The sequence below is a fragment of the Linepithema humile genome, chromosome 8 (genome assembly GCF_040581485.1).
Source record: "Linepithema humile isolate Giens D197 chromosome 8, Lhum_UNIL_v1.0, whole genome shotgun sequence".
Taxonomy (NCBI): domain Eukaryota; kingdom Metazoa; phylum Arthropoda; class Insecta; order Hymenoptera; family Formicidae; genus Linepithema; species Linepithema humile.
In genome coordinates, this window is record NC_090135.1 from 6538633 (window position 1) to 6814198 (window position 275566).

Here is a 275566-nt window from a genome sequence, read left to right on the forward strand (position 1 = left end):
TATACTCTTAGGATAACATGTCTTTTAGAGCTATCAATTTTAGCTTTTTATAAAAGTTTAACGATTTTAATACACCGAATAAGAGCAGCGCGAATTGCGCACTGCATAATAAAATGTTATGGAACCATTAAAATTGGGCTGAAAAGTCTAATGTAAAAAATATTCTTGTCCGACTATTTTTACATACGTGTGCGTCCAATATCGGTATAACAGATGAAAAAATAACAGAAGATTAGTTCCAGGATAATATCAGAGAGGCGCTATACAATAATATGCGAATATATACACGCACCACACATACGCATACATAATACATTCATACTTAGATTATGACTTATGCCGATAATATCACTCTCATTTTTAGTTCCATCGAAATGATGGCGCTTTCGCGTCGGAGTTCGTCAGGCACTCCAGCATCCTCTTAATAGAATAAATAATAACGAATAACGAAATAATAATTAATGGAATGAATAATAATGAATCATTTATATACAAATTTATAACTATAAAAATTAATTTTTTGTAATTTTTATCCTTTATTATCTTAATTCAATTTTAATGAAATATAAATCAACATTCACAAATAAATAAACATTCAAGCATCGAGTATCTATCTATCATAAAAGAAGAAATTTTGCGCAATTGAGTTACTTAAAATTGGTAATAGAAAATGGAAAATACAAATTATATCTCAATAAATAAGAATTGTGTAACATAAATTTCGCCTTGTACATCGATTAAATCGCGCATTTCGAAAGATTTATTTCATCGAAATTTATTGCACGGGCAGCCGTGTTCACGCAAAGCGACGTGTTTCGTGACATTTTCATTGCGTGGGCATTTATTAATTTAATTTTTATTCTTATATTTATTTATTTGTGTTATAATACGAAATAGAAAAACGCTCAAAAAGCTTTAAAGCGCGGAATTTTAATCAAGTAAAATTAATTTTTATATTGGATCACGCTGACAAATCTACAGATAAAAATTTTAAAAATACGATACGATACAAAATACGATAATAGGCGAAAAATAAAATAGTAAATTATTTATCAAAATTAAAATTCTGAACGCCAAAGAATATCTTATAATGTGGAAAATATGGTATATCACATTAGGAATTTCGACACTGATTCACGGCATGGAGGGGGGGTTGTTTACGTTCGCTCTGTGACCAACGTATTTTATATCCTTTCTTCCTCACTCTCACACTTTCTCTCTTGCACACACTGATCGGCATGTATACATTCCTTTCCCTACTTTTTCCAAATAGTACTTTTCCCAATTTGACCTTATCTTTGAGCTTGAGCTGGATTTTACTATTCGCACGGCGGCACTTGAACGAGACAGACCATTTCGCGTATCGGCGCGTTAACCCCCCTACTTCAATTCTTATTACTCCTTACAATTTTCCACCTTCCCCTCCCTCCCAATCGTTACCTGTTGCGTACGCTTTATCTTTTACACACACACACACATTAAAATATATTTTTTTTTTAATACATAAAAAATATTTTGTATTGTGTTAATTGCAGAGAAAACCAGACTTACACATAGCATTTGGGGATTGTTTTGGTCGCGGCGTACGCGCTGTTTACGCATTCCATACTTCCGCTATCTCTTTCTTTTCTATCATACATTATCCTGCTTCGAATTCCCTACGTATTACTTCTGCGCGTGTTATCTTCTAGGCCTGTGCAAAGTCCTTGAGGTATCCTGTGGTATTTTGCCCCTTACCAGTCGCACGGCGGCACTCGTACGGGTTGGTTGGTCCACATCATCCCTCCCTCTACCACTCTTACTACTTTCCACAATTTTCCACCCTCTTCCCTCTTTTCCATCATTACCTGTTGCGTACATATTGTTCGGCACGGAGTGTCGAACGCGTATTCCGTGCGACAAGCGATATCCGAGTTATACCTTTGTCATTATACGACAAAATCGCGTCGGGAGTGTGTAAAATACCGTGTGATCGTCGTAATAAATGCACGTCGGGAGTGTCGTTAATGCCGAAAGTTATAGCGAATCTATAGATGAACGCATTTTTGCTGTATGACAAATATTGGGACACGATTTTTTTTGACTTTAGGCTTGGCTCGGGGGAGGGAAAGGTCGGTTTCAATCATAAAATCTCGACTACGGCAGGGCAATCTTCGGTTCTACGTGCAGCGCGCTAGCTGTACAGATAGCCGGACTGTCGAAGGTAGTCGAGGACGGCTACCGGAGTTAGTCAAACGCTACCGATTGCTTTTCAGATGCCTTGTATCTAGTCGGTTGATTGGATGACTAATCACCTCATCTTCTTCGAGCTTACCTTTGCCCTCTGTTTTGAGAGAATCGTGCCCCAATTGATAAATGTGGTCGTCTGAAACGCGGACAGAATTCGCGCGTAACGTCACAGCTTGGACAATTCGATTCGATTCGCCTGTGATGTCGGGAGTGCCGTTTTAAGTATCGCGCGATTTTCGTATTCAGGTACGCATGCGAGCAATGCATGCGCCGCGAATGCGTGAGATTCAATGTGAGTGCTTCGAAGGACCACTGAGAGGAGGAGGAGGCTCAGGAGAAGCATCGGGCGCCGGCGGAGCAACTTTACGGTAAGCAATAATTCATTTATTTGTTGAAAATATTGTACATTAAAATATTTGAAAGACAAAATATTTACATTAGTTAATATTTATCATTATTAGAATTTAATCGCATATTTTTTTACTTTTTATTTAAATAATTAAATTTTTTTAATAATTCTTTTATTACATATTTGCTTAGAAAACGAATTAAAAGTTCAATGTACTCAATATTTTTTATGATTTCACAAATATTTCATATTGTGAACGCTGCTATAATTTTGATTTATTTCGTGTTTTACAGATCAACTATACAGATCAACAGAACGACAACTCCGCTGCTGCGCATCAATCGGTGAGTTAATTTCATTTGTCTTTTATTATTAAGATAATGGATCAAATAATGGTGTAAAAATATATAAACGCGAGACACTTTGCAGGTCGTATAATTTTTATTGCCTTATAGTAGTTATATCAAAATTTTATTCTCTCGTATTTTTTAAAAGTATTTTGAGTTGTACGTGCATTTGTTTTTAAAAAAACGAAGTACTTATTTTTTTAGTTAATTTATATTAAATTTAATTATGTGTTACCAATATTATTATATATATCTAGAAAAGATACATATTATATATATACTAGATTATAATTATAAAAATTATTAAAAAATATGTAACCTGCAAAATGCGTTGTACATTAAAAAAAAGCAAAGTGTTTCTAATTTTGATTTTGATTGAGCCCAAAGTTGAAACAACTTTCATCAGCCTAATAGCCCTTTGAATCCATATATATTAAATATTAATCATATAATATTAAAAATATAATCAAACACCAGAATACTTTGAATAAAATTATAAAAGGTACACTATTTCTTCGATTCATTATCTTAAAATGGATAGGCTAGGACTTAGATGCGTTGATGAATATTTAATCCTGGAATATTTCCTAAATGTATTTCATGATTGACAGATCAGAAAATATATTGAATAATTAACAGAGTTTGTAGAATTTTTTTATGACAGAATTAAAAACAATTTTTATATGTTTATATATCTTTATTTAATAATGTATGCACAAGTTGTTAAAGATGGCTAAAAGTTGTCGAAAACGACGGTGCATATATAATATTACTGAACAAAGATGACTCTAAACATATAAAAATTGTTTTCAATTTTATTATAAAAATTATTACAAATTTTCTAAATAACCCAATATATTTTTATTCTGAATAATGTACTTATGTTTGTTTATATATTTATTTATATTTTTTTTATATGAGAAAAAATAGAAGAAAAAAAATACTTAAAAAAAAGATTATACATAAAATTAAAAAAAAAACTTGGTAATACATGGAAAAAAAGTATTTGCTGACGCAGTAAATTTTATATAAGCTATCGTAGCAAAATTTCTTACAGTTAATTATTATTTGAACAGCAAAGAGATTTGTTATAGATAATAATTTTATTAACGAAATTAGTTTTGTTAAATCTGCACAAATTATATTGCTAATATATAATAAGAAATTTATTTTTATCTTATTATAAAAATTTGTATTAATGGCGACAATTTCATTGCAATAGTAAAATAAATTTATTAAAAATAAATTATTTTGTTGTAACAGCGAATTTTAACTTGTTTTCTAATCACAAAATTTGTCGATTTTTTGAACAGAACAGATTTGTTGCATATCGAATAATCTGTAAAAGTAGTTACAGTAGCAAAATTTTATCGCTAACATATTTAACATGCAATAGCAACGATTATTTTATTGCGATAGCAAAATTCCTTTTCTGTGTGTAAATGTGTACTTTTATTTCTACCTTCTCTACGGTAAGTGGTTTATCTTTTTATATCTTTCCAGGATTAAATATTATAAATTGGCGTTGAAAAGCAAAAGTAAGAAAATTTTTAAATACATATGTACCACAAATGTATCACAAATTTAAATTAAAAATGAAAAAAAAAATTCTTTTACACAAACGTAAATATATTAATGAGCCATATTAAATATATTAATATGGTATATTTGAAATAATTGATCTAATAAAGAAAGAGTGCATTTTTTATTTACAATTTATTTACAATTTTAAAATATATATTTATTCTTGCTATACGTCAATTTCTTCGCAATCTTTCCTAGCTTACCCATGCATCCGTGGTCCTATGGCTTAACACTAGAACACTAGAACTATCAAAGTGGTCAAAATGACCGGTTTATTTATTTTAGAATAATTATTTAAATTTATAATATATTTTTTGAGATTTTTTTCTGTGACTTGTGTTGCATTGTGTTAAATAATTAAATTGATTAATGTACTTTTTCTCTTTATCACCTTTTAAAAAGAAAGAAAAAAGAAATAAAAATTGGTATATGTTAATCGTCGGTAGTTCTAGTGTTGATCCCATTGAGCGCGGAAATTCGAAATTCGTGGTCCCGTCGATGATGGTCGAGCACAGATCTCGAAACAACGTTGATACGATTGATCATTGAATAATGATCGACTATCAATAAAAATTTCGGACGCAACTAGCGGAAACTGAGCTGAGCTCTGCGCTAGCGTCCTGTGAGAAACACCAAGGTAGTAGCTCTCAGATTTTGGATGCAAATAGCGGTAACTGAGCCGAGCTCTGCGCAAAAGCATCCTGTGGAAAACTCCCTCCCGAAATTCAGATGCAAATGGCGGTAACTGAGCCGAGCTCTGTGCTAAAGCATCCTGCGGAAAACTCTCTCCCGAAATTCAGATGCAAATGGCGGTAACTGAGCCGAGCTCTGCGCTAAAGCATCCTGCGAAAAACTCCCTTCCGAAATTCAGATGCAAATGGCAGTAACTGAGCCGAGCTGTGCGCTAAAGCATCCTGCGAAAAACTCCCTCCCGAAATTCAGATGCAAATGGCGGTAACTGAGCCAAGCTCTGCGCTAAAGCATTCTGCGAAAAACTCCCTCCCGAATTTCAGATGCAAATGGCAGTAACTGAGCTGAGCTCTGCGCTAAGCATCTCGCGAAAAAAAATTCCCAAACAACTCCGCAAAAAACTTCCAAACGGTTCCGCAATTCAATTTCATTAAATCTTATTTATTTAAGATTTTTTGTATGAACTCTTAGGTATAGAATTTCTAATTAAGTAGGATTTTCTACTAGATAAAGTTTTTGGGTAGGTAGGTATGATTTTAAAACTTTTTATCACTTCTATATTGTATTTTTTTTTAATTCTTTGCTGTCGATATACTTTGGAACTTCTGCTTTGGCAGTTAGTTTGTAGTTTATTGATGACAAAAATAATGATAAAACTTCGGGTGGGCAAATAGCAAGATTCTCTTTCAAAAAACGGAGAAACCTGAGAGGGGCCACGCTGCCGTTTTTTGTAAGATGCTTTTTCTAGATCGTACACTAGCGGCGCGTACATCCATTTTACAGTCTGCCTGGAACTATATGGCCACATTTATTTTCCGGGATGGTAAAAGAGTCATGGTTGGTTCATATCCGTGTTACATCCACAATTTATTGAACAGAAATACGTCTCGCATATAGATATAATTTATATAGATACAATTTATAACATATAGATATAATTTATATCTATATGCGAGACATATTTCTGTTCAATAAATTGTAGATGTAACATGGACATGAACCAACCAGAGCTCTCTTACCATCCCAAAAAATGAATGTGGCCATGTAGTTCCAGGCAGACTGTAAAATAGATGTACGCGCCGCTAGTGTACAGCCTAGAAAAAGCGTCTTACGAAAAACGGCAGCGTAGTCCCTCTCAGGTTTCTCTCTGGTAATATAATGTAAATACACTGAATTATATGTATATGTATATATGCTGGAAATTCCAATATATAGAGCTGCCAGACAACCGTTTTCTAGAAAAATAAACAAACCGTTCGTCGCACAAGCTAAGTTTTTTTAAATTCTGACTTGTATGACACACCAGTTACGGCCCAGCCACTTCTCTTCAGGTAAGGACGTAACAGTAATGTTCACAACATTTAATACATGTATGACAGCTCTGTTCTAAGATTATCCATATAAACAAATAAAGGCAAATATTAATATTACTTTTCGTCCTACAATTTCTGATATTTCAAATTTGTTCTTGCATAAGCATCGAAATATTCAAAATATTTTACTTTATATTATTTTATTCTTGACAAAAATTATTTTCTTGCAAGTTATATTACACATTAACAGACATATTTTGTACTTTGGAGCCAATTCTTTTTTTACTATAAAGCATTTATAGTTGTCAAATAATTTTCTATAATTTATTGTAAATCAAAGAAAGCAAATATCTGCTGTAACAATTTGCAATATTAGCAGGAATAATTAATTTTTATAAATATTATGTAAGCCGAAATCGAAGACCGATGACCCCATAATTTCTAACTTGTTTTCCATATTCGTCTATTCGTTTTTTTACTTTTTCTTTAACAGCATCAAGTAGTCGCTCTTCTCTCAAAAGAACTTTCGCGAATTGACGCACCTAAGACAAATTATTTCGACAATAAGTATCAATAAATCTAAAATTTTTTTTGCACTACAGTTTATGACAGCATAAATTGCTGTGAGGAGTGGAAAAAATTTGAAATTTTGAAAAATTTTATTTTTGGTTTTTTACACATTCCAATAGTGTGATTCTTTAAGAATATTTCCCTGTTTGTTTTTTTAGAAATTCGCAAAATTGAGTTCAAAAAAGCCAAAAATGTGAGACCACGTATATCCGCAAAGTATCCGCGCACAGGTAGTGGCTCGTTTTTGTGTCGCAATCACTTTTCCCTCGTGTTTCTATTGTTCAAATTTGTGGGGACACGCAGCTGTTTAAAATTTGGACTCCACCCTAAAGAGGGGTAAAGCTAACGGAATTTAGTGCATAATATTTCTGCCGCTAGTTTAAACGACATTTAAAACACGCTAAAAAAAAATTTACGTATGTTTATTCACTCGTCCACAAACAACATTTAAATTTTACTCAATTTTCGGCCGTTTAAATCTTTCCACTCCCCTTAAAGGTAATCATCGGATCAAATATGTCATATTTCACGAGGGTAAGTCAGAAATTATCCGCAATTTTTTCAAGTAATTCTCATTCTCTTTCACATAATTCTCATATTGCAGGTAATTTCTGACTTATCCTAATACATGAGAAATCAAATAAAAATAAGTTTAATAATAAAAAGTCAGACAATGAGTGTTATTTAAGTTAAAAAAAATGTACCCTTTTAAATTGATTTACATCATGTTGGTGCGTAATAATAATAATAAATATTGCAATTTGATAAGATTGCCTGCAAAAACAAAGTAATAAATATTATTATTTAAAAAGACAACAAGAACCAAAGAAACGTATGGATAAATATTATTACTGTAACAAATATTTATATATGTATATAGAAATATCTTTATAAAAAAATTATCATTACGTGTTGGAAGTTGAATACATATATATATGAGTATTAAGACGTTGCAATACAAAATTGAACGCTATATCGTTTTCTGCATGCTTCGCAATAATAAGAAGATATATTTGAACATGCTTATTGCGATCTATTCTTTTGAAAAACTCGTTTTCGGTCAATACACTTAAATAACCTCGTATAAGTGTAGGATTTGTACAGCAAGTTAAGTATTCTAAAATTGTATGTTTATATGTTTCTATCCATTTCTTAAATACATCGTACCAAATGGTATTGTTCGCTGATGCAAAACCATTGCAATACATCCATTCTGTCCGTGATACTGATTGCGTTATAAAACTGCGTTATTAAAAAAATTATTTCTTAAAAAGTTTAGCTTATTTTATGATAAAATAATTTATCCAGTACAGTATTTGATGTATGTAATGTAAGCATATGTAATGCAACAAAAATTGCTTATATAAATATTTGTTTGTGTTTGTAAAACATCTTACGTATCACTTTCAGAATGCAGATCTGTCATCATTTGCTTATTGGCTACTTCTCTACATTTTTTGTCACCAACAATACATGCCCATTTTACAACTTCCTCTCTTAAACATTCAGTAAGAGCATTTTCGTTCAGTTTTGCGTTGTATCCTATTTTTTGCAGAACGTTCTTTAATATTTCTTGCATTTCTTTCTAGAAATTATTAAATAATTTGAATTTTATATTTATTGTTATTTGTTAGATTTAAAAAATATAATGTATAATTACACACACATATACATATAAATTTATTTGAACTTTCTTTATATATACCTAATGTTTTATTGCAATCTTTCTTATAGAAATTTGCTATTACCTACCTTTAGGTTTTTAGCATCTTTAATTGGAGTTATAAGAGTCATATGTTCAAAAGCTTTGAACATAGGATACCATGCTACATAATTCGTATCTCGTGATAGAAATGCAGAGATTTTCCAAAACATAACATAATCAAGTTGTTTATGTAAGAGGAAGTGAAATGCATCATCTATGATTTGGGCCCGATTAAGAACATGTATGTTGATATATTTCGTAGAATTCATGTATTTCGCAAGTTCAAGCCAATTTTCAGTATTATAATTAACACGATAATATCCTATTGTGAAAAGGAAAATTTCCATCATTAAAGTCTCTTGATAGAATTTATTAAGAAATTATTTATATATATATTAAAAGGCTTCTCGAGCCATCGCTGGTTGTTGATGCGAAAGTTTTATGTTTCATATAGAAACTTGATTCGTCTACATTGAGACATATTAAAGTATACACTGGTCTCAGATTCGAGATACTAAAGTATACGTAAATTACATACATTGATCTCATTTTCGAGAATGTACGAATTAAAATAAGGAAATTATTGAAAAGAGAGCAAGAAGAACGAGAGAAAAAATATCAGGGCGCGAATGGCTAAGCCGGAAAATAATTTCTAATATCGTTTTTTGTGAAACATATCTTCTCAATGAGAAATGACATCAAATCGACACCTAATTGACGTCAAATCATCAATATTACTTCGTATTGATGTCGACTTGACATCAACTCGATAAGTCATTTTTCGCTGAGCTTAAATTATTTATTTTATAATAGAATATTTTAAACAATTTATTTGAAAAAATTGTAAGAGCGAATAGCATGTGAAAATGTATGTTTGTGAGCATGACACTTGCGAGTGTGCGAGCATTAGGGTGCATAAGATTAAAAGATAGCAAGATAAAACAAGATATCAAGATAAAAAATTTAATATTTCATATTTACCTGTTTGTTGTAAATTGACTATAATCCAATCATTTTCTTTAAAATTTTCCGATAACGTTACCGATTTTTGCGGTGATAGCCAAAAGGATTTATTGACAAAAATCTCGTGAAAGTTCATAATTGATTTTGTCGTATATGTCACGAATGTTGGAAGATGTACTTTGTCAATAAAAGTAGTGTCCTCGTCAATAAAAGTAGTGAGATATTGGAATCTTGTGTTGTTAGTGAACTGATTTCGTGTCACGTACAGTACAGGGTAATATTTTTTGTTTATCCAAACAGATATAAGTTCTTTTATAATAAATGTGTCTGAGTTATCTGAATACGTATGTAAAACAGTTTGCATAATGTTCCATAAATTATTTGTTTGATTATATCTGTAATATGGAAAATTTTTGTAAGAGTGTACACCATATGAATTTTTTAGCAAAAATTTTGTGTTTAGCAAACACATAATTTTGTGTTTGCTAAACACAAAATTATTATTAAGTATACGAAAACGTTAATTTATTGCATATTTATATAATTAGTAATTAGTAATATTTGTACATGAAAGGGACCCAAAATCTAATAAGATCATCGATTGGCCCCCTTTGAACCTTCCAATTTTTATATGAAATATTTTTCTTTAAAATGCATTATTCAAGAGATATTTGAAGTCATTATTTAAAAAGGGACACCCTATATATATTTGGATGATAGAATTTTAAATCAAATAATTCTTCTTCGTCATTCTTCTTCAATATTCCATTTATGTAATTATTATCTAGCGAAAGATTTCAAAAGATATTACTTACTGTTTGTTATTAACATATGTGCGGATACCAGTCCAAAACATATCAGGAGTTATCAAATGGTATAACATGCGCCATATATTGGATGCTGAAACAATTAAATCTATAATGTGCTTAAGTACTTTGAAATATATATATTTTTTAAATAAAGATATATTTCTTTTATAATAAAATGTATACATCAATATTGTATTTTAAATTTTGTGTAGTTCAGTTTTTATATTCTTTTCCCAGACAGCACACATGTCCAAAATACATCCAAAGGATATCCGAAGGATATCCAGAGGACGTTTTGTAGTCCCAAAAACATCCTCTGGGCGTCTTTTGGATATGTTGTGCTGTCTGGGTTATAAAATTTAGAAATTTACGTATTATTCATCACTATTATTTTATTATATATTTACTTTGTGGTATAATTGTAATAGTTGTAATGATATTTACAACCATTAATTATAAGCTTTTAGTTATATTTCCTTAACTTACATTTTATATGATCTGTAGAATAACTAAGTGAATTCATTTCATTAGAAACATTTAATGCATTAGAAGGAGTATCGAAGAGAAAGGATTGTCGTTGTGTTTTGGCGATAAATAAGTTCATTATGTCACTACTCTTGTCACTATTCCTAAAAAGCTGAAAAGTTTAAAATAATGAAACAAATATTTTATTTAAAAAATATATTTAAAGCAATACAGCACTATACTGATTGCTGCAAATAAATTTTTAGATTGTTTTTTATTATAAAATAAATTATTTATTAAATAGTTATTAACAAAAGAAGCTTAATGAATACAACGTAATTTTCTGATACACGTATATTAAATAGAATAAATTCTTAGCAGATTTATTTATTTATACGTGGTAAATTGAATATATGCGTTTTAATCGTCATTCCACGTTTAAAAGTTTTAAATTAAAAAAAAAATATTTTATAAAGTATTTAAAAAAATTTTAAATACTTTTTTCGTCAAAGTAACCACCCTTAGTTTAAATTACTTTTTTCACTAATCTTGATAACCTGAGTGCAAGTTTATTAATTTTTTCTGATGAGATTTTTCCATCCGTCATCTAAAATAGCTGAAAGATTTTTCAATATTGGACATGTTTCTCGGACCATTCAATGACTCTCTTGAAATGAAAACATAATATTTCTAACGTTAAGTTACGATATTGAAATGAAGAATTTTATGAACGTACTCTTTTTTTCTGTTATTTCCTCAAAATTAAACAATACTAAATTAACTACAGCTGTCTTAAATAATGGTAGGTTACTTTCAACTAAAAAAAAATGTTGAACGTACAACGAGTCAAACTTTTAAATAACTACACTGATATATTCTAAAATTTTGTATATGATCTCAAACTTTTGGCCTGCAGTGTACATACACATATTATAGATAGTCATCACTTGCTTTACAATGCACAGATAATTATTACAAACAAGTTTGAAAATATAAGACGGGAAGGGGTTCCGCACCCAACTCTTCTCCAAAAAATATAGGTGTTGGATAGAGGATAAGGTTTTCTCGGGATGAGAATGCAGAAAGAGAGAGAGAGAGAGAGGTAGATTCCTCTTCCGTTCAATTTATCATGTTTAAGTAAATAAATCTGTTAACAATAACATTTTTTTCTATTAAATATAGATGGTATTATAAAATTACGCTCTATTTCTGTAAACTTCTTTTGTTAATAACTTTTTAATAAATATGAACGACGACTAAACTTTTTTCTTGTTACTTAGAACAACTGGTTTTGGTAACATATCTCAAGGTCAAAACGATTAGATTTGATTGTGTAAATCTAAATATTTACCAAATGTAGTATATCAATAGTAAAAATTTAAACAACCTGATGCAAGATATGCGTTGCAAACAATGTAACAAAACCTGTTTTTGACCACAGAAACACATCACTATAGCAAAGAGATATTATTTCATATGTTATTAAGTATGCCACTTTTATTTCATGCTGAATGGGATCTGAGTCTTTATCATCAATAATATCAGCTTCTCTGAAAAATGTTTTCAAACATGAAAAGTTTGTCGACAATGTTTGCGGTAATTAAACAATTTAATAGGTTCCCTATTTTGTAGATATAACAAATAATTACAAAGCCACGAATAAACTTTTTTATAACTGTTTCTTGCAAAAAATACAAGATTTTTTGTACTTAATCTAATAACAAGAAGTAAAATGATTTTTGACAATTTTGGTTTGTTATCTATTTTTATTTAACAATGTAATTTATTGTTACGTCCCGAGCAGACTCCACGATTCTTTTCTTTTTGAATAAGATATAACATTAAATACCAGACCTAATAAACGTGGAACCAACAAAATTTTTAAAGAATATTATAACGCTAGAGCTGCTTTTCTCACGAGACACCACGAGCTCGAGCCTTCTCACAGAGAAAAATAGCAGGTGGCATCAATATTTCAAACAAACTTGGCCGTTCAATGTGCCTATCGGCGCCAGAAAAATCGTAAAACTTTGCTATAGTTGGAGTCTTCAGCCGACTCCAGACGTTTAGAGTAAGAGATAAAAACTGGCACAAAAACAAGCTAGCCCATATTCGTTGATTCCACCTATGAAAATCCTAGCTAATAGATAGGGTTGTATTGGGTAATGATCGAGCAATGACCGCAGTCGCATACTGAGAAGGCGTGACACTTGACACGGCGCACGTGTTCGATAGGTCTGGGAAACCGAGATGCATTAGTCATACTCTCCACGCGACTCATCACGCGACAGTCATAAACTGTCAAATTTATTGCACCAATGACTTAAGGCCCTGTGAACTTATACACCGATTCTCAAACCTCCAATCCGAAAGCCTGGAATCGGGGCAAGCACTTCTATAGACCACCCATCATGCTATCGTATGGTCTAAAGACTACGCCCATCCAGATCTTAAGGCACCGAGATGTATGCCACCTATGTTAATTAACACCAACCGGATTACGCCACATCAAAAATCCACCCCCATCGTATATGGACCCGAAACGACGCTACTCCTTATTCGTTAGGGCCCCTTTCTTCCTACCCCCATTACAAGTAATCTAATTATCTAAACTTAAGCCTATTAGTTAAAAGTGACGCCATCTTTCCCCGCATTAAAAATCTTCTTGTAAGATTAAATCCTATTCGATCCCCACCTCAAAAACCTAGGATTTTCCAAATGGATCCATTCCAAGAAAAGAGTATAAAAACCCGTGTTCTGATGGTCCTCCAAAAAAAACAGACTCGCAGTTATTTCTCACAGATATCCAGTCGTCTCTCTAAGTTCGACATACAGCATTTCTCTAAGTTCTCGATACAGTCAATTTTCTGATTTTCTCGACACGGTTACAGTCACTTTCCTAACAGTTTTCGGCTTCTTCGGAAAATCTTCTCAAATAGTTCGGGCTACGAATTAGAGGATAATCTCCTCTCACAGAAAAACTCGTCGCGAGTAGTATTGTTAAGTGATATTTAACCGCGACCGAGTGGTGCCTCATCTTCAAAAAGAGGGTCCGTCTGTTACACAACACCATCTCTCAGCAGGGCGCCCACTTCGAGCGATCCGAAACTACTCTGCACTTAAATCGGAACGAATATCTTTCTCTCATCGTAACGAGTAAGTCGGTTCCTTCTTTATTTTATTATTTCTCTGTCCTCTCTCCTGAGGAATGACACACATTCATTATTGTAAAAATACACAAAAATAACTACACATATGTATATATTACATTACCTACGATTAAGAGTTAAATTTTTTTGTATCAAAACCAAACATTCTGATTAAATGTTAAGGCATTATTAAATTAAAATTTGCTTTTATCCATTTAATTAAACCTTCCTCGTTCTTTCAAAACCACCTTCCCTCTCAAATGGTGCACGAAGGTTCTGTCCCGGATAAAAGGGATTTAATTCCTTGACCCAGAAAGGAACCAGCGAGCGGTTGACTTTTTTGAGCGGTTGATTTTTTTGAGCGGTTGATTTTTCATAAATAACTTCACGGATAAAAAAGAAAATTGGAATTTGGAAGACAAGAACTCTGATAAATTTGGACAAAATAACTGATATAATAAAAGCTTTTATAACAGTCACTTTATATGTACAATTTATAGCACACAGTCATTTTTCACGTTTCTAAAACTGAAGCTAAAATAAAATCTGAATTGACGAAAAAGATGATTATTTCAAATTTTAATCTAAACTAAAGGTAATGATATTTTTTTAATGTGACGCAACTGAAATTGTATAGATTTGAACTATTTTTCAATTTATACATTGTGACATAAAAATATGTTTATCTTTCAGTTTTGAAATTATATTATTTGATAGTTTTACATTTCTTATTTAATAATCATTTTTGATCAATTTATTTCAGTTTTAAATATTACCTGTGTAAAATTAGTCCCCATGTCTCAGTGGTATTATGTTGATCATCCCAAAATGCAACATAGTCTATTTTTGGTAATTTGTCTATAGCATTTTGACGTTTTAAAAAGTATAGTACTTGTTGGGCAATACATTCCGCTAAATGTAAATAGCCTGTCATGTTTTTTCTACTCCAAAATGTGACGTTTCCAACCGAAGTATGAGTGTTAGTGAATGAAGTTATTACCACCTTTATATGTTCGATAAATATTGAAGTTGATTTTTCAAAATGTGTCCACATCATGTCAGATTCAAGTTTGTCATTTTCTGTTGCTTGTATAGGCATATTTGATAAAGCTGCGTAATTTTTATGATGCTTGATTGAAATTTTATAGGTGGCATTAAATACTATCTTGTCCCAGCATGGGAATAGTTGTTGAGCAGTTATTACATCAACACCTGTCGCATTTAACCTATCATATTTTAACAATATGGTAAATATAAAATTTTCAATATAATTATACTCAAGGATCGACTAAGGATAAACTATAAAGGATAGACTAAAAATGTTGGATTTCATAAAAATTGAATCATAGTTTATAACGCTGTACAGAATGTTGCAAATGCACCAATTTGACATATATTTCTACATCTTAAGATCAACAAATTTAAAATGCAGTGTTGAATTCATTTGAGTACTATTATGTCTATTTTATGTAACACGCAATTTTCAAGATGTCATCTAATTCATAAATATGCTTAATAAATACACTTTGGAAAGGATATTAGCGAAAATAGTCTTTATAATATAAATTTGTTTCAAATATATTTTTACTTACATATTGTTCGGATTTTTATTAAAGTCTGAAGATGCAGAGAAATGCCTCTTGTCATTATTTATGTGACGTATACTATATATGCCATTTGTAGAGTGTATTTTCCAGGTGATAGAAATTTTGAAAGTTTTGGCGTGTTGGAAAAATCAATCGTAAGCTTGTTTAGTTTATTATTAAATGAATATCTTGGAATATTAATTTGTTCTTTAAAAAGGTTGTCATACAAAACAATTTGAAATATAACGAAAATCACTGGATGCATGGATATCCTTTTTGTTCGACGATTAATAAGTATAGTTATATTACATTCACCAATAATGTCATTTGTTTCGTAACTATATCTTATTTTGGCATCATAATGCAATGGTGTTATAACCGGTGTTAAATCTGATAAATGAAATGTAGTCTCAAACTCGGGATCAACAGCAGTGCAAAGTGCTATTGTAACGATTAACATTATTTCGCCATTTGTTAAAAGCTTTTGGAATATCATATTTAGTTTGCTTTATATATAAAGTTTCTGAAAAAATGTTAGTTAGCAATAAAACATATACATTTGCAACACATATTCTTAATTTTTATATAACAAAAAAAAGTATATAATAACGATTAAAGTAACTTACAATGAAAAAATACAATGAGAAAAAACCATGATATACTGAGAGCAAAGTGTCATATTTTGAACAATAATTGTATGATATTATAATTATAGTTACGGCACTTAATTTTATAGGAATCGTTAGTATAATGTTAGGAATATAATTTTATACGTATAGTATATTGCCAAAGATATAAGCAATCATATAGTTAGAACATTTAGAAAAACATGGTAGACACCAAATAACGCTATTGATTATGGTTATTGCTATTATTCTTTTCTTTCAGTGTAAGATATAATAAAAGAAACGTGAAAAAGTAAAATTAATAAAATATTTTTGACAGTGTTTGGAAAGATAGTAATATTGTTTGTATATATATGAGTAATTTCATAGAGTATCATCAAAACATGTTAAATACTTAAACATATTAAAACATATTAAACATTTAAAAATACTTTTTGCAATACAAAACTATAAAAATACACGAAATTATAACTTAAAGTACTAGTAATCCGAGAAACATTAAAATGTTAAAATATTATATTTATTATCAGTTATGATATACATTTTCAAATACATGTAAGCAAGCTGTGCGCGCACACATACACAGTTAATTATTTGCACTTTGCAGTAATGATAATTAATTATTACACACGAAAGACTTATGCTGTACAAAATAAAAAATAAAAGAGTGAAAAAAAGTTAGTGATACAGTTACTTATGCAGAAAAAAATTTGAGAAAATAAAGTTGTATTTATCATGCTTTATAAATTTTTCTATGTTCTGAATTAGAAATATTTGGTCTCTGGTTACTTACCTACATATGTATATTAAAATTGTCAATTAAAATGCAATGCTACGTAAAAACCTTGTAATAATAATACAGTTAATACTCGCAAATCGTAAATGCCAAAAGTATATAAATCAAACTGCGATTCTATTTGCACCGAGAAGTCTCCAAATACTAAGAAGGATATTTGTAATTGATATTATGTATGTCTCACAAACAGTTGCTAAAAGGTCATTCAATAGGCAAACACTTTACTAGTCGATAGAAAATAATATTCAATTTGGAGGCAGATATAACTTCGATAGCTCGATAGCTCGATATAAATACGATCATGTGTCACAATAACGAAGGTTGAGTAATTGTTAACGGTTTAGTGATTGTCCAAATGTGTGGCAAGGTCTGTCATTGCTCATTTGTCTTGCGTGCTTAAAGGGAAAACAAGAGACCAGCAAATTAAAAACATGAATTGACCAAATCATGTTTATTGTAAGAGATATCGTCAGAGATGTGCCCCATAATTCGTTTTCTATCGCTCGATCTACCTAGTCCGTCGGATTTCTCTTTCTTTTAGATAATCTCGAATTTGTTGATTTCTTGAATTTCTTTAGATGTCGCAGGACTGCTACGGATTGTTTAAGACTGTCTGGATCTACTTAAAACAGTGTAATGCCCCGTCTACACGTTGTCTTTAACTGATAGTTTGAATCAGCTACACGGGCAATTTAACATCAGATCTTTTCAACACACTATCTTAAAGACAGCGTGCAGATTGGGGCATAAGATTGCCCCCCGTTCATGAAATGTGTTCTTACAACTTTAAATAAGCAATATTTTTGATCTGAAAATAGAGCCCATTAAACGATGATAACTTCAAGAATGTTTTTTATCATCGAATCGGTAGAAGAAATAATATTTGGCTACTCGTTATAAATTAAACATTTCGGAAAAACAGATTTTTTCTAGGTGAAACCTAAATGTACTTTCATTACCAAGATATACATATTAACTAAAGAAATTGTGAGTTCGATATATCAGCGATCGCCAATAGTGAAGAATCGCGCACCATATAATATGATAGAAACAACTTTTAATTCATATATGTCAGCTCTGTTCTTAGATTGTCCATATAAACAAATAAAGGCAAATATTAATATTACTTTTTGTCTTACAACTTCTGATATTTCAAATTTGTTCTAGTATAAGCATAGAAATATTCAAAACATTTTATTTTATATTATTTTATTCTTGATAAAAATTATTTTGTTGCAAATTACATTACATTCCTAGACATATTTTGTAGGTAATTCGGAGCCAATTCTTTTTTCACTATCCCAGCGAGAAATGACCTATCAATCGACGTCAAATTGATGTCTGACGTTGAAATCATCGATATTGCATCGTATTGATGTCGACTCGACATCAATTCGAAGAGTCATTTCTTGCTGGGTATAAAGCATTTATAGTTATCAAATAATTTTTTATAATTTATTGTGAATCAAAAATGGCAAATATCTGCTGTAACAAAAATTTGCAGTATTAGAAGGAATAATTAATTTTTTTTTAATAGACCGATGAGCCCATATGTTCTAACTTGTCTTCTATGTTCGTCTATTCGTTTTTTTATTTTTTCTTTAACAGCATTAAGTAGTCGTTTTTTTCTTAAAAGAACTTTCGCGAATTGACGCACCTAAGACAAATTATTTCGACAATAAGTATCAATAAATCTAAATTTTTTTTTACATTACAGTTTATGACAGCATAAATTGCTGTGAGGAGTGGAAAAGATTTGAAATTTTAAAAAATTTCATTTTTGGTTTTTTACACATTCCAATAGTATGATTCTTTAAGAATATTTCCCTGTTTGTTTTTTTAGAAATTCGCAAAATTGAGCTCAAAAGAGCCAAAAATGTGAGACCGCGTATATCCGCAGTGTCCGCGCACAGGTAGCGGCTCGTTTTTGTGTCGCAATTACTTTTCCCTCGTGTTTCTATTGTTCAAATTTGTGGAGACACGCAGCTGTTTAAAATTTGGATTCCACCTTAAAGAGAGGAAAAGCTAACGGAATTTAGTGCATAATATTTCTGCCGCTAGTTTGAACGACATTTAAAACATGCTAAAAAAAATTTACGTATGTTTATTCATTTGTCCACAAACGACATTTGAATTTTACTCAATTTTCGGCCGTTCAAATCTTTCCACTCCCCTTAAAGATAATCATCGGATCAAATATGTCATATTTCACAAGGGTAAGTCAGAAATTATCCGCAATTTTTTTAAGTAAAACATAATTCTCATATAGCAGGTAATTTCTGACTTATCCTAATACATGAGAAATCAAATAAAAAGTTTAATAATAAGTTAAATAATAAGTTAAATAATAAGTTTAATAATAAAAAGTCAGACAATGAGTGTTATTTAAGATAAAAAAAATGTACCCTTTTAAATTGTTTTACATTATCTTGGTGCGTAATAATAATAATAAATATTGCAATTTGATAAGATTGCCTGCAAAAACAAAATAATAAATATTATTATTTAAAAAGATAACAAGAACCAAAAAGACATATGGATAAATATTATAACTGTAACAAATATTTATATATGTATACAGAAATATCTTTATAAAAAAATTATCATTACGTGTTGGAAGTTGAATACATATATATATGAGTATTGAGATGTTGCAATACAAAATTGAACGCTATATCGTTTTCTGCATGCTTCGCAATAATAAGAAGATATATTTGAACATGCTTATTGCGATCTATTTTTTTGAAAAACTCGTTTTTCAATGCGCTCAAATAAACTTGTATAAGTGTAGGATCTGTACAGCAAGTTAAGTATTCTAAAATTGTATGTTTATATGTCTCCGTCCATTTCTTAAATACATTGTACCAAATGGTATTGTTCGCTGATGCTAAACCATTGCAATACATCCATGCTTCCCATGATGGCGTTATAAAACTGCGTTATTTAAAAAAGTATTGTTTAAAAAATTCAGCTGGTTGAAGTTTGGAACGTTCCTGGAACGATTTTTTAAAAATAATTTGTCGCTCTTGTACTTTTGCAGGGAGGAAGTTTTGAGACCCACAAACAAAGTACAAAAGAGAACGATCCAAAACATGAGTCGGAAGACATCCTTTTATCCGAAAAACCACCCTCAAAATTACTTAAACAATTCTAGCCAAGCTAAAAATGATTTGTCGCTTTTTTCCTTCTGCACGGAGAAAGTTCCGAGGCCCTCACACGACATGCAAAAGAGACCGATTTGATACACGCGTCAGAAGACACCCTCATACTCGAAAAACCACCCCCAAAATCAATTTAACGATTCTCCTCAAGCTAAAAATAATTTGTCGCTTTTTTACTTTTGCATACAAGAAGTGCTGAAGCTCTCACACGACATGCAAAAGAGATCGAACTGATACATGCGTCGGAAGACACCCTTTTACCCGAAAAACCACCCCCAAAATTACTTAAACAATTCTAGCCAAGCTAAAAATGATTTGTCGCTTTTTTCCTTCTGCACGGAGAAAGTTCCGAGGCCCTCACACAACATGCAAAAAAGACCGATTCGATACATGCGTCGGAAGACATCCTTTTACCCGAAAAACCACCCCCAAAATCACTTAAACAATTCTAGCCAAGCTAAAAATGATTTGTTGCTTTTTTCCTTCTGCACGGAGAAAGTTCCGAAGCCCTCACACAACATGCAAAAGAAATCGAACCGATACATGCGTCGGAAGACACCCTTTTGGGGGTGATTTTTCGGGTAAAAGGATGTCTTCCGACGCATGTATCGGTTAAGTCTCTTTTGCATGTCGTGTGAGGGCCTTAGAACTTCCTCTATGCAAAAGGAGAAGTGCGACAAATTATTTTTAGCTTGAGGAGAATCGTTTAATTGATTTTAGGGGTGGTTTTTCGAGTAAAAGAGTGTCTTCCGATGCATGTATCGGTTTGATCTCTTTTGCATGTCGTGTGAGGGCCTCAGAACTTCCTCTATGCAAAGTAGAAGAGCGACAAATCATTTTTAGCTTGAGAAGAATCGTTTAATTAATTTTGGGGGTGGTTTTTTGCGTAAAAGAGTGTCTTCCGACGCATGTATCGGATCGGTCTGTTATGTATGTTATGTGAGGGCCTCAGAACTTTCTCTATGCTAAAGGAGAAGAGCGACAAGTTATTTTTTGTTAGGCGAGAGTTTTTTAGACGCTCTGGAGTGGTTTTTCGAGTGTAAAGGTATCTTCCAACGCATGTATCGAATCGGTTTCTTTTGTATGTCGTGTGAGGGCCTCGAATCTTTTTCCCTGCAAAAGGAAAAGAGCGACAAATCATTTTTAGTTTCAGGAGAATCGTTTAAGTAATTTTGGGGGTGGTTTTTCGGGTAAAAGGGTGTCTTCCGACGCATGTATCAAATCGGTCTCTTTTGTACTTTGTTTGTGGGTCTCAAAACTTCCTCCCTGCAAAAGGACAAGAGCGACAAAGTATTTTTAAAAATTCGTTCCAGGAACGTTCCAAACTTCAACCAGCTAAAAATTCAGCGTATTTTATGAAAAAATAGTTTATCTAGTATTCAATGTATATAATGTAAGTATACGTAATGCAACAAAAATTGTTCATATAAATATTGTGGTTGTAAAACATACGTGGCACTTTCAGAATATAGATCTCTTGTCATTTGCATATTGGCTACTTGTCTGCATTCTTTGTTACCAATAATACATGCCCATTTTACGGCTTCCTCTCTTAAACATTTGATGAGAACGTTTTCATGTGGTTGTGGTTCGTATTTTATTCGATACAGAACTCCACTCAATAATTTTTCCATCTTTTCCTAAAAATTGGTAAATAATATAAATTTCAATCGATTGTTCTCTGTAAAAGATATGTATGTATATTTATACATATCTAAATTTATTTAAATTTCTTTATATGCAAAGTGATTCAAAACAACCTGATGTTCTTGAAATATCATATCCTTGAGGAATTTCTAAAACAATTTTTCCTTTTGCAAAATTTTGTCTGCAACTTTTTGTTTGAATGCTTTTAAATTATAATTGAAAATAATTTGCTACTCACACTCACACACTCTATGACTGCGTTACGTTACTCTTATGATGCGTTGCACCGTTCCAGCATTCTTGTTTTACCGGACTCACGTGTATACGAGTAGCGAACCATTTTCAATTATATCTCAAAAACTAACCTTGGGTAGACTTCCGAAAAGTTATCACCTCTAATTTGGCTGATATTCAGCCTAAATACTTATTTTATCTAGTAAATAATATTCCTAAATAGATTTTTGGCGCAAATGCCTTCTCCGCCCCCCAGACACCCTCAAAGGTAAAACTGTTTTTGTTAATAATTTCAGAAAGTATTTATTGTACGGAAAAAGTTGTCAAACAAAAAATGAAACTCATAAAAAGCTCTACAAATAAGATTGATATATATTTTACCTAACGCCAATATTTTAGTCGTTATAATCAAAAAACTTGTAAAGGCCTCCCTAGGAGGGGCGGCACCCACTGCATCCACTGCATACGCTTTACAACGCGAAGCGAGTTTCCACATGGGTTTATGAATTTATACGCAAAGCGAGATTCAATCCAAATCCTATGTGTATAGTTTCCTGATGATGGAATCCCCCGTAGGGGGGCAAAACACACTGCCTCCAGATTTCTAATAATAACGACTAAGATATTGAAATTAGGTAAAATATATATAGGATCTTATTTGTAGAGCTTTTTATAAGCTTCATTTTTCGTTTGACAACTTTCTCCGCACAATAAATACTTTCTAAAAAAATTAACAAAAACAGTTTTACCTTTGAGAGAAGCTAGGGAACAGAGGGGGCACTTGCGCCAAAAATTCATTTGGGAATAATATTTGCTAGATAAGATAAGTATTTAGGCTGAAAATCAGAGGTGATAGCTTTTCGGAAGTTTATCCCTAACCTTCCAACAAAATTTTGCTAAATAAAAAATTATATTAGAAATCACTCAAGAATATGACATTTCAAAGACATCAGATTGTATTGAATTATCCTGTACAAATAATATTTTGATGCAATCTTTATAGAAATTTGCTATTACGTACCATTACGTTGTCAGCATTTTTAATTGAAATCATAACAGTCATTTGTTCAAAAGCTTTAAACATAGGATACCATACCACATAATTCGTTTCTCGTGACAAAAATTCAGAAATGTTCCAGAACGTAACATAATCAAGTTGTTTATGTATGAGGAAGTAAAATGCATCATCTATGATTTGGGCCCGATTAAGAACATGTATGTTGATATATTTCGTAGAATTCATGTATTGCGCAAGTATACGCCAATTTTCAGTATCATAATTAACACGATAATATCCTATAATTAAAAGGAAAATTTTTATTATTAAAGCCTCTTGAAAAAGTTTATTAAATAATAATTTCTAATATTCCTTTTTGTGAAACAGTTCCTTATATTATTAATTTTTATATAAAATACTTTGAACAATTTGTTATAAAAAACATTAAGAACGAATAACGTGTGAGTGTACGAATAGTCTGAGAATTTGTGCTTGCGAGTGACACGTACGATTGTGCGAGTGCATATATCACAAGCATTAGGTGCATAAGATTAAAAAAAAAGATATCAAGATAAAACATAATAAGTGTAATGTTTTACATTTACCTGTTTTTCGTAAATTGACTATAATCCAATCATCTATATTCAACTCTTTCCATATTGATTTGATTTCTGGTGCTATTATCCATAAGGAATTATTGGGATAAATGTCTTGAAAGTTCATGATTGATTTTGTCGTATATGTCACGAATGCTGAAAGATGTTTTGTATCCTCGTAAATAACATCGAAATTGAATGTGGGTAATATTGTCGTGTTATTAAAATTATATCGTGTCACGTGTAGTACAGGATAATATTTTCCCGCTACCCAGACAGATATAAGATCATTTATAAAATGTTTGTGTGAACTATCTAGATACGTATGTAAAACAATTTGTACAATGTGCCATATATCATTTGTTTGATTATATCTGTAAAATGAAAATTTTCTATAAGAATATACACTATGCAAATTTTAAGCAAAAATTTTTTGTTTGCTGAACACAAAATTATTATTTAGTACATTAAAATATTAATTTATATATTTATATAATTATATTATTATATATTTGTATAATTAGTAATTAGTAATATTAATATAATTATACATAATTATAAAAGATATGTAGGATATATGTTTTTGGATTTGGAAAATGTTAATTTATCTAATCTTATATTTGGATAAATTAAACTTATTTTTTAAAATAAATTTGGATCAATTTTAATGCTTTCTTCACGGTACGATTTGGTGAATTTTATTAAAGGGTACAGAAAACCGCCTTATTCAACTGTGGTAATTTATTAATATGTAAATTAACGTAAATTGACATACATAAATTGCACTTTAAAAACAAGGAATTGAATTATATCTATCTAATTTTTTATAACTATTTTTTATCATGCTACACCAAAAAAATATCGCATTATTATATTATGAGCAATATTAATTATAAACGATTTTTTATATTATTTAACAATGTATTGCGGTACATTTGTATATTTCTAACATGCTGTATAACTTTTAATAGATACATTGGTCTCGGGACCTATTTTTTTGAGCTCAATATTTGTGTGTTTTAGAAAAACGTTAATATCTTAAGAGTTAGAAATAATAATAAAAAATACAATATTATTTAATAAAGGACAGTGTCTAGTACATAACCTTTTATTTTAAGTTTTTAACTAATTGTAAGAGATCATTTCTAAAAATATAACGGTATGTTGGTTTTGGTGATTTTTCTTGAAAAATCAAACGTTATGTTTACAATTGTTTACAGTTATGTAGCTTTAAGATTACTCGATAGGTTTGAAGCAGTATATATTTATTCTTTTAAATTGTAAAATTTTAAATACATCATTTTTCTTCAATATTCTGTTTATGTAATTATTATCTAGCAGAATATATAAAATGATATTACTTACTGTTTGCTATTAACATATGTGCGGATACCAGTCCAAAACACATAAGCATTAAACTGGTATAATATGTGCCATATATTGGATGCTGAAACAATTAAAATTATAAAGTGCTTGTCAAGTACTTTGAAACTTATATTTTTAAAAGTTAAAATATATTTCTTTTATAATAAAATTTATGTATGTCAGTACATTGTAATTTAAGTTGTTTGTAGATCAGTTTTTGATTTTTTTTTATAAAATTTAAAAATTTGCATATTATTTAACAGTATTATTTAACTATACTTGTTTTAACCATTTGTAGGATTTTACTTATATTTTGCCAACTCACATTTTAGATGATCTACATGATAACTAAGTGAATTCGTTTTGTTTGCATTAGAAGGAGTATCAAAGAGAAAAGATTCCCATTGTGTTTCAATGATAAATAAATTCATTATTTCATAATCCGGAAAAATCTAAAAAATATAAAATAATAAAATAAATATTTAGTTAACAAATTGCAATTTAAAGCAATACAGCACGACTGATCGTTGCAAATAAACTTTTTTATTATTATAACATTTTTTATTAAATAGTTGTTAACGACAGAAATTTAAGGGGGAGCCTCGTATGAATCGCTAAAACAAAGATGATTTTTAGGAATTTTTTTTTAAGAAACAATGCAACGAATCTTTTTAAAACTTTTTGGTGTTTTATAACATATATTAAAAAATAAAAAAAAATTTTTTTTTGTTTAAAAATAATTGATTATAGAGCCACTATAAACAAATGTTGACGCAGCCTCGTCACTGGAGTTGTGAATTAGCGGGAGTTGTAGCGTCTTTTGCACTCGTTTAAAACAAAAAAAAAAAAAAAGTTTTTTTTTTCTATGAAATTATCTAGTCGATGAACTTAAAAAATAAGTAAAAAGTTGAAAATTGAAAAAATGGCAGCACTTTAAAAAAAAATTGCGATTTTGACCTACAAAATGTCACCTTATTTATGCAATAAAAATTGTTTAAATTAATTATTTTACTAATTTTATAGATTCATCGACAATTTATATTATTAAACTACATGTATACACAGAGACAACTCGATTGATCGAATAGTTTTTGAGTAATCTTTCCCGCCAATTGCCAAAAACTGGTTTCGAGAAAAACGCGTTTAAGGTTTTCGGTATTGAAAAGTAAAAAAGAAAAGTGTAACAACAAGTTTAAAACTGAGGCTCCGATTTCTTGCTTCTTCGAATTTCACACTTTGCTTGCACTCTCCAAATTGCACTCTCAAATAAGTACTTCCGAAAACGCGCCAAAAACAGTTACAAATTTTATAATCTTATATCTTATGTTACCGTTGACCAAGCGCTTCGCCGCGCGCTTGTACATATATCTGCGCGCAAGAAATGGGCTGTGGACTCCTTAAAACTTCAAATTTTGTTCTGTAACTTTGGGAATATATTTTCTACATGGATTACTATTGATTAAAGCAAAAAAAATTTTTTCAATTTTTTTAACCGGTTACACGAGGCTCCCCCTTAATGAATAGGTACAACGTAATTTTTTAACATTCACGTATATAAAACAGAACAAACTCTTAACAGATTTATTTATTGAAACGCGGTAAAATCATGTATGGATTTAGTCGTCACTCTATGTTTAAAAACTTTAAACAATATGAAAAGTTATTAACAATTAAAATTAGAGCTTGAAATAATTATTCTTCTAATTTTTCCAGCCCAGCAGTTTTGAAGAAAGATCATTATACTGACGTCATGTAGCAAATGTCTTTCTTTTACTTTCATTGAAAAATATAACATAAAGTTAATACGTTAATGTAAAACACGCAATATTTGTTACAAATTCATAGTGTCATATGTTTGCCACATGAATTGCTTCATTTGACATACAATGATGAACATCTAATCATATATTTGAATCAAATGCAAGACGAGATATTATTAGCCCTCGGTGTCAAAAAGTAACATATATGCACTCATACACACATTATAGATCATTATCACTTGTTTTACAATGTAGGAATAATTCTTATAAACTAATTCGTGGATATAAGAGGGGAAGGGGCTCAGCACAACACTCTTCTCCGAAAGATATTGGAATTGGGTAGGAGATAAGATTTTCTTAAGATGAGAATGCAGAAAGAGAGAGGCAGAGCTTCTTTTCTGCCACGCGTTCTATTTACCATGTTTAAATAAATAAATTTGCTAAGAATAAGAGTTTATTTTATTAAATATAGATGGTGTCATAAAATTACGATTTATTCAGTAAACTTCTTTTCTTAACAACTTTTTAATAAATAATGAGTGCCGAGAACTTTTTTCTTGTTACTCAAAACAATTGGCTTTGGTAACGTATGTCAAAGTCAAGACGATTGGATCTGATTGTGCAAATCTAAATGTTTACCAAATGTAGAATATCAATAATAAAAATGAAAATTACCTGAGATAAAATATACGTTGCAAGCCATCTAATAAAACCTGTTTTCGACCACAGCAACACATCACTATACCAAAGAGATACTATTTGATATGTTATTAAGTATGACACTTTCAATTTATACTTAATGGGATCTAAGTTTTCGTCATGAATAATATCAGCTTCTCTGAAAAATGGTTTTAAATATAAAAAGTTCGTCGACAATGTTTCCGGTAAATAAACAGTTTAATAAGTTCTCTATTTTGTGGATATAACAAATTATTGCAAAACCACGAATAAACTTTTTTATAATTAAAAACTTGAAGTTTAGGCTCGCAAAATTTAAATCAATGGAGTAGCAGGAGGATCCGAAACCAAAGAAGATTGTAGTTCTTAATATCTTTTATTATAACCAATGTTTTTTATAAGCAGCAAACGTTTTGGATAATCATTCAGCCATCTTCAGTACTACTGTTGCAACTCTGTTTAGTAGAAGATTGTAGATTCAATTCGTCATTATTAAAACTTTTTTGGAAATTAAGTCACGTATGTGATTGCGAGAAAATCTTATTTATGTAGGTGTTAATCGAATGTTACCATGTTCTCGACTCTGACAGTCGACTGTCTAAGACTCAAAAGAGTTTTAATAATGACGAATTGAATCTACTATCTTCTACTATACAGAATTGCAACGGTAGCACTGAAGATGGCTGAATGATTAGTCGAAACGTTTGCTGCTTACGAAAAACATTTTCTATAAATGTTTTTGCAAAAAATGTATTTAAGATCTTTTGAGCTCAATCTTATAACAAGTAGAAATAAAGTGACTTTTGAAAATTTTGTGCTGTTATGCAACTTTTTTTAACAATGTAATTTATTTTACTTTTGAAACGACGTAATTTTATCTGTTTATTTATACAGTCAGAGTTTATTTATACATACAGACTTTATTTCAAAAAGCTAGAAAAAAGACATTTTGTACATTTTTTATAAATAACTTCACGGATAAAAAAGAACATTGGAATTTAGAAAACAAGAACTGTGATAAATTTGGACAAAATAACTGATATAATAAAAACTTTTATAGCAGTCGCTTTATATGTACAACTTATAGCACACAGTCATTTTTCATGTTTCTAAAACTGAAACTAAAGAAAAATCTGAATTGACGAAAAGAATGATTATTTCAAATTTTAATCTAAACTAAGGGTAATGATATTTTCTTAATGTGGCGCTAGTAAAATTGTATAGATTTCAACTATTTCCTAATTTATACATTGTGACATAAAAATATGTTTATCTTTCAGTTTTTAAATTATATTATTCGATAATTTTACATTTGTTATTTATTTTTGATCAACTCATTTTGGTTTCGAATATTACCTGTGTAAAATTAGTCCCCATGTCTCAGTGGTATTATGTTGATCATCCCAAAATGCAACATAGTCTATTTTTGGTAATTTGTCTATAATTTTTTCACGTTTCAAAAAGTATAGAACTTGTTGAGCAATTCTTTTCGCTAAATGTAAATAGCCTATAATGGTTTTTCTACCCCAAAATGTGACAAACGTTTCGCTTACAACCAAAGTATGAATTCTAGTGAATGAAGTTATTACAACCTTTACATGTTCGATAAATATTGAAGATGAATTCTCAAAATGTGTCCATATCATGTCATATTCAAGTTTGTCATTTTCTGTTGTTCGTATAGGCATATTTGATAAAGCTGTGTAATTTTTATGATGCTTGATGGAAATTTTATAGGTGGCATTAAATGCTATCTTGTCCCAGCATGGGAATAGTTGTTGAGCAGTCATTACATCAATACCTGTCGCATTTAACCTATCATATTTTAACAATATGATAAGTATAAAATTTTAAATATAATTATACTCAATAATCGACTAAGGATAAACTATGGAGAATAGACTAAAAGTGTTGAATTTCATAAAAATTGAATCATAGTTTATAACGCTGTACAGAATGTTGCAAATGTACCAATTTGACATATATTTCTACATCTTGAAATCAACAAATTTGAAATGCAGTGTTGAATTCATTTGAGTACTATTATGTCTATTTTATGTAATGCGCAATTCTCAGAATGTCATCTGGTTTATAAATGTTTATAATAAATATATTTTGAGAAGAATATTATCGAAAATAATCTGCATAGTATAATTTTGTTTCAAATATTTTTTTACTCACATATTATTCGAAGTTTCATTAAAAAATGATAATGCAGAGATGTATTTCTTGTCATTATTTATGTGACGCATATATGCTATTATTAGAGTGTATCTTCCAGGTGTTAAAAATTTTGGTAATTCTGGCATATTGGTAAAATCAATCGTAAGCATGCTCTGATTATGAATAAATGAATAATTTGGAATATAAATTGTTTCACTATCAAGATCTTTATACAAATTAATTTTAAATATAGCAAAGATCACTGGATGCATAGATATGTTTTCCGTTTGACGATTAATATATATAGTTATATTACATTCACCAAAAATGTCATTTGTTTCGTAATTAAATCTTATATTGGCATCATAATGCAATGGTATTAGTGGTATAGAATCCGGGAAATAAACTCCAGTGTCATTTCCGGTATTGATAGTAGTATAATTTTTGATACTGATAACATCGTCATTTTCAGTATTAATAGTTACAATAGTACAAAGTACTATTGTAGCGATTATCATTATTTTGCCATTTGTTAAAAGCTTTTGGAATATCATATTTATTTTTTTTTTATATTAAAAAAATGTCTGCAAAAAATGTTTGTTGCCAATAAAACATATTCATTTACAACATCTAGTTTTTAATTTTCATGTAGCAGAAAGAGCATATTTCAACTATTTACATAAAAATAATACAGAAAGAAATCATGATACACTGAATGTGTAATATTTTGGACTATAATTGAATGGTGCTATAATTGTAGTCACGATACTCAATTTTATAGGAATCGTTAATATGATGTTAGCAATGATACTTTTACACGTCTTGCCAAACATATAGCCAATTATATAGTTATTATAGAACATTTAGAAAAATATTTGACGCCAAGAAACAACATCGATTATGGCTACTGCTATTGTTTTTTTTTTTTTTCGTTTGAAAAAAAACATGAAAAAATTGAAATTGATAAAATAAGTCGATAGTGTTTAGAAGGATAGTAATATTGTATATGAGTAACTTCATAGCTTTCAACTTCATAGTTATCAAAAACATATTAAATATTTAAAATTGCCTGTTAGAATACAAAAATAAAACAAAGACGAAATTGTTACTTAAAGTACCAGTAATTCTATAAATATTAAAATGTTAAAATATTATATTTATAATCGGTTATGATATACATTCTCTAATACATGTAAGCAAGCTGTGCGCGCACACACACACACAGTTAATTATTTTCACTTTGCAGCAATGATAATTAATTATTACACACGAAAAGACTTATACCGTACAAAATAAAAAATAAATGAGTAAAAAGAAAGTTAGTGATACAGTTACTTATGCAGAAAGAGATTTGAGGAAATAAAGTTGTATTTATCATGCTTTATAAAATTTTCTAATAATAATAATGTTAAGGATTCACTAAATTTAACAAATAATCTTGTGAGAAAAAGGCCAAAAGCCAAAAGTTGCTAGTTTTTCATGCAAAAATTATATTATATTATAAATTTACAATGACAAACGTTTCAGTTTATGTTAGGCCTTCCTCGGTGTCGTTACAAAAATAAAAAAACACAATAAACGGTATCTCAAGTGTCGAAGCGTTTGACAAACAAATAAGACGATTTACGCAAGATATTTTTCATGTCAGTAAATTTCAAAAAAAGATTATTTCCATATGAAAAGATTGAAAATTAGCATTGTAAATATAAGTCGAAAAAATATGTCCAATGAAAAACCATGGAAGAGTTGGAGACCAAAATTTTGCAAACAAAATGTCTTCGAAATTCATGGAGAATTTCATGAGAGTCAAAGAGTCCATGATTAGAACTGAATAAATAGTTAAACTAATTCGGACAGTCAAAAAGACAGCGATCAGAAAGATTATCTAATATGATAGGGAAATAATTATAATAAATAAGGAAATAATCTTTCTTTGAAATTAACTGAAATGAAGAATATCTTGCGTATATCGTCTTATTTGTTTGTCAGACGTTTCGACACTTGGGATACCGTTTATTGTGTCTTTTTATTTTTGTAACGACGTTGAAAAAGGCCTAACATAGGCAGAAACGTTTGTCATTGTAATTTATAATATAATATAAATTTTGCACGAAGCACCAGCAACGGCCCTTTTTGTCTTTTTCTCACAAGATTATTTGTTAATTTTTTTATGTTTTGAAATAGAAATATTTAGTGTCTGGTTACTTACCTACATATGTATATTAAGATGCAATCAATTAAAATGCAATGCTACGTAAAAATTTACTATCTTGTAAGAATAATACAGTTAATACACACCAATCGTGAATGCCAAGAGTATATAAATCAAACTGAGATTCCATTTGCACCGAGAAGTCGCCGGATACTAAGGATATTTGTAATTGATATTATATATATGTCTCACAGACCGTTGCTATGAGGTCATTCAACAGGCAAACACTTTACTAGTCCAGTGCTCGGAATTAGTCTGAACATTTCAGCCGATTTCCGTGGTATACGCCTCCTTTCCTCTCCTTACCGCGCGCGCCGCAGCCGCTAGGGTCAGCGCCGCCGAGCGTTAGGAGCGGCACTATCTGATTAGGTTCTATGAGTAGGTTCTTCTCCCTATTTATTAAAATTTTAAAAAATTTATTAAAATTTATTAAAAATAAATTTTTTATTTTTAAATTTATTAAGTGGAAATATTTCAATAGATTTCTACGTCACCCATAAGGTACTAATACTGACACGTTTTTCAAAAAGTGGTTTCTATCTACATTATTGCATCAATTGTTCATTCTTATAAAAGGCCAAGAAAATCTAATTAAGAAAATCTCTTTTATATATATTTTTTTTTAAATTAAGAATTTATTTTTATCTTTAATGGAATAGGTCTACGGGGGAAACCACTTAAAAAAAAACGCGTCAGCATTAGTATCTCATGGGTGACGTGGAAATCTATTGAAATATTTTCACTTAATAAATTTAAAAATAAAAAATTTATTTTTAATAAATTTTAATACATTTTTTTAAATTTTAATAAATAGGGAGAAGAACCCACTCATAATCAGATAGTGTCGCTCTTAACGCTCGGCGGCGCTGGCCCTAGCGGCTGCGGCGCGCGCGGTAAGGAGAGGAAAGGTGGCGTATACCACGGAAATCGGCTAAAATGTTCAGACTAATTCCGAGCACTGCACTAGTCGATAGAAGATGATATTTAATTTGATGGCAGCAGATATAAATAACTTCGATAGCTCGATAGCTCGATATACATATGATCGTGTGTCACAATAACGAATGTCGAGTAATTGCTGGCGGTTTAGTAATTGTCCAAATGTGTGGCAAAATCTGTTATTGCTCATTTGTCTTGCGTGATTAGAGAAAAATTAAAGACCAGCAAATTAAAAATACGAATTGACCAAATTATGTTTATTACAAGAGATATCGTCAGAGATGTGCCCCATAATTTGTTTTCCACCGCTCGATCTGCCTAGTTTGTCGGATTTCTCTTTCTTTTAGATGATCTCGAATTTGTCGATTTCTTGAATTGCTTTAAATGTCGCAAGACTGCTACGGATTGTTTAAAACTGCTGCGATCTAACAGTGTAAGTTAAAACAGTGTAAGATTGTGCCCCGTTCATGAAATGTGTTTTTACAACTTTAAATAAGCAATATTCTTTATCCAAAAATAGAACCAATTAAACGACGATAATTTCAAGAATGTTTTTTATCATCGAATCGGTAGAAGAAATCATATTTTGCTACTTGTTATAAATTAAGTGTTTCGGAAAAACAGCGACTTTTTCTTAGTGAAATTTAGATGTACTTTTATTACCGATAAATAAATATTAACTAATAAAATTGTGAGTTCGATACATTGACAATTGCCAATAGTAAAGAATTGCTTACAATATAATATGATAGATACAACTTTTGATTCATGTATGACGGCTTTCTCAGATAAACCTATATAAACAATTAAATGCAAATATTAATATTATGTTTTTTACTACTTCAAATATTTAAAAATTTTTGGCATAAGCATACAAACGTTCAAAATATTTTGTTTTACATTATTTAATTCTAGACAAAAATTATTTTCTCGCAAGTTACATTACACTTTCCCAAACACATTCTTTACTTCAGGGCCGATTCTTTTTTCAATATAGACAATAAAGCTTATAAAGTTGTCAAATAATCTTCAAACATTCTTTGTTTTTTTTATTGCAAATTAAAGAAAACAAATATTTGCTCCAACAAAAATTTGCTTGTAAGAAGGAATAATAAAATAAAACAATTATTATCTAAGCCGAAATAGACCGAGGACCCCATAATTACTGCTTTTTCTTGCGTACTCTGATTTTCGTCTTTTAATTTTTGCGTCAACAGCATCAACTAGTCGCTTTTCTTTCAAATTAACTTTTGTAAATTCAAGTACCTAAAACAAATTGTTTCGATAATTTTAGTAAACCTAAAAGGAGGATGTTTAATATAGGTTGATTTTGGCCCATGGTGTAGAACCAAAACTACAAATGGTTTCTTATAGATTTCATACCGTAGAATTACGTGGTAAAGTTTGTTTTTCTCTAAACAGCGGGGAAAGTACGGAAAAATTGAAAAAAGACCATGAAAAATGCAATTTTCCGAACTGGTTGAAGTTTGGAACATTCCTGAAGCAATTTTTAAAAAATAATTTGTCGCTCTTGTTCTTTTGCAGGGAGGAAGTTTCGAGACTAACAAACAAAGTACAAAAAAGACCGATCCGATACATGCGTCGGGAGACACCCTTATACCCAAAAAATTACCCCCAAAATCACTTAAACGATTCTCGCCAAGCTAAGGGTGTCTTTCGACGCATGTATCGGATCGTACTTTTTTGCATGACATATGACGGCCTCAGAACTTTCTGTATGCCAAAGGAGAAGAGCGACAAGTTATTTTTTGCTAGGCGAGAATTTTTTAGGCACTCTGGGGTGGTTTTTTGAGTATAAGGGTATCTCCCGACGCATGTATCGGATCGGTCTCTTTTGTACTTTGTTTGTTAGTCTCGAAACTTCCTCCCTGCAAAAGGACAAGAGCGACAAATCATATTTTAAAAATCGTTCCAGGAATGTTTTAAACTTCAACCAGCTCGGAAAATTGCATTTTTCATGGTCTTTTTTTAATTTTTCCGTACTTTCCCCGCTGTTTAGAGAAAAACAAACTTTACCACGTGATTCTACGGTATGAAATCTATAAGAAACCATTTGTAGTTTTGGTTCCACACCATGGGCCAAAGTCGACCTACATTTAACATACTCCTTTTTCGCTACAGTTTATGAGAGTATTAATTGCTGTGTTAAAGGTAATGTTATGTACATGAGAAATCTAGTAAAAATAAGCTTAATATTAAAGTAGTTAAAAAATAAAAGTGTCATTTAAGTTAAAAAAATATACCTTATTCAATTGCTTTACATGTTGATGCGTAATAATGACAATTAATGTTGCAATTTGGTCGGCTTGCCTGCAAAAGAATAAAGTGATAAATATTGTTATTTAAAAAAAACAATAAGAAAAAATTGCCGCTGGAGTATAAAATTTATGAATATAACAAAAATTTATATAAATATAAAGATTTATTTGCAAAGAAATTATTATTACGTGTTGGAAGTAAACATAAATGTATTATTTTTGAGATTTTGCAATATAAAATCGCAAACTGTATCGTTGCTTGCATGCCGCGCAACGATAAAAAGAATTATGTGAGCACGTGTATTGTTGTGTTGTAATAAAAAACTATCGATCAAATTCAGCTGCAAATAATCAGAAATGACTACAGGATCTTCACTGCAACTTAAATATTCTAAAAAATTTATATTATTAGGTGTTGTTGCCCATTTGTCCCATACGTCATACCAAATGGTGCTGTTCGCTGACACCAAACCATTACAATACATCCATGCTTTCCATTCTGATTGCGTTACAAAACTGCGTTACCAGAAAAAAAAATTTTTTACAAATATTTAGCTTATTTTATGATAAAATAATTTATCTAGTACGGTATTTGACGTATAGAATATAAGTATATGTAATGCAACAAAAATTGTTTATATAAGTATTGTGGGTGTAAAACATACATGCCACTTTCAGAATATAGATCTTTTGTCATTTGCATATTGGCTACTTCTCTGCATTCTTTGTTAGCAATAATACATGCCCATTTTATGGCTTCCGCTCTTAAACGTTCAGAAAAATCCTTTTTGTTTCGTTTTGCATTGTATCCTATCTTATACAGAACTCCACTCAATAATTTTTCCATCTTTTCCTAAAAATTGGTAAATAACATAAATTTCAATCTATTATTCTCTATAAAGGATATGTATGTATATTTATACATATATAACTTTATTTAACTTCCTTTATATGCAAAGTGATTCAAAACAATCTAATGTTCTTGAAATATCATATCCTTGGGCGATTTCTAAAACAATTTTTTCTCTTGCAAAATTTTGTTTGCAACTTCTTTTTGCAAGCTTTTGAATTATAATTGTAAATAATTCGCTACTCACACTCACTCGCACTGTGACTGCATTATGTTACTCTTATGATGCGTTGCACCGTCTTTGCATGCTTGCTTTACTGGATTCACGTGTGTACGAGTGGCAAACTATTTTCAATTTGTTATATATTATTTTTTGTACTATAGCCAGAGGCTCTTGAAACACAATATCAATTCTCTGTAGTTAATATAAAGTTTATTGTGAAAAGACAATACAGAAGGATTCTTGTCGATTACAGTCTTAACTGAACAGAAGAAGCGCATTTTCATTAGTCACGCAACAGTAACGCACGCACTCTACAGACACTGGCGCCAAACATAAATTACTAAATGAAACAATTATTCTCTACACCTTCCCTTAATTGTTAAATTATTGTATATGAATCTTACAACTAATTTGAAACATATATAAATCTTACATCTAAATCTAACTTAGTTTACTAATTTACTTTTGTGAGTCTCAAACTTAATTTGTCCTAGCGCTTTAGTAAATATATCTGCAAGCTGCGTATTAGTGGAACAATATTTTATCTGTATTAATCCATCAGCGACTTTTTCGTTTATAAATCTATATCTGACATCAATATGTTTACTTCTTTTGTTTCCTATACTATTTTTAATTAAACAAATGGTACTTTGATTGTCAATATTCAAAGTTGCTTTAATTGGTTTACCTGTCAATTCCTCAATTAGAAATTTAAGATACAAAATTTCCTTGCAACATTCTGTCGCCGCAATGTACTCCGCTTCGGTACTTGATAACGCTATTATAGACTGCTTCTTAGAGCACCAACTTATAGGACCGCCTGAGTACATAATTACAAAACCGGTCGTACTTTTCCGAGTCTCTATGTCTCCTGCATAATCAGTGTCTGAATAATCTATTAATTCTTCCTCATCTTTATTGTTATTCACATTGTATCTAATACCTAAATTCTTAGTTGCATTTATATATCTGAATATTCTCTTTACATTTGCTACATCTTGTGTGGATGGTTTTTCTAAGTGTCTGCTCGCATATCCTACAGCGTAAGCTAAGTCGGGTCTTGTTTTACTGGCTAAATATAAGATGCTTCCAACGCTTTCTCGATATGGAAAAACCTTGTTCATTTCCTTTTCTCCGTCATCATTGGTTAATATAGGAGTATTTACGGGTTTTGAATTTTCCATATTAAACGTCTTTATCATGTGTTTTGCATAACTTGATTGTTCTAATTTGAAATATCTTTTACCTTGTTGTATTTCTATACCTAAAAAAGATTTTATATTTTTAAATATAGTTATTTGAAATTCCTTACCTAAATTACTTAGAAGTCTGTTAATGACTAATTTGTTTTGTCTTATGATAAGTCCGTCATCCACATAGATAGCCAATATTAAGGAGTTATCATCAGTCTTGTATATACATGGTTCTGTTCTTGTTGGTTTTAGTCCTTTAGTTTTAAGAAAAGTAGTAAAACGCTGGTTCCACTTTAAAGGAGCTTGTTTGAGCCCGTATAAAGCCTTGTCGAGTTTACATATCTTATTATCACTTTTATATCCGTTCGGAAGTTCCATGAAGATTTCCTCATCTAGATTTCCATATAAGAATGCGGTTTTTATATCAAATTTTATAATATAGTCTTCTCTTTTTGTAGCAATTGCAAGTAGTGTTCTCATAGAGTTACTATTTACTACCAGACTAAAAGTTTCTTCAAAATCTATACCGTAGCGTTGTTCGCATCCCCGCACCACCAACCACGCCTTATATCTTCCGTCGTCCTTTATCTTAAAAACCCATTTATTACTTAAGATCTTTTTGTTCTTTGCTTCAGTTCTGTCTACAGTCTTCCATGTGTTGTTTTCTTCCAATGACTTTCTCTCTTCTTCTATAGCCTTTTTCCATTTTTCCTTGTCTGATCCTGTTATTGCTTCTTCATATGTTAAAAATACATAATCTTTAAATTTGCTTGCAGTTTTCTTTATCCGTTTTCCACGACCAAATTCTTCTTCAATTTCGTGTTCTTGTTTTTCTTCTTCTTCATTTTGTGATTCTTCATTTGCATCCTGATACTGACCAGAAAAATCTTCTTTACTTTCAGATGTGTTTTCTAGATCATCTCTAATTTCTTCTTGTTCTTCATTCCGATCTTCTTCTATATTTGTATTTATTCTTACTGATTTGTTTTGTGTTTTATTTTCTAATTTATTTTCTTCAGCAAATGTTACATCTCTTGAAATTATTATTTTTCTTTGTTCTTGATCATACAGTCGATACCCGTTTGGAGCATAACCAACAAAGATATATTTTCTGCATCTATCATCCAGTTTCTTCAGTGGTGTTAATATTCTTGTGTAAACGTTACAACCAAAAATATGCAATTTTGATAAATCTGGTTTTTGCGACATCCAGTTTTCAAACGGTGTTCCTTGAACTGCGTCAGTGGAACTTCTATTTGTTAAATATGCAGCTGTGCGAATTGCTTTTCCCCAGAAACTATTATCTATTCCTACATCCTTATCTATTCTATGAGTAAGGCTCTAGTTTTTTCAATTAATGTTCTGTTCATACGTTCCGCCTTTCCGTTAAGCTGTGGTGTATAGGGTGTTGTGACGTCCAAGATTGTTCCTCTTTGTTTACACCAGGTTTTAAGGTCTTTGTTGACATACTCGCGTCTATTGTCACATCTTAATTTTGAAATTTTCAGGTTCCATTTTGTTTCTACTTGATTTGCGTATTCCTTTACTATGTCACATACTTCAAATTTTCCTTCAATAAGATAGACCATAACAAAGTTTGTAAAATCGTCTATAAAAGTTAACATATATTTCTTTTTATCCCAAGTGGAAGGGTCTATTGGTCCACATACATCTGTATGAATAATTTCTAGAGGTCTCTTTGCTCTTGTTCTTTTCTCACCGAAAGGTATTCCAGTCTGTTTAGCTTTAACGCAAGTTTCACATACGTTATTTAAAATATCTAAGCTTTTATTTGTTATTTCCATACCTTTTGATATAGTTACTAATTTTTTTGTATTTTCTTTTCCAAGATGTCCTAGTTTTTGATGCCATTCAAAAGCCTTTTTATTTTCTTGTGTTAGAAGAGCGCTGCCCTCAGGATCTTGACTTAAGTTTATAGTCCACAAACCATTTTTACTTCGATAGCCAACTAGTTTTACGTTATCTTTCCATATTTCGGCTTTTTCTTTAGTGAAAGTTACCTTTCCTCCATTTTCCGTAATTGCATTGACTGATAATAAGTTTTTGCTTAGATCTGTGACATAGAGAACCTTGTTAAGTACGCATTTGTCTGTTTCAACAATGCCGATTCCTTCAGCTTTCAAAACTTGTAACTTTTTTGCTGTTTTAATTTCTGACTTTACTTTTTGTATATTTTTAACCCTTTGCGGCATAGTGACACTCCTGAGTGTCACCTTTTTCTGTACACTTTTTTACATTTTTGAAACACTATTTAATTAGTTTTAATGACAAAAAGCATATAAAATGTATTAGAGAACATCCCTTTATAGAAATAAAAAAGAAAACAAATGTTATTGTTAATTAATTGAACGTTATAAATAAATTAATTTAAAAAAAAACGATTTTTTTTAAATAAATGTAATTCTGAGTAATTAACAGTATAAAATAATCTGAAGATGATATCTAGAGAGTTTTTGGGGTCGCTGATTACGAATCTGATCTCAGACTTATAAATTCAAAATTCAGAATACATAAAGTACCCAGTTTTATCTCGATCAAGTAAATTTTCACATTTCCGTCGGCCATCTTGGATCTGCCATTTTGAATTTTTAAAATCTGATTCGTAATCAGCGACCCCGAAAACCCCCGAGTAACAATTTTCAGCTGTTTTCCGTGTAAAGAAAAATGTATGCCGCAAAGGGTTAAACAAGTTCTTGTCATTTGTCATATGTGATGATGAGCCTAAGTCCAAAATCCATTCATCTGTTTTACAACCAGTGGCTAGAAATGATACTTTATCCTTTGTAGACACTTAATCATCTGTTTTATTTTTACGAAAATAGCAATTTTTTTCAGAGTGATTATTTTTCTTGCATATATTGCACCTAATTGTACTTCTTGAACTATTTTCCTTTTTACAGAATTTTGCTATATGTCCTCGACCATTGCACTTGAAACAGCGTGTTTCTTGATTATTTTCTTTATTTGCCTTGCATGCTTTTGCTAGGTGTCCTGAGTTATTGCACTTATAACATTTTTTTTCAGTCGATTTAAACGCTACTCCATCCTGTTTTTCATCAGTTACAGACAGCCTATTTTCTTCAGAAAGTAGTCTTGATGTGAGGTTTGTAAGTGTTTTCTGATCTTGAGCGAGTCCCAAGCACATGCAAAATATTTATAATTATCTGGCAGAGTTGCAAGTATTTTTGACATCAACATAAAATCGTCAATGTCTGCGTTTAGAATTTTTAACCTATATGCTAAATTTTCAAGTTTACTCACATGTGTAGCGATATCAGTTTCTTTCTGATATGTAAAATTGAAAAATTCCTGAAGTAGAATACATTTTTGCTGTTGTGTATCCCTTTCGTACATGGCACAGATTCTTTGAAACATTTCGTGAGACGTTTTGCATACGAGTATGTGAGTCAATGGTTGTCTTTCTATCGTTGTGATTATTATTTTCTGGGCACGTGCATCTTTCCGGATCCATTCTATTTTTGCTTGTTCTGTAATATCTTCCGTTAGTACCGATATTCCTGTTACGATCTCATATAATCCGAGAGACTTGAACAAAATTATAACTTGAAATTTCCAAATCATGTAATTTTCACTGTCCTTCAACTTCTCTATATGTGTTACTTCGTCTTGACTATTCGACGTCATTTTTTTTACTTTTTACCTTTTTCACTGATTTTACACCTCTGACATTCTTGGGCACATAACCTGTTATATACTACTTTTTGTACTATAGCCAGAGGCTCTTGAAACACAATAACAATTCTCTGTAGTTAATATAAAGTTTATTGTGAAAAGACAATACGGAAGGATTCTTGTCGATTACAGTCTTAACTGAACAGAAGAAACGCATTTTCAATAGTCACGCAACAGTAACGCACGCACTCTACAGACACTGGCGCCAAACATAAATTACTAAATGAAACAATTATTCTCTACACAATTATATCTCAAAAACTAACCTTTCAACAAAATTTTGCTAAACAAAAAATTTTATTAGAAATCACTCAAGAATATGACATTTCAAGGACATCAGATTGTATTGAATTACCCTGTACAAATAATATTTTGATGCAATCTTTATAGAAATTTGCTATTACCTACCATTACGTTGTCAGCATCTTTAATTGAAATCATAACAGTCATTTGTTCAAAAGCTTTAAACATAGGATACCATACCACATAATTCGTTTCTCGTGACAAAAATGCAGAAATGTCCCAAAACGTAACATAATCAAGTTGTTTATGTATGAGGAAGTGAAACGCATCATCTATGATTTGGGCTCGATTGAGAACATGTATGTCGATATATTTCGTAGAATTCATGTATTGCGCAAGTTTAACCCAATTTTTATGATTATAGTTAACACGATAATATCCTATTATAAAAAGAACAATTTTCATTATTAAAAACTCTTGAAAGAGTTTATTAAATAATAATTTCTAATATCGCTTTTTGTGAAACAGTTTCTCCAACTATTAATTTTTTTATAAAATACTTTGAACAATTTGTTATAAAAAACAGTAAGAGCGAATAGCGTGAGAGTGTGCGAATAGTCTGAGAATTTGTGCTTGCAAGTGACACGTACGATTGTGCGAGTGCATGTGTCACGAGCATTAGGGTGCGTAAGATTAAAAAAGCAAAAAGATATCAAGATAAAACATAATAAGTGTAATGTTTTACATTTACCTATTTTTTGTAAATTGACTATAATCCAATCATCTTTATCAAACTGTTTCCATAATGGTTTGATGTCTTGTGGTGCTATCGATAAGGAATTATTTTCATTAATGTCTTCAAAGTTCATGATTGATTTTGTCGTATATGTCACAAATGCTGAGAGATGTTCTGTATCCTCGTCAATAAAATCGTTACTACGATATTCAAATATTATCTCGTTATCGACATATCTTCGGGTCACGTACAGTACAGGATAATAATATTTTCTAGTTGTCCAATTAGAAATAAGTTTTTTTATAAATAATTTGCTTGAGTTATCTGGATACGTACGTAAAACAATTTGTATAATGTTCCATAAGTTATTTGTTTGATTATATCTGTAAAAGAAAGAATTTTTTTAAGAAAGTACACTATGCAAATTTTTAGCAAAAATTTTTGCTGAACACAAAATTATTATTTAGTACATTAAAATATTAATTTATATATTTGTATAATTATATTATTATATATTTGTATAATTAGTAATTAGAAATATTAATATAATTGTACATAAAAGATATGTAGGATGTGTGTTTTTGGATTTGGAAAATCTTTCTTTATCTAATTTTATATTTGAGTAAATTAAACTTATTTTTGAAATAAATCATCAATTTCAATCAATTTTATTGTTTTCTTCATGGTACGATTTGGAGGATTTTATTAAGGTGTATAGAAAACCGACTTATTCGATTGTAGCAATTTATTAATATGTAAATTAATGTAAATTGACGTATATAAATTACACTTTAGAAACAAGGAATTAAATTACATCTATTTAGTTTTTTATAAATGCTTGTTATACTGCTACACCAAAAGAAAATGGCATTACTATAATATTAGCAATATCAAACAATTTTTTATATTATTTAAAAATGTATTGCGATACATTTTTATATTTTTAACATGCTGTATAATTTTTAATAAATACATCGGTCTCAGGATCCATTTTTTTTAGCTTAATTTTTGTGTGATTTAAAAAAACGTTAACTTTTTAAGAGTTAGTAATAATAATATAAAAAATATAATACCATTTAATAATGGACAGTGTCTAGTACATAAATTCTTATTTTGAAGTTTTAACTAATTATAAGAGATTATTTCTAAAAATAAAATGGTATGTTGGTTTTGGTGATTTTTTTTTTAAATCAAACGTTATGTTCACAATTGTTTACAGTTATGTAGTTTTAAAATTACTCGATAAGTTTGAAGCAGTATATATTTATATTTTTAAATTGTAGAATTTTAAATACGTTATTTTTCTTCAATATTTAGTTTATGTAAGTATTATTCAACGAAATATATAAAATAATATTACTTACTGTGTGCTATTAACATATGTGCAGATAGCAGTCCAAAACACATCAGCAGTCAACTGATGTAATATGTGCCATATATTGGATGCTGAAACAATTAAAATTATAAAGTGCTTGTCAAGTACTTTCACATATACATATTTTTAAAAGTTAAGATATATTTCTTTTATAATACAATCTATGTATGTCAGTACATTGTATTTTAAGTTGTTCGTAGATCAGTTTTTTGTTTTTTTTTTATAAAATTTAAAAATTTGCATATTATTCAACAGTATTATTTAACTTTACTAGTTTTAACCATTTGTAGGATTTTACTTATATTTTGCCAACTCACATTTTAGATGATCTACAAGATAACTAAATGAATTCTTTTTATTTGTATTAGAAGGAGTATCAAAGAGAAAAGATTCCCGTTGTGTTTCAACGATAAATAAATTCATTATGTTATATTCCGAAGTAATCTGAAAAATATAATAATAATGAAATTAATATTTAGTCAACAAATTACAATTTTAAAAAATACAGCACGACTGATCGTTGGAAATAAACTTTTTTTTATCATAACATTAATTATTAAATAGTTGGTAACAACAGAAATTTAATGAATACAACGTAATTTTTTAACATTCACGTATATGAAACAGAACAAACTCTTAACAGATTTATTTATTGAAACGCGGTAAAATCATGTATGGGTTTAGTCGTCACTCTATGTTTAAAAACTTTGGACAATATAAAAAGTAATTAACAATTAAAATCAGCACTTTAAATAAATATCCCTCTAATTTTTCCTGCTTAGCAGTTTTGAGGAAAGATCATTATACTGTCTTTATGTAGCAAATGTCTTCCTTTCACTTTCATTGAAAAATATAACATAAAGTAAGTAAGTCAAAGTAAAGCACGCAATTTCTGTTACAAATTCATAATGTCATATGTTTGCTACATGAATTGCTTTATTTGACATACAATGATGAACATCTAATCATGAATTTGAATCAAATGCAACACGAGATATTATTAGCCCTTGGTGTTAAAAACAAACATATATGCACACATACACACACATTATAGATCATTATCACTTGTTTTACTTGTTACTGTTTTAATGTAGGAATAATTATTATAAACTAATTCGTGGATATAAGAGGGGAAGGGGCTCAGCACAACACTCTTCTCCGAAAGATATTGGAGTTGGCTATGAGATAAGGTTTTCTCGGGATAAGGATGTAGAGAAAGAGAAAGGCAGAGCTCTCTTTCTGTCACGCGTTCTATTTACCATGTTTAAATAAATAAATCTGCTAAGAATAAGAGTTCATTTTACTAAATATAGAAATTGTCATAAAATTACGATCTATTCAGTAAACTTCTTTTCTTAACAACTTTTTAATAAATAATGAGTGCCGAGAACTTTTTTCTTGTTACTCAAAACAATTGGCTTTGGTAACGTATGTCAAAGCTAAGACGATTGGATCTGATTGTGCAAATCTATATGTTTACCAAATGTAGAATATCAATAATAAGAATGAAAATTACCTGATATAAAATATACGTAGCAAGCCATCTAATAAAACCTGTTTTCGACCACAGCAACACATCACTATACCAAAGAGATACTATTTGATATGTTATTAAGTATGACACTTTCAATTTATACCCAATGGGATCTGAGTTTTCGTCATGAATAATATCAGCTTCTCTGAAAAATGGTTTCAAATGTAAAAAGTTTGTCGACAATGTTTGCGGTAAATAAACAGTTCAATAGGTTCTTCATTTTGTGGATATAACAATATATTACAAAGCCACGAATAAACTTTTTTATAACTGCTTTTGGCAAAAAATGTATTTAAGATTTTTTGAGCTGAATATTATAACGTAAAAATAAAGTGACTTTTGAAAATTTTGTGCAGTTATGTAACTTTTTTTAACAATGTAATTTATCTTACTTATAAAACGACGTAATATTATTTGTTAATTTATACAGTCACATACAGATTTTATTTCAAAAAGCTAGAAAAAAGAAATTTTGTACATTTTTCATAAATAACTTCACGGATAAAAAAGAACGTTGGATTTTAAAAGACAAGAACTTTGATAAATTCGGACAAAATAACTGATATAATAAAAGCTCTTATTGCAGTCGCTTTATGTGTACAACTTATAGCACACAGTCATTTTTCATGCTTTTAAAGCTAAAATAAAATCTGAATTGACGAAAAAAATGATTATTTCTAATTTTAATCTAAACTAAAAGTAATGATATTTTCTTAATGTGACGCAAGTGAAATTGTATAGATTTCAACTATTTCCTAATTTATACATTGTGACATAAAAATATGTTTATTTTTCAGTTTTGAAATTATATTATTCGATAGTTTTACATTTCTCATTTAATAATCATTTTTGATCAATTTATTTTAGTTCTGAATATTACCTTTGTAAAATTAGTCCCCATGTCTCAGTGGTATTGTGTTGACCATCCCAGAATGCAACATAGTCTATTTTTGGTGATTTGTCTATACTACTTTTACATTTCAAAAAGTATAGTACTTGTTGGGCAATACATTCCGCTAAATGTAAATAGCCTCTAATGTTTTTTCTAGCCCAAAATGTGACGTTTGCAACCGAAGTATGAATTCTAGTGAATGAAGTTATTACAACCTTTACATGTTCGATAAATATTGAAGATGATTTTTCAAAATGTGTCCACATCATGTCATATTCAAATTTGTCATTTTCTGTTGCTTGTATAGGCATATTTGACAAAGCTGTGTAATTTTTATGATGCTTAATGGAAATTTTATAGGTGGCATTAAATGCTATCTTGTCCCAGCATGGGAATAGTTGTTGAGCAGTCATTACATCAACACCTGTCGCATTTAATCTATCATATTTTAACAATATGATAAATATAAAATTTTAAATATAATTATACTCAATAATCGATTACGGATAAACTATGGAGGACAGACTAAAAGTGTTGGATTTCATAAAAATTGAATCATAGTTTATAACGCTGTACAGAATGTTGCAAATGTACCAATTTGACATATATTTCTACATCTAGTAATCAACAAATTTGAAATGCAGTGTTGAATTCATTTGAGTACTATTATGTCTATTTTATGTAATACGCAATTCTCAGAATGTCATCTGGTTTATAAATGTTTTTAATAAATATATTTTGAAAAGGATATTATCGAAAATAATCTGTATAGTATAATTTTGTTTCAAATATTTTTTTACTCACATATTATCCGGAATTTCCTTAGAGTATGAAAATGCAGAGATGTATATCTTGTCATTATTTATGTGACGCATATACGCCATTATTAGAGTATACCTTCCAGGTGTTAAAAATTTTGGTAATTCTGGCATATTGGTAAAATCAATCGTAAGCATGTTCCGTTTATGAATAAATGAATAATTTGGAATATAAATTTTTTCACTATCAAAGTCTTTATACAAATAAATTTTAAATATAGCGAAGGTCACTGGATGCATAGATATATTTTCCGTTTGACGATTAATATATATAGTTATATTACATTCACCAATAATGTCATTTGTTTCGTAACTAAATTTTATTTTGGCATTATAATGCAATGGTATTAATGGTATAGAATGCGGTAAATGAATTACAGTCTCAAGCTCGGGATCGACAGCAGTGCAAAGTGCTATTGTAATGATTAACATTATTTCGCCATTTGTTAAAGGTTTTTGAAATATCATATTTAGTTTTTTTTATATAAAAAGTTTCTGAAAAAATATTTGTTAGCAATAAAATATATACAAAATAAATCGTTACAAACAAACTGCAGAGCAAGAGCTAGTTAGGCATGCTCAGTTTATTACTTTATATCACATTAACAATAAATTAGACGGTTCGACTTCCTTGAGATTAATGCTCAATGACCTGGAGGTTTGCTGTGTTGGTATTAATAATGACTTTGAAAATATGGTTTCAACTACCCTTTAAATGTTTTCAAAATAAACATTTTATAGGAGTAATTAATTGTAATATGATCTAGAAGATAGTTTTTTTTTAATTTTTTTAATAATTGTACTGAAGATGACCACACCCAAATGGTCAAAACGTCTATTTTATTGTTAATGTGATATAAAGTAATAAACTGAGCATGCCTAATTAGCTCTGGCTCTGCAGCTTGTTTATAACGATTTATTTTGAGTAATTCGAGCCGAAAAATTGTAATATCTTAATTAAAATATATACATTTGCAATACATAATTCTTAATTTTTATATAACAGAAAAAAGTATATAATAACGATTAAAGTAACTTACACTGAAAAAATACAAAAAAGACCATGATATACTGAGAGCAAAATGTGATATTTTAAACAATAATTGTATGATATTATAATTATAGTTACGGCACTTAATTTTATAGGAATCGTTAATATAATGTTAGCAATATATTTTTATATGTATAGTATATTGCCAAAGATGTAAGCAATCATACAGTTAGAACATTTAGAAAAACATGGTAGACACCAAATAACGCTATTGATTATGGTTACTGCTATTATTCTTTTCTTTCAGTGTAAGATATAATATAATAAAAGAAACATGAAAAAATAAAATTAAAAAAATATTACTGACAGTTTTTGGAAAGATAGTAATATTGTTTGCATATATATGAATAATTTCATAGAATATTATCAAAACATGTTAAATACTTAAACACATTAAAATATATTGAATATTTAAAAATGCTTTTTGCAATACAAGAATATAAAAAAAGATGAAATTATAACTTAAAGTAATTCGATAACTTAAAGTAATTCGCTAGTAATCCGAGAAACATTAAAATGTTAAAATATTATATTTATTATCAGTTATGATATACATTCTCAAATACATGTAAGCAAGCTGTGCGCGCACACATACACAGTTAATTATTTGCACTTTGCAGTAATGATAATTAATTATTACACATGAAAAAATTTATGCTGTACAAAATAAAAAATAAAAAAGTAAAAAGAAAGTTAGTGATACAGTTACTTATGCAGAAAGAGATTTGAGAAAATAAAGTTGTATTTATCATGCTTTATAAATTTTTCTATGTTCTGAATTAGAAATATTTTGTTTCTGGTCACTTACTTACATGTGTATATTAAATAAGTCAATTAAAATGCAATGCTACGTAAAAACTTACAATCTTGTAAGAATAATACAGTTAATACACACAAATCGTGAATGCCAGGAGTATATAAATCAAACTGCTATTCCATTTGCACCGAGAAGTCGCCGAATACTAAGAAAGATACTTGTAATTGATATTATATATATGTCTCACAAACAGGCTAAGAGGTCATTCAACAGGCAAACACTTTACTAGTCGATAGAAGGATGATATTCAATTTGGTGGCAGCAGATATAACTTCGATAGTTCGATAGTTCGATATACATACGATCGTGTGTCACAATAACGAATGTCGAGTAATTGCTGGCGGTTTAGTGATTGTCCAAATGTGTGGCAAAGTCTGTTATTGCACATTTGTTTTGCATGATTAAAGGAAGAACTAAAGACCAGCAAATTAAAAACATGAATCTACCAAATTATGTTTATTGCAAGAGATATCGTCAGAGATGTGTCCCATAATTTGTTTTTCACCGCTCGATCTGTTTAGTCCGTCGGATTTCTCTTTCTTTTAGATGATTTCGAATTTGTCGATTTCTTGAATTGCTTTAGATGTCGCAGGACTGCTACGGATTGTTTAAGACTGCTGCGATCTACTTAAAACAGTGTAAGATTGTGCCCCGTTCATGAAATGCGTTTTTACAACTTTAAATAAGCAATATTCTTTATCCGAAAATAAAACCAATTAAACGACGATAATTTCAAGAATGTTTTTTATCATCGAATCGGTAGAAGAAATCATATTTTGCTACTCGTTATAAATTAAGTGTTTCGGAAAAACAATGACTTTTTCTAGGTGAAATTTAGTACTTTTATTACCGATAAATAAATATTAACAAATAAAATTGTGAGTTCGATACATTGACAATTGCCAATAGTAAAGAATTGCTTACAATATAATATGATAGATACAACTTTTGATTCATGTATGACGGCTTTCTCAGATAATTTCATATAAACAATTAAATGCAAATATTAATATTATCTTCTCTACTACTTCAGATATTAAAAAAGTTTTGGCGTAGGAATACAAACGTTTAAAATATTTTATTTTATATCATTTTATTCTTGACAAAAATTATTTTTTTGCAAGTTACATTACACTTTCCCAAACACATTCTTTACTTCAGAATCGATTCTTTTTTCAATATAGACTATAAGGCTTATAAAGCTGTCAAATAATCTTTGATAATTCTTTGTTTTTTTTATTGCAAATCGAAAAAAACAAATATTTGCTCCAACAAAAATTTGCTTTTAAGAAGGAATAATAAAATAAAACAAATATTATCTAGGCCGTAGTAGACCGATGATCCCATAATTTCTGCTTTTTTTTCCGTACTCCGATCTTCGTTTTTTAATTTTTGCGTTAACAGCATCAACTAGTTGCTTTTCTCTCAAAATAACTTTCGTAAATTCAAGTACCTAAAACAAATTATTTCGATAATTTCAGTAAACCTAAAACTTTTTTGCACTACAGTTTATGAGAGCATTAATTACTGTGTTAAAGATAATGTCATGTACATAAGAAGTCTAATAAAAGTAAGTTTAATATTAAAGTAGTTAAGACGAGAAAGTGTCATTTAAGTTAAAAAAATATACCTTATTCAATTGCTCTACAACATATTGATGCGTAATAATGACAATTAATGTTGCAATTTTGTCGGTTTGCCTGCGAAAAAGTAAAGTGATAAATATTGTTATTTAAAAAGGCAATAAGAATAAAAAACACACTGGTGGATAAAAATTATAAATATAAAGATATAATTATAAAAAAATTATTATTACTTGTTGGAGATAAACATAAGTGTATTATTATTGAGATTTTGCAAAATAAAATCGCAAACTATATCGTTTCTTGCATGCTTTGCAACGGTAAGAAGAAATATGTGAACACGTGTATTGTTGTGTTGTAATAAAATACTATCAATCGAATTTAGAAACAAGTAATTAGAAATGATTTCAGGATTTTCACTGCAAGTTAAATATTCCAAAAATTTTATATTATCAGGTGTTGCTGTCCATTTGTCATATACGTCATACCAAATAGTGCTGTTGGCTGACACCAAACCATTACAATACATCCATGCTTTCCATTCTGATTGCGTTACAAAACTGCGTTACCAGAAAAATGAATTTTTTACAAAAATTTAGCTTATTTTGTGATAAAATAATTTATCTAGTACAGTATTTGACGTATAGAATATAAGTATACGTAATGCAACAGAAATTGTTTATATAAGTATTGTGGTTGTAAAACATACGTGCCACTTTCAGAATATAGATCTCTTGTCATTTGCATATTGGCTACTTCTCTGCATTCTTTGTTAGCAATAATACATGCCCATTTTATGGCTTCCGCTCTTAAACATTTGATGAGAACGCTTTCGTATGGTAGTGGTTCGTATTTTATTCGATACAGAACTCCACTCAATAATTTTTCCATCTTTTCCTAAAAATTGATAAATAATATAAATTTCAATCTATTGTTTTCTATAAAAGATATGTATATTTTTTGTATATTTATACATATATAAATTTACAAAATAATTTAAAACAACCTGATGTTCTTGAAATATCATATTCTTGAACGATTTCTAAAACAATTTTTGCAAAATTTTGCCCGAAATTTAGCTTTTTCAATTATATCACAAAATAAACCTTCGAACAAAATTTTGTTAAAAAAAAATTATTTTAAAAATCGCTCAAGAATACGACATTTCAGGACATCAGTTTGTATTGAATTATCCTGCATTCATAATAATATTATGATGCAATTTTTCTTATGGGAATTTGCTACTACCTACCTTCAAGTCATTAGCATCTTTCATTGAAACTATAAAAGTCATATATTCAAAAGCTTTAAACATCGGATACCATACTACATAATTCGTTTCTAGCGCTAAAAATGCGGTAATTTCCCAAAACGTAGCATAATTAAGTTGATAACGTATGAACAAGTGAAACGCATCATCTATGATTTGCGCTCGATTGAGAACATGTATGTCGATATATTTCGTAGAATTCATGTACTGCGCAAGTTTAAGCCAATTATCAGTATCATAATTAACACGATAATATCCTATAATAAAAAAGAAAGCTTTCATGATTAAAATCTCTTCAAAAAATTTATCAAAAAATAATTATTAAATAATTTTTATTGTTTTTTGTAAAACAATTCCTCAGATTATTTATTATTTAATAAAATATTTTAAATAACTTGGTTGAAAAAAGTGTAGGAGCGATTAATGTGTGAGAATGTTTGCTTGCAAGCATGAGTAACACGCGCACTTGCGAGTATGCGAGTGCATGTGTGACGAACATTAAGGGGTGCGTAACATTAAAAAGCAAAAAAAATACCGAAATAAAACATAACAACATTAATGTTTTATATATACCTATTTGTTGTAAATTGACTATAATCCAATCATTTTCATCAAATTTTTCCGTTATTACTATCGATCTTTGCGGTAATATCCAAAAGGATTTATTGACAAAAATCTTTTCAAAGTTCAGCATTGATTTTGACGTATATGTCACAAATGTTCGAAGATGTTTTGTGTCCTTGTCAGTAAAATTGCGATATTCGAATACTGTCTTGTGAGTCGAATAGTTTCGTGTCACGTACAACATAGGATAATAATAGTTTTCCACCATCCAAAGAGATATAAATTTTTTTATAATAAGTACATTTGTATTATCTGGATATGCATGTAAAATAATTTGCGTCATATTCCTTAAATCGTTTGTTTGATTATATCTGTAAAATGGAAAATTTTTATAAAATTATATATTATGTGAATTTTTAGCAAAAATTTTTTGTCTGCTAAACACAAAATTATTAATTAGTATAATAAAATATTAATTTATATATTTGAATATTACTTTTTATTTACATATTAGTAATTAGCAATATTTAAATTCTTTAAGTTTAAAATCTCTGTTTCTATAACTTTTTTGAAAAATTAGGAAATCTAAATAACAATAATTATTTTTTTTGGAATTATTATGTTATTTTACATGCTAGTAGCTTTTCAAAAATATTTTACTTTAATTTTCGTCTTTATTGCTTATTATATGCACGGTACGAATTGGAGGACGTGATTAAAATGTACTGAAAACCAACATACTCTACAGTGGATGATTTATTGCTATGTACTTAAATTAATATAAATTGACCTACATAAATTCCACTTTAAAAACAAAAACTTGAATTATATTTATCTGCAGGGCCGAAGTTTGGCATAAGCAATATAAGCAATTGCTTCAAAGGCCAGCAAAGGCCTCAAAGGTTCCATACAACTAATTTCATACGAGTATTAAATTGACGGAAAAAATTAAGAAAGCCCTCTTTAAAGCCAGTGCTTACGGGCCCCCTACGATCTAAATCCGGTCTTGTTTATCTGGTTTGTATAGATACATCACACGCAAAAAGGAAATGCCATTAACATATAATTAATGTATCAACAACATTATTTGATTTTTATGTATTGCAATTAAAAACAATGTAGAATAGATTTGTATTGAATATTAAACAACTTAATACATTACTTAACAACTTTATAGCAATACAATTTTATATTCCTAATATACTCTATAATTTTCAGTAGACTTGTCGGTTTTGGAACTCCACCTTTTCAAGTGCAATTTTTATGTGGTTTCGAAAAACGTTAATATAAGCTCTTAAAGATTACAGACAATAAAAATTATAATACCATTTAATAGGGGGCGGTATCTAGTATATAAATTTTTATTTTGTATTTTTTGCTAAGAGATAACTTACAAAAACAAGATATATCAGTTTTGTTGTCTTTTTTTGAAAATCAACGTTATGTTGTTGCTGTTAAATCAACAGTATTCTAGATTTGAAATAACTTTTTAAGATAGGTTTGAAGAAATTTAAATTTATACTTTTGGATAGTAAAATTTTTAATACGTTATTCTTCTTCAATATTTAATTTATGTTATTATTATCAAGCAAAAGAAATAAATAGATATTACTTACTGTTTGCTATTAACATATGTGCGGATACAAGTCCAAAACATATTAGGAGTTATCAAATGGTACAACATGCGCCATATATTGGATGCTGAAAGAATTAAAATTATAATGTGCTTGTTAAGTACTTTGAAATACATATTTTTGTAAGGTTAAGATATATTTCTTTTATAATGAAATTTATGTATGTCAGTACATTGTATTTTAAATCGTGTGTAGATCAATTTTTTATTTATTTTTATAAAATTTAAAAAGTTGAATATTATTTAACAGTATTATTTAATTATATTTATTTTAACCATTTGTAGGATTTTACTTATATTTTGCAAACTTACGTTTTATATAATCTACAATATAATTAAGTGAATTCTTTTCATATTCATTAGAAGAAGTAGCAAAGAGAAGGGATTCCCGTTGTGTTTCGACAATTAATAAATTTATTATGTCATAATCTTGAGAAATCTGAAAAATTTTAAATAATGAGATAAATATTTAGTCAACAAATTACAATTTTAAGCAATACAACACGACTGATCGTTGCAAATAAACTCTTTTTTATCATAAATTATATTGTTTACTAAATAGTTATTAACGAAAAAAGTTTAATGAATACAACGTAACTTTTTAACATTTACGTATATCATACATAATAAACTCTTAACAAATTTATTTATTTAAACGTGGTAAATTGATGTATGTATTTAGTCGTCACTCTATGTTTAAAAGCTTTGAACAATATAAAGTTATTAACAATTAGTACTTTAAATAAATATTCTTCTAATTTTTCCTGCGCAAGAGTTTTGACGAAAGGTCATACGCTGTCATAAAGTAGCAAATCTTTTCCTTTTACTTGTGTTATAAGAGTAATATAAGGTACGCAATTTTTGTTATAATTTATAGCGTCATATGTTGCTACATGCATTTCTTTATTTGGCATACAATAATGAAAATCTAATCATATATTTGTATTAAATGCAAAACGAGGTATTATGTGCCCTCGGTGTCAAAAACAAACATATATGCACACATATACACATACACATTAAAGATCATTATCACTTGTTTTACAATGCAGGAATAATTATTACAAACAAATTCGAGAATAAGAGAGGAAAAGTCTCTACACTAAACTATTCTCCAAAAGATATTGGAGAGTTGGGAAAGGGGATAAGATTTTCATCAGAATGCAGAAAGAGGGAAGCAAAGCTTTTTTCCTGCCACGCGTTTTGTTTACCATGTTTAAATAAATAAATCTGCTAAGAATAAGAGTTCATTTTACTAAATATAGATGGTGTCATAAAATTACGATCTATTCAGTAAACTTCTTTTCTTAACAACTTTTTAATAAATAATGAGTGACGAAAACGTTTTTCTTGTTACTTAGAACAATTGGCTTTGGTAACGTATGTCAAAGTCAAGACAATTGGCTCTGATTGTGCAAATGTTTACCAAATGTAGTATATCAATAATAAGAATAAAATAAACCTGATATAAAATATACGTTGCAAGCAATCTGATAAAACCTGTTTTCGACCACAGCAACACATCACTATACCAAAGAGATACTATTTGATATGTTATTAAGTATGACACTTTCAATTTACGCCCAATGGGATCTGAGTCTTTGTCGCGAATAATATCAGCTTCTCTAAAAAATGTTTTCAAATATGAAAAGTCCGTCGACAATGTTTGCGGTAAATAAATTGTGTAATAGATTCTTTATTTTGTGGATATAACAAATTATTACAAAGTTACGAATAAACCTTTGTGTTTTTTATAACTATTTTTGGCAAAAAATGTATTGAAGATTTTTTTAGCTTAATCTCATAACAAGTAGAAATAAAGTAACTTTTAAAAATTTTGTGCTATTATGTCACTTTTTTAACAATGTAATTTATTTTACTTATGAAACGACGTAATATTATCTGTTTATTTATACAGTCACATACAGATTTTATTTCAAAAAGCTAGAAAAAAGAAATTTTGTACATTTTTCATAAATAACTTCACGGATAAAAAAGAACGTTGGATTTTAAAAGACAAGAACTTTGATAAATTTGGACAAAATAACTGTTATAATAAAAGCTCTTATTGCAGTCGCTTTATATGTACAACTTATAGCACACAGTCATTTTTCATGCTTCTAAAGCTAAAATAAAATCTGAATTGACGAAAAAAATGATTATTTCTAATTTTAATCTAAACTAAGAGTAATGATATTTTCTTAATGTGACGCAAGTGAAATTGTATAGATTTCAACTATTTTCTAATTTATACATTGTGACATAAAAATATGTTTATTTTTCAGTTTTGAAATTATATTATTCGATAGTTTTACATTTCTTATTTAATAATTATTTTTGATCAATTTATTTTAGTTTTGAATATTACCTGTGTAAAATTAGTCCCCATGTCTCAGTGGTATTGTGTTGATTATCCCATAATGCAACATAGTCTATTTTTGGTAATTTGTCTATAGTATTTTCACGTTTTAAAAAGTATAGAACTTGTTGGGCAATACATTCCGCTAAATGTAAATAGCCTGTAATGTTTTTTCTACCCCAAAATGTGACGTTTGCAACCGAAGTATGAATTCTAGTGAATGAAGTTATTACAACCTTTATATGTTCGATAAATATTGAAGATGATTTTTCAAAATGTGTCCACATCATGTCATATTCAAGTTTGTCATTTTCTGTTGCTTGTATAGGCATATTTGACAAAGCTGTGTAATTTTTATGATGCTTGATGGAAATTTTATAGGTGGCATTAAATGCTATCTTGTCCCAGCATGGGAATAGTTGTTGAGCAGTCATTACATCAACACCTGTCGCATTTAATCTATCATATTTTAACAATATGATAAATTTTAAATATAATTATATTCAATAATCGATTACGGATAAACTATGGAGGACAGACTAAAAGTGTTGGATTTCATAAAAATTGAATCATAGTTTATAACGCTGTACAGAATGTTGCAAATGTCAAAATTTGACATATATTTCTACATCTAGAAATCAACAAATTTGAAATGCAGTGTTGAATTCATTTGAGTACTATTATGTCTATTTTATGTAATACGCAATTCTCAGAATGTCATCCGGTTTATAAATGTTTTTAATAAATATATTTTGAAAAGGATATTATCGAAAATAATCTGTATAGTATAATTTTGTTTCAAATATTTTTTTACTCACATATTATCCGGAATTTCCTTAGAGTATGAAAATGCAGAGATGTATTTCTTGTCATTATTTATGTGACGCATATACGCCATTATTAGAGTATACCTTCCAGGTGTTAAAAATTCTGGTAATTCTGGCATATTGGTAAAATCAATCGTAAGCATGTTCCGCTTATGAATAAATGAATAATTTGGAATATAAGTTTTTTCACTATCAAAGTCTTTATACAAATAAATTTTAAATATAGCGAAGGTCACTGGATGCATAGATACATTTTCCGTTTGACGATTAATATATATAGTTATATTACATTCACCAATAATGTCATTTGTTTCGTAACTAAATTTTATTTTGGCATTATAATGCAATGGTATTAATGGTATAGAATGCGGTAAATGAATTGCAGTCTCAAGCTCGGGATCGACAGCAGTGCAAAGTGCTATTGTAGCGATTAACATTATTTCGCCATTTATTAAAGGCTTTCGGAATATCATATTTAGTTTTCTTTATATAAAAAGTTTCTGAAAAAATATTTGTTAGCAATAAAATATATACAAAATAAATCGTTACAAACAAGCTGCAGAGCCAGAGCTAGTTAGGTATGCTCAGTTTATTACTTTATATCACATTAACAATAAAATAGACGTTTCGACTTTGTTGAGATTAATGCTCAATGACCTGGAGGTTTACTGTATTGGTATTAAGTATGACTTTGAAGATATGATTTCAACTACCCTTTAAATGTTTTCGAAAGAAACGTTTTATAGGACTAATTTATTGTAATATAATCTAGAAAATAGTTTTTTTTTAATTTTTTTAATAATTGTACTGAAGATGACCACACCCAAATGGTCGAAACGTCTATTTTATTGTTAATGTGATATAAAGTAATAAACTGAGCATGCCTAATTAGCTCTGGTTCTGCAGCTTGTTTGTAACGATTTATTTTGAATAATTCAAGCCGAAAAATTGTAATATCTTAATTAAAATATATACATTTGCAATACATAATTCTTAATTTTTATATAACAGAAAAAAGTATATAATAACGATTAAAGTAACTTACACTGAAAAAATACAAAAAAAACCATGATATACTGAGAGCAAAATGTGATATTTTAAACAATAATTGTATGATATTATAATTATAGTTACGGCACTTAATTTTATAGGAATCGTTAATATAATGTTAGCAATATATTTTTAAATGTATAGTATATTGCCAAAGATGTAAGCAATCATACAGTTAGAACATTTAGAAAAACATGGTAGACACCAAATAACGCTATTGATTATGGTTACTGCTATTATTCTTTTCTTTCAGTGTAAGATATAATAAAAGAAACATGAAAAATTAAAATTAATAAAATATTACTGACAGTTTTTGGAAAAATAGTAATATTGTTTGCATATATATGAATAATTTCATAGAATATTATCAAAACATGTTAAATACTTAAACACATTAAAACATATTGAATATTTAAAAATGCTTTTTGCAATACAAGAATACAAAAAAAGATGAAATTATAACTTAAAGTAATTCGATAACTTAAAGTAATTCGCTAGTAATCCGAGAAACATTAAAATGTTAAAATATTATATTTATTATCAGTTATGATATACATTCTCAAATACATGTAAGCAAGCTGTGCGCACACACATACACAGTTAATTAGTTGCACTTTGCAGTAATGATAATTAATTATTACACATGAAAAGACTTATGCTGTACAAAATAAAAAATAAAAAAGTAAAAAGAAAATTAGTGATACAGTTACTTATGCAGAAAGAGATTTGAAAAAATAAAGTTGTATTCATCATGCTTTATAAATTTTTTTATGTTCTGAATTAGAAATATCTTGTTTCTGGTCACTTACCTACATATATATATTAAATAAGTCAATTAAAATGCAATGCTACGTAAAAACTTACAATCTTGTAAGAATAATACAGTTAATACACACAAATCGTGAATGCCAGGAGTATATAAATCAAACTGCTATTCCATTTGCACCGAGAAGTCGCCGAATACTAAGAAAGATACTTGTAATTGATATTATATATGTCTCACAAACAGGCTAAGAGGTCATTCAACAGGCAAACACTTTACTAGTCGATAGAAGATGATATTTAATTTGGTGGCAGCAGATATAACTTCGATAGCTCTATAGTTCCATATACATACGATTGTGTGTCACAATAACGAATGTCGAGTAATTGCTGGCGGTTTAGTGATTGTCCAAATGTGTGGCAAGGTCTGTTATTGCACATTTGTCTTGCATGATTAAAGGAAGAACTAAAGACCAGCAAATTAAAAACATGAATCTACCAAATTATGTTTATTGCAAGAGATATCGTCAGAAATGTGCCCCATAATTTGTTTTTCACCACTCGATCTGTTTAGTCCGTCGGATTTCTCTTTTTTTTAGATGATTTTGAATTTGTCGATTTCTTGAATTGCTTTAGATGTCGCAGGACTGCTACGGATTGTTTAAGACTGTTGCGATCTACTTAAAACAGTGTAAGATTGTGCCCCGTTCATGAAATGCGTTTTTACAACTTTAAATAAGCAATATTCTTTATCCGAAAATAAAACCAATTAAACGACGATAATTTCAAAAATGTTTTTTATCATCGAATCGGTAGAAGAAATCATATTTTGCTACTCGTTATAAATTAAGTGTTTCAGAAAAACAGCGACTTTTTCTAGGTGAAATTTAGATGTACTTTTATTACCGATAAATAAATATTAACAAATAAAATTGTGAGTTCGATACATTGACAATTGCCAATAGTAAAGAATCGTTTACAATATAATATGATAGATACAACTTTTGATTCACACTCAAAAAAATATTTCGCTGATGTAGTCAGATTTCTAGATATCGCAACAAGAATGTATCGCTATTTTTCGTATCTATGAAAACATTGTTTGTCACATATAGAATTTATAGCAGTAATGTTCTAGCAATAGCTTCTGAAAAATTTAGGTACCATTGCTAAATGTTATTCATTGCATGATTTAACACGTGATTGATCTTATATAAATAGGCGCTTTAGAGAAACTTTCTTTTTAAAGTTGACAAACAATACAGATATATATTCTGTTTCTGTCATCTAAACTGATTAAGTAATTACATATGCAATATCACAACAGTTGCTAATCATTTATCTGTTTTAGTTAATTTTTTACACCTAGAAAATTTTAGCTATTATTGCAAGATCATTTTTTTGAGTGTCAGATAAATTTATATAAACAATTAAATGCAAATATTAATATTATTTTTTCTACTACTTCAGATATTTAAAAAGTTTTGGCGTAGGAATACAAACGTTTAAAATATTTTATTTTATATCATTTTATTCTTGACAAAAATTATTTTTTTGCAAGTACATTTACATTACACTTTCCCAAACACTTTCTTTACTTCAGAATCGATTCTTTTTTCAATATAGACTATAAAGCTTATAAAGTTGTCAAATAATTTTTGATAATTTTTTGTTTTTTTTATTGCAAATCTAAAAAAACAAATATCTGCTCCAACAAAAATTTGCTTTTAAAAAGAAATAATAAAATAAAACAAATATTATCTAGGCCGTAATAGACCGATGATCCCATAATTTCTGTTTTTTTTTCCGTACTCCGATCTTCGTTTTTTAATTTTTGCGTCAACAGCATCAACTAGTTGCTTTTCTCCCAAATTAACTTTCGTAAATTCAAGTACCTAAAACAAATTATTTCGATAATTTCAGTAAACCTAAAACTTTTTTGCACTACAGTTTATGAGAGTATTAATTGCTGTGTTAAACATAATGTCATGTACATGAAAAGTCTAGTAAAAATAAGCTTAATATTAAAGTAGTTAAAAAATAAAAGTGTTATTTAAGTTAAAAAAATATACCTTATTTAATTGCTTTACAACATGTTGATGCGTAATAATGACAATTAATGTTGCAATTTGGTCGGCTTGCCTGCAAAAAAATAAAGTGATAAATATTGTCATTTAAAAAAACAATAAGAATAAAAATGCCGCTGGAGTGTAAAATTTATAAATATAACAAAAATTTATATAAATACTAAGATTTATTTGCAAAGAAATTATTATTACGTGTTGGAAGTAAACATAAATGTATTATTTTTGAGATTTTGCAATATAAAATCGCAAACTGTATCGTTGCTTGCATGCCGCGCAACGATAAAAAGAAATATGTGAGCACGTGTATTGTTGTGTTGTAATAAAAAACTATCAATCAAATTCAGCTGCAAATAATCAGAAATGACTATAGGATCTTCACTGCAACTTAAATATTCTAAAAAATTTATATCATTAGGTGTTGCTGTCCATTTCTTCCATACAGCGTGCCAAATGGTGCTGTTCGCTGACACTAAACCATTACAATACATCCATGCTTTCCATTCTGATTGCGTTACAAAACTGCGTTAACAGAAAAAAAAAATTTTTTACAAAAATTCAGTGTATTTTATGAAAAAATAGTTTATCTAGTACAGTATTTGATGTATATAATGTAAGTATACGTATTGCAACAGAAATTGTTCATATAAATATTGTGGATGTAAAACATACGTGGCACTTTCAGAATATAGATCTCTTGTCATTTGCATATTGGCTACTTTTCTACAATTTTTGTTACGAATAATACATGCCCATTTTACGGCTTCCTCTCTTAAACGTTGGATTAGAACGCTTTCGTGTGGTTGTGGTTCGTATTTTATTCGATACAGAATTCCACTCAATAATTTTTCCATCTTTTCCTAAAAATTGATAAATAATATAAATTTCAATCTATTGTTCTCTATAAAAGATATGTATATTTTTTGTATATTTATACATATATAAATTTACAAAATAATTTAAAACAACCTGATGTTCTTGAAATATCATATTCTTGAACGATTTCTAAAACAATTTTTGCAAAATTTTGCCCGAAATTTAGCTTTTTCAATTATATCACAAAATAAACCTTCGAACAAAATTTTGTTAAAAAAAAATTATTTTAAAAATCGCTCAAGAATACGACATTTCAAGGACATCAGATTGTATTGAATTATCCTGCATTTATAATAATATTATGATGCAATTTTTCTTATGGGAATTTGCTACTACCTACCTTCAAGTCATTAGCATCTTTCATTGAAACTATAAAAGTCATATATTCAAAAGCTTTAAACATCGGATACCATACTACATAATTCGTTTCTAGCGCTAAAAATGCGGTAATTTTCCAAAACGTAGCATAATTAAGTTGATAACGTATGAACAAGTGAAACGCATCATCTATGATTTGCGCTCGATTGAGAACATGTATGTCGATATATTTCGTAGAATTCATGTACTGCGCAAGTTTAAGCCAATTATCAGTATCATAATTAACACGATAATATCCTATAATAAAAAAGAAAGCTTTTATGATTAAAATCTCTTGAAAAAATTTATCAAAAAATAATTATTAAATAATTTTTATTGTTTTTTGTGAAACAATTCCTCAGATTATTTATTATTTAATAAAATATTTTAAACAACTTGTTTGAAAAAAGTGTAGGAGCGATTAATGTGTGAGAATGTTTGCTTGCAAGCATGAGTAACACGCGCACTTGCGAGTATGCGAGTGCATGTGTGACGAACATTAAGGTGCGTAACATTAAAAAGCAAAAAAGATACCGAAATAAAACACACATAATAACATTAATGTTTTATACATACCTATTTGTTGTAAATTGACTATAATCCAATCATTTTCATCAAATTTTTCCGTTATTACTATCGATCTTTGCGGTAATATCCAAAAGGATTTATTGACAAAAATCTCTTCAAAGTTCAGCATTGATTTTGACGTATATGTCACAAATGTTCGAAGATGTTTTGTGTCCTTGTCAGTAAAATCGCGATATTCGAATACTGTCTTGTCAGTCGAATAGTTTCGTGTCACGTACAACATAGGATAATAATAGTTTTCCACCATCCAAAGAGATATAAATTCTTTTATAATAAATACATTTGTATTATCTGGATATGCATGTAAAATAATTTGCGTCATATTCCTTAAATCATCTGTTTGATTATATCTGTAAAATGGAAAATTTGTATAAAATTATATATTATGTGAATTTTTAGCAAAAATTTTTTGTCTGCTAAACACAAAATTATTAATTAGTATATTAAAATATTAATTTATATATTTGAATATTACTTTTTATTTACATATTAGTAATTAGCAATATTCAAATTCTTTAAGTTTAAAATCTCTGTTTCTATAACTTTTTTGGAAAATTATGAAATCTAAATAACAATAATTATTTTTTTTGAAATTATTATGTTATTTTACATGCTAGTAGCTTTTCAAAAATATTTTACTTTAATTTTCGTCTTTATTGCTTATTATATGCACGGTACGAATTGGAGGACGTGATTAAAATGTACTGAAAACCGACATACTCTACAGTGGATGATTTATTGCTATGTACTTAAATTAATATAAATTGATCTACATATAAATTCCACTTTAAAAACAAAAACTTGAATTATATTTATCTGCAGGGCCGAAGTTTGGCATAAGCAATATAAGCAGTTGCTTCAAAAGCCAGCAAAGGCCTCAAAGGTTCCATACAACTAATTTCATACAAGTATTAAATTGACGGAAAAAATTAAAAAGGCCCTCTTTAAAGCCAGTGCTTAGGGGCCCCCTACAATCTAAATCCGGTCTTGTTTATCTGGTTTGTATAGATACATCACACGCAAAAAGGAAATGCCATTAACATATAATTAATGTATCAACAACATTATTTGGTTTTTATGTATTGCAATTAAAAACAATGTAGAATAGATTTGTATTGAATATTAAACAACTTAATACATTACTTAACAACTTAAAACAATACAATTTTATATTCCTAATATGCTCTATAATTTTCAGTAGATTTATCGGTTTTGGAACTCCACCTTTTCAAGTGCAATTTTTATGTGGTTTCGAAAAACGTTAATATAAGCTCTTAAAGGTTACAGACAATAAAAATTATAATACCATTTAATAGGGGGCGGTATCTAGTATATAAATTTTTATTTTGTATTTTTTGCTAAGAGTTAACTTACAAAAACAAGATATATCAGTTTTGTTGTCTTTCTTTGAAAATCAACGTTATGTTGTTGCTGTTAAATCAACAGTATTCTAGATTTGAAATAACTTCTTAAGATAGGTTTAAAGAAATTTAAATTTATATTTTTGGATAGTAAAATTTTTAATACGTTATTCTTCTTCAATATTTAATTTATGTTATTATTTTCAAGCAAAAGAAATAAAGAGATATTACTTACTGTTTGCTATTAACATATGTGCGAATACCAGTCCAAAACATATCAGGAGTTATCAAATGGTACAACATGCGCCATATATTGGATGCTGAAAGAATTAAAATTATAATGTGCTTGTTAAGTACTTTGAAATACATATTTTTGTAAAGTTAAGATATATTTCTTTTATAATGAAATTTATGTATGTCAGTACATTGTATTTTAAATCGTGTGTAGATCAATTTTTTATTTATTTTTATAAAATTTGAAAAGTTGAATGTTATTCAACAGTATTATTTAATTATATTTATCTTAATCTTTTGTAGGATTTTACTTATATTTTGCAAACTTACGTTTTATATAATCTACAATATAATTAAGTGAATTCTTTTCATATTCATTAGAAGAAGTAGCAAAGAGAAAGGATTCCCGTTGTGTTTCGACAATAAATAAATTCATTATGTCATAATCTTGAGAAATCTGAAAAATTTTAAATAATGAGATAAATATTTAGTCAACAAATTACAATTTTAAGCAATACAGCACGACTGATCGTTGCAAATAAACTCTTTTTTATCATAAATTATATTGTTTACTAAATAGTTATTAACGAAAAAAGTTTAATGAATACAACGTAACTTTTTAACATTTACGTATATCATACATAACAAACTCTTAACAAATTTATTTATTTAAACGTGGTAAATTGATGTATGTATTTAGTCGTCACTCTATGTTTAAAAGCTTTGAACAATATAAAGTTATTAACAATTAGTACTTCAAATAAATATTCCTCTAATTTTTCTTGCGCAGAAGTTTTGACGAAAGGTCATATGCTGTCATAAAGTAGCAAATCTTTTCCTTTTACTTGTGTTATAAGAGTAATATAAAGTACGCAATTTCTGTTATAATTCATAGCGTCATATGTTGCTACATGCATTTCTTTATTTGGCATACAATAATGAAAATCTTATCATATATTTGTATTAAATGCAAAACGAGGTATTATGTGCTTTCGGTGTCAAAAAATAACGTATATGCACACATATACACATACACATTAAAGATCATTATCACTTGTTTTACAATGCAGGAATAATTATTACAAACAAACTCAAGAATAAGAGGGGAAAAGTCTCTACACTAAACTATTCTCCAAAAGATATTGGAGAGAGAGAGAGTTGAGTAGGGGATAAGATTTTCATCAGAATACAGAAAGAGGGAGGCAAAGCTTTTTTCCTGCCATGCGTTCTGTTTACCATGTTTAAATAAATAAATCTGCTAAGAATAAAAGTTCATTTTACTAAATATAGATGGTGTCATAAAATTACGATCTATTCAGTAAACTTCTTTTCTTAACAACTTTTTAATAAATAATGAGTGACGAAAACGTTTTTCTTGTTACTTAGAACAATTGGCTTTGGTAACGTATGTCAAAGTCAAGACAATTGGCTCTGATTGTGCAAATGTTTATCAAATGTAGTATATCAATAATAAGAATAAAATAAACCTGATATAAAATATACGTTGCAAGCAATCTGATAAAACCTGTTTTCGACCACAGCAACACATCACTATACCAAAGAGATACTATTTGATATGTTATTAAGTATGACACTTTCAATTTACGCCCAATGGGATCTGAGTCTTCGTCGCGAATAATATCAGCTTCTCTAAAAAATGTTTTCAAATATGAAAAGTCCGTCGACAATGTTTGCGGTAAATAAACTGTTTAATAGGTTTCTTTCTCTATTTTGTGGATATAACAAATTATTACAAAGTTACGAATAAACCTTTTTGTTTTTTATAACTGTTTTTGGCAAAAAATGTATTGAAGATTTTTTTAGCTTAATCTCATAACAAGTAGAAATAAAGTGACTTTTGAAAATTTTGTGCTATTGTGTCACTTTTTTAACAATGTAATTTATTTTACTTATGAAACAACGTAATATTATCTATACGTTTATTTATACAGTCACATACAGATTTTATTTCAAAAGCTAGAAAAAAGAAATTTTGTACATTTTTCATAAATAACTTCACGGATAAAAAAGAACGTTGGATTTTAAAAGACAAGAACTTTGATAAATTTCGACAAAATAACTGATATAATAAAAGCTCTTATTGCAGTCGCTTTATATGTACAACTTATAGCACACAGTCATTTTTCATGCTTCTAAAGCTAAAATAAAATCTGAATTGACGAAAAAAATGATTATTTTTAATTTTAATCTAAACTAAAAGTAATGATATTTTCTTACTGTGACGCAAGTGAAATTGTATAGATTTCAACTATTTTTTAATTTATACATTATGACATAAAAATATGTTTATCTTTCAGTTTTGAAATTATATTATTAGATAGTTTTACATTTATTATTTAATAATCATTTTTGATCAATTTATTTTAATTTTGAATATTACCTGTGTAAAATTAGTCCCCATGTCTCAGTGGTATTGTGTTGATTATCCCATAATGCAACATAGTCTATTTTTGGTAATTTGTCTATAGTATTTTCACGTTTTAAAAAGTATAGAACTTGTTGGGCAATACATTCCGCTAAATGTAAATAGCCTGTAATGTTTTTTCTACCCCAAAATGTGACGTTTGCAACCAAAGTATGAATTTTAGTGAATGAAGTTATTACAACCTTTACATGTTCGATAAATATTGAAGATGAATTCTCAAAATGTGTCCACATCATGTCATATTCAAGTTTGTCATTTTCTGTTGCTTGTATAGGCATATTTGACAAAGCTGTGTAATTTTTATGATGCTTGATGGAAATTTTATAGGTGGCATTAAATGCTATCTTATCCCAGCATGGGAATAGTTGTTGAGCAGTCATTACATCAACACCTGTCGCATTTAACCTATCATATTTTAACAATATGGTAAATATAAAATTTTTAATATAATTATACTCAATAATCGACTAAGGATAAACTATGAAGGATAGACTAGAAGTGTTGGATTTCATAAAAGTTGAATCATAATTTATAACGCTGTACGGAATGTTGCAAATATACCATTTTGACAAATATTTCTACATCTTAAAATCAACAAATTTGAAATGCAGTGTTGAATTCATTTGAGTACTATTATGTCTATTTTATGTAATATGCAATTTTTGGAATGTTCTCTTTATAAATGTTTTTATAAATGTTTTTAATAAATATATTTTGAAAAGGATATTAGCGAAAACAATCTGTATAGTATAATTTTGTTTCAAATATTTTTTTACTTACATATTATCCGGAGTTTCATTAGAGTATGAAAATGCAGTGATGTATTTCTTGTCATTATTTATGTGACGCATATATGCCATTATTAGAGTGTATCTTCCAGGTGATAAAAATTTTGGTAAGTTTGGCATATTGGTAAAATCAATCGTAAGCATGTTTTGTTCATGAATAAATGAATAATTTGGAAGATAAATTTTCTCATTAAGAAGATCTTTATACAGAGCAATTTTAAATATAGCGAAGGTCACTGGATGCATAGATATGTTTTTCGTTTGACGATTAATATATATAGTTATATTACATTCACCAATAATGTCATTTGTGTCGTAACTAAATCTTATATTGGCACCATAATGCAATGGTATTAGTGGTATAGAGTCCGGGAAATAAACTCCAGTGTCATTTCCGGTATTGATAGTAGTATTATTTTCGGTATTGATAACAGTGTCATTTTCGGTATTAATAGTTACAATAGTACAAAGTACTATTGTAGCGATTATTATTTGGCCATTTGTTAAAGGCTTTCGGAATATCATATTTAGTTTTCTTTATATGAAAAGTTTCTGAAAAAATATTTGTTAGAAATAAAATATATACAAAATAAATCATTACAAACAAGCTGCAGAGCCAGAGCTAGTTAGGCATGCTCAGTTTATTACTTTATATCACATTAACAATAAAATAGACGTTTCGACTTTGTTGAGATTAATGCTCAATGACCTGGAGGTTTACTGTATTGGTATTAAGTATGACTTCGAAGATATGATTTCAACTACCCTTTAAATGTTTTCGAAAGAAACGTTTTATAGGACTAATTTATTGTAATATAATCTAGAAAATAGTTTTTTTTTTATTTTTTTAATAATTGTACTGAAGATGACCACACCCGAATGATCGAAACGTCTATTTTATTGTTAATGTGATATAAAGTAATAAACTGAGCATGCCTAACTAGCTCTGGCTCTGCAGCTTGTTTGTAACGATTTATTTTGAATAATTCAAGCCAAAAAATTGTAATATCTTAATTATAATATATATATTTGCAATACATAGTTCTTAATTTTTATATAACAGAAAAAAGTATATAATAACGATTAAAGTAACTTACACTGAAAAAATACAATGAGAAAAAACCATGATATACTGACAATGAGAGCAAAGTGTGATATTTTGAACAATAATTGTGCGATATTATAATTATAGTTACGGCACTTAATTTTATAGGAATCGTTAATATAATGTTAGCAATATATTTTTATATGTATAGTATATTGCCAAAGATATAAGCAATCATGCAGTTAGAACATTTAGAAAAACATGGTAGACACCAAATAACGCTATTGATTATGGTTACTGCTATTATTCTTTTCTTTCAGTGTAAGGTATAATAAAAGAAACGTGAAAAAATAAAATTAATAAAATATTTCTGACAGTTTTTGGAAAGATAGTAATATTGTTTGCATATATATAAATAATTTCATAGAATATTATCAAAACATGTGTTAAATACTTAAACATATTAAAACATATTAAATATTTAAAAATGCTTTTTGCAATACAAAATTATAAAAAAAGACGAAATTATAACTTAAAGTAATTCGCTAGTAATCCGAGAAACATTAAAATGTTAAAATATTATATTTATTATCAGTTATGATATACATTCTCAAATACATGTAAGCAAGCTGTGCGCGCACACATACACAGTTAATTATTTGCACTTTGCAGTAATGATAATTAATTATTACACATGAAAAGACTTATGTTGTACAGAATAAAAAATGACAGAGTAAAAAAAGTTAGTGATACAGTTACTTATGCAGAAAGAGATTTGAGAAAATAAAGTTGTATTTATCATGCTTTATAAATTTTTCTATGTTCTGAATTAGAAATATTTTGTTTCTGGTCACTTACCTACATGTGTATATTAAATAAGTCAATTAAAATGCAATGCTACGTAAAAACTTACAATCTTGTAAGAATAATACAGTTAATACACACAAATTGTGAATGCCAAAAGTATATAAATCAAATGCGATTCCGTTTGCACCGAGAAGTCTCCGAATACTAAGAAGGATATTTGTAATTGATATAATATATATGTCTCACAAATAGGCTAAGAGGTCATTCAACAGGAAAACACTTTACTAGTCGATAGATGATATTCAATTTGGATGCAGCAGATATAACTTCGATAGCTCGTTTTTCCTCGATATACATACGATTGTGTGTCACAATAACGAAGATCGAGTAATTTGTCAAATTTATTTAACTTTTTTAGTGCATTTCTTCAGGATACATCATATAATAATACTTTTATGTATATATCGTTATTGTGACATGATCGCCTCTACAAATTTAAATGCACAAATAATTTCTATATAAATTTTATCAGTATGTATATCGAAGAAAACGAGCTATCGAAGTTATATCTGCAGCCTCCAAATTGAATATCATTTATCACACACACATACTGTCAAACATTAATTTCAATGAAGAGATAAAGTAAAGCGAAAAAAAGCAACATACATTACGAATATGAAGAGTATCTGAAAATTTATCATTCGTAATAATTAATACATAATATTTATTTTTCTTAACTGTTAAATTTTGAATGGGTCCAAGTGCTTTGATGAGAAAAATAGATCTGTAATGGATAAAACAAATTTGTCTCTTCCGTCAATCGGTGCAATCAGCATGGAAAAATTTTCAAGTACATTAATTAACACTCAAAAGAATTCAAGTGTCGAAAGGTATGATTCATCACTAACACAGATTGAAGCAGTTCGACAATTCGGACATGCCTCATGGAGAGAGAGAGAGAAATATAGAAATCCTTATAGTGTTTCTATTAATCACACGCATTATGAAAAATCCATTAACGTATCAGGTAAAAGCACATCCACAATTGTAATAACAATAACAGATAGTAATAATTTTTTAAATTATTTTTTAAAACTTTATTACTCGATATTAAGATTTTAATAATAAATAAGATGTATTACTTAAATAATTATAACCGATTTTTTTAAGTTCATTATTCAACTTAATCAATAAATTACACTTCATTAATTATTATGTAAAGTATACTTAACAATTCGAAGACAACATTGTTACGCAACAAACATATAATTAAAATATGCAGACAGTGCAGATTAGAACAAATCGCATATAGTTGACATAATGCATTTAAAACGATATTTATAAAAAAACCGAAAGCACAATTGAATCATGTTGTAACATTGTAGAGAATGACGTTCTTAGAGAGGATGAACCTCAGGAGGGAAGAACGGAGCAAAGCATTTTTACCGATTGTCGAGAATATTTAGCTAATTATCAGGAATCATACGATACGCCACGTACTGAATATTCATTTGCTGCCTTAATTATAGTAATGGTTCAGGCTACCGCACGATCTCTGTGGGCTTTGATACACGTAATCATTAATGTCGTCCCCATTATCCAAGTAATTGCACAGATGTTTCTAAACTCTTCTCCGGAAAAACAAAAATAAAGAACAAACGTATCTTAAAATCTGAATTCCAGATGTTTCCCTTCATCTTAAGATTTGTGTTAGACAAAGTGATGAGCATACGCAGAACCAAGGATCTTCAACAGAAAATGGTGAAATTCGCGATACTGGCTGTGCAATTGCTCAGCGTATACATTTGCCTTATATCTATATTCGATTTCATCGTTTTTCCAATTGTACAAATGGCAGTAGGTATCGCGGTTAAATTTGTAACACGCGATTAAATTGCAATATTATAAAACATATCCTTGTCGTCCTTTAATTTTGAATTGATCCTCTTTTATACAAATATATGAGTATGTATGATATATAATCATGTTTTCTTATAAAACTATCAATATATTTTCGATATTTTTAAGAGAATTCACGAATTTGTTACGAGGATGTTTAAAAGGCAATGAAATAACGTGGTGCTCAATAAACGAAAGCTAGCATGATCGAGAACAATAAGAGAGCGAGAGTGCTTGGTGCAACAGTCTGACTCGCCACGCCCCATCCACATTCCAGTTCCGTTTTCAATGTGTTCGACAATGATGCGTTGTTCTTGTTCAAGCAGAACGTCTCGCGGATGTCATCATCCCAGCCGTTGTCCCAGCAATTAAATTCGTCGCCTTCTTCGCGTTCAAAGTTTTTGAATTCGCTGTAAGAGGTACACCGGTCCTCCTGATACTGTCTATGCTTTCTTTGCCATACTTCGATCCATCTGTGTAAAAAAAAAAAAAAAGACGTTTAGCTTTCGTTAGTTTGGATTAATGAATATATCGTAAAGAAAGAATTGCATGTATTAAAAAGTTACAAAAGTGAATTTTAAAATAAAATAAGGAATTTGAATAATTTTAAAATCAATGCTAATAATAATTGTATTATATTAAAATTCACTTTGACATTCATTCTGCAAATCTGTATTGTCGTCAGCGTTTAAGTTCTTCCACTAAATTAATCGTACCCGATATCGCAATCGCAGTTGAGGTAATTGCCCGCTAATCGGAGCTTCATCAAAAACCGTTTTCCCGGCACTCCGGGTTTAAAGCCAGACGACGGATTATGCAGTGTTCGAGTGCCGCTGTTGCGAATTTCCACGGTCACATTTCGCACTCGCTGCGCATTGCTAAATATCTCCCGCGGAATGGTCGCCACACTGGTGTTATATAATCCAAAATGAAGATGAGGATTTCGCACGCCCTAAAAAATTGCTTTCTTAATCTTTCTACTCTCAATTATATCAAACAATACTTTTATTGCAAAATTTGCAATGCATAGAGCAAGATTTTACAGTCATTCCGATTTGGAAAATTAATTTTTTCCAACTTTTGTTCGATTAACATTCATTGAGACACCTCTGGAAAACTTGATGGGAACGTGCTGATTAGAAACAAGCTGAAGATTGAGATAACTTACGCGCAGTATCTCCGGATGTATGCTCTTCAAAATTTTACCGGTCAACGTGATGTTGTACAGCTTGTAGGGCAGCTTCCCCCTCATTTCCTTCTCTAAATCAGTGTCGTTCTGAACCTGTCGCGATATTTGAATTCACTCTAAGTACAAGTCCAACTCTTATCTTATGATATTGATTCACATACACAGCGCTTACATCAATAAGCAAATGCTTCAGGCCGTGATTGTACTCCAGAATGTTAGGGAAATTGAAGTTCTTGATACCATTGTACGTGGTGATGCGCAACTTGCGGAGTTTTGTGGCCTTGCATAGCGCACCCGCCTGTAAGAACCGATCCGTGCTTCACGCTTCCGACAAAATACATCGCGAAAATGTAGCTGGAGACTCACCTCAAAGATTGACAGAGTGAGTCTTCGTATGTCCAGCTCCTCAAGACTGTCGGCCACGCCAAGGAAACTCGTGTTCGTGATGGCGGTGATGGGATTATCCGCCAGATTGAAGATCTTTAATTCCGGTAGTGTGTGAGTGATCAATGGCACCACTGTCAAATCGTTGTAACTTAAATCTAGATAGTGAAGAGACGTCAGATTCGACGACATTTCCGCAGGTATCGACGCCAACTCGTTATGCGCCAAGTACAAAGTTTGCAGTCGTCTCAGAGGCAGCTCTGGAACCTGAATCACATCGATTACTCGCTGCTCCGCGTGTCTCTCGCGTCGCTGATGAAATGCTTACACTCAAGAGAGAAATATTGCTCAGACTGAGATAGAGAAGCGTGTCCTCTAAACCGTAGAATGTTCTTCCGCGAGTTTCCAAGATGAGTTGCTTGTTGTGGCTCAGATCGAGATGAGTTAAGTGCGGTAGATCGGAAAATACACCGTCGTCCAGTCTAACAAGTCGGTTGTACGACAGATCTAGCCATACGAGACCCTGTAAAAATATATAAATACGTTGTGCAATTATTTTGCGATACTAGCTAAGTAACTTTGTACAAAACTCCAGTGAACGAAGTAGTTAATTATTGAAGATAACTGAGCGTGAAGATTTGGACTGAATCAAACTTACTCTGAGCCTGAAAATCGTGTCGGTACTATGGATTCCTGATAGGATATTCCAAGACATGTCCAAGTTCGCCAAGCTTGCGAGCGAGGTTAGCGACATACTTTTAATGGGGAGTCTTGTAAACTGATTATGCGAGAGATCAAGGCTTTCTATGTTGCAATCAATAAACATATTATCCGGCAGTGTTCTCAATTGATTATGCGACAAGTCTACGATGCGCAGCTTCTTCAAGGGCCTCAGAGCCTCTGCCGGGATGTCTGTAAGGTCGTTCCAGGAAAGAAGCAACACCTGCAGGTTCTTCGTATTTTTGAAGCAGTCAAAGTCCACCTCTGTCAAATCATTGTGTCTCAGGTCGAGCCACTGCAAGTGCGGCATGTTGCCGAAGACACCCTGGGTGACGTTCCTCAGTTGATTGTTCGACAAGTATAGATGAGTGAGCGAATACTCGACCGGTTTGAAGTAATACTTTATGATGTCGGAGATATTGTTATAGCTCAAATCTAGGACTTTGATGTTCGATTGCACGTTGCCGCCGACTAGAAATAGAGATTAAGAGAATTTGATTGATAATTTAAAAACAAAGATGAAATAATTAAATATAATATAATACTGGAGCACATCAAGCCGTCGCGGAAGTTGGTGCGAAAATTTTATTATTTTTCGTAAAAACTTATTCGTCTACATTGAGATGTGCTCCAGTATTGTATTACATTTGATAGTTATCATACGCTTTTCCCTTGTACGTATTGAGATAATTAAGTATTAAATTTGATCCATTTATTATTATTTTAGATCAAAGTTAAAGTTTCTTCTGAAAATTATAATATTGGAAACTCACTGACAGACGGGGAAGCAAAAATAGTGCTATTTATCCACAATCTCGAAATTTCATTGTGGCTAACGTTGACTTTGAATGATGACAGTGTGCCCACTTGATCGAAGGAAGCGAAATCGAATTCATTGAGCTTGTTGTATGCGAGATCGAGAAACTCAAGGTCTGGCAGATTCTGAAATATCACATACATTAATTCCAAATTAAATTCAATTAACTATCAATATTCATAGAATAATTTAACACTAAAAATAATATTAAATTTTGGTTATATAATTGAGTTTAATTAAGCCTAAAAAAATCTAATTAAATGTGGCAAATTTTATTCTAAACTTAAATCGTCTTCAATAAAGATTTACCTTCTGATTAATTTTCAAAATTTTAAACATGCAGTGCTGTCGCTATAAATTTCTTTGCTGAAGAATAATTATCTTTAAATTTCACGTTAATTGTACGGCTAAAAGAACATCCAAACGTCTTAGCGTACCATGTATAACGTCTGCCGTGAATCATATATTCGTATATGTATTAAATTACTTGAAAGGCTTCATCAGTGATGTCTCTAATCTTGTTGCCGCGTAAGTTGATATACTTAAGTCGGTTCATATTCATGAAGGTCCGCCTTTCAATTTTCTCGACGGCGTTGTCCTCCAGATTGATCGTCATCAGAGCTAACAGATCGACAAACGTGTGGGTTTGCAGGCCCCTCACTTGATTGAATGCAAAATTGATCTCTTCTAGCGTGGAATGGATGTCGCCCTGCGAATCGTACGATTCCCTTATCATATAAGACAAGCGATGTCGCAAAAATGGACGACTTACCTGAAAGGTCCCTTTTGGTATATTGTCGATTTCGTTATCTTGGAGCTCGATGCGCTTGATCCTCTTCAGGAAGTGGAACGACGTGGCGGGCAAGGAACGAATTTTGTTGTTACTGAAGTCGAGATATTGTAGATTCGTCAGCGATTTAAGCGGCCGGCTTGGTATTTCGGAAATCGAAGAGGATAAGCCATGAGACATCCTCAACGTCAATAAAGAATGACCCACCTGTACGCAAGGAAAAACATGTTTATTGCAAATTTTATTTTCTGTTATTTTAAGTTAGATTTTAGAAAACAACCTTTGGATAAAATGGAATAGAGAAATAAGAATCTACCTCTGAGAAAGCATCGTCGTCTATCGTCGATATCGAATTTTCGGAGAAATCAAGATACTTGATTCCGCGAACGTGCGTGAAAGCGTGATTCTTGATGGCGTTCAAATTACTATGAATTATCCGCAGCTCCTTGATGTCCATGCCGAATTCATGAAAGTCATTCGGCGACAAAGTCGGCTGCGGCATTCTAGAGATTGAAAGGAAGCGCAGGTTTCTCATTTGTCGTAGATCTTGAAGGGATATCAGGCTGTTCTGCTTGCCGCTGAGATCCAAGTTGTATAAGGAATACTGGAAGCCGTTGAAGACCTCGGCTGAAAGCACGCATTACAAGAATAATACCCTGCTTCAGGCAGTCGATCGTGAAACGCGAGATTGTAAGTTATCATTTACTTGGCGGAAACGTGTCGATGCGATTCTCGCGGAAGACGAGCGTACGCAGGAAGTCGAACTCCTGGAACAGCCGGTTGGGCAGGGCGGTTATGTTGTTACCCGAGACGTCCAACAACTCGAGCGACGACTCCAAGCCGGCGAAGTTCACCGAGTTGACCTCCAGCAGATCGCAGTCGCTCAAGTACAGCTCGCGAATGCGCGAGTCTCTGAACGCGCCCTCCTTTAATCGCGCACATACATTCGATTATCAATCGCTATCGTCTAAATAGTTTACGTGTCTTCTACAAGCTTACGCTGTTTAGCATCGATTTGGAGCTTTGCTTCGATATCGTACCTCGATCACCGTCAGAGGATTGCCGCTGAGATACGTGCGATTGACTTTGAAAAAGTGTCGAAAATCACCGGGCGCCAGAGTCTCGATCTGATTGTAGTCCAGCTGCAGCACATCCAAGGACATCTGCACGCCCATGATCTCGGGCTCTTGTTGAGCCTGCAGCATCTTCGAGATCCTGTTGTAGCTGAGATTGAGGATCTTCATGCGCTTCAACTGGGACAGCTGGGCGTACGGCACGTGCGTCAGCTGGTTGTCATTTAGGTAAAGGTGTGTCAAGTGGGCCATCCCGTCTCTGAACACCGACGGATCGATCTCCTTCAGGTTGTTCTCCCGCAGATCGAGGACCTCTAGATACGCGAGACCAGCGAAGGCGTCGGCCGGCAGCTTTTCGATCGCGTTGCGACCGAGACGTAGAGTCTGCAGTGAGTTTTCCAAGCCGCGCCAATTCTCCGGAGCGACGCGGGAGATCTTGTTGCCTGTGCAAAATGGCGTGAACATCGAAAAAGTTTTAGAAAAGTTTTAGAAAGTTTTACTGTTTGATATAATATTAAAACTATAACAAATAGTAAAATTCTTTGGTACTTTGTATTAAATTATCACAAATCTTGGCAAATATTTTGACTGCTAAGAAATTTAAAAAATTTTAAAATTATTAGAAATGTTAGTAAAGATCTCTGTGACATGCCTTTAAGTTAATGCAGCTGCATAGTTAATTTGATCCGATTGTTGAGAGTGAATTACCTGTGAGTTCGAGAAGCCGCAACTTTTGCAGATGTCTGAAGGATTTGCTCGGTACATTCGCGAGTTGATTATAGGACAAATCGAGCTCCCATAATGATCTCTCGAGACCTACAAAGGCTTCGTCTGGAATGTCCGCCAGAGGATTATGCTTGATCTGCAGCTTGTAGAGACCTAAAAATGCATAACAATTATGTACGTCAGCGTCCTGGATTCATTATAATTTATTTGTAGTTCAAAATTGGTATTTGTAACTAAAAACATGTATCAAAAAATTGACGTTTTAATGATTAAAGAATCTGCTTAAACCCATACAGCACACAAAGATTGCATACACATTGCATCAATCTTTCATCGCAATGTTGCAATATTGCAAATTCACTGCAAAATGTTGTTGCATCATTGCTGTGGGATTGCAGCAACGTTAAAATGTCCGCTTTTAGGAAGATTGTAACGAAATATTACAGTAATATTGCAATGTAATGAATTTGCAATAATGCATTGTTATTGCAATCTTAGAATAATGTTGCATATATTTTTATTTATTCGGACATTTATCTGTCCGATTTTTGAACAATCAGTTCAATATCTGAATTCCCTGTGTTGAGGTCGTATCAGAAAAATTAAACTGATAAAAATAATTACTATGTCTTTAATCTTACTAGCCACTCTTTGCAAATTTCATATAATCATCATGACTAAAACTTAAATACGAAATAGATTTTGCAACGCGCGTTGCATAGCGGTAAACGAACGAACTAGCGATTACCGAATATTGCTATTGCAATGTTATTGGAATGTTGCTGTCACATTCTCATGAAATATTACAATTACAGGTTGCAATAATGTCTCAACAATATTACATTGCAACTTGCAAGATTGTAACATTGCTGCAATGTAATTGCAATGTTCTGTGCTGTATGGGAATAGAAAAATATCAAAAAATAAAAATAAAAAATCTTTCTCTTTTTCTTTATCACTTAAAATTAGTTCTTAGCGATAAAAGATCAGGTATATACAAGTTTTTCACAATTCTCCACTTTATCATTGCTTTAATTCAGCCACACACCTGTGTTCATGAAGTACTGCGGCTGCAGAAATCTGAGTCCATTGTTCTCCAGCTGCAGCATGAACACTTTGGACGAGTTAATCGGTTGTGGTATTCGCGGCATCGGCACATTGTAGCATGCCACGATGCCCAGATCCGGTATAGCCTTCGAGCAAGTGCAGAGCGGATTGAAGAAGCACGGCGGATATTGGACCGGCAGCTCGTGCATCCGCACCACGGACGCCCACATCATCAGCAGCAGAGTGATTATCAGCATGGCGTAGGCGACCTTCACCAAAGTAAAGAGCTTCTGCAAATCGTCGATGTTGCATCAAAGGTGCATCGGATTCGCTTCAAAGCGCGACACGCGACGAAGAAAAATAAATGTCTTGAGTGTAGTTATGATTTCCATCAAATGTAAAAGTGATGTGAGCGTAAATATGTAGAATGTATTGACGTACCGCTTTTAGTGTGCCAAATCAATTACTTTACCCTTCCTATTTTCCTCGTAAATCATTGATTAAGCGAATAATTATCACCACTTTGGACATTTGCGTTCTTATCGATATTTCGTAATTTTGCCATCGTTTTTATTTTGAACAAATCTTCTCCAAAATGGGAAGAGAAAAAGCAAATTCTAGAATTTATCGATTTTCGACAGAAAAACGCCATGTTTTTCAGCTTATCATTCATAAAATAGGCTATGATACTTTGCGTCTTAATAATCATTATTTCTCGTGAAATAGTAAAGTAAATAAATAGAAGTTCTCGATAGTTGCGGTAGGAAGATCGTATTTGAAACAATAATCGACAGATTTTACCATACTCTTTTGGCTCCGTGAGATTTCTGCGCACTGCGTTCTGCAAGGGTGATCCTGAACAACAAAACAGCGACTGTTCGCGGGAGTTGAACGTTGCTCGTGCAATAAGGCTTCGCGTGTGCGCTGACAGTCTCGGTGCTTCTCTTTACTCAATTAGAAACAGGATATTCCATTAGGCGGCGATCGAATAAAGCTATTCGCACAAAGCCATTTAACTCGTCGCGGTCAGTAATTATATTTGAACAGTGCGGAATAACATCTTTGCGTCCGCTACGATTACGCATCCGATGATGTATCACTGAAATCTCCCTTCAGACCAATAATTTTGGTATTGCGATATTATCTTGACCTAGTTTCGTCCGTAAATATTCGTTTTATCTTTTTTGTTCGAATGGTGATGAATGGGAAAGGTAAATAGAAGACGGAATCATAGATAAAACGGCCATGTATTTAGGCGAAATACAAAATTTCTCCATCAAATTTATCCATCATATATAAAAACGATACGTTGATTTCGGTAATGTTTGACATAAAACATGTGCGCGCGAAACATTATCGATAGACTTTCACATCTGTAATGCGCTGTAACAAGAAATATTGTATATAGATGTACATATACATATATTTATATATAATATATATATTAAAAACATTCATAAAAAATATCATCTTTCGTAACGTCGCGATCAGAAGACTACATTGTTTTGTGCGCGTTTCCGTTGCTGACCGCATCGGAAAGATCAGTCTCGGTCTTCGCAGCCGACCGCTTGTGCGTCTTTCGCGACAGTCCCAAGCGGGGCGGAAGTAATATTGCGACCAAACCCAATAAATGCGGGAGCAGGTACAAGTACCTAACAACAAACACAAATGCGTTAATAAAAGGCTGGAATTAGGAAATCTTTACAAGTTTTAGATTTTTTTCCATATCAAAGATTACATGCACAATCATTGACTTTAATAATGACTTACAGGTACACTTTGACGCTTGGCACGAACTCCAACAGTACGAAGCTGAACGTCATATAGGCCATTACAATCCTCGTCGTTATGATTGTTAATATATCATAAAGGAACTTCTTTCGTTGAGAATCAAGAAACAATGGCCGGATATGACGACGGATCTGTCAAGAGCGTAAATAAAAATTAGCGATCTGACTTATTCATAATTTGTAGACCGAAGCGTATGGTTATACTAACAGAGCGCGCCGCAACAGTGAAGAATGCTCCGCTCGCAAACGTGAGGTAATAGCCGGGATAGAAACCATGCCAGACAGCGGAAAGAGTGTATGTGTAGAGAATTTTGTTGCGGCCACTTCGTTCGTACATGATCGATCGAAGCCACAAATTTGTGCCCTTGTTCCAGCTGTCGATGCTATCTCTAAGATTAACCGACGTCTGAAAATCGAAGCGTGATTTCAGATAAGTCCCGCTACGTTGACAGCCAATAGTGCTTTGAAATTTTTTTCTCTACTATTTTTGTTCACTTGTAAACGGCAAATATATTGTACCTCAAATTTCCAAACGTCGACATTAGATATTAAATCCCAATTCGCGTTGCCACGCTCGTCGTAACCGTTGAATCCGAGACCGGAACTGTTGCATATGGCATCGGCGAACAACCACGCGTAATAGTACTTAAAGCGTACGAGCATGGTTGCCACTATTAAGTACCATATTTTGTAAAGCATACTTGTGTTTTTCAGGAAACCGTCCTCTGAAAGAAATATGTATTCTTTTAATCAAAAAGAGAGAGAGAGAGAGAAAGAGAGAGAGAGAGAGAGAATTATACAAATAGTAAGAGACTGAGAATGGAAAATTCGAACGTACCTTTTACCCGCTGTATTGGATAAGTTGGAATAAATGTGATGAATATAATAGCGCATGCTAAACTCATTGTGACTTTCTTCACGACAATCAAAGTAGGCGATGGCTCTAAAATAATCTCCTTTTCTTTGGTATTTTTGTCGTAGAAACCCTAAAATCAAAAATCATTATTTCTACTTATTTCAGTTTTAATAAAACTTGAATATTTATTCAGTGGAATAATCAATGTATTGAAGGTAGTTGTCTCGCAGTCTTTTTTTTAGTCTAAAAGTTAAGTCTTTCAAAAAAAAGTTTAAAAAAAAAACTCAAATAATGAAGTTTAGATATCGTGACACATTATTTAATTTATTATACGAACAATTTATTACTAAAAAGGATCAATCGAAAGTTTAATAATAATTTCAAAGTAATTAATAAATTAATTTCTCAGATATTACAATTCAATAAAGATATAGCGAAAATTTTGATCAATTTGTAAGAAGTTTATTTTGCGAGGCAACTACCTTAACGTAAGTGATAAAAGGATTTTGATTTATTGAGAAATTCTTGATATCATGTGCTTTCGACTTATATTACTTATATATTACCAAACATTACGCTGCATTATATATTATATAAATAACAAAATTTCTGGCAAGTTCTGCGAAGCTGGCAAGTGTGCAATTTACGACATTAAGCTACGTCACCACTGCTTTTTATTTTAAGAGAAAGAACGCATTCTAAAAGAATCAGCATAGTACATCAACACCAATGTTCTTACCGCTAAAGATTTCGCGCCAGGCAAATGATGTCCGTGTATAAAATCGATGTAATCGCGATAAACTATCACTGGGCCAGCCATCAGTGCTTGAAAGTGAAAGACGTAGCTAAAATATTCCAACGTGGTTGGCATTTTCCTGCAAAATTAAACATTGAATATAATACTTTTCTGTGATGTCGTATTGTTATAAATAATAAAATTCGAGAATATTCACGTGTTCCGTTTGCGCCGTTTCATTAACGTTTCATTTCTGTCAAGAAATTTCGAGAAATCTGTGTCAAAATCGAAAGTCAATTTTCCTTCAGATATATGCTTGTATTTCCTACGCTTTACGCATGATTGAATTTTAATGTCGAAAAACAGTTGCCTTTGCAGTCGCCTATCAGTCTCGCAGTGCTTTACGTTCTTGATGTTTTTTTATGCTCGATATAAATAACGCCGCGCGCGGGGCCCGTTTAAAGAGTACGTGCACTCACTGTACAGCCTGATAACGCTGCATCGGTGTCAACTCCTCTTCGCGTCGCGTTAGCCCATCGTGAATGTTGTACGCTAGACTAGTTACTTTCTGCGTTATAACCATGAGAGGACCTGAAAAGGACATACATGTTACAAAAGCGACGAGAATAATAACCACGACTTATCGCGGTAACGCCGAAACATTGCAAACGAAGCGCATTGGTGTGCGCACAATAGCAGAATATAATAGACGCTCAATAGTCAATATCGCATGCATATGCATTCGGAATATCACGCTGAATGCGGCTCAATTTATAAAACGCCGTTTGTAACGAGATAACGGAAGTGGATTTATAAGCGGAATAATCGGTAGGAAGAATTCAAGTGCGCAAAATTGATATTGAAAAATCGTTGCATCCGGTCGTAAGATTTGTGTTATCGGATGCTTTGAAAGAATATAAAAATGTCTTATCACTTCCGTATTATTAGTTGACTTAAGATGTCGTAAAATGTTTATGCAGCAACGCTTGCAAAAACATTGATCAGTAGCGTGTATATTTATGTATTGTAATTTATAAAAATTGATACATTCATAACAAATATTTTTCTATATTTAGAAGAATTTTAATTAAACTTTCTTCCATTTAAATTCTTCGTCGATTATTGCGCGGCGTAAATCGAAAGTTATAGAGAATAAGCTAACATTTTTTTTTTCAAATGCAAAAAATCAAATTGGTGAATTAAGCTGAGCGAGATTATGAGTTGAACGCACCGGTGATGTCGAGCGTGTACGAGCCGTAATCATAGATCTGTCGATGAAAGTGAATGCACGATAAGTAGATCAACGCTACTGCGAGGACGACCCTGAAACACATTCAAACGGACGGGAGTCAAGTTCGTGCAGCCATCATCGTTGGTCATCGCGCGATTTGCGCTGGGTCAAACGTGGTTAATTCGACAATAAGCGCGTGATTCGTCACGCGATGAATGCAAACGATCGTGCAAAGTGTGTTTTTTTCCTTGCACTTTATCTGGCCTTGTTAATACTGTAACAAGCGTGCGATATCACAGTGATACTTTGCTTCTTTTTTAAATTAATTAAGCGTGAGATGTTGTTGTCGATTCCAATAAAGCGTGAGATTGATTTTTGTCCATTAAAAATAATTTTTAAAAACAAACGGATTATCATCGCGTTATGTTAAATATTATAATTAACGATTAATACCACGCTTGAATATTCAAGGCATGTATTTATATTTAAATTACCTCTGCATGTTATGTGGATTTTGTGTGCGTATCGCTATGTAACACAGCGCGGGAAGACCAGCGAGATGAATTGCTTGCCTGGAAAAATATTGATAATTCAACGTTGAACCTTCTTGTTAAAATAGTCGCATACTCGATAGCGCAATGCAAAACAATTGCGATTGCAAAAATTAAAAAGAATTGTATGACTCGGAACGGAATCGCGTATCGAATGCTCGCTTGCTTGTTTGCCTGCAATTTCATAAAACTAGATGGACGTTAAATCTTGGAATATAATTAATTCAGATAATGTATTGTTGCAGAAAAACTTGTAGAGCACAAGTGAAAATCTCTTCAAATCGTACAGTTATTTTGGATTACAATATCATTTCGTACAAGATAAAAAAATTTCCATACTTTTATGTACAATAAGTGGGAATGTGGACCTACCTGCCGAAACAAAAATATCCAAGAGCAAGGCCAATAGTGAGGCCGTAGACATGTCTGGCAGCTGGACTGGCGGCGATGGGACTCAAAGATGATCTTAATAATCCGGCTAGTATAAGCGCTGTGAATTGCGTCAAGACGAAATTTACCTGCATAACAGAAGAAACGGATTCGATCAGCGCTGCACTTTCTTCAATCCTTCATATATTTTAACAATAATTTATATAAAATACTTAATTTTTATGATTATATAATTTGTAAAATTTGTACAGAGTGTAATCTCTCTTTCTTTCTTCCTCCCCTATTTTAAATTTAACAAAAATTAGAAGTACATCGAAACAGGTGTACACGAGTGCGAGAATGTTTCTTTTTTTAGTATCATTCAAGCCCAAGTAGAAACCTGTTGTAGAAGAAAGCCTGGCCCTGAATATTTTTCCCCGAATATAGCTTGGATCTGTCCGGAAAATTTAGCTTGGATCCATGTGAAATGGAGAACGGCATGGACGAATCCTTTATCTAAAATGTACCCAAATCCAGGCTTGTTTCCAGTTCTTCTTAGAAATTATCCTGGAATCCCCGGGAGCCCTAGGGATCCCTAGGGCCCCCGTTAGAATAACCTGAAGGTTCAGAATAAAAATACTGGTTTTTCCCTGATCGGACCAGGCTAGATCCAGGAAAAAGACAGATAGATATTTTTTAACCAAAACCTGGGAAAAATCGTGGAAAATTTACAGCGAGAAGCCAGAACCCGTTTGGATTTTCCAAGCTAATATTTCCCATACGGGGCCCGTATATATTCAGGGAAGATCGAGGGAAATTTCTACCTCGGAGTAATAGAAGTTTTCAATCCTTATTCAAATTCTCTTAATCGAAATGTAAGTAGAAATTACCAATAAATACGCCGAGGCAATTCCAACACAGCTAACAATGTTCATAACATATGTTCGATGCGTCTCAAGCTAAATCAGAAGTTGTTTAATCAGAATAAAATTACAAATATCAAAGTTTAAAAAAAGACACAGAGAGGGGCAGTGGAGAGAGAGAGGAGAGAGGGAGGAGGGGGGAGAGAGAGAGAGAGAGAGAGAGAGAGAGAGAGAGAGAGAGAGAGAGAGAGAGAGAGAGAGAGAGAGAGAGAGAGAGAGAGAGAGAGAGAGAGAGAGAGAGAGAGAGAGAGAGAGAGAGAGAGAGAGAGAGAGAGAGAGAGAGAGAGAGAGAGAGAGAGAGATGTACGCAATTCCTACAAAGTAGATGTGCGAGTTTAATATTATTTCAATAAAACCAATAAAGATAGATAAGAAAATTATCACATATGTATTTAGTATCTAAGAGACAGAGATAAGATATATCATTTTGCTTAAACGTAATAATTAATTACTGTAATTAAATAAAATAATAAATTATGGCAGAAAAAGTTTCACTGATTTCCATAATCAGAACGAATCAAAAGTCAAATAAATTGAAGAATTTTCGCTGATTTGAAAAATTCTTATTTTTTCAAACATTATTCTAATTAATATTTATGTGATCGATAGTTCAAAGTTATTATTTATAAATAACAATATTATTACTTACAACATTAACAATTACAGTGAGTTATTAGCAGATCATAAGCTGTTATCTTTTATAATTGGAATTTATTAGGAGCTGAAATAAACAAATCTCATCCATCATTAGTGACATCCGTGACATTAAATTAAACGTTTCAGATGTGAAGATCCCGTGATCGGACAAACAATGTTTACATTTTTTCGCGTTAGAAAGTAATTGAAATTACAGCAAGATTGATAATTTCGAAGTGAAAGTCAAGCCTTTTTCATGCGCATCTTAACGGGACTTGCACTTCGCAGGTTCGTTCTACTGCTAAACATCGCTAAGATCTGCGAGACGAGGTCATTGATCCTTCCACCGGCTCTTATAATGCGTACTGCGCTAGATTAAACAACATTCCCTTTGTTCCTTGCTACTGACAGTGAGTCCTTATTTACAAAACTGGGTATGTAGCACATTTAGATCGGGTTATCACCAACTTCGCGTCTACAAACAGAGATATCTAAAATACTCGGCTGTTATTCAGCTAGCGAAAACTATTGAGATTTATGCGAATATTTTAGCAGAGTTATAAAGGAAAAAAAATATTATAATGAATAATGCAGAGATGCGTAAGTTCTTTCAACGTGAAACCTTTCAAAATTTTTATGTTTTTTATCTATATAATTTTTCTCCTAAGACACTATTCGAACAACGAAGAATGTAAATGTAATAACAAATTAAAAAAGTTCACTACTCCGGTAGAATTTAATTAAGCCTTAAGAATTCAGAAATATATTCCAAAGAATTCTAAAAATAAATTGCAAACGTACAGCCAATATGTCCCCTCTGGAATACATCACAATTAAATGCGCCAATGAATACATGCCATTGTTAAATATACAATTGTTAACGAAGTCATTTAGCATGCGCAAAAAAAAAAATGTTAAATTCTTCGGCGTTTATGCTTGAGGCTTTCTCCTAATAATTTTATTTTACGGCTAATGAGATAAAAATCAATTTTTTACTTTTATTGAACATTTTTATTTTAACAGCTGATCACGTTTCGAGGCGCATAACTGCCTAGATTAAGAAGAGGCGATAAAGGTTGTCGCTAAAAATAGAGAACGAAACGTATTTCCGCACACATGTCGATTATTCTCGAAGGAGTGGTCACCACATAAAAAAATCCTACCGCTCATTACGAGCCGTGTTACGATCGTACAATTACTTTCGTTCTCGTCGGGAAACGGACGTAACTCTATCGTTCTGATTTTTCTCACAAACTCGCCGTTACATGTGACTGCTCGTAAAAACCATATAGCGGCGTAATAAATCTTTTTATTACCTGTTGCGTTTGTTTGTTCGAACGCTGTTGTCGCTATTCTACTGTATTGTACGCTCAAATTATTCAGTCGCTTCTTGTAACAAAAGGTGCGAAAAAATACTTCTTTAGGATGATCTAAGCCATTGTTTGCTAATTTTTATGAACTTTTACTGAGCATTAAAAGTAAAGACCGTTATAAAACGCTATAACAATATATTAATGAAGATCATACATCAATAGTATTCACTCTATCAAAATGACTAATTTTAGTACGCGGTCAATGTCGAGTCTAATCTGGCAATCCAAGGCAAAATTCATTTGTGAATTGATCTAAATCAAATGAGAATATCGGCGTAGTAGTTTTATCATCGCGTAAATTGACCTTTTCTTATCGCCTATACGCGGATTTCTTATCATCTACATTGTTGCGCGCCACTTTTAAATGAGATAAAATGTTGTAATTTTATTAAAAAAATTAACATATCGGTCTTTATACGATAATTCCACTTAACTGTTTGCTGAGATAAACAGAAATAGACAAATGTGATGATTCGCAATAAAATCTAGAGTGCTGAGTAAAGTATACAATTGCATTGTTTCTTTTGGCAATTAATTATATCAAAGTAATAATATATTAATAATAAAATCAACAAAATTGTCGTATATATTAACTTTTCAAAAAAACCTGTCGTATATATATTAACTTTTAAAAAAGTTGTCGTATATATTAAAACCTTTCAAAAAATGCTGTGTATATTAAAATTATAAAAAAGTATGATATCAGGAAATGTGCGCCAAAAATTTAATCAAATTAAAAAAATTTTTATTTAAAAATGCAAAAAAAACTTGGCGCTGCTACATTGAACTACATGTTAATTTACATGATGTCAATTAATCATGCCAATTATTATATTATTATTCATTTTCATTGCTTTATAATATCTGAAGGTGTAGCAGCGCCAAGTTTTTTTTGCATTTTTAAATAAATATTTTTTTTATTTTGATTAAACTTTTCAATATTTCTTCATTTTCTGATTAAATATTTTTTTTTTTTTTAAATGTATTTATCTTTTAATTATATATAGTATATAGTATATAGTATATATAATATATAGTATATAGTATATATAGTATAGTATATATAATATAATATAGTATACGTAAAATATAGTAAATATAACTTATCGCTTTTAAATTTTTCACGACACGAATTGGAGTTTTTAAAATTACAATATTATATATATTTCTGCATTTTTTAAATTTTAATTTTTAATTATTTTTATTTTCTTTAAATAAAAATTGAATAATTAAAAGTTCAATGGAAAATCACCTTCTTCCTATCGAAAGTTTTCTATGAGAAAGTTTCTCTCCATTAATTATTTTTGTAGCATTGAATAATGCAAGTGGAAGAATTCAACGGGAAATACATGTAGGATGATTCAATAAAATTAGAGATTAACTTGACACTTGTTCTGTTTTTAATAACGAGCAGAGTTTTTTCCTAAGATAAAAATGTGCATTTGTCATTGTCATACCACTTATTACGTCGTAACACATTCTCAACACTTCGATCTCTAAGTTTACGTCATCGGCTACTTTATAATTCGCAGTGCATTTTATTACAGTTATACGAGCGATGGAATATTTCGTATACAAACGACACAAATTTTCATTTTTCTTCACCATTCCTGTCTCCGTATTACGTATGAACGTGAGACTTGAATTTATGTAAAATACGAAATTCGATGTAAATAAGTATGTTTTCTCGTCAAATCTAACAAGTACAATCGATTATTCAAATCAAACCAGCCGAGAAACATTGACATAAGTTCAATTGGTAAGACTATTCACGTCGATGACTAAAACTATTATTTGATTATCAAAAACATTAAAATTATGTTAAATATATGTAAAATAGATGTAAAAATATATAATTCTACATAAATGCGTAGTTTTCCATAAAACCTTGTCTTTTTATAACTGCATGAAAAAACCTTATATTTATACAGAAAGAAATATAAACTTTGTTGCTCGACATTAATTGGTTATTCAAATGAATGCAACTGACTACAAAAACGTAGCATTATAATGATGCATCAAGGGTATCTAGCATCATATACATACAAACGTAATTGCATCATCTAATGCGTTACAATTACTAATGTTGCGCGATTCTTTTCAAATACAGTCTCTTGTATATAGTTACTAAAACAACTCGTGCTCCTTCATCGCCTCGTGACATTTTCGTTATTTATATAATCCAAATAAAATATGATGACAGAAAAGGTCTTTTTAAAAATATAATGAAATAAATTATGCATAAATGAACTTAATTACGAGGAGCATAATGACACGGAAAAGCGTGAGACAGAGATCCTCCGGCGATCGATAACTCCCTGTTGCTGCCCGGGAATCTCGCCCGGAGGATAGCGGCATGCGAAAATGACGCTGAATCGCGTGTTGTGATGGTGTTTCACGGCGTCCGGTGTCTTACCTGGTCGATTGGCAAGCCGACGTAATCCGACAGCCAGGAGAAGGTGCGAAAGCCGTCGTAATGCTCCATGGTCGCGGCCATTATCAAGGACCCGCCGAAACAGTCGAAATGTTATGGGGAGCGCGATCGCGGAATACGCGAGGCGGGCCACGAGGCAGCACGAGAGCGATACGCGGGCGATTAGCGATGATTCAGTCTCTACGTCAAGCAATCAAATGCGTGATCACCAGCTATATATACGAACTTGTAACGTGCACGTACGGACGGGCGATTACAAACTGAATCGCAGCGCACGCCGGCTGCGTTGCGTTGCCGGCATCGGCGAAGATGCCTGCTTGCGTCGCGCCGTGCGATTGTTGCGAACCAATCGCTCGCGAGCGTGGACCGAAATAGTGGTGGACGTGTGAAATTGCTATCGTAATTTCGAATTATGAAAATCACTATTCGTACGGTTGAATTCGAGAGATTTTCGCGATAAATTGCGAAATAGGAAGAAGGAAATGAAAAATTATAATAAAAAAAAATTAATATCGCTTGTGTTATCAATTTTTGGGGATTTTTCAATGTCGTTCTGTTGCGAGGAACCAGGAAGAGGTGTGGTAAAAATATTTTTGAAATAATTAAACTTTTCTTCTAATTAATTATATTTTTTTATCATGTTATTGACACAACACAGAAACAAACCACGAACATTTAAAATTACCGGCTAATTTGAATAAAATAAGTATATATCTTTTAGAACACTTTGACTGCTGAAAAACTATTTCACACAACAATTTTTTTAGATGCTTTTATTTTATATGTCGCATTATATTTTGATATATTTGAAAAATAATTTACATTTAACTTTATTATTGCACAGGTACTATTTTTTTCATATACTCTTTTATATAGTACATACAGTATTTACATATCTTCAAATAAATCTTTGAATTATGTAATTATACGTGCATTTTGTTCTATACGTCTATACCGTCTACAGAAAAATGCCATAGCTTGTTAAATTGCATGTCGTTTTAAACGAAGTCAAAATATTTGAAATAATTGCACTCATTATTAATAATTGCTCGACGAAGTTATTCGTCTGAATAGATATTATCACTTAATAAATGAGACAATATATAGACAAAATAAAATATTCTTATTTAATTACACTCTAACAATGATAAAAACATATAATAAAAACTGCAACATTCATAGAGCAGTAAAATTGCAAAATTATTTTAAAAAACTAAAAAAAAAGTTTTTTTAAGTCCTTTTGTTGCGCAATATATTCGAGCCCTCATCGTTAGCTACAAATTTCCAATATTTACACTGTACACGATTTCAAAGATCTCAGAAACTCTATACATTTTGTTAGGAATTATTTTTCTACCATTTTCATGTTAAATATTATAAAAGGCTACTTATTATGGTGTTAAAGTGATAGTATGTGTGCGATAATTGGAAAAGAAAATTGAGCTAATCGATGCATTAAGAGAGGCATACAATAAATGTATTGTCTTGCTCCTCATTCGTGATTCAATCTATTATAATTTTTCTACTGCTAGATTAGTCAGCCATGAAATCAATACAGTAACGAAATATATTCGTTATTTCATTAATACGTAATTTCAACAATCTTCCAACACAAACGAGGTAGTTGTGTAATGAAGAACCAAAGTCGCGCGCGCTTTTCTTTCTCAGATTATTCACTAAACTTGAAATGAATTCTTTCTTCGGTGAAAATTTCGCTAAAATTTCGCTAATACTACTTTAATACTATTTTTATATTTTATTAAATAGTCATAAATTTAATTAGCTGAGAAAAAGTTGTTATTTATATACAATTTCTCGAAATTTAATAAGCTACAGCATCTTAAGTGACAACATTAATTAATTAAGCCAAGCAGTTTTTACCGAGGAAAAATCAAGCTCAAGTGCGAATAATCTGACATTGACGGACAATGTGCGACTCCCGATACGCGATGCTTTATTTGATTTTTATTTTATGCAGTTTCAGCTTGAAACCGAGCAGCTCTGAAAGCACACCTGAAAGTGCTGACAGCAATACTACCTTAGTAATAGTGTACAGATACGGATTAGCCGATAGTCCAGAGATTTTGAACGGGCTTTCTAATTCCTGCAAAATACCTCTTTGGATTAATTGTTTTCGACTAGCTATTTATCAAACTTGCAATAGAAACGCATACCTTTATTAAGTCAGCCGCTAACTTCAATACACTATTCGCGACCATAAGCTCTTCCTTTTTATGCGGTTTTTGTTCGATTTGCAGATATAGATTGATCTAAAAGTCATATCGCGTCGTATCATAATAAATCAGTTTTAAACAATCCAAAATGGAAGCGTGCAAGCGTGCGTATTTATGGTAAAATCTACCTGTTCAGTTATCAAAACTGAGAGATTCCTGTACTTCTTGTTGATCTTTGTCCCTAATGTCATAAATCGTAATATAAATATTCCAAGCGAGAAGCTCCAGAATAGTGCTTCGACGTTGTATCGAGAATGCAAACTTTCCAGATCCTGAAATACGATTTGCATTGTTGACGGAAAAATTTAAAAGCAGACTTATATATTTGCGAAAAATAAAATTGTACTTACTTTAATTAATTCCAAACTTACGAATGATAGCAATAGTATCGTAACGATAAATACCGCTGATACAATTACGTCGACGGATCGTTGCGGGCCTCTTCTCTGCAATATGAAATTATAATATAATATAAAGTATGCATATATCTAATTCCTGTGGAAATCAGTGTGCAGTGTTCTTACTTTCAAATAAGATCTGACGCTCAGCCAAGTTTTTATATTGCGGACTTTGTTCAGACGGAAGTGCGGCAAATCGGACTTACGCGCACGTCTGGACGATGTTAAATGAGAGAATAATTTAGCATACAAGAGCCTCTGCTTGTACGTGCGCTCTGCGACCGCCAGTAAGAAAAATAAAAAGCACGACAGCATTAAGCGTTCAAATGTCGAGATGAGCACCACTGTTCGTTCCCTGAGAATAAAGCAGCTATTTTAGAAAACTATAAACGTGCCATTTTAATGTATAAACTTGATTCTCTTACCAAAGAGTGCTTCCAAACGCTATACCAATTATTCTACACAAAATATCGGTGTATGTTTCCAAGTTCACTTGGATCATATCGCTTGGTAATAAACTAACGGATACATTGCCAACATTATCCAACCCCATATGATCGTTCAGTCGCCTCATCGATGGTATAAGACACAGTGTAATGCTAAGTATCAGACCGCCGTAAAAGTAATTCATGCTTTCTTGCATAGATTCAACTCTGGCAATGATAGCCGAACTAATGTCCAGTACCGACAATTCAGCCTTCTTAATATCACGCCGCGTCCAAATTGTACATGAAACTATGGATAAAGTGATGTGAATTAGTGTCGTGAGGAATTCGTTCGCGGAAAATTCTGACGATGTACGATATATGTCACACTAACCGCGATCAGACGATGTGCAAGTGGAATTAAGCAATATCGAAGGTGGTAATTCGAATTCCCAGGAGAAAGGGTGCTCCACGAATTCTCCATAATTGGTCTCACTAGGCAAGTCGGATTCTCCGAGTTCTGAGCTGCACAAATATCATTTTACGATAAACTGTAATTATGTATCTTCAACTTCAAAAAGTGGGAAAACGTCACAGATATTTTATCGTAGCTAAAAAATATTATGTGTTCGAGTCCCACCTGTAACTACATTCATCGCTGTTGGTCGTTACTCCCATCCACTCTGTAGCAGAAGTTGTTGCCTCTGTGAGATGGTGCGTCGTGGCTTCCTCGCACTCCCCTTCCTCTTCGCTCTCGCATTGCTGCCGTGCTTCTCTCGATCCCAATAGTTTTGACGGCGCGTTTTTATCCTTGGAGCAAGACCGAGAAATTATTATAAGATGTAAAATGTGTTAAACAAATATTCTAAATATCTTTTATTTCCGATAACATAAAACATATCTAAAATTGCAAAAGGTAAGGTGCAATTGTAGAAAAAAACATAATAAAAAAATCTCTTACACTATAAATCTAAACAAGTGTAAAAGATAATACCTTAATACTGTTGTGAGTGCTTTTACTATCCGTAAAACTGTCATCACTTTTTAATAGGTCGGGTGCTGCGTGGAAAGTGGAAAACGATGATTTAGCTATTACTCCATTTTACCTTTCCAACAAAGATTAAAGCGTGTTAGCGGTTCGGAATACAACAAACAACTAAAAACAAATTAAAAGACTTCTCAATACTTTGATACAGTTACACATATAAATCGTAAAATCGGAAGAACCACTAAATATACTTTGAAACTTGTGGAAAATTATACATTTGTAATCGTGTATATAGCATATTCGATAACAAATAAAAGCTCATAAATAATTATAAACTGCCTATTTTACAAGCGTGTACTTGTAAATCAAACCTGAGCGTTTTGATGGGAGTGAAATTTGTTGACTAGTGCTATCTTCCGACCACGAGGTGCGGTCTTTAGTTTGTCGTGTCACTCCCTCTTGTGATCTATTTCTTTGCACTAGTGCACGACCTATTACTTTGTCATTATCACTAGAAACATTACCATTTAAACTCTCAAAGCCATCATCATCCTGATGTATATTTGCTACATGTTCTTCTGGCATATCACCTGTATTGTAAGTAGAGAAAGAAATAGATATCAAAATGTTGAAGTATATAAATTTACAAACAATTAATAGTTTCTTTTTATCTTACCCGGCTGTTCACGATTAGTTGCGCTTGCGTTTGTGGGATTAGAACTTTCTCCAGTTGTACTTAATGACTCTTTATCATACACTATTTGAGCACTTGCAGATTCCTGTTGAAAATATTAAAGCATATACGTTACGTATTAAACATATATATATTAATTTTCTATTATAACTTTGAGATATTCACCTGAGACTGACTAACAGTCAAAGAATTCTCAATCACCACTTTTTTGGCAAATCTCACTGCAGTCAGCACTTCTTCACTTCCTGTACTTGCTTTCTCGGAAGCCATGTCTTGAGAAGACTTTGTATCCTTATGTATACCTTCAGAAATTTGATCCATATTACAGAAATGAAGAATTTTTCTGTTTTCCTAAATACTTACGTAAATTTTGCCTAGATCTTGACTTTCCATTTCTGCATCTAACATGTCGAGAGCGTCTTGTTATTCGTTGCTTAGATTGATTACACGTCATAGTAGGACCTGAATGCGTCGACACAATATGGGAATGAACAATGCACAAAATAAACATCATAACAAGAGGTACTAATACTTCTGACATTGATACAATCTGTAAACAGAACGTAACAATCAAGACAAGTAGCGATGTAACATATTCCAGGAAGAACAAGAAATTTCTTTACATACTTCTGTTTCATTTTCCCTGTTTGTGTAAACGTAATACAGAAAGACGTTGACTGCTTGTAAGCTGTACAATAACAAGAAAAGCACAAAAATGCGATAACTCGTTTGCTGTATCCACCACTTTTTGTACAATGGAAGGAACAAGAGTCGCTGAAACGCTAGGCAAGCTACCGTTGACAAACCATGCTTCGGTTTGGCTTTCGGAAATGAAGATCCTATATGCATTGATATATTGAAGATGAATACATATGCTTGACAGGAACACTAAAATAATATGCATATATATTGTGTAGCGTACCACGTACGAGATCGACATCGATCAGTTCTGTTTTAAGTTTTGCAGTTCTCATTGGAATATGTGTGAGTCCATCGAGAATATGTTGCTCTATAGTTCTCTCCCATTGTTGCTTATCATATGTGCCAATTTTTTTTTGATACCTGAAAGAATTTCTTATTTATTATATCAATATTATCTTCTCTAAATTTTATTCCAGTTTTAGTCACTTTTTGTTTAATATTAGCTCAATATCTAAGTTGAATCTAATTTGGAGCATTACAAAATATCAAATTTCTAATTATGTTAAATAAATTCAATACGATCTCCAAAGATTTCTCACCAATACACCAGTTCGTTGAGACCCATGTCCAATCAACGCATCGCAGTCGCAACTTGTGATAATTATATTTAACCGAAACAAAACTACAGACTAGAAACGGAGTGCAAATTATTCGCAAATTTGTAGAAAAGCCCCGAAGTATTTGGAGTAATATTATATCATCGTTCTTCTAGTGTTGAGATAAATATTCGTTTTTCTCTCGTTTGAATAAAATTTCTTACTAAGTTCAAACGTGGAAAGAGTTATTTTAATAATTTTGCTTTATTAGAAATGTATTAGTCTGACTGGAGTTGGTTGCAAAATGGAACGGACGCACAACAAAGCACAATCCGTAGATATAAGCGGATGAAACCGGAATGTATCGGAGCATTAATATCATCTAGTTGCCACCCGCAGGAGAAGAGCAAGATGGCATTCTTCTGCCACGACTTTCCACGAATCTGATGATTGATAAACAGCGCGATAGATTTTAGATGGCGGGACCCAAGATCTATAGAGAGAAGGTTACCTCAGTAAAACCGGTTGAAAGCGAGGGACGATGAAGTAAGGGGGAAGCTAGAAACAGCTTGATGGCGAGGAGCGATGAAGGAAGGGGGGAGCTAGAAACAGCTTGATGGCGAGGGGCGATGAAGGAAGGGGAGAGCATGATGATCTCATCGACAAACAGTAGCTGTCTGAGATAGCTTCTGTTTGCCGATGAGATCATCATTGCCCCTCTTGCCGCTCGCCCCTCTCAGCATTTGCCCCTCTTGCCGCTCGTCCCTCTCTGCATTTGACCCTCTTGCCGCTTGTCCCTCTTTGCGCATGAGGTAACCTTCTCTCTATAGATCTTGGGCGGGACCAACGTCCGTAACGTCCGTAACGTCTGTAATGAAAATATTTCGCGATGGGGTTAAATTAGGTTAGGTTGTGTTAGGTTAGGTTTTACATGACGTAAGAAATGTAAAGACCATCAGGGTCAAGATCTATAGAGAGAACGTTACCTCAGGCAAACCGGTTGTGGGCGAGGGACGATGAAGTAAGGGGGGAGCTAGAAACAGCTTGATGGCGAGGGGCGATAAAGGAAGGGGAGAGCATGATGATCTCATCGACAAACAGTAGCTGTCTCTCTCTTTCAAAGTTCTTCCTTTTCTAACTGTGTCTAACTCCGTCACTCGCTCTCATTTGGTTTGTTCTTTATAGCTGAACTGGCTGCACTAGTTCAGAGTTTATCTTTTTCCCTCCACATTGGAGAAGAAAGATAAACTCTGAACTAGTGCAGCCAGTTCAGCTATAAAGAACAGACCTATTATTGACTTTTATGTATCAGTTTAAGAGGTTATATAATAAAAATCGAAGGTACGTATATTAAATATTTTGTCTGTTATTTCCCCTAACATATTCAAATGAACAAAACCGAAGAAATAATTTAACTTACATTTATGAATTTCAGTTACAATTTCTTGACAATTTTTGAGATTTTCACAATTAAATATAAAAAATAAATTTCTTTATAGTATTTCTTTTGTAAATAATGCATATAAACAGTAAATATTATTTTAAAAATAATTTTTAAATATGTACTATTTTTTCTTTTATCTTACTACTTTACAAATGATGTTTTTTGTGTATATCCCCAAATTATATTTTATTTTCATTGATATTACAGTCTAAATACGAGTACAAAGCAATTTGTATCACAAATGCATCTGTTGCAGCGATATTTAACATTATAAACGTTAAATATCTAGCGCTATAATTTGCAATATATGTAATTTATAGCGCCTTTCTAATTTACTTTTCAATTTTTATTACGCAATTTCCAGTGCTATCAATATTTTACAAAATAAAAATATTTTTTCGATAAAAACTCAAAGCATTTCTATATTAAAGGAACGAGAGAGAAAACACTAAAGCGTGCGAGAGAGACAGCTACTGTTTGACGATGAGATCATCATTGCCCCCCTCTTGCCGCTCGCCCCGCTCAGCATGTGCCCCTCTTGCCGCTCGTCCCTCTTTGCGCGTGAGGTAACCTTCTCTCTATAGATCTTGCATCAAGGTGCCGTCACATACAGCCATATATGTAATACTTCTATATTGCTAACAGAGCGAGAACAGTGGTTCCATAACCACGGCGCAGACATATGTTTTACCTCTTTTTCTAATGGGTACTTACCTCTATAAGCGCATGTGTGTAATTTTTATCTCAGCCAATAGGAAAACATATCTTCAGTTATCTCCGTATGTTGAAAACGTTGTCATCACGGACTAAGGAATAGAGGGACTGAGTCTAAAGTCCTAGTTTAGGCGAGAGGGGATGGTAATTCAAGCGTGCGGGGGGGACTGCTTTCCGCCATATTGATGTAGCGATTCTCACACAGAGATTTTGTGTCTGTGACATGGTTACACTCGTGTAGTGGTGCCACTAGACATAACGAGTGACAAGCGTAAAGAGATTAGGCGGTTTTATTATTGTTGTACTATAAATTTTATAAAATACTTTAACTTTTATTACTCTGAGGCTCTGCATACAGTAGACAAAATATTAGAATTAAATTATTAAATAGCAATAATCATTTAATATTAAAAAGAGAAATTATTTTATACATCTAACAAGAAAATGAAATATATTAATTAGTTTCAATTCTTATTTCTTAATTCATGCATTAATTTTTTCTATTCTTTTTATTTTTAAAATAAATAATTCTAATTTCTTATTTCTAATATTTAATAATTATTCCTATTTCTATTTCCTATTTTGTTTTTTGTGCGCAGGATCTGACTTTCATTTCTCACACATACGCAAATAGTGAGTTCTATGTGTGGTGATTACTAAATGAATATGGCGCCCCCCCCCCCCCCCCCGCCGCAAACGTGCTCCCCCGGTACAGCTTGTGCTTCGTCCCTCTATTCCTTAGTCCGTGGTTGTCATGTACATAGCTGGGTATGTTACCAATAAAGTACACGGTGTAATAGATTGTACAATATGTAAATCCCAATTATTAGGTTCGAAAATGCCATTGCTGTCGGCATTGAAAAATAAGGGTCCATACGTTATGCCATCGGATGATGTATGTGCCATATGTCGAACATCTGAGCGAATTATTAGACACTTTTCAAATTCTTTGATGCAAAAAAATATTAAACATATTTTAATTGCCAAAAGTTTTAATCATATTGGGATACCATTCGACAATGATATTATGAATAATCATGTCATGACACAAGACATATTTGATAATCACAGAGTGCAATTATGCAAATATGTAATTGATTTATACATTAACGTTAGATTATTTCATGAATCAAAACAAATGTCAGAAAAAGATCAATATTTACGAAGTTTAATAAATTAATATTGTTTAAAAACTTGTAATAAAAAAAATATGATTATTATTATCATTCTTATTATTTCATAACCTATAAAGAATTTTTAAAAATATTATTTTAATAGTATTTTAATATTGTTTTAAATTTTTTTAAATATTATTATTACTTTATATTTGTCTAATAAATTAAAATAAATTGAATTATTTTAATTTTGTAATAATATATATATATATGTATACACAATAACACATTAGATGTACCTATATATATATAAATAAATATTTTACACATGATTGTAAATATTTTTACAGATTTTTCTCAGAATAAATATGAAGTGTTATTTTTAACGTATGAAAGGTATTTGAAAAACCCGCCACCTACCATGCATGCGCACAATGATCAAAGTACCAATTTTCATGTTCTTCTGTCTCTCTTTTTTGGAATACGTTCCACTTACGGAAAAGATGCTATGTTAGCAATATAGGAGTATTATATACAGGGTGTCAATTAAGTCCCGGGACGGCTGAATATTTTCTCATGTAAGGTATTTTTGAAAAAGGTCAAGGTCATTTCTGAAGTAATTTTCAACGAGGAATTCAACGGTGACCTTCAATTTGACCTTGAGCTTGACCTTCAAGGTCATTTCAAGGTTAGGTTAGGTTTTTTAAATAGAAACCCCTATTTTTGATTTCAAAATTTAATAGCTGGTGTCAAGAGCTTTTCAAAACACTATAATGAAGTTATTTTTCATTAAGTACTTTTCGAGTTATGAGGCTTGTAAATTACAGTATTTTGACATAAAATACAAAATATCTTGTAAAACATTCAATTTTTGGGAATCTTACCTTAATACTTTTATGCATAAAATAATGAGACGAATCAATTGGTATAAAGAAAACACATAGTTGCTTTCAAGAAAAAATATGTAGTTTGCAACATGCAACCAAAAGCATGAGGCTTGTAATTTACAAGCCTCATAACTCGAAAAGTACTTAATGAAAAATAACTTCATTATAGTGTTTTGTAAAGCTCTTGACACCAGCTATTAGATTTTGAAATAAAAAATAGGGGTTTCTATTTAAAAAACCTAACCTAACCTTGAAATGACCTTGAAGGTCAAGCTCAAGGTCAAATTGAAGATCACCGTTGAATTCCTCGTTAAAAATTACTTCAGAAATGACCTTAACCTTTTTCAAAAATACCTTACATGAAAAAATATTCAGCTGTCCCGGGACTTAATTGACACCCTGTATATGCATACAGCCCGTAATCCGTAATCCGCACCGGAAGTCCGCAAAAGTTACTAGGTATTTCGTCCGTAACGTTACGTGTGTTTTTATCTCCTTGTGTCCATGGCACGGACTAAGGAATAGAGGGACGGAGCACAAGCTGTACCGGGGGAGCACGTTTGTGGCGGGGGGGGGCCGCCATATTCGTTTAGTAATTACTACACATAGAACTCACTATTTGCGTATGTGTGAGAAATGAAAGTCAGATCCTGCGCACAATAAACAAAATAGAAAATAGAAATAGGAATAATTATTAAATATTAGAAATAAGAAATTGGAATTATTTATTTTAAAAATAAAAAAAATAGAAAAAATTAATGCATGAATTAAGAAATAAGAATTGGAACTAATTAATATATTTTATTTTCTTGTTAGATGTAAAATAATTTCTCTTTTTAATATTAAATGTTTATTGCTATTTCTAATATTTTGTCTACTGTATGCAGAGCCTCAGAGTAATAAAAGTTAAAGTATTTATTTTATAAAAAAATGTCAAAAACAGAAAAATAAAATGTCTACTAAAATGTAAAAATTAAACACATTATAATAAAGTTTCAAAATAAATAAAACAAAATTTAAAAAAAAATATTTTTTTTACATTTACTAGTTACATAAACTAGTTCATAGTATTAATTAAACTAGTAATACTAAGCATTTATTGATGCTTATGTTGAACTAATTTAGTAAACTTCTGCCTATCACTAATACTTTTATCTATAGTCTTAGAGCAAATGTAGTGTAGTCTAATTTTAATAAATTTTTTAATTATTACTTCAATAAGATATATAGAATGAGACTCTAAAATATTTTGATTATTGTGATCTTTTAAATTTGAAAATAATAAATCGCAATTTATTAACAACCGTTTTATAGAATTTATTAAAAATTGATCTAAAAATTTTTTTAATAAAAATTTTCCACTACTTTCATAAAGACATATTTTTATTATTTTTTCAGTCTTTGTGCAAATATATATTACATCATAAGAAGGATAAATTAAAAATCCTCTACTTTTTATGGTAATCAAAGAATTTGATGATGATGGTGTACCTTCTAAAGCTTTTAAGCAATCTTCACATTTTATTTCTGCCTGTAAAGATTTTACAATAGAACCTGCTATATAAGAAATAATTGTTTCTGCAATCTCTGATACATTACATGGATTTTTAACATAAGAATGTGTATCAAAATTCTGAATTAAAGTTAATAATCTGTCTGTATTTATATCAATATTTGTATTAATTGATTTTTTATTTTTTTCATTGTCTATTTCAGCTGTAACATGTTTGATTGATGGCGTGGTCATATTAATTACATCAACCGGTTTTAATTTAGATGTTATATGTAATATAGAAATGTTTTCCTGAGGTATACAGTTGCCTGTATTATTTGCACGAAGTTCATGATGTAAGAGTTTTTTGTATATACCAACGAACTGCCGAGCCGTTGGATTATTGTTATAGCCATTATGTGCTCTTATGCAACCAAAAAGCAATTCAATATGATCTTGGCTTATTTTATAGCAGTGCTCGGAATTAGTCTGAACATTTCAGCCGATTTCCGTGGTATACGCCTCCTTTCCTCTCCTTACCGCGCGCGCCGCAGCCGCTAGGGCCAGCGCCGCCGAGCGTTAGGAGCGGCACTATCTGATTAGGTTCTGTGAGTAGGTTCTTCTCCCTATTTATTAAAATTTAAAAAAATTTATTAAAATTTATTAAAAATAAATTTTTATTTTTAAATTTATTAAGTGGAAATATTTCAATAGATTTCTACGTCACCCATGAGATACTAATACTGACACGTTTTTCAAAAAGTGGTTTCTATCTACATTATTGCATCAATTGTTCATTCTCATAAAAGGCCAAGAAAATCTAATTAAAAGAAAATCTCTTTTATATATTTTTTTTTTAAATTAAGAATTTATTTTTATCTTTAGTGGAATAGGTCTACGGGGGAAACCACTTTTAAAAAAACGCTTCAGCATTAGTATCTCATGGGTGACGTGGAAATCTATTGAAATATTTCTACTTAATAAATTTAAAAATAAAAAATTTATTTTTAATAAATTTTAATACATTTTTTTAAATTTTAATAAATAGGGAAAAGAACCCACTCATAATCAGATAGTGTCGCTCCTAACGCTCGGCGGCGCTGGCCCAAGCGGCTGCGGCGCGCGCGGTAAGGAGAGGAAAGGAGGCGTATACCACGGAAATCGGCTGAAATGTTCAGACTAATTCCGAGCACTGTTTTATAGGATGGTATGTATTTTAATACTTTTTTATTTTCACATAATTTGTGGTATAATTGTTGAAGACTGTGAATGCAAATTAAGAAACCAATAAATCCAGTTTTCCTTTTAGTAAAAATAAGTTTAATTGAATCTTTGTTTAATTGAATCTTTGTTTTTAAATTAAAAATGTATTTTTCGCATTCGAGTAATTTGTTAATAATAATCTCATTATTATGACTATGTTGATGTAATGGTTGACAATCACTTTGATCAAAATATTGTAATGGCTTCTTAAAATATAAAATCTTCAAACTTTTAGAATTCATTATGTCAAAAAGATCATTAAATAAATTTATGAAACGAATAGTAGCATCGCGTTATCTTTAAATAAATAGATATTCATATTTTTTAAATCTGTCAAGGAATCAGCAACGCTTTTACTAAATAATTGAGATGCAAGACGAACTTTCATTTTCTGTTTTTGATAATTTAAATGTTTCATACTTAATTTATTAGCTAAATGAAGTCCCTCTTCCTCTTGAACAGAGTGAAGTTGTTCAAAGTATTTCCAAGATACTTCCCCATCTTCAGAAATTATAGTGCAAATATCTCCTAAGCAATTTCGCACTAATTTTAGCATATACGCTAGATCCAAAAATATAAAAACTTTTTCTTTAGTGACAGGATGTAAGAAGTAAGTCTGCAATTTGTTATTTTGGAGATCTTTATCTATATTAAAACCAGTTAATTCTTTCATAATGCTCATATTTATAGGTGCACCATCAAACGTCAAAGAAACAACATTAAGCTTAAATGTATGCAACAATTCTAAACTTTTCAAAATAAGCAATTTTTTTGTATCAGTTTTTAGTAAATCTATAAAAAAATAAGCAAAAGGAATTTTCCATGTTGCATTCACACATACAACAGTAAAAATCAGAACTTGTTTGGCTACTTTATTTGAATCAACATTAATATATTTTTCCATTTCACCAACCATGCCTTACACTTTTGAATGCACCCGTTCAATTTCACTTTTTATATCCATTTCATCGAATATAACAGCCCCGAACAAAGGATAATCAACAGCTTTACAACGTTCTTTAATTGATTTTAAAGCTTCTGTATTAAAAAGCCTGGATTTCCTTCTACAGAAGTGTACCATTTATATAAGGTTTTTGGATGAGGTAAAGCACATTCGAATTTTTCTCTTACATAATTATAAGCTTTGGGACTGTAGTAATGCAATGTTAGTGCAAAAGACCTTAGTTCAGGACTGTATTGCTTACTAATAGTTTTAGCCTCACATTTTAAAATCATTCTTTTCAATAAATCTTTATTAGACTTACCCATTTGCTCTAAGATGTCTAGATAATTTTTATTTAATTTTGATTTTAAAAAAGATATAACTATATCAAAATCTGGCTCAGACTTTTTTTGTTTCAATTTGCGTTTCAGATTTCTTATTGTTTGTTGACTTTTCCGTTTGTGCTCCTCAAGAGATGCTTTTAAATATTTTATCGTGTCATCTCTGTCATCCTGAAGATGTTGAGGACTGACAGATGTTGAACGACTAATATTTGAATATCCAGGCAAATTTTTTGGAGAAGTAGTACAGTTGTCGAAAAGTTTTTCATCCAGCACTGTATAATGTTCTTGAAGTTTACCTTAAAATAGTATATTGTTCACAAATTTTTCAAATTTACAATAAAAATTTACAATAAAAATAATTAGATAATAATGTAAAAATTCTAACTAACCAGCTGATAAATGTTCTTTTCTCCTAACAAATTCTCCAGTGAATTCATCGAGAAGCATTTGTTCATCAGCTTGCATGGACATATTTTTATCTTCATTGTATTCCTGATTTTCAGTATTTAGTTTCTTGGTACAATGAGTATTATTTGATGAAAATGATGCTTCTAAATATAAAGGTTGGTTATCAAAAGAAAATGATGAATTTAAATAATTCTCTTCATTTTCAATGTTTTTGTATTGAAGAGTACTATCGACAAAAGCATCACTCTAAAAAAGTAAAAAACTTTCAATAAGAAAATACTGATGTTTGTATACCAAGCAAAGTTAAATATTATAAAATTTTATACATAAGGTACTGCGTTTTCACGTAAAAATATTTTATCCAAAGTTCTATTTATATCTTCTGCTTTGAAATGTAATGAACAAACTGATGCAGATTTTTTTAGATTTATATTTTCATCCAATCCAATATTTTTTAGCCACAAATTTCTTTTTTTTATATCTTTTGGTAATCTGTAATAAAAACAGCATTTTTTAATATAGTAAGAATAAAATTATATAGTAAGATAATGTTTCAAAATGTCTTCTCCAAGAAAAATTTTACTCGATATAATATAGTATACATTACGTGTAGTATATATTTCTAAAATTTTCCTTCAAAAGAACGTTTTGGAACCTAATCTAAATAATAAGATAAACTTCTTACCTATGTAAACTAATTTTTAAATTTTGCTCTAATGTTTTTTGAAGTTCGCTTTTCCTTTCATTTTTTTCATTTGTCATGGAGCAGCCTGGTACTATACATCTAACCATTTTTTATAAAATTTATAGTACAACAATAATAAAACCTCCTAACCTCTTTACGCTTGTCACTCGTTATGTCTAGTGGCACCACTACACGAGTGTAACCATGTCACAGACACAGAATCTCTGTGTGAGAATCGCTACATCAATATGGCGGAAAGCAGTCCCCCCCGCACGCTTGAATTACCATCCCCTCTCGCCTAAACTAGGACTTTAGATCATTGAGTAAAAAGAAACAGGAGGGAGCATATACTAGCCAGAACCTCAAAGTAAAAAGAAACAGGAGGGAGCGTTTGGTCTTAAAAGTGCGGACGGAAGTGACTATATAAAGTGGTCGCTCAAGATGGCCGCTCAAAGGCGCCAATATTGAATGACTTGTTATGTTTAATTAGGAAATAATGTACAATTAAAAGAAAATAACTATAATATGCAACAATAATACCAAATTTTAATGGCGTTTTTTATTGGGATTGCACTCGTGCAGTATTTTTATAAGAGTAATGTTAAAATCTAAAATCTAAATTTATATTGAATCCTTCGTCCTTACAAAAATTTATCCATGCATTTCTTTGATCCGGATTTTTCGGAAACCTGTTTGTGAGTGAAAATTATTTAGTAATTATTGTGAATCTACAATTTTACAATACTATACATATGATTATAATCTCCAAAATAAAAATCTAATTATTGTTGATAATACTAACCGATAAAACGTTATTCCATGATTTCGAGCTGCTGCTGTTATGCCACAAGCTCTACAGTATACCATTTTGATCGTTTATTTCCATACACTGTTGCATAAAAGACTATACACTGCATATTAATGCGTACGGCGTACGGTATGCCGCTTGCCGCTATGCTCGAGCATTCCCTCTCACTTTCAAAAAGTGGTCGCTCAAGATGGCTGCCATGACGTACATCCGTCCGCGGATTTGCCTAGTCCTGCTAGTATATGCTCTCTCCTGTATCTTTTCACTCAATGGCCAGGACTAGGTAAATCCGCAGACGGATGTACGTCATGGCAGCCATCTTGAGCGACCACTTTTTGAAAGTGAGAAGAAATGCTCGAGCATAGCGGCAAGCGGCATACCGTACGCCGTACGCATTAATATGCAGTGTATAGTCTTTTATGCAACAGTGTATGGAAATAAACGATCAAAATGGTATACTGTAGAGCTTGTGGCATAACAGCAGCAGCTCGAAATCATGGAATAACGTTTCATCGGTTAGTATTATCAACAATAATGAGATTTTTATTTTGGAGATTATAATCATATGTATAGTATTGTGAAATTGTAGATTCACAATAATTACTAAATAATTTTCACTCACAAACAGGTTTCCGAAAAATCCGGATCAAAGAAATGCATGGATAAATTTTTGTAAGGACGAAGGATTCAATATAAATTTAGATTTTAGATTTTAACATTGCTCTTATGGAAATACTGCACGAGTGCAATCCCAATAAAAAACGCCATTAAAATTTGGTATTATTGTTGCATATTATAGTTATTTTCTTTTAATTGTACATTATTTCCTAATTAAACATAACAAGTCATTCAATATTGGCGCCCTTGAGCGGCCATCTTGAGCGACCACTTTATATAGTCACTTCCGTCCGCACTTTTACGACCAAACGCTCCCTCCTGTTTCTTTTTACTCAATGCTTTAGACTCGGTTTCCTCTATTCCTTAGGCCGGCGTCACATAGAACCCGTAATCCGTAATCCGCACCGGAAGTCCGCAAAAGTTACTAAGGATTGCGTCCGTAACGTTACGTGTGTTTTTTCTCCTTGTGTCCCATGGAGCCGTAAATACACACGTAACGGTATTACTATTTTTTATTTAACAGATTATAATTATTTATTTGTATTTTATTCATAAGAAAACTACAGAATATATTATAATTTTAACAAAAATTTTAATTAAATCGTCAAATTTAGTTAAATAAATAAAATTAAAAAAAGCATTACTAGTAATAACTAGTAACTTTTAGTAACTTTTACGGAAATTTCATGGAATTACGGCTCCATGGGACACAAGGAGATAAAACACACGTAACGTTACGGACGCAATCCCTAGTAACTTTTGCGGACTTTCGGTGCGGATTACGGATTACGGGTTCTATGTGACGCCGGCCTTAGTCCGTGATCCATGGAGCCGTAATTCCATGAAATTTCCGTAAAAGTTACTACAAGTTACTAGTTATTACTAGTAATGCTTTTTCTAATTTTATTTATTTAACTAAATTTGACGATTTAATTAAAACTTTTGTTAAAATCATAATATATTCTGTAGTTTTTTTATGAATAAAATACAAATAAACAATTATAATCTGTTAAATAAAAAATAGTACTACCGTTACGTCTGTATTTACGGTTCCATGGGACACAAGGAGATAAAAACACACGTAACGTTACGGACGAAATACTTAGTAACTTTTGCGGGCTTCCGGTGCGGATTACGGATTACGGGCTGTATGTGACGGCACCCTTATGCTATGCATATGCAGTTATGTCATTTTGTGTGTGATGGCCTTTAACCTAAAATTGAGCTGCCATCTAGGCTCAACTTAACCTAAATAAGCGCGTTATCTCTTAGACGCTTACAGAAATAAGTTATTTTTTTAACAAAAATTTTTGCAAGAAAATTTGCCAAAGTGAGACATAAATACCGACTCATGATCCTATATTATATATACAATATCTTAAAAAGAAAATGGAAGATATTATTTTTTGTCATCTACTTATTGATAATAGTTTATCAAATGAATATAAAAAGTTTTTTATATCCTTCTATAACACAATATACAGAGATAAATAAGTGTCCAGTGTGTTATGGAGTTTCTGCATGCTTTAATATTTATGAAGCAGAATTATGGCGTGAATTCACTGTAGTACTTATTCACTTATTTGATGTCAAAAATGCGTTCTTTGGAACGTATAATCAAACCCAAGTAGTGTTAAAGAAATTGGCATACTCTACAGAATTAAAAGCATTTGATATTGCATGGTGTAATAAGTTCCATCGACAATATCCTTGCTCAAATATTTTACTGGACAATTATACAACAGATTTTTATGATTCTATTGAACAAACTATTACTTTGAATTTCTCGAAGGACGATGCTAGTCGTTTAAGACTTTGTCCAACGGTACAACATTTGGATGATTTCCTTCGTAATGTTCACCTTAACAACAAACATTTTATTAATAACACACAATATTTAATTAATCTGTGGACATTGGTTTCTATAAATCCGGAACCACTGATTCTTCAGGTAAATTGTAAAAACATAGAAAGTATATATAGTTTATAGAAAGAAATTAATTATTATATGATATTAAAATGAATAAATAAAGTTAAATGAGTAAAGTTAGATATATAATGATACACATTTGAATTAGATCTTATTTATCTCAGATATTATCTGCTGAAGATGGATGGCCTGTACCAAAATATTTTGGAGCATGTGGTCGGATTGTTATGGAAGAATATGTTGGACTCCCACTTTCTAGTTATTATGACAAGCCCTGGATTCAAAGAGCAAAAATCGTTTCAAGTCTTTTAAACGCCGCTTATATGTTTACATTTAAAGATGAAAAATTTGGTTTTTATTTAACAGATATTTCAGTTGATAATATTGCTATTGATCACATGAAAAGTGAAGCAAAATTTATTGATTTAGAAAATATCATTGTTGTCGACAAGAATATTTCTCATGAAGGTAATACATTTTTGTTATAAAAATCTTTATAATTTGAGATATAGTAGAATAAATATACATTTACATGATAAATCATTGGTAGACAAACCAAAAGAATGGGAAGAATTACAAGAGAACACGATGCATATTCACTGTCCCAATTGTTTTGCTTTTTCCGCTGAGGATATTTGCAATCATCATCTGAGTGATCATAACTATTACGCCATTTGTCAAGTAATTGATTTATACATATGTCATAAAATATATATAAGCATGCATCAATTGTATATTTGTTCACATCATGTTAAATATATATTTGTCATACATTTTAAATAGAAATTTTTCTAATTGCAGCTTTTGTCAAATTCAGAAAGTGAATTTTCATTTCCTGGTGGCTTTCTTCATGACATACCTATCAGTATTCAACAGCAATATCCAAATATTGAGAATCTATTGCAACAATGTGCCATTCCTAATTCTACTAATTCTACCAGGATCACTTCCGGCCAACAACTCAAAACCCTATTAGATACAATTATAGAGAGACATTATCTCAATATGAATGCAACGAAACAAATAGTTTAAGTTATAATAAGTTTAAGTTATGGTAACTTGAGAAAAATATTTTTATATTAAATTATTATGTTGTATAGCTCAGCATTATGTTTATGCTTTATTCCTTTTTTTCCTTCCTATATCTTTTCAAAAAATATTTTATTCATGTTTTATATCATCTATTTTTATAAAAAAAACTTAATATTATATTGCAAAATAATTCAATTAATATAATTATAAAAAAACAATCTTAATCAAGTTTAAAATAATTGAGGAAAAAAACACTTGTAGTATCGTTTGTTTCATTCCTTTAATATTTAACTATAATTTGCAATATTTTGCAAATTTTTGCAACAAAGAATCTATACTTATTCACAGCATACATAAAATAATGCTATTTGGTCAAACAAATTTACATACATTTTAATAAATATAATGATATATGTACATGTCTAATATTTATATCGTAAATTTATGCATATTAACAATAAAAAATATTTGTAATAATAAATATTGCATGATAGTTCTGCATACTTCAATCTTAAAATTATTACTAATTGTGAATTGTTGTTTTATCATATATCAAATAGTTCAAATTATATACAATATGTATAATTGATGTGTAAACTTATTGTGTAAAAAAGTTATCAATATAAATTATGACTGTACAAAGCAAAGAACTGGCGATATAAGAATTATTTGTATCAATACATTCCATATATATATATATATATGTAATGTAACGTATGCATGTATGTATATATGTAATGTATGTGTATGCTTGCTATACCTTTCTAAAAAATTAGTTTAAAATTTAAATTTTTAGACTTTCTTAGTTGCTTTATCTTATTTTATCATGCAATAATACTTTATCATAAAAGCACTATATTGTTAAAAAAAGATCGTATTCGGCAGTCTTATTAACGTCATGTCAAGTCTTACGAGTTTATCTCCTTTTAACATAACAATCTATTTTATAGTATTTTCTAACGGCATTTGGCGATGCTTTTTAACTTCTTCCTTCAATAACGCAATTGTTTCTTCTAATTCTTGAATCGTATTATTTTTATCGTGAAGATCTTTTTCTAAACCTACAACCGTATTTTTCAATTCAGTTATTAACATATCTTTATCATCCTTTAAATCCTGCAGAAGTTGATTTGTCGATGGCCGTTCAGCGGGATCTTCTTGTATCATTTGCGTGATTATTTGTGCCTAAACGACCAAAGTTTATTAAAATGTACCTAAATATAACATAAAATGTTTTAAAACTTACCCATTTACGTCGCTCTTTGGTAAGAGTTTCTATGTTACCACATTTTAAGCAGCTAATTATAGAACTCAATTCCATCAGAGTTTGTGTTGGAATTGAAAGCTCCGTGAGGACAATTCCTACACTGTAGACATCACTCTGCAAGTAAAAAAATTTTTAATTAAAATGTAAATATATTGAAATATATTTTTATACTTATCAAAAAATTTTTTTCTTTTTTCTCTTCTAATTACCTTTGGATCACACATTCCCTGCAGTTGTTCTGGTGCTGCATACATATGAGTACCAATTATAGAGTGATGGTTTTTTCGTTGTGGACAAGCTAAACCGAAATCGCCTAGTTGAATTTGAAGTTGACCAGATGTCGAAATAAATATATTACTCGGCTGTAACATAAAATGTATGTCATATTTCAGAAAAGTGCATTATTCTACAAACATTAATATGTAAATATTTACTTTTATATCATGATGTACGATTTTTTGAGAGTGAATATAATCAATTCCAAGAAGAATTTGTTGCAACACCGCTCTAATTATTGCATGGGGTGTTGTATTTATTCTACAGCGCATCCACTCTTCAAGTGTTTGTTCGCACAGGGCCATTTGGATGTACAAAGTTATGTACTGTCCATTCTATATACAATACAAAACCAATATGAAGATGTGTGTATGTGTGCGTGTGTGTAAATACATTGTAGGACATATAATTTTTATTTAAACGTCTTACATGATTTGTATTGGCTTAATAATGTATAAGCAATTGATTTCATATTTGTTAATCAACAAATCATCCTACTCACCCCATTGGAGGTGCCTCCATTATATGCGCATAGTTCTTGATGACCGTTGGACTCTTCATAGGAACTACTACGATCCTCTTCAGGAGAATCAGTATTATCTTCAATTGTTATATCTAAATTTTCATTATTTTCACTATTTCTAAAAGATACTACGTCTGAATCAGTTTCTTCGCTATCTTTTTGTGTACTTTCCTTATTTATTCGTTTTCCTATAATATTAGTTGATGAATTGAGCTCGTCAAATCTTTCATTAACATCAAAACTAGTGGCTATAAGGTCACGAACACTGCTATCCACCTCACTTTGCTGTTCGATTTCCGCGTTGATATACATACCGATTGTGTGATTTTCTTTATCAAATAATATATCTTGCCTGTCACTGTATCTGTTACTATGTGAATCTTTAATAGATTGTGAATTGCACGATTTGGACTCTTGCGTGCAATTTGACGCACGTGATTTATATGAGCTGCGATTTGTGGACGGTACATTCGAAACAAATAATGGCAGGAATGTCGTTTCAATCCAAGCTGCTTTGTAAGGTACAATATTGGGATGATTTAATTTAGCCAATGTTTTCACTTCATTTAAATACTGCTCTATGGTCTCCATACACTTAGAGGATACCATTATTTTTTTTATTGCATATTCAGTACCATCGAGACGATGCAACGCTCTAAAAACTTTACCGAAACCTCCGCCAGCAATAAAATTCAATTCGCGAAATTCCCGATGATAACGGGATAATTCCGACACTAGGGCTCTGCGAATAAAAATAATATTTTAATGTTGTTACAATGTTATATGTACAAAAATTTGTAACAAACACGCTACAATACCTGGGTATTTGCAATGTACTTTCACTTCCAGTTACATTGCGTGCGATTGTGACAAGACGGTAAAGGGCACGTTGATAATGTCCCCTTACTACATCCAATTCCATCATATTATAGGAATCATCAATTAATTGTGATTCGTGCAGTTTATCACAGATAGCTGTTGGTATAAATATATTAAATATATTCAATATATTATTAATTATAATTATATTATTAATATATAAATATATTTTTGATATTTTAATATATTCTTAAGAGATATTTCAATAAATATATCACAATAAATATATCAATTTATATAAATATTTCTATAAAATATAGTTCTACAATAATAAGTAATGAAACAAACTCTCATAGATTACCATAGTATAATTTATTTCTGCGTATTTTATCAGACTCAAATATGGTACACAATTGTTGTATGAGTGATCCTATTAAAACACTAGAAGGAGCACATCGTTGTGCAATTTGTCCACTGGTCTCAGTTTTACTAATATTATTTAGACAAAGCGTTGATATAGTGTTATTACCGAATCCTATATAAGATCAAGAGTAATTTTCAAATTGTAGCTTCTTTCTTTATATTCTATTCTATTCTATTTTTACAAAATTATAAAGATTTTTCTATATGTAACATTTGACCGATTAATATCTTTTCAACATGGAGAAAGAATCTAAAACTTTACAAGATATTGTGGAGATAATCTCAGTTTTTAAATTTTATTTCATTGTTATTTATCAAATCTATAGACAACTCTCCTTCTTTGCTTTGCAATCGATCAAATGTACTGAAAACAATCTAATCTAGGGACCCAAACGTTTGCTACTTTAATATAATTCACTGAAATATTCTAAGCACAATTTTAAGCACAAACAACATGCATAGTTCTTTATCCCATTCTTATAATATCATTTGTTTTAAAGCTTTTTGGTCCATACTAATCTTTAATATATGAGACATTGATTTTGAAAGTGGTGTAAGTCCAATTAAAAAAAAATCGATATATTTTTGAATAAACTAAAAAATATATTTAATATTTTGTGGACATAAAAAAGTGGACTTACATTTTAAAAGTAAATGGCTCATATATGATGCAACAATGCAAAATAAAAAATATAATAGAAAAATTTAATACAGTGTATTAATATACAATGTAATATAATGTATAAATTTAATACAATGTATTATAAACGCATGTTTATAATACATAGACGTGTTTAAAAGATCTTTTTGTTTTTAATGTTCAAACGAATTATTCGCTTTAGAAAAGGTTTTGTTTCAAAAACATCGAACATTATTAATATATTGTGCAATCCTTTCTTCTCTAAAAATGTGTTTTTTGTATTTTCGCAGAAAAATAAACATTTTAAAATACTTTCTAAAGAGAATAATTTAAATATAAGCATGTGTATTAAAGAATGTTATTCACAGATGGTTCAAAAAAGGCGCGAGACATGATATTGATGTGAGGTTACCTTCGTCAAATGTTGTTACAGTTGATAGAGAGTTCCAAGGATGATTCTCCTCCTCCATATTTTCTGTTTTTTCGCAATCGATAGATTCCAAATTTTCTTTTCTGTGTACTTGTTCCATGTCGGTCCATGCGAGACCAGACTACTTGACAGCTCGATGACTTTTCTCAAACTGTAAGATTGGTTGCTATTACCTTCATACATATTCTACCGACCTCTTCCGAAATTTTCTCTCGGCCACCCCACCTGTATAATACAGTTTTAGGCACAAGAGCAGTCATTAAAAGTCGCGAACACCGATTCAAAGCAACCCGCGACTCCTCGAATCTTAGCATTATATGAAATACAAAGCAGGTTCGAACACCCGAGAACATTCTGGAAGTTTCTTTCATCAGATACTAATCTAGTATAATGTGGTGTAAAATTTGTTGAATAAAGATGCGTTCATCAACTTTAGTCTAATTGTTGATCTCGGTAAATTCTATTCTCGAATTCTAAAGATCTATTTCAACAAATTTGCGCAAAACAAAATAATATTTTATTTCGTACTTTTCAAATCAAAACTTATCCATGATTGATATTAGCTTCTTGACAATATTGACGATGATAACTCGTAAGCATATATGAATTCGAAATGGTTTGAAAAGAGAAAATATGTATAGATGGCAACTTTAAGGTGCCTTTTCACGCTGAGTTATTCTGTTTGAATGTTTTGTCAATTTCATCTAAGGTCTGTTCTTTTTAGATGAACTAGCTGCACTAGTTCAGAGTTTATCTTTTTTCCTCCACATTGGAGGGATTCAAGAAAAAATATGTAATTTGCAACATGCAACTGCATACTTTTTTTTAAAACCAATGTGTTTTTTTTATATACCAATTCATTTGTCTCATTATTTTGTGCATAAAAGTATTAAGCATTGAGTAAAAAGAAACAGGAGGGAGCGTTTGGTCTTAAAAGTGCGGACGGAAGTGACTATATAAAGTGGTCGCTCAAGATGGCCGCTCAAGAGCGCCAATATTGAATGACTTGTTATGTTTAATTAGGAAATAATGTACAATTAAAAGAAAATAACTATAATATGCAACAATAATACCAAATTTTAATGGCGTTTTTCATTGGGATTGCACTCGTGCAGTATTTCCATAAGAGCAATGTTAAAATCTAAAATCTAAATTTATATTAAATCCTTCGTCTTTACAAAAATTTATCCATGCATTTCTTTGATCCGGATTTTTCGGAAACCTGTTTGTGAGTGAAAATTATTTAGTAATTATTGTGAATCTACAATTTCACAATACTATACATATAATTATAATCTCCAAAATAAAAATCTCATTATTGTTGATAATACTAACCGATGAAACGTTATTCCATGATTTCGAGCTGCTGCTGTTATGCCACAAGCTCTACAGTATACCATTTTGATCGTTTATTTCCATACACTGTTGCATAAAAGACTTATACACTGCATATTAATGCGTACAGCGTACGGTATGCCGCTTGCCGCTATGCTCAAGCATTCCCTCTCACTTTCAAAAAGTGGTCGCTCAAGATGGCTGCCATGACGTACATCCGTCCGCGGATTTACCTAGTCCTGGCTAGTATATGCTCCCTCCTGTTTCTTTTTACTCAATGGCTCCGCTTAGACGTTGAAATAGGGAACGAGTAGTCTATACTTACTATGTCTATGCTCAATATTTAAAATTCAACCAATTCAACGCAAAGAACAATTCTGATATCACGTGACCAAAAACTACCACAGCAGTTGGTTATTTTTGATTGAGTGCAACGTGAAAAAGCACCTTTATAGCACAGAAAACGATATACAGAACAGCATCTGATGTTTCATTTCGTTCATGGATGTCAGTGCGTGTGAAAAAAGTCTCGATACGATTGCATGCGATGCATGAGCGATTGTATTTCAATATGGCGAACCGCGACAAAGGACGCAGAAAGTGGGGAGGATTTTCACAAGGTACTTTAACAAAAATGTTATTTTTTCACGATTGCGACGAAACGATGTCGTGCTGCCGTTGATTATATTTGCACACCTAACTCCGGACCGAATTTGTGAGCTTCCTCGCGGCTCGGATTGATGTGCAAAGTTAACCTCACTAAACAAGCTAACCTATAACACAGCACTGTGATGTCGCGTTATTTTATGGCGTTTAACGACGCGATGATTGAATTCGGCGATCACGATGGATCTTAGCTAATAAAGTAAATTTGATATCATTGATCTCTAATGGTCTTCAATTGGATAGTATTTTTTTTCGAAGATGCACTGTGCATAGTAAATTTCAGTACTGTCAAGAATGTCAACACAAATGATTTCTTGTGCTTCCGCAAAAGTTGATATCTTGCCGTCCCGATTTTCTAACTTTGCTATACCCATTAAGTGATAAACGACTTTTGTTATATGATCCCCAAGATGCATCAAATGTGTATGTTTATTGAATTTTTCTTTATCTTCTCTTGTGTCACATTCTCATCTGTGTGTGTTTGTGTGTGTATAATATTGCATTCAACTAAAGAATCTTTCAAAGATGTTTTATGGGGAACATTATTATGGTATTGCAGTACTGTTTTATCCATAATTATCTGTCTACGCAAAAATTAGATACATGTAAAATATTTGTTTTAATATCATTTTTATCAGAACAGATCTATCTTTGTTGCTGTATTTTTGTCATTGTACTATAGAAATAATGAAAAAAATCGATTTAAAATATATTATAACATATATACTATATATACTATATGTACAGTGTACATAATATATCGTTATTTATTTAAAAAAACATTGTTATTATATTATATGCAACATTTACTGAAATTTCTACTGAAATGTTTTCAACAATTATTTATATGTATAATCAATAAAATAACTGTGAGATATATGTAAGATATTTGAATAAAATAATCATGATTGTATAGAAAAAAAATTGATTACAATTTTTTTTCTATGAACTGTATTCCAAAATTAATTTTCAGAACTGATGAGTTCTAAGGTAGAGAAAGATAGAATGGCGGGGATGCGTGGCGGAGGGAATAGAGCATCCCAGGCCTTATACAGACCAGGAAGTGGCCCTTTACGTAAGTCAGGCAGATCCAGTAGCGTCACTGATGAATACGACAACGAAAACGGCGCGCAAGAAAAATCCAGATCAACCTCCATCCAAAATCGTTTGAGACAGCCACAATCCAATCGGTCCAATCAAGCACAGGATAGTCCACCTTTATCACAAATTGATAATGTAACAGAAAAACTGGACAATACCCATATTGACTATAGAAGTAGCAGCAACAATGAATCCGTACAGAGCATTGGTCAGAATAGTAGCGGAGGAGGAAATGATCCGAAAAGGAAAAATAGAAAACCTGAGCAATTGTTGTATGTACCGAAAAAAGTAAAGGAAGCAATGGAGATGGATGGATCGAATAGGTAATTAATCAATTCTGCTTCCATTCATGTGAGATGTGAAAAATAATTATGAAATACAAATAATCTCTGTCGTAAGAGGACAATGTAACAGTACTTATTTATTACATTATTTTATAATAGCAGTTATTAATTTTTTTTTTCAGATCTCCCAGTCGCAATGTTTTGGAACGAGAGAGAGAAGACAGTGATGATCGTGACTCCCACTCCAATCGTAGTCATAAAAGCGATCGTAACCGCCCGAGCTTTCACAGTGCGCGAGACAATAACAATGAAGGCAGAGGTAGAGAGGACAACAGTAAACGATACTCGGGTAATCGCCGACATCGTCACGCCAACGAGAACGAGGAGCGTTGGCGATTCGATTCGCCAGTGTCGGCTAAAAACTGTGCGAATCGAAAGGACAATCTGCGCGAAGTTAGACAAGTACGTGCGAATCAAAACAATCTAATTGAATTAGAAATAATTGCGGAATTTAGAAAATATTTTTTTTTTTGCGCCTTACCAGGGCTCGGAACCTTTATCTGTGACCAACCAGAATGATTTTAATCGTACGAGAGACACGCGCAGTGTGGAACCTGCTGGACATCCGGATAAGTTTCAAGGGAAGCCACCCTCGGGCAGGCGTAACAATGGGAAAGAAAGTTTGGTGAAAAATACCAAGTTAGAATCTCTGCCACCACGATTGCAAAAGAAATATCTCATTGACAATGGATATGCGTTGCCCAGTAATAATCCGGGAACGTCCGCAGAGGAGTGTTGGAATGGTACCAGTGTTGTATTTCAGGTAGAGATCTGTCGATCAATTTTTGTCGAATATGGCGATTTGCGACTAAAGCAACACGAATTTCTCGCAGGGATCATCCAGTTACAATTATCCACCAGCGATTCAACATTCGCAAACGATGCAAAGCTTGCCGCCATCCGGGCCTTTACCGCCACAATCTCATTGGGCGAACACCGTACCGGTGAGAGGCAGGGGAAGAGGTAGACTCAGACCCGAGGACATGGATGGTACAGCCAGTGGCGTTTTTAGACCTGTAACTCCTGAACAGTACTCCGCGCCGAGCTCAAGATCCCATACACCCAGCCAGGAGTATATGAATCGGTACGAGCAATATTTATTCGTATTTACATTTGATCTTTCGACGCAACGCGAAGTACGTAACATGTGCAAGATTGAAACGTAACAAGATTCATGGCTAACAGGTCTTACGATCGTCGCGGTAGTAACAGCACTATGTACACCAGCATGGAAAGCTTGAGCCGCGCCGATAGCGTAATGATGCCGCCGCCATCGTCCGCATCGCCCGCAACGTCGCAATCGAATTCAAATAAAGGCCACAGGTCACCCGAAAGTCATCGTAAAGGCACACTATCACCGACCAACAATCGCAACACGTAATGAAATATTCGAGTAGTCGTTTATTTTTGTCTCTTGTATTTGTTGCACATGTTTGATAACTTAATTATTATTGATCAAGGCAAAGAACTATAATCAGCAATACTCATGACCATAATTCTGGCCTGGATAAGCAGGGCAATCAATCAGCCATGAGACATAGCTTCACAAAAAGCGATTCATTTCATCCATCATCTAATACCGCATCTGAAAACTTTGTAAGTACAAATAAATAACATATCAATATACGAATAAGTTAATAAATCAATATTTGAAGTATTCTCTCTCAATGACAAATGTGTAGAATTGTATTTTTTTTTAAATTAGGACTGGAGTGAAGAGGTTGAGTTGAACGAAAAATTAGAACAGGAGCATCTAAGCCGTAGCTCGTCTGTATTGAGTATTCGCGAGGGCGCAAATATGCCGCGAAGTCAGGCCGTAGGCGAGAGTCACAAGCGACGTAAAAAGAAAAAGCGCGATAAGCAGCGTGATACCGATCGGTAAAGATGACTGTTGTATTACTATCTTTTTGTCATCTATATTGCTAATCTTTTTTATCGATTAAAAGACGGTATGACACGGTACGCCAAAGAATTCTTTGTTTAATGTAATTACTTTTGAAATTGTTCAAGTGCCAGTAGCAGAGACAAAGGACGAGGCAACAGTCGCGAGCGTCAAAAGAACCAGCAGAATCGAGAGAACAACAACTACAACAATCAAAAGAATAGTAATAATAACAATAACAGCAATAGGCGGTACGATCACAGGAGGCGTAGTATTATTCAACGTAGCCGGGAATCGAGTAAAGAAAGAAGTTACGGTAGCAGTTACAGAAATTTCGACGATCTCCATAGACGAAGGTATTGACTGCTTCAAAGATTGTACACAAGCGCAATTTTCAAGTGCGAATAATCTTTTATTACGAATGTTTCTTTTTCAGAACCGATAGGTACTTAGATGAAGATTGGAGAACGGGCAGAAAGATATCGATTTGCGATTCGGACGACGGAAGACAAACCCCTAAAGTTTCCTCTCACACGGCACCACTTTCCAGCGCAAATTCGAACTCAACCGCGCATCGATCATCTCCAACGGGATACAGCAATGCTCAGCCGGGCGTTTTGATCTTGCCTAATGACGCTAATCAGTCGCCGCCCAATCAAACGATCTCAGCTTCTCAGCAAGGAGCCGGGCAACAGCAGAGAACGCTGTTCGACCCGAATAACCCGCATAAACCTATTGTTATCACCTCACCTGGAAGTAGAGCAGCTGTACAAAGGTAAAACTCTGACCGTACCCCGTTTTCTTTCGATTGATTAGCTGCAGAAACTAACAAATGGCGATTTTGTTCTTTTTAAGGGACAACGATATGCAAGTTTCTAGCGTTCCGGTATTCCAGTCTAATACATCGTCGCATTATTCTTTCCAAAGCGCCCAACTAGACGGCATGCCACCGCCGTATATGAACGACCAAGTCGGAAATACGAGACCTTCGTGGTATGACCCGTATTCACCCAGGTACGTGTTATTTAATTATCTATTTGTCGTTATACGATGTCTAAATATTGTTATACGTTATGCTTTTGTATAATATAATATTGTTTGTCCCGATAGTTTTCACTCAGCAAAGAATCACTGCCTTCTCTTGGACATAGAGCGCGCCGATCTGGAATTACAATGGATATTAAGTTCCGGTGGCTTTACGTCGCGTTTGGAAAGAGTCTCATACATACGACACTTCCTTCAACTGAGCTTGAAAATCTTACTGGAGACCGATATCAAGTTCTGCCAAGCGGAGAACGTCGAGCAACACTTTTGGAAGATATTGTTTTATAATTTAATCGAGATGTTGCGAAAAGCGATGCCCAAAGAGAATTCGGAAGGACGAGAGCACTACAAGCAGATAATGTTGAATATCATTGACGAGGGCACCACTTATCTGGAAAGTTTATTGACCACTCTTGAAACTACGTACGAATTCAAGTTGGACACATTTCTTGCGTCGTCGAGCTTACCTAAAGGTCTCGGACTTTTGGGACTGGCTTTAGTCAGCGCGCAAAAGATATTTCTGTTCTTGGGAGACTTGGCGAGATACAAGGAGCAAGCAAACGAAACGAGTAACTATGGAAAATCGAGGCAGTGAGTATTCATACTGATGTGACGTAATAATGATGTCAAACATTCGGAATATTTAACATAACCTTTTTTTCTCCACAGATGGTATCTCAAAGCCCAGCAAATCAATCCTAAAAATGGCAGACCTTACAATCAGCTTGCCTTACTAGCGCATTATGCAGTATGTATTCATAATATTACATTTGTTGTGATGAATGTGTAACTCAACGCACATTTCTCAATGTTTACTGACCTTTCAGAGACGGAAATTGGATGCTGTATATTATTACATGCGATCTCTTATGGCGTCCAATCCGTTTCACTCTGCTAGAGAAAGTCTCATAGCGCTCTTCGACGAAAACAGAAAGAAGGTAAGGAAACTTGTCAAATGTATCGTTAAACCGTTTGTCTTTATACTAACGTTAATAATATTTTAATTTTCTTTTGCCGCCAGTATCTACATTATGTAAGTAAATTTTGATACTTGGTGTGAACCCTTTAGATATTCATTCATCATTCATTTATTTGGTCAAGGCTTTATTATTTGTTTGTTATTTTATTGCTAGTTATTTGAGATTTTTATATTTTGCGTGCTTTTGAGCCTTGACATTTCGAGCCATCTGTGCACTTAAAATCTTTATATTCTCTTAACTCATGGTGGCGAATAGCCTCTTGCACAACTACTAGTTAAGACAGTAAATATTATTCTTGCATATATTTCGCATTAACTAATAGCTATTTTTACGTCAATCGCTCGTGCGAATAATGCTTCAATCAAAGATGAAGAATGTCACAAAAAGGAAAACATACAAAAATCTAAAAATACCGAAAAAAGGTTGCTAGCTGTACTTGAAAAAAAAATTGAAACAAGAACATTTGCTAAATGATATGCATGCAGCTTTTTTGAGGCTGCCTGTTTATAAAAACCAATGTTCTCAAGTTTCCAGAAATGCTTTGCTGTACATTTAAGTTCGACTTTTCTTATCTCTGCTACAGCTCTGCACATTTTGTCAGCATGCACTTCTCGTAGATGCAGGAATTTCTACAAATAAGAAACATAAGAACATAAATATTGTTTCATAGATGCTCCTTGTATGACTAGCTGATTATTTATTTGTATGACTAGCTGATTTATTAAAGGGAGTTCAGCAACCATTGGTGCCTTTATTTCAATGATAAAATCTTGTGATTAGTAGAATTGATGGCGATTAGTAGCACTAATTTTCGCAATTTCTTGATTTGTTAAATAAATCACAAGTTACAAAGGTGAAAGAAATTGGTCGCTGGACACTCTACATAACATTGTGCTATCTTTTACACCTGTACATGAACAGCAATGGCGAAGACGTGCATAAGTATAATGGCAAATGTAATATACACAGTTGTAAAGGCCAAATTATGCACTGCATTCGTTTTAAATGCATCACGCACACACGGTAGAGGTACTCTCTTAGTAAACGCAATATTCTTAGTACGAGTCTATCGAACGTAAGCGGAAGGAAGAGAGAGAATCGAAGGAGCGGGCAAGGATGAAGGAGAAAGAAGGCGCGAACATAATCGGCGGCGGGCTGAGAAGAGAGACGTGGATTCATCCAGGCGACGGTAGACGAGTGCGGCGTACAACGAGCGAAATCATCGAGGCCAGACTGTCCCACACAAGTGACTTGGAGGAATTATCGCAATTAACGAGTGTCGAGGTATCTATTTCGATTATGATTTCATACTTATTTAAGAGCTTTTAAAGATTTTTTTGTCGAAAGTATATTTGCCATTGGACAATAAAATTCTGCGCATTTATTAAGCATTTACAATTCTTTTAAAACACTTGTATAGATGTATATATTTAGATGATTTTGTGTATAATTGATAAACGTTAATGATGACTGATAATAATATTAATTTGATTGATAAAACCAATATATTAATAAACAAATGATTGATAAGCACGAGTGATGACTTATATTAATATTAATTTGATTGATAAAACTAATATATTGTTTTTACTGATTTTTACTTTTATTGTTAACATGTTTAATTACAACATTTTATCTATTCCTTACTGATACTCATATTTTGATTGGTTTTTTTAGGTGAACAAACGATTCGTTACTTCGTATCTCCACGTTCACGGGAAGCTCATCACTAAAATAGGGTGAGTATTGTTAATATTCTGCATTTTTCGTAAATAAAACCGGAGCGAATTCTTCAGTTGCATAATTTTGCATTGCTAGAATAACGCATTTATTTTATTTTTCCTTTTTAATCAATTTTCACAGAATTGTTATACATTAATAGTGTAGAATCTTGCAATTGCTTTTTCTTTACAAAAACTAAAAGTTTAATTATAATTGGAATTATGTGCATGTGTACGTTGTTACAAAATTATGTGCATATTTAAATAACGAAAAAATAATTTTATTCATTAACAGGTATTGCATTTTGCTCCGTCTGTTGCATATTTCGCTTTAGACTGTTCGAAGTCGATATATCGATATTAAAATGTTGCCAATTGATGTGCGCGCCAGTGATACCGCGCATTTTGGTATCACTGTTGCACGCCATTTTGTCATAACAGTTATTGTTTACGTTGCATTAGTTGAAACGGCTCGTGATTAATCGTACATTTTAACCGTAAAAAGTGTAACAAGTGCGAAAAAAAAAACCGATTAAAATGATTAGCAATTGTCGAAATATATTGGTTAGAGTTCGCGATTTACGCACCATTGAAATCGACACGGAGAATCAAAGAACTATGAGTGCACGGTGCACTTTTCACGAGATGTAAAGCAAGTAAAATGTAGTATTCAACTTCGTGCTAATCGTTATACGTTCCGTGTATCGCGATGTGATTTTCGGATTAATTTCCGTTCGATAGTGCGCTGAGTAACTTAGCACGAACTTCCGATATTCAATTCTTCAATAGAGCTGTAGCGGAGCAGTCTAAGGCGGGATTTGCAGTGGGTGGAAGGAAGTTCAATACCCTAGCTGGTGAGTACAATTATTTGTTCGTTATTTAACTGTGTATATAATGTGTTAGTAACACGTAACGAGTCCGTAACTCCACGCACTGACGCTTTCGCGGTCCCTCGCGAACCCCATCGAGCTTCACCCCGCGCAGATATGCCGCTTCATGGTATGTAGTTTCGTGTTTTCTTACACGCCGGTAAAAATGTTAATTGACAATTGCGTGGCGCCACTCGACCAGCACCGTCTCGATCGTAACAGCGGTGGCGGCGGCGGCGGCGACGATGGCGGCGGATGTTGTCTCCGCCTTGTATTATGACCTTGCGAGTATCGTGCGAGATATCTTGCGAATACCGTGACAAATCCCACGGTAATTCGCCGGCAATGCATTCGCCCCCTCGAATTTTTCATTCACTCGACGCTGGCAGCATAATTGGTTCCGCAATCGGCGGTGACGAAAGACACGGTGGTGTGTGCGATGAGGAGAGCGTAAACCGGAAGAGGAAAGGAGGAGGAGGGAGATACGGACGCTCCTCCGGTGCTCTATACACTACTAGAGCTGCGCAGAATGCGCTCGTGGTCTATAATTGGAATTGGTACCGAACCGGTGCCATTGGTTAGGTGCTTGTTAACGACACGGTACGTGCGTGGCATAGGCATACGTATAGATCGCGGACGGACGGGTACCAGCGGATGGGAAGGATGAGCGGGGAAAAAGATGGGAGTCCGTGGCAGAGTTGGATGCGTGGTATGGTTAGCTTACGGTGTTGCTGGCTCGTTGCGCGTCGCGACTGCTGCTGCTGCTGCTGCTGCTGCTGCTGCTGCTGCTGTAATGGATTTGGCTCATTACTTGCCGGAGGTGCACACACACTGGAGTCCGTCCGGCCCTACCGAGTTATGTTCAAGGCTGCCCTCGTACAACACGGTCCATCGCGGACCATTTCCTCTCCGTCCTGCCATCGCGCTTTTCGCCTTCCATTAACCCTTTCCGAGCCCTTTTTCGCCGAGAGAAAAATTTGAGCTCGTTGCAAAGTTTTTTTTATTAGATTGAGAGCTGAAAGTGAAATTGCACTTGAAACTGATTCCTAATTTTCTAGCAATTTAAATCTTCTTCTATCCCGGTAATACGTGGTTTTAATTTTTTCAAATCAGCAAACTTGTTAAAATTTTACGGAAAAGTTGACCAATTTTTTTTCAATTTATTCGACAAACTTTTTCTCAATCTAATATATGATTATTGACTGCAGGTGCCACTAATGAATTTCTTCTGGATTAATTTTGATCATTGAAAATGTATTTGTGATTTAAAATTATTTTTACATCCGCGATTGGATCACTTCATTAATTTCTTCTCTTCAAACTCGATAAGCTAAAAAGATTCAGCGGGTGAAATCAGCTATAACACGCACGATATGACATGTAGATATATTTGCATACAGGCACATAAGCAAAAAAGTATATCCACGTTTGAAAATGGCGGTTGCGAAGGGGTTGAGCGTGAGATAGGCGCGCGCGAACGCGCCACCAATACCACGGCGACGTACTCGAGCGATATCTGCGTTGGACAAATTGCTTATCGTCGATTAATATAGTAGTCCGACAGATTAAATCGCACGCTTCGTCGTGTGATTCAAGTTCGATATTTTCCCCCCGATGAGTATCATGAAGAGCGAGCATCTTGTCGCGTCGCGTTGCGCCGCGCCACGAGACGGTAATTAAACCTATAAATTGGCAGCGTGAAGGAAGAAGGCAGGAATCGTTTCATAACACTCGTAAGGCAAGAGAAGTGGTCGCCGGCCGGCGCTTCCACCGGTAGATGGGCAAGCTACGTTCTCTCGGGTCGTAGTGCCCCTCTCTCTCTCTCTCCCTCGGAAAGGAAGGGAGACGAAAGAAGAGGAGTCAGAATAAAGAGAGAAAGAAGGAGAAAGATAGAGAGAGAGAGAGAGAGAGAGAGGGGGGAGGGGGAAGGGAAAGAGCAGCGAGACCGCGCATACACACCCAGAAACTTAAGTAGTACGAGTAAGTAAAGCTACGTTATAAGGCTCCGGACCCCGGCTGGTAACACACATGGGTTTCCGATGGTCGTTTACCCGCGGCCCTGCGAGTGACGACCCCGCCCGCTTCAAGGGCACCCTCCTCGTCGCAACCTCGCGGACCAGAACCCGACTACGCCCGGCCATCCTCCTCGCCGGCGTACGCTACACGCGGACCGCAGCATACGTATCGCGCACCCATTGCGATCGTTTGAACCTCCTCTCTCGCGCTCGTCCCGATCGCTCCCGGTAGCCCGGCCGCGGCTCCCCGAAGCGATCAAATTTCCGTCGACGGAATCCGGCAGACCGCGCGGATGATTCGTTCTCGAGTTTGCGCTCCGATCGAGTCGTCGCGATATGTAAATTGGAATTTACCTCGCGACAATTAGCCGAGTCGATTTGGTTGAATTTGATAATAAGTAATGATCGTGCAATTTTGCGACGGTGAAAGAGGAATTTCAATATTAACTGTTCTTGATTCTCGCATTGCGTACCTCGCGGTCTCTTCTGTTTGCTCTCGTCTTACAGTACGTTCCGCAGAAACTTGTACGATAGTTGAGAATCCGGTAATCGATGATTAAACGATGTTCACTCGCGAAGCGTTAAAGTAAACACGCGTTTTAATGTCGTTCACGGAGCATTCGATTCACGGAGAGGTAGTGAGTATAGTGATCGACCTATCGGGCTCTGCCATCGACACTCCCGGTCTAATGGTTCATTACGATGTTGCTTATGCGTCTTTGCATTGCTGGCAAGGACGATCAGATTATACGATATGTTTTGTCAGACGGAGCTTCTTCGTGGCGACTTAACTTCGGTCTGTCAGTTCGTGACACAGCAGCATAATAAAATGTTGAAATAACGAGAAAGAAAATATGATATAAAGAAAGCGAAGAAAATATTGGCAAATGCCAATATTTAAAAATTCCGAGAAGAGTTAGTTTTTTTTGGAATGGAGATTTTACAAGTGCGAAAACGTTTTTAAAATTTGAATCAAACTATAAATAAAAACTTGATATAAAAAAGATTTTGAAAGTTGTAAAGTAAAAATAGAAAATATTTTTAAATAAGAATGTTTTTGAACGTGACGTATTTAGAGCGCAAAATATAAAAATAATTTTTTTAAATAAGATTGACTCCGACAAGAATACTTGGGATGTAAAATTTAATTTTAGAAGGGAAATGATAAAATATAGATAAACGAAAAAAAAAGTCGACTGCATAAAATATTGTATTATTTAAAGATAAATCATATTTCTAATTTAAAACGATCGGAATATTCTTCGCTCTTAAAAAGCGCGTCTGCCTGAGTTTGATTGATACTTCCTTTTAATTCTTCGATCATAAAAGAAAGAAAAAACAGAAATAAAGAGTACATACATGATAGCGAGAATAAACGTAATAAATCTCATCGTACGCATCATAAAGTAGGTGTACGTAGGAGAGAAGAGTTTGAAGGCATGAAAAACGTCCTTGACACTTACATCGTGTCTCACTTGCAACTTACAATTTATGTCGCCATGTATTTCCTCCCGACAGCGCTTAATCAGAGCGGTCTGCGCGTTGCCCGTGTCATTTGCGCGCCATATCATTACTATAATTGATTCCCGAAGTAAAATGCATGATATCCCGTTTGAGAAGCAGCTTACGTTCGAGCAGCTTTAGACGATATTATTGCCCGCCAATAACTAATGATAATTACACTAATGACAATGATCACGACAGCGACGTATTGGCCGTAATCGTTTTCGCGACGTGATGATGCATCGGCGTCGGCGATTGAGTCATTTAGATTTTGTAATCTAGATAAAGCCCGAGAGCCATGGGATTACATTTCTATTACAGGGGCGATCGGAGATCTGGATGCGACGCGATCGTATCCCGAGCAGTGTCGCGCCGAGTCGATTAATTATTTATACTCGCGCGTCCGCATCGATGAAAAACCCAAGGAATTTTCTTGTGCCGAAGGTATCTATTTATCCGCGCTGCGTATTTTACGGGACGATTTATTATCTATCCGACGGGTATTTATAGCTGCGGCTAAATTAATCTTCGCGGTTGTGCTACAACGTATACCGTTCGCGAACATTTTGCGCGTCTCGCAGAATTACGCACTATTCTCTCCGAACTCGCATCTCTCCGCGTCACCCGCGGGCGTCCCTCGATCTCACGCGACACTCGCGTGAATTTTATTAAAAAATATTTGAACCAAAAAAAAAAAATATATATTTTTAATCGCAATGAAATATATATTTTACATCGATGGAGTATTAATTCTACATCGCATCGAGCGCTTGTGTGCATAATTCGTCACTTTAATACCGCTGTCCCCCGGAGGGATAATCGCGCGGCGCGATTATCTCTCGATCGGGACGATGAAAATTGGTTATCGTGAAAGACGCGGGCCCGATAGGGGGGACATAGCGCGATTGGGATTGACTCGAGGAAGGAGAGGCGGCGTATGGAAGAAGAGTTGGAAACTTAATGCTCGTGGTACCATGCCGCCGCGTCGCTGTATCGAGGCGAGGAATGATTATGGTGGCCGGCCCACGCAATCCGCGGGTCATGGACCGTGATCTATGGTGCACGGCGGAATGCCCCGTTATGCGCTAAAGTGCAAACTTGTTAGTCATAGAGCCGGGGCCCGTCCACGTCGATGGGACAACCCGGGCTGCCGAGGGATCTCTTTAAAATGCAATCGGCTCGCGCGGACGCGCGCGGAGCTCTCCGCATCGGCAGCCTGGTTTAAGTGAATCTGGTTCAGTGATTTGTTTGCAGTCCCTCCTTTAATGAGACCCCCGGACTCTATTTATGGTATAGGTAGAGAGAAAAAAAGAAAAATGGATTTGCTTAGCTAAACTTAGCTCTAAGCGATGCTTGCTGCAACCGGTTCTCTCAGTCAAGTTAACCGGAGGATGCTTCTCTTCCTAGATCGCGGCCGAATGATTATGACTGTTGCTCCATTTCGAAGAAATACCGAGATACCTAATATTAAGTAGTAATATTATTAACGATACCGCTTATTGCGATCAATTATTTATCATTACACGCAGATTTACCGTTCCTTTTTTTTTTCCTCAAACTTTTCTTTCAAAATTTCGCAGTGAGTTTCGTTGCGTAATTCTCTGTACAAGATTATGGTAATTTTGTTTAATTTTTGCGGCAAGAGCGAGTAGCTGGTGTTTGCGATCGCGTGGTGATTTCAATGCCGCGGTGACGGCATCTCGTTGAACGTGAAAGCAGCGAGAGCGCTTATTTCGACTCGTGCGTGTGATTGCAGTCGCATTGCCCGGCGCAGCGCGGGCTTAATAAGCCTACACGAGAGTCCGGCGTATAATAGTCGTGTTTTTAGCATCTATCAAAAGACCATAAAATTTAATCGGCCGCCGTCGCTACTTTGGAACTTCCACGGCCACGATCCGCCGCAAGATTATCATCGTTATCTACGATCAATCGGTCGCAAATACGACTCCTCGTCGTCGTGCATTATTCCGAACGTTCGATCCGCCGCGAAAGAGTTGTAAAGCGCGGACAAGATAAAGAAATCGATGATCATGGAGTTGTACAGGCAGACCCGATACCGTAATGCATTTTGCCAAGTATTAAGTAGTATTAATGCCATACAGATTTACGATTATGCTTGAATAATATGAAAATTACTGGTTACCGGCGTCCGTTCACCTTCGTGTCAAACGCGTCGACGTGCCGACGTTTCCCTCACCAAAAATAGATTTACGTCGAAACGATCGTATATTAATTCTTTCGTGTGCCAGATTCCTGAAATAGAAGAAGCATGTCATGATAATAAAAATGGGATTTGCGTGTGAAATAAGTGCAAGCAATCCACAAATCCATTTTTGCTTCAATAACGTTTAATAATTTTTTTTTATTTTTGGAATTATTTATCGCAATCTGAAAAGTTCATTGAATATTCAGATATTCAAATTAATAAAGAAAAAGCGTTCGTAAAAATTATTATTTAATATTGACGAGATCGATGAGTAGCGTGAAAGTAGTTCAAGTCAATGATTGAGTGTTCAAAGCGAAAGAAAATCCAACAATTTTATTTGAAGTTTTAACTAAAAAAAAAAATGTACGTGTCAAACTTGTCTCGTATCTTGATTTCTACGTTGGAGAATTAGCATCTCTCTCTAATAATTATAAGTTTTTGGGCTGTGGGAATGTATCTTGCCTCGTGGTGCCTGCCGCATTAGTCCGCGCAGAACTGCACTTCGCATCGTCACGTTTTACTCTCTCGCTCGGGACTTAGCATCGGTAATGGCGCGAATAAATACTCACGGGCGATTATGCTATGCGATGTGGGATGGTAGCATATCAGCTTGATTCCAGTCGGCGGCTAACGGTCTTTTTCGAGGATCAAACGACGAGGCGGGCGAACGAGCGTGCGAGTGCGCGCCTTGATCCGCGCCGCTGACCGCGCCGAAGGTGTCTGATTTCAGCAGCTGCGTTTATCGCTCGCGGCGACGCGATGGGAATGGTGCCTCGCCGGCATTCCCTTCCCTCGCAGGAAAATCGCGAGGTTTCGCGCGCGTTTCGAGAAAATCGGCACCATCGGCGACATAGTCGTCGTGTCTTTCGTCGAGCTCGACATTTCGGTCGGAGGATCGCTCGATCGAGGGACACAATCCGGGTGATTCATTATACGCGGAGAAGTCGCGGGAGCCGAAGGGTTAAACGATTACTTAGTCATTCTTCAGAGTTTAATCGAGAGTACGTAACGGTACGTCGGCGTAGAGGTCGGAACGGCACGACTTGGCGTTCTCTCTTTCCTTCTCTTTCCCACTCTTTCCTTTTTCTCGGCCGAAGTAGCACGTTCTCGGCTATTATCGAGATTTATCGAGCCAGTTAAAAAGTATATTAGTCCTATTAGAAATCATGGAATGGCTTACGAAATTGAGTCGGATAAATTATAGATCTATATACGTATGTATAATTTATCGAGCTATTTCTATTCATTTGTCAGATGGTTTCGTTCCCAGCTTTGATAATAAAATTTTATGTTTTTTTAATTGAGTTGTTAAATTGAATTTTAAAAAAAAATTTTTTTCAATACCAATCGAAGTGATTCATGATGTACTGATTGATGATTATGTTTGAATGAAAACTGTCAGTTATTTGCCGTGTGATTTTCTAAAATTTGTAAATACTTGATTTTCGAATCGACTCAACAGTTTGATTAAAATCATGAAATGAAAAGAATATTAAAGAGAAATTTCATATACAATTTATATTAAGCTAACAAGATTCGTTAACAATATGGCCTACAGTGATGTCCTCATCACTGGAAGGAACGTAGCACCGTGAAATAAGACATTGACGTTTTCAGGACCTTAAAAAAGTGAAAATGTAATATCCAATAAGTTTTTCGATAATTAGAAATTGTATGTTAATTAAAACGAACAGGAATAATGTCGTGATTGTATAATACTGATGTAATTCTACTTACCGTGGCAAAGCTCTCAATTGATAAAGTCACGATTTTGCCAGCCGATATTTTGCACGGTGACATAGTTCTACTCATAATTAGAAGAAAGATCTTTCGACACCTTTCCGACGTATAATACCAGTTCCCTTTGCAGCTGTAATACAAAGCAAAATTCGCGCTATTCTGCATATGATAATTAGCGATAAAGCGGAGAGAAAAGTTTACATTATGACATACAAAAGATAGTGTTTCAGAGAGTGAAAAGTGAATCGCAATGCGCATGCATTGCATACGAGAAAAGTAGAATAATTAAAGCAAACATTGATTCGGTGCAGCTCTTACATAGACTCGTACAGAATTGTACTGTAGTCCAACATGAACTGAGCTTGCCAAAATTGTAGGAAAAGATGAGTGAGTTGTGCAACATAGATAGCCAGAGGTGCTGCGACGTCCCTCGCATTGCCTAAATTCATTATTACCTGGAATAAAAAATTAATCGCTTTGGAGAGACGTTCATGCTGCCATTAACTTTCGTGCTATTAGATGATGTTTTTACGAGCGCGCATAACATTCCGAATTAAGTGTTTTCAACTAAAGAAATGAATATTCTACTTGACGAAGTTTCATAATTGAGCTGCGAAGCTCTGCTCATTTGTTCGTTGTGGAAACATTTTTTTTGCTCGTCACAGAAGATTTATACTCACTTGTATGCCGCATATACTGCCGCTAACCATGTTCAAAGTAACGCTGACCAGGAATATATTTGTAAACAAGGACTCGATCAGTTCTGCGAATCTGCAAAAATCGCGATTACCGATGCGAATACTGTTTCTAGCGGACACCCAGATATCGCTAACACGCACTCGATTACGTTGAGGTGCCTGCGTAAACATTCCAACGCTTTGCTGTAATTGTCGTCTTTCGTCCTGTCTAGCTTCAGACGAAAATTAGCGTCGTTATTTTTGCCAATATTTTCAAGCATATGTCTGAAAATGTTACGAGCGATATTGCTGTCTCAATTTTTAACTTTTATGCCGTCAAGTAATCTCGTTGATAAAAGATTATTCTGGAATATTCTGTACGATTACCCTACAATGGAGAACATTCCACAGGCATGCTGGATCAAAGTATAGTATAACGTGTCGACCGCGAGTGTACTAAATACATGAGCGAATACTCCTAAATAACAGTGAATTGTTATCGAATAGAAGTGTCGGTCTAATTTCTCGCCGTACTCGACCTGAAATGGCAACTTCGATAAGGACAACTTCGTCGTCGCGTTCGCGTTCGTATCGTTTTCTAATAATGTTATGACAACTGGCTTGAGCAAGTAAAAAAATGCTGTTGCATGCATAAAACCTAAACAAAAAAACGATATATACATTAGATACAAATTTTATATTCGTACATTTATTGCTAAAACATTTTTTTAAGAGTTAAATTCTTTCAGGTTTGATATAAATCATGAAAAAGTTCGAAAAATGATAAAAGACACGGTGCAAAATTCACATTTGTCTGAAACAAGACGTATATATTTTAATTTTTTATAACATACCTGCATAAAATGTCGTCAGATACTGTCCGTATTCCGCGTGGCGTTGGAGAATAGCTTTTTCTACATTTGTATTTATTGACAGCCAGTCTTTTTCTACTCTTTTAAGGCAGGCCTTTACCTTTTATTAAACGTAAACTTGTACATTGCATCGTATTTTAAATATAAAAATCAAAAATTAAAGTCACAAATTTGAAATATGTAACATTAACGACGACATCGAATTTGTGAATAATTATTAAGAATACGGAAAAGTTTTCATCGTTTTTAAAGCAATTTTTTTAGTATTGTATAAATAATAAAATATTTTTAGTGAAAATATTTTCGGGCATTATTCACCTTTTTTTTTTTTTTTGCCAAATGTATACGGCTTTGTTTTTTTTTTTTTTTTTTTTTGGAGCGAATAATTTATATATGAACACAATGAAAACTTGCATATCTTTCATACTTACTTTCTTAGTGTTTAACATTATACTCAGTATTTTAAAACTAAATAGTATGCTGATCAACGCCGATGGCACACTCTCGAACACGTCATCGAGATCCGTTGCGGTGAATACGAATATTAACTGTGTTAGAATCAGTGGATTGTGGAACTTATCGATATACTCTTAAAGTCGAAGAAAAAAGTACAACTATTTCATTTACGGTGCGACAAATAACGAACTGCCTTCTCGCAAGTGCAGGCCTCGAAATTCAACATATGGTACCTGAGGTATCAGAATACTGGAGCAGAATATGAACATTGGCGTGAAGCGTATGCATCTGTCGCGGAGTCTATAATACGGCCATATTCCCGACATAGTCAAGTATAATCTAGGAATAATGTAGTACCGACTCTTCCAAATGTCTTTCTTGTCGAGCATTTTGCAAAACACTACGAGCTATCAGCGATTCCTTGTGGACGTTCGTCGCACAGCTAATTACAGGAACTTAGTTATCGATTCCTTTTGACGCACGTGAAAGGTAGCACAATAATCGCTCTAGGAATTAAGTGTGTAATTTCTTTCCGGCAATCGATCTTGCTTCCGTATTTTCCAACTTGGTTCTTAATTATTTCTCTTTGAAGAACGTTTATTCTTCTTCCTCGCAACAGCGGTGTATTTCTCTGTCTATTTTCTCAAACGCGACACTTGGTTCATTTCGTCTTGGAACATAGAGCCTTATGTTTCTTTTGAACAATTGGAAATAATAGGTGAAAGTGTAAAGAACATGAATGTGAGAAATTATAAGACAATTTCTCTGAAAATTAAACTCGAAAATTTATGGATTATTTAATTTAACTAATATTAATATATGATATAAACAGCATGAATTGTGGATTCTAAAATTCATAAATATTTCCTTTTTGGACTAACGTAGTCCAAAACTTGAGAAGTTTGAGAGAACGGTAAGAAAAAAACATCAACAGATATTTTAGGTATTTTATTTTTATGCCAAAAAAATGTTTACTAACATATAAATTATTTTAAGATGTAATGGCATCATCGCTGAAACATCAAACATTGAACTTTTATCAGTACAAAAAGTGAACACAGGTAGAAATGATTGAAGTTACAATAAACAGTTAAATGTAAGTAGGACAGCGACGGGCTTGTCATGAAAGGGGTTGCTAAGGATTGGAAGGAGGAGGCTACATCACGAATGCTCCCGATTACAAATGCCGCGGTATGGGTTGGGTCGAGATATCGAGCTAGACGTTACGCGGATTTGCCACTGTATGGATATATGTATATACTTACATACATATATATTGTATACAGAGTGTCCCAGGCCAACCGTATCACTAGTTAATAGCAGATCCCTGAGGTCATTTGAAGATGAAAATCTTTAAGGAAGTTTTGTACGTACAGTCGTAGCAAAAAGTTGCTGAAATTCGATTTTCACGAATATATGCTCTTCTCGTATAGTTTGAGTAATAAAGATTGCACAGAATCTTATCATTTATTTATAAGTAGAGTGCAGAAATGTACTTTTGAATTTCTGTTGTTTTTTTTCTGAGAATTTTCGAATTTTCTGAATTATGCTTGACGTGCGGATAAAGGTTAGTTGTGTTTATCCACAATGCCAAAAGTAGGCTCTTATCGATGGAAAGGAAAAATAGTGACCAAAAAAGTGTATGAAAAGAAACTTCTTCAACAAAAAAAATTTTTTTTTCTATCCATTTTAATCACTTAAATCAACACGGTTACACGTTTTCCATAAAGCGGGTAAATTCGTTGTAAATTAAAATCCTTATAACTTCTGATTGCGTCAGTGAATCGACTTCGGATTTTGTCAAGTCTCCAAATATATGTAAGAACAATCTGTAAAATTTTTATTAAATTCCTAATATTTCAAAAATAGGTACTAAACATCCTTAATTAATGAATACCAAAATAGATCTTAAGTGGTAAGTGTTTAAAGTTGATTAATGAAATTGTAAAAGATTCACACACTCAGACGTCGCATGTTGGTTTTTATATGAGAAATCTCAAAAACCTGCTATTACATTATTTTTAAATCTATTCTGTTAAATTGATTGACTGACCGGCACGATGCGTAGCAGTGAAGTTGTTCACAAGTTGATCTGTAACATACAAAGTACATTCAGAAATAATTATTACGCACATTAAACTTTTACTCATCTCTTTTATGCAAAATAATAAAAGAATTATACATTTACTAAAATAAAAGAATTATACATTTACATTTAATAACCAAAGATTAAAGATTGCAAATTTTATATTGTGAATATTTCAAAATTTCTATGTGTGCGTCACATTACATAATATTTAGCAATATTTTGCAAATAACAGATAACAAATTATTTACACTTAAGTTGCTCCTCGATGTCCTTCCTGAGCCTTCTTTTTTTCTCAGCTCTCCTTGCAATCTTACAAGGCACTCACGCGTTCGCGACGTGAATGCGAAAATCGCACGATGTTTTAAACGGCACTGTCGACGCGTACTTTGTTACATTAGGACAAAACTTGCACGGATTACACGTTCGACACACTTCCGCGTCCGTAACAAGTAACGACGGAAAAGAGTGGGGTCGAAAACTGCGGGAAATAATAGGAATAATACTATTAAAGAGGATAACGCGTCGATACCGAACGATCTGGCCGATACAAGGTGTGGCCGTGCGCACAATAAGGGTGCAATAAACATATCAAATATAAAGTCGCTCCGAAATCGGAATCGGCGCAACTTCGTCCTTGATATGTTTATTGCACCTTTATTATGCGCACGGCGACACCTTGCACAAGGCAGATCGTTGAGTATCGGCGCGTTATCTCCTTCAACAGCGCCATTCTTATTATTTCCCGGCAGAGTTTAGCCGGAATTTGAAGTTTCGCGTATATGGCAAGGATATAAAAATCGATATGCGACGTGCGTAAAAATTGTTGACACTCTGATCGATGAACTTTAAATATTTCTCATTTAAAAACTATTGTAGCTTCGAAATTTTGGCATAAAAATCTTCAAATAACCTCAGGGATCTGCTGTTAACGGGCGATACGGTTGGTCCGCGACACCCTGTATACAATATATATGTATATACAGTGCGCCACGCGGAAAGAGGCTGTGGGAAAGATAGCGCCCGCTACGCGAGATCTCCCGGTGCCGTTTCACCGGCGTGTTTACGAGGATGCCCCCTCGGCGGTTCTAGACCCCACGGCCAACCTTCGTCCTCCTTTATCACTGGCCTCGGCCGTACGAGATTAGCTGCCGATCCGGTGTGAGCTGTAGACTCTCCGACTTCGATCCAAGCTCCGATTATTTTGAGGTCGAAGTATAGATGTCTACTGATAAGCGTTTTTTTCTAATGTTCAAAGCGAGCAAATTTAATTATTTGCTAATTATCTGAAAATGTGGATATTCAATCTTTTGAACTGCTGTGAGTTTTATTAAAACTAGAGTATCGTAATGTGCGATTATTGATTTGATTTTTTTCTAATATAATGTTGTTCGATTTTTATATATTTGAGCTTCTTGGCTTCTTCAATTTATTCCATTTCCTATTAGTCAGCTTTTTCAAGACTAATATTTTAATATTGATGTAGAAATTGAATAAAATATAGATTTAACGTCGTTCTTTTAACATTTTACAAGGAAAAAATAACGTATTCTTGTTCTCAGAATGGAAACTTTTCAAGAAGCTGGCGTTCAAATGCTAAAGGAATTCAGAGCTCTGTTGCAACACTCACCGCTACCGCTTCCTGGTACTCGTCTACTTCAACTCTTGGCGCTCAACATGTTCGCGATCGAGACCACACAGTTGAAGGGTAAGTCAAAATTTCCCGGAATTCTCCGTATCTTTTATTTTATTCATCGTAATATTATGTACATTCATGAAACAACAAATGTGTGCAGCTTCTAATCGTACAGACATGTATGATTTCTACCAGATTGCACTGGAATGAAACGAATTTATATCAAAATTCTGTTGAGAAATCTAAACAAATTTTAGTTAAGCGAAAGAACTCTTTTATAAAAGAGTATCATAACTTTGGAAGATATTTAAAGCAATCTCATGAATTTAAAGTGCATTTTTTTGTAAATATTCTTTTAGTTGTCGATATTATTTTTATAATATATTAGGCCACGCAAGCGCGCGTTTTTCCCGCTGTATAATAATTTACATTTTTATTTTCTTTAAAACATTTCTGCTTTTTATATAATAATAAAGATACAAGCTGTCAAACACAGCTATTAAGCACAATCGTCTCGATGACGACCGATCGGTAATAAACTAAATCGCGACGTCGCGATGATAATTACGCGTAACAAGTTGATCAATAAGCAACGCGGAAAAGAAATAAAATCAACGAGCCGCGTTCTCGTTCATAATGCTAATTTCCTTCACGATTTTTTCACCTTAAAACGAACTAGTCGTCAGAGATATTCGCAAAACCAGAAAACCGGTCAGCATCCATTTAAAATACATACATTATGCATGATGTATTTAATGTGTGTATAAATTCAACTTCAACAAAGTCGCAAATATTTTCACATATTTGTGTGCGTCTTAAACTTAGAAACTTTTATTCTTTCTCTTTTTTCCGCGCGGAATTGACTTTTATTTTTCGTCGACAATTTTAGTTCCAAATTCAATTAGGATGTTTGAAAAGGTATTCTGGGATAAAGTATGTTAATCCTGTGTAGATAGTCACAATAAAATTTATTAGATCTAATACGCCGAAGAGAGAGAGAGAGAAAGAGAGAAAGAGCCAGAAACTTTTTGCCGCGACCTTGCTATGGTTAATCACTGTCACGGTCGCGATGCATTCTGCTGAGATGACTCGTCTTCCGCTTCGGCTTGTCATCGACAACCAACCGTGGTGCGACGGTATATCCGGTTTGAGGAGAAGTTCCTCGACTCTTGCTTCAACAATGACTCATAGCTGGTTGCTCAGGTCCGAAAGGGCACGAGCATCACGACAGCGACGAGCGTTCTCCGAGTTTTTGCGCCTGCACGCAGGTGCTAGCCCTATATAATTATCACTAATTTCTATACGAGAGCGAAACCCTGCTCGCTCCGGGTTTCGCTCTTCTTAGAATGGAGCCTAGCCTGAGTCATCAAGGCGCGCTTCTTCTTTTGCTGCTCTATTTCCAAGATAAAACTGTCCGCTCGAATCCTTTGCACCTGCTCGTACGCTCCTTCGCCCGAGTTTAACTGCGTTCTCGGCTAATGCTTCGCTTTACCGCGCTGGCGATGCAAATTTAGCAATGTCGCCTTTGGGAAATTATACAAGCTGACTTGTTTGGTAGCGTTCGTGAATCGAACGAAAGAATTTCAACGTCAATTTTAATCAGTCGGTAACTCGAAGATCCTCTTAAAACACCATTAATTTATACGATAACGATTGCTACAGATTTTAAATACAGTTTCTTTTTCAATCTTATTGCGTTATCGATGTCTAATAAATACTAAATTTTGATCGCGGATAAATTCAGACCATCGTGAAGACAAAGTAGTACGAATAATCGGAAATCCATTTACCGATATGAATAGAGGATGGCGAACAGCTTACCATGTCGAAGGAGAATCGACTTGGGACGCGCGCGAGCTCCGGGGCGATATTACGGAATTTTAGTACCTGAATCTTTAAGCAGGCATTACCATCATATGCGGATTACACTTGACGTGACCTCGCAATATTGCACATATGCTAATTCGCGATGGTTTGCTCCTAGCGTATAGATTTTCGCGGTTGAGTTCTTCAGTTGATGTGACGACGTTCGCACTTGCGAAATTTTTCCGCGAGCAAAGCAAACACTGCAATTTACTTAACCGTACGATTATTTTAAAAATAGTTTCTTTGCGAAGTTTCTATAATTTCTTTCTCAATATTAAGTACTTATTTGTTAATGATTAAAGCATTTCGTGGAAATTGTTCTATACGCGATTGTGGATACTCGAAACTTTGGAAACTCTTTTTTTATAGATTCGGCCGATCAAGTTCGTTGCTGCACGGTTCAATTGTATTGTTCGCCGAGAATTTCTCTAAGGTTGTTTTCGCCGTGGCGATGATCCTTCATCAGCCAGCCGGTAATTGAAATCGTAAACACTGGTAATCGACCATTGAGTTTATGCAATCGTGGACATTGTTTGCGGTCGTCGGTCGAACGTCAGGTCGCGCCTTCATCATCCTTAAACCACCGCGACATATTCTTGCGGTTCGCTCCTCCGAGTCAGCTTTCTCATTGTCGCATCGATGCTGCGGATGCTGGAAACACGTTGCTTGCAACGTTTTACCGTATAAACGAAGAACACGGACAAATTAAGCGCTAAAGGAGAGAAAAGTGTTTGAAAAATCGTTCGAGCGAATGATTTTTTTCAACCTTTCGCGCAGTCCTCGATAATGCGCTTCAGTGAAATTACTTTATTAACTCAGCTATATTGGCCGCGCGGTAATTTCGAGATAAATATAGTCGGCACGTCGATGCGAAATCGGAAGCGAACGATTCGATCGAACTGACTGTTTCGCGATGAAGGATTGCTCCGCCGAAAGGGGTAAACGACCTTCCTCAATGTATCCTCGGGTGTGTACTGAAGTGGAATCCAATTACCAATCAAGCCAGGATCTAAGAAACCATCCGCGCTGGTGGATTACAGGATAGTCACTCCCGTAATCGTCGCCTTCGATGTTTCATTCGTCTTTCGATTGCGCCTCGCTCTCGCCCCCTCGCCCTGCACCACCCCTCGTCGACGATTTACCTTCCCGCGCGAACACGTTCTCCCGACCGGTGTAATTGATGCACGGCGCTCTCCTTCGCGTTTAGAACGCAATTATCATCTCGCGATTCTCAAGCGATCCGAGGGCGCCCAAGCGCGCCGATCGATTCAAAATTACGCGCTAGCGCTGGCGGAAAAGCGTCGATCTTAATTGAGTTTACGCGGAGAAGCTGCGATTGGGAAAATTCTCAGAATCGAAGCGAAATTTTCCGGTGGCGCGCTTGAATTCAACGCGCTAGATGGTTCTCGGTTTCTTGGGACGCTCGCGTCGGAAGCGGCCGTGATCGGCGGGAAACGGAATGCTGCTGAATCATTTTACGCGGGTAGCACAGTGTACGAGGAACGAATGCAGAGCCCGGGGCGGCCCCGGGGCCACCGAAGAATCGCATAACGCCAAGGCTAATGTCCCTAATGTCTATAATCTTGGATCATCTACATCCGCGCTACGGTCTGGCCGGGTTTCGCGCACCTTAAATCCTTCCACGTACCGCTGCCTACCAGGAGTATCCACTAAATACGGGTACTTATTCCTCTCCCCACCCGCCGCGTATCGGTATTATTAAATTGCTTCATTGTTTTTCATTTTACGCTTGATTTCACCGTGCTTCCGTTTTGTCTTCGCGTAACTTCGAGAAAATTCCAGCGGAAGGGATATTTTCCTGCCTCACGTAGACTAATAAGTTAATTTCTTTAAGAAAAATTAAAATTTCGCACTAACATCCCGCGACGGCTCTCGATGCCTTTCTATTATACTATTCGATAGTTATCGTTCGAGCCTTTCCTTTATATGTGTTGGATATTTTCTGCAGTTATTAGAAATGTTCCGCAGTCTGGATTATTTGTCCTCCGCGATTTTTTCAAGTATCATAAAAAAAGTAATAAGTGAGAGAGATTAAGAGCTAATTTACGGACGTCTAATGTGGACGGTGCTGCGGAAACCAAGATGGTAAGAAATAAAATCGCAATACCGTCAAATTATCCTGGTTTACTCTGTCTCGAATATTCCCGAAATCTGAACGGCTATTTAGCGCGCGTCTTGATGTTGGTTGCGAAGTATAAATTCGATGGAGAGCGAAATCATACAAATTTTACGAGTGTCGTGCAATTTTCGGTAAAGCAAGTGTGTCACTCTGTAACACGCGTGCCAGAGAACCGAAGTGCGTTTCGCCGATCGGCGAAGTTTGCGGATGGGCGACCACGGGCGCACGGCGAAGAGAATCGGTTCTCGGAAAGCCGAGCCGAGCGGGAGAGGCTCGTTGGCATAAATTATCGAAAAGTACAGCCCTCGAAAATCCAGCTCTCCTCTCGTGTGCGTACTCGCCTTCAAAATTGCCTCCCTAAAATACGAGAATTATTGCCCATGGCTTCGCTCTGTCTCGCTCGCGACTTGCGTTTATTTCTGCCTTTCTTATTTTTTCGAGCTTCCCTTCTTTCTGCGGCGAGATCCGCGCAGCCATCGGCACTGCCGCCGCGAAGTGAAAGAGGAAGAGAGAGAGAACTTTGCGTCTCGCTGCTCCTCCTCGCGAGTCACGAATGCGCGTACTGCGAGCATCTGCATTTGTTTTGATCTTTTATTTCACCGAAGAGAACGCACTTCTCCGTGCGCCAATTCATAAAAGTAAATCAGCTGACCCAAAAAGAAAAAAAAACGAACGATATGTTTCTTTTCTTCTTTTTCGAACTCCTCGCGCGAATACGTGCGTGCGTGCGTGCGTGCGAGCGATCCTTTCGCATGGCCGGTCGCGGTTCAATGGCCCCTGAACTTTCTAACCGCCCGGACGGCCGTGATGTCCGAATATCATTCTGTCATCGCGCCTGGACATGGGTCTCGCTGTCCGATGTGACGTATCGTACCTGCAAACTAAATTAATTCGGCCGACTCGTCAAACAGTTCGCTATTCAGGCTATTTTCTAATACAGCATCTCCATGTTAAATGTTCCCCGTCATGTTGTCGGGAAGCGGTCCGTCTTGATTTAAAATTAACTGTAAATAATTTGGCACGTGACGTGGCTGCTGAAAATTTTTCTAAAAGTAGAAATCTGTATATCCGAGGTCCAGCAGTGCCGTGACTTTCATCACATTTGACAATGCGTATTGTGGCGCGATAAGTCCTCGGGATCTTCGATGTTATCGTTGCGCGCTTCGATTCCGAGAAGACGTCCCGGCCTTCCTGAGGGCGCTTCAAAAAGTACCTCCGGTTTCTTTGCTCAATTCTCTCCGCGGGGACGGTCTCAAGACGATCTCCATGTCCCTGCACGAGGGATCCGCGTGGAGCTGTTTTGCGAGTTTTTGCCAGTTCATTTCCCGCAAATAATTTATAGTCTGGTAGGGACGATTAGCGGAGAGAGGCTCTACTAATCTGCCCGGCAGCGATGCGAGAGGACGCGCGCAAATGCATCACACTGTCGGTCGTACGTCTTTCTAGAATTGCGTCTAATGGCTTCCGGTGATAACGAATTAATAAAAATCAGTTTTTTTTTTGCGCGCGCGCGCGATTATAACGGTGAAACTTTTGCTGCCGAAAACGGCGGCAAATTTCGCACGATATCTTATTCGCGAAATTAATACAATTCTGCGAGAGGAGAAAAAAATCACCGGCCGTCAAGGATTCAGCGGGATTAATAGGGAATCTCATTTCTCTAAAGACGATATATTCGTCGGGCTCGGAGCGCGGCGACGTTTATCATTTTCTCACTTGGCGGCCGGCGTGCCACAACGCGATTCTTCTCGCAAAATCGGCCGCTACCTACACGCGAGTCACGCGGGACACACACGGTAAGAGTCGGGAGGTTGCGCATCTCTGTTCGCCCGCGTTCTCGCACCGCACGTCGCCAGAGATAGATGAGGGGTTCTATCTTCGGCGCGGAACCAGTTACGGCTTGACGAGCTGTGTGTTTCGCGTAATGCCTCGCGATCTTATCGTCCTATTAATAATAAACCGCGAACGGCGTTACACACGTCGCGACCGGGCAAATGCCCGCCGCTGCCGCTGCTGCTGCTGCTGCTTGGGTGCTTACTGGTTGACCGTTGCTCATGTATGCCTAATCGGTCGGCCGCGTTTCGTTGCTTGATCTTTGTATATTCCGAGAATAAATTTAACAAATTATTTATGCAATGCTTTTCTACGCGTAAATTGAAATGCTAAGAATTTTCCTTCCAAATATTCAGATGCAGAATGATGCGGAGATGGAGATGTTGGCACTCATTTCTCAGCTCAGCCGAATTTTATAATTTCTTCAACGGAATTTAGTGGAATTCGGTATTGAATTATTCGCTTTTACGTTATTTTATCGGAATTTCAGGCATTTTTTCCGAATACTTGGATGCATTTGTCTACTGTTTTTTTAATGTGCATTCTTCAACTTCTTTTGGTATTGAATATTTATTACGACGAGAATTAGTTGTATCAAAAGATGCCTTTATTTGAATTATATTAAAGTTCTCTTTTGCGAAATGTATAAAAATACACCGGCTCTTTATTATTGCTTTAATTGTCCGTCAAGAATCGCTTGTCAATTAGCGCAGGAAAAATCACACGTGCATCGATCTTGTCAGAGAGCTTTCGCAGTTCATACCAATGACCACTAATGATACCTGTTATTCCGCTCGTCACTAGCCATTCTATTTGACATTCCGATCGAGCGGCCGCATCATTATACCATCTCGTTACGTTCCGGCGTTTGCATTTGCGAAGATACGCGTTAATCCGTATCGGCGCAAAGAGGCGCGGCTCTTGTTCCTTTGGTCGTTCAGGATGTTTGCCAAGCGCGACTTGAAAAAAAAAAAGAAAGAAGCGCGGATCTTTTCCGGGTGCCAAGCGAACGGCAATGATCGTCCGGTCACGTCGACCTGACGTGGAGCTAGTTGACGGCCGAGAAAGAAATCGTTGAAATCGAGTGCGAAGAAACCCGAGCCCGATCTCCGGATCGTCACGCCGATCCTTCGCGAAGACGAAGCGACGGAAGTGCGATTTGCCTCTTTTTTCTTCCGAACTTAACACGACGTCACCTTTATCGCTCGATGCGAGAGATTTACGCCGCGCCACAGGGACGATATTAATCGCCATCAACGAGGACGGTCAGTTCGCGGCCTTTAAAGGAAAGTTGGCGGGCGGTTAATTAATTAGGCGGATAACGGCGGTTTCGAGGCATCTCCAATTAAGCCGCGTTCCGTTAGTTTCGCTAATTAGATATGGCTGTTTCGCGCGCGCTACGCGAATACCATCCTCCCCCCCCCCCCTCTTTGCGCCGAGAGGAGGGGAAGGTGGTGCACACGGTGGTGTACAAAGGCGTTCGGCCTTGCCGAGCGAGCGTAACATTCCTCATTCTGACGTCGTTGCGGCCAATTATGGACTTTTACAATTTTAAGCGAGTGGTTTTAGCCTCGGTTGATGGCTCGGTCGAGAGCCTGCTTACCGACTATCATCCTTCCACCGGCGGTGCACCGTAGCCCGAGAGTCATTAAGTGATAAACGCTCGACTCCCGCTGGCGGCCGAGACCTCTTCTCCTTCGGGGCCGCGCGGACCCTCTGGGTTCGCAACACGCGGCTGTATACGAATGGGATGATCGATGCGCCTCGGCCGCGGTGCAAGAGTCAATACCGGGCCGCGTTTTTGCGCCGTCTTCCCCGGCAGATGATTTCCGGACGAAAGAAATCGCCGAGCGGTAATCGTTGCCTCGTGAAGGGACATTAGAATTAGCCGCGGAATCCGACGGACGGACGGGGCTTCTTCGCGTCGGCCGTTCCGCTTTCCGGGAAATCCTCCTCGCGCCGGAAAAGACGCGCGGCGGCGGCGGCGGCGGCGGCGGCGGCCTCCCGCCGCCGATTACGCGATACGGTTGTAACGGGCGAGGGCCGCTGCGCGCGGCGGATTAATACGATAGCAGGGCGAGAGCGCGACGGGGCAGGCAGGAATTGCATGTTATAGGTAATTGGCAATTTCTGTAACGCGATCCCGCTACCACCTGTCCGGCGGCCGGCGGAGTTTCGCTAGCGGGTGTTTGAAACTGCTGCTATACGGCCAACGGTCGGCGGGTGCACCGGTTATGGTTTGCGCGCGGCGGCGCAAGGACGGAGAAAACTGCCGGCCCGACCGGCGGCAGAGAGATCGGTATTTCCCCTCGACACACGTAATAACGCTAACACGTCCCGACGCGCCTGTGAATTTATGTAGGCACGCCGAGTGCACTTCGGAGCCGCCAACGGCTCGGGATACTCACGGAGCGCGCGCGCGCGCGCCCGCTCGCTCCGCCGCACCGAGGAATCTCTCCTCGAGCGCGGATGCACGTGCGAGGAACGATCTCTGGCAACCCTTTCGCCACTAGCGTCTCTTACGGAGACTTAGTAGTGGTCAGTGAAAACATCTTTGCATCCTTATTAATATTTTAATGAAAACCATCATATTCGAAAATTTATTCTGTCTATCAAAGCGGCGGACGTGATATCAGATAGATATTGAGGAAGTGCGCATCACTTATGCATAATAATATGTTACATTTTAAAGTGTTTTTACGCTTAGATCCGATGATGATGTATCGTAGACGTCACCTCGCTCCGTTCTCTCGGCGCGTTCTTTTTTGCTTTCGCGTTTGAACTTGAGTCGCGTAAAAATTAAACAACGATACGATACGCGTCTGGCGGAGGAACCTTATTACTTACGTGTGATCGCGAGGAATATCGTTATTATTTTCGCATTTAACGTATACAGATTACGCCCGAGGAGAGGATAAGCGTTTCCAGACAACGGAATCATTGCATCCCTGTGTAATCTGTAACGACGGCTGTAATCTCCCTCCGCCGATCCCATTGCGCGCGCGGCGCGCAAATAGATTGGCGCCCTGAAAAAATCTCTCGGTAATATCGGAGAAAAAACGTCATTACCTGACCGAGGTCGTAATATCGAATGTGTTGCGCGCTTTGGGTTGCTTCGGAGGCGCAGAAACGCCACTGCCGCTCGCCGTCGCCGCCGCCGCCGCCGGACGGAGCGAGCGAGCGAGTCCGAGAGGGTGTCGGGAGGCTCTCGCGCTCGCTGAGAGGGCTATTATTAAAATTGATGTTGCAATGGCAATAAGCGGAATTGCCGGGTATTAAATTAAATTATTTTAATGTGGCAGCGAGAGCGCGGGAGCGGCGAGGGGGGGGGGGGGACCCGGGCAGCTCGGACGATCGCTTCGACGAAGGTGCGGCTTGTAATATCCATCGCGCGGACCGTAAGATTGAACGCACCGCGGCGTGGAAACTGCAACAATTTTGTACATTTTGATACGCGGCGACCCTTACGACCCGTAACGACGCGCGGAGAGATCTCACGAGCGCGGCGGCATTCGCGAGCCTTGACTGGCGAGGATCATTTAACTCTTTTCCCCGGTACTTTGTATTAAGACTTTATAGTCTTTATACTATCGCGATGAAAAATCCAAATTCTTTCGCGAGATCTTAGCGGGGCTGGCGGCATCCCGCGCCTGATTTTCTAGACGTTTTCACATTATCGTCTCACATTCCTAAAACTCGCGGCAACTTCTTGTCATTTATATTCATTCGATCTGGGCGTTTTTTTTTTTTTTTATTCCGCACAGCTGTCAAGCTTCTTTTCAATCGATCGCTCGATCACAACAATTTGCACAAGCTAGTTCGAAATCCTATTACGATTTTTTTATCGTCCTTCCTCGGATCTTCTCATCTCGCTCGCGTCCAAGTATTAATCGAGACGCAGAACAAACAGCCGGTCGACTCGCCGATATGTTTGCACCGCTGCTCTTCGCTCGTAGCTCCGCGAGGCGAAACGGATTCTCGCCCTTGGGAGAGAAAGAGAGGCCTTTTTCACGAACACGCACCGTGGAGCATCGGCGACCGGCTCCAACCTCGGCGCCTGAACGCAGCCCTCTGTTTGCCCGAGAGGCGCGAATTACGACTCCCCAGTGTCAATATGTCAGCGCAGATATTTCATTCTCGGCGGCGGCGGCGGCGGCGGCGGCGGCACGCCTCTTTCGCGCCACTTTCGTGCGTGGTACATCGCACTCGGATACTTTTACGCCAGTCATCTCGCATAAACTCTGTTTGCTGCTAGCTTTCGCGCTTTCCGTTTCCGCAGAACTCGACTTTAGAACTTCTCCACGTTTGCGCATTGAAATCAGTTTCGTAATCCCGCAGTGAAATTTAATATTGATCTTATGTTTATTCAACGCGAGAGACGTCGGGATGAAAATGGGATAAAATCCGACACGGTCAAAATGAATACTCGTTTATTCTTTATATATTGTGATGTGCTTGCTTTTTCAAGCTCCGTCAAGTATCGAATAACTATTTTTACTTTCGCTCCACATTTCCTTTACTTCTCGGAAAAATAATCCGTAATCGACATGTCTCACGGATTTTATCGCATTTTCTCTTACTAACGACGGTGATTAGCAAGATTACCTTCTTTACCTCTGATGTCATCTCCGGTTGTGTTCAACTGATCACTCATCTCCTCTCAAATGATCTTGGTAATCACGGGATCAAGAAAAGGGCGCTGAAAAAGATCTCGCAAGTACCGGAGCAGAAGAGATTTCCTGATCTCAGAACAGTTGTCAACGAGGCACTTCCGCAGGCTATTTATATCTTGAAGCAGCGATCTTTTTTATCGACATCTTGAGGCAGCGGTCCTTTTAACTCGTTTGAATTTTTTGTTCCGCGTATTTAACTGTCGCCGTGTCATCGGGATGCGGGATTTGAATAGGAACAATTTGGACGATTCATTGGGACGAATAGGACGTCAAAATCCATTTGTATTAGATAATGATTAATGCGCAAAAACGAGTGTGTCGTTCGGTTCCTTTTTAGCAAAGTCCCGCTGCCCTCCCCCGCGTGAATCCTCGTCCACATTGTCGGCACATGAATCGATTTCCGATGACTCCCTCTCGCGCGGACGACAAACCATTCTCGCGTAAGATCGCGGCGTCATGAATTATTCTTTCGAGCGGCTGCCGAAGTCGAGCAGTTCTCAGGGACGACCTCGTCGTCTTGCTGTTGGAAGGCTGAAGGACGCGACAGACACGAGGGTGACGGATGAGATTGTTCCGCTGCATAAAGCTTGCAGAAGTCGATGGGAATCGATAGTATTTGCCATCTGTATCGCCGGGTGATGTCCGCATTTTTTTTATTGTCTCGAAGTTGCAGTCGACAATTAGTCACGTGAAGAAATCGTCTACCCGTGCTTGATATTATGAATATTTTTTCCAAATCAACCGTAAATTTAATTTTTACTTCGAATTTTATGAAGAAAAAGTTAAGGCTTGTATTCTTTTTTTTTTTTTCTCTCTCGGACAGCTTTGCTTCAATTTCTTTAGCTTAAGGATAAGGAATCGAACATTATTAATGGGAATTGTCTCGCCGGCTTGATTTCGACAGCCGGAATGAAAGAACTTTCTGAAAAAGGAAAATAAAGTTTTCTTCCCTTCCTCAAAATGAGATTGTTAAAAAGTCTTAATCGAAAACTTAAAATTAGATCCAGATGGCGAGGCGCGATTATTGATTGAAATTTTCGTATCAATGAAATTAGTTTCCTCAATCTGATGAAAGTGATTGAGAGGAAGTCTCCCGGCTCAGTTTCAAGTTACAATAATTGCAAGCGGAACTGGCGAAACTAGCGCAGGGGTAAAAATCAATTTTGACATAGAGAAACCATGTTCAGCTTTAGCTTTAACTTTCGTATCGCGTCGAACCAGCGGCGCGACAGTTCGGAACATCTCTCATACTCACGTCGGCGTGCTTTCTTTCCCGCCGCTCGATACATCGCACAATTCCGCGCCGCGGGACACGAGCGTAATTTCGCGATATCCGCGGCAGGGGCGGAGTCGAGTGACTTACTAAATCTTCCGGCAAATATCGCCGAGAGTCTCGTCGTCTTTCTCGTCACAATGTTGCAATGGACGGGGCGCGGTTGCGGGCGAAGAAGAGGAGTCGTTGTGGTCGATGCGACTGCCGTCGTCGCGCGGTTAAGGTGGAAAGGATAAAAAGAGAGGATATCCCTCGGGCGGTCGTCCTTGCCCTCGCCGGTCGGCCCACGTCAAGGCCATCTTGCTTCGGGCGCAATGCACTTGCCGCTGTCGTCGTCGTTGTTGCTGCTGCTGTACTTTCCCCGTCTCTCTCTTTCTCTCTCTCTCTCTCTCTCTCTTTCTCTCTGGGCTCGTCTAATGCATCGCGTCGCTCCATTTCAGCTATCCTGTGCCGAAGCGGAGGCTGCTGGTGCACAGACCTCGGTTGTTTCTCTCCCTCCCCTCGCGAGCTCAGCTCGCAACCGCGCAGGTTACACAGTTACAGTCCTCTCTGCTCCTCTCCTCATCCGCTTTCCGGTGCTACCCGGTGTGTCCTGCGTCACCGCGACTCCACCTCGTCCTCGGGCTGCCTCGCGACTCCCAAGCTATCGCCGCTGATCGGCGCGAGAATGCGCCTGTCCTTTTCTTTTCTCATCCCGTTAACCCTCGCCCTCTCCCTCTCCCTCCCCCTCCCCCCCTCCGCCCGCTTCCACCGCTTTGTCGCTATAAATATCCGGCGAGGCGTTATTTTTAACTCGGCACCCCGCCGACATGCGTTCGTATGATCGAGCGCCGATGGCAGGCGCGACGGATGACGCGAGATCGCGAAATTTCCACCGGATTATCGTCGATTTCGCATTAACTTATTCGTTAATTCTTCGGGACAATCTTGCGACATTACTTCGATTCATGGCAATTATATCCGAATCTGTTCCGACGGTGAAAGCTGATTCATTATTTGCGGCGAACAAGAGGGTGAACTAAACGAAAAATAATATTGTTTATGCGAAAGCTTCTGAGCAATCTGTACGTTTGCTTGACACACGATATTCTTAAAAACGTATTCAAAAAATGTTTTAAAAAAGTATCGCTCTATTACTGTAAAAAATAATAAAAACATAACGTTACATTTAGCATGTAGAATATAACTGGCGCAAAGTGGCTCGGCTCGTGCGAAGATTAGGACGCGATACATATTCTTACGACAGAGTGAAAATAACAGAAGACGCAATCATGTAGACAAATCTGTCACGTGCAACTCGAGGGGGGCGAATCGTCCAATTTATTTACCTCGAACGGTTTGATCGTAACCGAATCGCAGACTTTAACGTCCACAGGTCTTTCGGCATCGGCATCGACGGCTCTTCCGACCCTCGTGGGAGCTGTCTTTCGGACCGCCGCGTTATTCGAGCTGAAGTCGGCTGGCCGGCGCTTCTCTCGCGCCCGCATCACCGCCGTGCCTCCTCCCGTTCCGATCTCCTTTTCCTACCGCCTCGCCTGTAGCCTGCGTCCCCCTCTGGCCGTTTCGCCGCTTTTTCTGCCTTCCCTTCCCGCAATGTTCTCTGGAGCATGACGCCAGCCGTTGATTAGACCCTCTCCTCGCTCTCTCCCACCCTCTTTCTTCTCGTCAACCCCTCCTCGCTCGCCTTCCGCGCTTCTGCTTCGCTCCTTTTTATCGTGACTGCGTGACCTTGCCAAGGTCGGGTGAACGAACAGCAGCGGCGGAGGTGACGTTGACGTTGCCTGCATTAGATCGCGATGCCTGAGCGACGAAACAGTATATATATATAATGATTTCCCGAGCGCGTATAGCATATGTATGAAGTGTCTCGGCGCGGGAGACGTGTCAAAATTTAATGGAATATTCCGCAACTAATTGAAATTCTTGACTCTAATTGCACGCGCGTACGCGAAGATTGAAAAGGAAAGACTCTTGCTCGATTCGGTAATCCCGACGCATTTCGGAAACTCTTTAACAGCCGCGAAAGTTGGACGGAGCCGACTTTCTCGTCTCCGGCCGTGGAAGCGCGCGCGGGTCGCTCCTGGAAATTGAAATTCCACGTAAAGCGAGTTACGGTAATAGAGCCGAGAGCGTTCGCCAAAGGCCGGTCGCGTACCGTCCATTCCCGGACGGTTATTGGCAGCGAATCAAAAATCCATTCGGCCCGACTCGCCGCTCATTTCCTGCCCTTCTAATCATGCGCGATGGGTCTTCGCGCGACCGCTCGGGATTGTCTAACGAGTGAAAAGAGCGACTCCGTAGCTTTCGTAGCTTCGTTAAGCCGACAAATTGACGATCGTTCCGCGGATGGCGTCGCGACTAATTCAGTCCGGCTATTAAAACTCGCTTCCTCCGCTTGATTGCGTATCACGAAACGTATCACGACGTCGGATAATAATCGACGCCAAATAGAGCATCGCGCGCTTCATTAATACGGTTTCGTAAACGCGCGTCTCCTTTTTGTCCTTATCGCCAGGATCGAATTTAACGGCGACGTTAATGATATTGGTGGTTGGATGGATCATCGGGTTTATTGTTGCGTGCCCGCATCACGCATCTTGTATTCTCGATTTATCGAACCGTCGGAATGTCGCCGCTCTCTGACCTTTAAACGCTTAACCGATGCTACATTTCTTTCCATTCCTTTTATCCTTCTTTCTGCTTTAGGAAAAAGCAATTATTCTCGATTCTCGCTCGTCTCGCTATTATTAATTTTCTAAATCTAGATTACGCTCGATTATCAGGGATCGTTTTGACGAATCGAAGCTCGGACCGTGACGCATGAAATATTCCGCGCGAACACACTTAATGGAGTGTGCGATAATTAATTCCCTGTTAAGATCTACATTTATAAACATACCTTTTTTTCGAATGACCAACGAAAGCTGACATGTCAGAGTAGGCGTGTTCACAATCATGTAGGAATTGCTCATTAAACATTCAGATTCTTGTCCGCGTAAATAAAGGTCTGGATATTGAAAATCGCTAACGTGCGCGACACGATGAAAAACCGGCTAACACGACGATTAATCAATTAACCAGCGGACAGTCTTCTCGTTCGCAACGAGAGCGGGATGACGGACGGTCGTTGCGGCGGCGCCGGATAAACGACAATTTGCAAATTAATAGCGCTGTCATTAAGCGGTCACCGCGTTAAAACGACGCGAGTCGCGAATGTCGTCCGGCAATTAACGTACTCTCGCCTTCTTCGCGACCGACGCGCGCGGAATAACGATACCCGGCTTCCACAGGAAAATGCCTGCCGAGATTCCGCACGGGGAAGAATGTTGTGAGAAACGTGTGGCGTTTCAGTAAAATCAACTTTTCCAAGGCGGTCCGATGTGCATCCATTAACGTCGCAGATAGGCCGTGCGAATGGAACTTGACAAATCCTCGTTAAATGTATAAATATTCCACTTAATTAACGGCGAGAACAATTATTCGGAGAAATTTCGTTTGAAGATTTATAGGTTATATTATTGGATTGTGTAATAAGTAATTTCGGATTTTTGAAATAAATCTGTCTACAGTTTGATCAACACGCAAATTAAATATTTCTTTGCCGAAGTTGCAGTGAAGCTTTGCTCGTATCATGATTCTTCTCGCGTTGCGTGAAGAGCGATAACATCGTTGGAAAATGCGAGATTATTTATTGCGATCAAATATTTTCCTTTTATTTTAATATCTACGCATTTGCGATATGCGGTAAAAATTGTAACGCGAGTTCTCGGCATTCCTTTAAGACTCTTCCTGGACATTTTATTTGAATTTTCTTTCGATCTGCGGATCTAAATTTAGTCTGGACGGTTTCTCGCGGTTGCAGCAACATTGTACGCCAACGATGCACCAGCGCGAACTCGGAGAAAGACGCGTTTACTTTTGTATTTGCATGAACACTTATACCTGCGGGCGAGGCGGCCTTTGCGAAGTGCGCACACGCGGTCGTTTACGACCGTTAATATATAACTTCCTGCGAAGGGGCGTACAATAACTGCGGATACCTGCCGCAAGGACTCGACCTGCCGTACCGCGCTGACACGCGTTGAGGTTTTTTCGATGCTCGAAATTATCTCGATAATAATAATTATCGAGATGTTATTTTGCATCGCTAACGAAGCTGCTTTCATCCGAAGTCGTACATCTACAATAATTTTTTTTTTTTTTTGTGAAAGAATGATTTTAGTCCGAAAATGCAAAGTTGAAAAATTGTCGAAAGCTCAGTTTTATCTAAAGTGCAACCATTTGTTAAGTTAGCAATATTGTCGGCTTATTCGCAACATATTGCCGAGTTTCTCTGAGATTCAGACATTCATTTCGATTTACATTTGTACTTTGATTCAAAATCATCTGAGATCAGATTCTGAAATTGCGCGATAGCGCTTCCTCCTTGATGTCGTTACGAAAGATTACTTTCTTTCTTCTGCGGCAAGCAGAAATCGGTATCAATATGCAGAAATACGCGCCTGCGGATCGTCTTCGGGTTTTCCGTGATGCGCGACACGCTCGCGAATCACCGATGTAAGCGTAACAAATAGCGCACGTAGAGATCGTGAGCGCGAGATTGTTGTTGGGGTGGCCGCGGCTTCCCGTCTACGCGGAAGCCTCGCAGCGCACTCTCATCACCACGAGCGTTCGTGCAGAAATCGCGAGAATTGAATAGCCCATCTCGGGAGAGAACGTCGAGTGGACGGAGAAGAGGTATCTTCGATTTTCCAGACCGCGGGCTCTCGGGCTTTTCGACTCGCTCTTATGCGTTTTCTACGTGACGCGGGAGTGGCCTGATGTTCGCGCGAGGCTCCGCGTTTTCTTCTTCTTCGGCGCAACGCAATAAAAGCTCGTTACATTATGCAGCCGGCTTCGAGCGATTTGCGCGACGCCGTGGCGCGATGAAAGGCTCGCGGATATAGTTTTACGACTTTGGTCCGGCTCGTTAATCGCGCAAAGTAACCTCCCCGCGGTTATTTTTCTATCGGCGAACAATTTTCCGCGATGTTTGCCGCGGAGAGCAAGCGCGTATATCCATTACGCCGCAGTTGCCTAATTTACATACTGTCTGGCGCAGAAAGCTTGCCGTTGATCGTTTTCCGTCGTGTACGCACGTTCGAGATTGAAATGGGAGGAACGCGGCGGTCGAAGGGGAGCGGCGAGGGCGGCGAAGGGAGGAGGGTTCCCGCGGATTAGGTTCGCGTGTTTGTTATGATTCGGTTGCGTGACGCGAAATCCCCGAGTGCCTTTTCACCGCTTTTTGCCGCCGTCGCCCCCGGAGGGGCTGTAATTAGTCGAAATGGGATTGTTCGCGACACGGCATCGTGCGTCATCCGACGATTTTCCGCCTCGGCGCGCCCGCTCGCTCCCGTTCGGGACTCCGCGCCATCTTTTTCCGCGAGCGCCACGAGCGTGCCTAATTACGCGCCTATTCAGGCCCCGCCGTATCCCATCTAGCTGCGTCTGACGCGGGAAGATTGAGTGGGATAAAAATCCTAGTCGGCGCGACGGAGATGACAAAAGGTCGCGCGCGTCTCTCGTCTCCGATCCCGTCTCTTTCCTCCCGCCTGGACCCCTCGGCGTGAGGACTCCTCTCTCTCTCTCTCTCTCTCTCTCCTAATCCCTGTCGATCTGCCGGCGAGCGCGGACAGGACGGAATCATGTCGGCGACCTCGCAAGGCCCCGCCAAGGTCGAACGTTGAGCTCCCGTGCGAGCCGCCAGGCTCTCGAGAGATGCTGATCTCCCCGGCGCGATCGCCAGCGCCGCTAACATTCCGCTGCCAACCGCCGCTGCTCGTTCGGCGCATCGACTTCGTGACTCATTTGGCGGATGAATAAAACGCTACCTGCCGCACTCGCGTTTCCTTTGTACCGCGGCCCGGGGATTAGCCGTCGCTGTTGTCCCCGGCGCTTTTTCGCGCCGATAGTAAAAGCGAGAGTCGGCGAGTTTTTCGCGCCGAACGGATGCCGAAAGTGTCTAGCGGAATCCTCGGGGGATCGTGAATAAAAGTGAAATGGATGCTTCTTTCAGCGGCAAATAAAAGATCGCGTTTCTCTCAACCCTTTTTGCTGTTCGAACCCTTTTTTAAGACGCGACAGACAAATGTATTTCTAGCTTTCGACGCTCTCACATGTATTCGATCAATATTCGTTCGATCGTGATTACAAATACACAGATACTCCGATGACTGAATGTAATAAATCTCGGCGAAACGTCAGCGTTGAATGGGACTGCTTGGAGAAACACGATCAAAGATGTTCTTCGCTTTTTTTTTTCCCCCCTCCCGCACAATTCGACACCTTCGCGCGTGTTGTTGGTCGGCGAATGTATTTCTCGCGTTGGAAAAAAAATGCTTAACAGAGCACAAACAACCTACGCTCATCAAGGCGATGACGGCCCCCACGATCGTGACGTGCAAAATTTCGGGATGAGACCTTCCGTCTCCTTTCCACGCTCAATGTCGAGCGGCGATCGCGCGCGCGCGCGCGCGCGCGCGGTCATCGGCCCGAAACGGCCGTTTCTTGCGAAATTTATCTCGCCGCCATCTGGTTCAGTGGCATCGCGAACGCGGGATGGGCGGGGATGGGCTCGGGAATATGGACATCGTAATCGAATGGCTTCGGCTAGCTGGCACCGTCCGGCGCCGTTTTATTAAATCTCGTGTTTGCGACGGCAGTAAGGCGCAAATCGACGCGAAAACCAGTTTAAGCGCACCAGATAGCCTAACAGGCTTACGTATGCGCGGGGCAACGAGCCTCTTCCTGCCTCGTCCTCTTTAGCCACCCGGCCTATCCTCCCTTGCGAAGAACCGAACGTTTTCCCTTATCGACTGAAAAATGGCCAAGGACGTCGCGTATCTCTCCTCTCCCGGGCGTGTACTGCGCCGCGCGCGAGCACGCCGTGCGTGCAATCGCGAGTGCCCGCAGTTCGTTCACACGACGGCGGAGATGGCGGCGACGCCGGCAGCCTCCTCCTGTTCTCGGCTGGCGCCAGGCGCCTGCCAGCAATTCCTCCTGGTTAGCCCTTCGCGTGCAGCAGCTGAGAAACGATCGCGCGCGCATAGCCGCTAAATATCCCCGCGCGCGATCAACAACATTTACCGTCGATATTAACTCGCGCACTCGCGAATCTATCGTCACCGGGGGATTCAGCTTCTCCAGCGTCCGCTGTTCCGCGCTGAAAATATTACGAAAATTTTATTCGAAGGGATAATCGACGCTCGGAAGATTCCGACTGAAAGAGACGCGGCCGAAAATCGACGCTAACGCGGACAATACGTGGCCGCGTGTCTCGAAAGTATTGAAGTCGTTGAACCGTTGCCGTGAGGTATGCACTATGTTAATAGTATGGTAATGCGACACGAGCGGGGATATTACCGCTGGAAAACGCTCGCGCGAGCGCGAGCGCACCGATAAAATGACTAATAAAATGACGATTACGCCGGGCCGGGGCCTAATGAGGGGAACCCATTAATCTACTGGCGTGATTAGCGCGATGTAAACGGCGCGCGCGCGCGCGCGCGAAGGTCGACGGCGAGAATTCACCTATGCCCGATTATTTACGGGCGCGCTCGTAGCTCATCGTCTTTACCTCCGGGCGGTCCACGCACGTCGTTCCGAAGGCATTACTACACGGAGTCGTCGGCGCTAAATTCATTGCGCAACGTTGTATCTTTTAGCTCGAGACATACATCGCGACGGCTTGTTCGAGCTTCGAGGGGGATGCGCTTGAATAGCTAGAGAAGTTGGCGCGGTGCACGAGTTTTTAATTTCGAATAATTATGTTGAAATGCAGTGAGAGCCGTGCGCGTTTAAATCGTGGCTTAAATTTAGCAGCGTGAAATGTTATTATTTTTAATGAGGATTAATCTAAATATAAATTGCACGGAGAAAATCCATGCATTAAAATAGAAATATTTTTAAACGGTTGGCAGCGTTCGAAGAAAGATGCAAAATTATGGGAGCACAGATTGAAATAAATTTTATAGATAAATTTACTATGATTTCATTCAAATCTTTGAAATGTTAACGGCGAGACTAGTTTTTAGGACACGCTGTATATTAAGGGTTAACTATACGCATTTCAAAACTTTGAGAAAAGGCAGCAGTGTCTATTTTACGACTCGGTTGACGTCGGCGTTCTTATCGAGCGACATCCGCGAAAACCAAGTCGACACAACGTTGCGGAGGTCGCGCGGTATCGCGAGTCGCGTAATATCTCTGTAATAGCCGTTAACGACACGGAGGGTGTAAACGCGGGTGAAACGCAGTAGCGAGGATTGGAACGTTAAACCGCAAAATGAGCGTGTGCGGTTTTACGCGCTCGTGTGCCGCACTGCTTAAATAAAGATACGTGAAATACTCGGCCGGGCATATATCCGCGGCCATTAAAATCATCCTACACTTGCGCGCGCGCGCGCGCGGGCCCCGCGTTACAACTACATTTAACGATACATAAAGCTCTCCCGTCGGCCATTAAGACGTGATTATCTTTAGACAATGGCCTTTTCACACACGCACACGCACACACAACATTCCCGTGGTCGTTATTAGCGGGAATTGAGTGGTAACCGAATTAACGAGTGTGTTCTTTGTGCCACGTGTACCGCGACGCGGATTCATGAGCTCGCTGAAAGAAGCGTGTTCCACCCGTCAAACGCAACGGTATCGTCGATACTGTCGACGAGCGATCGGTTATTACTGTTCTTACCGTTAACCACTTGAGTATCCAACGACTCTCAAAACGTTGATGAGAAAAAAAACGATTGTTTTCGAATGCTTGAACGGACGTGTAGCGGGCATTAAAAAACGCCAACAAGTCCGCGAAAGAAAATTGTGTACGAAGAGAAAAAGAAGAATTTGCCGGCACCGCAAATTTTATGCTGCTACAGCAAGATATCTCGATTATTACGCGAACGGCGAGGAAATTTTTCTTGTGAATACTAATTTTATTTGTTGAAAATAATTTTTATACGATAAATCGATTTTTATCTTGTCAGAATTTTTATCGGCAACGACAATTTCGCCGCAACAGTAATATGCGTTTGTTGGAAATAAGTTACTTTGTTGTTGCAGCAAATTAATCTTTACGAGCAAACGTACTTTGCCAAATTTATCTATTCCGTCGCCATCGCGTCTAACATGTGATAGCAAAATTCTTTTTTTCCGTCCAGATACAAATGGCGAAATTGTTACGCCTGAGAAACGCTTCTTGCGAATTCTTCAATCTCGAATGATTGAATTAGCTTCGGCTAAATAAGCATTATTTTTAACCAAGTTTCTGCTTAACGCGGATCGGGGAGAGGAGTATCTCATGAAAATACGATATGCCGCGCCGCAAAGTCAGTGAAAATCACAAACGCAGCGGCTGCTGCTCGATTCGTTGGTAATCGAATCACTCGCGCGCAGCTCGCTAATTCGATTCCGTCCGTTTTCGCGGCGTAATCGCGTTAATATTGGTCCGGGAAACAGGAAGACCGAGCTTACCCACCGACTTCATTAAGACCGCGCTCGCTTCTAGCCTTCGCGCGGGATCTCGCTGTCGCGTTTACTTCGTTAGCTAAGGATCTCGATAAGAGGAAGTAACCTCCGCCGAGTTCATTGGCCTCGCGCTCTCCGTATCGAGCGTTTAGCATACGCATTTCGGACGGAAGACTCATCCCGACAGTTTTTTATATTGCGTCCGATGATTGTCGTGAATATCGCGCATTTTAATCCCCGTTATTATTACACCGAGATAATCGAGAATTACAACGTGTCCGCTCGCGGATTAACGATCGCACCGAGATTCGCGCGAAAGACGGGCGAAATCGAAGAAGTCGACGGACGATACGCCTGAGTTTCGCTAATGATCGCAGTGGCAATTAGTTAGGGCCCCTCCCTGTAAATCTTCTCTAACTAATTACCCTTTACACTCCCAACCCCTCCCGATGAAGAGAGGACCACACGGGCTCTCTCGCACGGGCGACCTCGCGGTTAAACGCTAATTATTATCCTTGTCTGCGATAAATTAAACTGCCAGAGTCCACCGTCGAATATGGCTTTCGCGCGTATGCGCGCCGCTTGATGGAGGACGGCAACGGACGTAACGCGTTGCGCTGCCCTCCCGCTTGTTAGATTTGTGTTATCCTTCCATTCTGCAGAGTTAATTCGCGCCGCGAAAAATCGCGCCTTTATTCGCGCGTCTTTGCCGTTGCCGGCGAACCTCCGCGGCGAGCGAAAATAAGACGACTAATGAATATGAAATTTATCTACTATTGTGATTTTTGCACGGCTCTTTCCTTTTGTCATTTGACATGCGAACTCAATCATATTTAATCACAATTTTATCATACGTTTCAACGTTTTCATTTCGTCGCATTTTTCGCGCTTTATTTCCGACGTATTGCAAAGTTGGGAGGTTTTATCTTGGAGAATAACTTTCTCCATCTATGTGCGATAAATGTTTTATGACAAGTGCGGGAAGAATTTACATACAACTCGCCGCACTCACTACATTATTCATTTTCCACGATAAACATTCGAGTTCCGACTATAGTGGCGGATTCTTGCGCGGGTTCATTACACCATCGTTAGCGACGTTCATCTAATTAGCTTTGCTATAGCCCGCTAATAAAGACGCGCAAGGCAGCGACGGGCTGTTCGCCGAAGACGTACGATATTCATGCGAGTATTCGTAGTATTCGAGGGATTCTGGTATTCAGGATGAGAAGTACCGTGCGACGCCGCTCTCGCGGCTCCGCGATTCGTCGGATACGGCGGAAACCGACGTTAAAATATCGGTATGTCGATTATCGAGGATAAATAACGAATGAGATAACGAGAAACCGCGTCTCTTCACTTATCGGCTCGATTTATACTCTCCGCGTGTATCGTAAAATTCCAGCAAAATGCTGGCAATGTTGCTATTCTAATTACTTTTACTTTAATTTATTTTGATTTGAAGACGATGATCACGTATGATTATTTTTTACATAAATTTCATGATTTTTTTTAAACAAAATTTTTTAATTTTACTGCCGCAGCGAAATTAGATAGAATTTCATAACTAATTTTTTTCGGTAGATCAGCGAAATTTGTTTTGTTGACAAATAGATAAATTTTGCGTGGTATATTTGTTCGTAACGACACATTGATTTGCTGCTACATGATAATTTATTTCTAAAAAATGCAGCGAATATGTCGCCGCTAATAGCAATTTCGATAGCAAGGTAAAAATAAGTTTGTTGTAGTAGCTGAAAATTGTGTTCGACAAATAAAATTAACATTCTGCAACGAATCTAAAATTCGGCAAAATTCAAGAATTTCAAAAACCGTAAAATGAGTTTCATAGCGAAGTAGCAGTTCTGAAGAGTAACTGGACAGAAGAAACGAATAAAGCTTATCTTCTCCGAGGATCGGAATTGCAGGGGACGCGGACGTTCAGGACATTTTCCGTTATTGCAAATTAAACTCCTCTCGTAGATGCCGCCCGATCCTTTTCGGGTATCCCGTCGTTTTCCTTCGCCGGGGAATCGATTCGTTACATTGCGGTAGATTCTCTCCAGGAAACGGTCTGGAAATGACTCGGAGTGGTGGGGGCGGTTTGCAAGAAGGTCGCGCCGTGACCTTCGCTCCGTCGAATCCGCCGGCAGCCTCATCCCGTCACGTAGCCTCGATAGGACGCGTAATGACAGCGCCGAGAAGAGATGCGCGCGGCCGCCGATGGCGAATTCGATCGCGACGCCGAATAGATTGCGCATCGGCGCGCACCGATCGCCCATCATCATCATCATCACCGAAACGTGATCGCTACCGGCATTAACTCGCACGTTTCCCTCCCCCTCTCCTCTGATGCAACAATCATCGCCAATTTGCCGTGCAGATATTGCCGCGCGTAGCAGATGCCACCCCTCGCGCGCCATTCTTTCCTCCTCCGCGAGTCATTGTTCGTAATCAATCGGAATGACGTTCTCCGACGGGCTCAACGATTCTCGCGGACATCTTGCGAAAGACGAATCTGTTCCGAGGAGAAATCTTCATCAACTTGCTGTGAATTCTGAAGAATTAATTTTTGCAGGATGAAAAAACCATAAATTGAAGCAAAGAATATTGCTCTATAATTATTTTCTAACACTTTTACAGGACGTGTCTATTGCGATTTTTGTAATGCACGAAGTGTTATAAAGTTATTCAACATTGCGTTCTTTTTTTCAAAACTCATGTTCGGGATACGTAAACGCCGTTTTCTTGATTGCAGATTCCCAAATGGAGCAAGGCTATCGATCGGAGGTTCAGGAGCGAGCGCTCGTCGTATCACTGCAGATGTTCAGTCTGATCTTGGAACGCGGTGTATCCCTTCTGAAAGCTCAGTTAGATAGCCGACAGGAACCGAGGCTTGTGGTCGGCGAGGATCTGCAAGTGCTTCTACCCGCTATTAAGGTACCTCTCCCCCTCCCCCCCCCCTCAACATCGCCGGTCAATACGTATCGGTTGAGCGAAGTCTTAATTGCGTTTCGCGACGCGAGTCGGCAAGCGTAAGTCAATTTCCGAGTCGAAACGCTCACTCGATCACGTCCATCGTTCGTGGCTCGCCATTACCGGATAATTAGATCTGAAACAGTGACGGCCAACCTCCTATTTTCTTCCTCGAAAGCGGCAATTCGATATTCCGAAATCGCGAGATCCGATATGAGAGCGCGTTGCAAAAAAGTCGTTTTTCGTCTATTGTCCGCTCGTCGCGATTAGTTTCATTCGGTTCCGCTTCGCGTCGGACGATCTACGGCGGACTGCCGGTTGGCTGTCACTGATCTCAGTTGGCTATCACTGATGACTTGATTGCACTTAGACTCAGACCTGGAAGACGTCAGGTTTTCCTTCGCGAGTTTCATTCTTTTTCCCGTCGCTTCCGCGGCTCGGCGTGCCAACGCGTCTAACCGGCGCGTCAGTTTTTTACAACCAAATTGGATGCAAAATCCGGTCGTATCACGATTTATCGCGCAACTCAATAAACTTATCGCACACGCGAGCTCAGCTTAGAAATTATTCGTCGGTCGGAAATCACATCAAACACCGATCAGAAAAGATCAGATTAAATCTGAAGAATGTGATTATTCGTAGTTTCTTCGGATCGACATTGAGAAGACCGAATTATCGCTGGCTAACTTTTGCCGCGTTTTGTTGGGCAAATATTTTGCCAATATGTTGCCCCGCGAATTTAACGCGTCGACATAACTGACTAGATAGGCTCGGTTAACGAGAAAGAGGTGTGAGGAAAAAGAAAACAATGATTACTATCGGAATGCGAGCTGATACAAGGAATAATAGCCAGACTCGCGCTTACGAGTGAGGTGAGACCATTAATATTGCCGATAAAGTAGACGCGATACAAGGCCGCTGGAATACGTTTCACTTTATGAGGATGGATGGACGTGCTCGATGAAAAAAGCCACCTCGCGAGAGCGTCTATAAATAGCGAAGTACTTTTGCGCGCTGTCCGCCGGTTGAAAACTTGATAAAGCTGTAAGTGACAGGAATAAAAATATATCTCGGGAAAAAGGTATTTTCCGAAAGCACGCTAGACACATATTTACGGGAGAAAATGACCTGAAGGTGTCTACAAGTCGAGAAGATAAATTCCGTTGGTTTTGTAAATATTGCTTGCAGTCTTTCATAAAGCAAATTTTCGGGGCGCGCAGAGTCGATTTTCGGTGGAAAATAACCTTTCAAAAATACGATCTCGCTTCTTTTATGAAGTTTTCATCATCTTTCACATTTGTTTGTGCAGATTTGGTGCGACTGGATGCTCTGCCACAGCACTGTCTGGAATCCACCGCCGTCTTGCACGGATTACAGAGTCGGGTAAGTTTCTTAAACTCAATAAATGAAATGAAATTAACGTACACGCGACCTTTAGTCAGACGTGTAATCCACGGCGTGACGTCTAATCTCTTTATATTGTTTCGCAACGCACGGACAAGTTTCGTTCGGCTTATGGATCGTCCTGCTCTGAATTAATTATAACTTTGCGCGCGCACTAACCGCCGCGTCGCAAAGTCGCAGCGTCGGGATTAAAGTTAGCTGCCAGCCCGTGAAAACGAACGTCGCGCGTAAAGGTAATAGCTTATGGCAAGAATGCTCGATATATCGCGAACTTTCCGATCTTGCGGTTTTCGCGGTCTGCGGTCTGAATCGGTCCATTGCTTTCCAACCGGGATGCTACACGACATTACGGCAGTTGGGAATTCGCGCTGCGAGAATAAAAGTGCGCATTTATCGAAGCTTGTATGCATAATCTTGGACGACGGATCGCCAAAGTTGCTTGCCACTACGATCGCCTGTTTATTTATTATCGATTATCATTTGGAGCAAATCAGTGATTTATATAATTGCGTGCGTGATTAATATAACGAGAGATCATTTTTATTTTTTGTGATTAAAGAAACACATTGATATCCTAGATATTGATTGATTTCGCCGCCCTTATTTGGAAACATCACCGACTCTGAATTTAGTTATTTCAAAGTCTTTACAATTAATTACGAAAATTAATTACGAGGAACGATATTAATTCAACAGTTGTTATTCGATTGCCTTTAGCCTCAGGGTTTTCGGTTCTTGCTGCGCGTTTTTTAAGAGGAACGAAGTACACGGTGTGATTATGCTCACTCGTTTAGTCTCGGATTAACTTATGTTAGATTTTGAGAATGATAGATCATCTGTATGCGAGCACCGTCGATCGTGTTGTGATCCTATCATGTTTGACTATCGCATCGAGATGGATCGTAATCGCGCGTTTATTCAAAGACGCCTCAGGCCTTCCGACTTTCAAAAATTCTTTTTTTCTGCATGAATCTGATTTTTAGCTTAACGATATTGTTTTTGAGGGAATAACAGAATCGGAAGGGCAAAGCGACAAATTAGCAACAAAGGAGCATCGAATTCCTGTCTACGTTTCATTCGATTGACCGTGCGGGCTTAATAGACACGAGCATGTTCTAGCAAGAGCCGATATCTCGGGGGGGAGGGGAGGTGATGGAAGTGAGCGTGGCGTAGGTCACGGTCAACCGCTGCTTCGTATCGAGGCTCGATCTCTCGAGTCGCGCGCGCAAACCGTGCGCAGGTTCCCGCGGCACTATTTCTACCATGCTTCTTTCGCTTCGTCGCGAATGCATAAGTTACTGTCCCGCTTTAATTATTACCGCATCGGTTCTAATTTCAAGGAAGAGAGAGAATGCGAGAGAATGTTTTGCACAACGTGTGCGCGCACGGAATGATGGTCTATATCCCGCTTTTGTCAAACGGATTAATCCTTTGCAGCGCGAAGATGAGAGAGAGAGAGAGAGAAAGAGAGAGATTTGTAGGGTGGCTTTCGCCAGCTCGCGCGCCGCATTCGGCTCCGACTGCGTCGCAGCTGCGCGGAGCGACTATTAATTCAGGTTGACACTTGAGGTGTTTTGAATTATGGCTGTTGTATCGGACTATTAATTTCCTCGCGCGGTGATGCCTCGGCGAATCGCATGCAGTGTGAGAAATTCCGCAGGTAAAGACGTCGCGACACCCGCGGCGGTCGGACGACGTTCCCGCGGCGCGACACGTGTTTGTGATTGTAACGTCCCATTCCGATTCATAATTCTTCTATGGAAACCGCCGCCGCGATTTTGATCAACAAGTTTCCGGAAAATTGAGAAAATCAACCGCGGTGGCTGCTGGTGATATGAATAGTTTAAGTATCCAAAATCTCCAATGGCGCCTAAAAAATTATACCTTGAAGGAATTGTACAAATTTTTACGATGTTTTTCACATGTGAAATACCGCCGTACACGTAGTAACTTTTCATATAAAATTATTAGTAGAAATCTAATTAGTTGCGAAAGAGTGAGTATACAAAAATAAATATAAACTTCTAGTCGAGATTCGCGTATTCAATATGCTGACAAAAAATTCGATAATTGAGATTAATTTACAATAGTGTAGGGACTTGGTAGAAACGACAGCGAGATAATTAATAAAAGTATAAGTATATTTTAGAATAATTACAAGGATGTGTTCACTAGCCGACGGACGAACGAGAACTCTGTCTCCGTGGCTCGCATCGGCGGTCAGCCTCATGTTTTTCGCTAAGTCATTTAGCTCGTCTTTCGTATCGAGAGGCGTTTATTGTTTATCAACTGCCTTATATCGGCTAATGTTTTGAAACGCCGATGTCTCGCTCGACCTAACCGTCTCGTTTTCTAACATTCGCAAATGTGATATTTTACTTCTACAATAGTTAATACGTTTAGCAACGCAAAGTGCTATGTTTTATAATTTAAAGGGTGGTGTAAAAAATTGATTTTCAAAAAATTAGAATCATGTATTTTAATTAAAATGATCGAGAGTTCCCGAGCGCGCCGTTTTAACGTCCGCTTATCAATTCAATTTTATCTGATGATTTTCTACTTGCTGAACTTATGGGGGCAATTTCGACTCGAGCTTCACCATTTCGCACGCGGATCCGCTGGGTCCCCAAATTCTGGCGCGCTGAGTCACGCCGCTAAATAAGAGGTCCGAAAGTACGGGGAAATCCTGACGTCCCGCGGCGCGCTCGAAGGACCCGAAGGGCCAGCGTTTCACAAAGGGTCGGCAGCGAATTGATCATCCGCGAGCGTGAGCGAATACTTTCCGGCGCGCGTTTCGTGCGCGCTCGCATAGACGACGGGAGAAGAAAGATAGAGAGAGAGAGAGAGAGAAAGAAAGAAAACGCGCGGCGCCGTTCATCTTATCGACGCACGGCGCGTCGTCGCTTCTCGGCGCGAGTTTCGCTAATGAGATAAAATAAAAGAAGAATAAGAGCGAGGGAAAAGAGCGCGAGAGTCACGCTTGTCCGACTGATGCAATCTACCGTCCATTAAACGAGCCTCAAGGCTCCCTCCCCCTGTATCTTTCTCTCTCTGTTTCTGCCTCTCTTTCTCTCTCTCTCTTTTTCTCTCTCTCTCTCTCTCTCTCTCTCTTTCTTGCAACGTCGTTCTCGAGACGCGCGCTTCTTTGCGTAACCAACGTAGCCACTATCCGGCTGGGATAGGTTAATTATTGTTGCTTGTTAGCGATTAACAATTACATGAGTCAAGCGTTTCCTTGGCAAGGACGCCGCATAGCGCGAGACGCGACCGCCGATCCCCTCGCGATTTTGATTGCCATCACGCATAGAACGGCTGGAGGAACGATTCGACGCGGATTCTGCGATGCGAGTGCCGTTGCAGGCGCGACTAACCGATGACCTTTAACGATGCCGGTCGATTAATCGTGCCGGAAATCGCAAGCGCGGAATATTTTTGCTCCGCCGCGAAATTAAGTTCTCTCTCTCGAGTCCCTTCGCGATTCTTACGCGATCTTCTGCATCGTCACTCGGGTTGTGCGTACAAATTCTAAAATTTTTTTAGTTAAAACGATACAATAAACAATGATTAAATCCTTTTCCCTATCTTCATCGCAGAGCAAGAGACAGTCGGCGCCATTTTTATTTTATAAAGAAATGATGCAACCGTGTGTATTTCCGCAGAATTATCCCGCAAGCGTTTTGAAGTTGTTTGCATTTTGCAGTAGCGAAGAATCGCTAGGGACGAGAGCAGAGCCATCGCTCCGACCACCCCTGCTTACGATCCTAAAGTCGCCATGCGTAATTAATTGAGCGCGAGACATTGGTTTTACAGTAATACGGAAGTGGTGAATGGCAACGCATGTCCCGCCGCGGGTAGATCATTAATAACGTCGGCGAAACGAGCCGCCGCCGGTCGTACGAAGTACATTAAATGTATAAATCCGTGATCTATTATTATTATCCATCGCGCGCGGCGCGCATTACGCGAGGCCCGCCGCAATAATTTCCAATATGTAATTCTCGGCGTCGGTGATAAATAGCCGCGCGGGGATATATATTCGCGGAGACGGCGCGTCCGTCCGTCTCATTCACGCCGCACAAAACGGCGAGATGTAAATTTTATATCGTCTGTTTTTCAGCCGCGCCTGAGTCGCGTCGCGGATTTATCGGCACGAGAGGTGTAAATCCGCGAAAGGCAGACGCGGGAACTCGACGCGCGTCCTGTCGGCAGCCACTCGTTTAACCGCGAATCTTGGAAATATCTCTGCACCTGCGTGCGAAGAATCGAAACATTATTTTCGGCAAAACAGAATTCCATTCCGGGCGCTCCCTCGGTCCCCTCGTCATCGCGCGCGGTAATTGCTGTGCGGCAAGAACTCGTCGCGTGACGAATGATCCAGAACCCGAAAATATTTACTTTGTGTACAGGTAATACGCCGACAGCCTGGTAGCGACGAAAAATCAAGTAGCAAATTGCCCGGTTATCTTTTTTCATAAGCAAATGTTTGAGCAAGTGTTGTTTACACAGTCGGCCACCTCGTAAGTTTCCGGGCGTTTGTGTGTGCCGTCACTCTTACAAAAACAATAATGGGGAATCTGAAACCCGTAGAAAATTAGTCCCGGATATTACCGAGAGTACATAAAAAAGGTTCGTCGGCCTCGAGGCGCCACAGCGGCGTCGAGTAACGTTAGAAAGTTCTGTAAGAAATATACTTTGGACGAGAATTGAGAATTATTAGCATCTCAAAGCGACGCGAATCACAAATCACCGCTCGATGACTCAATCTTCGTGGCAAGTTCGATTTAATCACGCGGAACGAATTCGACATCCGGCCTTGACATTATCGAAATCATTCCTTGTTTGTATTCAAATTACATGTCGAAAGAACGATCGAGTTCTTTTCAGAATTTTGTGAAATTATGAAAGACGTTGAGACGCAACGCTCATTCTTGACGAATGCTTGCGCGAAATTTAAAGGAAGCTTTAACTGGATCCTCTCGTTTGTTGCAGGCCGCCTGGAGATGCATGGAGTAGACTGGCGACAATGGTGAATCTTCTAGAAAAATTAAATTACACCAGGACAACCTTGATTCAAGGCAAGGATGCCGAGGGTCGCGAAGAAGGTAAGAAATTGTCAGTTAGCCGCTTCACCGCTTCACGTTTCAGACGAAAAAGCGCTCGCTGTGCGATACTTGCGTGTGTATGTTGATCGTTAGATTCCTACGCACATGTCATCGCTGGGTCGCTGAATATATTCGTCGTCCGTTAGCTAACGTTCTTTAAATATTGTCTTTTGAACTTGGGACTTGGAAATTCCATCGCTAAAATTTCTAAACACAAGTTCCATGAAAACTCTTCGAGGGACACGGCGACAAGTTGACGAGGAATATTTTTAATCGAGAGAGAAACGACCAAGAGAGGAGGCGAGAGCGATTCTCGCGGATTTGGCTTAATTGAAAAAGCCGCGTTCCTCAGTTCGGCGAAGTCTGTGCCCGATCTGTTGACCTGTAGCTGGCGCGACGGTTGCGTAACGGTGAATACGACGTTCGACATGACCACTGCAGTGCCATTCTCTCGCGGCCGTTTGCTAGCGTGCGGCCGATAGTCTTCCAGCGTGCGTGCGGGCCTACATCGCCACTATATGCTCGCCGCGCGCATGTTATGAATACGCAAATTGCATTGCCCCGAAGTTCATTCACGTGTAGACTTCGCCGCGAAGACGGCTCGACGACATCTTCTCACAGCCGATTTTTCGCCAGCACGAATCTGCCGCTCATTGTCGACGCATCCGGCCGCGCGGCATCGTTAAGCTCTTCAAGCCGCGGAAAAGTCGATGCGGAATTAATAGCTGATTTTTGTTTCAGAGTAAACTTTTTAAGAATGTGCAAATAAAGTTTCTTCTCTTAATTCTGTACATCAATAATATTGCATTAATTGTATTACATTGAAATCTTTAGACATTTTAGAAATAATTAGCGTCGTGTCATTAATCGCGAAAGTGATAAACACTGATTTCTTATATTTATTCCTAGTTTTTTTTTTTTTTTTTATTTTGCTGCGATAATTGATTCTCTCGGCTTTGTCGAGGAACGTCGTCGTCAGCAATTATTCGCAGACTGACGTGGGCTCCGTGGCCGGAAGCGTGGGCCGGGAACGCGTGCGTTCGTGAGCGGAACGCGACGAATTTTTCATTTTTGTCAGATCATTAGACGTGATCGCGAGTTCTGTGTCGAACTGGGTCTTCCAACGGGTCCGGTCGTCTGGAAACGAGCGTTCCAGTTTCGCGGCGCGTCCTTGCTCGCGGTACACTTACCTCTAAACCGAGTATGTATGTATATGGACGACAGTACGCGTTACTCATGGCAAATATCGCTATGCGCGGTGAGGTAGAGCTCTGATCACACGGCTGACTAGAATTAATAAGGCTGTTGACTTTGCCGAGACCACAGTCGACCTTTCGTCACTATCGCCAGTCTGGAGATCATTAGCAGGAAAGAAAAGCCCGATCTTTTATTTTATTATTGATTATTCGAATTTAAGCAATGTTTTTGCACCTGAAACGCACCTCATTAAACATTTCTATAGAATTCTTTACGCATGTTTTTTTATGACTAAATTTGATTCGCAAAATGATGTAGTTGTTATCAATAATTATGATGTTTTTACAGCAATTAATAATTGTCATTTTTTATATTTTCATCTGAATTGAACAAAACTAAAATTGTAAAAGATTAATTTTTCACAAGTATATCTTTTTGTAATTTGCGTACAAAAAATTTTGAAAATTTTTACGTTACTGGCTAAAATGTAGTAATTACTATTGTATCAGTTTTATTTTAGAAATTGTAATTTTATCATTAATTTTTATCAAAATCTAATGCCAAGACCTTTGTGAAGTTGACCCCCCATTTTTTAAAATTGAAAACAATAATTAGAGTTTTGGATGCCTCCCGAAGAGTTCTAGCGATAATTATTAACACTCGAAGCGCTCTGAGGCGAAATAAACAAGTTCTCGATGATTGAAGTTACGGGTTCGAAAAATTTCTAACAAAAATTTTTCTCGGTAACCGGCAGTTCTGTTGAGAGTTCTGGACGCCCCCCAAAGAGTTTTAGCGATAATTATTAACACTCGAAGCGCTCCGAGGCGAAATAAAAAAAGTTCTCCATGGTTGAAGTTACGGGTTCGAAAAATTTCCAACAAAAATTTTTCTCGATAACCGGCAATTCTGTTGAGAGTTCTGTATAGTCCTTCACGAGTTTTAACGATTATCCTTAAGGCTCAAAACGCTAAAACCAAAATTGAACGAGTCCTTGCTATTTTTCGTCTTCTAAGTCGAGAATTTCAAATTTAATTTTCGTAGTATTTCGAGCAGAACTATTTTTGAAACTTATCTAGAACTATAGAACTATTTGAAATCTACTCAGAACTATAAAAAAATTTGGATTTTTTACATAATGGGGGGCGTCGTGAAGTTAGCCCTTCGATTTTTCAAATGGTGTTTACTTTAAATGGCATTCAAAACTCTAATCATTTTTTTCAATTTTAAAAAATGGAGGGCCAACTTCACATAGGTTATGCCAAGTGCAATAGGCGACGTCAGAATGCAATGAGAATGCACATTTTACAAATTCTAAACCATGCTGCATAAATATTTGAGCTCCTTTCACGATACGTGATGTGGATCTTTGTGCGTTGCTCGCGTAAATTCAGGGTCGTGTCGCTGGAAGAAAATCAGATTTGGCACGATCGCAGAATTTTATGCGCGAAGCATCAATTCCCGTGCATACACAGAGTGTACCAAATTTTCGCGTTTTATTTCAGAACTGGAGCTCGTCAAACTGCCGGAAGATATCACATTGGCGGGGTTCACTCCTCTTATGTCGAACCCGCAGGATCCTTGTTATGTTGAAAAAACGGAAGATATGGTAAGTAATTTTGAATTTTTTAAATAAGTCTATTTACTTTTTTGTCGGGCAGAGTGCGGTCTAATTAAGAAGTAAATTAAATGTTTGTTCGTCGCGACATTGTAATCGAGTTCCGTTCGTATCACGATTTTTTTCACGTTGCGTAAACGCGTGCTGTTTCAAAACAACAGCATTGTTTATTACACGTATTGCACAACGCAACACATATTGGCATACCTGCGTACATATTACACGGATATTTACATTTGTCAAAGGAGCTTAAAAGCAGAATTCTATTTGCATTTAAGCGGAGTTCCCGTATCTCGAGAAATTCCAACGTCGCGGAAAGAATTTTAGTATGTCAGGGGTATATTCGTGCTGTCACTCGACATCTATGGCTTGGGTAAACTCGCGAATGCGCTTTCAGGAAGTGGCTCAGGTGTGCCTCAGGATAAGCAAGATCCTCTTCTTCGGTCAAGAGTTCTTGTGCGGCTTGGAGACACCGGTGCTAAAACTGCAGAAGAGTGAGACCGGCGTTAGCGAATATGTCTCTGTGGTCGAAGCCTCGAGCGCAAGTTCACCGAGCTCGCCGCCGACACAGGTACGTGGTAACTGTCGTAAATCTCCAGTTCCCCCCTCAAGAGAGAGAGAGAGAGAGAGAGAGAACGCGTACAGCTGGCCGTAGAGCCCCGCGGATTCCAGATTCGATCTTTCGAGAACAATAACAATTTCTTTCAGACGAAACAAATAGTTGTGATCTATCTTGAAAGTTTCCCCGCACAACATACATAAAATATGGTTAAAAACGTTTTCAATAATGACGAAAGTAAGAAAGTAATTACACGAAAAGCGGCATACGATAGATTGGAATTTTCCTCCTCGGAACTTCCGATCCATTAAATCGCTGCCACGGTTCGTTACCCCAGCAACGGAATTAATTCACTTTCAGAGCGACTCGGAGCTCATGGTGGAGAGTTACAGCGAAGGAGAGGAGGAGTCGATTTCCACGTTGAGAAGATTACCCTCGTGCGGCAGTATGCCCGACGATACGACGGCTCCCGTGGCGGCGGTCGAGATAAGGTCGCTGATCGAGAGGAAGGAGGAACTGGAGAGGCGGCAGCGGAAACAAGATCGGCATCGACAGCGGGTACAGGTGAGTGTGAAATACCTTACAGCGATACCCCGCGCGTACGCAGCCGGGAATGATCTATCGATCCGTCGGCGATAAGCAACGCCGTGACGAGGTGCTATTTATATGTTGTTACACGCCGAAACGCTCAATTAAAATTGCACGCCGGCGTGACGTGTTTGCTGTCGCGCCGAAACGGGCGGATGAAGTAAGAATAGAAATTTTCGACCAATGTTGTCGCAATCACCTCAATTCGCCGCTGTTGAATCTTTCCTCGCGCGGAGCAGCGCGTGTTCAAACGCTACTTGCATGTCGAAAAATCATACACATTTATTGTAAGCAAGTTAACCGACTTTGCCAACATTATGAATTGCAATTAATTAATTTTCGCATGCGGTTTGTCGGTTGCGCAAAACTACTTGGAAACTGCGATAATCTCTTTCGTACTTTTATCTCAGCTAGTTTAGATTTTAATGGAATTGTTCGCAAGTGGGAAAACTTTTACATTACGATCTCTCTGTTTTATTTCCCAAGAAAATCACGTATGAAATATTTGTGTTAAACAAGTCGTCACGAATCGTACTGCTGCATACTTCGTGCACTTGTGCGACTAATTATTTGAAACTTTCGCGAGCTTCAACGCGGCATTTCGATTTGTACGGTTATTCGCGAGAGCTAATATGAACGGCATTCAAGCCGGGCTCGAGATCGATGAGGAATCTCGCCGCTTCCAAATTTAGCTCGCGCCAATGCGCAGTCTTTCGATAGAGACATCGTTCGTGAACATTGCAGTCGAATGATTGTCTTGACCGCGCGATACTGGTCTAACCGCTGCCTTTATCGCACTCCGTCCTTTCTCTTTTTCGATCTGTCTTCTCGAAAGAACCGACAAAGTGGCGGCCGAACGCATTTGTCGCCGCTAAGTCGAACTAAATCAAGAGATTACAACGCGGCGCAGCCGCTTCGCGAGGACAGAAAAGGAGGCTGCGTCCTCCGCACCCTCGTCTCCTTTTCGCATTCCTCCATCCCCTGTCGCGCCACCCTTCCTTGGCCCTGCCGTCCTTTTATTTCGAATCGCGCGATCATCTCCCGCCGCAGACTCTCGCACAGCACGCAAGCCGTTTTTATTTACGGCATCCAAACTCCTCCTTTTTGCATATTTATTATCCTACCCTAGCTTGAGGCCGGATTTTGCGCATACTATGTGGTCAGCCATGTACTCTCTATACTTCTCAGAACGATATCCTTTTTTTCTCGCAGGGAAAAAAGAAACAAGCGGGAGAGGCCTGCCCAGGGATCTTGTACTCGCGCGATTGTTCTGTTTTTTCAGCTCGATCCCTTCGCGTGGGTATATAAGTTTCGGTTCTACTGTAAGCGTGTGCGTAATACAGATATGGATCTATTTAAATTCTTTTAACAAAAACTCAAATACAATGAAACCCTTTTCAATACACTGGGAGCAAAAATGAAGGAATCGAGAAAATTGCTTAAAAGAAGACGGTTTTCCAACTCCGACGAAAAATCGTCGAATTCTGAGAAAAGCATTTTTGCGAATTTTAATTATTTTTTTAAGTGCATAAGAGTTTTTTGGAATTAAGATTTGATGCAATGCCTTAAAAGTATTTTTTCCAGCAATTTTTTCTTTTAATTGTTGCTCTGTGTGTATTAATAAATATTAAATAGTACAGAGAAGATGTATTTCTACGTCGGTTGGACTATCAAATGCGAGCCCCGGAGCATTTTCCCGGTTTACATTTCTAGTGTGGAGAAAATCCGCGCGAACGATCCGCTTCGAAATTCGCTTCGTCTTATATCAGGCTTTATCGGGCTTTCCCACGCCATCCAAAATGGCGGTATAAATTTCTCGCCGCCTCGCCTCGTATCTCTTGAATTTTTCGATCGGTGCTTTTATCAGAGAACGAAACCGGAGGCGAAACACGGATTTCTCTCCGCAGCTTTCGATCGTAGAATTGTTTCGAGGATAAAGTTCGGCGGAAGACCAGTGTGACCCCGCCGAAATAAATAGCCGCGATATCGTAACTGTCGGTAGTTTGTTCGACAGCCCGGATGCAATTTTATCGCGGGTCGTCTTTCTCCGCCCGGATGCTCTGCTTTTTTTTTCTTACTCGGACTTTTTCGCATTCGGGTTTTTTCTCTCGCCAGATGCTGCGTTGCAGTTCGTTTATGCAATGTATATATGCGGGGAGTCGTAAGTTTTTTTTATCTACAACGTTTTTTCCTGAGGGTTTTAGAACTCGCGGAAATCACGTTAAACAACTAACCTGAAACATGGCTTTTTTCTTAATTAATACTCTTCTTATATTTCATATTTGTATTGCAGCGAGCATCATACTTTTTTTTCACAGATAATTTAATTCCGAAATGTTACAATTACTTTAAACGATTCAATAATATTCTATGATTGTGCGTGTTTTTATAAGAGCGTAGTTTTTCTCGAAAGTCCTTGGAACAACATTTAAATACTAGCTAAATTGCCTATAATAGCGCCTGAAGCTCGCAGGGTCAATTTTGACGCCTGAATGAGCCTGCTTCGGAATCTAGAACAATCCTGTTGCACGCGTAACATCTCGGAACCAGTTTTTCCGCGGACAACGGTGAACCTGAATTATGCCACTCGAATCGAGTGAATTGCGTTTTACACATCCCGCAAGCTTGAGATTGCCTCAACGCAAATTAGCCTGAGCGAAAGGTTACGTTTAATTGGTTTTGAAATTTCGCGCGTGTCGCGAACCGGTTAAACTGTAAACTTCAAACCGGATTATGCCACTCCAAAAACGGAAATAATTTTTTAACTTTACGGTATTTCGGATACATGTCCATATTTATTCGAGCGTTTCAAAATAGGCATGTACCGTTTTTCATCCATTATTTCGGCGAACGAGATCCCAAAGAACAATCGCGAAATATAGACTATTATTTTTCGGCGGACATTAATTAATTAACTAATTATCGTGTAGCGTGTTGCTCGTTGAACTGAATCTGTAACTTCTGTAATCCCGGAAATTCTACGGTGATGAGTCGATTATATGAGAAATTCTTGCATAAATTGCCTTTTTTTAAAAATTTTTTTTTGAATAAACAAAAAATTTGAGGAAATTGTGCAAACTAAATATGGATATGGATTATTTATGAGCAGACGCTGCTTACACAAAAAAATTTCATAATCAATAATCTCTCACTCGAATTCAAAGAACATGAAATTAATTAAGAAGAGACTTAATGTTATGTAAAAATTTTTTCACTTGATTCCAGCTAGATCGTCTCTAATTATCCAATAATTCCACGCAAATGATGGGTTTCGTTGATTGTCATCAATTTCACCGTGATGGAATTTTTATTTTTAATCCACCGCTTGTTTTACGCTCGCATGTGCCAAACGAGAGCGCGCGGAGCGAGCTTTCGTCGCGTGTTTTGCAAATAGCCGCGTTACACGGCACGACTTTTTGCGGGTATTTTTTGCACGCCGAACAATCAAAATCGCATTTCGCTCGCTGTTCGTCACATGCTATTGCATCCCGGCGAAGAAGCTGTAAGCCCCCGTCGGTCACGTCGATTAAAACGATATTTCTCTCTGTACGGAGTGGGAAAAAAAAATGGGAAACAATTTGCGGAACGCGGATAAAAAGCTGCGCGAAGACGCGCCGGATAGATCCGTGGCCTAATTGCCGGGCTCGGTGATAATAGCATTATTCGAGCGCGCCCGCAAATTGCGTCAGAGAAACCGGAATGTACGTACATCGCGAACTGTAACCAATTAATCCTTCATCTGCATCGCCCGTGGTCTTCGGCGATATTTCCTTTTTGCGCACGGCGGCGGCCCGTCATGCTTGGTCGATGAACCATGGACTACTCATGGATTCAGGATAACATCGTAATGCGTCTTAACCACGGGTTCTTTCGGTACGGAGGATATTTAATAACCCACCTTGGCTCCGCCGAATTTTTACTTCTCGAGAAAGAGATCCGCATTTTTCGCCAGTCGTCTTTAATAGTTATTCCGCCGACCTTTGGGGCGATTCCGATGTGAAACAATCGTAAAATTCGTTGCGAATAATATTTCAGTTATAATTGTTTAGAATAATATTTCATCTGTCATAAATATATTTCGATGGCTTTACAAATTATTCGGCACATAAATAAATTTATGAAAGGCGTGAGAGAGAGAATTAAAATCGGGAATAAAGTTTGTTTCGCTGCGTGAAAAAACGGAAGGTAAATACGTATTCTAATATATACTTTACACGCCGCTTGAGAAATGAAATTGCTTAGATTCTGTACATAACAGGCATTCGCTACGCCTGTGTCCCGCTGTTGAAATATCGAACGGGTTCGCCTCTCGTTGCGGTCGGACGACGAAGATGACCGGGCGCGATCCACGGGAAAAAGAACGGAAAGAAGGCGCGCGGCGCGATCGCATGGGCCGAGCTAACGGTAACGCACCGTGATACGAAGGATGCTGCAAGAAGCGATTCATTTCCTCGAGACATTTTTAAACCGCGTATATCGGCTCTAGCGCGCACTGGGAGCTTTACGCGTACCCGAGGCTGCGCCTTAATTTCCACCGCGGGATTGAGGTAATATTGGAACAGGTTGTTTCAGAACAGGAATCAATTTACTTATAGACAATTTTCATAGATTAAGGAAGAGCTGTAACGTATACAATACAGCAATCGCAACGATCAAAATAATTGAAGCCGTTGCTTAAAAAAAGACGCGATAGATATTAAACATTAAAAGATTAAACTAGGATTAAAGGATTGAAAATTAAAACATGAGAGATTAAATTACAGCTCAGAGATTCTTACATTTTGCATGTTCGACTTGGAAACAAAAAAAAGTGAGTATTGAATTCGGACATCTCAGACAATTCAAACAGATCGAGCATTCGCAGTGATCGATTTGTAATCTCAACTCAATATTTAAAATATCTTGTAGTTAACTGAATAAATCAATAGATATACATATTAAATATTATTAAATTTTATAAATATTTACTTATCATATACTCTTCTAATCGTGTCATTATATTTAACGTAATTTGAAAATATCAGTTTTTATTTTTAAAAAATCCAAATCTTGATGAAATAAATATTTAATAGATGAAATTTCAAAGATATAATTCTAAATTGATATATTTAAATTAATTTCTCCGCGTTTGCGCATTTTACAAGTTTAATAATTTTCTTAACTTTAATAATTTTCGAATTTTTAGAGTCAATGTTAGTTCGATCAAGTTGAGCTATTCGAACATACTTTCAGTTCGAGAAGCCCAAACTATTTGGCGTTCAATCTCAAAATCCAAACTGCCTCGACCGCTGAAATTTCCGAACACTAGATTAAACATGATTTGATAACACAGTGCGTTGGACTGAGGTTCACGTTGCGTGACTTACGCACGTGCGTTCCCGAATGAAATTAATGGAATAATCATTTATGTCTTCCGTTGTGAAGTATACTGTTCATTTATTACGATCCCCTCCCCACTCGTACGCGTCAATATCTCGCGATTCTCCTCGAGCATAACGTAATGTACTTATACTCGTGAGTATCTCGTACTAAACTGGCTTCGCACACAAGAGAGCTAGGAGGTGGAAAATGGCTCCAACGACCTCTTAACACGCCATTCGTTCCTCCGCGCGAGGCTTCTATTTAAAGGTTTATTATGCCAATTAAATCTGCTTCATATACGGAGAGTTCAGGTGCTCGCCGCGGATACGAAGGTTATCCTGAAATCTCCATCCTGTCGTTTCCTTTCCACATATCCTCTTAACGTCGTCCCCTCCTCCTCGCCGTATTTCTGTTATTAGATCGCGGACATTCATAAAGTTATGCCCAGTGGCGCTCTTCTAACATGGGGAAACGGGGCGACCGGCCTCGAGACCCCGGAGGGGCCCCCATTCCCATCGTGAATGATGCGAAGACGCTTCATTCTTTCGCTCTTTACTGTTATTTTATTACATTCCAGAAATTAGAATGCGATATTAAGAGTGTCTTTCGATTTATAATTGTGCCGGCATCGCGTCTGTTACAGTTAATTCAATTGTTATTCAACCGTGCGTGAAAAAAAGTGTAAGAATATTCGGAAGTGACCCAAAAATTTGAATTAACGGAATTGTCGACGAGAATTAATGGACTATCGCGAAGAAAGAACTAAAAAAACAACAGCGCCAGAGATTATACGCAAAAAAGGAATGTTACTCGATTAAATAGCCGCTCGATTAAATCATCCATTATATAAATCCGAGTTGTAAGCTTAAATTAAAACGATATTTAATGTTTCGAAGCATGTAAAACATGACATCCGGTCGAGCAATTATAAAAAAGTCGAGTTAAATCAAATAATCTACATATCGAAGAGGGCGGGCGAGTAATCTGACACACCTCGCGTACATCTTTCCGTTCAAAACTTCGCAAGGCCTTCGTTATTTAGGGCTCTACTCGTGCGTATATATCTAAAATTTGCCTCTGGTGAAATGCGAAGAAGACGGTTGAAAAATTTCGGCTTGTACGTCTTGGAAAAAAAAAAAATGGCGGGTCGATCTCTCTCTCACGCTCGACCCTGCTGCTTCACCCGCGTGAGGATGCCGAGAGGCGGTTCTTCTCGGCTTCGCCTCGCAGTATCCTTTCATCCGCCGTCCGCGATCCGAATGTCGGTGTGCGGCCGCGCTGCACAACTCCGATGAGGAAGCGTGTATTAGCGTGCACCTAAACAGGGCCCTAATTTGCTCGCCGTAATTAAGACCACTCAACCGTATGCAAAATTTTCATTTATCCTCCCCGGAGGTTACATTATCGCGTTTTTCTGCGTTCTTGCGTGCACGCGCAAATCTCGCATAGAAATTAATAGCCCGATGCTCTCCCCGGCTTGCGAGCGAGCGAAAATTGCAACCTTAGATCATTTTTTTCGAATTACTTCCATTTACCCGCAAAGCGCTGAAATTGCGGCATCTGCATAAGGTTTCACCCTTTTGCGAGAGCTGCATTTAATTGCCATTTCGGACATTGTAATTTCATGTGTTTACATCTCTTACCGTCATTATCGCATCGACAATCTTGGGCGCGCATCATTTAATGCGCTTGTAATTTTATATCTACAGAGAGCCCTCTCTCTTTTACTTTTTTTTGCATGTTTCGTTAAATGTCAAATTACAAACTGAAAATTTAAGATCTGCCTGACACAAACCAGAGATTTTGTAAGCTTCTCGGCCTTGGTTTTTCTCTTATGACATCTGCGAGTTTCATCTTTAACTGCTCGTTTGCTGGGTTTTTTTTTTCAAGTTTGAAATAATTGTACTTTCGTGTTTGAAAGTAAACAGCTCAGCAGTCAAGGTGAACATATTTCCGTCATTGTTAATTAAAGATAATAGTTAAAACGGAGAACATCGTGTTGTTTCTCCCGCAATTAATTTCCGCTATCCTGTACGGCCGACAATTATACTTATTCCGTCTTTATGCGAGTCCTCGCAGAGGTCGGTCTCTATATATTATGTCGAAGGATTTCTGCCGCGGGAGGGATTGTGTGTTTCGCGAGAGAAAATAGAAGGATATTTGTGTTTGAAATTAGTCTCCATCTACGAGTGGTCATTGTAGGATGCTCCTCGTACGGTACAGATGCCCTTGGGGTTAATACAGTCTGATTCACGAAGACATGACGCAATCTCAGAAGCCGATGCCTGAGGTCGCAGCGAATGGAAGAAAAAAAGTTTATGCGCATAGATTTTTACTATTCCGCGACGTGAGCGCGGCGTTTCGCGCGGAAAGAAGGACACGCGTTCCGCGTTCGGTCGCGGATAATTTACATGGAGTGTTCGAGAGCCCGGCGACGCAAATGGTAGCGAGATGACGATGGCGCGTTTCGCAAAGGAGATCATATTTTATTCGTTACGAGGATCGCGCGACTAACGCGACACGCTTGGAGATCCGTTCGCGACAAACGGCCGATAAAAAGCATAATTGAACGGAAAAGCAATTATGTTTTATGAGCGTGCGTCTGCTACCGATGGCGAGGGATTAAGTGGGGGGGAGGGACACAAAGATTGGCGAAGAGAGAGAGAAGTAAGAGTGAAGGAAGCTCTAGTAGATAATTACTTTAAAGTAATTACCTTCTGTTAGCGCTACGCGGCCGCTGCAGCGGGTTGATATAGTTGAGCACTCGGACTTTGCTCGAACGCCCGCGAGGTTTCGCGTGCGATTGCCAGCTGCATGTTTTACAACGTGAATATAACGTTGCCTTTCGTCATTTTTGCTTTTTGTCACGCCGCGACGACAAAATGCGCGGAGAAAGAATATTTATCCTCGTTGCACTAATATCGTTCAATTAACAAGTCGAGTTTGTTTCGCAAAATAGACGTTAAGAACAATTTAACTTTTGATTACTTCCGGCAACGAACTTTCAGCCACTCAATTATTGAGGTTCGGAAGTTTTAAACTTTGGAGGAGCCAACGGCTGCGAACTTGAGCATTAATTTATTAAAATCGAAATTGCAATTTTAACGATTGACATTGATGACTCTTATCTCCCGTCTTCGCTCGCCGAATCAATTTTCCATCAGCGCCCGTCGCTAAAAGCAACAGTATACAAAAGTAAGAGTCCTTGATTGACGTTACTTTCTTCCGTCGATGACTCGGCCGAGCGCGGCGAGTTGATTGGTATTCCGTTACCGCGCGCGTGCTACAACGAAACTTCATATCGCCGTCAAATTAATTAGCCGGCCGCGACGGCTAACAATCGACGACGGTAATGATGCGGGCGTTTCGACGCCCGCCATTGTTGCCGGCTTTCTGCGTGTTGCTAGTGGCTGTAGGGCATCCGGGGGCTGCATTGTGAACGTTGTCGCGCTCGGCGGGGTACACGCCAATCGATATCTCGCGTATTCTCCGCATAATGGATAATTTATCGCGCGCTCGGCGGCGATTCCGCGGCCGATATCGTTTAGGCAGCAGGGCCCGGGCAACGTTCGGAATATAAATGGCGGCGCGATTGCCAAATGTAAAATGCATGGGAGACGCGGCTTTCGGCCGATGTTTCTCCTGCCCGAAACGTTATTCCGCCGCGGTTAAATGAGGTCGTTAATAAACGATATGCTTTATTGTGATTTACGGTGCTCGCTCTCGTTACTTTTCTCGCAAGAGCGAGCGCGTGTGACGCGCGCGCGCGAGTTATTCTGCTCGTATATATGTGTGTGTGTGTGCGTGTGTGTGTAAAGACATATATATGAATAAATTATACCTATCAGAGAAATAAATCCCACCGGATGTGCGGCGACGAGACAGACACCTGTCGTGACGGACCCTCGCTCGTTCGCTCTTTCATAGAATGCGTTTCCCGCTGAGTGAACTTATATTTTACCGCGCGCGGCTCTCGACGGGGCGCATGTTCCGAATTTCATCTCGCAGCGGACGCAAAACGTTTCGGACGTCCGCGAAATCACGTATTGCCTTTTTAACATTAGCCCCGCCTGGACCGCGGGCTAATCGCACAGCTCGACCGTTTTATTTTTGGTTATTAATAACACGGTGGGATTTATTTAAGTATCTTGTGCTGCGAAACTTTACTAATATATTATTTAATACACCAATATATACCACTTTGTACAGAAGATTTATAAATTGCTTAGTAGGCTCTGACAGAGTTTATAGTGAAGAAAAAACTAATATGCATATGAATGGAATTATACGTTCTCATTCAGTCGGTGCGGTATTAATTTTCGAGAGAAAGATCGCTAATATTAAACATATTTCACAAGATTATTATTTTTTTTCAGAATGAAATGCAATATTTTTTGCTTTGTTGAATATGTATTTATTAATGCGCAGAGAAAAAGCAAATTTCACGCTGTCGTAGCGAGATATGTTAGTTATTTTATATGGACATACATATTTATTGCGGATATTAAATTTATTCGCTGAAAATAATTTTCCTACTAATTTATATTTATTTACTATAATTGATTCTCTTATTTTATCATCAAAATATTAACGGTCTTAATTTTACTGCAATGGCATAATGCATTTTGTTTTAGCTGCAAATTAACGCGTCCACGAATAAATTGACGTATTTTTTTCAACAAAACAGATTTCACTGATACACCGAGTAATCTGAAAAAATAGATGTGACAGCAAAATTTGGTCGCTAACACATCTAATATGCAATAACAACGACGATTTGGCTGCGATAGCAAAATGACTAACATATCTCGCTGTGACAGCGTGAAATTTGCCTTTTTTCTGTGCATTAATAAATAAATATTCAACAAAGCAAAATATATCGCGTTATATTAGCATAAAAAAATGATCTTGTGAAATATGTTTAATATTAGCAATCTTTCTCTCGATGAACTGTTGCGTTTTATGAAAACAAACCAGATTGCGAAATCCACGGAAAAATCTCAGCAACAACTGCAGTAAGAAAGAAGATATAAGAAAACTTTCTATTCAAACTTTATATTTAGTGCGCGTCTCCTTATCGTCCACAGCTCTTTTCTTGTATTTTCCGTATATCAGGTGTATGAAGACGTGTAGCCCGGCGAGGATGTAACCGAGTATCCGCCGTAGTTAAACATTTATGGCCGCGATATTACGAGAGCCGAGGGTCTCGTGGGAGCCACCGCGCGGTCAGACTTTACCCTCGCATCACCCGCAAGACTCAAGATAACATTTCTCGATTGTCAGCCGCCCTCGGCCACCCCGAACTCTCGGAGGGGTCGGCGACGAGGAGGACATTGTGTGTCGGTTTCCCCGCTCCCGCGAGAGAGGACGGATCTTTAATTTCCGCGGGTATTAGGGAACACCCGGTTTCCCCAGAGTGTCGTAACCGTTGCCGAAACTGCGCCTCCGCCCCGCGCCAAATTACGCGTAAAATGAATTATGCCGATCGCCGTCGCGCCGAAGGTCTCGTCGAAGGTCAACGATGCCGAACGGCATCGTTGAAATTGCGTTCGCATTTGATTGAGAAGGTTTTTCGTCGTCCTCGAAAACTCTGAAAAGATTCGTCCCAAATTGGACGAATGAAGCTGCAGCTACGGTTAGCTTTTCGCCTCTGCCACGGGCGAAAGGTCAAAACTAGCAGGGGAGGAGAGCACTTTCGCGCCTCAATAAATAGAGCCCGCGTTCGTTCTTTGAAAATACGAGAAAGAGGCTAGAAATACGAGAGATTTCCGAATACACGAAATTCTGGTGTACTTCCACTTCACGTCGCACGAATCTTCCTGGTTCTGACATCATCCTCCTCCTCCATCTCTCTCTTTCTCTCTCCTCCCCCTTTGTCGGTTCCCCTTGCAAGGTGCCTTTTCCGCCGACAGCTTTCGGGCCGCTTGGCATCTGCAACATTCGCTTCCACTCGTATAACATAGGCGACAATTTACTTTACCATCTCGTCGCGCCGGAGGCGAGAGTTTTCTTCCGATTCGCCGGGCGTCGTCGCGCGCTCTGCGGAAGGCAAGGACCCGGGCGTTTTTCTCGCCTCGACTCCTTCTGTATCGAGTGCACTGCCGTGCCTCGCAGCGCACATTTTCCGGTGCTCGTCCAGTTTTCAATTTACTTTCCTTTTTCGCCATTCGCGCGACGGCGACGGCAGAAATATCTCCGGAATGCGCCCGACGACGAACGCGCCTTTGAAAATCGAAAAGCGAGTACCACTTCTCGTCGTTTCTATTAGTTCAGTCATCGACAGTGCAAACAGTCTCTCTTCTGCTTCTTCTTTTTCGCTGCACTCCGACCGATGGGGCTCTCTCTCTCTCTCTTTCTCTCTTTTTCTCTCTCTCGCTCGGAGATAAAGGTGGAAGACGGGAGGAAAAAAATTCGTGCAGCTCGTGACAATGTCAATGTTTGCGTCGTTGCAACGAGGCACTCGCCGTTGTAGTTAAAGATGAGGGTTGCAGAAAAAAGTACGGATTCGCATCGAAGGTCTCGCGGAGTCGCTCGGCTCTTCGCGGATGTAGTATCTCAATGAAACCTTTCGTTATCGGTGCTCGGTACGAGATGAAACTCTTTATTCGGGTATTCCCTTCTTCTTCGTATCCCACCCTCGTTGCCTCGGCGATATCGGGAAGGAAAAGGAACGAAAATCCAATTCAGCTCCACATTGTTCCCGTCCGAGGAATCGAATAAAGTCGGCGGAACGGTGGTGGATTTTGAGCAAGTCCCGGCTGCACTCGAAGGAGCTGAGAGCAAGACCGGAGTAAGTCCATAATTTGTAAGATCCACTTAAGATACGACTTTATAAGTGGACCTTACGGACCTTGAACTTAATCCTTAAATATAAAACCGTATCTAAAGCGGATCTTATTATGGACTTAATCCGCAAATTATGGACTTAATCCGCTTCTGCTTTGAACCGTTCATTTACAAACTAATCCTAGCGCACCGATAAATTCATTGTGAGATGGCAAATTTCAACGGTCACGCGAGAAAAAGAAATCCTTATTGTGATTCATTCGCCGCCACCGGTCGGCGCCCAATGAGAGTGGCAGAGATAACTGATTGTTGATTCTTATTCGGAATATTTTATGGTTGGCGCGGGGAGCGATCTGATTTGCGAGCACCATTACACGAACGTATGGCGGCGAGGTTGGGGAGCGTCGCGACCATTTTTATGAATGCGACTCCTGCGTAATATATCGTTCGTGTAACCCGGCTAATTCCAACGGGGTGGAGCAACCAATAAAATCAGGATGAAATTATGAGCACCCTTTTCTATCTCTCTCTCTCTCTTTCTCCGTCTCGTCGCCGTGATACATCGATCGACTTTGAATCTGTTTCTCTCCTTTTTATTTCCTATTACCATTAGGTATCTCTCTTTAGTGTTCCGGCGGGATTCCGCGCGCGTTAATGGCCATCCGCGATCGTACGCGCGAGCGATTTTCACGGGCTCGAGGGACGTTCTGGAAAACTTGACTATCCGCTCGTTATCGCCGCGCGTATTTCACGGCGATTGCCGTCGTATATGTGTAACGAGCTTTCCATATGCATGCAAATGATGCCGCGCGCAGTGAATTAGGGTTTATTACAAAGTGTTCAGAGGAAGCCGCGCGAAACGTTTAATTGCCAGAACGAAGAAGGGGGAAGCGCTTATCGGGAAGAAACGCGTGCTTGTAGATATCCGTTCGCGCTCGCGTTATCATCGACGACGAATCTGCAACTCCCGGGACGCATTCGCGAAATCTTATGCGCGCGGCGATTCGCGAACAGAATGGGCGGTGTAGATCGTATCGCTCGCGATTTACCGCGGCACTTTCGGATTCCTCCTCGGCCGGCGTTGACACGCTCGCCGCCACGTGGTATAAACGCGCGTCGAGTCGATAAAATTGTCGCAACTATCGGCGCGCGTCTCGCTTATGGGGAAAACGTCTTAACCCGCGGTGCAACGCGAGGAATTATGCGGGGCGACTGCACGCGAAGACCGAACACCTGCGCGCTCGCGCGCTCAGATCGACCGCTTTCTCCCTCTTTTTGCTCTCTCTCGATCGCTGTATCTCGGGGCCGGTTAAGTTCGCGGATAATTGAAACGATAACGATTACGATGTAACAGATGTAACGATTATGAAGCGGCAGATACACGCCGATCGTTCGCGGCCGGTGAGGCCGAGTATCCTGCCTGATTTATGAGAACATATATATTCACGATGGGTGTGCGACGCCGCTCGTAATGGCACGACTTCGTTTAACAGGAATGACTTTCGTGGCTTGCGGAAAACAACGATTTCTGCTCTCGTCGTGCTTCTCTTATCTCTTCAATTATCCGAAATTAATTTACGTTTGGCACATTTCTCGCTACTGTTACTTGTTCTACGAATAATTGCACGCTAGACTCTCCCCGCCATTATCCTATATACTTATTATAATCATTACATTATAATTACCGTGAATCGCTAGCTTAATTGCCATAAATGGCTTATTATTAACGACTCGTTATCTCGTTACGTATCATAATGTATTCACGATAACGGATCTTTTACGTCTCCCGCCGTTCACGTTTATAGTTCAGAACAAATAATATATAAATTCGATTTTTCTCCCTCGAAGTACCGTATTGAACTCGCTGCGGCTCCCGCACCGTCCTATATCAGAATGTGAGCGTTGATACTTATCCCGTGAACTTTTGCGAGCGATGATATATTATTCAGGCGTCGCTGGAAACGTACGCGACTTCTGTCTAAATCTAATATTCCGCCATGGTCTGTGCTTTTACTGCGTTTCACTTATTCAGTGACTTGAGAGACCAGAAATATTGTAGTGCTCTTCTATCCTAACCTATTTACGAGAAACTATCTCCGTCTCTCGCGCGAGTTCCCGGTTAAATTAATTCGTGAGAATAATGCGATAATACTACAGCGCTCTATGGTATCTTTTTTTTTTTTAAATTGCACAACTTTGTTAAAATTCAGATAAAAGTGCATCGACGTCGTCGTGTTTCGTCCTCGTGTTTCGTCCTCGTGTTTTCCAAGGAAGACGCATCTAATTGTCGGATAAATTCATCGCGAGAATCACGATCGTGCGTCGAACGAAAGAAAAAAAAAAAAAAAAAAATGGAGTCGATGACTCCGTCTTCTCTTCTTACCTGCAGAAGAGCATTATTCCGCGCGCGAGTACGGCACGTTCCTAGCTCTCGCCGGACGGACGATCTGCGAGCCTGTCCCCGACGGTTACCAGGTACGTTTCCGCGAGCGTTGCGCATTTACAATGTTGTTACGGGGCGCGGGCCCGCTCGAGCGTGTGAAGGCCCGCGTCGGTGTGCGCTTAATATGCGCGCGGGCGTAGGGGCCGCGATGCGTGATCAAGAGGGTTCTCACGAGCAGGCTGAGCTCTCGGACGAGGTGCGAGGCGTGTGAGGTGCGAGCGGGCCCACGGAGGGAAAAAAAAGTGACGAGAACCATGAACGGCGCGGTGTGGTGGAAAGAGCGAGGAAAGAAGAGTGAAAAGAGACGAAGAGAGAGAGAGAGAGAGAGACGGCGAGGATGGTTGCTACGTTCGCGGGAGTGCGCAACGGTACACGCCGCATCGTTTAGGAATTCACGAATACTTTAAACGGGAGTAAATTCCTGGGCTTTTTACGCCGCTGTCACACGCACGGCGCGCTGTAATGAGGCGCGCCGCGAGCGATTGAATTCGAAAGAGACACCCGCGAGCACGCGAGTTTATTTTCCGATGACGCAACGGCGAGATGAGTTTGTTTGAATTATAGTCTGTCGAAAAAATTGCACATATTTCAAGTAACGTCTTGTGTTAAGTCGATGAATGTCGGCGGATCTCGGTTGACAAATTGCGCAGTTAATCGCGGTTGCATATCGAATGCAATTCAATGTCGCGAGAATGGCGTCAAATTGAATAAAACGTGGTTTACTTTTATTTTTTATTGTTTGCACAAGATAAATTTGATTCTCGCATCGCTGGAATAGATATTTTGAGTACATATATACTGCTCTGAGAGAATATTCGAACAGGTGTTACCATTCATTCACAAACGAGTGGTGGTTTAATCGAGTGAAATACTCTAGAATCTCTCGAGCGACATGAAATGGAAATAAATGAGTCTTTAATCCTCTAAATGGAGTTTTCGATTAGGCAAATATATCGGGATATTCTGATAATTACAGGCGCATCAGGAATTTTGACATTTTCATACTTTTTATCAGGTGCCAATTAATCCTTTCATTCCTATATTATTTAATAGCCACAAAAAATATTTCTTCGTATTGTTGTCCACGTTACGTAATAAATAAATCATTCATAAACAATTTTGACGTTTTAAAAACTTTTTTTATTTGTTACCGTTTAGCAGTAAATTTTATTTATTTTTTTTTTTTTTAACCATGTACAATAATTTGCATGAGTAAAGTTATTATGCATTTTTTTCTTATATTTGATGTAATCTTAGTAAATCTATTAAAAATATGTCAAGGAAAGTATTATTTTTAAACATTAATTGCATATTAAAAATAGCTCTTGTGAAAAATGAAAGATGATAATGTATTCTAATATTTTATTGCGAAATTTCTAAATACATAATAAAATACGTGTTACAGTCATGTATACAAGATTAAAAAGAATTAGTTGATATTTTCAGATATTGAAATATAGATGGCTATAATATTTTATCTCATAATTTAAAATACGTAGCTATATGGCTACAGTAGCGTAACAAAAGGGTTAAAAATTATATCCAGATCGCTGTGAAGCGGAAGGTTAACATTGAATTATTTATAACAAAGGCTATATCGACGCTGCACGTTCGTGCAAATAGATATATTTAAAATTAAATCTCGTGCACCGTTTTATTATATGTATTTCTGCGCAATAATTTTATACGTCAATTTTTTAAATTTATATTTCTGCAAAATTAGTCTACTCACTTGTATTGATTATCGCGTATTTCAGAGCTTTATTTAAAAGCGGCCGATTTAGCTTAAAATTATTACTCGCGTCAAATTTTGCCAAGAAGTAGGCGAGCGACCTCCGGCTATTCATTATCTTTTTTGCAGAATGAGAGTTGCGAATAAAATGTCAGAGGGATGAGAGAAAAAATCTCGTCGAAATCTCGTGTAACGTGTAACGTTTTTACACAGATCGCATAGTAGATTTTGTGCGCAGATTTATCGCTGAGATTTTACTGATATATTGATATTTTTATTTTATTGATTCTCTCGAATTTATTTCCGAAATGTAAACGTTCTCTTTAGATAGACTCGTGTCAGTCATTAGCTAAATTATTTTGAATGCAGTTATTCCTTAATTTAATGTCAAAGAGTCGTGCTCGTGTTAAGGTTCGTCTCAAATCGGGATATTGATTATTTTATCATCTTTTTATGAAGTAAGAATTGAAAATAACATTCCGGAGAGCTGAAGAAAGGATCGAGATTTCGTTGACACGTGCATGACATTTGCGGAGCGGCGCGACGTGGTGTGACGGGGCTTTGCTCGGTTACGTCACGGAACGTCTCCCTAGTTTTGCATTCCGCCCGCGTACTCCCACGAGCAATTAGGCTCGTCTTCAGATTCCTCGCATGCTTTTCGCCGTCTCGCGCGACGTGCCATCGCACGAACATTGGTGTGAAACCATATTCAGGTGACTCGAATTGGAATAAATCTTAAGAGACCGATTATATTCGCGCTAACTATTAATTATAGAGCCATTACATGTATGAGATACAAATCTATAAGTCTTTTAAAGATTTACGAAGATATTTAGTGTCGAGCAGGAAAAAAATATTACTCAGAAAATATTTATTGAATGAATAAATTTTTGTATGAATTGTGTCTTAGAACATTTAGAGAGAAATATTTTGAGGTCGGGGCTATTTTTAATACTGGCAGAAGTAGCGTGAGAGGCTCTTCGGAATTATAATATAGCTTCTGAATTTTAAATTTATGCAAAACTCTTGTGTTTTTAATACTTATTTGGCTAGAAGATTTCTTTTAGACAACATATAATTATATAAAAAATATACAAAAAAAACGGAAAGTGAGAAGATTTACAGTTATAATTTATTCAGAAGCTACTCTTGCATACATTATTCCTCTTCAAAATCATAGACGGCAATAAATACCCAAAATCACTACTTGGAATATGTTAATGAAGTAAGATAACAGGTATAGAATATTTTAGTATTCTAACGAAGAAGATATACATGTCCACAGGGCACGCTTTAATACTGGCTCAAACATTCTAATTCATTATTCTAATTTATCTAATTAATTTTCTATTATCGAGCGCAAGCCTCATATCTTGGAATAAAGATCCTTACGGACGAACGGTTATGTGTTGATCAGTTCGTTTTATGAAACGATGAACATTAGATGTCTCATTACAGTTTGTGGTCTCTGTTACGACAATTGGCATTCGCGTTATGCTGCCGAGTCGACATTGTCCGGTGCGTGCCATTACCTCTCTCGCGAGGCACCGTCCGCATACGTGGGATTCAATTGGAAGATAATGCGTCTTCCGCTGCATCCTTGCGCGTTATACACACACGCGCGCGCGTCTTTCTGAAGCGCGTGCATGTAACGCGCTTCGAGATACGTCACGTTTCCAGTGAAGAGAGTCGCGAACATGGATGCAGGCTAAAACAATCGCTCAACTGTAAAATTCGCCTCGCTATTAATTTAATTGGCTCCTTTGAACGTGCAGTTTAATGCATATTAATATTTGTTATACATTATATTGTCATTAAATTATATTATTTTTTATAGATATTCTATACGTACAGCGGTAAAATATCTAAAATATATATGTACATATTTTTTCTTTTTGCAATGTTTAGGCAATCTTGCAAAAGTCCTCGGTGTCGGTGGAAATCGAAGTGAGACCGAGACAATTGGTGCCGGATACGAACTGCTTCATCGATTACCTGCCGCAGCTGCAGATCATCGTGAGGGCTACTGCCAGCGCGCAACCGATATACACACTTATGGTGCCACTTGTCGGTAAGTGAAAACAAAAATTTAATACACTATCAGCGCGGAATAAAGGAATGCCGAGAAATCGACACGCATGCCACTTGACCGTACAACCTCGTCGATCTTTTTTTTTTTTTTTCGTTCGAAGGTCGTTGATTAACTCTCGGAAGGGAGGTGGATACACATCGGTAACACGGTTCGCTATAATATCCCTATAAAAGACCACGTGCGTGGAAATAATCGCTGATAAATAACAATGAGAAGACCTTGCCTCTCTGATGCGGCACGTGTTCGCGTAGCGAGCGAAACGAGAGAAGCATCCAGTCGAATAATATAAACTTGATTCTCTTTTGTCACGGCGCGTCCATCCATCGCGTAAAAATCGGCTGTCTATCTCCCGATTGTAATCATAGCCGTTGCGAAACGATTTTTTATAGAACGTGCCATCACGATCGTCGATGTCTCGCTAATAAAAAAAATTCGATACCGTGATTTGCAATTTTATGCAGTATAAATTTACGCATACATTGTCTCTGTATATATTTTTTCGAGACAGAGATATCATATGTGTATACAGGATGTATCCGATCACCCGCAATCGGGACGCACCACCAGATCAAGCGTTTTATCCCGAATCTATCGATCCGCAGCGTAGTTAATTAATAAATCATTTTTTAAAATTAACGGATTTCAAGTAGTACAATGACAGTTTGATATTCTGCGCGAATTTCGGTCTGGCGGGATTCACACAGTTGGGAATCGAGGTGCAAACCGGAAGCAAGTTTGGTTGTTGCCTGGCAACGGGAAATAAAAACTGTCATCATACCACTTTAAATCCGTTGATTAAAAAAAATGGTTTATTAATTAACCGCGCTGCGGATCGACAAATTATTAGGATTGCGAGTGATCGGATACATCCTGCATGACTGATTCGATTATCATTAATTTTTCTAATTAGCTCTCGGCGCATTGAAAATTGCGATGAATCTATGAAATCATCAAGAAATTGTACGATGATCGAAGCACACCTTTCCAAGGCTATGATAATGTTATTGAGGAGAAGCGGCACGGCCAGTCGGAGGTCGCCGCCTCGGGTCAAAACAATCGCCGATGCGCAAACACACTTGATTTCCCTCCGACGACGTTTCACTGTCGTCGCGGAGTCGTCGGCGATCGTCAGGTCTCTCCCCTTCCCCAAGGCGGCGAATAGTTCATTGGGTCAGCGTCATTACGCGTCACCTGTCGCGGAACTTTGCCGCCCTCCCCGCTCGCTCGCCTCCCGTGAGAATGAATTGTCCCATTTACCCCCGGCGCTCTCATCGCCGGCGAAACGCTTTGTCCAGTCGCGGGAAGCTGCTGGACGGATTGAACTCGGGCCGATATGGTCATTAACGGCGCTTGCGTCAGCTCTCGGCCGTGCCGAGATGATGATGCCGGGGAATGCGAGCCCGACGCCGATTCCTTCGCTCCAATTAGCGTTGAGCAATCTCCCTCGAGCGCCGTGTCGATCGGCACTGTCAGGGTGCGCGCTTTCCTTAACGGTCCCACGTCGAAATCCGGCCCGAACGAATTCACGGCCTCGCGAGTCGCGCTTGACGTCCGATTAAATCCGAAGCCTCTGAACGGCATTCCGGCTAGAACGTGCCGCACGTGACGTTCCGCTATGTAAATATAACAGTGCTTGCTACAGACTGTTTATATACATATTATATATTTTATAATTCTTAATGTAGGGGTACGTTTCAGTTTGGGATAAGATGTCAATGAACTTGTGTTTTACAGAAGAAATTGTCGATTTTAATCGAGAAAGTACATATTTTACATTGAAAGTAAAATTTTGAATTAAATTTTCCTTGAAAAAATGACGAGAAAACGTATAAAGGATTCTGCAGTGACACGGAACTTTCAATATGTATGATCTAGTGATGCTCTAATTATATCGTATATGTAAGGTGCTTACTGTCTTCTCAGAACCATTAATTATTATTCGCTTGATTGCTATGCGAGGCTTCGGAATAGCGGTAACTGCCGCATTACAAAACATAATAAAGCGCTTATTACCCCGATGAGATACTTCTGTGACATATAATTCTAAAATAATTAGCAGAAATATTACTTGAAATTTAGCTCGTTAATTTCACCTCGGTAATTATTTTTCTCTCTTAAATATAACTGTATTGTTTCTTAAAATATTTTACGTATTTCTTCTAATTAACTTTTTTTAGAATAAAGATTTATTCTAAATAAGAAGAAGTAGAGTCAATTAAGATTAATTTGCTGGATTGTGAGCGTAAGCAATCAGCGATGGAACAAATCACGCTTAGATCTGTGTGCGTCTTTTACGGATACGGCGATGCGTATAAGACTCTCGTTTCTGTCAATCGGTCGGTGATGATGACAACAACGATGACGCATAGCGCGATGACACGACTGCTTGTTTCTTTCTTAATAGTGACGGTTTATAGGCACTCGCTACTCGACGAAATGCAATCAGCGATAAATTTACAATCTTGCACGGCGCCGCTGACATTTTCACGGTGTTTTATAGCAACGCGTGTGGAGTTGCAGCTATGACGACGGGACGGTGTGCATTCGGAGCATTTAATGCCTCGCGCATATATCTTGGAACTTTTAATTTCTCGCCGCGTATTCATCTCGCGCGTTCAAGTCGTATCTTGAGATCTGTGTTTGCACTATGCGACTTTCAAACGATATCGCATGGTACGATTGATTTCACACGATTAAATGTGCCGAGTTTAAAATGTTCCGGTAGAGTTGCGTCGCGAAGAAAGATTTATTTATTTTTTTTTTGGAATGTCAAAGATTGCGTGACGAAGCCTCGTGAAAAAAAATCGCGAAAATTGAACGCGACACACTCTCTTGCCGTTCAATCGGAGACAAGGCTGGTGTCAAGGTTCAAGGCCGCTGGAAATCGAAAGGCTCATTAATCATCATCGCTACCGCCAATTAGCGCTGATCCAATCGTCGATTCAGCAAAATCTATTCACCGTGCCAATCCGAGCGCGGCATTTCTCGCGCGAAAGCTTACGTCACTGTTCGTCCTATTTTGAATCATGGATGCCTCGCCGGTGGCGGAAGATTTTCGAACGCCGACGTAATTTTGAGATGAAACCTAGGTCGCGGCCGTCGATAGGGCAAGGACAATCGTTTCGCTTCGAGGATTTCGACGGCAAAAGTGAGCATTATCGATGATTATTGATTAGTCACGGCTCGTCACACTCTTTATGCTTTTTGACTACATTACACGATTGTACCCAGATTCTCGTTTGAAGGGGAAAAAAAAGGAGCAGCGCTTCATAAATTGAAACGGAGAGCGAACAAGCTAAGAAGATGATGAATTTTGCCGAAATAAATGCGGGGTAAAAGAAATCGTTAAATTATATACGACGTTAATAGCGTTGAAAATTGATTGATCGCACACGGTTGGATTTCAGTGATAGAATAATAATTTATCGCGCAATGATAAACGATGTCTGTGCAAGCCTTAGGTGATAAATAACAACGTTTCCCGTATTCTCCCGTTCTGCAGTTATTCTTTCTACTTCCGCCCCTCTGTCTCTCACGAACTTCATCCACCGCCGACCGCCCTTTCGGACGGCGGCCGGGTCTGGAAGGAGGGATAAGGCTTGGCAGCCGGTTAATTTATTGAGTCGGGGAAAGTTTGCTGAATCTCCTATTTGCATTTTCCGTAGATTGCTCCTCGGCGCGCCCGCGCGGCAATCTGCGGCGAATGGAGTTCGATAAAGCACCCTCTCGACAATAATCCTCTCGCGAAAGAACTCGGCGCGCTTGTTCGCATATAAGAGATAAAGGATTAGCGGTTGACGCACGAGTTGCAAATACGAAGTCGAAATCTCGAGTCACTTTTGCCGCCTAATCCTCTCGACGTTAATCCAAAGCTTCTGATTGTAAGTATTAAAAGTTCAGTCGTAAATCCCGTCGTAAATTATCCCTGCGAGATGTGAATGCCGATCTTTAAATCGCTGAATTTAATGTGCCAGAATGTTGCTAGCTGGTGGAAGTGATTTTGTTTGTTTCACGAATGTCGAAAATGATAAAGAGTAAGAAACTTGCGCCATCATTTCTTAAATTCCTCCTTTAATTCGGTTATCCTTGTGCTTTGTGCGTTTCTGCCGTTCCTTTTTGTCGTTTGCGCGGGGCCGAAAAAACGAAAGTGCGCCCTCATGCAAAATCGGCCAGCGTGCTGCCCTTTGACCTCCTCGTCGGCCAGTCGGCCGGGCCATAAGCAAGCCCGTCTGGCTCTCCAATGGCGGGCAACGGTGAGCCTTCACAGTTAGGTTCTCACGGCTCATACATGAATGCATGTATGCGGTCTGAAACGCCCGCGATTGACCCGACGCAGCGCCAACGCTGACCGGCTGTAATCGGTACACGAGCGATATCGGAACGATGGTCGTTCTGATGATCGTTGAGCAACAGTAGCTTCTCAACGGAGCGATCCTTATATAATGGTTCTTCATGTTTCTTTCAATCATGAAAATGAGATCGGTCTTGTCGAGACAAGGACGTGTGCGCGCTAAAGCGATGTGATTAGTCATGGTTTTTTTTTTTTACAAATCTTTTAATAGAGAATCTTTTTATTAGAGGAATTGAATTGTTTTCATATGACCGCATCGATTTTCGAAAGGTACAAGAAACTTTTTGATGAGTCAGTCCCGATGTCCAGATTTGAGTTATTGTGTAAGCGTCAGAAATTGCAGGGACGAAGTTAAGGAGAGAGTTTCTAAAATTTTTAATATAAACTTTTTTATTTCATTGTTTTTGTAGATGGTAATAAAGTGTTGATTATTAACAGTAAAAATACGAGGCTTGAAAGTTTCGAAAGAAACACTAATCTGATGATACAAACTACTTTCTGATAGATTACATTAATCGAATAATAATGTGTTACTATTAAACGAATACGCGTTTTATGAACGTAAATTAATTTCTTTTGAATTGATGTAACGAAATTCCTCCTTTTTTGCATCCCTTTTATAAAATTAATTTCTGAATAACTCACGCTTTAACTCGAAATAATCGATTCCGCGGTAATTAATCTTGGTTTTTACTCGCGCGACACGAATTTCGGTGTTTTCGCGCGTGCTTAGTGAACGGAAATCATATTTTTTTTTGCAGTTCTAAACGAACTTGAAGGTCTGGCTCGAGGCGCCGACGCCAGGGACTGTCCTCCAGCGTCGAGGGCGACTTTGAACCCCGAGCATGTGGCACGAGTGGCCGAGAGTGCTAAGGCAGCATTGGCCTTCGCGAGGAGCCGAAATCCGGCGATCCGGTGCTTAACCACACGAGGCACCGTTCTCACATCCAGCACTTTCACGGTGGAGGAAGACGTCGACAAGGTGAGTGAGAAGCGGGACGAGCCTCGATTTGATCCGCTTCTTGAGTAACTGTACTCGGTGTCGGAGGCATTTAGGAAGCGAATTTGCATCGATTGTTGACCGCGGCGTTAATGGCATCCTCAATGAACAATCCTTGTTTTTTTTTTTCTTCTTTATTTCTTCGTCAAACATCTTTAGAAAACCTCTCGAAATCACTCGGGGACAAGAGTGTAGAGTGATGAGTCTCGCTATTCTTCTAATTTGACGCGCTTATCTTCACCTGTCGCATCAATCTCTGTTTTATATATCGTTAAGTCGATAATACAATTTCGAATGTTAATAGCGACGAATAAAACTCTCGTCCCGACGGCTGAATACGTAATGCGCCGTGAGTACGTAATATTATCAAGGAGCAGTTATATCGCGATTTTATGTACGAACGCCTGCCGTATACAACGACGAGCGATAGAGCGAATCGATTTTGACATTTAGCCGATAGGATTCGAACAGCTAGGCGCGGAAAGTGGTCGCGGCACGTTTGCACAAAGCAGAACGGTCGTTCCGAAGACCGATGGCGGCGCAGAAACGATAGGCAGCTCGGTGCTCACTGAAGCGCGAATGTTATGATAACGAGCCCCGCGTATCCGAGAACGCCCACACGATTTCACGCGATATCGCGACTCTATCCGGCCGCCTTCGCCGCACATTTCCTTTTCGAACTCGATTTTAACGATCAGCTGCGCGACAAACTCGCAACTGAAATGGAAAACACAATTATCCGTCGAATTTATCGCTACATTTCGAATCTTGATCGTTTCAGGATGGACTGACGCGGAACGATGATAGGATATTAACTACGTGCCTCAGCCTTTGCAGGAGCAGCAAGGATCAGACGAACGCAGGTACGTACCTCTCCGCTCTTAAAGCCTTGACCATGAAATATTTTTCGCAGCGATTATCATTCCTGTTCGAGATGATTAATTGTATTTGGACGCCATTTGTAACGTATTCTACAATCGCCCGCCGTTCTATTTTCAAACCTCTCGCAGAAGTAGATATTTTTTTGCGTCTCTAATCTGACCCTAAATTTGTCAACGAGGACTCTTAGACTCTTGCCTAAATTTATCGAAGGATATACTTGTTTCCGCTCTAACTCGATCAGAGGACGATATTTTTTGCTTCCTTAAAAGACTACCGAGACGAGAAAGAGAGACGCGTTAAAGATCCTACTTAAGCTGAATAAAAAAAATCGGGGAAATCCCGACCTTCGATCTCAACAGAAGAGGGACAGCCGCGGCGTTTGAGACGAGAGGTGGTTCTGCTTACGGAAGACCGGAACCTCAGGGTAAAGGCTTTGGCCAGAGACGTGCCCGTAAGGGAAGTGCCCGACTTTATGCAATGGGCCGGGCTCGGCTGAGACGACGCGGCGTGATCGCGACCAACTTCACTGAAGAGAGATCTCCCGCGTTCCTGCCCGCGCGAGCCCGACCAAACGCAAGCAAGACCAAACGTAACAAGAGGAGGAAGCGAGAAGAGGAAGGGCGCTTCGGAACCGCGACGGATCCTCCGTAGCGAATCTTATCGTGGCAGATAAGCCATGTGTGTACGCGCTGCATCGTAGCGTAAGTTCATCCTAATAAACGGGTATTCAGACTGCTTCCCGACGGTGTTCCTTTTTTTTTATCTTTTTGTTTTCGAAATTTTTGTACCTTGTCGGACGGAAGTACCGCTAAGTGCGGTTGACGAGAGAGAGAGAGAGAGAAATCCGCAAAGGATAAAAAGAGGAGAGAATGAAAGCGCGCGCGATCGCGTAAAATACGCGAGTAAAAGTACAGTACGAACGATGGGAAAGAAACAGTTCGCAGCCGTGTCGCTTGCCGTTTCGCTTGCCGGAAACACCGGCCGTTCGAGCACTCCTCGAGTATAAGCGTGACACTTCCTACCTTGTATCCCCTAACTGTTCCGTGTGTCTCGAACGTGTAGATGCGAAAATCCCGACGAGAGCCGCGGGGACCATGTTGGCCGGATGGCCCGAAAGACGCGTCGGGCGCAGGACACTCGCAGCTATGACATGCAGAGAGAGATGCGCGACGAAGTACATCGAAGTAAATTCGAGGGACGATCCGGACACGGGCTTTCCAAAGAAACGGAGCCAAGAGGAAGCGAAAGGAAAAAAAAATTTTTTTAAAAAAGAAATCGAAAAAGGAGCCGTGCTGTTCTTGGAGTTGTTATCCCCGTTTGTAGATTGTTTTTTATCGACAACAGTCGCCTATTGCGACCGGGATGATTATTTTGTACGCTTTTGTTTGTCGAGATTCACTTTGTTCACGAGTTGTTATTAAAATTTTTACGTCGTACGTACATACGGTGTCGCGTTTGAGACGACGACGACGTCACTCGCGTCGTCATATTTCGCCGATAATCGCGAGACGCGTCTTTTTATCGTCCCGCGCGTGAGTCCACCGTGACATTTTCCATGAGGCGATTTCCCCTCCCCCCCATTTTCCTGCCCCCCTTCCCTCTGCTCCTTAAACGTTAAAGTTATTAACATCATTACCTTTGAGCTGCCATGAAGTGAATTGTTAGCGATGGTTCATTTTCAACGAACGATTATTCTGCGCCGCCTGAGATACCGCCAAGGCCGAGCCCCGACAATGGCGATCCAGTATGATCGTTAAGCATGTCACCCTCGAGCTCTCGTGATCACGTTTGGAAAAACGACCGAAAAATTTCTGCTCTCAGAAGCTAAACGTCGAATTGCCCGCAAAATGTGCACGTCTGTGCACGTCCGACAATGCGCGATCGTGTGATTTAATTGTATATAATATATGAGTGTTGATATTTTTCAAACGAAATATTCATATCCGCATAATATTGTATGATTTTGAAATTACGCTCGATCCCGTCGTCGAGAGGGCACATTTTGCGCGTTCGAATTCGATTTTTGCGAAAGCGTTACTCTTTTTCCGGTTGTCTTCGGCGAACGTGCACGACGACCGACGAGGCGTGTGTTGTCTTTTTTCATTGCCTGCGAGTACTCGCTTGCGTAGCTTATACACTTATGGTTCGCCGGCTTAAGACTTTACAAGTTTTTTAGTGTAAGAAAAACGACGCGGATCTTAAACTCCGCAGCGTGGAGAGGTGTGTGCGCGCACGATTATACGACCGTGTGGTGTTCTTTAATAATATCAAAGACTAGCTTTTATCGATTTAAGCGAAGAATTAAATATATCCCGCAAGTGTGGCACGATTTGCTATTATATACATTCCGTGTCGGAACTGTTTAACGATGTTTTCGAGCGACGTCGTCATCACACCGATGTCAATTTCAACCGGCTTCACCGGGGGGGGGGGGGGGGGTGTGATCGCGATCGAGCGCCGGGATGGGATTCGCGCGACTTTTTTCGAATCGAGTGGCAACGCTCCGGGGATCGCGTTTATTATTCTCACGACGAGAGTCATCGAGGGACGCGCGCCGACATTGGTGTTTTTATCTTCGCGATTTCTAGTATTTCTCGGTTTTGCCGGACATGTATACGAGTGTACCTTTCGGGAGAGGAAACCTTTCGGAAGCGCACAGTGGTCGAGGTATAGCGCGCGAGGAACTGCGGGACCGACGATTGAGTAGCGAACACGATGTCCTATTTTTCGACAAAGATAATAGTTACTTAATTCTCCGTAGCGTATTAGAGAATGTGCGAGGGTTTGTGAGAGAAAACGCGAAAGAGGGAGAGAAAGAATGCGAGAGAAAAGAGAGAGAGAAATAAAGCGAGAAAGAGGGGAGAATGACAATTAGATTAACAGAGAAGGACGGTCGAAGAGGAAGGAGCGGAAACGTTTGACACATTGAAGACCGGCGTCGACGATAAATCTCGATGTTGCCCGACGTTGTCTCGTCGAAATTCCTGCGAATTAAATCGGATCGGTAAGTAGAAGAAGAGCCCACCCACTTGCACGCTGCCCGGGCAGAATCGTTTCGCTACACTGTGATGTTCCGCTCGAGAAGCCGCGCCGTTCGGGTAAAAGAAAGCCTCTGTGTCGGCCACAAGGGTGTCTGTACAGCGGGATTTTAAGGGCACGCAAGAAGCATATTGAAATATAACTCTTCCGATCTTGTCGTGAGAAAGCACCTTTTTTCTCGCGCGAGGGGAGAAAGAAAGGTCGATGAAATCTGTCTGTGTGTACGCGTACTCCACCGCTACTTACGATTTCATTGTTTCTTCCCGCGGAGAAATGCGATCGCATGGAATTCGCGAGCGGAGTAAACGCGAATAGGGATTTCGCGGAGCACATCGAGGTCTCGAGCATTGCTCAATGTCGCCGCGAGAAGACGGTGAAGTAGCGTTCGTTAACGATACTTTACAGGATTCCGCATCGGCGCGTTGAGAGGAGAGAGAAAGAGAGAGAGAGAGAAAGAAAGACAGAGAAGAGAGAATGTGTGCATGAGAGAAAGAGAAGTATGCGAACTTTGCGCCTGCGAAGCTGTTCGTACTTCTCGTCCTTCGACGTGTCTGTTTGCTTTGGCGTCTTTTTCTTTTTTTCCCTGCCACCTTCTCCCCCCGTCGCCGTTTTTAGCTCAATTTTTTATCCGAAACCACTGCGGTAGGAGAAAGTGTGGCGTATCGATGGAGTTCGACCAAGTCCACTCGAAGCACCGACGATGTACACTGTCATTATGTTTCACTAATTTTTAAGCATAGTCCTTTTCGTAGTCTTTTTAATGTGCGCGCTCGGCCGCCGTAAGCGGCCGACAATTGATCCGCGGGCAGACGTCCGAGATGTGGGAAAGGCGTGAGAGAGATGGGCGGGCGAAATCGATTGCGCGAGTGCACCAATAGTACATAAATAGCGTCGAAAGGTTTTTTCCACCTTCTCGTCAAGCCGGCGTTCTATTTTGCGCGCGAACCAAAAGTTCGAAAAATTGAACTCGGCAGATCGACATTTCGATTCGACGGAAAATAATCCTTTTCTTTTCTTGTTCCGATGAACGCTGCCCCGATTATTATCAAAAGTGAGAAAAGAGACAAGGTACGTCGAATACGAGTGGAGTATTTTCTTTTGCAACAGATACATTTCTCGCGCGCGCACAATCGGCTGTCGGCTTTCTGAAGGAGGGAGAACTGATCGATAGTATCCGATATCTAGTTATACGAAACAACAATCAGGGTATAGTTTGCAATTGTATTCCGGGCATATCACACAAACACACACACACACACACATACAATGTTTATCATCGCAATAGTTTCTGCAATAGTTGTAGCAGTGCAATAGACACTCTATAAGCCACCTCGGTAAAACTATCCGTCCCTCCTTGCCCTCTTTTCCCCCCTCCAGGATCACGGATCCATTCTCATCATTTCAATACAACACATATCTCCACTTGACTCACTCCGGTCTTTGAAGTTGCAAAAGGATCTTGCAAGGGACCGGCTTCCTCCGATCGGCTTGCGCGATCGAGTTCACGTTTAGCCCGTGCTTGAAAGAGATTGAGAACAATGTCTGAATAATAGGTAGACAATTGACGTAAGATAGACATCGTGATTTTTAGAGCCGATTTATCGCGGAAGCCCATCCGCTTCCGGGATAACTCTCACACCGTAAGTGTACCTATACCTATATTGTATATAGGTATATATAATTATATATAATTATACGTACGTATTATATATATATAATTATACATATATAAATACACCCACTTGTCACTGATTTTATGCTAGATTCTCGCAATTTATCTCTAATAAATTTAAGTACGTGTATCATTATGTGACGAAGCAAAGGGATCGCGATTCGTTTGTATTTCGTCTCGGGTGAAGATGATAATTGCCGATTACGATGACGGAGATGATGAAAGTGTGAGGATGATGCTACGAAGCAAGCGTTTTTAGGCTAATCTGTTTATTACACATTATGAGAAATGTCGCTACTAATAGTGTTACCACTTTGAATATTCAATAAAAAGTGACGTTGAAACTAGCGTTATTGCGCTATTACCTTCTTCAGTAATTACATGATATTTAAGTATACAATACGTTTTATCACTTATTACAGCGTTATCCTCCAAATACTTTCGCCAAATCCTGCGTCCTTTGCGTCCTGCATCCTATTCTTTGCAAAATAATCAACAAACTAATTATAATACAAATTAGAAGAATTCACGTCAAGAGAATAAAACTAGGATTTATTCTTGTCGGCGGAATACGACATAATTTTTGCCAGTCCAATGCGAATCGAGGTCCGGCATGCGTTAGGCTTTTCTAGATTAGACTCCTCTTGCGTGCTCTTTACCTAGTTCGCGAGATTTAGGCTCGCGAGGCACGCGGAGGGGAACCTGGTCGCGTGACAGAGCTCTTGACACGCTCGACCTCGTTATATCTTCATTGCTGAAAGCTGGCGCGCACGCCGGACAGACAGTAATTCTCTCAGCTGCACGACTAAGGTCGTCAGAGTCATTCCGAGTGCTACTCTTCTTTTACGCGAGGTGTAGGCTCGTTTTTTTTTTTTTTTTTTTTTTTTGCAAAAGCCACGAGTGGCACCGCGCTTCTCGTCGCGATCGACAATCTGCAATGTCCATTATCGGCGTCACGATTTGAAATGTCTGAAACGGTCGCCTTATGTCGTTAATTACCGAGCGATTTTGTCGCGTACCGCATTTTTCCTTCAGCTGTTAAACTAACGATCGTTTTTCCGAATGGAAACATTTTGCACAGTCAGAAAGATATTATTTGCGCCTAACGAATTTCGATATATCGAATTTCACGAACAAAAGGATGAAAAAGAAAAAGTCGCAAAAGGACCGGAATTTAGTCACTAAAATATTTCGCAAACAGTCGTTTTCTACAAAAATTTTAAAATTTTTATGTTTGACGGTCCGATTATTTATTTTGGACTGATTAGAAAGATTAATTCGGCAGGGTGATCTTCGAAATGTGCTGTCCACTCTTGGGCAGTGCATTTCCGGTTGAATACAGCAGCAGCAGAAGCAGCTCCAGCGAGCGAGAGAGTCTGGCGAGATCCGGCTATTTTTACTTCGTCAACCTTGAACTTGCTGCTGCTGTGATCCGATAACCAATAAAGGGACTTATTTAATTCTGAGAAAGGCGATCGCCTGTCGCGACTAAGGGTAAGTACTCACGTTGTATTCCCATCGACGGCATACTTCGAGAGTGTACGTAACGCAGTGTAGACTCAACAATTTATCGAGGACTCGCGCACCGGAGATGATTGCGAACCATTTAACACTTTGCATTATGTGTCGTTCGAATTATTTCCCATCATATTTTTATCTTGTTTCTTGCAAATTTCAAACGATCAACGTATAGAAAAATCGATATTTTGAAATCAGATGTTTCCAGCAAGTGTGTTTTGTCCATGCGTTGTATTTTATCGTTTATAACACATGCGTTATCGGATATATTTAGCCGTTTCTCTTACGTATGGAAGATACGCTGTACACTTGTAAACTTTGCCTTTTCAACTCCGAGAACTGAGAAACGGGGAAAATCTCGGACATTAGCTGCAAACATAGACATTTGAATTTTCAGATGGCGAGTTCGATCGAGCTGTGCATACATAACGGCTGAGAGCACGCGCGAGCGAATCCGAGAGAGAGCAAGGCGGTCAGCGCGAGAGTTATGCGGTAGCGGCCACGAGATAACGTAAACTCGCGCGCGCGCTATCTGATCAGACAATGCATCTCGCGATACGCGCACTGGCGAACGGGGTGACCCGCATACCGAGTTACCTCGTCCTCCGGCCGTGCCGATGCACCAAGGATAAGGCTCGCGCCGCCGCTATTGTCGATACGAAAAAGGTAAGACAAGAGGATTTTCTCTATTTGAGAAATTGCGAGTTCCTATAAATCGCGATGAAATCTGTCGCGAGTTCTCAATTTACGGCATTAAATATTTGATAACGAAGATTTACACGAAAGTTCCGTTACTTGGGAATGATGTTTGCGACGAGACAATCGATTACATTCATAAGAGAAAAGAATATTCGAGAAGTCTAGGAATATTTTTGAGGTTAAGAAATTTGTTATGGATACGCATAAACGTTTCGAAGCTTGAAATTGACGTGGACAGAATCAGACAAAGCAAATGCTGACCGTGGTGCCGAATTTGGCACTCTGGTCCGCGTTGTTCCTTTTTTTCTTCATCTTTTCGACACGAATCGCCGCGTCACATTCCTCGCTTGTCATTTCATCGAGCATCCTTATCGACATCGCTTATTCGCGCTGACTCCGAACACAGGATCAAGCGACCCCGCGTGGTCGACGGAGGTCGGCATAATTCGGCGAGCAAGCGGGCGCGCGCGCGCGCGCGCGCGACGGCGGCTACCGGTCGGTCGTTGCTGCGGCCACGACGACGGCATCGCGTTTATGCGAGAAGCACGTAATCGCATTCACAACAGCCCGCACTTGTCTGACGGGAGTATAAAACCGGCGGTGGAATAAAGAGAGGCCGCCATATGGCGGCATAAAGATTCGCCCGCGCACGCGGCTCGCTCGGCGCATCTGAAATCTAGCCGGCTCGCTCGCTCGCAGCTTCTCGAAGTTTAGAAATTGAAGAGAGACCGAGAGCGCGCGCGCGCGGAGGACATGCACATGTTGCTCTCCGGCGACGGCAGCGCATGCTGTTGTGGGCCACGTTGTGCCACGGGGGCCCCCGCTGCTTCCTGGTAGCGATTATCATCGCGCTGTGCGCCCCCCGCTTGTCCCCTTCCGCGAACGAGCCTCTCTCGCGCGTATTTCTCGCGCGTACACTTGCCGCTGCTCGCGTGCCCTTCCTCGTTGCTCGGACGCGGGTCGGCCCTTTTCTCCTCCGCGTTAACGACTCTTTCGACGAACAATTCGAAGCCGCGCCGCGAACGAGACGAGAACCGGCGCAAGTTCAAGTTCACGGGGTCGTTGCACGTGTGCGCTGGGCAGGCACCGCGCTCACGGCGGTGTGGGTGTGCGCGGGATGATCGGTGGTGCGTTCTCGCACCGAAGTCAGCTGGCCGCGAGCCAGAACGCCGCGGCAACTGGATGACTTTCGATCGCGCCGGGTGGGCTCGGAGCGTCAACTTGGTTTTTTTATTTGTCGCATCAGCCGGACGGATAATCGAGTGCCGACATTGCCGTCGAGAGACGCTTTCGCCCTCTTCGAGAATGCACTTTATTTTAATTCTCATTTTGATGTCGCATCTTGTAAGACGTATAGATTGCTTCTGTTTATTTTGCGATTCATTTATTTTGTAAAGATCAAAATATGATATTTGCAAAATTTCGTCCAATTTTCGTGCTCAACTCGACAGAGAATCGTCGTAAGTTTCACACACAGTCGTGTGTGATGCTTAAATGAGTTACGCGTGTATATTAATGATCCATTCTTGATTGAGAAGTGATGCTGTAATCTCTCGAGGCTCCTTGTAATAAACTGTACATGACGTAATTATACGTGATGTAATTTTAGTAGGAATAATTTCACCGCTACAGTCTCCAGTCGATCGTGCAGTCTTCGTTTCTCTCCGCGAATTCCGTTTCCGAGCTCTTATGCAATGTTTGCGGATGCAGGTGGGCTCTGAAGGGAAAGAGAGAGAGAGAGAGAGAGCGCGCAGGGGCGATGTTCCTCGCCTTTCGCGTGCAGGTCATTCGCGGATGCGTCTTCTGTATTCGTCGGAGCGCTTCTTGCTCGTCTGGGTTACGAAATGCGGCAGGCGCACTGCGCGAATGCGGTAATCGCGCTTTTGCCCTTGCCGGCTCCTACCCCGGCGACAAAAAGCCCGTTGCTCCGAGGAATAACGTTACACAGCGCTCGCGGGGCAACATTTTTTTTAACAGCCCCATAAACCTTCCGCGAAATTTAATTCCAAGCTTCACGACGGAGCTTTATCAGTTTAATGAAAAAGATTACAGACATTGCGCGGACGAATTACTACTTTGTTGTTGTAAAAGCAGATTACTTGCAGATCTCGATTTCTACCTTTTTTATTATTAATAAGATTTTTAAAAGTTAACGATACCTTTTTATACGCCAGTTTGTACGTTGTCATTCAAGCGAGCCGCTGCCGTGTTAGATAACTTAATTCAAGCGATGAGATAGGAAACGGACGGTCTCTCGTAAACGCAGCAGCGGGTTGATTAGCGAGAGAGCATCGTCGCGATAGCGCGCCGGGCGCGGATAAGATATTTCGCGGTGATAAAAGCGCGCGGGCGCTTTCAGCGCGTCGACGTGCGACGAGCGCGACGTAAGCTCTCTCGCGAGAAAAAAGCTGTATTATACCACCGCCGCCGCGTCTTCCGCGCGGCTTCGCCGCTGCATTGCGTACGTCATGTGCCGTGTGTTAAGCCTCAAAGCTAACTACCTCGCGCGACCGGAGGTCAAACCAGGACCACACAGCCGCGGCCGTAACTCAGACCTATTATATTTCGCAGTTTGTTGCACTCTTCGTTTTTCTCCCCCCTTTTTTTCTTCCTTTGCCTCCCCGGCGACCCCGATACTTTTTTTTTTGCGACGCGACAACGCGCTCGCCGAGGCCCTTGCATCGCCGACACAATGTGCAACAGTGTTCCGGATGATGCATTTACAGAGTATCAGAACGCGCTCGATAAGGACAACGATTATTGCGGCCGGGTCGCGAATGAAAAGCCTATAAATGTCACAAGTGTCATAAATATCTGTCAGCTTAATCTTCAAAATTTTATGTCTAATTTGCTCATTTAGAATTTAATGTGCGAGTATTATAGAAAGATAAGTTTCAAGATTTGAAAAGTGTGACTTTGCGGCCATTTGAATAATATATTTTCGTAAAATAATACTGAAAGAAATGAGAAGAGCGTTCGTCGATAATTGTGGAATCGGACATTTTTAAGGAAAATTCCGCTCAATTACTTGCGCGCGGAGAAAAGACGAACGGCGCATTGACAAACGTCCTAATGAATTCAAGGAATCGCATAATGGCTGGATCACAGGACCGGCTCGACCTCGTCGCTTAAAGAGGATACTCGTCCGCGGCGATCCTTATCTATGTAGGAAGTCATCCACTCGTTTTTCCTTGTCCGCGTCCGCGCAAGCAGATCCAATCTCACGCCGTGTGTTAGGTAATGCTCCTTCCGACCGCTAAATGCACGTCGCCGTGGCCGTTGACTTCCTCCCTTTGCCCAGGCGCTTTGCGTTAGGCGACTTTGTCGCCGCGCCGAACACCGCCGTCGCCGCGCAATATACCACAGTGCGTCAGCGGGCTGTTCCCTTCGTTTCCCTTTCGTCAAAGTGATTGAGCGACCGGGACCTTTGCCCTGGCACGCATAATCGTGGATATTGTATAGCGAAAGCAAAGCCGAGTCTTGGTTAACTTTTCCGTGAATATAAAAATTCCAGCTCTTTTTTTCGATAATGTAGCTGAAAAATCTTGTATCTTTATAGAAACGTCATTCTTATATAATTAATAACTTTAAGTTGGCAATTTATTTTGACGCAATTCTGACATAATACATCTTGAATTGCAAAAATGTATTTTATACTTTCAGTTTTTCTCCTCAATGTGTAGCTTTATATTTAAATAGTAATTTAGTTGCAGATATTAAAAGAAATCTGACATATGTTTTACATATCTTTTTATATTAGGAAGAAGTAAGCACGAAATATAAATAGCAATGACGACGATTGCTGTGTTAGCTGAGTCTCGCGGATTATGAGTTCGACTATGTAAGCAACCGAACCAATCGCAAAATAAGAAAAAAAAAAGCGGGAAAAATACACGCGCTGCGGCACATTGTTCATTCAAGAGGCGAGCATCGCGGCTATAAGTCATAGATTAGATTCTGATCGCTTTGAGCCATTGTATGCGTATCGTCCGGAGACAATGCTCCAGTGAATCAAGCCTATCATCGCGAAAGGCGGGAGGATTCCTCGCTCCACCACGTTGGATTCAGAAGTAATTGCCGAAGATGTAACGCGAAGCCCATGGTAAGTTGGTATTGACAACTTTTTTTTGCTTCAACAATTCACACTAATGGCGTAAGAAATTTTAAATCACAGAAAATAAAATTGTCAAGATGTAACATTTTTGTAACGAGTTTTGAAATTCAAATGTTATCTTCAGAGATGAAAGCGTGTTACATTTGGAGTTGAAACCGTGTGAAATCGTAAGAATTATTAATAAAGAATTCGGAACTCCGGGCTTGGAAGTCTGTGGTCGTTTAAATGTCGGTCGAGTCGTCCGGTTTAATTTGAGAGCGAAAATAGTCGGAGCGAGATCTCCATCTTGCCCTCTTCGTGCATCTCATTAAAAGCGATAGCTCCCGGGGGCAACCGCCGCGGCTCGGCCGTGACGCGGTGCCGCGCGCGTGAACCTTTACATAATTTAGCGCGGTTTTATCGATGTTACCCGGCGTGAACGTGAATCACGCTTGTAAACCGCATCGCAGCCATCACTTTATACGAGTGTCGTTAATCGCTAGCTGCTTGCCCTACCGGCGGCATCGCGGAGCACACGTCATCGATCGCATCCGGATTCTGGACGGAGCCGCGGCTGACGTAAGCCGGATAACGTCGTCATTTCGATTTTAACAACAAGCGAGCGTCGCCTCGCGTATATTCGCAGCGCACTTTTTTCGTAATATTTGATAATTGACCACTAACCGATGATTCAGCACGAAAATTGATTCATCGCTCGCGCGTCCGCGCATCGCGGCGCGAATCTACTTTACGTAATTTCCTACGAAATTCATTTGAGTTGACGTTCATCGACTAATGAAATTAAATTTGACTGAGTGCCTATTTTAAGAATACACTCAGGCCAAGTTGATTTAACTGCGCGGGCAAAATTGATTCTCCGAAAGAAAAATATATTAAGGAACGGACACGCACAAATTAACTAAATTTAATACCTTCGTTGACATTTCAGACATGAATCTTTGTTCATTTTAAATCACTCTTATAGTTAAGAAAGGAACTTGACTTCCGTATTTTCTTTCTTTTTTCAAGGTATGCGGAATTTTGAGCAGAGCCGCCGCGATTGAGAAGTCCGCGCAGGTAAGCCAACATGCATGTATATACGTATTACTTTTAACTGCCACGCGCAGGAAATTTGAATGCATCCTCATATGAGAGTCGAATGCATGGAAGAGAGAGAGAGAGAGTTAAGACAAAATTCTCGCGGCGAATCAAAACGGGCGCATATGTATGCCCCGGCGGACGATTACGGACCGATTACCGTACATAGCGTGTAACGACGCTCGCGTCGGGCAATCGATCACGTAAACGGCCTCGCACGCCCCGCATACCAATGGACGTTATTTATTTATATTGACCAGGTGGTCAATTCGTTCACACGTGATGGAATTGTGCAACGAATGCCCGGCCGCGTCTCATCGCGACATGCTCGACTCCTGCCTCGCGGATAGCATGCGTATCGAATCTGATACTTAGTAGCAGCTTTACATCGTGCGCCGACGTGTGTGCGCGCGCATCAATATTTGCACAATCGCGAATGTACCGATGCGTAGGGAAAGAGAGACGCGAATATCGTCTGCCTTTTTTACGAAGGCTGAGCATATAGAATCCACGGCAGATGGTTGAGTGAGTATCGTAGAAGGAGCGATATTAAGAAAGGAGTCGCGAGATATCCAAGCCCCTTCGCGTATTTACCGTATAGCGTATATAAATAGCGAAAAGACAAGCGCATTTTATTGCGAGACGAGGAGAGTGTCATTCAGGCTGCGGGATGAATTTAGCAAAATGAGAAAAACTGCACTTCCTTTGTGGAACAGAAATGGTCGATTCGATATAATGTTTGTCGCCAGTATAAATATCAATATATCATTCGCAATTATTGAGAGACGCAGAAATTTGTCGCGCTCGGCGTTTCTTTTCCTCCGCCCGGCACGGCGTGGCGCCAATAAAATCAGGAGAACGCACGAGCGCCGTTCTCACGAGGCTTGCGTGCGTTCTGTACACGCGTACGAGCGTGCGTGCGAGGGCAAGTCCGAAGGAGCGAGCAGGAGGGATATCTGTCGGGCAATCGCGCGTGAAGGTACGGACGCGACCGGCTCTGCATGACAACGCTCGCGGGTGTCTACGCTCATTTAAATTGGCCGAATGCGCCATTGCAGTCTCTCGGGGCGAAAGATATCGGCGTGACAAAATTAGGGAAAGAACCCGTTAAATGCGTATTTTGAAAAAAGCTGAATAGGCTAATAATTGAGATTTTTTTCGCCAATTTTATCCGACGAAGAGCCTAATTCTGCGCGGAGGAAGACGCAGGATTTCCCAGTATCACGGGTTTATATCGCTTATCAGATTGCTAGCTTTATAATTTAATAAATTTTTTCTCGCGTCTCACACGATAAGATACACTCAATCCTCTCTCACTTGCCTTATCCTTTTCCGTTTAAGCATTCGGCATCTTGAAGCCGTTATAAGGGGGCATTAAATCTGGCGAATCTGATAGAGCCGAAATTGCGCTATTACGCCCGAAAGCCAATGAGTCGCGCGAACTTTTCGCGACGAAAGCAATCTCTTCCTCCGACCTCGGCGCGTAAAGTACGGGTGTCGCGATAATAACTCGCGATCTCTGCGCGAATATCAAATACACGCCATTGCTCATATCGACGGTGATTTAATTGAAGTCGCTTGGGAATATCGTTTCCTTAGTGCTTGACATCACGGTCGTAATCACATGATGCATGCCGCACTTATGGATAATGACACTTGGACGCTGCACGATACTCTTCCCTGATCGAACTAATCTATGAAAATCTCCCTCGATTTCACGACCGCCTACGAGGCATTTCTCATTATTAATGTTATTAGACGGTTACGCGTCTCCGAGTCGGCAAAACTCGCCGGTTAACGGTAATCCGAATCCGAGCCACGGAACGAGCTTTGAGCAGAAAGCCCGGAAGACGTTTCAGACGGACTCTCACGGGCGCGTTTAAGACGCCCGGGACGTTGCGCGCGCTGCGCGCAACATCGCTTCAACTATATCTGTATCGTTAACAGGGTTGGGAAAGTTATTTTGTAAAAGTATCTAGTTAAAGTTACAGTTCTTTTCACTGAAAAAGAACTAGTTACAGTTACAAGTTACCGACTCTGAAAAGTAACACGTTACAGTTATAGTTACTCAAAAAGTAACGAGTCGTTACTTTTCAGTTACTTTTTTGCAATAAATGTGCTCTACTATTTTAAATATAAGAATCTTACATTTCAAGATTTATTAACTTATTATATACTATATAGGTACTTAATTTTGTGTTATATTATTTTATATGTAATAAATCACAATTGTTTTAAACTTAAAATAAAAATACATTTAAAATATTAAATTAATAAATAATTTAAAATAAATTATTATACAGAATAAAAATTATAGGATTAAGATTTTTCAGTTTAAAAATTCACGAATTTCACACAAACAGTCGTAACTTTCCGAAAAATTGTAGACTAATGTTTCAGTTCTTCTTAAAATCTCAACTTTATGCTTATATGATAATAATCCTCAAAGATAATTTATTACTGGGTGGCAGTGCATTCTTTAAATGAAAATTTGTTTATTTTTGTTGAATTTCATAATTAATATCTATACGTTTATCCGTCTATTTATTTAACAAATATCGAATCTACATTTAATATGATAAATTCTATGACAATTTTGTTCCTTTCCTTATGCATATGTTTATACGACTATGCAAGTTTGTCTGGATAAGCCCTAATTCTTACAATTAATACAACCGTATATAGAATATTAAATTAACTGTTAAATTAGTTACTAGTTACACATAAATGTGTAACTAAGTTAAGTTACAGTTATAGATGAAGAAAAAGGAACGAAGTTAAGTTATAGTTACCGAAAAAAAATAACTGCAACTGTAACTTCGTTACAAGTAACGAGTTACTTCCCAACCCTGATCGTTAAAATATCCCGGCGCGTATAATTCCGGCGATCAGCGATGCATCAAGTCACATCACGACCTCACAAAATCGATGAAACCCACCGTCGAAGCTTCAGTAAAAATATGGAATGTCTTTTCAATGGCGAATCCGCCGAATTTGCAGCCAATTCTTCCTTTGGAAAAGTAGCTACTGAGTCCGCTCGAAGTCTATAATTTGCGGTAGAAGTGTCGTGAAGAGCGTTTAAAGAGTCGAAATGTTTTGCAAGCGTATCGAAACGGCGCAAATAAAATGACAAACTCTATTTTATCCCGAATTACGGATCGGCTTCCTGTCAATTTGTATCAGTCGCAAATTCTTTAATCAATCTCGAGGCAATTTCCCCACGGCTGAAATTCGATAAGCCAACATCTCTCGGGGCGTTATAAGCGCGAATTTCGTCAGACGGTCTGTCTATAAGACGCCGCGACTACTAGCGGCGTGGATACGCCGTGGCGCGAGAAATTTTCGAGGTACGCGAACGCGGCGTGAATAGGTGCTGCGTCGGAGGCGGCGGCGACGGTCAACCGAGTGTATCGAGATTCAATTCGACGGGCTAAGAGGAGCTGCCTCGAGGGCGGTCGATGCGCGCGTGCAGTGACAACCGGCGGCAGATCGATCCTAACGTCGTAATTCGGCGTCGCGAGGGGACGGAGCGTCTCCCGGCTGCGACGAGGGTGGGTTGCCAAGGTACGTTCCGATAATATTGAGGGTGAAACGTCTCGGAGGGACCGCCTCTGTGTTTGCACGATCTCCTCCGAGAAACTGTTAAGGATTGCTCCGGCTTTCACAGTTAATCCTGCCGTCTCGGTCGCGAATCGAGTTATTTAACCGGCAATTTCGTTGTGGATAAACGCGATGCTCGTACGAGTATCTTTACCAAGAATAGAATTGTTTCTTCTTTTTTTTTTTTTTTTGCGTACTCGGACGTATTCGATTACAGCAGACGATGAATCTTTCAATCGAATTCCACGATGTTACTTTCGGACGATGTATTATTGCTGATAATACGAAGCGAGATTTGAATATAATTATATCAGCGTCTTTCCGTCCGTTTTATTGTGTAATACGTCGGCGCTCGGGCCGCAGCTTAGCTTCGGGCGGTCCGCAATAGATTGCACAATATCCATCACTCCGCGCTCCCTTAAGACGAACGAAAGACAGATTAGAAGGGACTTCCGTGCGGTTAATCAATCGGCGCGGAGCCAGAAGGGAAATCCAGAATTACACTGGAGATTAAACTGGCAGCAGCCGTGATTAAGGCCGCAGCAACGTTAATAAGTGCGCGCATCGGGACAAATAGGACGAAGGACTGCCGTATCCGTGCCTCCATCATTGAGGGTTATCGCGCGCGCTCTCTCCCTCTCTCGGGAGACTCCGTCAATCATGCAAATACGGTAGCCGGAGCCGATGGAGCCCGGCTTCACCGGCTTCCCATGTACTACATAAGGTAATGACGCGCGCCTTCTTCTATCCGGCAAGCGAGCCGATTCGATTCGTACGTGCGCTGGCGCGCTTCTCCCGGCGGAGAGAAAGGAGAGAGAGAGAGCTACCCGCCCGATCGCACGCTCTGCGGATTTTCGTGGGGAAAAATCAATGGGAATAACGGTGACACGCATGGGTCAGTGCGTTTGTAACCTTTGAGCCGCCGCATCGCGCGAAGACGACGAACAGCGCGAAACGGTAAAACCCGCGCCAGCGCGCGCGCGCGCGCGCGCGGAGTGGTGTGCATCTCGCTTGACGCAATTCCATTCGACATTCTCGCGCCGGTGATACCGACACTTCGCGTTGGTGCGCGTGCAAGCGTCGCCTGTACATGCACACGTGCGTTTCGGGTCCTCGACGGGCCGCGAGGGGTCGGCGACCTTCGGGAAAAATCTCCATCGCAATATTTCCATGCCATTATTCGATTAATTATCGCGGCACACTCGTAACGGAGAACGCGTCAGAGGCGGTTTTTGCGCGGTCGCACGGAGACGTTCGTCTCTCCGCGAAGGATCAATCGGGAGCGCGGAAAAGTCCGTAAGTTCGATTGGTATTTTTATTCGGGCTCGTTTTCAAAATTGCAGCAGTCACGGAAACTCCCTTCGCCCAACATTATTGTTCCAATGTGGACGTCATTAGTCATTGAACGTGAGTCGCCGCGACGGCGAGCGCACGGGGTCAATTATCGCCCGCTCCGACTTCGATCGCGTCTAAAAGCGGAGTTTCGGGGGCGCAGGCGTAATCGGAATTTCCGAAGCGAGAGAGATGTATTCCGACGGCGTCTCGCGGATATCAGCCGCATCCGTGTGCGAGATCGGGCGGGCGAGAGCGGACGGATGTGTTATGCGAGCGTGGAGCGAAAACGGAGGGGCATCTCCCGATGACACCGATGTCGCGAGGGAAACGCGACGGCGCTCGATACCGCTCACCCCGTTTCGCGAATTCGCTCGCCGATCACGATCGGCGACGCGTCTCCCGTCGAATTATCGGGATACCTCGCGCGACTGCCGGCAGAATGCTAATACATATCGACGGGGCGTTCGCGCGCGACACGACACCGCTTCGCTATTTTTGGAACGCGCGGATTCTGCCTGGCAGAGACACAAACGGGGCACGACTGTTCACGCTCATCACGCCCGACAATTCGCGCGATCGAGCGCGGGAAACTTCCATCCGGTCGGCCGCTGAAAAATTTCATTTCCTCGCGAAACGCCCCCTCGCGATCCACGCGTGTATTTAGCGCGCGGCCGAAGAACTCACGGCGGTACGCGTAATTCATTCCCGCCTCCCGCAACAAATTGTTTTAAATCGTTGCGTGGGAAATCAACCGCGGGTCTGAATTATAACAGTCCTCTATTTGGAATATTCGACGAGCGGACCGTGACGATACCAATCACGTCGATCCGTTTTGCCGGCGAGATTCCGATTTAACGTGGCGGTGTAGAAGATCCCTCCCTCCCCCCCTCACGATTCCCCTCTCATTCCCCACTGAAGGATGAAGGAAGTCTACGTCTGCAGTCGTGATGAGAGGGGGAAGACGCGCGGCGGAGGGCGAAAGGGGGGCAGGATGCAACCGCGGAGCCTGGGGAGAGCCTAGGCAGAGCCCGGACCCCCGTCATTATCCGTTGAACCCTGCGGAGGCTCGAACATGCATCAATTATTTGGTGGATCGGGGAGGGACGTGCCCTTCCCTACCGTCACTCCACCTCCGCGCGCATCCTGTGTCGAGCGACCAATTGCACCATACATCACACTCGCGCTACATTCGCCGTCATAATGTCGGGGTACGCGCGCAGCACGCTCCTTCCTCCGCGTCGCTCCCCCCCCTCTCGTCCTTGCTCCCTCGCGTGCGTCTTTCTGGCGCGCCAGAAAGGAATCCTTTAATTGCCGAAGCGCGGGCGCGTCAACGGAGAGGGGCGGAGATAGCTGTTGATCGGTTTTCGAACAATTGACAAAGTGGATTTAGCACCGCGCGCTGAAATATACGCGTGGAATAAGAATGTAAAGTTCACGAAGAAGCTTTGAGGGCTAGTTCGACGAGCGCAATGGATAGAAGGAAGTCAGACGAGAAGAATATCTCGCCGGGAAGTTGATCGAAAGCCTCGAGTGGGCGCTCGATTCTGTCCGGACTCGATCGTAAAAATGTCCGCCATCGTCGCGATCGTGTGTGCGCAGAGAGGGTGGGAAAGGGGAGAGGCAAGCCGATCGGTCGGCCGACTTAGATACGCTGCTTAAAGCGCGCCCGGTCTTGGTCGCCCGCTTGAGAAAACTCTTCCCTCCTCCGAGCTGGGGTCTCGCGATAAAACTGTACTCTTATTGGCGACGGTGTCTAGACGCTGCCGGCTCCCGCGCGGAATACAATATAGGGATTGTCTGCCGTCGATGATGTTCTCGCGGCTTTCCTCGGGCTCAGCGCGCCATTAAGCGATCCGGAGGGGAGGAAAGTTGAGCGAGAAAACGCGAAGAGGTCGAGTCGTGGGCGATAAATACAGCGGGGTGGCGAAGGGGGTTGGAACGGGAGGAAGAGTCAACGCGCCGCGCGTCGTCGCAGCTGGAGCAAATCACGTCGGCAATAATTGGCTGTCGGCCGGGTCGTCCGCTGCCCCCGAAACCCTAATAACGACGATTTTATCGCAGCAGGACGCCATCGTCGTATATTTCGTCAGGACGTCAGCAGTATTTTCTAATGTTTCATTTGACGACGTCGTATATCGAATCGGTACGCGCGTTCTTTTTTTTTTATAACGAGCGACAGAAGATCCCCCCCTCCCCCACCCGAATATCAACCCCTCTCTTTGCATTATAAATGAAGTCTGCTCCCCTACTGCGGAAATATATTAATATATGCATAGCCCATCAATCATATCGATCATCTATATATTTTTCGCTGCTTTCAATTTAAGATGTGTCGACGTTTCGATTTTGCAATTCAAAAAACCTGATTATTTTGCACAAGAGGTGTATCGTAACACATGGCGATGGGCTCGCTTTGGAAATACATTTTTCAATTAATTTTGATTCCGTTTCTTTTATTAAATATCCTCATCTCTTCAATCTGCACCGACAAACATTTTGGCGATTAAACTTAAAAAGTTGATTGATCTTGAAATTAATATCAAACTTTGTTTTGACTGCACTTTTTTTTTTTTAGGAAAAAATTGATTTAAAAAAATATTTTTGAAACAAAATATTCCACTGAATATTCAAGTGCCGTAAGAAAGGGACAATATTCAAATGTTCACTTCTGACAGCGCACGATTCTATAGTCGTTGAATCTGTTTTGCTTATAACGGGCACCAGTTTCACGGCGATTTGATTTATATTGCATCTTGCCGAATCATGCATGAGAAAGAGCTTGGAGTTCGAGCAGGCCGCTGTTTCTGCTTCCACTTAAAAGTGAGTAACGAGAAGAAGAAAAGATGGGAAGGGTTTCTTAAGTGCTTACCTTGTTACCGCATCGCGTCTCTCGATAACGCCGACGATGAATCGGCCGGTCGTGGCACGCGCGATCGAGACGTAGGCGTTGCGACGTAATGGTCGTTACAGGACACTCGTCCGCATCGTTATACGCTAAAATTGTAGTATGCAATCTGTTAGGTATCGCGTGAGAAGGAGATAAGAAAAACGGCTCCCGATGCACGAGAATGCGCCCGATACACGATCGATTAATATAAATTTATCGTTACATGTGCTATTTATAAATGTGCCATCGCATAAATAGCGAGTCATTAAATATAATTATCGTAATTATCCGATATAGAAAATGCACGTGAGCATTCTGCATACATTACCGCAGATACGCAGGAGCTAAATATAACTTTGACTTCCAGTCCGCGCGGACTGGATGAAATAATTCCGACTTGGCAATCACTCTTGCCTCTTGCTATATTATAATTTTCGCTCTAATAAAATCACGCGGGAGGAAAAATTGTGCCCGCCACAGTTTAACATTAATCAATGCGGACGGACTTTTGCTTAAATAATGATACAAGTCAATTAAATTAAGATAGATTGAAGTGAATTTAATTCAGGCAATAACAAATTAATCAGGAAATTGATGAATAATTTACACAGTTATATTTTCAAGAGAGAATTGATCATAAATAATCTTACGACGTTATCTATCACCACTTCCGGTGTAGCGTCGTAGGTTGCGTGCTAAAGAAAGTCGATCCGCGAAGGTGGAACGGACGTGAGATGCGGAGGCGTATTATGCGTTTCAAGGACGACATGTTGTATAACAACGTGCGTTTTGCTGATCGCGATATCGACCTCGGCTGGAATGCCGACAGAACGAGGCCGATTAAAATAAATCCGACAAAATCTCCGCTTTTCACATAACTCGATTCCTTTGCTCGTGCTACGCTTCCGCCCGAAGTGATTCACGCCGCGGAAAATTATTCAAGGACTGCGCAATAGATAAACAGGATATTTTAACTGTTCACCAACGAAATATACGATACATATGTATTTTCAAATATTTTGTGCTTCACAGAATGCTCATATCCATTATTTTTATTCTAAGTTTCTAAAAATTATAAACAAAAGAATATGTCTACATTCGCAAGATATTTTCGTCACAATAATTTTTGTCATCGAGTATCCTTCGATTGGTATTTTTATTCCAAGTTTCCAAAAATTATAAATATAAAAGAATATGTCTACATTCGTAAGATATTTTCATCACAATAATTTTTGTCATCGAGCATCCTTCGATTGGTATTTTTATTCCAAGTTTCCAAAAATTATAAACATAAAAGAATATGTCTACATTCGCAAGATATTTTCATCACAATAATTTTTGTCATCGAGTATCCTTCGATTGGTATTTTTATTCCAAGTTTCCAAAAATTATAAACATAAAAGAATATGTCTACATTCGTAAGATATTTTCATCACAATAATTTTTGTCATCGAGCATCCTTCGATTGGTATTTTTATTCCAAGTTTCCAAAAATTATAAACATAAAAGAATATGTCTACATTCGCAAGATATTTTCATCACAATAATTTTTGTCATCGAGTATCTTTCGATTGATATTTTTATTCCAAGTTTCTAAAAATTATAAACATAAAAGAATATGTCTACATTCGCAAGATATTTTCATTACAATAATTTTTGTCATCGAGCATCCTTCGATTGGTATTTTTATTCCAAGTTTCCAAAAATTATAAACATAAAAGAATATGTCTACATTTGCAAGATATTTTCATCACAATAATTTTTGTCATCGAGCATCCTTCGATTGGTATTTTTATTCCAAGTTTCCAAAAATTATAAGCATAAAAGAATATGTCTACATTCGCAAGATATTTTCATCACAATAATTTTTGTCATCGAGTATCTTTCGATTGGTATTTTTATTCCAAGTTTCTAAAAATTATAAACATAAAAGAATATGTCTACATTCGCAAGATATTTTCATTACAATAATTTTTGTCATCGAGCATCCTTCGATTGGTATTTTTATTCCAAGTTTCCAAAAATTATAAACATAAAAGAATATGTCTACATTCGCAAGATATTTTCATTACAATAATTTTTGTCATCGAGCATCCTTCGATTGGTATTTTTATTCCAAGTTTCCAAAAATTATAAACATAAAAGAATATGTCTACATTCGTAAGATATTTTCATCACAATAATTTTTGTCATCGAGCATCCTTCGATTGGTATTTTTATTCCAAGTTTCCAAAAATTATAAACATAAAAGAATATGTCTACATTCGCAAGATATTTTCATTACAATAATTTTTGTCATCGAGCATCCTTCGATTGGTATTTTTATTCCAAGTTTCTAAAAATTATAAACATAAAAGAATATGTCTACATTCGCAAGATATTTTCATTACAATAATTTTTGTCATTGAGTATCCTTCGATTGGTATTTTTATTCCAAGTTTCTAAAAATTATAAACATAAAAGAATATGTCTACATTCGCAAGATATTTTCATCACAATAATTTTTGTCATCGAGTATCTTTCGATTGATATTTTTATTCCAAGTTTCTAAAAATTATAAACATAAAAGAATATGTCTACATTCGCAAGATATTTTCATCACAATAATTTTTGTCATCGAGTATCTTTCGATTGATATTTTTATTCCAAGTTTCCAAAAATTATAAACATAAAAGAATATGTCTACATTCGTAAGATATTTTCATCACAATAATTTTTGTCATCGAGCATCCTTCGATTGGTATTTTTATTCCAAGTTTCCAAAAATTATAAACATAAAAGAATATGTCTACATTCGCAAGATATTTTCATCACAATAATTTTTGTCATCGAGCATCCTTCGATTGGTATTTTTATTCCAAGTTTCCAAAAATTATAAACATAAAAGAATATGTCTACATTCGCAAGATATTTTCATTACAATAATTTTTGTCATCGAGCATCCTTTGATTGGTATTTTTATTCCAAGTTTCCAAAAATTATAAACATAAAAGAATATGTCTACATTCGCAAGATATTTTCATTACAATAATTTTTGTCATTGAGTATCCTTCGATTGGTATTTTTATTCCAAGTTTCTAAAAATTATAAACATAAAAGAATATGTCTACATTCGCAAGATATTTTCATTACAATAATTTTTGTCATCGAGCATCCTTTGATTGGTATTTTTATTCCAAGTTTCCAAAAATTATAAACATAAAAGAATATGTCTACATTCGCAAGATATTTGCATCACAATAATTTTTGTCATCGAGCATCCTTCGATTGGTATTTTTATTCCAAGTTTCCAAAAATTATAAACATAAAAGAATATGTCTACATTTGCAAGATATTTTCATCACAATAATTTTTGTCATCGAGCATCCTTCGATTGGTATTTTTATTCCAAGTTTCCAAAAATTATAAGCATAAAAGAATATGTCTACATTCGCAAGATATTTTCATCACAATAATTTTTGTCATCGAGCATCCTTCGATTGGTATTTTTATTCCAAGTTTCCAAAAATTATAAACATAAAAGAATATGTCTACATTCGCAAGATATTTTCATCACAATAATTTTTGTCATCGAGTATCTCTCGATTGTTATTAAATTAATGAAAATGATGCGAAAGTACGTCGTGTTTCATAATCATCTATCTTGATGGCCCCACAAAGTCCGGACTCAACGAGGCATCTCGATTGCTCTCGAGAGAACGACAAATGTTCTAACTCGCGTGCGCACGATTCGCTGAATGAAAGCGCGTCTCGGATCGGATGCGATCGTAGGATCGCTCGTACAGTTAGAAACGGTTCGTTTTAATTAGCTCGTATGTCACTGGTAACGCCAGCTGAGAAATCCGAGTTCCCCGGGGCAGATGTATAAGCGCGATAGCCGGAGTGCGCTGTGCGCGTCCGCTCGTTCGCTCGCTCGCTCGTTCGTACGAGGAGACGCGCCGAGCTGAAACGAATCAGCGGCGCGATGCCCGATCGAAATTAAGCGGCTGAATTATTTGGCAGCGCGAAAAACGCCGGCGCAATTTTATCGCGTCCCGCTCATCGATTCGGCGCTCGCCTCTTTAAATGGCCGGCGCGATCGAGCGCAGGGCAGATTCGCGCGCGTTCTCCAAAACGCGCGCTCGGAGGATGTTGACCCGCGCTCGGATTTCGTCTCTATTCTGATGTGCGCGCGCTGTCGTTCGTCCACTCTCGCCCCCGTCGATTCCTCCCATTCTGTCGTCACGTCTCAACATTTAATTACTTCTCGTCCGATTCGGTTCGTTGAACCTGGGCTTCGTTGAATTCGGCACGGCCGGATCGTCCGACGCGATCGATGGTATCGCGCGGGACTCGATTAACGCCGATAATCGTTTACCGGGCGTGTAAAAAAAGATTGTATCGGAAACATCGATGCGGCGGACACGCCCGCCACGCCTTTGTATCGTAAACAACGGCGGATTATCGCGATCGACACCGTTTGACTTATGCCAATTGTCTGGAACGCGAAATCATCGGTTTGCCTGCCGCTTTTTGCGATATAATCGACATAACGACAGAAAAGTATCGTATACAAAAAATGTTTAAGACTTTTTTCGAGCCTGCAAATAGAGATCCATTCTTTTATTTTCGAAATCGCAATTTTAATGAAAAAGCATAATTGCTGCTGAATCTAAATTGTAGCTTTAACTGATTTCGCCTCCTCGGATTTTAAGCCTAATTATCGCATTCAAAACGCCTGATGCGCATGTTAGATATATCGCATATAAATTATCCGCCCGGCCTTATCGTGTTTGCTGTTTAAGGAAACGAGTTAATTGCGGTGATTCAATTCCGCAGAACACAAAGGCGGAATCCTGCGGGTGGAAGGTACACTTCCGCGAGGTTACCGTCCTCATTACAACGCGCGCAATTAACATGTCCTACTAGCGACCGCGTTCGGAATCGCTGCTGCGGGACTCCCGACACTTTCCGCGCTACACTCGCGTGCGTTCCGTTAGATCGATCACAAGCGCGATCCCTGTATCGCGTGGCGTAGATATTAACTTGTCCAGCGCGCACACCGCGGCGTATACGGCATCAGTGCCGATTGAGTTATCCCGGCGAGCGTATACTCGGCCATCGTGTAATTTTGCAATTTACTATGTCAGTTTTTCCCACGTTGATTCGCGGACACGCGATACGTTGATTGAATTTTCGTTTATCCGCGCGAGCATTTCGCGCCAGGTCGATCAGCCTTTTCTTCAATCGTCCTTCACAGCTGACCGATTGACGGTCTCGGTTTCCCGACATATCCGAAAGCGACCCTCCGTCGCGCCGCCCTTTCGCCCGTGAGTGTACATTGTGCGTGATCGATAAATCTCCCCGGTCTCCGATAATGGAAAAAGGCGAATCCTCTTCCGCTTAGCTTGCAGCTGATTATTTCTGCCCGGCGGGACCCTCCGAGTTATTACGGTTTAATGGCTCCGCGCCATTAACGAAATCAATTAACGAGGGTGGTGTTTCGGCGGCGTTGCGTCTGGACAACGTCTCAACTTTCGTCTACTTTGCGCTCTCTCTCTCTCTCTCTTTCCTTCTTCGCGACTCCTCTTGTCTCTACGTTTTCGTCCTCATTCGCCCTCCCTCGTTCCACTTTGCCGCTGCGGTCGCGCGGACACGATCGTCTTAATAATTCAATCCCGCGTTACACGCGGGAAAATTCGTGTTCGCCAAGTTTTTTAGCAAGATTTAATTACGGAAACCACCCGAAATTCCCATTCACTGGGAGTCGAACAGCGAGTCCCGTTGCGTCTAACAATCATCACCTACTTTCGATGATTCGTTATTTGCGCTATGGGTGTGTCATTACGGGACTTTGCGCGCGGTCAGGAGAGGAGGTTGTGTTTTTCTTTTTTTGCACATCGATGTTTTCGATAAGGCGACTTTACTTCCGTTCTCTCGAATCAATTTATTATAGTTATGTCGATACGATACTCTTTGAAAAAACACTTTAATCCGATTGATTTCAACCTAAATGGGGACGGAAAAAAGCCGGATGAGAGAGTTAATCGCAAATAATGGAGTAATTCCGCCGCCGGGTATCGCCTTGGGAATTTATGGCACACTCTTACGTGGAATTCCCGGCGAATTTTCGACGGACCTCCGGCGTGGGCGGGCAAAACCGAGTATCGAAACGATCTCCCGGCTCTCGCGCAAGCTCATCGATTTTAAACATCGGGAAGAAGTGTCGGGGGTAGGCGGGGGAGGGAAGGACGGGATCCACGTCGTGGGGGCGTAGTAACGCGCGGGACGGGGAGAGCCGAGGCAGCCTAAACGCGGGGTATCAGCCGGTCCGCCCTGCGAAAGGGCCTCCTCTCTCGCCAGAGGTTCGATAACCGAACGCGCGCGCGCGCGCGCGCGCGAAATTACCGAAATTGCAGGTCGACCGAGTCCAGTACTTGACCTCTTCCCGCGGCCCGTACGCTTCAGGGCGTACGGATACGAAAATAAGCGCGCGGCGCGAGCGACGAGTTACCGACTTCTTCACCGTGAGATATTCCGAGTTTCGCCGACTATGCCGTACGCGCAAAAATAACGTTGTAATAAAGTTATGAGCGCTCGGTCAATAGCTCGAGGTTAATCGCGAGTAATAGCCGCGTATAATCGTTTATTCCGGAAAGAGCACGCGTCCAATCTTTTATCGGGTTAGAGCGATGATTTTACTCTTGGAGAGATTTTTGACACTTGTGACGAAACGATATCTCTCATCGGGCTTTGGCTGAAAATACCGTACGTCAAATGATTAATTTTGCTAAAGTAGTAGTTTAGATTCTAAAGTGTCATCGGGATGAATTATTTTTGCACGGGAAAATTATGGGAGAAATAAATTTTGCAACCTATTTCTGCGCGCACATTTTCGTCTATCACGGAGGTTTGCAGCCGGCCGAGTCGTGTGAATTCGCCAAGAAAAAAAGTATTACAAGTTTCCATCAGGAGAGAAGAATCCAAATTAGCATATTCCCCGTGAGCTTAACACGCCGTTCCGGCAGAAAAAATGCAAATGCTCGTGGGACCCAATCTGCTCGCGTCGCCTCCTCTCGACATGACCAAAAACTTAGGCGCCGCCATTGTGGGAGACTAGAAGCACCGTTAAATCATTTATTAAGTCGGTTAATTAAAGCAGATTCGTTATTAAATAAACGTTTCGGTCACCGGAAATATACCGAAATTGAGTGCGATAACCTCTTGATCGATTCGTTCCCAAAACTGCTCTAAAGAATGCGGTTCGATCAGCAATCTTTCTTGAAGAAGCGAAATAAGTGTTATTTTGAGTAAGCTGAAAAATTAGATAGCCTAATAATTGCCAATAAAGCGGTAATATGAAAACAGAAATCATGTAATTGAATGATTACATATCGTTTTGCAAGAAGCAAGCGAGAGAATGAGTGTGTCGAGTCATTCGCATTCCCGAGAAAATCATTTCGCAATGTTTCCTAGCGCGTCCCGGCAGCCACGTTTCCTGGTGACGGCAGGCGCATCTAAACGTATCCGCGCAATTAGGCTGTTTTCCATACCGAATCGTTAAGTATCTATTATTATGCTCACTTTGCAGCTACAATGAAGACTTGAAGTGGACAAGGTCGCCCGACCGTCCGTCTATGCAACGCCAACAGGCAGTATAAGTACATAAAGCCGTCTGCCATTTCAATTCAAGAAGCGTGTTAATAATTGTGCGTGTAGCGATCACATGTTCTTATTGTATTCGCGCTGTTTAATTGAAAATTATGCGCACGCTACCGCGTTACGATTGAGTAATAAAGCGTGAAAGTATAATTACAATCGTAACAATGACGAACAGTCGCGCGGGACGTTCCGGTGGAAGTAAGACGAGTTTTAGCGGCTGGTTTTTTCTTCACGAATTCTTCCGAAAATTTCGAGGCGCAAAATCGCCATTGAATTGAAACTGAAGATCGCACGTTATTTTTCGCGGATGAATAAGCCGCAGCGATAAATTGCATTTGAAAATTAATGTCTGCCCGAGTGACGAGTTTACGTCATGATTCGCAATGAGAAAGAATCGTGTTCTAAGAAAATAAATCGTTATTAGATAAGTTAATTGAGCACCGTTCGATGACAGCCTAACGCCATGCTTCGAGCGAGCGTAAAAGTAATTATCGCTAATATCCGTGATTATATCATCGATTATTTCAATAGCTCCTTTCATTATGTCATCAAAACTCGCGGATAATAATGTCGCGCTTCACCGAACAAATCCTCCATTTCCAATATCGATCCGCCCCGTTCGAGAAGAATCAGTCCGGACTCGGTGCGCGGACGCGGTATATAATTATGCACATAACAGGCGTAATCAGCCGGTTATTTGCCAAGGCGGAGCGCTCAGTCAAAATTAGGGGACTGCTGAATGAACTGTCGAACTGCATATCGGGTAAACTAACAGATTAGCCGCGTCGAAGAGCTGATTCACGCTGATGACTCGGCGATTAATTAACGATTGATGGGATCGAGATACGAGGCTAAATCATGGCGCGCATAACGTCGGCTGCGCGCGCGCTCGCGAAAATCTCACGCAGCAGAGAACGAAGAGGAGTCCGTTATGCAAATCGTACGAGCCTGATGCGGGCGGGGAAAGAAGGGGGGACGCGCGGTTAATCGACGGTGTATTAACGATCGCGTGTCGATAACGTCGCCAATTTCTGCGTAGTTCAATCACTGTGCGAGACGCGCGCGGCACAGCGACGGATAGGATGTTAATAATTGGCTGTAAATTATTCGCATCGCGTTACGAAGCCTTATTAGAATGTTGGCGAGTATATGTCTCGCCGGCGGATAAATTTCACGGCTGTCAATCGGGGCCGCTCGTCAAATCGGGCGCGGCTTCGCGCGATTATCCGTCGATTTTGCTGCGCGCTCGGCGAATAAAATTCCCGGCTGCCGAGCCGTTAAAATTGCCACGCGTCTTACTTGAGATTCCGCGAAAGTCTATTCGGGTCCTGCGAGCAGCGCAGTCGGGCTTTTGTGTCGTAACGTTCGTTCGCGAAATTACCTCGCGTAGCGACCCCGATCGCGATTTGAAATGCAAATTTCGCCAGCCAATTGCATTTCCCGATGTGTACAACCCTTCACGGGGTTAAGTAAACGCCCTTGTGTCAATCCGCCTCACCTTCGCCAGGCAGACACGTCGAACTTTCCGACGATCGCATTCGATCATTTCGTTTGAAGCGCTACATCGGTAGGAATGAGCGGCCTTTCGAATCGATTAATCGATAGTTTACTTTTTCCCAGCCGACCGAACGGTTCCTCAATTTCAAACTCGATTAACTGGAACACCGATGCTGCAACTTTGTCGGAATAAATTTCCCACCCCTCCCCCACCCCTCGTGGACGTTACACATTCATCGCGCATTCTCTCCTCTTTATTGTCGCTTTTGCGTTGCTTTTAGTTTAGTTTGATTAGTTTCATCATCCGTCCCGCTCGCTCCATGATTATTTATGATATTGAAATCTCGCCGAGTCGCGCGACGTCGCGCCGTCACTTACACTCGCGTCTCGTTTCGTTTGTTTGTCGCCGCGAGTTAAAAGTTCTCCGCGGCAACGGCGAGACGGTCGTTTAATTTAATAAACATTCGCGGAGTTTCTCGCGCGTCTCTCTCTCTCGAGAGATTCATTTTTTTCCGCGGCGCGACGCGCACCTGAGGGACTCGCGCCCAAGTGACATTCCTTGCCGTCATAATCACCGCCGCTGACTACCGGAGAGGCCAAAGGCCCCCACAATTTCTGATAATCGACCGGACAGCCGTGAAGAGAGCTTTTTTTTGCGACCCCTCGCGGGTCGCGAGTGCTCGGCTCTCTCGTATGTACTTTACACACGAGTGTGTATGCGACACGCGTTGGAAGACGCAGGTGTCTTCGCAACTTCTATATATAGCGATTACCGGCGGCGCGCGATCGTCAGTGGATAGAGACGGCAATAAATTCGATAAATCGATCCGTTCAGCGGCGACGACGAGGTCGAGTCTCTCCCGGCGTGTTTGCCTGCGCGCGCTTGTACGGCGAGTACCGTACGCGCGGCGCGGCGCGGCGCGGCGCGGCGGCGTCGTCGGATTCTTCAGGATGATCTAAGTATCCGAGATTAATTATTTCGTCGCGTCTAATTAATGCCCGTCGGTATCGAGGTGTAATTACGGGCGCTTCGCGCTACTTTGCGCGCGCCGCTCGATCGAATCACGATCGATTATCGGGACTTGAAATTGAAACCGCGCTCACACTATTGATCCGGGAGCCCTTTTACGCGCGTCGGCTATCCGATCCGATCTACGTTTAATCGCAGATCTTCCGCGTGGCGGATTAATCAGCAGCCACTTTCGCAAACTATCTTCATCGAATCTGCGTTGCAAATCGAATACACGTCTATTTACACGAGTGATGGCTAGAAACTATGAAACAATTAAAGCGATACGATGCTTCAGCTGTGCAGATAGCTTCCGGATTAAAAGTATATCCGATAAAGTTTCTCGATAGATTTAATCGAACTTCACATTTTCGTTTGAAGTTGTACATATCTTGTCGTTCTCTCAGATGTCTCGTTTTTCGAAATTGATGAAATTTTCTCAATGAGAGGAAATAAAGAAAAGCCTAGAACATCCTGGCGTGTATCTAAACGGGCTGTCGTACCAACTTAGGCGATAATGGTGCCACTTGTTGCAAACAACAGCGCTAAGAAGGCTATAATAATACATTAAAGTGGACAAGGCGTCGCGAATGTGTGGCCCTAAATTACGTATCGCTAGAAGAGGAATGCGCGCGATTCCTGTAAATGGAAATCGGTACAAGGCGCGCAGTAAATTAGACGATCGCGCTACCATATGCAGAGCGGATTGATTGTCATGTTCGCAGGTGCTCGCTCAACGAGGCCTCGGAGACCGCGTTACCGGTGCGTGTAATTAATTGCGGTTACAATCGAGCAATTTACCGCGATCGCTCCAGACATACGTTAATGGCGGGTCGATCTTGAAGCGTCAGTTTAGCAACTCAATAATAATGCTGTTCACCGGAGTCTACAGAGAGAGAGAGAGAGAGAGAGAGAGAGAGAGAGAGAGAGAGAGAGAGAGAGAGAGAGAGGTTCTCTCGCCTAGGAAAAAAAAAAAAAAAAAACAAGATGAACCGTAAAATCGATTTCTTTACCACAAATTGCGAGTTTGCATATTTTCGAAAAAAAGCGGAAATTGAATAATAACACAATTGAATGTCAAATTGAATGCTTTCACGTATTACCGTTGCGGTTATTGTAGTTGGGGAGAAAGAATGACGCGTCAATGTTAGCGATAATTCAGCACTGATGGACGTCACGGCTGTCAAACTACTAGATTCTTGTTCGCGTGCTCGCCAACAGCGTTCCCGTCGCTACGCACCGCAAAAACTATTATGACAGAAATAATCTTTTGTCTTGAGCGTGACGGATGCTTTCCTGTGAACGTGGATAGATAACGGAAGAAAGATAACCGGACCTTGATGAATCGACGCGAGACAAAAGAACCGTTTAAACATTTTTAACTCGAATAATTATTTCTTTGCGTTGCGATTTGATCTTGAAGAATGCTGCAATGTTGGGAAAAAAACGCGAAACGAAAAGAATCGCGCGAAGTAGCGCTCGCGTATTGTCGAAGTCGTGGTAGTCGGCGCGGAGGCGTGTTGCTTGGAATATGTTAATTAACCGTTAATAGCACTCGCCGTGCACGATAATCAAAGATCTTCACTACGGCCAATTTCTTCGTGCTATTAATAATTAGTTCCTAATTAGACAGCTCGTAAATAATTTCTTGTCGGGCCGCGGTCGGCGGATCCGTCGGACGCGTTTCTTCGTACGCTCACCTTTGCACTCTGTATCCCGTTAAGGGACGCCGAGAGCTGCACGCGAGTCGCAACATTGCGCGAGAACGACACAACTGCACTTCTATTTCGACGAAAGTTTTCGACGTATTCGGCGCCGGCGGAGCGCGCGTTTGGAAAAATATTTCCGCTTTTTCCGCAATTGCCGTGCCGTTTGAAAAAGAATTTTTGGCGATTTTAGCTTCATTCTCTCTTTTTTTTTTTCATTCTAAATAGAACTTTTTCTCGCTTCGCATTCCCGATCGTCAACAGACCGCATTCCCGGCGTATTACGATGAGATCGTCTGAAGCCGCATTTCACGCCGCGCGCCGCGTACAATGCGCGGCCGTAATGAATCTTTGCATACGAGTGCGAGAATCGCGATCCGACGGTTAATGCGCTTTTTGCGTATCGCTGCGCGCGCGCCCTTACGCCGTGACTAATTACCGCCTGTATTTATTGTTAACTTCTGGCCGTGGGCGCGCGATTGTGACGAATCGAGGCCCGTTCGGCCGCCGCAGCCGCGGGAGATCGGGAGATGAAGAACCGATCTGACGTGGGCTTAATGGCGGTGACAAATCGCTCGGGCGAGCGGCGCGATCCTGCGAAACCCCTCGCGCGTCAAGACGCTCCCCGCCCGAGCGGTGTGTGCGCGCTTCGTATGCACGGAGACTGACTTACGCCTTACCCGCGCCTCGTGGAACAATAACCTGTCGCCGATGACAGGCCGATCGATAACTCATCTGCGAGCGCCAGGCCGGACAGTCGATTAAACTCGACCTATGCCGCCCGACGTGAGCGGCGAGCCGTCCTCCGCGTTGTAAAAACCACCCGCATTCTCGACGGTCCTTGCCCTCGGATCGTTGCGTTCGATGCAGTTCGGCGAGCAAATCTCCATAAAGCCTCTCCTATCTGCGATATTATCAAAACAGTATGTGGGTTTTAATTTCACGAAGGAGGAGGCGCGCGGAGTTTAGTTTCCGCATTTTACTCGCAAATGATAACGGAAAACTAATTAACAGTTTCTTTAAATTATATATATAGTATATATATTTTTTTTTTATTCTCTCTCAAATTAGTTGAAGCTTAAATTACTACAGCGGTTTTTATTATCTTGTTAAAGATAATGCCTTCCCTCGCGCCTGAGTTCTTCGGGCATAAGTTTTACGTACTAAAACTTCAATTACTGGAATGGAAATTCCAGCTGCTTAAAAATCGGATTCTTTCCCAAGGAAACTTGTGTGCACCGAATTTCCGAGAAGCTAGAGATAGAAACTTCTTTCGAGTGCGGCGTTATCGCGATTGGCAATAGTCCAGCGAATTCGTAAGAGCGATAAAAAGGAAGAGCGAAGGGACGGGAGGAGATAAGAAACGGCGGGGTTAAGCTCGAAAGCAACATTGGCTAGTTAGTTAGAGATCGCATTTATACGCAATGAATTAGCCGGTGCTCGGTCGGACGTATAAGGGAGAACAGGTCGCCCACGCGCCGTGTTCCAGCATCTGGTATCCGTCCGTCCGGCCTTTTTGCCTTAACTCGGCTAGTTCTTAGAATACCGCGAGACGATCGTTTTTTTTTCTTTTTTATTTCTTTATCTCCGTAACGCGAGACGCGCACAGCCGAGAAAACGGATCCCGCCCAGACAATCTGCGAAACTTCGGAAGCGCGGTAACTGGTGTAGCAAATATCCCTCCCGTTCCTTTTCGCAAGCAGAAATTCATAGAGCAGAGGCGGGAAGAGAGAGAGAGAGAGAGAGAGAGAGACGGCGGTCTAAAATCACGAGTGATTTATTCTTCCGACGCAGAAATAAAATTAATTTCCAAGCGCGACGCTTGAATAACGCGCGCCATCGTGATTTTTGCGCGGCGCTTGAATTGCGAACTTTATTCCGCTCGTATACACGTCCGGACGTCTGTATAATAGTCTGCTTTCTGCAACGCGCAATCGAAAGACTAACGAAGTAATTAAGTGCTTGATAAAGTAATGGTTCCAATCGCGGAGTGCCGCCGCGATAGATGCGTCCAATAATGCAAATCTATTTATACCCGCCGAGAAAGGAGTTATTATTGATAGCGGCTGCGAATGGAAAGAAATTCCACGCTGTTGCGATGCGTAATCGCAATGACGCGACGCGAGAGCGTCCGAGTGAGGACGACACGAGAAATTCTTCGGTTTACGATAACTCGCGTTTAATGGAAATGCACACGTCGATAATGGCCGATAAATCTCCCGCGGGACACGCGTCTTGCCCTCGATGCGGGAATCTTTATGCGTTTACGCATTGGGATGATAACAGCGCGCGGAGTACATTGCACGCTTCGCTCAAGATTCGTTAATGAAATGTTGGCGACAAATTTTGATGAAAAACAACGAGCAAAGCGTGAAACGACGCGACTTGTCGATGAGGAAGCACAGCGATTAGTCGCGTCCGAATATTATGTGGTCTATCGAGACACGTGGCGACGAATGCGTGACTCGCGGTAATGGAATCGGATGTTTCGGAGAATCGCTTGATTTTCATTTATTCCAGGCGCGATGGCGAAATCGGCCCCCTTCGTCATCGCGTCGCGCATTCCCGCAGCAACACTGTCATTATCGTAATGTGGACCTTTAATCTTTCATGCTTACGACATTCCGCGGATAACAGGTCTGCGTCCTGAGATCGCGTCTCTCGCGGAACTTTTTCAAACGGCTGATTTTAAAGCCGCAAATCATTAATCAACAATGTGAATTGAACAAGCTCGATGTTTCGAATGTAAAAAAAAAAAAAAAAACACTAAACGTTTCTTCGTTCCGAGCGACGCGTGCTACGAAAACTGAAACGTGGCGTGATGTTTTGCGATACAAAAAATGTCGATGTTGAAGAATATTCAGTATCGAGAGCAAACTGCAGATACTTTTTGCTTCGTCGACGCTGCATCAACTTGCGTGCGCGCGTTATAGGAGAAACAAATTGTTATTCGTATCGAATTGTGCCATTAGCATAGAGATTAACACATTACACGCACGGACAACTATAATTTCGAGCACTAACGCGCGTAAATTAATAACCGTCAGAAAGTGATAATTTCGTTCACGAGAAGCGAATCGATCGACCGGCCGGCCAGCCAGCCAGCCAGCCAACCGGCCTAACTTCAGAGGCCGGCCGGTTGCGATCGAAAGCGATCGATGGATCGTTAAGCTCGCTTGCTACATCGAAGCACGGAGACACCTCAAGGTCGTGTCTTCTGCCGCGAAGACAGTGATCATCCACGAGTGACGTCACTCGCCGTGACCTCGGCGGGTTCCACGGGTAGTGTACGCTCTCTCCGTCGTAATTCCGATTCCAATGAAACGGCTCTCTCGTCTGCGCAGTGCAATATTAACTTTTTATTATTTATTACGCCGCCGCGGAGATGCAGTCTCGATAAAAAAAAAGAGCGAAGACGAAGTGACGAGGCAGCCAGGAGGTAACAACTTCGGAGAGCTCGCGAGAATAATCCGATAGTGTTTACTTTCCGATACTACACGAGTGTTCCTCGGCTTCGATATATTCAGTGTATAAACAAGAGAGCTATCAGGCAGAGAAATAAGATAGATACTGGAAAATGAAGACGGTCTCTTGCGCACGATAGTTTTGAAACACTCCGGCGTTAATATAAAATATTAATTATTTAATTATTGCGATTCTATTCATTTATCGGCGTAGCGATCTTTCTCTCGTTGATTAATGCCGGCAGTGCCGATTCCGCGAGATAATCAGCCCTTTTGAAAGACCATCAGACGGAATTGATGCTTGATACTGGGCGGATAAAAGTAAGAAATTATTATCCTATTAAATTTAAGCATCCCTAATCCGGAGGGGATCGCCTCCTAATGATCGCAAACGAGTATCGCTATTTAAAATCGACGACCGTAAAATCCTGCCGCTTTATAGAGCAATAATAATAACAGTATTGCGTGTCGCTGCCTCTTCGCTTTGCGCGCATCGATCTAGCCATAAATCTAACGCTCTTTCGAAAAAAAAAACCGACGTAAATAATCGTCCGATAAAAGTAGGTCCTGCTGAAAAAAATGTTAACAGCGAGAAGCAAGTTTTTCATGCTTAGAATTTTAATAAAAAGTTGACAAGAAAAAAAACACAGCGAACGCGAGGCTCGTCTGAAAATAAATGTGTAATAAAGTAATGTGTAAAACGCGCTGCTTCATCAACTTTGTAATGGATCCCGCGATGTATGTAAGTTTTTTTGCGAGAGATTAATTGCGCGAGATAGCAGGGAAATCGAGATTTATTGACCTTTCTGCTGAAAGATTACTCACTACTGTGGTTTAAAAATTACATATAAAGGCCAGCAATTACGTTTATTTACAGGATAACTTGTTCTCCTTGCCGTCGCGTTAATAAGTAATATTTGTAATTACTAATCGGCGTATTCATAGTCGCCAGAATGATGCAACTCGGCAGGAAAAAAATCCACGGACTTAATCCAGTGATTAATATTATTCGACTGTACGAAAACGCAAGAAATATGCGTCGCACCTCGCATTAAGAAGAACAATGTGAAGCTTTGTCGCATTTGAACGAACTTATTATCAGGTTTCGCACCTGTTCGGTATTTGTCCGTATTTAGGCTGTTCTTTTTCCACTCCATAAAACACGGCGTGCTGGACTATATTTGCGACACGCGCAGGATTAAGTCGTTTCTCATGGAGGCTCGTAGATTTCCGTTTTCCGTACTTTTCCGGCATTCCTCGTCTCTCGACGTTTTTCCCTTTTTCATCGGACGATTCCCGACGGATGACCGTATATCCCGTGATTAACGAGCGCATGTGTCTTCGATTCGTTGGACGTGTGTCATTGAATTGACGTTGGTATTCACCATGCACCTGTCAGCTTCGTTCGTCCCGCTGCGACGCAGGTGTTCGGCGTTCGGCGCGTATACAAATTTAGACGCGAAGGAACACCGCGGAGGAATAGCGCGCACTTTTCCGGAATAATCGAGGACGCGCGTATGCGACGCCGCAGATAAATCACCCGCGCATTATAATTTCGAGATTGACCTCGCGATACGATCTTGCGAATTGAAGGCAAAAAAAAAAAAAAGAGCATTATTGCGCGCGAATGATTGTGCAGAACGCGTTTCGACACATCCGCGACGCGTACCGTCGGACCTTGCGCTTAAAGAACGTCGGCAAATACGCCTCTCGAACGATGAAGCACCTCTCTTTACGGAGTTTGCATTTCCGACGCGGTTCGAGCGGGCAAGGCGATTTCCTGATTTATGCCATCGCGCGGCAGTGGATGAGAAACGCGCGCCGTCCCGTCTCGTTGATTGAAGTGATTTATTCCAAGCGAACGGGCGTCGCATTCGCTTAAGCTTATTCGCCGCGGGCGAATTCATGGCAATTTCATTAGGCTTCGATATTCTCGAACTTGCTATCTTAAGATTTGCTAGATAAGCGTAGCACCTTTTTCGACATAAATCCACTAATTGAGAGCCAATTGACGAGATGCTTTACATCTAAAGCACTAATTAGTGAAGAACTAATCTAAATCGAGACGACAGATTTGATATTTCTAAAGCTATATTTGAATTCGCATCGAAGATTGAAAGCTGTTTGTTACTATTAAGTAGAACAAGTTGGTGACAGTAGTGAAAAATTAGCGCAAACGTATTTTCGACTCATCGAATATCTTTTGCGCGAAATGAAGTGCACATTTGAATGTATTTTCCGACTTTCGCAGTTCCACCGAGAAATCCAATTTCTCGAAACGTTTTATAGTTTTGCAGGAAGAATATTTTTCATCGGTGAAAATGCGCGTTACGATTTTCCCACTTGCACGCTTCCTTCATGCAAGCGCCCGCATTCCCGAGCGCGCAGTTTCGTTTATAATTGGACCGTGATTGCGCGCGATTAATTTCATTCCGACGCGGAATGCGCGCTCGGTAGAATGCCATCGGTCTCTCGGGAAGGGCGCCCGCGAGCTGCGAAGACGATTACGAACGTTTCTCGCGCGGCGCAATAGCCGGACGATAGCCGCCGATGCTTCGCGCCAGGTTGCACCAGGTTCAGCGGCGTTTTATCCTTGCAAGGACGCGGCGCGCGCTCGGCCGCTCCCTCCCCCGCCGCCGCCGCTCCGGCGGACCAGTGCGGTGGCCGTAATCGCTGCCGTTTAATCGCGCATAATCATTACTAATCGACCGCAAAGACGATTGCGGCATCCACCACTTTATTATTACGACAGCGGGGATAAAGCTCCGCCATTTGTTACGTCCATTGTGTCGAGTTTCGCGGCGCGGCGCGGTCCGTCGCGGGCTCCCGCTGTTCGTTGTTGGCCGTTGTCGTTGCTGCTGCCGCTGCTGCTGCCGTCGCTGGTAATCGAGGCTCGCCGCGCCGCGGTCGGTAGCGCCGATCCACGGTGTATAAGTAACGAGCGGAGGCGAGGAGAAAGAGAAGAAAAGCGGGAGGGAGAGAGAGAAAAAGACAAGTGGGAGGCAAAACCGGACAAAAATGTATATCAATTAATTTTCTCACGGCGGGGCGTGACTCTCGTCTTCTCCGCATGGCTCGTTACGCCAAGGTCAGGACCTTCGAGGTATCGCCGGCTTAATCCTCGGTCGTTGCGTTATACGCCAGCCTCTCCTCCGGGACGGACGTTCCCTTCTTCCTTTGTGCGCGCGACGTCGCGCGCTTTTACCGCGCTCACGGAGACAAGTGCGCTCGATACGCTTCGATCCTCTCGCGTCATTCCTCTTGTTCTCTCGCCGGCCGTTTGGGAATCCGTCGCCAAAAATCGCCGACACAATCGCGGCCTTCCTTTGTGTAATTTCGATGCGCGCTGCGAATCGCCTTGACGCTTCCTCGAATACTAGACACGCGCGCTCCGGAGATCATTTACGGATTTATTTCCCAATTTCGAGCCGTTTCGACACGCAGGCGAGGACCCGCACAAGTATTTGTCCGTTAAACAATCGTATATACTCGAGCGATGCGGGAGCGTCTTCGCGATCTTCGAACGCGAGACTATCGTGTCTTTAGAAATCGATTTATCCAAGGTCGGCGCTAATCGACCTTGTTGCAGTCGGCCAATTGATCACAAAAAGTCGAAGAATTTTTCGATTATTTGCGCGCCGACGCTCCCCCCTCGCCCTCTCCCTTTCGGCATCCTCGCCTTCTCGCCTTGGACCTTACACGAGGTACTTGAGAAAACCACGCCGTTCCTCTCCACACGCGAGCGCTAATGTGCTCCATATTTATCTTCCTTAATCATCCTGGAAGCGGCAGATGCTGCTGCAAATCAACGGAATGCCCGGCCGCGTTTTAATAGTACACGGCTCTCCTGGCTCGCATTGTCGAGTTTACGGCTTTTCTCTATCGCGGGCTGATGACCGGGCGTTGAAATAAAATGCACGCCCGGCACGCCGCCTATCTGGATCGTCGTGCTCCTTCGCCTTCGAGAACGAAACGCTTCCGATTTTTTTTTTTTTTTTTTTCTTTCGCGACGATCGAGCACCAACCGACGTTCTGGCGACACTCCGTCGTAGTACGGAAGAGAAGAGACGCCGTCTCTCTCTCTCTCTCTCTCTTTTTCTCGACGCTCTGACGACTCAATCTTCCCCTTTGTAGGCTCCGTGGCCTACGAAGAAAATGATGGAGTCTTGCGATAAAATTCATGAGTCGAGCGGATCCGCAGGAGCGAGCACGCGAGCGATTAGCATAAAGGTGCCTCATTAGCAACGCCACTCGCCGAAATGTCAGCCTCGTCCTTCTATTCCACCCGGAACTACATGAACTACGCGGCCGTGGCGACTCGCCGATGAAAAAAAGCCTCGCGGTCGTCCCGATAAAGCGCCGTCCTAGTCGTTAATTCGATCGCGCTGCACTGAGGCGGCAATTCTCATCGACGGTCCGCCGTTGCAACGGCAATGTTAACGTATCTTATTACAATCATCTCTTTTTTTTTTTTTTTCTTACAAAGATGAACGGATGGCATCTTTCTGTTGATGAAAAAAAAGGCCGCGGAGGCCAAAGTGCGAATGTCGGGGCGCGAGAAATGTTTCATCGCCAATTAATACGTCCGCCGTTAGTGTGACTTACAAAAAAAAAAAAAGAAACGCAAAGAAAGAAATAAAATTTTTTAGCACATCTTTATGACGCAACGCCTGCGAAGTAAAAAAAGGACGGAAGGCGCTCGTCCCTTCCTCGATTCCTGCCACTGAAAGACGCCACTGATACGTGGCGCGAAGTCGCAGCTCGTTATGCGGTCGAGCAGACGACGACGACGATCCGTGTTGCTAATCCACGTCGCGGGACGTACAACATCTCGCGCGTATAATAATCCGCGAGCTCGGGCAGCTTCAACGGGCAGCGGCCGCACGCACCTCTACAGGGCGTGCGATCCGGCGCCAGCGAGACGTAGCGCGACCCGAGCAATTAACCGGGAGACTCCGCGAGCGCTGCACGGCTCTCTCTCGTTTCAAGGACGCGAAAAAGTGGCCGGGCGCTAAATTAACAATGAGCGATCCGAGTGGAGGAAAAGGAATCGGTTTCCCGCGCCGCTCGTTTTCGCGAAACACTCAGTTATGTTTTTAACGCGTCCTTTTTTTTCCCTCCCCCTCGGTGTGTATTGCCTTACCGCAGGTGCGGCGACGTTCGGCGCGTATCACACGCGACCTTCGGGGACGCACGAGCCGGGCTCGGCGAAAGTCCGCGTATACGCGCGATGTAATCTCTTTCGCGTGTTTATTGGTATCTTAACAAATCCGACGCTACGAGCGGCGAGGAATTAATTACGCGCACCGATAGCGATAAGAAGTCTTAATAATTACCGTGGTAATCACAATACGCGCGAAGGGAAGAGAGAGAGAGAGAGGGGGGGAAAAAAAGCGAGAGTATCGCCAGAAAACGCTAACGTATAGTGATCGCGCTGTAATGAGCATCTGGCGTATCGACTTTCTCAAATTCTCGCGTCGTAAGTTTGCCAATTATTTCGGATGTGGAGATAAGCGCGAACGTCTCTCGCAGCCTCGCCTTGTCGATTTCTACTTATTTTAGAACAGTCGCGCTAAAATAAATGCAAGCCTCTCTCTCGGACGATGATACAACGTTATCGTTGAGAAGTGCGGTTGAATTTCTCAGATTATTTTCGCGATGACAACGACAGCGGCGCAAATTACTCCGTATTTCGCGTTATTATTATTTATCTAACAGTTTTCCCATTGCGGGATCTTAACAAGCGTCGACGTGCGATTTAATTTACTGGCAATCGTCCCTCGCGCAAGAACCCTCGGTGCTCGCGCAAGTGCGACTTGCTGCGAACGACACAAGTTACTATTATTACGCGTATCGCGACGCGCAATGACTTCTACTCGCGTGAATTATGCGCAGCTAGTCGCGCGTGATTTAACGGCGCGAGATCGTATCGGCGTTTCATCTGACCGACAAATACCAAGGCGACAAGTACCAATCACCTTCAACGGATGCACGTGGATGTTCTTTCACCTGGTTCGAACATCTATGAATATGCGCGCGATAGACAATGAGCCCGACGGAAAAAAGAGGAATATATAATTGCGAATGATTACACCTGTGCGCCGTGTCCTTTCTGCTTATCGGGTCATTGCTTTTCTCCTGACCGAGATCGCGACGATGACTCGAGATTGAAATTCGTAGCTTGCAAATTGAGCATTTAATTTCCGACACCTTGAAATTATTAAGCCGAATCAATGAAGAATCGAGAAAATATTAAAGTTTTCCCCGATTCGTCGAAATCTTTTGCAATTTTGCCTCTCGAACTGCATAAAATTTGATCGACGGATTGCAATTATGAGTAATATCGCGTAGAAATTATGCAAATACGCGGAGAACGCGTATTTACTCATTCCTGTGGCACATCTTCGTTAAATCAACAAAAAGGAGAGAAGCGTGACTAATGATTTATCCGCGATCGCATACGTCGATCTGAGAAAGGGTTGAGGTCAAGGTGCGCGGCAACGTTCGCCTCGCTTCGCTGGAATGCTGCGTAACCAGTCAAATATTTGCAGACACTGTTATTATTACGTCATCCTTATATAAAATGCTTACGATCGTTTTACACCGAAACCGATCAGCTTACTGTTGTAATTAGTGACATTTTTGCGTATAAAAAAGTAGGCAAAGCGCAACCAAATCTTCTATACTCACATTTTCTTTTCTAATTTTCTATACTACACTTGCTTCATTTATGTATCTGTTAATTTGTGATAAATTTAAACACAATTTTTTGTTCTTATAAAAAATGCACCAATAGATTTTTTGACTACTTATTAAAAATCTATAAATTTCAAAAATTTTTATATCAATATCTTTGATTGTCTGTTTATCAAGATATTTCTGCACTTTGAGATATTTATTTGTTTTTCCTTTGATTATGTGAAACATGCACGATTGTTCGTGGAATTTGGGGTCGCAAATTCCAGAATTATCTTCATATTGAAAATGCTTGCGTTTTTCGCAGAGTAAACACTGATTTTTCAAGCAAAAGTTTTGCAAATTTTATTTACTTCAATAGAATCGCGAGGTCGGATTGAAACAGAAATCATGTTCATCGCAATCTTGATAAATTCCAATGGCGCAACAAGCACGTGAAAAAATCGTTGCATAAAAACTTGACGGAAGATATATTTTTCTCGTGTGCTCAGCGTGGAAGATTGAATTCGTCAAAGTGACCTTCGGAGCAAACAAACCTCGCGATTACATTGATAACCAGCCGAGATATGCCAGTTATGTCGCGCCGGGGATAAATCCCCGTCGCGGGCGCGTTACACCTCGACGCGCTGCGCTGAAATTAATATTGCAAATAGAAGACGGGGAGAGAGGTTTTTTCTCGCTCGCTACCCGCGTCCGGCGGGTTTCAGAGATTCAATTTACCGAGCGCGATTCTTTCGCGACGCGTCTCGCGGCGGGGTGCGGCGCCCAGTCTGGATGCTGTAGCGCTGATCCACTGATCCTCAGACGGGACCTCCAGGCGCGCGATGCTCCTGCACGCGATGCGCCGATGCGCCATAACGCGCGCGATTCCCTCCTCCGCTTTCGCTTGCAGAACGATCGGACGTCCGTTTAACGATACAAGAAACATCAGCCAGACGAACCGTCCATTCAGACGGATTGTACTTTGTGCGAATGAGCAACGTTAGAGAAAGAAAGGTTGGCATTCGAATAATCGGCTACAAACCGCCCTTGTGATCAATTAAGTCCAAAAAATATCCGAGATAAGGGACACTTTTAACGACCACTCGGCTCTCGTTTCGTTAAATTGTTAATTGAGAATATTTAAAGGATATTTTACAAGGTGACTGATAAAGGAATGCGACAATCTTTCGGCACAATCGGATTCCAAGGTCTCAAGAAGTAGAATATAAATGCGTATATTTATTTTCTTATTTATTTAATTGTGGATATTATAATTTCAAACTGGATAGAAAGTATCATTTAGATATCGGCTATCCTTAATAATTTGCATTGAGGCGCAATAAAATTCGATAATGAGCTTGTTTTATCGTCGCATCTCGACTCACCCGACGCTATCGCGGTGTGCAACGACGATGTGACGCAAGCGTAGAGAAAATCTGTAATACAGCTGCGACGCGATCCGAGTTTCCCGTTGAATTTAAAACGATCCCGTGGGTCTTTCGATTAACAACTTCTCGTCCGACGCTAACGGTATCGCACTCGCCTCCTCGCGCACGAGCGTTTTTATGTTCGAAACGCTGAAATTCCGTAAATCATCGTTCGATTGTAAATTATGCGGCTTAAAATGATAGCTCGACGCCGCAGTGGCCGGCGCGCCATTCGTCGGCCACGATGTTTTGTCGCGCGGCGACGAAACGCGCGCTGGGATAACGGCGCTGAATCCGAGAACTGGTTAAAAGTTCGTTGACCCAAGCGTCAGCTCCGGAGGAGAGCGCGTCTCCCTTCGGGGATGAAGCGTCGTCAACCCGCCTGCGCTTCGCAAGAGCACTCGCGACGTCCCGGCCCGCCCACGCGTTCCGGGTGTTCCAAGCGTGTTGAATAACACACCGCGCTCTCGACGAGAGCACTCGTTATTACGCGCGCGGATATTCGGATAAGCGGCATGCTTGCGAGAGGCTTCAAATTCGCGAAGCGATCTCCTCCTCTCGAGAGCGGCCGCTCCTCGCTCACGGGAGTTTTCGCAAGGCGCAGGTTGACTCGCGTAGGAAATAAAAAAGTCTTAATCCTTATTTATGTCTCGCGTAAAAAAAAAAAAAAAACGTGAATAATCGATTTGCATTTACAAACCGAAGAATTCGACAAAACCCACAGCGGTAATAATGTTTCCCGAGAAAGCAGTCTTTTTTTTATGTAAGAACGTAATGTAGAAAATTTCCGACCGAATGATTTATTTCAGACGCCCGGGAGGACGTGTATCCTGTACTTATTCGTGAAATAAGACGCGGGCGTCTTCGTTATTTTTATTCGACAACCACAAAGTGGCTTTTCAGAGCCCGCGCCGTTGAACACAGTTTGCTGAAACTCGGAGCTCGGGGACCCTCGACGGCCGAGGTAATCGAACTCGTCCCCAATGTTCGCGTGCTTCCTGCCCGCTCCGAGGTCACGATCGAGAGTACCCGCGCGCTGGTGGACGCGCGGCGTGCGTTTCCTGCGAATTTCGCGGCGTATGTAAGCCGAATGCCGCCCAATAAAGGATGAACAGCGCGCGACTGTAAATTCCCCAGCGAGTAGCGGCAGTTACTCCGTCGTGTGACGCGCGGGCATCTTCAGCGTGGCTCGTGGCTTCCTCTTTGCCATTCAGGTTGAGCTCTCAGCCAGAAGAGAGAGACCAGATCGAAGATAGAGACGATCTACAGCCCGGCCGAACAGTAAACACTCGGCTAGACTCGTACCCGCCATCTCTCTCTCTCTCTCTCCGCTTCTCCTCGCGCGGATCGCCGCTTCGTGGCATCCCGTTTGCCGTACGAGAGAATTCGCATAGCCGATAAATGACGATTATTAGCGCGGAAAGTCGGCAAAAATCGGAAACATTTCAGTTAGGAGCGATAACGAGTTGCACGCGACTCACTCAATCAGGAGTTTGTCGCAATTAGTTGAAAATAATTGGAGCGATGGAATTCCCTCTGTTTATTGAATCCGATCGCGCCTGTTTATCTTCGCGCGTTTATTCTCCTTCCCTCACTCGTTATTCAGCTGACGCTGCGAGAAATATTTGTTGGCAATTACCACGTGATCCGAGTACCGGCGAAAGAAACGCGGCAAGAAGAAGAGGGAAGAATCCGCGGCTATAACGTTGCCAGGATTTATTGCGCAGGGCGCATGTGCAGCGTCGTGAGATTCCAGTCAAGACAATGCGTTCCTTTGTCTCTTCTCGTAGATATTCCCCCCCCCCCCCCGCCCTGTTGAAAGCTACAAGACCAATCGGGTTTCTTCAGCTCCATTTTTCCATCCGCGAGTCCCGCTGTCATGTACGTCAGCAATATCCCTCGATAATATTGTCCACGTCGCGGGCGTCTTTAACGCACGAAGCACGTTTCCGCCCGATTTATCGCGGAAAGTTCCGTTGCGACTGAGCGAAGGCGAAGAACGAAGTTTAAACGCGCTTTTTACGCCTCGTCCTTGCAACACGATACAGCACGATCTTCGGATTTCCCGTCATCGGTGTCGTTGCGTTCGCTCACGTACAGATTGTCGTGAAACCGGAATGAGTCCTGGAACTGTGCGTGACGCAACGGATAATCGATAAGCTATTCTTTGAACCTTTCAATTCTCGAATCGTCTTCATTTTCCGCACTTCTGACAAACGAGTCAGAAGCCTTTTTCGGGAACAGTCGGAATCGCTGCCGATGGAAATTCCGAAAATGTAGTGTCGATTTCAACAAAGGTCCGCTGCTCACGTGCATCCGCCGACGAGTGCGCGCCGAGTCGAATGCCCGAGCCGCGACGAGCGCGCCGAGCTTCCTCGAGAGACTTAGAAGTTAATTTTCCCGGGTAAGTTTATCACTCGTAGACTCGTTTTGTCGGAAATCGCACGACTTCGCGGAATCGCGATTGAGAGAGCGTACACGGAGCGCCGGCGGCGCAGCGACCGACGTTCCTCTCTCTTTGGCGAGCTCGCCACTTTGTAGCGATGCGATGGTTCGAGGCGAATTCATTCCTGACGCACCCGCGGGAATACTTTATGGAATCGCCCTTGGGACGCGGGCTCGCGGATGCTTCCGCGGCTGCTTCGAATGCCGAGGGACGCACGGAGTGCATTTACGCGGAACGGAAATAAAAAATCGCGGCGGAGTCGAACGAAGTAACATTCGTTGCGCGAGATGCCGCAAAATTTTGCACAGTGCGCGTCGTTGCTTATGGAAAAAAAAAAAAAAAAAACGTTTGTTTGTACTCGTGCGTTTTTCGTACGGCGAAACCGTAGGCTTCGTGCGAGATCGAACGGTGCGAACGCTCGAACTGTAACGGATAAAACGTCTTCTTCTTCCGCTTCTTACGGCTTACCGATGGGCAAACACTCGAGCTAGCGAGCGACGCCGCGCTCTCTCGACCCGTTATCTCTTATCGCGGACGATCCAGCCACCCTCGACTCGGCGATTCCGGCGCGAAAGATTGAGCCGTAAAGATAAAGCCCGTCTCCTTTATTTTCTCGTAATGATCGGCGGAGTCAGTCGGAATATCGTTGCCGCGTACAGACGCGCGCGCGCGCGCGCGCGTTACTGTAAATATTAAACAGAAATATACTTGCGTTAATGTACCCCGCGTCGCGCGCTCGCTCGTTTGCAAAGAGAACGGGGCAAAAATCATTTCTCAACGTCGTTCCCGCTTGGATAACAGTGATTACGTCGACCGACACTTTAGAATGCGGCTCTCACCCGCGGCTCGAATCAATCACAGCCGGGTATTTACATGGAAGATTATAGTTATGTCGCGTCGCAAATCCGTAGTTCCACGACGTGTACATGTGATAATAATTGCGAGTTCGTAGGTCATCAATCGACCGATAAAGACTCTGGTCATGATAATCGCTTACTGTTTTACACGTCGGGACTCTCTCTCTCTCTCGCTCGCGGCAGTCATCGACAGCCTCTCTCTCTCTCCCTCTCTGTCTTTATTCTAAAGAGATTTGAATTATCAAAGGTCGCCCGGATCGTTACCGGCGACTCGGCGTAGATCGGTGAGTCGCGAATCGGCACCGTGCGAATGTCGTTGACCCGCTTGGAGAGTTTTACAGGCTCGCGCGGAAAGATCGGCGGCGAGCAGGCAGGCGCCGGATCACGGCCGTCCGCATCAACGCGCGCCATTCTCACGGTGCGCCGATTATCCGGCAAAACGCCGCGCGCGGCTTTCATCTCATTTTTCCCCCCGTCGCTCGACATGCGTCCACTTTTCCCCGGATCCACCTCGGAACAAGATCGGTCGGGCTGAAATCGCTCAGGGAAGGATAGAGATCGCTGCGCGCGGCGCGCCGGGACGATGTTGCGTCGAGTATTTTAATGAGAAGTCCGCGGCGGCGCAATTCCAAGCTGTCACACGATCGCTAAGACGATCGCGGATGCAATAATCCCGCGGTACACCACTTTCGGTGCACGGTAGGAGCTAGTCGCGAGACGAAAGGGGGAGGGGGGGGGGGAGGAAAGGGGAAAAAAAAAACGTCGCGAGCTGTTTATCTAGATCAATAATCGGGTTTGCGCTCGCGGCCGTTTCGGTCGTCGGCGCCGGGAGTCGTTGATCCTCACCTTCGCCGTATCGGACGTTATCGGTCTCGATCTCTCTCGCCTGCGCCGCGATTCGAGCGACGCTCGAATGCGTGTACAGCGTCGTGGCTCTTAGCACGTAAACTGCTCTTTACAACCTGCCAAGACCTCGCCTCTTACCTCAATCATCCGGTTACCGGTAATTACGATCGGTCGATCGTCCAGAACCAATTACGTCGGCAATTTTTACCGAGTAATTCGATCGCCATCGCGCGCGAAGAGAGAGAGAGAGAGAGAGAGAGGACTCCGCGCGATGCGTAGCCAATAACCGGCACGACGTTACATTATCGCGGGACGGTTATTCGATTTTCGCACCGGCGATTGCCTCGACGCACCGACCGCTCGTCTTCTCCGAGACGGCGGCGCGCATGCGAGAGCGCGTAACGCTGCCGGATGAAATCATTCGGCATTGAAGCGAACCGCTTCCTCGAGTCATCGTAATCATTTCTCACTCGCTCGTTAGAACGAGGGGAATATTACCGAAAGAAGCGAGCGCGCGGCGTGCAGCGGGCTGGCTGCACGGAAGCGTCGAATCCGCGAGCCAATATTTGATTTCGCATCAGCGAAAGGCGCGAGGATACTCGAAAACGGAATTTCAGTCAGTTTCCTATCTCGTTGATAATCCGAGGTGGATTTCGAAATATCGACTCGAACGGTAAATCAACGTTCGGACAAAGGCGCGCGAATGCGCGAGGGGCATTTTTCGCCGCGAGTGATTTCTGACTCGCAGGCGATTAAGTCATTTGCACAATTGGTTTCTTCAACGGCGATAAACCAGTTGTAGATTATCCGCGAGTGCAATTGGCACCGTCATTAAGTCGCTCCGTCCGAGCCGTCTTCTTCTTGCCCGTCCTCGCCCTTCCGCGGCGTCACGAAGGCCGGGGCGCATCTTTAACGAGCGTTTTCTTTCGTCCAACCGACAGCGAACAATGGAACACGGCGATGGCCGGGCAAACGGCAAGAAGCGTCTCTGCGCAAATCCGATTTCGCGAAAAAACGCCTCGGGCACGGCGACGTGAAAGACGGAGCGGAGAGTCGCCGATGAATGCCGCTCTCGGAGGAACTGCGCTTCTCGGAACGCGCCTTGCGCGCTTTTTCCTCGCGCGCTACCTCTGGAACGAACCTTTACCCGGGACACAAGTATCTACGCGTATAAAGGGTCGCGTTCAATGCCGTGACGCTCTCGCGAGATCCGAGATTGACACCCGAGGCGAATCGGCGAATCACCCGGCGAGCGGCGCCGGGAGCGCGGATCGAACATCGCGAATCGAGGAATCCCGGTGTGTTTCTACGCCGCCGGACGCGGCCGCTTTCACGGTTCGATTTGGAATTCGGTGCAAGCCGGCGCAGCGGACGAGAGGCACTCTCGTAACACTCTCGCGCCCAAGGCGACGACAGGGCCATCGACCTCTCCGTCCGTCGATTTTACTCCTCGCCGCGCGAGGAAACCGTTTTACTGTAACGTCTCGCGCGCCGCGCGAGACGGCAAAGTGTGCGAAGGGCAAACAGACGACGAGAACGAGGAATCCGCTGGACGCGGATCTTCGAACGTGTGATGAAAGCGTACGGGACATTGACATTTTTTCTTTCTTTTTTTTTTTTTTTAACAGGTAATACGACCGGAGGAAACGGAGAGTTCTTCCTCCTTCGCAGTTCGACGAAACCGAAAACGCCGAGCCGTTAAGTCGAGAGAGGATCGGGCGAGGCAGCGACGAGTGAACCGCACGAAGCCGGTAGCGCGGAGCGAAACAAGCGAGTGAGTTACTTGCTTGCTTTCTTCATCAGTGCGCAGTCCCAGAAAGCGCTTGTTTACACAGTCGCCGCGTACGTGCCGGAGACAAGAGTCCAGACCGAGCGCGTTCTTAGTCATCCGCCGTTCGAAATGACAAATCCGCATTCGCGCACGACTTGAGGCTATTTTCAGCCGGTCAATCGATTTCAACCGACGGGTTCAAACTCGTCGTCGACAGAACCGCTGAAACGTCGTCATCGGGGGGGAGAAGAAAGCTGAAGATTTATTCACGCCGGCGATTCTATCGACCAGTCGGCCAACATCTTCGAGATGAAACCAGGGAGTTTTTGGCAAAGATGGAAGATTTTTCGAATCAATTTCTCGAAGAAAAGTGCGATTGTTTGAGCATTTCGCGGGACATGAGTTTGAATAAAGGCTGCACGCCCGAGGAAGAAGGACAAAGAGGCGGTGGACGGCAGGCATCTGCCGTATCATTCGCGATTTCCCGGTAGCCGGTGTCGGTGAGCAATCTGATCCCGGGACAACGGTTCGGAAGCATCGGTTGACAGTAAAATATCAGCAGGTACTGCTCATAGCGTGGCCGCGCGATAGGATCGCGACGAGGCAAGGCAGGTATATAAGTGCGTCGAGGAGGCGGTGGGGGGGAGCGCAGGCTCACTCCCGCGTCCGCCCCGCCGCTTCTGTCGGGATACTGTTAGCCCACCGATGAATGATAACCGCATATCGCGATACGCGCGGACGATGCACAATGGGGAGTAAAAGGGGAGAATGTATCGGCCAGGAAATCGCCGCGGTTTACGTTTCTGAAATAGAATGCGTATTGAATCGATAACTCTCGGCCGCCGCGCACGCGGAACGCTCGCCCGCGGCGTCGGATATTTTCGCGATCCGCGATGATCGCCTTCGGTATTCTCGATAACGCCGAAAAAAAAAAAAAAAAAAACCCGTCACTTTCAATTCTCGCGCAATTCGACCGGTTTCCTCTTTCGTTTGAAAGAAAACGTTCGAATAGCTGCCGAGCGAGCAGTCTAAAAATATCGAGGCACGATTTTTCGCGCGCGCGCGCAGTCGCGCATCGCTTTGCGTGATCGTGTGTTCTTTTACCACTTTACGGGCGTTTACTTATCCTTGTTCTTATCTCGAGGAGAAAATCGAGTACCCGAGTGAGAAATGTGCTTGTGTAACTTCCGTTCGCCGATGCATAACGCGCGCGCGCACGTCCGATGGAAGGAAAACAGAGACGCGCGCGAGGAGGGAAAAGCGCGATGAGAGAGACAGTTCGTCTACGGGATCCGCATAATTACGAGATCACGTCCGTCCGAGACGTCTTCGACGCGTCTGGAGTCGCGCGGAGAGAGTCTGCTAATGTAACCGAAGGGCTTCCAGGTTCATTGTCACCCGGGCGAGAACTCGCCTTTGTTTACCTCCGGTAAGTGTTCGCGCACCGGCGGTGCGCACTTATCGCCGTCGATCTTCCCGCACGCGGGTCTTTCTTTCCTACGCCCCGTCGCTGGTTAACGAACTGACAATGAGACTCGCTGCCAGAGACGACGACGATGACGACGACTCACGTGTTGCTTCCCGGCGCAAATGCGATCCGCGCCGCAACACCCCGGATTGTAATTAGACATTACAGATCCAATTGCGCGATTGTTCTCATCGTGCAATTAACGAGGTGGCGTCGCGCGATGGCGCGACCGTGCCTTCCGGTCTTCTGAATCATCATTACGCGGCGGAATCTTGATGTCGCGGCGAAGCGAAATTAGCGAACTTTCCTTTTCGAGCTGCAAAACACGCGGGGCAGGTAGAGAGAGAACGAAAAAGGAAAATTAAGAGAAAAAGAAACGCCAAGTGCACGTCGGATGGTGATTTCGAAATCTCTTTCACACTCGCGACAGGTGTCGGGCACCGTAAAATGCCTCGAGTGCAGTTTGAAGAGCGCCCCCGATGTGGAAGCGGGTTTCAGAGATGTAACGACCTGGATTTCATATAACGGCGTCTCTCTCCTTTCTCCTGTCCCCGTTGCGCCCTGCGAGAGCTCATAATATCTAACGGGCCCGGCTTATGAGCTTCTCGCGCTCTCGTCACCGCGCTGCGACGAACGAAAGAGGCGCGCGTCAAGGATGAATCAATCGTCGCGGAACCGCGTGCGCGAATTTATTCGCCTCGAAGAATTGCGGCGGCGTTCCCACGCGCAGAGAGTGAGAGAGAGAGAGGCCTGGAACTCGCGTGTTTCGACGAATCTATCTCGGCGCGATAATGCTCGAGCGAAATAATTGACTTCTCGTGTTAACGCGGCGAACCGTTAATCCGGCGCTTCGGGCCGATCCGCTCGCTTATCGGATCAATGCGCGTAATATTGATGCACTCCCCCCCCCCCTCCGTGGACCGTAGCTCTCTCAGACATCCTCGCACAAATCTCCTCTCGTTGTTCCTCTCTTGTCTCGCGGTGTGCCACCAGTCGCGCGGACCAAAGTAATAATGGCTCTCGAGTGCCCGTCGTCGGAATGCCGCGGGTTCTCATACGAAGTATATGGAGCATGGGATATAGCGCGGTGCGAGAGGCCGTCTTGACTTTATTATTACGCGCCTGCTGTCGAGTCGATCGTGCGGAATAATTAGCGCCATCGACGGGATGATGACGATCTTTAGGCGGCGCGGATCACACGCGCTGTCTTCGGTGATATTCTTTCGTGAAACGGTACCCTCGAATTCTCACGTTTAGCCGTGAGATCCATTAGACGCGTCGGCATTTCGATACATTTGAATAAATATTATTCCGCACGAAGAGCGCTTCCGAGAACTAATTATACATTATTTAGAGCACTGGCATCCGGATCGAGAGATCCCAAGTGTTCGAATTTGTAATTACATGTTCGAGAGTCTGCGTTCGGATTGCCATATTAGATCCCGTCGAGACGATCGGGACGCGGCGCTGCTTTGTCCGAAAGCCGGACGAGATCCGATTTCACGACTGCATTTGCGCGTGACGGTGGTGTTGCGACGAGCGCTCTCGGGACGTTGGCTTCGAGCAAGAGCGAAACGCATTCGACGTGTTCCGTATGTTTCGATCGATTCCCGATAGGCGCGATACGGATTTAGCCGGCGCGACGGTATATTTAGCCTGGGAAAGATGTTATCGGGACTGGTTAGACCGGCGCTATGTCCCTATGTAACGATTATGCCGCGCCGCGCGATTGCGAGCGTTCGATTCGGATGCGTCGCGCTCAGAACCGGCTCCGATAACTTCGTAGGAGCCGTTTTAACGGGGATATCGAGAGTCGTCGGCAGTCGTTACTCTCGTGGGATTCCGCGCGATCCATCTCCTTCCAAGCTCTGCACCTTTGCGCGCTCGTCCTCCGCGCTATGCGCAGCGAGGCGTGCCGCCGCGCGCTCGCTCGCGTTCGTAACGATTATTTATCTCGTTAATATAATACAGATTATAGCGCCGAGATAAACGATGTTAAGCGTCTTATTAGCACGCGTTCCTCACATTTTCGCGGTCGTTCGAGAGAATGTCAACGCGAAATAACATATGCAAAACGATAATCTCGGTATCTCGGCGATATGTCGTAGCGGCGCAAAAAGATGAACTCCAAGCCCGGAGTTGCGTGCACGAGCGAAATATTGATCAAGTATCGATATCGGGACGAGGCAATCATCAGCAATCAGGATATTTATTCCCGATGCAATAAATACTAAGATAGATGTGTCGAGAAATCAAAGTATAAACATTTCGATATCATTATCATTCCGCGGCCAAGTCACCGGCGTGCATTCCGAGTGCGAGCGAACATGAGGACGCGACCAGGATACGCGGTCGGAATGCCGCGCGCGCGCGCGCGCGCGCGCGAAACATTGTGAAGGATAATATCCTCGCGCACTCGCGCTGGCGCCCGCAAACGCATCTTCCGATAAGATTTTTCATCGATCCCGATCGCGCGTCACGACGGCCATTTAATTGGATACCGCCGACGACGTGGCGGCAGCTTCCCTCTCGCGCTCTCGCGCGACGGAAAGAACTTGACGGATTAACGATTATTCGCCCGAGGCTAATCGATTTTAATTTCAATCTCGCAGCGGCGAAAACACCCCGCGCTTCACCCCGCCTGCCGCGGCGCTATCATCGTGCTCCGCCGGCCGTCTTTTCTCTCTTTTCTCACTTCGCGCGAGAAGAAGGCACGGCCTACCGATTTTTCGACTTCACGCACGCACGGCCGCTTAACGAGCGGGCGCGTCTCTCCGTCGCGTCGCCGTCGCATCGCGAAAAGCTGACTGGAAAATCATCCCATTAAGACGCGTTTAGCCGGCGGGCACCGCGTAAAAATGTCCGCCGGCAATTTGCGAGAGTGTGATGCGCTCGCGGCGGCGGCGGCGGCGGCGGCGGCGGCGGAGCGGGCGTAACCCCGCGCGTTACCTCTGACAATGATAATTGGACTCGTCGCGTTCTCCGCGCCGTCCGGTTGACGTCAATTTAGCGATTAATCGAGGAAAAATGTCCTCGGGTCGAGCAAGAGCTGTCCGAGTGAGAGGAACGAGCCGTTGCTGCGGCTCGAGCAACTATGAAACGCCTTGTCTGCGGAATTAATTTCTCGAACGATCACGCGTCGCTCACGAGCGCAACGTGAAATACGCATCGGAAATTCATCCTCCGGCTGCAGAGTCAGCCTTCATCTTCACGCCGACGCGCTCAACGCTAAAACGCATCCCTGTAAATCTCGCCACCGTAGATTAACGCCATCAGTTATATCGATGCGCGTTTCCAAGTATCGTCCGTTTATTCCACTTTAGCGCTGCTTATGCAACTGCTTTGTTCCCTCGCGGATATCAAGCTCCGTGCCACTCGCAAATCGGACGCGCAGTCGCTCCATAAAGCGCTCTAATGGCCAGCGCCGCGGCGCAGAGGAAAGAAGCAACGTCGTCGTTTACGAAACGTATCGTTTTAGCCGCGCTTAAACTTTCGCTCTTCCTCTTTTGTCGCTCTTCTTTCGCAGTTCCTCGAACTTCGCGGCCATCGGAGCGCGACGCTTCCCGGCCGGCCGTCGCTCCCGCGCATTACCGCGCGCAGAATGATAACGATCTGTTTATACAACATGGCGATTTTTTCCTCCCGCATTCTCGTCTAATTTCCAGCGCGAGAGCCCGCTAAAACAAGTATCCGGTAGCTGATTATCCTCCCGTAACCATAACACGCATATCATATTGAAAACTCGTTCCTCCCGCGGACGAGGAGGAAGAGAGAAGCGACGAAGCCGCGGCGAAGGTGGAGGGAGAAAAAGAAGCGAGCGCGAGTCTCTCTTTCTCGGCGAGGGAAGAAGGCGGACAAGAGCAACGCGGCGGTACGAAGAAGCCGATGCAGTCATGGTCCGATAAGCGGAGTATCTATGAGGCGTAGGGGAGGAGGACACTTTGCGCTCCGACTATCTCCCGTCTAAATATAACTCGGAAGAATTCCAAAACTGCATCGCGTGTATCCTAGTTAGCCGAGAGAAGCACCCCGAGAGTTGCCGCCGCAGCCTTGTCGCGATCGCCATCGGGTGCTACGAGGAGGAGCTTCGACTTTCAGCTCTCGTCAATATCTCCCCCAGCTCAATCGTCCCGCGAAACATCCGCCGCTCTTTCCTCTTCGATTTCTCAAAAGTGCAAAAATCATGAACATCGCTTCTCGCGCGACAATGCTGCTTTTCCGATCCGACGATGCGACTCGATGAATCGCGTTCGCGCAGCAAAATGGGATTCTCAATTAAGCTCTCGCTCTTCTCCGGGTCGCGTCCTCGACGTCCCCGGACGCTTCTTCATCGATCATGCGCGCGAGGGGATTCGAATCCGATCTTTTATTTCGCGACGCGTTTCCTGCGGGACGCGGCAAAAAACGTGGAAGGAAGCTTTAGCCAACGCGCTGCTGCCCCACCGCGTGTCCGGGCTATTATGGTAAGCGAGCGTCATAGTTTATTGCACCTAATAACACGCGGTAAAAAGCAGCCGGACGAGATCCAGCTCGCTCTCTCCGGGAAGCTTCCTCGAAGCTGCCGCGCGCATACACGCCGGGGTCGCGCGTCGCGATCGCCGATCGATTACGCACCGCGTCACGATCCGCAGGCTTGATGAGCCTCTCCCGATCAAGCGGGGCGTCCGCGCGCGCGCGCGAGCGCGCGGCGAGGAAATTATTTTATGGTGGCGAGCTCCGCGATAGGATTAGACAGCGGTCGACTGTATAATCACAGTTATTCGGGCTCGACAGTTCGAGAGCGACTGCAGATTACAAGCGTCGGGAGCTCATCAGAATGGCTGCAGGATGTAATGTTACGCCCGGGAGATGAAGTGGAAACGTCCGAGAAACGTAATCTGTTTGTTTGCTCGATTTGCGCGTGTCGTTGACCGACACTCGGCTCTAATGGCTCAATAACGAGCGGCGACGAAATGCATTTTTTTTTTCACCGCGCGCCGACGATGATGTTCGCGTGAAAAACCGCGCTGTCGGAATGGCGCCGTTTAACCGTCGTAAATGGACCGTAATCTTAATACGCGGATGAGCCTGCGAAGTACTGAGCGATACCTCAGGCGCGTGTATGCACGAAAATTCCCGGCGGCCAGATTTAGGGGACTTTAACGAAGGCGCGCGTCTTGTTTACTCGCCGACTACTTTGTGGTAATTGCGAGTAATTATGAGGCTCGCCCAAGGTGAGTGGCTTCGCGCGAGCGGCGTAAAAAGCGTCGCTTTTTCGTCAACCCGTCGCGAGCGACGGCAGGCGCTCCTCCCAGCCGGCTCCTTATAAACGTCTCCGAACAACGCGCCGAGTGATTTACAATACGACGTAACCCGCCGTAAACTCGCCAGGCCGAACCGAGGCCGGCGCTACGGCTAATATTCAGAAGAAAGTTACGATCACGCATGGTTGTCGTCGCGCGAGCGCGTTTATAACATCGCTATAGCGCCCGGCGTTAAAATGCGAGCTGTCGCGCTCAAAACGTGTTCCGCGCGGCGCGATGGGTGTGTATTAACGACGAGGCCGAGGTCGGCGATATTTTTCCGCCCGGCTGAATTCCCCGCGACGACGGGATTTATCAAGATGCGCGTAACCGGTAATTAGAATGCAGCGCGCTCTTAAGCGCCGATAACCCGCTCGTTGAGGCCTTATCGGCGCGGCGGCGCGACGGACAGATTTTCGCCGACGCTCGATTGCGGGGCGGTGCGCGCGCGGCGCGGCCCCGACGCATTCTTCCGAGATAACGCGCGTTGTATTCCGCGTGTTCGCCATTCGTCGCCAATTACCTCCGGCTCGGTAAATCACTCGCCGACACTCGCTATTTGTCAGCGCGGCGCGGCTATCCCGCGATAGCCGGTTCGCGCGCGGCGGACGCGAGCGCGCGATAATCACTTATTTCGACGTGTCAACAGGTTGATAATTAATAGTCCGCCCGAGAAACTTCTATATTCCATCGATTTCGAGCAAAGAGGGTAAAGCGGCGCTCGGGAAGAAAAACAGCTGTTCGCGTGTGAGGAGGGAAAAAAATGGCTCGGCGAGAGATCGCATAAATCACGTCGCCGCGCGCGACGCGGCTAACAACGTTGCGGATGCAATTATTACAGTATCGACGGCCGGACCAAAAATCGAAACAGGTTTTCACCACGGCGCTTCATCATCCGCTCTGCGAGCGGAGCGCGCGCGCGCGCGCGCGCGCGTTTTCTTCGAAAACGCATTCAGCCGACCGGCCGGGACACAATTTGCCGTCAAAGGCGACGACAACGAGGAAGGCGAAAAATGGACGAAAACGATGGTGCGGCGCGGCGCGGCTCTCTCGGGGTGATGCCTTTCGTAAAGGGGCGTCCGTCGGGACGGACGATACAATTACACGCTATACATAGAACTGCACGGAGCATAAGTAACATGATTAATGGACGATAACGCAATTACGCCATGATACGCTTCGCGTGCACCGCTCTCCGTTTCTCTCGCCAGCCGCGCAAAGTGCGCATCGCGCCGCTTCGCACGGACCGCCTCGCGCACGCTCGTTTTCCATGCGGCCTCGCGCAAAACGTCCACCCTTATACATCATCCGCTTTCGTTCCGCCTGTCCCGCTCCTTCGCCCCGATTTCCTCCCCGTCCACCCCATCCCGCCCTTAATCGTCGCGTTTAGTCTTTCGAAGACGTCGCGCGAAAAATCGATGAAAAAAAAAATACATTCTTCAAAGGTGATTTTTCTAGCTCGATTTCGTCGCGACGAAATTGAAATATTGGATTAATTTTCGAGTCTCGTATGGGCGATTGAAAATCGGGAATAAATCGCCGAGAGAGCGACGGATGACCTAACCTTTCTTTAATATTTCAAACGGATTTCTAAAATGATTGCATTCGAAAGGAATCTTAACTGCAGTATCAGTTACACAGACACAATAACATTGAATATTGATGAATCGCAAAGAGTTTTGTCGAAACCCCCGGAGAGAAGCAGGCGGACGCGGCTGCCGCACACGTGCCGGTATAAAATGCCCGATTCTGGACGGTGATTCGACGAGCCGGCTGGATTATTTATATCCGTTACGTCGCTCCTCGTAGATGCGAGTAAAAGCGTTATGAGATATGATAGATTAGAGATTATCGCGTTAATGTATCAAGACGCCGCAGGCTCGAGCGCGGCTCGAACGGAGAGGATGACGCTGTGCGGCCGCCGGTGACTCACGCAAATGTGTACTCCTCGCCCGCGGATTCCGTATCCGGTTTTCTTTTCGTGTTAATGAATTCACGATCGCGACGGCCGATTAGACGGCGTGCGCGCGATCGGACGGTAAGCTGTTGGAGGGAAAAGTATGCGGATTTACGTCCGCACGTCGGATTGTCTCGTCGAGCCGTTCCTGAATTGAAAACTTGACTGAATATTGCAACGAGAATGATACAAATGCAGCTTGGATTATTCGTCGCTTTGTTCAAATAACAAGATGTCTCTCGCTTCGTCGCTTCACGGGACAATTAGCAACCGTGAACTTTAGAGATCCGATAGATCGATAACTGCTGGAGGGCCCGTCGCAATTCCGATCAGGTTATCCAGCAGGAATTCGTAGAAGCGACCGAAATATTTGATCAGAACGAAGTCTAACCGCGACCGTCGACATGCAAATCGATTTCTACGCTATTCTTGATAAAATATGCGAGTCTATTTTAAATGTGCCGATAAAAAGTCGTTTGGATTAATAAATGTTGGACAGATATTTTTTATGGTATCTTTTATAATTCTTTTGCTCTTTTCAGCTAAGAAAAATTGGATTACAATATTCTGATGGACGACAATGCTTTTATTATTCGCATTCAAGAAGGTGCACAATTTTCTCACCAGTTTTATCGTCAAGATTCGCGATTTTGGTACTTTTATCCACAAATCAGAGAGAAAGTACCGGAATAAAATGACATCTCGTCTTAACAGTTATAACAAAACTATCGATTAGTAAAACCGACCGACGCAGGGACGGCAGGGTCGTAAAAAGATACGGACCAACGGGAAAACGTATTCTGTTATTTGCAATATACATACAGATACGGAAGGTTGATTGAGTTCAAAGCCGGGAAGGCGGAGGAAAAGAAAGAAAGAGGGAGAGAGAGAGAGAGAGAGAGAGAGAGGTCGTGGTTCCTGCTGCGATAACGAAATAACCCGAATGACCGAAGACACGTAGACTCGTTAACCCTCGTGCCTCGACGAACGGTAACGACGATGCAACTTCGACGCTAGGCACCGCTAATAATTCTGACGCCCAATGACGATCGAATGCACGGACGGAGATCAAGTTAATGACTGGATTCATCATCCGGCGATGGTCGCCGTTCAGCGACTTGTCAGCCGCGGACGCGGTCAAGAGGTCCCGGCGGGATTACACGACGGCCGGATACGCATTGATTTTAATTCTGTCGTGTGTAATCATCGCCTGTGCGAGACGCGACGATCGACGGCGACGATCGTCGCGCCTCACCGGCGAAAAGAATCATCCGTCCGTCCGTCCGTCGCCCGTTCCCGGCTTTCGGACGAAAGCTCTCCACCGGCCGACGCCGACCGACGTAACTCGCGTATATTTTTGGCACTCGCTCGTCCCCACGAATAATTGACTTCGCTTCTTCCATGCAGCACCGCGATGAACAGTTAGTTTCCTGGATGCAGGGGTCACGCATACTTTTGTCGGCGCGTGACCGCCGTATTCATCGACGGAGCCTCGACATCGTCGGGGCCTCGACGTTCGCCTTCTTTCATCGCGCGCGCTATTCCGAGGAGATCGATACTCGAGCTCGTTGAGGCGGCACACACGGCTTCTGGAAGTCGTTCGGGATCGCGCTGGCGAGTCGCCAGAAATCAGGAGGCGCCTACTTTCCGTCAGCCGCGATCCGTCGCGCGCCGTTTCTCGAATAACAATAGGCCCGCCGCCTGTTTGGCGTGCGATCGGGACGCCGCTCTCTCGTTCGCCGGGACGAATTTTTTCATCATCTCTCCGCGCTCGCGGGCGATAAGTTTCCGATCGAGGGAGTTTCGATCGTCAGATTTCACAAAAGAGGCTTCACACGCGAGCCCGTCGCGTTTCGGAAATCTCGGCAACGGCGCGAGCTCGTCGAAGGCGAAACTCGCATCACGTCGGCTGCGAACTCAGCATGACGCTGCGTTCGTCGTAGATTTGCGACAACAGGAATTTTCATCGTGTCGTTAGGGAAAGAAATTTATCACGGAAAATCTATGCGAGCCCGCGGACGCGCGCAATGTTATAACGGGACGCGTATTTAAGCCTCGATTCACAGAACTGCGGAGTCCCCGCGATGGAATTGGCATCGACTTCGTGCGCGGATTTAACCTCCCGTGCCATTAGATTCCATGAAATTTCTTTGTCCCCTCGGAACGCGCGCGTCCTCGCTCGCTAATGCAATTAGAGGGATCATTTATTATTGTCTCGTTTAAGTATATTATTATAACGAGTGTCGGCAACTGGCGTCCGGATATATTTTTGCGCGCGGAGTAACGAGAGAGACACGAAACATCTCCTCACCCTGCGGAGGCTTCAGTTCTCGCCAGGCGTGCCTTTTGTCGCCCGGCGTAAAAAGCAATCGGACGTCGTTAATTCCAAAGTTAGCGCGGAGTCGTCACTTCATAAGCTTCGTAACGGGACGCGCGCGTCTTAATACTCGCGGATGGGAAGGTGGCCCTCGCCCGGAAGAGGGGGAAAAAAAAAAAGCGGCGGCTCTCTCCGCTGCGAGACTTTAACCTCGAAGCCATAACCATTAGGTTCCATTAAATTCCAGCGATCCTCTTCGAACACGCATGCACTACCGTAGTTAGAAGGTTCCTCCAGCACTGGCAGCGGGTCGGCGGCATTCCACGTTCAACATTGCCGTACATTGAGCACACGTCGTGCACCCGACGTCCGTTCGTTCCGCGACCCGGACGAGCTCTCTGCGCCGAGTTTATGGAATCGCGCGCGCGCTCGCGCGTGTAAACGCTCCGCGTAATTCACTGCGATCCGCGGTACCAATTAAGCCCCCTCCCCTCCCCCACCCGCCGCTGCATCCCGATAACAATGAACTCCGTTCCAATTAGAACGATTTCCGTGCATGCTGTCCGATGCGCAGCGCGGCCCCGGCTGTGTACGCTTCGTTCATTCGCTGCATTTATGCGCTTAGACACGTCCTCTTTACTCCTCCTCGGCTCGCAGTCTTGTATCGTAGATGGGAATTTGAATTCAAACAAGATTAATGCTAATCGATGTTGTATCGATTTATGTGTGCATAAGTACGGCAGGATAAAATATCTGCAATGCCTAAAAGTTTAAAACGGGGAAAATATTTTGATGTATTGAAAGAGCTAATTGGTTCCGAGCCATCGCCATCATTTTCATGTAGATGGAAAAATTAAATCCGAACGAAAATAATGCTAATCAATTTTAGCGATTTGTATGTACAAACAAAGTATCTACAATTTTTACAATTTTCCAGCAGCGATTTTTGGTTCAATGGAAAAAAATACAACAGTATTTTTGATGTATTGAAAAGGCAATCAGTTTCAAACCATTGCATTTTTTTCTGGTTTTCTAGTTTTTTATTTGATTTATGCTTCTAACCCATAATTTTAGAATTTGTATAAATAAGCAATAATCAAATAGAATAGTCATCGCTATTTTCATCTGATTTTTCCGTTACGTTATTCGATTCGTTCATATAATTTCAAAATCGGAGAATAAATCCAAAGACGGTTCAATTTGCGCGCATACATCTTCCCGGTGCGATGCTCCTTCGAATTAGCACGGAATTATCGACAAAGTTGTTAAGCGCGAAAAAATCAGGACGCGACTTGATACACGCACGGCCGGACTCCGTTGCGCGCCCGCCGCTTCTAATTCGATAATTGATACCTTATCGGCCGTTACGTCATTCGTGCATGAGTAACGCGTCCATCTATCGCGAGGTCTCATCGAGCGCACCCGCTCGCAATTTACTAGCATCAGGTCAGCGCGAATTCCCCGATCGTCGGACGCGATCCGATAAGGAAACGACGAGCGAGTTTTGCGTAGGTGCGAACACGCAACGCTCGAACCAGTCGTACAGCGCAATTGTTCGTCGCGAACGGTATAAAATAAGGGGACAAGTATTGCGAGCGGGACTTGGGGGATGCTAAACGCCAATCTCGAGACGCTGCTGCGTGTATCTTGTTAATACAAACGTGTGTATTTCGCGATACAATTACGAAGAAGAACAAAAGCCACGCTTCGCGGACGAAAATGCCTCTTTACGCGGGCAGAATTCTATTAAGATTCCGTTTTGAGATTCGAATACTAACAAAGAATGTAGCGCGCGCACGATAACTCGCGTCCGCCGTGATCTCGCAGCGCAAAAGATATATCACGTCTTTCACTTTGTCGCTGAGAGCTTTTCGCCGTCTGAAAAACATCGAGGTAGAATCTATGATTTGTGCATCACGTATGCGGCGTGTAGCTGCGCCGCGCGCACGACGACGACGACGCGCGCTCCATTGTCGTCGTCGATCATACGACGACGACGCCGGTTCTACAAGCCCGCGAGATCACGACGCGCAACTTCATCTACGGTTTCAGATAGTCCGCGATAAGCGCATCGTCGTCCGCGAGGCAATCTACGGAGCCTCCCCCCCCCCCCCCGTTATCAAGCCGCGCGATTCCGAATGCTTTCAATAAGCGAGTGCGAGGTCGAGTAGAATCGAGCAGTCATAACATTTCAATATCTTTACTTCAATGCCCGCCTCGTTCAATCGCGTTTCGCATCTTCCATCGTTACGTTCGAATCGTCCGACAGAAGTGCCAACACGACGGGAGAAATGCAGTCGGGATTTTCTCGCGGACCTTACTCGATTTTTCGAGTATTTCTCTTCACGTACTTCTCGCGCGCTCTTTTTACCTCCGACGTACGCGCGAAGTCTACTTAAACCGCCGTTTGCATTCGCACGGGCGATTTTGCATCTTCGCGCGAGCAACATTATTCCCTACGTGCCTCGTCCTCTCCGAATAAAACGGTAAAAAAATAATCGTATTCCGGGAATCGCGCCGTTTCGACGCGACGTACGGTGCGTTTAAGGTGGCAAAGTTAAACGCGACCATCTGCATATGTAATATCACGCAAATAATATTCGTGGTTGTACAAGTTGTAATTAGAAATCGTTCGGTGCAGTTCGGGGAAATTGTTTCGCGTCAAACGCGTTCGCGCAAATTTCTACGCGAAATTGCGTTATTGGCGGCTTTCTGGAACACAGTAATTTCATCGACAAAGATGAATGAAATAATGGATGGCCCGACGGTGGTCGACGCTGGCTGAGAGAAAGCCTTGCATTACTAATAAATCCCTGTTTCCCGCTATAAAAGTCCGCGAACGTTTGTTTTTTTGTTCGAACTCTTTCCGAGCGACGAGAGAGAGAGAGAGAGAGACGCACCAGCCTGTCGGCGCCGTTCCCGTTCGCGGTGGGTGGCTCCGTGCGACTTCAACAGACCTTGACTTCGTGTGTCGCGCCGACTAGGAGAGTTTACGAGCCTTCGCCAGCCCGTCAAAGGCGGTAACACGACACTGATTACTATTTCACGAACTAAACTACGAGACCACACTGCGCAGCATTCAGCCGCGGAGCCACGTGGTGCCCCGCGCGCGGAGCCCCCCTTTTCTCGGATCTTCGTATCATTCTTCCATCGTCTACGGCCCTCCGGAAGTTCCGAATAAAACCAGATGTCAGAACCGAAAGGGTCGCACTGGGAATTGTCGGCGCGCCGCGCCGGGCGCTTCGTCTGGTTAGCGTTTAATAATCCAGAAACCTTGTCGAAAGAGCGCGGTCGTCGCGCACAAAATTCCGACCGCTGTTTTATATCGTTGCGTTTCGGAATGACGAAGAATTTCTTCGCCGGACTAAAAATAGGCATTCAAATACGCGTCGACTGTGTTAATTCTTCTTTTTTTCCTTTTCAGGCGATAGTCGGAAACAGTGGCGTCTCTTCGATACGGTCGTAAATTTCTATCGATAGATTTACATTCCTACTTGAATAATAGCCGGCGGCTATTTTTGTCGAATCAAAGGCGAATTGCGTAACGCGCGTGAGCACGATTTAAGGACGACGTCGACGCGCGACGGCTAATATTCCAAATAGATTTTTAATGCCCCATCCTCTCGCGAATCCTCCGCCGATTCTCTAATTGCGGCGCGCAACCGACACGGGCGCGAAACGAGGAAGCGAACTGCCGTCCGATTCTCGTCAACGATTTCGGGTCATTAACCTGGCTGCCCGCTCGCCGGCACGGCCGAGGATTAAGAAATACCATATAATTCTTTGAAAAGGACTACCAGCGCGGTAATCACCATTCCTCGTGCCTGCGCACATCACCCAGAACTGCAACCAGGAGGAGGTGGTTGACCCGCCGCGACTACCGCCGCCGCTGCGCTCCGCGCGCGATTCACGGCACGCTCTCTCGTCGAGGTGTGCGTGGAAGAGTGACGTTCTCTCTAATTTTTCGAGAGAGCGGCTCTCCGTGCGCATGATAGATGTCATTTACGGGAGGTAAATTCTGGAAGCACGGTACGGTATTCAGGATATTTTCAGATATTTAACGTCTTTTCGCGAGCTGCAATCAAAATAGCTTGCAAATTGCATCGCGCCTCGGCCGGTGTGAATGACGCCTCTGCTAATTACTGAATTAATGCGTTTCTCTTCCGGAATTTCGCGTAAATTATTTTACGCTCGTCGCGCAGCGGCCTTGAATCGCCACGCCGAATTTGACCGCCGTGAGTTACGCAACTCGTCTCTCGAACGCGTGAAAGAGACGCTCTGGAGCGCTTAACCGTTCGCGCCGATCGTGCTACCAGAACGTAGCGTAACGTCGAAACACAAGGTTCGTGCGATTCGCTAAGTCGGTTAGCACGGCGCGACACGCAACGCGCAACACGTAGCTTCCGATCCTCTAATTTTCGTCGGACACGAAATTCGCTGTTATGACGAGGGATAATCGTTGCTGCGACCGTTCGGAAATCAGTCGACGCGGCTTTCGAACGATGCATCGCGCGAATCCCATTCGACGGGGGATTAAATTCTCATTATATCGCGCGGCGCGAGTGTCTCTTATCGGCGAGAACCCGTGTAATGTCGGGGACGGCCGACGCGCGCATAGTTTTCGCGCGTCACGCAATCTTCATCAACGCGGTTTTCGCGTGTACGCGCGCGCCCGCGACATAAACCCTGATTATCCTTGTTTAACATGATTTTTGCGCGATCCTTGCGCAACGCGGAGCGCACGCTCGGTCGTGCGCGCTCGTCAGGGTCCCGCGACAGCGACCCCGCCGTGTTTCCCGGCGTAACTGTTGTTGTTGTCGACTCCCAACATTATTCCACGACGACTTCGGGTTCCGGCACGCAGAAAAATACATTGTTTCCCGGATAACGTTTCGTCGCGTGTTCAGCCATTGTCCTATTAAGATATTACACGTATGTACGAACGACCGTCTTCCGGCAGCCTTTCCTCCTTCGTCGCGAGTTCCGCAGAAAACGTTCGTTGCCCTTGGCCGTTCGCGCGGGCATGAGACGCGGATCAACGACGAGGGAGGTACGACGTCGCCATCAACAATCGGTATTTATTGACCGAGCGACGTTCGCGCGGTGACGTTTCCCAGACATCCGTTTCAGGATTTATCTCGCGGTTTTTGCTGCCTGAAATTGGTTCCGAGTAACGGCCGTGCGTTAAGCTATCCTAGAAGGGCCCGCTAACGGGCCAAGTTGGGTAAAAGTGTTGGCGTACGCGGAATGTAACTTCCTCGGACCGAACAAACGAACGTAACGAGGAAACTTGGCGTTACAATGTGTCTCCTGCGCCGGCCTCCGCCGTCCGCGAGCGTTTCGTTCTCCATATTTAGGGCCGGTTTCACTCCGCCGTCGCTCCATTCAGCTTATACGCTCGCTCATTTTTTCGCCCCCGACGCGATAATTCAAGACGCGGCCGACCCTTAAATATTCCTACGGTCGTTTCTCCAACGACGTTGAAAGGCATCGCGAATTTATGAACCGTAAACATGACCGTAACACTGTTCCCGATCTTCGCGCTACGCAACGAGCAATCAAGTCGTGAAACCAAAACCGATAATTAACGGACGCTGTAATCAACCGGCGTCCTTGACTACTATGCCGAGCACGACGCGATCGCCGCCGAGGTCCAAAGAAATCAAAGGAAGATCCAGTAAATTTACCGGTGATTATATCGCGAAGCGATCGGAGCCCCGCCGATGCGTCATCCGATAGAAAGTATTGGCCGTCGTCGTTCGACGTGGAGTTGATTGATCGTAATCGTTGTAAACACAAGACGCCAGTCGCGAGGATTACGTCAGCGCCGACGATAAAGATCGGCGTAAGTAATTCTATCAAACAGCATTATGGTGTTCCGATCCGAAGAGAGTAATGTCACTCTGTGTAAATCAATTTTTCCGCGACCTTAGCGTAGGCACGTGCGCAGCGACAAGTTTCTTTCTTCGGAGACGAGAATTTCCATTTCATTGGAATGTCGAATAACCGATCGATCGAATGGAAAAATTAAAATATCCACTCTTGGCTATCTCTCAATCAGAGATCGGAGATCTTAAAGTTTCTAGAATTCCAATTATTCGAGCGAAGCAGGAAGTTGCGGTGATATTAAAGATCGTCAAGTCGCGATACTCTGAAATTGTTTGAATAAAGAATTTACTGACACAACAAAATGTGTTAATTATTACGTGAACGGCAAAGAATTTGTCACAAATATTAATTTTATTTGCTGAAAATAATTGTGACAAATCTGCAAGCTGCGTCGCCATTTTCACAAATTGATTTTTATTTTATCATTCAACAGTTCGCTGCAATAGCGAAATGTATTTGTTAGAAATAAACTATTTTGTCGCAGCGGCAAATTAACGTGTCTTTGCGAGCAAATGTTGTTCTGCCGAGAAAACAGATTTTACTTATCTGAATGTATCTCGGCGGTGAAATTTTGCCGCAATCACATTTAATATGCAATAGCGCACTTCTTTTTTTCTGCGTATTACGCATAATAATCTTCTCCTGAATATCATTGATATTCCCCTTCGATTTGATCGGCTCCTTTTTTCTAGACTACCCAGCTGCATTATATTAACATCTCGTTTCAGGCTCGCTCGGCAATTATTCAGCAAATAAATAATAAATGTCTTGAAAATTATATCTCTGCGCACTGCGGACGGCGGAAAAAAAAAGTGCGTTCACACGACAAGAACGCTGACGGCGAAGACGAGCTAATATCGGCTCGGTATTTCACTCGGTGGTTCAAGTCCGATCTTGAACCGCGGCGCGGTCTCATTACGATCGGCTTACGGCGCGATATCGTATTAAAACGTTGCGTAATAACGCTCGGGTTCTAATCGGGGCCTCTAATCAACGTGTACACACAGTCGCGATACCACACGGCGATTCGATCCGTTACTCCCCGCCTCGGTCTGACGAGGAAATTTACGGCGAGGCAGGACTCCCCGTCCCCGTCGGATAGGCGACCGGCAATATATCATATTCCAAGATTCATTATCTCCGGATAATGCGCCTCGGCTGCGCGCGCGCGCGCGTACGTACGTACGTACGTATATCCTGGAATCCACCCCGCTGCTAATACCCTTTATTATCCCGGACGATCCCTTTTCCATGCCGCTCAAGATACCAATTAGCGCGCGTCAATGTTGCCCGACGCGCACGTCGAGCACGTAGGCTCGTCGGAAGCGTCGCGTCGTGAGTCGATCTACGAGTCCCGGGATGCCGCTCCGTAGGCAACCGCGTCCTTGCCCGCGGCCGTGCGCGCGAGTATTTATAGGCGATGATATCCTAGACTCCTCTCCTCTCTCTCTTTTTTTTTTTTTCTTCCTCTCGCTGCCGTTTCTTCGTCGTCGTCGACGTCGCTCACGTAGCCGCGGAGCGATCTCTCTTCTTTGCGCTTCTCATCTTTTCCCACCTGCTATCATCTCTCGTGAATCACCCGTGCTATCGGCCGCGGCGCCCGTCGTCCTGCGCGCGTTCCCATCACGCGAGCGTGTCAGTTTCATTCACGCGCTCCGGGAAAAAGCCGACTCCCGCGCGCGGGAGGGGAGAAACAGGACTCCTTTGATCGCTAATAGATTATATTGTACGATGAAGCGATACTGTCGCCCGTTAATACGTTGGGGCGAGGCTTGCCGGCCGTTTCGGTCCGGCGAACGGAAGCTCGTACGCGCGATTTAAACGTTTTTCTCCCCCCCCCCCCCCCCCCGTTCGACGCTCGGGTATCCCTTTTTTTCTTCTCTCCATCGATGTAATCGATAAACAGCTCGATCATCGGCGAGACGCTGGCAAAAGCCTCGTTCCAGGATGACTGCAATCTGAGCGGCGCGGCGACGCCGGCCGAGGAAATTTGTCACAAAGCGGACTACTTCGGCGAACGTTTCTGTTTCGTCGTGGGCGCGCGCGCGCGCGTGTCAATGGCGCGGGACGAAATCCCCGCCGGGCACTCGAGGCACGGCGCGCGTTTCCCGTCCGCTCCCAGAAAACAAAGTTCCCAATTAGCCGCGAGCGCCATTAAGTCGCTCGGGGAGTCGACGAGGAGATGGCCAGTCGCTTTCCTGGCGAGATAACCGGGCGCGAGTTGAACGACACACGCGACGCGCACCGGATGTCGTCTCTCTCTCTCTCTCTCTCTTTCTCCGTCGCTTTGTTTCCTCCGCTGCTCCGGAGGCGTGAGTTCTCCCGAGCGAGGGAAAAGACAGCGGACGTATTGTCTGCCGCCGGGCAATGTCAAGGTGCGGCCATTATTGGGCTGTTTACGCGTAAACTCGCGGGGCCATTCAGCGGCGAACAAAACGCCACGCGTGCAACACGCTGAATGGTCTCGAGCGAATCGCCGTTGGTAGCACGAAATCGCTCGAGCAGTACTCTCGCCGCGGAGCTGAATATTCGCTCCTTTATTCAATCCTCCGCGGGTGTGTATGATTGCAGCGCGCGCTCCTTTATGCCCGCTTGCCAAACAAATTGCTCGTATCCGAGCGTCGCGGTCGCGTCAACGGAGCCGCACAGATCTTTCGCGATTCATTAATAAGAGAGAGAGAGAGAGAGAGTCGTTTGAAGAGTATGCGAATCTGCGGTTTGGCACTGATATCTACGCTCTAGCCTCGCATCCTGCTCTGCGGCACGTACGACATTTTTGCGATATCGCCTTGTAACATATTTTGCCTAACTTGTGTGTAAGGAAACGTGTTTCTGACGCGCTGATTTTGCATCCGTAGCGAAAGGTTTGACAAGCGGCAATCTCTACAGCGCGAAGGCAATTAAAGTGCAATCTTCGGGCTGATTCCCTCGAACGACGACGTAGCGGACGAAGCGACCTAACGAGACCGGAGAGAGAGAGAGCGACGTCACAGAACGGACGGAGGGTTCGAGGATGACGCGTCCGCGCCGGCTATCGTCCTTTTCAAAACGGAAATACCGAATGACATCACGAACCGGTCGGCGTGCAGCGCGCGATTGGAGGACGCGGCGAGATCTGCGGGTTCGAGATTCGTCGGCGGTGTCGTGGCGCGGGATGCGATTGCGATCTCCTCCGCGCGCATCTTCCTTTCTTCCTCCTCTCGGCGCCGCGCCGCGCCGCGAGGATGACTAAACGTGAGAAGGATCCTCCTGTCGGGCGCGAAACGGTCAGGGACGGTGCGAGCCTCCTCCTGTCGCGCACGAGAATCGCCCGCTGACATCTCGAAAAGAATGGAGCGCGCCCGACAACGCATCCGGACAATCGTTTTGTAATATTCGAAAGCGTCCCGCTGCGAGGCGGAATTTCAGAGCCGTTACGGCGACGTCCAATACGCGATGTAACACCGCGATATATTAGATAATGCGCGATCAATTTCGAGCACATCGAAATAAGAAAGTGACGCGCACGGCATTGATCTAAGAAAGAAATGTAAAGAGACGCGGTTGGTTGAGCAAGCCTTGTTTTTTTTTTTTTTTCAAAAAAATTAATTTCTCGGAAAATTAAACGCTTAAGTGTTCACAAAAGTCGTCTCTTGACGCGAATAATGAGTAAAGCAACGTCGTACGTTCACATGCACTTTCCTTTCTATCGCGCTCGCGTAGAATAAATAGGAATAGAGCGTAACAAATCGAGTGAAATTACCTTCCACCTTCAAGTTTCCATCGGGATTTTCGCAATCGAAGATGGTCGGCTGTAGCAGCAATTATAAGCATCTATAATTATCGACCACTTAATACAACCTGTCCTGAGAAAAACAGCGCAGCGCGCTAATAATCATCGTTCATGGTGAAATAAAACCGTTTTACTATACTTCAGAGAACTCGATTTTCATTAGCCTCTAAACATCACAATTTATTTTCATTATGTCGTTCAACGAGCTATATAAAACGAAGCGGCGTGCGCGTAACGCGAGATAAATACAATGCCTGCGATGATGTCATAATTATTCAGTTTCAAGGAAATCGCGAATAATCGCGCAAAGCGAATTGATATCGTGCGTTTATCTTGTTTTTCACAAGACTCTTATTATTATCAATATTCGCGAAATTGCCGTTGTCGCGCATTTCGCAATAAATATTCGAGATCGCCTAGCGATTAAACGTTAAGTTTTAATTTGAAATTTAATTAATTTCGTTATATAATTAACGCGCCGCTTTTATTTATTAGCTAGCAATTACATTACACTTTGGTTGACATTCTATTAATACCGTGACGATTAAAATTGCATATTAATTGAGTCAGATTCTAATCGCTGCAAAAGTAAGATATATATACGCGTCGTTGTTAATAATTTTCAAGCCGAAAAAAGTGGCGAATGTTCGACCGATCGCTTGTAGTTGATTCAGAACAACTTTTTCATCCATCTGTTCATCATTCTTTTCTTGGCGTTCCTTTTTTCACTCACCTCCCTCCGTCTCTCTTCCGGCTGTATCGTCCCCCCCCTCCCCCCCGCCCCTCCTTCGCTACACATTTTTTCTTCCCCGCTTCTCTCTGCATATTGATGAGAGATTTTAGCTGGCGCGCGTGAAATCTCGGAGATGAAAGAGCGCTGTAAAAAATGCAATAAACTGTAAGCTAATTTTCGAGATCAAAGCGGATCGCGGGAGACCTTCGCGTCGCCGTGTTTTCGGCGACTTCACTCTCGTCGAATTCGCATAAAGTGCGTGCGACGAGGAAACGTTGCGGAACCCGGCGCTTCGCCCCCCCCCTCCCCCTCGTGATTATGCTCTCGTTTCCTTTATCTTTGCGCCGTTTTGCGTTGTAGCGAAATTAATTCTTCCGAATTAGATATTCCGGAGGGTGAAAACTTAGCTGAATGCTACTCTCTTGCCGGCGCAAACTTCGTTATAATAAAAGATTACGTTGGTTCATCTAAATGACGCACGAATGTATAATTTCATATTTTGGACAAAGAAACGTTACGCAAAATAATCCAAACGAGAAAATAGTATTTCAATTTTTCTCGTTACACCGGAAAATTTATTCACTTCTCGCTGTTTCCACATTTCACGTCGCGGGAGTATCAACAGGGGTATCGAATATCGATGAACGGCGAAAGTCCTTCAATGAGGTTTTTCAATGCTGACGAGAGACGGATGATGTATTAAATCTGGCTGGCTCTCGCGCTGGGGCGCGTATGCGTGGGCGAAATTAATTTGCAATTAATTGCTGCCGAAGCGCCGCGGGCCACGTGACAGAGCGAGATGAGTGAAGAAACCTTCCTGTATATTTCCGCGTGATGCCGGCGGCGTGTCGATTAAATTTGGAAATTACGCAGCTACACGAGTGTCCTGTGCGCGCGCGCGCGCGTGTGTGTGTGTGTGTGTGTGTGTATGTGCGGAGAGGGTCGAAATAAATACGGAGAAAGAAGATCAGCGTCGCGGAATGCACAGCGGAGGCTGCAGTCGATCTTCTTATTCAGAGAAAATAGGATTGATAAAAAGATTCGCAGTTGGAAGGAACATCATAAGGCGCCTTTCACATCCCTTTCTAAGCCGCCTTTTTAATTCAAGGAACGGATTTTTTTATCTAATGCAAGATCGCCCACTTCTCTTTCTCTCGCAGCGGCGGTCTCGAAAACCTTCCAGAAATCGCATGTGTTCTAACTCTCGATTTCGACGAAGGCACGCAATTCGCTATGAGATGCGCTTCTTCATTAATTGAGCCCACATGTTTATTAATTACGCGCGTCGCGCCAGCCCACTGAAGTACCTTGTTTAGAGAAGTTTCTCTAATCGCGATCTCGATTTTTTTGCCGGTCATCCCGACGAAAGCTGTTGCTCAGACACGCGGGATGGTCCAGACGGGTTCCGCCGCGCGCGCATTCGTGTGCGTGCGTGCGTGCGTGCGTGCGCGCTCCGCGGGGCTTACACATATTCGCGAGTGTGCAGGATCGCCGGAGAGATTATAGCCCTACGGTATCGTTATTGGTTTACTTGCCGAAACAACAACCCTACGTTATTCGCGATTACTGCTCTTATTAGCCTCCATCCATAACATTGTGCGGCGCGCCAAATGGGACTGGACGAGCGGTGCGAGGACGAGTCAGTTATCGCCGACCGGCTGATGAAATTTTCACGATAATAATAATAATTTAGCTACTCTGTCGAGGGGCGAGCGTGTGAAGAAGAAGAATCTAATTTTCTCAGCTAACGAGATTAATTCGTTCCGCGAAACTGGCTCTACGACAGCGCGCGCGCGCGAGAGAGATTCGATTAATTTTGGAAGACTGAAAGAGATTAGGATTTCTTCCGCAAAATTTGATTTCGAAGGAGTCATAGTATTCAGGACACTTGATGTCAGTGTGTTCTCCGAACAAGGTTTCTCATGATTAAGATTTCACCGGAAGCATATATATTCGAAATTTATGCTAATTATATTAATTATACGCCAAGCTGTACACTATTTATAATATGGATTTATCTAAAACATTGACAGTTATGATATATACATAAATCAATTTTATTTACGAGTTGAATATATATTTTTTAATACTATTCATCAATAATTCAGACATCAATTATTTTATCGACAGCCTCATATTCGTGCGTACACTAAGAGAAAAAATTAATTGCAATAATTTATAGTGTTTTTTGGCGCCAGATATATTTTTGTCTGAATTTTCAGATCTGGGTGCCTGAAAGTAATTTCAGACAATCTTTCTTAATTATCAGAGTAGTTTCTCTGAAAGTTCAGAATAGTGGCGCGTCTGTCCGAAAAATTTAGAATTGGTGTCCCAAAAATTAGATAACATATTTTAAAGCAGCATCTGTCTAAAATTTCAGACATGCTGTGGTTTTATAACCCGATGCGTGGATGTTCGCGCAGTAGCGAAGACGCAGTAGCAGTGTAACAAATGCAGTTGAAGCAGTCTCAACTGACGTCGCGTCGTGGAATCCATTACGGAATATTAGTTAGGCTGATAGCAGAGAACGAGATGTAAGTCGTAGTCGTGGACGTATGGTAAGGCAGAGAAAAACGTAAGTCGTGAAAAGTTATTGTGTGGATACGTTCGCGACTTACGTTTTTCTCTGCCTTACCATACGTCCACGACTACGACTTACATCTCGTTCTCTATCATCAGTCTTACATCCGAAAAGTTTTATGATCACGTGGTGTTTGTGTTTTTTAATGAAATATATGTATACCAGTAAAAAACAAGTTTGGATAAGTGTGGTTTTTTTAGAATACTAACAATATATTTTGGTTTAAAGTATACTCAGTGATGCGATGTTTCCTACCGGGCTCGGGAGTCAGGAGCCCAGTAGGAAACATCGCATCATTGAGTATACTTTAAACCAAAATATATTGTTAGTATTTTAAAAAAACCACATCTAAATTCTGACAAAAGTGTTTGAATATTCAGGCATTGAGATTAGAAATATTCAGACAGCTGTAGCTAGAAATTCAGACAACTGTGGCTAGAAATTCAGACAACTGTGGCTAGAAATTCAGACAATATTCTGTCCGAAAATTCAGACAATGTGACTGTAAGAAAACTTCAAACACTTTCGTCTGAATTGTCAGTCAGTAATTTTTTACAGTGTATTCTAACTGTATTCACTCAAAAAAATATTTCGCTGATGTAGTTAGATTTCTAGATATCGCAACAAGAATGTATCGCTATTTTTCGTATCTGTGAAAACATTGTTTGTCACATACAGAATTTATAGCAGTAATGTTCTAGCAATAGCTTCTGAAAAATTTAGGTACCATTGCTAAATGTTATTCATTGCATGATCTAACACGTGATTGATCTTATATAGATAGGCGCTTTAGAGAAACTTTCTTTTTAAAGTTCACAAACAATACAGATATATATTCTGTTTCTGTCATCTAAACTGATTAAGTAATTACATATGCAATATCACAACAGTTGCTAATCATTTATCTGTTTTAGTTAATTTTTTACACCTAGAAAATTTTAGCTATTATTGCAAGATCATTTTTTTGAGTGTTGTTGATATTATGATTGATAAGGTTATTATTGCAAACATTATAGTATTAATTCCTATAAAAATAAGTTTCTGATTACAATTATACTTCAAATATCGCATACTTTTCTCTCAGCGTAGCGTTGAACTCACTTTCCAGTTTGAAAAAGGATCTTAATAACCGCGTCACACAATCGCCAATTCAGATATTTATTTTTGGTTTGTAATATTAGTATCGTATATTTAAAGCGCTCAATAGCAAGCCGCTGCTTCGTGAAACTTACAAATTCTAATTAAACAAATACATTTTGTTATTGGCTTTGGAATATAAATTTAAATATTAATTACATACGCGTATCTTTCATCGATTAATGCAACAAAGATTCCAAGTGGAAATTGCTTCTTGTCTTTCGCGATTCGCCGATAACATTTACATTTCAATTGTTCCGAGCCGTATGACAAATCGCTAAATCATCTAAGCACGACTTCTCGAGAAGCGTCAAATGTTTATCGACCCGAATTAATGTTTCGGATACGCCGAGGCCCTCGATTACATTACACCATTTCTCACTCTAATTTATTTAGAAAAAAAGCACGTGTCACAAACATTCCTCCGAATAATCCGCACAAATTTACAATACGCATCCGCTTCTCTTCGACGAGTGAAAGAACTTTCTGGAGTGACGCTTATACGCCCGGCCTTTAATTATCGCCGCGCGAAACGCCGAAGAGGCCAGCGTCCAGGTGCGACCTTGACCGCCGAGTGGGACCGGAGCGGTGCCGGAAACGCGAGATGCTGCATCTCGGAATGTTGCGTCAAGGCAAGACAGATGCAAAGACCTGAAAGGCGCGCGGCCGTGGCCGCGACCTCGCTCGCCGGACACAATCTCGCGCGGAATCTGGCGAACGGTTCGTTCGTTCGAAAACGATGTACCAGTTAGATAGGGGGCCACCGGACTAGCGGTTCCTTTTTTTTCTTCCTCCTTCGCACACGGCGCATTACGGGCGCCTACGAGCGCGTGCCCGGAGCGCGGCACGCAGTGGGGTCGTCGACGCGCGCGGGGGAGGGGGGGAGGGCCCGCGGTACCTGTCGCGCGGCGGGACAGTGGTTGTCGTCAGCGAACAACATGGTTCGCCGGTTTCCAGGCGACGTTTCCAGGAAACTAGGTAAACGGATCTGGATCATTGGAACGAGGCGTTTGCCGCGCACGGCCGCGAATATTCTCGCTCCGCGCGCCTGACGACGCGCACAACGACGCGCGGATCCGCTCTGAGAAATCGACCGGGCGATCGCGATACGACGACGACGACGCGCGGCGATGACCGACGTGCCCCCCCGTATCGCCGATGCTATCCGGCGAGCGGCGGGTGGTTCATTGAGACAAAGAGACTCGATTAATCCTCGGGTACGAGCCACGCACCTTCGGGACATAATCAGGATGCGAGCTAACGGTTCGCCGATTCTTGCGACGAGAACTTGGTCTTGCTAATAGAATACGGGAATCGAATGCTCGTGCTTCGCAAAACCAACTCCGTTGGTTTAATCGAATGTAAAATTCAGGTATAACGTCAACCTTAATTGTTCGTACAATATTTCTACGATTTGATCATTTTTTTTAATTGTTTCCCGGACAAAGTTTGCAATTGAATTTTCAAAAAATTGTTCCGTTTTTTATTTCAAATTCACTCGCTATTTTGAACAATTTGGAAACTTTCTTGTGGAACTTTACGATGTCGGAAACTGAATAATGCGAGGATCGGCGCTCTCGAACAATGTGTGCAGGGATCCTGCAGACAGGATCGTCTATTAAAATCCAGGGACGCGGTGCCGGCGCTCGGAGCAATTAATCGGAGGCTCTCTCGCTCGAGTCTGCCGCGCGTCGAAATAAATTAATCGGACGGCGCGGGGTAAATCGGCTGGCAAGGAAAGATAAATGAGCGGTCGGTGGCACATCCTTATCGCGAGATTAAAATGCCAATTAATTTTCGGCGCGGTGCCACGTGGGGGTCCTACGGTTATCAGCGGCGTACACGGGTACGCTCGGCGCACGCGTGCTGAATAAATGCATGAAGATTCGATCCTGCGGCGCGGCTCCGCGCGATCGATCGGAAAATCAGCATCCGCATTCTCTCGAGTTTTCGCGTATGCGTGGCGAGCTAATCAGGGATGCATCCGGCGTGCCGGGATGGAGGGACTCTTGGTCTGTCCGAAACGAGAATTCCGTGAATTACGTCTAGAATCAGGGCTACTCACAGCGACGCACGTGGAATACGAATGACGAGCGCGACGCTTCCGGTGGACCTCGTTGGTCGCGAGATTGCAGGACGGATTGTGCTTAGAGTGCCTTTCGATACTTATCGCCGCCATTACGTCCCTCATTCAACGCGATTGGAAAATGCTGAAAAGTACTTTATTCCGAGAGAAGATATTTGTTTATCTTCTCATCAAAACGTTTAATTTAGAAATTATCTATTACGCAAGAGGATCATGTTTTGTAACTCGATTAGATGTTTTTAATAATTATTTTACATTTCTATCTACGCACACACACACACGTGAGAATCAAGCGATGCTATCGTATTGCGAAAAGGCGGCCATTTCGGCTCCTTCCGCCGCTCGGAACTTTATATGCGGAACAGGCGCGGCGAAATGGGCTTTAATGAACGTCGCCTTCGCGAATATTTACGTAATATTCGGCCGGCATTAAAATAATTGCTCCGCTCATTATCGACAATCGTGCTCCGCAGAGGAACCCTTTGAAGTCACGAAGACATGATCCTCACGATCCTACGCGGATCTTCGTGACTCCGAGAATCCGCGGCGGAATCTTCCCAAGGATGCCGAGCTGTCCGATCGGATCCTGCGGAAGGAAGCGCGTCGTCCCGCTCGGATTTCTTTCGAGCGAGGCGACATCCCATAACGCTTGCGGGGGGAGGGGGGAGGGGGGGGGGAACGGAGAGCGCGACAGCTACGCGCATACCGTACGCATCGGAATCGCGCCGGCCCGGCGCGATTCCTGTTTAATTGCGGGGGTTGTAGTCGCGCGAAACAGATGCCGCGCGGAAGGCGCCTTCGGTCGGTCTTCTGGGAAGCGAGGACGCGGGAGGACCCCGCGTCGTCCGCGTCCGAAGCAGGCCCCGGCGAAGCCGGGGGGGGGGGGAGAAGAGAGCGAGAGACTTTGATATTTATAGTGCCGTGCGCCGGGAGAGACCCGCAAAAACACCCAGGCGATTCGCAATCCTGAAATAACAGGTTACCTCCGCGGAGCGGCGGTGAACGGGAGGAGCCGCGCGCAGGGCAGAGTCCTGCAAGAACCCTGAAGAGGGCCAGTAAGCACGGGAGGAGAAGAAGAAGAAGAAGGAGGAGAAGAAGAAGAAGAAGATGAGCAGGGTCGGAGGGGGAGAGGGGCGAACGGCGGAGGGGGGGGGAGGGAGGGAGGAGGCCGTGAGTGGTCCGGCCTGTAGAGGGAGCGGGTTTCTATTTATACCGCGTCACCGCGAATCAAAGACCCTGCGGAGTGCGCAGGGAAGTCAAGAAGGGTACTCGTTCTCCTCTCCTCCTTTTTTCGCTACCTCGCGCCTTCTCTCTCCCTCCCGCTTTCCGCGGCACTCCCCTCCCCCCGCGTCGTCGTCGTCGCGGCTCTCGCCGAAAATTGGCAAACGGACCGTTGGTATTCGCGGAGCGTCGCCTGATCGCATCCCGTCCTCTCCCGCGCCCGGCTTTACGCGTTTAACGCGCGACACAACCTTTTCGGGCAGACGTATTACGGCGGTGCCCGATGCTCGACAGAGAGCGCGGAGCCTCTGTCGTCGGCGATCCATTTCACCCCCTTTTTCTCCGTGCCGCCTCCTCGTCCTTCTTCCTGGAGCTTTTTCTCGGAAGGCTGATTAATGAACGTGACAGGTTTCGGCGCTACGCTGATGTCGCGATTCAAGAGCGGAGGCGATGTGTCACGCTCGTGACAGGTCTACGGCGAGAGGTCGCGGGAAGAACCATCCGATATCCCGTCCTCAAAGTCTGCTATTTCTTCAGTTGTCTATAAGGACTTGACGGATGATTTGTAGGAAGAAATGCAGAAGTATGCTCTGATATTCCCGAGTGAATTCATTTCAATTTAATCGATGTATTCTTTCCACAAATTCGTCCCACAACGTTTTACATATTTCCAAAGCTATGCGAGTCGACGCGAGGAAAGTACGATTCGACTGAGAAAATTCCATTTTCACGTTTTATTATGCGAAATGCGCTTCGTAGAATGAACGCTCACGCGCAGACGGATCCTCCGCCGGCGGAGGAGAATAAAGCGTGCAAAGAGAAGCGAGAAGCGGAAGAAAGGAGAAAAGAATAGACGGCGTACGTGGTGTATCTTTATATGGTTTAGTTGTCGAGCGCGAGGAAGACGAGGAGAGGCAGTGAGAAGCGTGGAAACCTTTCTCGCGGTAACAGTTAGCCCATTGTTAGCGCCGCGGAGCTACACGTTAACACTTTGAGCACCGTCGACTCGTTAACTATATTCCGGTAGAAACCGTTGCGAATATTCCGCGACATCGGAAAATATTAATAATTCTCCGTGAGACAAAAGAATATTCGAGTCGATTCTGAAGTGAGATGTACATTTCGAACATTTCAAAATTATCCAATAAGTTTAAGCTTCGTTAACATTGTCGTCCAATGACAAATGCGAATCTAAAATAAGCGCCTCTCGTTATGTCGCGAGATACTTTTCTGATTAATCGAGGCTGATCTTGTGTCAGGAACTTTGCATCTCGCGATGTAGCGTCTGTTTCGCCTAGTAACCTCAAAATCCACGAACGCGCATTCCTATTTTCCGCGAGTGGCTCGTCGATATCATCCGTCCAACAGCTGTCGAACGGCATGCCGAAGGAAACTGGGCAACGTGGCAAAAACCGAATTGGAAAATGAGACCCCTCGAGCGTGACGGCAGTCCTCGCTGCGCTTCGGTCAACCTTGACCAGGACACCTCGACGATCGCGTTCGCGTGTGCGCGACTTCATTTTCGAATATTGCCAAAAACGCGCTCCACTGACGAAAATGTCGTCAGCTACTTTGCAAACCATCTACAATCGGCCTGATTTTCGACTTGCGAACAATTTTAAGGCTGCGTAGAAAAGTGCAAAAGAAAATATCGAAAGTTGCGCAAGGAAACAATATTCGATTCCGAGTAGTTCAAAAGTTTATTGCGGCTCGCGATTTATAAAAATCGCGATGGAATTATCGGACGATCTCGCGAGGTGTTTCTTCGAATAAAGAGTATTGCTGCGTGATTCGCGCCGCGAGGAGAAATCGCGGAAAGGATTTAGTTACCGGCGGTGCTCCGACGTGATCAAAGGTTCTCCGGCGAATCTCGCCGGTGGAAGGAAGGGTCACCGGATCGGAAAGCGGGAAGGAGCCTAAGTCGAGCGGAAGACGGCTCCATCTAATCGAATTCCCCCCTTCGTCTCGCTCACCCCCGTCCCGCTTCTATCCGCGAGCCCCGAGAAGAGGAGGCCGTCTCTCGGCGGGAAGAGTGATTTATTCGTCAATGGACGATGGTGCAGGCGGGTCGTAAAGTTCACGATGGAAATAGGATTTCAGCCGACAGGTACGGCGTGTAGCCCTTCGCGAAGGAGCCGCGCATCGCCGCGCTTCTGCGGCCTCTGCGCACCTTTCCTCGTTCTCTCTCTCTTTCTCTCTCTCTCTCTCTCGCGTTCACGCGTCCCTCGCGTCAGGTCGGGGTTCCGTGTCGTAATAAGAATGACAGGTTTCCACCGGTGGCGGCGATGTATTTCCACAGTTGACACGTGGGATCCTCGTTAGGCCGGAAAGGACTCGCGAATAAATCACCGGCGGTGTATTAACGGCGACGGTAATTTCGTGGCACGAATTACCGGTCACACCGGGGGCTGCCTACCTATCGACCTCTCCGGATTCCCGGAGACTTGTCGGCGATG

At 39.8% G+C, this 275566-nt stretch overlaps 14 protein-coding genes and 1 long non-coding RNA gene across 37 annotated transcripts; 4 read left to right on the top strand and 11 right to left on the bottom strand.

Moving 5' to 3' along the window:
• Window positions 1–6040: 6040 nt before the first annotated feature.
• Window positions 6041–17162, bottom strand: LOC105674277 (aminopeptidase N-like). 2 transcript variants are annotated; one of them, XM_067360364.1, is made up of 11 exons: window positions 15766–17162; window positions 14950–15385; window positions 12412–12574; window positions 11046–11196; window positions 10566–10650; window positions 9769–10145; window positions 8835–9109; window positions 8480–8667; window positions 7992–8324; window positions 7787–7856; window positions 6041–7054 (listed from the first exon to the last, which is right to left on the bottom strand). In XM_067360364.1, exons 1-11 carry the CDS (start codon window positions 15818–15820, stop codon window positions 6914–6916), a joined length of 2274 nt encoding a protein of 757 aa, XP_067216465.1. In that variant the 5' UTR covers window positions 15821–17162; the 3' UTR covers window positions 6041–6913. The 2 variants fall into 2 exon arrangements, with proteins under 2 accessions (XP_067216465.1, XP_067216466.1); XM_067360365.1 differs by having other exon boundaries at window positions 14950–15399; window positions 15766–17160.
• A 608-nt stretch (window positions 17163–17770) lies between these two features.
• Window positions 17771–32288, bottom strand: LOC105674269 (thyrotropin-releasing hormone-degrading ectoenzyme-like). Of its 2 annotated transcripts, XM_012370469.2 has the most exons (12): window positions 31992–32288; window positions 29801–30366; window positions 28976–29434; window positions 27617–27779; window positions 25507–25633; window positions 25182–25263; window positions 23826–24190; window positions 23245–23519; window positions 21795–21982; window positions 19792–20115; window positions 19587–19656; window positions 17771–18838 (listed from the first exon to the last, which is right to left on the bottom strand). In XM_012370469.2, the coding sequence occupies exons 2-12, from the start codon at window positions 30334–30336 to the stop codon at window positions 18701–18703; spliced, it is 2727 nt and encodes a 908-aa protein (XP_012225892.2). In that variant the 5' UTR covers window positions 30337–30366; window positions 31992–32288; the 3' UTR covers window positions 17771–18700. The 2 variants fall into 2 exon arrangements, with proteins under 2 accessions (XP_012225892.2, XP_067216445.1); XM_067360344.1 differs by lacking the exons at window positions 17771–18838; window positions 19587–19656 and having other exon boundaries at window positions 20046–20174.
• Window positions 32289–32413: 125 nt separating this feature from the next.
• Window positions 32414–49094, bottom strand: LOC105674281 (thyrotropin-releasing hormone-degrading ectoenzyme-like). Of its 5 annotated transcripts, none has more exons than XM_067360352.1 (12): window positions 48705–49094; window positions 46777–47285; window positions 45961–46410; window positions 45063–45225; window positions 43864–43990; window positions 43536–43617; window positions 42187–42554; window positions 41601–41875; window positions 35878–36065; window positions 35402–35728; window positions 35198–35264; window positions 32414–34199 (listed from the first exon to the last, which is right to left on the bottom strand). In XM_067360352.1, exons 2-12 carry the CDS (start codon window positions 47256–47258, stop codon window positions 34062–34064), a joined length of 2667 nt encoding a protein of 888 aa, XP_067216453.1. In that variant the 5' UTR covers window positions 47259–47285; window positions 48705–49094; the 3' UTR covers window positions 32414–34061. The 5 variants fall into 5 exon arrangements, with proteins under 5 accessions (XP_067216453.1, XP_067216454.1, XP_067216451.1 ...); XM_067360353.1 differs by having other exon boundaries at window positions 41676–41875; window positions 48654–49094; XM_067360350.1 differs by having other exon boundaries at window positions 48654–49094.
• A 638-nt stretch (window positions 49095–49732) lies between these two features.
• On the bottom strand, window positions 49733–70219 carry LOC137001464 (glutamyl aminopeptidase-like). Of its 6 annotated transcripts, none has more exons than XM_067360357.1 (12): window positions 69348–70219; window positions 56886–57394; window positions 56077–56526; window positions 55171–55333; window positions 54021–54147; window positions 53692–53776; window positions 52085–52446; window positions 51494–51768; window positions 50951–51138; window positions 50475–50801; window positions 50289–50358; window positions 49733–50111 (listed from the first exon to the last, which is right to left on the bottom strand). In XM_067360357.1, the coding sequence occupies exons 2-12, from the start codon at window positions 57365–57367 to the stop codon at window positions 49974–49976; spliced, it is 2667 nt and encodes an 888-aa protein (XP_067216458.1). In that variant the 5' UTR covers window positions 57368–57394; window positions 69348–70219; the 3' UTR covers window positions 49733–49973. The 6 variants fall into 6 exon arrangements, with proteins under 6 accessions (XP_067216458.1, XP_067216459.1, XP_067216457.1 ...); XM_067360358.1 differs by lacking the exon at window positions 69348–70219 and adding an exon at window positions 58809–59294; XM_067360356.1 differs by lacking the exon at window positions 69348–70219 and adding an exon at window positions 58758–59294.
• On the bottom strand, window positions 59687–69484 carry LOC105674280 (aminopeptidase N-like). The gene is made up of 12 exons (XM_067360345.1): window positions 69344–69484; window positions 67433–67992; window positions 66608–67057; window positions 65694–65856; window positions 64537–64663; window positions 64208–64292; window positions 62600–62961; window positions 62007–62281; window positions 61463–61650; window positions 60986–61312; window positions 60779–60848; window positions 59687–60601 (listed from the first exon to the last, which is right to left on the bottom strand). The coding sequence occupies exons 2-12, from the start codon at window positions 67963–67965 to the stop codon at window positions 60464–60466; spliced, it is 2718 nt and encodes a 905-aa protein (XP_067216446.1). The 5' UTR covers window positions 67966–67992; window positions 69344–69484; the 3' UTR covers window positions 59687–60463.
• Window positions 70220–70362: 143 nt separating the features above from the next.
• chp (chaoptin) lies at window positions 70363–78867 on the bottom strand. Of its 3 annotated transcripts, none has more exons than XM_012370476.2 (16): window positions 78744–78867; window positions 77939–78206; window positions 76873–77043; window positions 76132–76607; window positions 75798–76017; window positions 75408–75718; window positions 75074–75298; window positions 74789–75010; window positions 74258–74426; window positions 73423–73955; window positions 73093–73287; window positions 72747–73031; window positions 72553–72678; window positions 72360–72473; window positions 71908–72143; window positions 70363–71664 (listed from the first exon to the last, which is right to left on the bottom strand). In XM_012370476.2, the coding sequence occupies exons 2-16, from the start codon at window positions 78192–78194 to the stop codon at window positions 71376–71378; spliced, it is 3828 nt and encodes a 1275-aa protein (XP_012225899.2). In that variant the 5' UTR covers window positions 78195–78206; window positions 78744–78867; the 3' UTR covers window positions 70363–71375. The 3 variants fall into 3 exon arrangements, with proteins under 3 accessions (XP_012225899.2, XP_012225901.1, XP_012225900.1); XM_012370478.2 differs by having other exon boundaries at window positions 78739–78867; XM_012370477.2 differs by having other exon boundaries at window positions 77939–78227; window positions 78739–78867.
• LOC105674262 (uncharacterized) lies at window positions 70632–71263 on the top strand (the record flags this gene model as incomplete). The annotated part of the gene is made up of 2 exons (XM_012370462.2): window positions 70632–70895; window positions 70976–71263. Coding segments are annotated over 2 exons (474 nt in total), but the record flags the coding sequence as incomplete, so codon positions are not given.
• LOC137001470 (uncharacterized) lies at window positions 78739–80627 on the top strand. Its single transcript, XR_010891476.1, has 2 exons — window positions 78739–79148; window positions 79710–80627. It is a non-coding gene; the product is annotated as an uncharacterized lncRNA (long non-coding RNA).
• Window positions 79166–89141, bottom strand: oys (oysgedart). Its single transcript, XM_012370479.2, has 11 exons — window positions 88819–89141; window positions 83474–83619; window positions 83045–83122; window positions 82551–82642; window positions 81799–81910; window positions 81323–81458; window positions 80566–80713; window positions 80247–80452; window positions 79936–80133; window positions 79708–79859; window positions 79166–79589 (listed from the first exon to the last, which is right to left on the bottom strand). Exons 1-11 carry the CDS (start codon window positions 88897–88899, stop codon window positions 79433–79435), a joined length of 1506 nt encoding a protein of 501 aa, XP_012225902.1. The 5' UTR covers window positions 88900–89141; the 3' UTR covers window positions 79166–79432.
• A 303-nt stretch (window positions 89142–89444) lies between these two features.
• On the bottom strand, window positions 89445–94955 carry phtf (putative homeodomain transcription factor). The gene is made up of 16 exons (XM_012370481.2): window positions 94817–94955; window positions 94498–94637; window positions 94203–94414; window positions 93939–94125; window positions 93741–93877; window positions 93558–93660; window positions 93253–93471; window positions 92888–92952; window positions 92534–92703; window positions 92288–92418; window positions 91894–92203; window positions 91595–91823; window positions 91421–91516; window positions 91199–91342; window positions 91011–91106; window positions 89445–90940 (listed from the first exon to the last, which is right to left on the bottom strand). The coding sequence occupies exons 1-16, from the start codon at window positions 94840–94842 to the stop codon at window positions 90791–90793; spliced, it is 2415 nt and encodes an 804-aa protein (XP_012225904.1). The 5' UTR covers window positions 94843–94955; the 3' UTR covers window positions 89445–90790.
• Window positions 94815–104423, bottom strand: LOC105679301 (uncharacterized). 5 transcript variants are annotated; one of them, XR_010891471.1, is made up of 6 exons: window positions 104109–104423; window positions 103750–103915; window positions 103405–103669; window positions 102994–103311; window positions 96972–97220; window positions 94815–95681 (listed from the first exon to the last, which is right to left on the bottom strand). XR_010891471.1 is itself a non-coding variant. In XM_067360371.1 (6 exons), exons 1-6 carry the CDS (start codon window positions 104213–104215, stop codon window positions 100950–100952), a joined length of 936 nt encoding a protein of 311 aa, XP_067216472.1. In that variant the 5' UTR covers window positions 104216–104421; the 3' UTR covers window positions 99755–100949. The 5 variants fall into 5 exon arrangements, 3 of the variants coding, with proteins under 3 accessions (XP_067216472.1, XP_067216473.1, XP_067216471.1); XR_010891470.1 differs by lacking the exon at window positions 94815–95681 and adding an exon at window positions 96388–96895; XM_067360371.1 differs by lacking the exons at window positions 94815–95681; window positions 96972–97220 and adding exons at window positions 99755–101008; window positions 102324–102344 and having other exon boundaries at window positions 104109–104421.
• A 2298-nt stretch (window positions 104424–106721) lies between these two features.
• On the top strand, window positions 106722–108568 carry LOC105677906 (divergent protein kinase domain 2A). The gene is made up of 4 exons (XM_012376791.2): window positions 106722–107485; window positions 107629–107932; window positions 108015–108145; window positions 108266–108568. Exons 1-4 carry the CDS (start codon window positions 106886–106888, stop codon window positions 108494–108496), a joined length of 1266 nt encoding a protein of 421 aa, XP_012232214.2. The 5' UTR covers window positions 106722–106885; the 3' UTR covers window positions 108497–108568.
• Window positions 108569–108757: 189 nt separating this feature from the next.
• On the bottom strand, window positions 108758–113419 carry LOC105677933 (eukaryotic translation initiation factor 2-alpha kinase 1-like). 5 transcript variants are annotated; one of them, XM_012376847.2, is made up of 9 exons: window positions 113403–113419; window positions 112857–113025; window positions 111743–111916; window positions 111381–111537; window positions 110542–111304; window positions 110198–110374; window positions 109973–110125; window positions 109743–109877; window positions 108758–109681 (listed from the first exon to the last, which is right to left on the bottom strand). In XM_012376847.2, the coding sequence occupies exons 2-9, from the start codon at window positions 112972–112974 to the stop codon at window positions 109436–109438; spliced, it is 1923 nt and encodes a 640-aa protein (XP_012232270.2). In that variant the 5' UTR covers window positions 112975–113025; window positions 113403–113419; the 3' UTR covers window positions 108758–109435. The 5 variants fall into 5 exon arrangements, with proteins under 5 accessions (XP_012232270.2, XP_012232271.2, XP_012232269.2 ...); XM_012376848.2 differs by lacking the exon at window positions 113403–113419 and having other exon boundaries at window positions 110542–110750; window positions 110877–111304; window positions 112857–113311; XM_012376846.2 differs by lacking the exon at window positions 113403–113419 and adding an exon at window positions 113100–113309.
• A 1144-nt stretch (window positions 113420–114563) lies between these two features.
• Window positions 114564–200443, top strand: Smg6 (Smg6 nonsense mediated mRNA decay factor). Of its 2 annotated transcripts, XM_012376803.2 has the most exons (28): window positions 114564–114829; window positions 115849–116299; window positions 116443–116722; window positions 116805–117083; window positions 117154–117404; window positions 117506–117697; window positions 117781–117916; window positions 118026–118198; window positions 118331–118558; window positions 118639–118977; window positions 119058–119216; window positions 119313–119837; window positions 119916–119994; window positions 120074–120184; window positions 120268–120279; window positions 121286–121510; window positions 121904–121965; window positions 135934–136079; window positions 160055–160236; window positions 161582–161655; window positions 166666–166778; window positions 169478–169581; window positions 169988–170161; window positions 170510–170713; window positions 188968–189130; window positions 194264–194484; window positions 195284–195365; window positions 195744–200443. In XM_012376803.2, the coding sequence occupies exons 1-28, from the start codon at window positions 114715–114717 to the stop codon at window positions 195878–195880; spliced, it is 5217 nt and encodes a 1738-aa protein (XP_012232226.1). In that variant the 5' UTR covers window positions 114564–114714; the 3' UTR covers window positions 195881–200443. The 2 variants fall into 2 exon arrangements, with proteins under 2 accessions (XP_012232226.1, XP_012232227.1); XM_012376804.2 differs by lacking the exon at window positions 120268–120279 and having other exon boundaries at window positions 114566–114829.
• Window positions 130033–132674, bottom strand: LOC105677917 (odorant receptor 13a-like). Its single transcript, XM_012376805.2, has 9 exons — window positions 132519–132674; window positions 132261–132377; window positions 131812–131929; window positions 131345–131615; window positions 131120–131242; window positions 130961–131051; window positions 130599–130735; window positions 130278–130410; window positions 130033–130160 (listed from the first exon to the last, which is right to left on the bottom strand). The coding sequence occupies exons 1-9, from the start codon at window positions 132672–132674 to the stop codon at window positions 130110–130112; spliced, it is 1197 nt and encodes a 398-aa protein (XP_012232228.2). The 3' UTR covers window positions 130033–130109.
• Window positions 200444–275566: the final 75123 nt, after the last annotated feature.

Excerpts from the sequence above, each read along its gene's own strand:
- oys (XM_012370479.2), bottom strand. The coding sequence starts at position 88,899 with ATGGCCGCGACCATGGAGCATTACGACGGCTTTCGCACCTTCTCCTGG. Across the intron at positions 81,911-82,550 it reads GTACACGCTCGACATCACCG|GTCCTCTCATGGTTATAACG; the intron begins GTGCGTTCAACT and ends TGTCCTTTTCAG. Across the intron at positions 81,459-81,798 it reads CAGCGTTATCAGGCTGTACA|GAAAATGCCAACCACGTTGG; the intron begins GTGAGTGCACGT and ends TTAATTTTGCAG.
- Smg6 (XM_012376803.2), top strand. The coding sequence starts at position 114,715 with ATGTCAGTGCGTGTGAAAAAAGTCTCGATACGATTGCATGCGATGCAT. Across the intron at positions 118,978-119,057 it reads AGTAGAGCAGCTGTACAAAG|GGACAACGATATGCAAGTTT; the intron begins GTAAAACTCTGA and ends GTTCTTTTTAAG. Across the intron at positions 189,131-194,263 it reads ACTTATGGTGCCACTTGTCG|TTCTAAACGAACTTGAAGGT; the intron begins GTAAGTGAAAAC and ends TTTTTTTTGCAG.
- chp (XM_012370477.2), bottom strand. Across the intron at positions 75,299-75,407 it reads ACGACGATGCTTTCTCAGAG|GTGGGTCATTCTTTATTGAC; the intron begins GTAGATTCTTAT and ends CCTTGCGTACAG. Across the intron at positions 75,011-75,073 it reads TACCAAAAGGGACCTTTCAG|GGCGACATCCATTCCACGCT; the intron begins GTAAGTCGTCCA and ends TACGATTCGCAG.
- LOC105677933 (XM_012376847.2), bottom strand. The coding sequence starts at position 112,974 with ATGGAACAAGTACACAGAAAAGAAAATTTGGAATCTATCGATTGCGAA. Across the intron at positions 111,917-112,856 it reads TGTAACAACATTTGACGAAG|GATTCGGTAATAACACTATA; the intron begins GTAACCTCACAT and ends GATCTTATATAG. Across the intron at positions 110,126-110,197 it reads TCGTACATCATGATATAAAA|CCGAGTAATATATTTATTTC; the intron begins GTAAATATTTAC and ends TTTATGTTACAG.
- LOC137001464 (XM_067360357.1), bottom strand. The coding sequence starts at position 57,367 with ATGATATTCCGAAAGCCTTTAATAAATGGCGAAATAATGTTAATCGCT. Across the intron at positions 55,334-56,076 it reads TGGGGACTAATTTTACACAG|AGAAGCTGATATTATTCGCG; the intron begins GTAATATTCAAA and ends AACATTTTTTAG. Across the intron at positions 52,447-53,691 it reads ACATATGTTAATAGCAAACA|ATATAATCAAACAAACGATT; the intron begins GTAAGTAATATC and ends TCCATTTTACAG.
- LOC105674280 (XM_067360345.1), bottom strand. The coding sequence starts at position 67,965 with ATGATATTCCGAAAGCCTTTAACAAATGGCCAAATAATAATCGCTACA. Across the intron at positions 61,651-62,006 it reads AAGATGCTAATGACTTGAAG|GAAAAGATGGAAAAATTATT; the intron begins GTAGGTAGTAGC and ends ATCAATTTTTAG. Across the intron at positions 60,849-60,985 it reads TTTATGTTTACTTCCAACAC|GCAAGCCGACCAAATTGCAA; the intron begins GTAATAATAATT and ends ATTTTTTTGCAG.
- LOC105677906 (XM_012376791.2), top strand. The coding sequence starts at position 106,886 with ATGATCCTATATTATATATACAATATCTTAAAAAGAAAATGGAAGATA. Across the intron at positions 107,486-107,628 it reads CGGAACCACTGATTCTTCAG|ATATTATCTGCTGAAGATGG; the intron begins GTAAATTGTAAA and ends TATTTATCTCAG. Across the intron at positions 107,933-108,014 it reads CAAGAATATTTCTCATGAAG|ACAAACCAAAAGAATGGGAA; the intron begins GTAATACATTTT and ends AATCATTGGTAG.
- LOC105674277 (XM_067360364.1), bottom strand. The coding sequence starts at position 15,820 with ATGACAAGAGGCATTTCTCTGCATCTTCAGACTTTAATAAAAATCCGA. Across the intron at positions 15,386-15,765 it reads AATAAAAATCCGAACAATAT|GTGTTGATGTAATAACTGCT; the intron begins GTAAGTAAAAAT and ends TAAATGCGACAG. Across the intron at positions 10,146-10,565 it reads ACATATGTTAATAACAAACA|ATATAATCAAACAAATAATT; the intron begins GTAAGTAATATC and ends TCCATATTACAG.
- LOC105677917 (XM_012376805.2), bottom strand. The coding sequence starts at position 132,674 with ATGCTCGACAAGAAAGACATTTGGAAGAGTCGGTACTACATTATTCCT. Across the intron at positions 131,243-131,344 it reads GGAATGTTCTCCATTGTAGG|ACATATGCTTGAAAATATTG; the intron begins GTAATCGTACAG and ends TAACATTTTCAG. Across the intron at positions 131,052-131,119 it reads AGGCACCTCAACGTAATCGA|ATTCGCAGAACTGATCGAGT; the intron begins GTGCGTGTTAGC and ends CGATTTTTGCAG.
- LOC105674269 (XM_012370469.2), bottom strand. The coding sequence starts at position 30,336 with ATGATATTCCAAAAGCTTTTAACAAATGGCAAAATAATGATAATCGCT. Across the intron at positions 23,520-23,825 it reads AGTCAATTTACGAAAAACAG|GATATTATCGTGTTAATTAT; the intron begins GTAAATGTAAAA and ends TTTTAATTATAG. Across the intron at positions 18,839-19,586 it reads ATGTAAAACAATTTAAAAGG|GTGCGTCAATTCGCGAAAGT; the intron begins GTACATTTTTTT and ends AATTTGTCTTAG.
- LOC105679301 (XM_067360370.1), bottom strand. The coding sequence starts at position 104,215 with ATGGTTAGATGTATAGTACCAGGCTGCTCCATGACAAATGAAAAAAAT. Across the intron at positions 103,670-103,749 it reads GTGAAAACGCAGTACCTTAT|AGTGATGCTTTTGTCGATAG; the intron begins GTATAAAATTTT and ends TTACTTTTTTAG. Across the intron at positions 103,312-103,404 it reads AAAAGAACATTTATCAGCTG|GTAAACTTCAAGAACATTAT; the intron begins GTTAGTTAGAAT and ends TACTATTTTAAG.
- phtf (XM_012370481.2), bottom strand. The coding sequence starts at position 94,842 with ATGGGTCTCAACGAACTGGTGTATTG. Across the intron at positions 94,415-94,497 it reads CGATGTCGATCTCGTACGTG|GATCTTCATTTCCGAAAGCC; the intron begins GTACGCTACACA and ends CAATGCATATAG. Across the intron at positions 94,126-94,202 it reads ACAGGGAAAATGAAACAGAA|ATTGTATCAATGTCAGAAGT; the intron begins GTATGTAAAGAA and ends TTCTGTTTACAG.
- LOC105674281 (XM_067360352.1), bottom strand. The coding sequence starts at position 47,258 with ATGATATTTCAAAAACCTTTAACAAATGGCGAAATAATGTTAATCATT. Across the intron at positions 45,226-45,960 it reads TGGGGACTAATTTTACAAAG|AGAAGCTGATATTATTCATG; the intron begins GTAATATTCAGA and ends ACCATTTTTCAG. Across the intron at positions 35,265-35,401 it reads TTTATGTTTACTTCCAACAC|GCAAGCCGACCAAATTGCAA; the intron begins GTAATAATAATT and ends ATTCTTTTGCAG.